We start from the raw sequence: 237390 nt of genomic DNA, 5'->3' as shown, positions 1-237390 counted from the left end.
TGACAAAGGCAGTAAGACATTGGCCATTTTGAAGTGAAGCGGAGGTACTTCTAATCTGGTGGGGGTGTGGAGACACTACTGCTGATAAACCCTAAAAGTCACAAATGTGTGATGACCCAAAAAAACATGATGGCTCTGAAACTGAGCTGGATAGACATGTAACAGCTACTGAAAAACAATTTACAAGTGATTCTGAAAAACTGCCTCAGCAACTAGCAAGTATAGCCTATGGCTGTATATGGCTTTTATGGCTACCACAAAAATCAAGCCTGTCACGCACACGCGTCCCTCTCCTAACCCCCTCCTTGGCTAACACAGCCCTCAGCCAGTGTTATTACTGGGGATGGTAAGATTATGCTAAGTGGCTCTTTCTTTAATTCTGCATTGATTAGAGGCCGAGCAAGGCTTTGCTCACGTATCTCTTTCACATCTGAGAGCTAAAAGCAGCTTAGTTGGATTTACCAGCTTAGCACAGGTCAGAAGAAAAACAGCTTAACTATGAAAACCTGCAGCAATTTTGTTATTAGTCATAGTGATATCACAGTGCCTCTCTGTTCTCTTGTGCACCCGCTTAATTTCCCCTGTCACTGCCGACCCTCGGGCTGGTCACAGCTCATGTTCGCAAAGGGGTGGCTTACCTTCCTTGGGCAGGCTGCCACGATTTTCCTCAAGGACCTGGGAAGAGCAAGGAGATTGCTATGCATGGTCTGTCACCACTTCTCCTGCTTTATAGTCCCCCCCTTCCCCAAGCAGCGCTGCCTGTTATTGCTTTGCAAAATAACTCTCTCAGCGCACAGCCACTTGTTAGTCAAGGCATATATTTTAATCCAGCAGAGACAGCTGAAATACTGCTCCCTGCAAAGCTTCTGAAGATCTCTGAGGCTGTAATACCTTTGAGAAATGAAGGGAAAATCTGCATTACATTAGATGGTTTCTTGTATTAAGGGATGTCTGGGAGTGACCCTCTCCAGTGGCACAAGGGTGTTGTGGGCACCTGTACCAAATTCAGTAGTTTCACTAGTAGCTGCTTGTGGAGCGGTTCCTCCATTAGTTGCATGTAAAAGAAGGAAGACAAGATGAAGCCAGTTATTTTATTTGAGATTTCCATTTTCAGCACATGCCATCATGTCAAGCACGGGTCCTGCCAGAGCATCTGACAATGAGATGAGTCCCAGCTGTCCATGGCACAAGTCACTATGCCTGAGCTACTGCAGGTGCATCAGCTTGACTTGGACATCCGCAAGCTTGAGAGGCTTTCAGGGATATCACCAATGCTCAAGAGGAGAAGCAAAGGAAGAGAAAATGTCTAATCCATACACTTTAGACTGGGCTGAACAGCATCAAGTCCCGGCTTTCAGGCAGCCTCAGCACCAATCCAGTCAGGTAGCTCACTCAAGCTACAGCAGCTCAAGTCCTCCAGCCACGTGTCAGCGTTGCTGGCCATGGAAAATACCATTCCGGACAAAAACAGGCACAGATAATGCCAGGATGAGAGCTATGCAGCATCATCAGTCCAGGGAATCAAACGCACTTGCAGACACTTGAAAAACTCCTTATTCCTTATGCTGGGAGCCATGAAGGTCTGGGTGAGAGCAGGTTAAGCTATCATCAGGATTTAATGGGTAAATTTTGACCACAAGCTGGGCTGTGTCACTTTTCACCATATCCAGTGCCACTTTGGTCTAAGTGTAAATAACCTGAGGTGCCCATGTACCAGGTCCTTTCAGAAATGGGCCAAGTGAAAAGTGCTACCTGGGTCATATGCCTTCCCCTACAACAGTCATACTACAGGTACTAGCACTGCTTCACTATCTACAGGGATTTAAGAAAAACTTTACATATGGTTGGGTAACTGAAGTTAATCATTGCTGACAGGTGCATCAGCCAACCACTGAAAAATTAAAGTTTACTGAAGAAATAATACAGAAACATAACTTTGGTTATGACCTGTGAAGTTCAAGTTGTATTAGTGCTCCCTCTAGAGCTGATCTTTCTTGACAAAATTAATTAATTTTTATGGACCACAGAACTTCCATCCCTGCACTGGTGCATTTGAGTTTCCAAAATTAGGTGTCAAAAATAGAACAACTGGAAATGATACTAGAAGACCAGAAACATTTACACTGTTGGGAAATAAATTTAAAAGACAAGTCTTAGGGAAAAAAACAAGATCCAGTTGATTTTTTTTCAGTCTGCTGCTGCTGGAAGGGCTACGGTTGTTTTAAGTGCTCGGGTATATGGGAAGATTACCTTGTAGTAAGCCAAATTGCAGAGATAAAAACAAGCATTTATGAGACACTTCTTTAAATGATGTTACTGCTAATTTATGGTTATAGGTTTCTTTAGTCTTGTGGTGGTGGTAGTTTAGTGCTGAGGTGGTAGTTCATGCTGAAATCACAGGATAACAACACTCATTTGGTCACATCTGTGCTCCAGGCTAATTCAGTGAGCTCTCAGCTGCCTTCCCCCACCTCTTGGCATCCCGCCTCAAGGCCACCCCTTCATCAGGTTCAGTTCTCATGACGGTGCTGCCAACACCATAAGGGCATGGCCTGGGTCCTGTCCTGGCAAACATCTGCCCAGGGCCAAGCTGTCCAATGGGGGATCCCAGCACTTGCCTCCCCGTTAGTGCCTTCCCCACATGTAGACCTATTGTGGGCCCTATGCTAAAAGCCCGCTCTGGGCTCTACTTTACCTGCCCGTTATCACAAATCCATCGTGAATCGTGCTACAAAATGCCAAAACACAGAGGAGAAAGAAACCCTCTACAGGACTTGGAGACCCAGGACCCTTCAGCACAGGAGCCTCTGACTGCACCTTCTCCCAGCCTGGCACCTAAGTGAGGGTTTGCGGAAACAAAGTGGTTTTTACCTCCTTCAAGCCTCAGGCATATTTTGAGTCCCCGCACTCCAGACAGCAATATCCCAGTGATGTCCCAGAAGGTCAGCAGGGACACTGAGCTCAGAGCTTGTCAACCGAGATGTCTCTTGACCCACACTTCACTGTCAGTGCTGTCTGCCCGGACTTCTGCAGCCTTCATTCAGGTTACTCATTCTCACAGTTCCTCATTCTGATTCAATCCTACCAACTAATGCTTGTTAAAAATAAGAGACCTACAACAGATCTTCAGTCTCTGAAAATATCCTACTTGCCTTGAACAGCTATGCCCATAAGCACTGACACTGAGAACAACTGCAGATTACGTATGAGCCCTGACACAGTGTAAGAGTTAAAAAAGCATGACAGTCATTCAGACTACAGTAGTGTACTGCTTTTGGAGTACTTGAAGTCTATGAACTGTGTATTACTTAATGCCATTTGAGGAAACTTCCATTTTAAGAAAAAAATCACATTTTTCATAATAATAAGGTTTCCAGGCTCAGTCTTTAAAACCTTAACACTGCTGGCAGTAACACAAGGGCACCCTACGAGACTGGTAGGGACAACTTAGGTGGGGTAAAGTATCTCGCAGCTCCTTCCAGAGAACAGCCACACTCCACTAAGGAAACTCCAGCAGCTGTTGGAAGACAATAACTCAGAAGTTTACAGCCTGTTATAACCTCCAGCCTAAGGAGCTTCCTGGGCAGTAAGTCCCATTTGCTATTGTGACGGTATTGGACTTTCTTGTGACTACTCCTGCTCCCTCTCCCTTGGTGTGTTTGCAGACTGCTCTCACTCTGTTCTTCTAGGCTTCCTCAACAGCTTTCCCAAGACACAGCTAGGTTTCCTCCAGAACCGAGTTTCCCGGACAAAGGAAATGCAGCAGATTCAACCCACCGGGAGAGGTATCCAGGATGATACTTTGGCTACATTATATGCTGCTTCCATTTACTGCCACAACATCAGATTCTTCTACTGACGCCTGGTCTACCACTGAGGTCAGAGCAACCAGCCTGCAGCTTCTCAGCACGCCTGACTACAGCTGCTGTATTTGCTGCTCACGGAAGAGACATGCCCACCCCCATTTTAAAGAACTATTTACAATCCTTGTTGCCAGAAGTGTAATTTCATGCAGTAGTTCATGCACAGTTTCTGCACTTTTTCCTCAAGGAAGCTTTTTTCCAATTTAGCTTTCAGCTGAACTGTTTTAGTTTATATTTCTGCCTCCACACTTCCCACAGCCAGGTTCAATATGGTTGCCTGTGCATTGTTATCATTCTAAAGGAAAACCAAAACAAATACTTTATTTTTACTTGGGGCTACATACGGATTATCTTCGCTCTCTTTCCTATGCTCACACCATAGCTGAGAATGTTCAATAAATTCTCCTGTTATCATCAGTTCTTCTAAAATACCTTCTGCTTAAGCGTAAAACTCGCCAAAAACCACTGCTGGAGATGTTTAAGAGCAATCTGTATTTCCTCCACTGTAAGCTACTGCACACAGGGAACCATTTCTTGTTGAGCTGTCTCATTCCTATTGCTGAGCACACAGTAGCCCCCAGGTTTCATACTGCCCTCGGTGTGCTACCGCTGCTCAGCATTCCCCAGTGGTAATCCCTGCTGAAAAAGTGGCCACAGTCCTCCTTTTATAGAAAATCCACAGGTGTAATAGGTAGTCTAGCACACCTTCTTCCTCCCAGAGTTGTGTATTTCAGCTTGGAGAATGGGGATGAGCAGGCAAACACCTGTACCAAAGTAGATCCCCTTCAGATTTGCACATACAAACTGCGGTGACATTCGCAGGGACTATGTCTCTCCCAGTATGGCATTAACAAAGCTGTACCTTTGCCTCGCTCATCATCCACCTGAACAGACGCATGTTCAAGAAAACCTCTACATGTGAGAAAAGCTTAAAACACCACCACACAACAAAAATGAAGGAAACACGTGTAGAACAACAAAAATCACCTCAAAAGCAAACTCATGGAGGTTGCTCACACAGTCCTGGTTCCATCAGTACCAGGTGGGAATTTTAGGGAGAAAAAGGTTCAGAGTTGGTCATGATGGAGGAACCTGCCAAAGATAAGCTTGTTTTAAACCTACATCTGTGCCATGGGGCAGCTTAAATTTGACCGTGGCTGTACTACAACTTGGCTTGAACATAATTAGTAAGGAGGAACAGGAATGGAAAAGGAAGAGGAGAGGAAGAAAAAAAACATAGAAGGCTTGAGCACATGTATTTTGCAGATATGGCTGTGCACAAGTGCCTTCATATCTGCTTCTGACAGGCACGTTACGAGTTCAGTTTCTCTAATTCCTTTGGATCTCTTGCAGGTTTTTACTCAGTCTGTCTTTCAAGAACAGTACAGGTCATTACCCCCAGCTTCCACATACCAACACTGATGTTGTGGTGACTTAGAATGAAAGGAGAAAAAATGCAATCTTCTAGGGGAAAAATATTTGTATTTGCTGATACGCTTTATGTTCTCTGTGCCTGTTGCAATGAAACCCCTCACACCGCTGGCAATAACAAATACCATAGCAACATCGCATCCTTCTCAGTGCTTCGCAGCTGGATACGCAGCCTTACTAACCCCCCCACCTCAGTGAGGCGCAAGGCGAGCACGTAAAGCAGCTCATCAGCCAGGATGTCCCAAGATGTCCCCAAGCCTTGCTGCCCACCGTGGGTGGGCAGGTTGGGGTGCAGCAGCCAACCCCCAAGGTTGGTGGGCCCTGAGTGTCAGCCCACACCAGGCAGGTTCACTGCTGGCACACACTGATGTTCCTTTAGTGATGGGGGAAGCAAATAAAAGACATTGCTATTGCACACGTGTGCTAGGTGGGGTAAACTTGCTGCAACTCAGTCCCAAGGTTCCCACAGCACAGAGACCTGGGTCATGCTGGTCATATTTACTCCGATGCAAAAAAAACATTGGAACCAGAGTGTTTTTGATTGCTACAGAGATACAAAAATGCACCACGAGGCAATTAGAGAACCCCAATTACCAAGCACAAAGTTTAGAACCATGTAAGCAGCACTCGCCTGCCCAGAAGCCAACACGCCACAGGCTGCCCCAGAACTGTTGCGTCTGCTTCTGGAGCCGCAGATCTGCTGGGAAAGCCCCTATGGGGGGTCCCAGCAGCTGCCGCACAGGTGGCATCGTGAAGGCAAGGAAGGCTCCAGGCCCTTTGCCAGCCAATATCACCAGCAAGGGGCTTCTTTACAGCCCCAAGGAGGCAGTTCAGCACCACACACACTCCAACCCCAAGCTCTCCTCTGGCTGCACACCTTCAGGCATCTTGTAGGTGCTGCTTTTTGCACACTAGCTCATAATAAAAGAGAATCAGCAACACCTGCAGTCATTGCTAAGAGAAGTCAGAGGCCACAGCACACACCCCATGGTCTAGAAAGCTTTAGTCCCTGGTCCGAACATGCTCCCAGTTGCAGCGAATGAGGAGTGGGGGCTGGCACAGATGGTCAAGGGGTCTAATCACTGCTGCTGCTCAGCTGAGCCCAGGCTGGACAGGCCAGCATGTGAAACATGAGCCTTTGCAATTTTTCAAACAAACATGGGCAAAAAAATGCTGTAGTTAATAGAGGATTTGGTTTGAAATGCTGTGGGGCTAATGAGGGCAGGGAAGCTGGGACAGGAAACAATGTGCAGGCAATGCTGGTCCCCTTTGTATGAACTTAAGCTTGCAGCACAACCGGGGTGGCTGCTAAGAATGCAGGAAAAACTTCAACAAAGAAAATAATGGGGAGTTCAGAAAATGAGAACAAAGGCCTCTAAAGACCTCAAAAAATGCCTTCACTATGGTAATTTTCCCTTTTATAATAAGTACAGGGAACACTCTATAACATCAGGCAAAAGAAAGATGAATTTTTTTATTGGCCAGTGAAGCCATGCCCGTGACTACAGATCCTGTCACACTGTATACTACAGTGGGTGCAGAAATGGTGTTAAAAATAGCTCCTCATTCAGCTCCTTGGCTGCTCTCAGTACAGCTTAGCCTCAGCTCTGCAGTCTGCAAGCTTATGGTTTATTGCTGTTGGATTGAAGATGAGATTCACAATCCCTTGAAGTGCCTTAATAGAGGTGACAGCTGCGTTCACAAGACCCTCAAATGAGAGGATGAGAACGAACGACAAAAATGGGTGTGAAGCTCACAGGGTCTAGGCTGACGTCCTGAAGACTAAAACTTTGTATATAGGTCCAGAGTGGCTGCTGGCTCGCAGGAACCACTGCTGCGTGTGATCCTGTCACGTATGCTCATCCTGACCTGAAGGGATCTCCCATTCCCATCACCTTTGGTTATCGAGTTCTTTGCTGAGGTAGACAACAAAATAATAAATACTCACTGCTGCCTGTTGCAGTAGTGTCACCGGCAGGGGACACCCACTATGGGCTTCCTGCCTGTGGCTTTTGTCTTCATGCAAGTCCGTGGTGAGGTCACCTTCTTCTGCAGCAGATGAGAGGGCATCAGAAGCCTCTTTGATGTCTAGTATTCTGGTTTCCAGAAGTTCTGTTATAGTTCTCAGATACTCCAGTAGTGAACACAGTCTAAACCACAGCTCCGTGTACGCTCAGGATATCAAATGATCACTTCAGACAGGTCACAGCAGGTGATCTTCCTGCTCAGACAACATCCGACCCAGACTGGAGTCCCCAGTGCAGGACACTGCCCGGGGTGCCAGGATGGTCACTTCACAGAACACCTGAGTTCAGTTCACAGTGACCCTGGAAGCATAAATCTCTGTTGCACTGATATCGAGCAGATGGAAATCTGAGGAAACAATCTGAAATGCTTACGACCAAAAGAGTCATGTCATGCTTCTCTACTGATAACACTCGAGATACAAACAGCAACAAAAGGGTGAGCCAGAAGTTCTAAAGAGCAACTTAAAACCCCCTTCTTGATCCTATAAGCACATACTCAACAGATGAGAAAGCACACCAAGGCAACTGTAATGTATAAAATAGTTTATTACTATAATAAATAAAATTAAACTTTTTTTTTACAAATATTATTTGTGCTTGTTTAAAAATGTTGAATAGGGATATCGTTAATGTAGGTGGCTGCATTTGTAACTGAAACATTCCCAGACAGTGCATATATATATGCACATACATACACACACTATCTATTGGCAGCTGCTTTGCTGACCACAAAAATAGTATCTATTCATTCTCTTTTTCTAGTCATGCTTCATTGAACAAAGTGACAAATGCAAAGAAAAAGAACCAAGAGTATTTGGTGGATTTCTGAAAGGATAAAAACAAGTGAAGTACATTGAAAAGCGCCAAAGCAACTGCATTAACCGCATATCAATAAAGTGTCCGTGCAGTGGTGGCTAAATATTGAAACGCAGACAGGTCTCCAACAGATGTACAAATATCGACTGTATGTAGGTGCAATAATCTAACACATTCATTAGAAAACTTGGTATTTCTTTATGTAGTAGTTCATCCTGATACAAGATTATTGAACTTCTTTCATCTACAGCTAAAATGATTCTTTTTCTATGTTAGTGGTCACAGATTCAGTGGCAAGAAGGAAAAAACCATGAGCCTTTCAGAACAGTTAGTGAAAAACCCAAACTGTTTTGTTAACATTAGGCATTTAGATCGAGTTACAGAGATGTTCTGGGATTACACATCAAATATGTTTACACAACACTCAACAATCAGCTTGAAACAAATTACAGTCGCAGATAAATCCACATTAGCTTTGTCGAACTGTAAAAAAAAAAGTCTTTGAAACAAACACGCGATATGACAGGTTGGCTCCCTGATATACAAAAGTGTTCAGACAATAGTTACATCTCTTTGTTTTATGAGGGGAGAGGGCTATTGGAGTAATCCATTATCCTAATAAGAAGGCAATAAGTGGAGAAAGAAATGTGATTACCAGCAAGTGATTACCATTAGATTTAGAAAGCTAATCAAAGTGCTTCATCTTCAGGCAACACTGTAAATACTACAGAACATTAAGAAGGAAGGAGAACGGAATCACAGTTTGAATTATATCACTTATGAAAGGGTCTTAAGGCTACATGTTGGATATATCTTATTGCAAAAAGCTTTGTATTTATTTAATTGAATCAACGCCTGCCACAACAATGTGGTCAAAATTATGTCAGATTGGAGGATACAGTAACCTACTGTGCCTCACCTCAAATTTCTGGAGCTTCCCCTGCACGGGGCTCTCTCTGAAAGGTTTGTCTCAATGAAACAGACTGCAGCTGAAACACAGACTTTGTTATTGCAAATACACCCACAGGAGACTATGTGGAAATGAAGAATTCAGTAGAAGACGCTTTTCACCACCTAACACCAGGACAAGAAAGCAGAGGTGCAGCGACCACGTGTTATGCTGCCTGTGAGAAGAAGGATAGGCTCAGCACCTTTGAGACAGCCCATGGTACCAGGAAAAAGAAATCCATTTATTCCACTGTCTCTCTTGTAGGAGAAGCCACGAGAAGCACTACCAGGGCAGCTTCGCCACAGAGAAACTGTGAGCAACAAATAGCAGCCTGTGAGCCTTATTCCCTCCGATTACGACACAGCATTTTTCCAATTTCACATGTATTTCTGTTTCCTGACCATCACAACACTTACCAGATCTTCCCTCAGTCACAATATTCACTGGAGTAACAGTATAAAATTGAGGCCAACTAGAGAAATCAAAAGTCATGGCCTTAACAATTCAACGGTTAACAAACAAGATAGTGACTAGGACATTCGGTGGATGTCTACCAGGAAGATTGAAGCTCCCTTCTTGAACTGGAATCATTAAATGAGGGATGTGCTTTTACTTAACAAAAATGCAATCCATAGACTTATCTATACATAGATATTATATATATCTGTGTGTATGTACACGCATCTGCACAAGTGTAATCATACACGTTTATATAGTAAAGACAAATCATGTATTAAATTCTTTCACAGACTGGTTAAGAGTGATTGAAAATATATCACCAGATATTCACAGTAAATATCTTGTTCGGTTCATTAAAGTGAAGTACTGTAGAAGCAGAATATCACCTTCGAAGCTGTTAAACAGGGTGTTCGCTGGGGTTCAGGGCAGCACTGTGAAAGAGATTTAAAGCAAGAATGGTGTTTTTAAAAGTATACATGTAACAACAGACAGAAGTAAATATATCTGAACACGGTAGGGGTGAGGGTCAGGTTTTGCTTTTATAATCCTGTGCTGCGTCTCAGTGGTCTTTCCAACACTTTAAGAATTAACTTATAAAAGTCCATGTTTTCCCAAATCTTAACCCAGGCTCTTTCTCTCAACTACCTGCTTTTAACTGAAATCTAATTCCATCATATAGTAAAAATGGAATACAGAATCTCCTTTAGATTAATGTAGGTTATATAGCAAGTTGTTAAATGGCAGAAGCACTATGCCAGAACACAGTTAAAACAGGTTTGTTGCCTTTTATTTTCTCTCATGGTATGTACAGACATTTGCTTGTTAAGGGACAGAACCTCATGTTCAGAGATCATTCATTTCTAAGGTGGAAAATAATTTAAGTGAAAAGCCTTAACCAACATGTAGAGAGAAACTAAAAAAAAAAGAATGAATAGTTGACAAATAAAATGGAAGAACAAGTAACAATTACGGTGGGCACGCACGCTGTCCAGCCCTAGGCATCTAAGTGTAAGGCTCAATGGAGAAAGACAGATTGGTAACATGGGTGCTTTCAACCACTCTCCAAAGTAGATGTCCTGCATCTGTGGAGCCTGGGCACCACAGCATGAGTCCAAATTAGTCCAAGGTTCAAAGGAGTGACTAGTCCCATAGCAGGCAAGATTTTGCTCATTTTAACCACTCAGTAGCCCAGGGAATCCAGAGACTAAAGCTCATCCTGAGTAGTATGTTTTTTAAAATTCTCTTACAACATATACAGGTTATTGAGGGATGATGCGGTCTCCTACAACTAGTTTTAGTGCCTGCCAGTTCATAAAATCATAATAAAACTGGTCTAATCTCAGTTACAGCTGTGCAAATCTGAATGAAACTGACCACTGTCAGTGCTGACCTGGAGCAGACACCCTGAAGGTGTCGTAAAGAGCAGAGCTCCTTTGAGCTTCATGACTGTAACAAAATCAAATTTGGCCATAATCTTCAAAGACATTACATTTTAAGCGTGATTCAGGAGTATATGACAATCTTTGAAGGCTTTACAAATAGATTATAAATGGCTTTATAAGCCATCACAAAAGCCTTATAAAAGCCTGACGAAAGGACTTGTGCTGCACCCACCGTCACACCGGGTGTGCAGGGGTACGGTGTCGTACTGAACGTCAGGCTACACGAGGAGTAACCCCAACAAATGGGGGCCTGGGTTCTTTTAGTCACTGGTGTGGCCAATAATGGGGCTTCCAGGGCTGACCCTGATGTGACTCCAGACCTAAGCAATCGGCAACACCAGAATAAGCCTTAACATATCCCTGAGGGCACGTAAAAATACAACTGAGAAACATCAGCTCAGTATCAGCAGCAAAGGGTCAGGGAACCTGCAACTGCACATTTTGTTTTATATTTGTACTGCAGTGCTGGAGATATTAGGCACGTACTTTGGAGTATATAAACGTTTCCTCCCTCATCCACTTGGGATAAGCTAATTTCCATGTTTACCCAATTGCAGGTAGATGGGTGACACTTTCACAAAGTGCTACGTTCATCAAGACTTGCAGCCTCTCAAAAATATTATGAAGAAAACCTAGTATGAGGAATTTGCCTGGATTAGGAAACTGGCTCCAAGTCAGTCTCTAAAAACTTGCTGGAACTTTTGGGCATCAATGAAAAATCCTTGTATTTTAGTACACCTCTGTTTTACTTAAGGATAATTTCACTATCCACTGAATTTACTGACTGAGGAGGCTAGGAAGAAAAAGGAAAAGGAAAAAAAGCATTCAGCAGTTTCTAAAAGAAACCATTCTTATATGGATTCCTTATGGCAATTGGGCCATAGCTATTACAGGTAACTGTTGTCACATAAAGTGATTAATGCAGCAAACACACAGAGTGACTTTGGTCAATGAGAGCCTTCCTCAGTACTGCACATCTGCAGTGGGGAACTGTGAAACACACCAGTTACCACTGGAGAAACCTAAACATGGAACCAGAAATAAATTAAAGAAATGGCACCTGCATTTCAGAGCAAGTCACCTCCCTACTGCTTTTTCTTGCAGGAGGGAAAGGGTAACTCTCAGATTTGATCCCGAGAGCCATTTCCTGGGAATATTTCAGTCCTTGGATAAGAGTTCATAATCTGTGGGCACTTCCATATTGAACCAAGTGTCCTGGTTTTGTTAAACAACAAGTTTCTCTTCTAGTGAATTTTCCTGTCAGCTAAAGTCTTCTCACTAACTGCACTTTTCTGAAAGTTAGATACATGTTTTGGTAGACATAGCAATGGAATGCAAGGTCACTAAACTGATAAGGATGGATGCACATCCCGTGAGAGGGGCAACGAAAAGTAGTGAACTGAAACTGACCAACTAAGTATTCCATCCCATTCACGTGATACTTCATATAGAAGTGGGAGATCACGAGGATCTTGTCCCTTTTCATTATGGCCGACATTAGGAGAGGACCTTGCGAGTTGTCCTTGCGAACTGAGGCCTAGTGAGAGACTGAATCCAGTTCCGGTTGGCTGCAGAGTCCAGTCCAGGACTTCGGGTGTCGGCCCTACATCTGCCAGAGCAGTTGCCGGGACTTTCAAGATTGGTTTAGCATATTTTGTATTATTTTCTCTATTTTTATTAGTAGCATTAGTAAAACATTCTAAATTTTCCCAACTCTCTTCTCTTGGTCCTTCTTTCCCTCCCAATCGTCTGTCCTTAGTGGGAAGGGGGGAGAGGGAGGGGCTAGAGGGGGAGAGAGGGGGTTAACAATACATGTGCCATGGTTTTATTGTCATCCTGCAATCAAACCTTGACACCAAGCCAATCCTAAACCATTTGCCTGCGGACCTGAGCGGGTGGCTTGGCACAGCGTGACCTCACCACCGTGCCGGTTCATCGGGGGACCTCGCACTGCCCCAGGGATGTCTGACACAGTTCTGCATTGCAGCGTGCAAGCATCAGGCCATCAGACACTCTTTCCAATAGTTTTTGTTTTGTTTTCCTTATGTCTTCCTTACTTAACATGAACAAAAATCTTCCCCTAAAAGCATGTTTTTTGTAAATGACTTCGTACCATAGAAAAAGAATGAAATTTACCTATTCCCACGCTGTGTTAAGACCTATTGCCATTAAAAATGAAAACCCAATAAAGTGTTGCCTCATGCTTCTGAGCTCTAACCTACCGTTAAATAGTGAACATACCAGATCAGTGGAGAGAATATACTGTGCATATATGTCTATATCCCAAGGTGATAACCCAAGCCACGATACCAGCTATGCTACCCTACCTAATGACTAACGAAGAGCAGTTTTGGTAAAGTGCTTCAATCTTCCTCCAAAAAAGTCATGAAACTATAGGTTTTGGAAACATCTCCTTCTTTAAGAAGCAGATCCTTTTGTTTCCTTACTACAATAGCACTTGTATACAGTAAGCACTGTATTTCTACCTCTACTTCCATTTGTTTACTGGCTAGATCAGATCAGGAACGAGACATCTGGATGCAGAGGAAAATGCCACAATCTAAAATCTTCAAAAGTTCTGTGAAAGCCTTTGGCCACAATGAACATTATCAAAACAGAAACTTCTGCGTAATAATTTAACAAGAAATAAAAGAGCAGATTCATGGCAAAAACAGGACACAAATGCCACAGTATATTTTCATGGGAGGCAAATCTGCAGGACCTGTTATTGATGTGGTGCAGTGGGCTGTGCTCAGGTACGCTGCACACCCAGCCCTCTGTCCTCCAGCAGCTGGAGTTAAAAGCAGAAGTAACAAGATTCTAAGACATCTGAGACGCAAGTGTTTGAACACCAGTATCCTTGACTCGGTGAATGAGAATGTGGAAGATCCCACTTATTAACAGACCTGAAATGCTGTTCCTATTAGTGAGGACGTTGTTAAATGTGATTGCTTTAGCAATATGTCAGTTTGCAATTAAAGGATTCAATTTTTTCAACTTTTTAGCCCTTCCTTGACTACCCAAAAATAAGTTTGGTACTGAGCAGCACATTTCCATTGAAATGACATACATGTCTCCTACTGCTCTTTCTTATTACAGATACATCAAAATATACTGTGACATTTAACATGCTGTATAGGTGACTGAGACAGTGACAACAGCAGCAGCAAACAAAACCCAAAATAAATGCTGAAAACATGAGCACCCTGGCAAGTGCTTATTCATAGGCAAAACCCAAGCTAACATGGTAAGGCATGCTCCAAAAACCTCAGAGGTCACCTGGGGCTCACGGGGACGGCTGCTGCTGTCAAGAATTCTCATTCCAACATTCCAAGGGAGAGAGAGGGAGTGGGGAGAATGGGCACCAACAGAGAAAAGAAAAACTTTAGAAACTGTACCCTTGCTGTCAAAAAGGCTTCAGAGTCAGCTGCCATCTTGACATGAGGTTGCAATTCCTGTTACCGTACCTTTCTAGACAAAGGGAACATGCTTAGAGAACTGGTCCCTCACTCATTTTCAAGAAAGATTAAATTTAAAATGTTAGGGGGCTGTTTGTTTGTTTCTTTGTTTGTTTGTTTTTAAAAAGAAACACCTCAGCTAGCTCCAAACATGTCTTTTTCTGATTCTGGAGACTGTGGCCTTGATATTTCAAACAACTCCTGTGGCGACTGGGAGCTTCTTCTTGAGGTTAATATCCTAAGTATCTCAGCCAGCTGTTTTTCTATATTGGTCATTTTTGTGTTTAAAGCCTTGATGTCCTCTTTCAACTCGTGTTTCACTTCTAGCATGGTGGCCTGAAGAGTCTGTTCTGGGATGGGATAAAAGGAATGCTTGACCTCGGTGAGGACCGGGCTGTGGTCCTGCGGGCTTCTTGTCTCCCCAACGTTATCCAAGCGCAAGTCACTTTTTGTAATGCCACTATCGCAAGAGTCTGTCTTCTTCAGGGTAGCTTCTCCCGAAGCTTTAGTTCTCTCTGGTAAAGTCTCCATGGACTCTGCTTTAGAGACCTTGTTCCAGTCTTCACCTTTCCCACAGGCATCTTTGAATTTGGCCCAGCCTTTTCGTCGGGGGTATTCCCCTGGCACCTTACACCCTGCGTAGTCCGATGTGGGGGCCTGCAGCTTTGCCTGGTCAGAGGCCCCAGAGGTTGAAGCGGGTTGGTACGACACAGGGGTGGCCGGGCTCTCTCGTACGGTCACGACGCTGGCTTTGACCACGGAGCGGGTGGAGGAGTGCTCACCCAAAACGTTGCCCTTCTCCACGTCCAGGTCATCCGGATCTCTGCCCCTCTCTGCCGCCAGCCGCGCTTCCTTCTGCTGCCTGAACCTCTGGAACAGTCGGCGGACAGGGTGGTCCGGGGGCAAGATCAGAGGTGCTTCGTTCTTCCTCTTCATCCTCTCCTCTTCTTCACGTTTGACATCACTGATTTTCCGGAATACAATCTAGAGGGGGAAGGAGATTTCACTCCGTGATTAACTGCACATTTGTTAAGGAAGGCAGGGCCGGGGTGGGGGGAAGTTGTAGAGAAAGAATTATTTGAAAGAATTCATTTAAACTGACAAATGCACAACCTCTGCACATTTATAGCAACATTTTCAAGTGTCTGATCTTGTATGGAACATGGATTATTTCATTATTTAAGAGCATACACCATCTGTCTTATAAAAAAAAAAAAAAAAACAGAAGAAGAAGACTTCTCTAGTTCTGAGAGGTCAGCAAGGCATTGCTGCTGTAAATATAATGATCCCAGGAAGTTACTTCTTCTATTTTGAATTAAAAGTGACTTCTTATATTTCTTTTCCTTACTCTATGGTTTAGCACCAAGTTTCTCATATGATCAAGAACCACTCCCATGCCTTACAGCAGCCTCATCCAAGAGCTCTCTCACTACATGTCAGGCAGAAGATCTGATATTATGTTAGTGCAGCTTGGCCACTAATGGGGTCAGTACAGCAGAGACTACTCTGGACTCTACAACACCAGTTTGCAGAGTGCTTCTTGCCCTCCCCTCCCCTCCAGAAGCAACTCGCAGTTTGCAGAAGAGGAAAAGCTCAAGTCAGTCCCACAGTCAGGGGACAGTGAGGAATGGGCTCTGAGAGACACAGGGAAGCTGTTTGTGGCTTGATTATTACAGAAGCTTGAGAACCAGTAAGTAGTCTGGTTTGAAAATGGGAGGCCCCCTAACCTGAAGTTTTCAACATAGAATATTCCATGTATAGTCTCCAGCTTCTACTGAATTCTAATATCTAATCTCTTTAGCTGCTTTTGGGAAAATCCACTCAAAGTCCTTACACTCCAATGCAGAAATAACTTTCCGATTCAAATCATTATTAGGAAATGTGCAAATAAACCCATCCCTCTGTTGCAGACAGATTTAAATTAAACTAAACATAATAAGCACTGCCTCACTGGTACACACAAAATGCATATTTCTCCTGACTCCAATGCTTCTTGACACTTTTGTCATTGTAAAGCAGGGAAAAAAAATCTTAACGCTGGGTCTTTGGAAGGAAGAAGTTGTCAGACTTGGCAGTGTTTCCTGAATACAAAAGAATAAAATTAGCAGGAAGGATATTTTATTTCCAAGCTACAATTAGGAAACTAAATGTGAAACAAGAATAAGAAAACAGGGTACTTGACAGCATTTTTTTTTCCCCCAGGAAACTCAGTCTGCAGTGAGCTCAGTAGAAAGCAGATAAAGCAACGTAATCCTTAGAAGTGAAAGAATAGCACTTACTCACTGGGAAGGGAGAATCAACACAATGCTCCAGGCTAATGGCCTCCCACACACTGGCAGCTCCCCGCTTTAATTGAAGGAGGAGTGTCAGCCCAGCATGAAGGCAATGCCAGGCTGGGTCTCGGGGGGTCACTGCAGCCGCGGGCTAGGCCTGGCGCCGGTGGCACAAAACCCCAGCAAATCGAGGCAACTAGAAGCCAGGTCAGTTTGCCTCTGCAAACTTCTGTGTCCCCAAGCCCTCCTTCTCCTGCAGTTCACACATTTGGTACTGGTGTGGACACCCAGGTCCCGTATGGCCCTGTGCCAGACGGCCACGCAGTTAACAGGGCTCACGTCACTTTGCAGAGAGAATCATAGAATAGTTTGGGTTGGAAGGGACCTTCAAAAGCCATATGGTCCAACGCCCTGCAATGAGCAGGGACATCTTCAACCAGATCAGGTTGCTCAGAGACCTGTCCAGCCTGGCCTGGAATGTTGCCAGGAATGGGGCATCTACCACCTCTTTGGGCAACCTGGGCCAGTGTTTTACCACCCTCAGTGTAAACCATTTCTTCCTCATGTCTAGTCTGAATCTTGCCTCTTTTAGTTTAAAACCATTACCCCTTGTCCTGTCCTAACAGGCCCTGCTAAGAAGTCTGTCCCCATCCTTATAGACCCTTTTAAGTACTGAAAGGCCGCAATAAGGTCTGTTTAAATGAGCATGTCTTTGTACGTGAGCTGCCTTAGCCTGACCTGTGGATACAGGCTGTGTGTTTTCCTGGAGTGCTGAGAAGGGACGTATGACTGGGTGCTGCAATGGTCACCCTCACAGGGGTCACCAGGGAAAGCATCTGGGTGCTGGAAAGAGTGAGAGGCCAGGCTGTTTCATAGAGCCCTTGTCTAGTCCAACCCCAGCTCCACGCAGCCCGCTCAGCACCTTGTCTGGCAGGCACTGGAGTACCCCTCACTATTTAATGGATGGCTTTTGTAACATCAAGGGGTAAGCTATTTGACAGAAGTTGCCCTTGATTACAGCACCATACAAATGAGAGGGCAATTGAGCAACTCTTAAGCAATAAATTATTAACAGCCTATCCCAGCCCATACTTGTACTAGTCATTGCATCTCATGCAGATGGTAGCATGATCTCTGTGCTGGAGTACAAGAGAAGCAGATTTACCAGCAAACACAAAAAGGTGAGCACTGAGAGACATGCTGACAGTAACGCTCATCTCCCCACAGCCAGCACTGTGTTCTGTTGTGCTGTCCAGAGGAGCTCTGTTGATGCTAAGCCTGACAGCAGCTGGAGGAGCTGCCACCAGCTTTCTCACTGCCTGGCTGTCAGCCTTGGAGCCCTGAATATACCTTCACTCCTTTGGCTTCAGGAGATCAGGCTGCAACAGAAACAGGAACATATGCAGAGACAGCAAGTACATAAATACTGCCTTTGCCACGGATAACTGGTACCACGCTAACGAGACCTCTAATTTTCATTTTCCACACGAGGCCTTACCCCAGCTACAACCAGCTACACCACAGGAGCAATCACCTGCGTGAATGCAGAAGTGCAATCCTCAGGTCTTCTGTTCTGTTCAACATCTTTTATACATATACATTTATGTGACAAGCTGCACTCATGCGGTGCAAATTAAACCTATGCACATTTGCCAGAGGACATAGCCTCTGACTGTTGGGTTGGCTGCTTTTAACTAACTCCTAAGACACTGGATAAATACCTGTCAGAGAGCGACTTGTCTTTGAGAAGCCCAGGCAAAGCTGTCACTGGTCTCCTTTTGGCAAGCGTGCAAAATGCCATATTTTCTCAAGACAGCTCCATATTTATGTATTAAGCAAAAGTGTTATAACTATGCAAAGCTTGACAGTAATTGAAAAGAGTTTACATATATGCATTTTGCAATTCTTTTTGTTGCTGTCTTTTTTAAGAATAAATGCAAGTCCTTATAAATGAAATACAAATAACTGTTTTAAATGGACTGTTTTCTTACAATTGTTGAGGAAAAAGCTATTTAAATGGTTAAACAGCTTCAGCAGCATCCAAGGTATCCAGAAAATGTGTTTGTTATGCTGATGTATGTATACCTGCTCCCACAAGCAGTAAGAGCAAAGAGGGAAAGAAAATAGGTTTTATTTGTCATAAGGAAGATAAGTCTGCACCTACACAGCAATTTTCATGTGGAATTTGATAGGGCTATAAGTATGGATGTTAATCAAAGTTAAAACCCAAAATATTAGAGCAAAGACCCTAAGATGGTTTTTAGATCAGTTCCTTTTTATCCAGCTCTCCAATCATTCATTTTTGTCCAGGAAGGGATAGCGCTTTTTACCCTGAAAATCTCCTAGCCTGTGTGTTATACGCCACACAGACACAGAGGTCCTCTACTTTACAGGCTAGGTAGCTTTCCCTAACATCATTTGTTTCAAAACCTAAGCACACAGAAAAAAAAATCTAGCGAGAGCATTTTAACAGTATGTGGATACAACAACACGGACAAAGAACCTGAACTGAGATGAAATAAAAAGAGATTTAAACACCAGTGCTAAAAGTGCATACTTCACACATCCACTCTCAAGCCTTGTCTCATAATTTTATTTTTACTAAAAAGATGCTGAATCTTGTAGCTCCACAGGAAAACCCCCCAAGCTACCAGAAATGTGAGCACTGTGGGGGTATCCATGTAGATTTGCCAAAAACTTGAAAAATAGCTGTGTTAAGCACAGATTACTGCAATTATATTTAAGCATTTAACTGAGGCATGCAGCTATGATGATTCAATGACAACTTTATTTTTGGACAGTTCACTCAGAGAAGTGGAGAAATGTGCTGCCAAGTTGGGGTGCACTCCTGCACCCCTGTGTCCCACTGCCCTGTGGCAGCACACAGCCTGTGGCCACACTCCTGCCTGTGCACGAGCTGTGCCCAAGGAAGAAAGACGGGGTTACACCCAGCACATTTCCCTTCCTCTCTATTAACGAGTTGTGAAGGTGACACAGTGTCTGGTAAGTTTTGGGGAAAGACTCTGCCTGTTTTTAATCTTCAAAGAGTTCTCAAGCTGTATTTGTAGAATCAATGCCTTTCAGGTCAAGATTTCTCTTTGTTTGTCAAATGCGGAATGCCCAGCAACTGCTACTTGGAATTTCCAGTGCTGAGCACTGAAACCAAAGCACCATTTAAATAATGCAACATGGACATTTTTCATTAATATGACTTCCATGATTTCTTTATGATCAGGCCAGAAGATCAGACTGCAATGTGACTCCCAGTGTAAGGCAGGCCATCGGATGGCTCTGAAGGAGCATTCCCTGAAGAGAATCTTCTTGCAACTGGACTGCACCTTTTAGAAAAACATCCAGTTTGATGGTGATAAAGAATCCATCATCACATCTTGATAAAAGATTCTTGAAATGTTCTCTTCAAGACTGAGTTTGTCTGACATTAGTGACATTTCTGTTCCTTGCTCCCCCAGACACTTAAAAATTCACTTTTAGAAACCGATTCTAGAGACTTACATTTAAAAATCTCTACAGAAGCATTACAGCTAGTCAGTTACTACTACGAAGGGTTTAGACAATAATGTTTTACTGAAATGAAACAGGCAAAGTTCACACCTTTAGAATTTTGACTCAATTTAGCTCTAAGCTTCCTGATTAGAACTCTTTGGAGATGTTTGAAAGATTTTCTACCTTCCACCATCAGATCTAGAATATGTTGTTCATTTACCTAAATACAAGGTTCCTTTTAAAAAGTCAAGTAAATTAACTAATCCTACAATGAGTCTTCCAGCTGTTTCCCTCTGGCAGCTCACTGCTGCTCACTGCTCTTCCCATCTCACTACTTGCACTGAGCTGATGTTTCTCTAGAACTATCTAACCTCGTTCTGCATTGGTTTTCCTGAGCAGTATCACGAGCGAAATTGGCACAGGCATACTCACGTTGTTCCATGAAGACATTTCAGAGAACCTATGCTAAACTGTCCATTAAAAATGAAGACTGCCTTGCAACAATATAAAAAAGGGCTAATGTGCTCAACAACAGCGCCATCTCATCTGACCAGATGCAAATATAGATGCAGTAATTCAAGCGCCTACTTCCTTTACACAAAAATGGGGGGTGGATGCGTGAAGAATATGACATGGCTTTAATGGGGTAGACAGGGATTAATTATACGGCGTCTTATACAATACAAAAACTACAGCATCAAATGACAGCAGGAGGATTCACATATAAACCAAAGACAAGTTCAGGGTTCTTCAACTGAAGGTATTAGACACATAGAAGATATTAATAAAGGATATTGTGAATACAAAAAGTCTGCATGGATTCAATAGACCAGGCAAGTACTTGGTAGAGAAAGCCATTGAGGGCAAGCAAACAGACAAAACTGGTATCCTGCTCAGCAGTTAAAAATAGTTGGAAGCTGCAAACATATTTGTAATAACTGCCACGTAGGAAAGTTTTGTTCTTATTGCCTCCCTAAGCCATCCCTAGGCAATCCTAAATCTGGAACTGCTGCCTCACTCACTACTGAGGAAACACTCCCGAGGCAGGTCATAGAAGAAGTGCCAGAAGGAAAAACATCAGAAGAAAATATAATAAAGGCTCGAAGGTCTGAGCCTTAAATATCTGAGCAGGCTGTTCACCTATTTCAGACAAAGGTTTACTCTCATTGCACCCTTCACTTATGTACAGGGAGATGAAGGGCCAATGAACTGTTAGTGTGTAGTATTAAGTAGATTTGACATCACTTTGGAACTTGCTTGGGTTCAGATGAAACAACTAAAAATGGAGTGCTGCTTTGGTACAAATGGACGACCACTTGGTGCCCATGGGGAATTAAGAAGTCCACTGTCCCTAGCTACCCTTGTAATGAACAGCCCACTGAGGGGTTTCACCATCTCTGAACTGTTGGTAGCCCTCAAAACACACTAGAACAATGCTGCCTGATGAACCTTAGCCAGGCATGTTCTTTAACACTTTGCACCTCCCAGGAAAGCAACCAACAGAAGGGTGAGGCAGAAGTAATGTATTAGCAACTGTCTTCTGGTCTTCTTGTTTTCTGGTTGTAAATGCAACCACTGTGCCAACACTGTGTGAGACAGTCTTAAAGATGGGGATGCTTCTTTTAAAATGTGAATACGTCGAAAACCTTCTCGTGCCAAATGCTAAAAAAGACCTGCCCCCATGTGAAGTGGAAAGGATCTTTTGGTCTTATGCAAAACCATAGAAATTTATTTTCAACTTTGATTTGTAAGAACTGATCCAAGAGCCACAGAAATAGATAGAAATAAGGATTTCATCGTGTTTTGAATCAGACTGTCATCATGGCATTACTATTTTAAGGCTCTTAGCGACAAAACTGCTGCTATTATTAGCTCCCAAGCTTGCCTTCTTTCCACCTCTATAGCATGCACAAATACTGCAAGATTTGACAGGTCTTCCTCGGTGTTAACAGCAAGGAGCATGGCAGCATTTTTCTCTGATGCTTAATAATTCTGTTTCACGGATACAGAAACATTCAGAAAGTCTGGAAGCGCCAGATATCATAAACAATTAAAAGCTTAAAATTACTTCATATGGTGCTCACAGAAAATGGACCTAAGTGTGAGGAAAAGAATAAAAAAAGGCATTTATTAGTACACAGTCCATCTAGCATCTGCCAAGAAATAATGAAAATATCTTCAGGCTGATGTTAGTCCGATGAAAGTTGGATCCAATCTTTCTTTTTTTTTTCTTTAAAGAAGAAAGCAAGAGAAAAAAAAAAAGGCTTGACAATCAAAATGCTTTTGAGATTGACGTTAAAGAAACTAAAGCTGCATGTGATCAACATAGTCTATAATGGTGAAGAAGCCCTATAGGAGCGTATTAGCAGGTGTCAGGGGAAAATGGAGAAAGGAGACTACATGTTTTGCAATTATGTGGCGTGGCTTGTCAGAAAGGAGGGAATTATTGGTCCTAACTTCTCACAAAATATAGGATCAACAGTGCAGAATTGTGAAGCTTCCCACCAAAATCTCCAATGGGTTTCACTTCCATTATCTATTAATATAGATAATTCCTGGGTCAAATGCTAGTCTCAGTTGCACTTGTGGGATGTCAAGGTGTGGACGTTTGAGAAGGTATATAATTACATAGGCCATGCATTTCAAGTTTCAAGGCACAATCCTCAAAGTCCACATACCTGTTAAAAGGCTGGTGCAAATTACCCAGTTTATAGTCCCATGTTGTTTGGCTTTGATCCTTGGTTTCTCCAAATGATTTGTGCATAGGATTTAGGGTCACACAAAAAAAAATCACAGATCTGCAATAATGCTGCAGGCGTAAGTTCTCTCCAGATATACTGGCTACAACCACAAAGTTTGGTTTCTGCTTCTGAAGAGGAACAGTTTTCTCCCCAGTTAATGTCACATCCCTCCAGGGCTCTCCCAAACCTTTCTAGTTTTGAGCAGTAGTCCAAGAACTAAAAGCAAAATAAGATTTGGAAGGTCCTGGCAGGGGTGCTGGTATCAGGAACCCTCAGGTATACCCAGGACACACACAGCTCGAGAGCCAACGTGCGGACGAGCACAGAAGTCCTTGTCCTGTAGGGAATCAACCCTGCCCTTCAGACAGAGCAGAACCTGCTTACTTTCAAGACGTCTGTGCACTACTGGCTCATAAGTGTTTAGAACAAACAGGATTTCATAATCTAATGAGCATCCATGTTATCCAGATGAATAGAAGTAACAAGGTTTTTAGTCTGTACAGAATAACATCAGTGCTAACTGTTACTGTCATGAGCAGCACTGGCTTCAAGAGTACTGAAACTCTTCTATGTGACAGCATATTTTGTAGCCTAATCACAAATTCCAGAAATACTGACTTGAATATCAGTGTTTAATCATGTCACTATTATTTATTTAGTTCTGCACAATTCAAGACTCTGTTCTTTTGTGCCAAACTCCTCACCCTAATTCATGTTTACAGGCTATGCTACTGTTGAGAGAAAACAAAAAAGATTTTACAAAAATGCTAAGGAAAATAAGACAAAATTATATGTCCAGAGCAATTAGTGGAACTAATATACCAAGCTTGCCCGATCTACAACAGGCTCACTAGCAAATTTTGAGGCATGAAGAGATGCCCTTCCCCAAAATAGGCTCTAAAACACAGTCATTAGTAAACTTACACAACCACACTAAACTATAAACCACACCATTGATGCTGGTCAGACATCCACAACTATAGTAGCACATTATAGCTCATTTATCTTCACTAGCATATATGAAGAATAAAAGAATAATATCAAAACCCACAAAAATATATATTACTAAAGATCTACTGGAACTTCATTATTTTTGAGAGGAAAAGGAGCTATTACAAATGAATACTTAACATGTAGGTAAGGGCTTTGAGGAAATGATGCCAGATCTGAGTGTGGAAATGTCTTACCACCTGAGAACTGCTGTGTCCATCAAAATGTGAAATGCTCTGTAGGAACTTCTTGTTTGTGGTAAATGAGGAGAAACAAATGTTTCTGCTTTCTGCCTGCCAAGTGTCAGCATCTTCTAGCAGCAGCACCTATAAAATACTATTTTCATGTTTGTTTGTTTGTTTTTTCCTTTTTAGCACATGGGTTGTTTTTGCATCTCTGTACACACATCAGACACACAAACAGCTCATGCAGACTTATATTTTACTCCACATCAACGTAATACCCTCATTCTTGGGTAGACAACACTGTTTCAAAAATTGCTTTAAGGAGAGCCCAAGGCACAGCAGGAACTTAGCTCTCTGTCACCTAAATTACAACTGTACAAAATGTCATATAATCTGTACAATGTGCCTTCTCAAGATTCAGAGCCTGCTTCCCCAAGCTCCCTGTGCCTTGCTGCCATTTACCAAGTGTTTCCTGAAAGAAATTGGGCAATGTGTGTGAGTCAAGGATTTGGGATTTCCTCCCTCCTGCTAACTCAGAGACAATTTCCCTTGAGATCTGAAATGGATGCAGAGGTTGTAGAGCTCAAGAAAGCAACGATGTGTTGAGATAATAGTTAAATAGTATATTTTGTTGTCAGTGATAACCTTTTAGACACTAGCTTGCGTTAAGATAATTTCCTCTTGGCAAATGTCTTTCTTTCATGCACTTTTTTTTTTTCCTGCTTTCATTTATCTGCTTTCTGTCATTAGGCTTATAGTGACTGACAGGTATTTTACTTTCCAAGAAGGTACCAAATGTATTTTCAAACGTATTCAAATCAATCAGGCACCATCAGTCCCAAGAGCTGAGGAGTCATTCAGCTCCCTTTGAATGCCCACTCACAAACCCATCCACACAAAGACAATGCTCAGTGTCCCTGATGTACAAGGCTTGTGCAGCTCTTGAAATTATAAGCGGAGAATTACATTAAGCTCAGCTAAAGTTCCTTGTATAAATTACCTAAGATGGCATGAACTCTTCCTTACGTGTCTCTCTCTGAGTTAACAGGCTTAAAGTTCGGCTATAATATTGAAGAAAAACAAACTAACCTGCAACTTTGCATAAAAAGAGAATAAATCTTCCACCAGACAGTATGGCCGCTCAGCCATGCACACTCAAATGCCCAGTGCCACTCAGCTGGTCTGTCTTTTCCCTGTCCAAGAGCACTGCTTGGGTAACATTACACAAGAAGGAAGCAAACTGTTATTAACTGCATGAGAATCAGCAATAAAAAGTACATTGCTTGCTATTTCCCAAAGCAGCTGTCAGATCTCTTCAGCCCTAACTAACAGCCACGAGTTTAAAACCTTGAAGGGAAGAAACAGTCGACAGTAGTGAGTCGTCTCAGATCTCATTACAAGGAGCTCCTCTTAGCTAGCAGGTGCTGGGAATAGGTCTCTGCCAGTTTGCTGCAGTCCAGTTCCAGCTGGTGATAAGTGATGGCCCTGTCTTCCTTGTCAAGTGTCAAAACTGATAGCTGTCTCCCATCTGCTAAATGCACACGTGAGCGAATTAAAATAGCCAAGAACTGACAGATCTTTCCAACTAACTCCACTGAGAATCCTCTAGAGCTGTACTTCCTGATTTTTTTACAGGTATTTTTATTCTGTAAAAGCAGACACAGGTTCCGTGGCAAATACAGACTGCAGTACTGACAGAGGCAGACGCTTTCTATCCTATCAGTGTATTTCATTCACACATCTCCAAGGGTTTTCCAGCAATTCCTCAATCCTCCATATATGACCCAAGCCACTACTTTTATTTATTATTTACATAGCAGCAATGCTTAAGGTTGTATTAGTCTTTCTGCTTATACACATACACACACAGAGCAACATGCCATTATTCAATGAGGTACAATGGCCTGTTTCATGGGAAGACATCAGAGGCTCAGCACATATTGCAATGACTGATGTCAGCCACACAAACATTCTTGTGCAGTTTGAAATGTTACTTGTGCATGATGTCCCTTTCTGCTATGACTGGTAAAGGTTCACCTTTGCAAGTTTCAGATAAGAGATCCTGAATACAATTTGTCAAAAGAGTCATGATTTGAAACACACTTGACTTAAACATTTCTGAAACTCCCCTGAAAATAACAGCTGCTGTAGAGGAAAATCAGGATCATTAAGCACAAGTGTATTGTTTCCACACAAGTAGATTGATGAACTAATTTTAAAAATACTTATGATCATGTGTATGTCATGCAAAAATGACAAATTTAAATCTGAATATTGAAAACTGCTGCATGGCGACATCAGGAGCAGTAGGAACTGCGAACTCGGGAATCCCTGGCACCACCAAATGTGAACCTAAAAGCTGCCTTTGCCCCAACCTTCATTTGTATCACACCTCTCCCTCTTGCACATAGATATGGGCAGATAGGTATTCGCAAAGGTTTACTCATACCCTAATGCCATTTCAGTGTTCATAAATTCCGACTACACTTGCAATTACTTTTGCTAAAAGGTTTCGCTTAGAAAAAATGTGCTTGCATCTGACTCTTGGACTACATGGTTGTGATGTCGTCTCCCTTTTCCTGAGTAGTTGTGAGCACTCATAGACAGCAGAAAGCAAATTCCCTTTTCCACTCTGTCAAAAGGATCTGAACACCCCTTTTAAGGAGCATGCTCCAGTCACTACATTATGGGGCAGGGCAGCCCAGCTGGCACAGAAAATCAAACTCTGAGGTGCACAGAGACACAGTGAGGGAAGCTCTCTCTCCCCTTTCCTCCCTCCCCGGAGCTTTGCAAAGTGACAAGGCAACTGTGGGAAGAGATGCCTGCTTGCTGCAAGCAAGACAGAGGCCAGAATGGCTGAGGTTACTCTGGGGAGAGTTGCTCTCAGTCTACCCTTCTGTTTCACTTCAGATATGCAACATAGCAAGCTGTTTTCAAGGCTGCAGAGCCAGTCTCCTACACCAAATCTCCTTCCAAACATGTGAAATGAGTCCAACAGGAAGGGCTGAAGGAAGTCCTTCTGCTTTTAAAAGCAGGGATTGGAACTGAGGTCCCCTGGATCCCCTCAGGCAGGTGACAGATATGGTGCTCTAGCCTGGAGACACAGGCCCTCTCACCAGGAGGTGGGGATCTCCACGTTCTGGCTTCAGCTCTGGCAAATGCCCTTACCTTTGGTCCAAAACAGAAAGTCTTGGCTGGTCAGAGTTCTGGTTAGGCGAATCTCAACAGTTTCACCTTTCATTCTCTTCATTTTCTCAAATCAATGACAAAAATGAACTTCTTGATCCTGAACGGTATCCCATTTTTATCTAATAACCCAGTTTTATCTAATAGCCACATCTTCCTGCTTTGCAACTCTTAACCGTTCATTTCCCCAAACAAAAACATTTCATTTCATCTTACAGGCAGCTTTTCATTTCAGCGTTCTCCTCTTCCCCTGTTTTTCCACTTTACTGAGGCAATGCAAAACGTTTAATTTTCAGTTGAAAGGCAGGTTTGAAGAGTTCAGCTGTAGCTTAAGTGAGGCAGAACACAGACTGTACATCAACGTGGTTACGCGCTTTTAAGTAATCAATAAAATATTGATCGTTTAACTATCATGCCTTGCCATCTCTACCTCTTCCATGTTCTAACGTCACATTGAGCTAAATGTAAATACCTGGGGTGACATCTCCTTGCTTCTTTCAAAGGGGCACTGTAAAACAGTTTTCTCCTTGATTCACTGTTCTGACACGAGGAAAGAGAGAGATGTGACACAGAGCTTGCCCTTGAGCAAGCTGCCTCTCTTCCAATGGTAACACTGGGATGGTAATTCTTAACCTCTAAGGCTGACTGAAACATGGCTTATTTTGACTTTCAGAGTTGTACCAGCATCCAGCAGAGGCCATACCTTGGGTTAGGACTGCAGCAAAGCCTTGTAGTCTCAGTTTAACTCCCCTTTATACTGCATCACAGTCTCTTTATTTCTCCATGTGCATTTATGGCTTTATATTTACATAGTGTAATTTTCTTATTTTTAAAACAAGAGAAAGGCATTTTCAAGGAGGTTATCATACTATGCTTTATGTTACCCATTTTCTAGTCTCATATTTCACAGAAACAGATTCTTATGCCAAGTGTAGAAATATAAAACACCATAATCTCGACCAGAAGTAAAGGCTGTGACCAGCATGCTCTACTCTTACTTTTCTGAAAGCTGGAAGAAATGCAGACATGGAGAGGCTGGGAAGCTACTGGAAGCCCAGTGGGCTTCATGCTGCCATGGACCATCAGCAGGTGTTGTGACATTCTGCTCTGTCACCATCACATTGTGCTGTTGTGCATGGGGAGAGGAAAGAAAGGTTTGCCATGCACCTTATACACCTTGGGGTGCACAACCAGGGCCTTGCACACTTGAGATCAAGTTGGGAACAGTTCCCAGTGCAAAGTGTAACCTAAGAGTGGACACTTCAATAGATGCTGTAAAATTTTTCTGTTATGACAATGATTGTACTCAACTACAGTGTATGAATTTGTTTCACTGTTCAGAATTAGGCAAAGAAAATGAAAAATCACTCTCTTCCCGTTTCAGTGAGAGTTCTCTTTTCTCCTCTTTCTTATGTCTTTGTAAGATGTCTAGTCTGCAAGAATTACTAGTCTCAAAACTCAGTTAAATATGTTTAGGTGAGAAGATGGATGATCTTACACCACAGGCATAAGCTGAGACATGAGAAATATCTATGAAGAAATGGAAACTATTTCCTTAGCAACTGAAGAGTGCAGTGGGCACTTCAGCAGTTAAGCACATAAAGAAATAATACCAGAACTCCTTCAAGAGAGTATGAGTAACTTAATGGAAAATTCTAATTAGACACCAAAAAAAGACAGTATTATCCAAAATAATGTTAGACTTGTATCTAAACTCAAGCAAAGACAACAGCAGATAGGGTCTAGGTTACCACTCCGAGTAAGCAATAGTTAAATCAACCTGTTATTTCTGGGTGTGCATATCTCTGACAATGACACAGCTCAAGAATTTAACAGACAGCTCAGAGAAAATGAAAGTATTTGAACATATAACAACCTTGAAGAACTTCTTCCTGACAGTGCTTTCAGCTAAGAGGTTATGATCCTCAAAAACACAAAGCAGTCATCATTGTACAACCAGCACCAGCGACCAAAAGCTGGATTTTGGCAATAGTGCCAGCCTTCCACAAAAAGGAAAAGTGCTATTTTTCACATAATGACATCCTATCAAATGAACTGCTTTGAGGACCATCTCCCTTACTGCATAATAACACTGTTTCTCATGGTCACTCTCTCGTCAATTAGGATTTTCTACCTAACTTCTCTGCACCCACTTCTTGAAGAGCAGTCATCCTGAAATCACAGCTCAAGAGCTGGTGGACCTGGCCCATCCTCATGTCTTTGTAATCACAGGCTATCCGGGGGCTGGGAAAGACTGACAGATTTTAGAGGACTTAGAGGCTCGTCAAGGATGCATCTGCTCCCACACTCCCGCTGTCCTCTCAAATGCCCCTGAACTCTCCTAATATGCATCTTTATCACCAATCTGCCCACAGTACAGGTTTATATCAGGCTGCAAAATTAAGTCCTTAAAAGGAGTTTATCTGGCTCTGTGCTACTGATGGCACAGGGGCCTTGCTGCAGAGGTTTTGGCTCTGGATTAATAAAAAGAAGCTACAGTGCTTTCAGATTTCAAGCCGGTTTTTCAGAAGGCCACGACAGCAAACATCTTCTCTCAAGATGAAACAACACAACTCCTACAGCTCCTGGCATGGGGACTCCACGCTGCCCCTGCTGCAGCAAGCCTATGGCATGTGCACATACCTGGGCTAGTCAGCATAAAGCAGGTTTGCATTCTGCTAATTTATTAATTTTCTAACATTTTGGGCTACTATTATATACTAAGTAAAGGCTAGACAAACTTGTTTTTTAAAGTTGTAACTCGTGCCCCTCCCTTCCCAACTTTTATCTAATGCTGGACTTTCTAGCAAATGTTTGACTACAAAGGCACAGAAGGAGCAAAGAGATTGTGCACTTGTTATACCAGCATGCTGGCAAATTTGCTTCATATTCAGATGAAAACCATTTGGCTCAGAGGCATTGCTGCTTAGTAACTCGCTGTAATTTCCATTATTCGCATTGTGCTACAGGGGCATCCAGCCCAAAATGCTTGTTTGGCTGAAGTAGATGGAAGCACCAGGAAACTGCCCAGATCCAGCTTTTGTTATTTGGTGACAGAAGGCTCTGGAAAATGCCATCAAGGAGTGCATGGTATTGCTGGCAGAGATTATTTAATCCCCCTGAACTCTGAAACCTTCTCACTTGTAAGTTGAATCTGATGCCAGCTGTCAGAAGAGTCCACCAGCAGGATGCAAGTAGTGGAGCATCTCTTGATGATCTCTTGATCTCAGCGCTGGGTAAATGAGCTGCCCCAATGTGCACCTCACCTGGGCAGCTGTCCCCATGCTCAGAGCAGAGCCCTCAGGACCACCAGCCCTGCAAGCAGAGGGTGGCATGGTGGCACACAGGGCAGGCAAGGCAACCCAGTCTGCTGCATAGGGGAAACGCAGCCCCCTCCAGTGCTCTCACTGACTGAAAAAAGTGAGTGAGAACAGCAAACACACTGCCTGCCTTTGCTTTCTCAAAGCCAGCTCTTGCACCAAAAGAGGTGAAGAATGAAAATGCTCAGAAACTGCCCTCTCCACTCCCCAAAACTCAGCAGCAGAGCAAGCAGCGGACAAAAATCTTTTTCCATCACACAAAGCTGGCTGGACCCATGAGGCTCTTCTCCCATAGACAGGCAGTGGGAAGTGCTGAATATGACCAGTTTCACCCATTTATCTCTAGCACAGTGCCAGATGCTAAGCTTTTTAAGGGAGCTTTCTGAAAATAATAATAAAAAAATCATATATATTTGACATCTCAACTCTCAGAAGGCCCTTGGGAAGATTTGTGAGAAATGTCCTGTGTGCAGGCTGGACATGGGCATGGGGAGGAGTGGGAGTTGTGTCACCAGCACCTGCTGCCTGGCCAGGCGGGATGTGCAGGCCGGTGGGAGGTCTGCAGGCAGATGTGCAGAGCTTGATGGCAGAACATGAGCTCTGCGGCTAACAGGCATTCCTGTGTAGACAGATACAATAACTTCCCCAGCAGCTCCAAGGTATGAAGTAGGTTTCACTTGTGGTGTCAGACTAAATTAAAATACCCTTTGAAGAAGTAGTGCCCAGGATTCTTTCCAATTGCGTTTCCAAATTCACTTTTACCCTTCAAACCATCTTTCTTACCCAGTTAGAAAAAGCCTAGTCCAGCCGCTGTTAGACATTTCTCTAACAGGGAGGTTTGCCAGATCCAACATTTTAAACAGATTTTGTCTTCTGTATTCCTTTTACTTAGCATTTGCCATTTCATACATGACTTCTTAGGAAATAAAGCATCTGGTTTATTAATAAAGAGGATTATTTCTAGAACATTAGGTTGGGTTAAAACAGCTAAAATTCAAGCTGCTGCTCTTCAAAATCATCATCCTTAGAATGCTATAAGTTGAAAAGCTGTTACTTTAGCAAGTGATGCAATTTTTCAGCATTTATCTTAAATATGGCTATATATCATCACCTGTTCTGCAAGCCAGCTGCCCTCAGCACATGCTGTCTGGAAATAAGTTTGCTAAAAATATGAGCTACAACAGCATCATCTGATTTTTCTTTCTTTGTTTTTTGTTTTTTTTTTTTTTTTTAAATACACTTTTATCACCTGCATCCAACCTTCCAACTTTGTTCAGGTGCAGTGGTGGTTAAAAGAAGACCCTTTTAACTTTGTTATTAGCACTTCTCCTTTGGAAGAGCCCCAGGTTTGCTCTTAAGGGGTGTAGAGCTGGTCATGAACAGCTGTAATGTGCAGACCCAGATTGAGCAGAGGCATAGGATGCTGCAATGACTCCCTGTCAGCTAAGTAAAGTTACGTCACGGGGGATATTGTAACTAATCAGCATGCAAACCTCATCTTTGCTTAACTGAAGAGAAAAGGATTCCTGACAGGGAAGGCAGACTTTTTCTGTCTTAATAGATGTTTGGCACATCATGTTGCATATGGAGAAAAGGAGTCCGAGGGGAGACCTTTTCGCTCCCTAACAACTACCCGAAAGGAGGTTGTAGCGTGGGGGCTGTTGAGCTCTTCTCCCAAGTAACAAGTGATAGGACAAGGGGAAATGGCTTCAAGTTGTGCCAGAGAAGGTTTAGTTTGGATATTAGGAAAATTTTCTTCATGGAAAGGGTTGTCGGGCGTTGGAACAGGCTGCCCAGGGAAGTGGTGGAGTCACCATCGCTGGAGGTGTTTAAAAGACATGTTGATGAGGTTCTTAGGGACATGGTTTAGAGGTGAACTTGACAGTGTTAGGTTAACAGTTGGATTCAATGATCCTAAAGGTCTTTTCCAACCAAAATAATTCTAGGGTTCTATGATTTTATGATTATTTTCTTGAATCCATCACACTGGATGCATCTACCACATCAAAGCTTTGAAGAAGCAGACATCAGGCAGACTAGATGACTTAGCTAATTGTGAGAATACTGTTAGCCCATACCTTGGGGGCAGGCAGAAGTTAGGATCGTCTCTGCACCACATGCAGCTACACCGTGTTAGGCGAAGCCTCCACTCTCTGAAAACACTTGGCCCTTGTGCCTGTATTGGTTATTGAAACTGCATCTTGCCAAACTATCCCCTGCACTGGTGCTAAAGCAGTGAGTCACCCTCAATTGCCTGAGAATTTCCAAGGGATTTACATGCTTCAGTACAAAATGCTGTTCTTGTTCTCAGACAGGCTTCTTCACATTCAAAACCCGTTCAAGGACAACGCCACAACAGGCAATTACTCACAGCAAAGCAAATGAAAGGGAAACACACAACTCTTTGCCAAGGCTCTCCAAAATTTTTGTTGCTGTTGCCTTTGTAGTTGTTTCTGGTTTTCACACTGTCAGAGACTGAGTGCTACCCTGTTACTGCTTTGTCCAGAACTTTAGCTGTGCCCACAAGCCCTGATGGGCAGGGCGAGGGAGCAGCAGCACAGCTACTCTCCTGCCAGCTTCATGCAGCAATTCCCTGCCCAATCACACATCACAGATGTGACCCGGCTGCTCTGCAGCCTCTTGCCCAACACCAATGAAATGGGAGTCCGATGGCAAGGCTGCTCTGTTTCTCTCCTGGGTACCTAAGGAGACACAAACTACCCTCCTGAGCTGCATGAAAACATTTTGATGACTGTGGTGACACCTGCCAAGCAGATGCACTCAAAACTCTGAACAGATCACGTTATCCTTTATATACACACAGACCATTAATTCTCCTAGCCGCAGTCTGGCATGATGATGCCATATCTATTTTATAAGCAGAGAACAGAAGAAAATAAATTATTAAAGGCCACCAGAGAAATCTTTTTGCAGAGCAGAGAAACAGACTAGTATTTCCCAAGTCTCAGATTAATACACCACACAAAGGTTCCTCTTCCTCTTGTAGGCTTAGGACTAATGGATCAGAAGCTTTCTCTTCAGCTTAGTAACAGCAGCCACTGCAGAGTTCCTGCAGGACCTAAATGCTGCATAGTGTTGCATAATGTCAATAGGCTGATGTAGGAGTAGAATGATCCAGCTACCCTTTGCTGGATTTGTAGATAGCCACACACAGAGAAGTTAAACTCAGAAGGTTTCTGGCAAACGAAAATGGCTCCAAACACAGCAACAATTGACAGACCAAATACCCAAAGGGAATATTGACTGACCTATGTCCTCACTTCAATTGCAGGACCAAGCAGGGCAACACGTTTGCAGATGTATCACACACTGCACTGAGATGAGTTTTGCATAGAAGGGAGGCAGGACTGAGGTCCTGCAGACTCCCTGTAGCTGACGGGAGCAGCTCGGCTGGTTTTGCTGCTCACTAAGCTGACCTGGGCACCAGGGTCAGGAGGCAGGACTGAGCTTGCTCGCTGCTGGGGGCATCAAGCACCACGAGCAGCAGAAGATGCAACAGGAAAATTCATCATCTCTGATGAGGCCATTGCTCCAATTAGGTCTTTCAAAGTCAGATGTTTATAAAAGGAAACCTAAATGCCTGAACAGGTGAGTGACAGTTCTGCTTTCTTTACCTTGTCAAAGCTGAGACAGGATCTGGACTCAGATGTATGCCTTCCCTCTTCCCACACTTCACTGCCTGACTGAGGCCTAAATTTTGTGTCTATCTATAGCTGACAGCACCCTTGCAGCACTGTTTAAAGCAACAAGCAGACATCACTATGGCCCCTAACACATTGCTGGACATAGCCTTAAAGCCTCGTGATTTTGTTGAAAACATTTCCAGTTTGTATTAGTATCACAAAACCAAACAAGCACAATACAGACAAAGTTCAAAGTCTTTAACAGATAACAAATTCTGCTTCATAACATGCAGGAAGTACATGTCACAAGCAAAAGGCTCAGAAAATCAAATCCTGGCCTGAGCTGAAGAAGCAGACCTCGTCCATACCGTCTCATTTCCTGGCCACTTTCTATCAATTCTGTAAATATCTGGCAATCAAAATGTCTCCTGCACTCCGTCATATATAGGCCATTGACTCAGAATCGACACAAAAATAACAGTCAGAAGGAAACAAACAAAGCCACACAAATAATTCAACTAAAGTAAGGGTCAGATTTTTATAGGTAGTTTGTTATTAACGTGAATCACCATACTTAAACTCCTGCCTGGGACAGTTACAGCACATCTAGTTTAACTTTTTAGGCTTTTTCCCCTACCCAAAAAGATATTTTAAAGATTAGAATAAAAAGCTCCAGCTATAGTCTTTAGGTCACTAAAGCTGTTTTCTTATGCTCCAGGAGCTCCAGAAGCCACTGTCCTCTTCACAGGAGTCTCCAAAACAAAAGCATTCACAAGTTCCTGCTGGTGTAATGATATTGAGGAGGAAGACAGGAGATATGTGTGAAGTCCTTCAGTTCAACTGGAAAACTAGTAAGCACAGCCAAAACATCAATCTTGCTGCACATGTAAGAACTGGTGAAAAGTCCCAGTAAAAAATAAGTACTTCAGGGTTTGATCCAGAGTTTGAAAACAACAGTTAACTTCACTTTTTTTGTTTGTTTGTTTTGGCTACCTATATAGGTTGTGGCATAAGCTTTAATCTCTTAAATAGTGTCTGTCTGCTTCAATACCATCTTTACCTGGGAATCTTAAGCAGATTCTGCTTAATAACACCTTCTGAGGCAAGGAAAATACTATTGCTTTTGCTGCCTGGATGGAGAGCGAAGAGAGCGAATAATCAGCCCAGTCTTTATACTAGATGCCTGCAGTGGAAAGAAAAGCAATACTAATTTTCCCAGCAACAAAGGATGTTCATTGTAGGAATATATATTCTAGGGATTTATATATGCTTACAGAGCAGTTATACAGAGTGCATTTAATTACCAGTGCTGTAAATAAATGATTTTGATTTGTGTAACACAAAAGGAATAAGTGGTCTCTACTTTCAGTTGACTGTGGTCAGTTGCTTTCAGGCAAAAAGGAAGAGATAGCAGTAAGGCAATGATTCTAACTGCTACCACCATAATGGAAATCAGAGGAGTTAGTTTATCTAAGGGCATTAGTTTGACCACACTCTACTAGACTTCCGAAAAAAAAATTGACTTCACGTAAATGCAAATGGATCTCCCTCCCACAATGGTGTATAGGTCCCATGAATTTGCATTACTGTAACGAAGCTCATATTGCCAGGTAAAGTCTCTCAGGTAGAAAACATCGAGTCTGTAATTTGCATATCTTTCCATCACTAGAGGATGATCCTTCTGCTTCTGAGTGCTGAAGGATTTCAGTGATCTAAAAATCAAACCCAGTTTGATCTAAATGCCTAGACAAGTTTAAACAGCTAGGTTCTCAATGGGGCTGAACACCCTCAGCCTCGCTGTACCTCAGTGACTGCACAGAGTGCTCAGCACCGGCACTGCCCTCAGGCATCACCTCGCAGCCCCCTGAAACCCTCCCTGGCACACACACTTAGAATCTGCCCTGGTGCGAGGCTCAGGCAGGGCTGGGCTGTTAAGAAACCCCAAGTTCTGGCGGCCTCTGACAACTCTCCCTTTACACCATGATCATTATTGGTGAAAGCTGTGGCCTTCGCCCCAGGGCTCCTGGGTTACCAGCAGTGCTAAGGTCATCAGGTGTTATTAGTATTTCTCACAGCGTTTTGCATGACCTGGTCTATCAACCACTGGCATGTGCAGCATCCAAATCCTGCACAGCCAAGAAAGTAATTTCCTAGTGGGCTTTTCCTGTTGCTGTGGCTTTATCCTTTCCAAAAATTAATGAATTCCTCTTTGCAATGCCCTGTGACTTTACTACCCACTCACAGAAGAAAGATTACATCACTGCTCCTAGTACAGACTCGTGCTTTACAATCAAGTCAGATTGTTTCTTCAATATCAATGCATGCAGTTCATCCTTTAACTTAAATCAATATGGATCAAAATAGGTTATGACTTCTACATATACAAAAAGGCTTGAGACAGTCTGTAAACAGCTGTAGGGATTTTGCGGAGCCTGAAGGATAACTTTGTTGGAAGCAAGGGAAGTTGCACATTTTCAAATAGTCAGAAAAGAAGAGAAATGTCATCAACTAGTGTCAGTGCAAGTGCACCTCTCAGGAATGCCAGAAACTAAGTAGGATTGTGGAAATGATTGAAGTGCATTGCAATGCAACATTTACACATACACCTCCACTCATACCCCTTTATATATATGTGAGAATTTATGGAGAACCCATCAAACTGTACAAAAACTGATATCTCTCTTCCTGTAAGATAGATGTTTGTCATTTTTTTTCTAGTCAGCTCTTTAAGGAAGAGACAGATACAAGGAAGAAACAGCAGTCGGAAGCAAAGGATTTCCTTGAGAATGAAAAGTCTATTTTCAAGAAATTTAAAAAAAAAGATCCAAAAGAAATAAAACCATATGTACATTGAATTTTTTGTAACAAGAACCAGTGCTGTTAAAATAAAATAATAAAAAAACCCCAATCTCTCCTTTGTATGCTAGGGCAGTAGAAATGTCTCATAAGTCTAGAGAAAATTGAGACAGACAATAGCTATGACTCAAGAAAACGTATTTTATGAAATGTCTGGTTTATCAATTTGATACGTTTACATTGAAGAATGTCAAAAACCCCATGCAATGGAACAGAAATAGAAGAGGCATGAGTCAGCAATAGGACAGGATCCATCTTCCATTTGATTTAAAGGAACTTGAAGAACCTCTGAAGCACAGAAGCATTCAGAACCAAGCAACTTGAGGAACATTATAGTTTTTTCAATCTGTACAACGGGGACTGATCGGACAGAATTAATGAATGTTTTGCAAAAGGCATTCAGTTATACTGAGATGACTGGTGCTACACTGTTCTGATATAGCATTTGTGTATGGAAGTCCGTATATCATACTTATATGCTACAATATATTAACATTGTATGCAAAGATTTCATGTGACCAGAACAAGAAGGTGCTTCCTACACTGAAAAAAAAAAAATATTTGTATTCTATTTAATACAACTGACACCAAGCAAAGAATGGTCTGCAATGTCCACACTGTACAAAGCCACCCTCACTCTGGAAAGAAGGAATTGTCAGCTTTCCAAAAGATACTTGCAGTTACTCTGCACAATGGAGATGAGACGCCTTGGCTGATGGGGATTTCAGTAAAGACAGGCAGCGAGACACCACTGAAATCCAGTGAGGAGGTGCTTGTACTGCTGATGACTGTGTAATAGAAGCATATCTTGGGCAGATAATATTTGAGAAAAAAATCCTGGTTAAAAGTTTGTTTCATCATGTATCCATGTAGAGTAACTATAGGTAACTCATTTCAGACAGTACAAAAAGTCCAGACTTCTGAGACTGGGCACATAAAATCAAAAATGTTACAGGTTTTCTCAGTCTCCAGACTTGTTTCACCACCAATTGTATTCATAAAATCATAGGACAGTTCGAGTTGGAAGGGACCTTCGAAGCTCATCTAGTCCAATCCCCTGCAATGAGCAGGGACATCTTCAACCAGATCAGGTTGCTCAGAGCCCCGTCCAGCCTGGCCTTGAATGTTTCCAGGGATGGGGCATCCACCACCTCTCTGGGCAACCTGGGCCAATGTTTCACCCACCTTTTAATAAAAAATTTCTTCCTTATATCTGTCTGAATCTCCTCTCTTTTAGTTTAAAATCATTACCTTTTTTTTTTTTCCTGTTGCTATAGGCCTTACTAAAAAGTCTGTCCTCATCTTCCTTATAACTCCTATTAATTTTCTCTTATTTTTAGGAAAACATAGTTGGAACGTCTCTGTGAAGTGCCACAATATGATTGTGATGCTCCTAAAAGAAAAATGTGAGGTGGGCATGGAGAAGAAGCCAAACCTCTTAACCTGGAGAGAAATTAAATGTCCAACAAATGGCTGAAGCAGGATACCTAATCCTCAGCATATCATTGTTTCTCCAGTGCACTGGAATTACATTTTCAGAAGTCTCACTTAAAGCTTGGCATCACCACATTTCTCTTACCAGTTTCTCTAAAGAAGATTCGCAATATTTTTGTGATCACAAAAATGAATGTTACAAAACATCATTAAAGCTTTAGTTGAAGTAACTCCACAGCAAACCGAAACTGGGAGGCAAAGAGTTGCAAGCAGCTGTAGGTAGAGCCAAAGCGGAGCTCTTAATAAACCTGAGACCCAGCACTTACAGGTAGTTCCCTACAAGTCACCAGTGCTTCTGTTGAAGGGCTGCACGTTTTTATCGCACAAGCTTTTAAAGGAAAAAAGACTTTTTGACAAATAGAAGATTAAAAATTTCAAGAATCTAACAGCATCTTACAGCAACGTTCAGAAGCTGCCTACGTGCAGTCATTATCCTGCCTTTATTCACTGACCCACATCTCTTCCTTACTGTGCTATGATGTTAAAGCCCATGAGAATACAGTCATTTCACATTCACGTTTTGCTCAACCTGAATCTTTAATGACCCTATTTTACCATCCTAGACAAGTAAAAAAGTCCTACTGAATAGAAGTGCACAAATGAGTAATACTACTGCCTAACAAATTTACCTTTGCTTGCCTCACCTGAGGTATGCTTTAAATCATCAATCTGCTTTCAGCTCTGCAGTGCAAACCCACTGCACATTTAATGCACTAAGGTTAAATGCAAGTGTGTAGCCCAAGCCTGCATTTTTGAGAGATGTAACTCTAGGAAGTGACAAGTAGCCAGGAACCCACCTAACACATTACCATTTCGTCCTGCCTTTAAAATCCTGTCAGAGGTTAAGAGGAAGGCTAGTACATGCACACACTTGCTGCTCAGGGTCTCTGGGTCCCTCTTTCCATTCTAGAAAGGAGCTCTTCTGGGTTGGGCTGCTCGAAAGTGTAGATGTGGGTGTTCAAAGTCTGGATGTTAGTGGATGATGAGCAATCTCTTTATATTGCTCCACGTGTCTCTTACAAATGAAGAATAGGTAAATTTCCAGACCATCTGTTTTTCATATTTATGTTGGAAGATGCAATGAAGAAATTGATTGACCTGATGTGGGACTAAGTAGCAATTATTTGGTACATTCTAAAGCCAGTAGATATAAAAAATAGCATGTACTAACCAGAGAAGAAAGATTTTAATAGATTAGTGCCAATGATAAATAGTAGAACTTGGATCTGCATGAGCTCCCCCTTAGGAGAGTTTCCTGGGAGTTTCTAAAAGTATGTACACTGAGGAGATTTTTTTTGGCTTGAGATTCGGTGTTGGGGTCTGCATTTTTACAAATGAGCATCTGTGCAGATCAGATTTGAAACCAAAACACAGCGCTTGACAGGTATGTGGATTTATCATGCGCTTCTGGGTTCAGAAGGCAAAAGACTACATTAAAACCCCTTTTAGAGATACACACTGGATTTCTTATGCCTTACATAAAATCTTATTCCACTACTGTTCTGGTGACTCATGGGAGTACAATGCCAATTTTCTTCAATTCAACGCTTTTGCATTAGAGCAGGTAAAATATATTGCTCAGGCTTAATAATCTGGGAAATACAGGCCTTATTGCTCATTCTTATGAGATGAGCAGAATGGGTAAAACTTTAAAACTGGATTTATAACACTGCATTTGCTCAATCACAGCTGAAACGGAAAGCTTTCCTTCAAAATCTAAGAGGTGTTTTTTTTGCATGATTTACCTTCAGTTCACACATAAGACACAAGAAATGCCATTGCAAAAAAAAATGGCTAGGAGAGAGCAAAGCCAGGGGACATCACAATTGAAAAAACAAGATTGTGCCTTGTGTGCATGACCCTTCTGCTAAAACACTTCATTCCCTTCTGCACGATGCTACCCTATGAAAAGGTCAGATATACTGTATTACCAACCCATAAATAATGCAGGTTTATAAAGCTCCTTATCTGATGTTGAAAATGCAGAGAGCACACAAGAGTGCTCTTTGATTAAAGTCTTCATAAACCTTACAGATCAGAGTATATTAAACTCTGCTGCCTTTACCACAACCCTGCTGAAGGAAGCATTATTCCCTTTGCCTCCATCACACATCACTGGCAAGTCCCTGGGACTGTCTGCCCAAGTTCCCGGTGATGATACCTCACAGAGAAGTTCAGCTACTCGGGCTTCTGACTGGAAGGCTGAGCACTAAGCCTAGTCTGGGCTCAGAAGCTGGAAAGAAACCATTGATTTGAGTGTGGGCTCTTTTACACCAGACTTTATACAAGCAACAAATAATAACTGATGTTTTCCACAATGAGCTTTAGTCTAAGTGCTCAGGAGAGAAAGATGCACTTTATACCAACTCAGTGCAAACATAGATATTTGTCAGAAATCAGGGTAATACTGACTCCACACTTCCATGCTCTAAACTCACACATTGCTGCACATGCAAACTTAAATGTGTCACCACATTCTGGTGACAGCTCTGATACCACTATCCATACATTGCCATTTTCATGTAACGCACAGATTGCTTTCTCTCTTTCTCTTAGTAGAGAGATTTTAAAGAGTGCTATCAGAACTTTTGGTTTTAAAACTATTCCAAGTATTTTAGCATATAGCTTTTCAGGTTGATGAAGTAGACCTGATAGTAAATACTGAAATCCCAGCCATTTTAGAGTCTCAACTTCTGACAATTATTAACAAGAATTAAATCATCTCGTTTCTTCTTTTCCTTACTTGTGACTTAGTAAGTTAACCCTGCTTCTGTACAAAAAGAAGGAAAGAGACAGCTTTGAAAATGACTGGACTTTATTAGCTAAATCAAAGCTAAATGCTTTTCTTTCTAGATGACATTTTAAAACATTTGCAATAAAGTAAAAATATACCTTTTATCTGGTTGAATAATTTTTTCCTCTGTATATATTTTCTCACTGTTTTTATGCATTAAAAAAACACTTCAAGAAGAAACATCTGTTTGCCCTTAAAGCATACAATCCATCCATTGTCTCCTATGGAAAACAGAAATTATATTGATTTTCCAGCTTTTTTTCCTCATCTGCAATGGAAAATGGAAAATGACTTCAGCATGCTTAGAAGACCTTAGCCTAGATCTGCGTGGTCCAGCTGGCAATAGTGTAGGCCAAATTGATCCTTCAGGATTTTTTATACCTGTGCAACTATCATTAACTCAGAAAAGATTTGGAACAGCTGCAGAGAGGGACTGCTCAGTACTGACAGATTCCTGTCTCTGCCTGTGTCTGTACCTACAGCCCAAACTACAGCCACATCATCCACTTTGGTGGCAGACGTGGTGTTATGATGCCTCTGAGTCCCAGCACTTAAGAACACTTCCCAGTGGGAATGGGGAAGATGGGGAGGAACCATGGTCCATCTCTTAGTATGCCACTATCATTGCTGATTCTTTAAATATCAGCCCAAAGCGCGCTATGTGCTATACGGGCATGTAAAAAGAAAACTCATTGACTTAAAGGGAGGCATGCTATCCTGTGTTATATGGCTACAATGCAGAGACAGCCTTGAACTGTTTTCTTGCATCTTCGAGCACACGTGTGGAAAAGCAAACTACCTGCCTACCTGATGGGCAAAACATGAGGGAGCCAGCCCTCACCTCCCACCCTGATGAACCAGCCACACAGCACAAGGGGAAAACCCCACTAGTGTAGGACAGGCAACCAATGCAACGCTTCTCCTGGAGGCTGCAATTAAAATATTTTCAGGAAAAAAGTGTGGAAGTGATAATTTTTTTGGATGGCAAATAATTTCTATGATGTTGTGAGGAGCAACACAGCTACATGCTGCAATTTACAGAAAGATTATGAACTGTGTCTGAAGCCCATAGTCCCCAAGTTAAATCATTCCTTCTACAGGACTGAATTCTAGCAAGAGACCTACTGCAATCAATCACATTCTCAGAGATTATGAATGGTAGAATACACAACATGAGAGCAGTATATCAAATGGGAAGGGGAAAAGGAAGAAAGAATATAAACAGAAATAGTCATGATTTTCATTTTCTGAGTATTATTCTTCCTTTTCACTTGTTTATCTTGTGCCAAAATTCTTACTTCTGATACAAAACAGGAAAGCAGATCCCAAATGCATTATATAAGGGCCTTAATAATATGGTCTTAAAATTTTAAAATGAGTGCTTACAATGTTATTTTCATTTTATTTTGGTGAGAGAAATAATTAATATTAATGCAGGGAGCACATTATCAATTTATATTCATTTAGCTTGCTGCTAAATTGCTGTAAATTCCCCACTCACTCTTATTACTCATTGCTATTTTCCAGCTCCTGTGGTAGCTGTAGGAGTGAACTCTCGGCTGCTTTCTGTCCGCAGCACGTAGCTGCCTCTCAGTCAGCTTTAGAGCATTAACAGTCATGCTCTGATAAATCTGCTATGGTAGGAACAGGATTAGGTCTTACGTTACTTTGGTAGGATCAGAGCTAAGCCTTGAATCCTCGCATATGTTACACACACGCCCCCCCAGCAAGCAAAAGACTAAGTGATTCAAGAGCCCTGTAGTAGCTCAGCTTTGCACCATTTTTTATAAAGACTATTAGGTAATTCAATCAATAGGAGTCTTGTGTCCTATGAGTCATGGTGTGGGGATGGACATTTGGTTCATACGTGAGTGACGCCAAAGAAGCCCCGCCAAGGTGCCACGGCAGAGCCCGGGGAGGGCACAGCAAGGGATGCTGAGCACAAAGCTTCATGCCAACAGCCCACCCTGGCTGCTGCCACACGCCAGAGACTGGCCAGAGGAAAGGTGGCTGGAATGCCCAGCAAGCAGCTAGAAGGGGCTGAGCACTGAGAACAGTTCTGTGGATGGCGGCAGTGACAATGGCACAGGCTGGCTCATGGACTGTGTGCAGGTGTGAGGCTTTCCAGAAGGCTTTCTCCTCATAGTCCCCTGTGCCAAACGCCTGCACTTGCAGCCCTGGCCAAGCCTCCTTCTGGGAGCACAGGAGGGGAGTATAAAGGGACACAAGCTATACATCCGTCCTGTATCAAAAGCCTTGTGCATATGTACCCTTAACACATGACGTGGGGAACAGGAAAGCTTCCCATGTTCATGATAGTCCACATGGTAATTCGTTTTGCCTTAAAGAGCCAAACATCTCACTTATCCAGCAGCCCAGATGCAAAAACATTTCCCCTTCCACACTCTACAGAAATGGTGCGAAAGCAAACAGTATGTTTTCTGAGACCACGTGGCATGGGACAAAAGTGGCCTTGAGGACTTCCATTGCAGCTTCTTGTCAATATTCTCCAAAGACAACTGTGGCTTCATGTCAGCACAGATAAGTGTAACCCCTGGGACAGGCAGAATTGCAACTGCAACATTAAATAACAAACCGGTCATAGCTACAGATATTTCTTACTCTGGAAAATCAGAGTTACACAGGTATAAATTATTATAGCGATACATCAAACAGAAAAGCTTGCTTTGTGCAAAACACACAGTAATGGAACAATGTAACGGGCACAACCACTGCTTCAATATAAAAGGAAGTCTAGTTTTCTGGCATTTTAAAGCATTTCAAAAGACAAAGGTAAATCCTCTGTCACTTCTAATCAGTTGCAGGCAAGGAATGAGCAATGACATCAATGAATGCAAAATCTAGAGCAGTTAACTGCTTAGCTGAGTGGACAGTCCATTTAAACATTTGGGAATCACGTTCTTTTTTCAAACCTAGCTGATAACAGGCACACAGGCATATGGCAAAATGCTGGGGAGAGACTCCTCTTGGCCTAAATGTATGGCTGTGCTACCCAGTTAAATAATATAATATAATATAATATAATATAATATAATATAATATAATATAATATAATATAATATAATATAATATAATATAATATAATATAATATAATATAATATAATATAATATAATATAATATAATATAATATAATATAATATAATATAATATAATATAATATAATATAATATAATATAATTAGAATAGTTATGTAATATAACGCAACATACATAACATAACATAACATAACATAACATAACATAACATAACATAACATAACATAACATAACCTGTAGTGACTTGTGAAACTGAAGATACCAAGTGAGTTGAACTTGTCTGAAACATTACAGTATTGGGAATCCACTGTTTCTTTATTATAAGGAACAGTATTAGTGACGTACTTTCTAAATAAAAATGGAAGAAATAGATGGAAGTAGTTATTGTAGCCACTATATAATATTTTGCTTAAATCTATCTTGATCTTAAACCCCTCATTTATAAGAAAACAGGGCAGGCTCTTACATGGCACAGCCCAGGCACACAGCTGGCTTGGAGGCACATGCTCTCTCAAAGGCAGGGCCCCATCTCTTTTACTCTGTTAAGGCTAAAAGTGCCATGCAGCTAAACCACATGTGAGCAACAACAGCCTGATGACCTATGTGCATTACACTTCCCATATTAATGGACTATGAAAGAAAAATAATCAGTCAGAAAAGGGTAGTTTTAGAGGAGGGCAAATGAAACTTTTTTAAGCTGCCCTTCCCTTTCCAATAGGTATTTCTGGTTTTGCTTTAAAACTGCCTGAAAGATGTCAGACATGCAAAACCCCTCCCCTGGCACCAGCTCCAAGAGGAGCAGAGCTGCAGCAGCAGGAGCAGAGACCAAAGCTGAGTATTTGCTGCATTAAGTGGGAGCTCTGCAGCCCTCAGAGCTCTCCCTGCTCCTTCCATCTCCATCCGCCCTGTACCACCTGCTTCTCCTATAAGCATACAGGTCCTCATCCTTTATTTCTCTGAGTCCTGCAGCAGCCTTCTTGGAGCAGAATCTACTCCTCTCGTGGAAGGTGTACTGCTCTCTGAATTAGGGAACACTCACCTTACGCACCCTTGTCAGATACTGTTTTCATTGAGAAACTACCAGGCAGTTGGTTACCTCTGTCACAACAGAAACTGCTACTGGTTGGGGTACCATTTAGGAAAATACCAAAGCACGAAAAGGTCAAGCAGAAAACAGGAGTTCAGCCCTGGGCTGAGTATTGCTGTATTTACTGCATCCTTCTTTTGGGACATGTATGTGTGTGCAAGGATAAGTGTATGACATGCATGCACTTTTCTCCAGGAGGCACCTTTTCAGGGAAAATGCTCAGTGAAATTCCAAGTTAGAAAACTGTGGCTTCAGTTACCATCGCTGTCCCAAACAACATTAAAACATCTGTGCAGTTCATCATCTCAGCTACAGGCTGAACATCTCCTCCCGCCTCTTCAGAAAGCCCAAGAACCTCACTCTGTTTCCAATGAAAGCAGACAACGAGAAACAACACACACGTCTGTAGAAAAATAGAGGCAAGCCTGCCTCAGAAATGAGCATGCCACCTGTACCAGTGTGCAGCACCTAACCATTAGGCAACACATTCCCTTCAGTGTGTCCCCTCAAAAACCTGAAACATGTCCCTGCTTTCTAGCAAACCATTCTGCAGACACTGGTGAGATGCTTTCCAGCCTTCCCATAACATATGCAAAGAGCAGCAGCTACTTTTCTCAGTTCAGTGGCAGGGTTTTAGAGTATAAAAAGGCTTTAGACACTGCTTTCATACCACAGAAAGGACTATCAGTATCCTCTTCCATGTCCTGGCTCATCAAATATATGCTACAGAGATGGTCTTAACAATTCAGGATCAATTTATTTTCCTTCAAGAAATGAATGGAAAATTCTGATGAAAACCAGTTTCTGCTTCTCGCAGGAGGCATTTTCAGAGCCATTGCACTAGGATGGCAAAGCTGCTCACAGCAAGCTTCCATCATAAGGACAAAACATCAGAAAAATGGGTGTTAGTGGAAAAAAAACACAGTAGATAACCTTCCACAACAGGCAAGATCCATTTGCATGGGAAACTCTGGCTATCCCTTTGGCCACCTTTAGTGTAGACCTTAAGGAACACAAGTAACCTGGCTGGAGAAATGGGGGCAGCTCTGTCTGAAAGGTCTAGAGGAAACACCCACTGACACATACCTCAGCACAGGGCCACCTGCCACTGAGATTTCATTCAAATAATTTCATAAATAACTGTATATATGTCACTTCTATTGCATTGGTCAAGCTGACGGCTCTTGTTTATAAAATATATATAGAATAGATAACAACAGGATTAGTTCAGTTTCATCTAACTCAGCACCATTAATATTTTTCCATAAAAATGCACTCAGGAGTCTGCATTGCAATCACCCAGGCATAACTTTGTTATCATGAACTAATTATTATAGACAGTTTGCAATGGCTACACATTTCTGTCTCCAGTAAACAGATTAAATCACTGCAAGATGTCTACAGCAATAATCATAATACAAGACTGTTACAGTAAAAACTCCATTTGTTGGGTCTTTTTCCTTAATGCTCTGAATATCACAAGCAACCAATTCAGTGGAGGGGCTGCCTGTAGGACTACCAGTCAACGTGCAGTGTAAAACACAGTGCCATAGGGAAAAATGCTGATAGGAAAAATACAGCCTCACTGTCATAATTTTTTCCCACACAGTGAGATAACAGTATCTCAGTGCTACAAGACACACCAAGGTAAAGACAGTTCACCCTCGCCCCCTATGAAAGGTGGTCAGAAAGAACAAATATTAGCTGACATACAGGGTAGGAGAGGGAATGGACAGCCTGCGGTGATGCAGGACACTGCTGATAAGCAACAGAATTGCCATTGATGTGTCTACCCATTTGCAGCAATGTAAATGAAACCCCATCTCACTGATGGTTATTTTTTAAACCTGGGCCTCATCACCTTACTGTAAATCCTTTCCTGGAATTTACCGGAGTTGACATCAACCATAGAGGCAGAAAGCAGGAACACCATCCACACAAACCTTTTCCAAAGCAATTCTTTGCTTCTGGTGCTTTGGCACCTCTGACTGATTGACAGTAAGTGATGTTGGCTGAGTCAAGGACTGTTTAAAATGCCATTGTCTATAAAAACTCATACCAATTTACTGGTGAATGCTCGAATGAATGGAATTCAACAGTTTCAAAATCCATTTTAGAGTGACACCTTTACTGTCAGTATTTTGTAAACAATGTTGAGGCTGATCTAGGTATCAAAAAGGAGTGTAAGTATTTTGTTACACCATTTATTGCAGGGATCTTATAAATAATTAAATGTATATACACAGAAATTGCAATCAAGAATCTTAGTTGATTTTGTTCAGTCCCTTTGTTCTCTGAAGTAAAATTCAGGCTTGTAGGACCCTCACAGTATTGTCATAGCATTTAATTGGAAACACCTACTTTCCACCATTTGCTTTGATGATTTCCCACAGAAGTTTTGTTTTGCTCCTGGTGGCAAACTAAATTTGGTACAAAGTTCCAGAAATTAATGATACACATCTGCAGAGTGTGAATTATAGATTTTGCCAGTATTCCAAAAGAAAAAAAAAAAAAAGGCAGAAGCAGATTATATACAATGAACTAGTAGTTTTCTACATTGGTCTTGACCTGAGGGTTGAAACCAGACTGGCTGGCTAATCCAAGATACACAAGAGTTTCCTAGAGCCACTTTTATGAAGAGGCCAAAAAAAAAAAATGCAATCAGGTATAATGGAACTTGGTTTTATCACTCAATTGCCTAGAAATTACCAGGTACATTCACACTACTGTTGGAAACCTATTATCATTAACAACCATATTGATTTCCATTTACAAAGATGTCTTTGAAATATATAATTGCCCTGTTTGACTAGACAATTCACTTTTAACAATACAGAAATCTGTGGCATTACAACCCTCGAACTCAACAGCTTGTTCTCTACCTGCGCTATGAGTGAAAGAAGTAGTAAAAAAGCACTTGCTCCTCTTGTATTTTACAATTTATGGTACAATTCACGTGATGGCATTGTTTTTTCCTTTACTGCCTTCCCAGTGTGACTTAAAGCTGACTTGGAAGAATGGTACGTAATATTTCTGCCCTCTCAAGCTGCATGCAAACAAACTACATCTATTAAAACCATTAAGTGTCTCTACGTTATTAAGATGACAATCAACCGATGTTCTGGTTTTGTGATGTACACTTCACTTGAACATGGGCCTGCTGATATTGTTCTGCTAGTCCTCTAAAAGAGAAGGCTGTGATCTCTGAGGTGTGATGCTGAAGGGGAAAGCTTTGTGCAACCTACGAGTCCTGCTCAGGTTTCATCTGAAGGTTGGAACAAATGGCATCATTCTGCCATGTCGGTTTTAAACTACTTGTGAGTGAACGGGTAGCTATCAGGAGAGGATTTGCCCCAGCCTTTGCTAAGTCAACAGATAGCGAACTTCCCTCTAGAAGCAAGTTTTAAATAAATTATGGATCTCCCTGTGACTCTCTGTCCTCTAGAAACAAAACTTCTGATGTATTATATGAATGCAAAAGCACAGACTAGCAACAGTGCCACAATCTTCAAAAAGGATAATTTGCCAGCAAGTCCTAGACTCTAATTTGAGAAGGAAATAACATATTTAAATTACGTTGCAGGTTCAACAGTTCATAACAGATTTCTCTCAATTACTATGAGAAAAAGCTTTTCTCTTAGTTCTTTTATAATGCTTATTTGGCTTTTAACAAGTTTTCCTGCAGGCATGTACTATAAAGGCAAATTTTTCTACTGCAACATCTGAAAAGCTGCGTGCCTGCAGCTACCTTAATTTTATTCTTTATTGAAGTCAGCACCATCAAATTTATCCTTTTATCATCCATAATCTTCAAATAGCTGATACAACTGTACTAAGATCCAAACACATTTATTTCCATTGCATCCAGGATCAAGCCATTTATTTTGCTTGACTGCTGACATTCCTACACAGTAATAGAAAACATTTTTGATTAGCTGAACTAAAGCACCCTTCTAGCAAATGAACTCTTGATGAGGGTATAATTTTCTACCGTTCACTGAATTTGTTGGAGTTCTCAATATTTAAAGTTGCTTAGACTGATACTTCATTTGGGCTGGAATTTTATTCTTTAAACCTGTTTGTACTGCAGTTTATAAATCATTACTTTGATCCTGAACAGAACACCTGGAATGAAGTAATAGAAGTACTTCATTTGTTGCAGATTCAAGGATTTACCTTATCTGTTTCTCTGTCCAATATGGAGCCAGAAAGATCTTACTCTTCAGGGTTTCTGGGATTATATTTTTCACTATTGCAAGTCAAGATCTTGACTTCTCTTCTTGTGTGTAAAATTCTCTACTCATCCTCCTATCCATTAGAGCCATTCGAAACTTATGCTTACTTACTGCCCACACCAACACCTGCACTGATCCTCTCTGGTTATGTGACACAAGCATTCTTCCCTGCTTTTTTCCTCCTACTAGAATTACATCAGACTTACAATGCTGCCAGAGGACAAAGTTGGAACTTTCCTAATGACTACACAGAGAATCAATAAAAAAACCTAAAAATAGATTTCCCAAACAATCCTATAAAGGTACCTTTTCTGTTCTAAAAGTCCATTTCGGCTAAACACACCGTACAAATATCAGGCCTTACCCTCTCATGACAGCTCAACACTGAGATCTGCATTATCACCAATCTGCGCTGCAGCCTTTAGACTTATTCAGGAAGGTTTGTACAGTAGAACAAGGGGAGGCCAGTGGGTTGTGTGGAAACAGAAGGCCAAAGCAACCCTGTGTGATTTTAACATAAGGACAAACTCAGCCAGTGTCTTTATCCTATGCAGAATGTGCATGTAAATGTGGAGTTAGCAGAGGCACTACCCCTGCCTTTATATCCTTCACAAGATTTCAGAAAGCCTTTCCTCCTCTCCCCCATCCTTTCCCTCGATGTCAGTCATGAGCCTTTGTGCACTGGCAATTCCCTGAAACCACCACTCACTTCCAGTGCCCAGTTTGAACAGGAACACATTTTTCCCCTTCCCTCAGAGGAAAAGGAACATTTCAAACACCAAGCAGCACAGATCTTCCAAAATCCCTCTGAGAAACTCATGGCCTCTCCCCAGTTCTGTTCATCTTTCATGGTCTCCCTGGCAAATACCATCAATGAGCCCAAGAAGCAGGGATGGCACACTTGGAGGTTACTTGTGTATGGTCCTCAACTGAGGTGCCTCAACAGTGGCCCACCATAGGGAACAATAGGAGGAGAGATGACATTTGTGATTAAGATGTATTTCAGTTTCCCTCTGACATTTAATTGTCCACAGTTGCCTTTTCTTGGTCATGAATGCTATTCTAAACATCAGCTCTTTGTTGCATTAAATGCATGTCCATTCCCAGCACCAGCAAGCTCCTGCAATGTTCTGCTTCCAAGGCAGAGCACAGGTTCCATAAAATAAATGGAAACAAAGAGCAGATTTGGGGAGACAGGGATGCAGGCAGGAACATGGAGAGGTGTTCCCTATAGTGAGCAGTTCATACAGATACACTTCTGTCCTTTTCTGTCTATAAGATGACACCAATGCTTTGGGGAGCACTAACAAGATCATTGTTTAAAATAGATTAGGAACAACATCACTTCTCTTTGCTGGGCCATGCTTTAAATATGCTAAATAAAAATCAATTCATTTTGCAATCAATGGAGAGTTAAATCACAAAACATCTGTTTATCGTCTCTTTGTCAGGAATACTTCTGCATCGCCAAAACATTTCTGTATACATTCAAAGTCAGCAAACAAACCCTGTCATTTTTAGTGAATGTTGTGCTAAGATCGCTTTTTATCAGGGCAAAATCACCAAAATAAAGACACTGTTGCTGTTGTGGCAACCACAGTACAAATCAGAGATTACTTTCACATTGACTTTTCCAGTCATGGGTAAGTGACAGAGAATCATTTAGCCTTTTAAAAGCCAGCTTTCTTAAAATCTGAGCTGGGTTTGTTGTTTTCTCTGAGGCATGTTTAAATCCCACTGCAATAAATCCACATTCAAAATTAGCTATCAACACAACTCTGTCAAGAGGCTAACTCACTCTCTCGGAGTTAGAAAAACTTCCCATATTGCAATACTGAAACCTTATCAACTAAGCTAATTCTTACTAAGCTGTTATTTTTACTGTTTGAAATCCGTTAATACCATCATTTAAATACAACATACCTTATTTTTGCAGTTTAAAATGCTGCTTTAGAGAATTTGTTATAATCAAATGAGAATCTAGCCCAGTCTATAGAATATACCATCTGACAGCAAAATGGCACAGAGTAAAAACATACTGATTTATCTTTCTGCTCTGTAAGAGAAAGATTTCACCTTTTTAAATTGTCTTAAATTAAAACCAACCAACTAACAATGCCTTACCTTAATCTTCTTGGGATAAGGAATCACACTAGAGGTAGATACAAATCAGTGTTACCTGCTCAACCTATTTTCATTGCCGAGGCCAGACGGTCCACTGGCAAGAGGCAGATTTAGCAGAGGGGAGTGATATCAGTGACTCACAGACACCCCACTATTGTATAATCATACAGAAGATGCAGTAGCTTCAGCTTAAATTGCTTATTTGTGGAAGCAACTAGAACTAGAGCAGAAGAAGACAGTGGGTAGACACTTTTATATAATAATTCAAGAGTGATGATATGTGCAAAAACACAGAAAGGACATTTGCTGCAAAAGTTAATTGACTTGATGTCTCAAGACTGACAAAACCAAGTGATTAGATGTACACAGAATGAAGCCATGCTGGAATAAATGCTAAAAGTGGAGGGCTATAAAGATTCCTCAAGTTAAAGACTCTTCCACAATCTCCTGTGAACATTTGTACGCACACAAACCTCTCTGTGCAATACCAGCAAGGCTTGAGAGGGCAAAGGAAGGGGGTGTGAAGAAGGAAAATGCTAAACCTACTTTTGGGTCCCTTCTAGCTCTACCAGCACCTCTGGCTTGGAAATACTGTGAAACACGGAACGGACTCCGCAGGTTTCAGACAGCAATAAAACTATTCTTGCCAGCAGGACAGCAGAACATATGCCTGGAGAGCAATGACAGCTCCTCTAAGTCAAATCCTGTGTTGTCACAGATAACTGCATCCTCTCTGTCAGCTCACCAAGTTCCATCTCGGACCTAGTTTGACTTTTTTTGCCTCTTTAAAAGCCAGTTTCAACCTCTGATCCTTTTCATAATTAGAAGCTTTATTTTGAATGCCATCTAAATTTATTCATGATCAATGTAGGTATTTTTGGCATAAGCCTTACTCTTTCTTTAGTAAGCAATAGTCCTGAAGTCCCACTCTATTTCCTCTTGGAGTTCACCACTATAATATTTTATATCAAAAGCAATGCTATGCCATTCTCTGCCTTCAAATTAAAGAAAACATATTGGCAGAAAACTCTTTGACCACCAACTCTAAAAGGGTTGGAAGAACACTATGTCTTAAAAGACCAGCACACAAAAAAGAAAGATTACCGTATTGACCTTGAATCAGCCTGTGAAGCATTTGCTGTGGCCTGGAAAATGTTCTCAAAAAGCCAATTTTGGCAGCAGACTCCCAACTGGCAGTGAAGTTGCTCCCTATCTGTTAAGAAGCAGTAGCCTGTTTCCTATTACTTGGAAATTGTTGGGATTTCTCCACAGTTTCTCTAGGTAGCTTTTTGGTTGTTGTTGTGTAGTTTTTGTTTGCTTGGTTTTTTCTATCAATACTTATTATTTATTAAAGAAGGACCATATTCCTAAAAACATATTGTCACAATATGTTTGCATGTTATTCAAGTAAACATAGTAGGTGGAATTATAAAAAAAGTTTAGGGCTTTTTATTAACTAACTAATTTATCAATAAGCCTAGTGGGATTTCTATTTAGTCCCTTAATCTGATACCCACAAAAGATAATTGAACATGCATAAATACATATGCTATATTTCTGTGTGAAGTAAAATGTACTTTAGCTATATGAGTGTATGCTTAAATCTTTACAACAGAATAAGAAAATACATTTCTGTGAAAGCCTCATCATATACAAAATCTTTAATGCTAGTCCTGTGGCTTGTTGCTAGATTCTTTTTCCTTTTGCTTATTTTGCACTGAATAAACTATTTTATAAATAAATGTTACAGCAGACAAACATAAATGTTTTAATATTATTTTAATGCTTTTAAAATTATAACCTAATTTAAATAAAAATAAAATTGTTGATTTTAAAAAAGTTGGTTATATATAAAACACGGGACCAATAAAAGACCTTGAAAAGTAATGCTTAGAAGGGTGTAAAATAAACTTGCTTCATTTTTCCCCCTCTTTTCTTCATAACAGGGAGAGGACCATGTTATCATCAATATCATTGCCTACCATCATCATTAAAAGTCATGAGAATAACTCTGGAATTCAGAAGATTAAAAACCAAAACCACCCTGCTTTTTAGGGTTTGTACCACACACATTTCCAAAGATGTATAATTGCAGCATTCCTAAACATATGAGTTGGGTTCTTGCATAGATGCTTGTCTCTAGGAATTGTGCCATCAGGAGTAAAAGCAGCAAATGGAGTAGTTTTATGAAATTACAGGAGCTGGCAGGCGCTGTGACTCTTGCTATTTTATTGTGAGTCTTAAACTATAAAGTGGGGTTTTTTTAAATGGTCTGGTTCTCAGAGCCAAATGGTGCCTACAAATAGAAAATACTTTCAATATGCAAAAAGAAAGAGCTAGCTGTTGGTTTACAGCAGTAGGCTGGCTAACACTCTGAAGTGTTTAAATCTGTGGTTAAAAAATTCTTACCCATCACATGAAATGAGACTTCTGGCCCATTCTGAACCCTTCCTCTCATACCCTCTGCTCTGCCTCTCCCTCTCTGCTCCACATGCTCTCATGAAAGCAGCTCTGCCTCCACCTTCCAGCTCTGCCTCCACCTTCCAGGTCCAATTAGGCAGAAGAGACATGTGCTGCTCAACACTGGCAAGTGTACTTTTTTCTTCTCTGGCTCTTTCACTGATATCTCTTGTTTTCCTAACATTATAGTAAAGGTAGAAGAACAATCGAATACAAGCCATTCATCGTCTGGAGTCTCTGCACAGAAACAGTGCTGGAAATTAAGAAGTAAAAGAGAATATACGCTTTTTTTTTTAACAGAGGCAAACAGTAAAAGTCCATCAGAAAATGAAAACACCATTGAGAATTAATACAGCTTCAGAATTTGAAAAATTTAAAGCAACCAAAGGGAAAAAATGAAGTAGCCTGGGGAGCACATCTGCAGGTTCATTACAGCTCAGTCAAGCAACTAAGCCAGGCTCAAGCAGGTTTAGAGAAAGGAAGTACACCTTGGATGTGAAGACCGTTCAGAGCAAAATGCAGTTCTGCATTAGGATTAAATTTCACGCAGCATTCACATCTCAGCACAAACTGGAGGCTAAACAGCGGCAGACGACAGAAACAAATGGGGGAAGAAGAGCAGTAAAACAGAGCGAGCTTTATCCCATGTCATTGGTGTGCTGCTGTCAGTCTCTGGCTGCCTTGCCATTTATTTGGCAAATCACAGCTAGGATCAGACTTTTCTATAATTCCAAGTATGTGTTACTTTTCCTGCAAATTAAAAATTTAAAGCTAATATCAAAAAGCAAACCATCTATATTGCAATACCAGAATTTTACTTTTCCCTACTTTGAGACATTCTCAGCACTGAGGCTTTCGAAGTAATATCAAAGAGAATTAGAAATATATAACCAAAATCATGGGCTTCAGTGCAGAAAAATGAAGTCAACTAAATACCTGAAAACTTAACTGAATGCTGAGATACTAAACTGTACAACGAATGGAACAGAACAAAAGCAGGTTGCTACATAGTTCTTAAAATCATGATGAAGTACATTTGGAAAAGAAACAAATTAAAGCCATTTCTACTAACATCAATTACTTCAGTTCCACAGTAATTACTCAGACAAGTTGCTCACCCACGTTCCCCAAGACTAATCAGTATACCTCTAATATACGTAGAGGACACCAAGGAGAATGTCATTTAGAAGACAGACGTGCAAGAAGGGAAAACGGGCTGGGAATGGAAGAGGGGGGAACCAGTGCTGGAGTCACTGTCATTGTGAGTGGAGGAGGGGGAGCTAGGTCAGGTCACAAGCACTAATGTAGGGTTGTCACTACCCCTGGGATATGAAGTCTGGAACATCTGAATAAATAATGCATTGCACTGATACTGGGGTGGGGACACTAAAGCACTCATCAGTCAAAGTCTTACAACCAGCTTCCTTATCGCTTCTGGTTGCACAGCAAGGTGATAACAAGACCATACTCCACACAGTCCCACCTGGCCTGGGACCTGCCCGTTTTCCATCGCAAAAATTATTTTGCTCAGAACATTCTCCAAAAATATCTGAAGCACCTCGTTCACTTCAGCTCAATCCCTTCCTCGTGTTCAGAGGCTCAACAAAGCTCCGGTTTAACAACAGCAAAAGATGGTCTAGGTCACTGTTCATTTTGTACAGCTTTTTTCAGCATTGTTGACAAAACAACTCCGATTCTACTGACTGCAACCAAATGTAATGAATTAATTACAGATTTCATTTCATAAATAACCATTTTGCTCTTGCATTATTAGATGCTTTTAGAAGTAATAAATCAATTAATAAACACAGCAAGTGGCTTTTCTTTTTCAGTGCTGATAAGGCACAAATTCTGTTAATTTTAGATGTTGAAGTCCATCATTACACTAGTAGGCATACTCTGCATAAGAAGCACCCAACCATCACCCTTAATTCCAGTTTAATGTTTGCACTATGACACTGCACTTACATTTGGTATTAAAAAAAAAGACTGAAAATTATCCCTGCTGAAAGAAATGGCAGGGGGGGAAGCAACTTGTTATCAGATTGTTTTTATTTCATTCTTTGTTTTAATAATTCTACTTTCTTTACGTATTCATCTTTTTGTTCTTCACTGGAATGTTCTGATGGGAAATCACGGAACATATAAATTGACCAAGAATTTGTAAGCAAGTTGTTAGAAAAATTGGTAAGAACAGCTATAAATATTTAATTAAATTGCAGTGTATGCGTAACTATGAAACAACTGTGTGCTTTATTCTGCCTGGAAATGTTGATTTGTGAACACTGGAGTAAGTAACATGGTTCTAGAAGGGCATTTATATCCCATAGCAAAATGGACGTTCACATTCTAGCAACATTAAGTATTTTTGTCTCTGGGATCAGAGAAAAGAATACTGTAATGCAAACACCCAAAATTGAACGGAAAATTAGCAGAGCGTGCCTTCACAGAATCACAGAATGTTAGGGATTGGAAGGGACCTCGAAAGATCATCCAGTCCAATCCCCCTGCCGGAGCAGGAACACCCAGATGAGGTTACACAGGAAGGTGTCCAGGCAGGTTTTGAATGTTTCCAGAGTAGGAGACTCCACAGCCCCCCTGGGCAGCCTGTTCCAGTGTCTGTCACCCTCACTGAGAAGAAGTTTCTTCTCAAATTTAAGTGGAACCTTTTGTGTTCCAGTTTGTACCCATTACCCCTTGTTAGAAGTATGCCCAGAAGACTTGAAACAGCCTGTGCTGGGAGAAAAGTTCAACCAAACAGCATCAGGTTATACCAAACTATTTACGTTTAAGCCCCCTTTTCTCTGTATTGGTTTCTATATTTATTTCAGACAAGTATTTTTGTGTCCGCTAAACCTAAGAATATGTTTCTCTATCAAAGACTTATACAAATCACCTCAAAGAAGTTGACACCTACCTGCAGCATGCTTAGTTTCCCAGCACAAAGTAATACGAGCAGAAATCTAACCTGATGGTTTTGTTTCTGAAACTCCCAATAGTGTAACTCAGATGCGACCAAGAGAAACATGGAAAATAAATTTGCACATCATGAACATTTAATAATAATTTGAATTTTGTGTCACATTATAGGCTATATACTTTTCAGAACTGGACAAATTAAATATGTTAGGTATATTCAAAAAGATTATTAAAAAATTAAATGAACTCAATTAATTTGGAGAAGCAGGTTTTGGGTTGTCTGTTCGTTTGGTTGGTTGGTTTTTTTTCATTTAGAAGGCATAATAATGCATATGTTTGGGAAATAAAACACAAAACCAAACAACAACAAACAAAACGTCCACACCTGTGACTTCAAATAATTCTTCTGTAGTTTCAGTAGATGTTCCCTGCTACTAGTTTCCTTTAAAATTTCTGCCCTGCTCCTCATTAGATTTACAGAAGGAGGCTGGGTTGCTGGGCTTTTAGGACAAAAAGGGCGGTAACAAATACATACAGCACTGTCTTGCACTTCGAAGTGCTAACTTTAGTATTAAGAGTTGCTTTTAAGAGTTGCTTTTCCAAACTGGCTAGCGCCTTAATTTTATTGACTAAAAAACAACTGAAACTGGGGAAGACACTTCCCCCCGCTCCAAATGCTTTCTTTTTTTCAGCATTTCTGTTTATTTCTTTGATCTATATTACAAGATTATTATCAAAAGGACATTTTCAGCTAGAAATATTTTTTTTCCTTTGAAAACTTCTGAGCAGATAAGTGAACTTTTTAGTCCTTTGCAGTATTGAATCTATTAAGAAAATGCTAGGTTATAGATACATCTACTCTCACAGCTCAGATGAACTCTGATTCCTGATATCTGCTGAAAAAGCACTCACTTCCCAGAAGAGACCACTGCTTAACATTACACTGTTCAGGGCTGATTAATGAATGGCTACCTTAAAGTAAAATGTCTTTCCCATTTAAAAAAAATGAGTAATACATGAAAGGTTTGTGTTGAAGGAGGTAGAACATCTATACACTTAAGTTTGTCAGTATATGCTCTTCAGTATATGTTGTTCAAAAAAGCATGATGTAGCTCTAAGCAAAATGATGTGGAATTATAAATGAAGGTCACTGCAATGGTGTCTGAGCCACCTTGTGTCTCCATCAAGGAGGAGTGCAGGTCTGCTGTAAGGAGAGCAGGTGATTGACTCTGGTCCTGCCAGTGGGAAGCATAAGGTTTTTCATTGCTGCCATCATGGATGAACTGACAAAAGTGCACGTAGCTCCTATACATGCAGTAAGCAGAGCCAGCTGGCTGCTAAGCATGATCGCCATTGACCATACTTACGCGTCAAAAGCAAAACTTTAAACGCAGGTAAATGTATTCACCATGGATAAGAATATGCTTAACAGCAGCAAGGAAACAAATATTATATCTACATTGACCATCTCATATATTTCATCACCACACAATAGAAACTGATGTCAACATCTTTGGTATAATTTTAAGTATCTTCAAATACAATTCTGAATGGTATAGAGCTGTGATGTTCCCACTTCAGTCTTCATATATTCAAAATGAGTTACCTTGGCTTGTTAAAAATAGAAAAGGGAAAGAACTGTCCAACCATTTATTCCAATTCTAAGCTAAGGAAAAGTTTTTGTTTGGTTGGTTTGGGTATTTTTTTTACAGTATATATTTCAATGATCTGTGCAGAATAGATGGGCATTGTGATTTACATTTCTTTTGTGGAACTGTTTAATGAACTAATTAATTCTGCCAGTAATGACCTAGATAGTGCTTGAAATTCTTCTTCCTACAGGAAAGAATTTGCATAAAATAATAAAACAAGAGAAGTATTTTTCTTGTTGAACCTGCACTGAAATATAGCACACAAGAAAATCTTATAATCTAGCATGTTGCAGAGGAACATCTGTCCATCTAGGAAATAATTCAGACCCCACAAAGTAACAAGCAAAACTGCTTGTTTCCTGTCACTGCTGCTATTTGTGAAAAAGCAAACTGGGAGAAACTCAATAGTTGAAATCTGCTGGCTTTGAAGTACCTACTCATTGCTATTCATACAATTACCAGCCAATATGTGCATTTCTATTTCTCATTTCTCCCTGGATCTCATCTCTGGGCTGAATCACAACCACATGAAAGATGACTTTTCCAAGGCAGCAGCATTTCAAAATTTAGTGTCTGCATCAGACGTTGCTTACTTAGTTTGATCACATTGCTTTTACTGAATGCTCTCCGAATTATTACAACCAAAACCCAAGCCTCTCTGTTGTCCCTACAGCAGGTGGATTCTCTGCAAACCACCTCATGACGAAAGGATTTGGTTAAAAGATACTTTTCAAGAAGTTAGTCAGCCTTCCTCAGCTATAGCAAACAAATCTCATTGCATACATTTGTGTAATGGGCAAAACCAGCCACACAGTTCAACCACATCATGAAAAAGACACTGGTTATGATTGTTTCAAGGCAATAGTGAAAATGCTTTTTAACTGGAAATGTAATTCCAATATTTTAAAAGAGATCAAAATGTTCCAGAAGGGAAGAATGACTACAAGAAATTCTTCTGAAATATAAAGTGAGGTCTCTGCTTTGACATACCTACTTGTGCGTCCCACCCAGACACTTCATCCTTCTATTGAGAATTAGGACAAGAACGACTGAAGGTCAGTCGGGCAGCATAATCCAAAACCAGATTACGTTATCCCTCTGTCTTTCCCAGGCACTACTGTAAATTATTATTAGGCCGACAGTTGAACTAGCTATGTTTTGGGTTTAAAATCAAGAAGCAAATTAATAAAAACATAAATCTGAAAACAGCAGTAGGCTCCAAAATTATTCTCTGGTATCCCACTGACACATAGATTATTTGTTTTTAATTTCCACCCAGTGAGCTGAAAGCAGCACAGCCTTCCAGGAGTTCTTACGCGCACGCCCAGCTTTCATGCCGCTCGCTCCCCTGAGCAGCTTTGCATTTCCATCTCTTGTTTTTCAAAATGCCTCTGCTGTGTGAAAAACAAATAGCCTCCCTCCTCTACAGCGCTATTCACTTAACGTTGCAGTGCTAAATAAATATTAATATAAGACTAGACTCAGGTTCTTTTATTAGTCGTAAGTGGTACCTCACTCTGCAAGTATTTCCATTCTCTTTAACAGAGCAAGGTATTACTCTGCAGAAGTAAAGGAGGCTGAGCCTGGCCCAGGCGAGCAGCACCATCTACTCCTCTTCCTCCATGGCTCAACCCGAGCACCAACACAGACACCTCTCTGGGGAGGAGAGCAGCACTGGAGGCAGCCCTGCAAGAGCCCACGCTCGGTTCCAGAGCACGCTGATGCCAAGCGCATCCACTCCTTCCACCGCACCTCAACACCAGGCAGTTCCCTCTCGTCTCCTTTCCTCTGGGAAAAACCCATGTTAGGAAGGCCAGCGTGCAGGAGGCCGGGCCAGAGCCTCCAAAATACAGCTGGTGTCTCAGCTGAACCCGCTGAAGATTCAGGCGCGGGAACAGCCTGTCAGGAACGTGCACATTCATGTACTTGTACCATTTTTTTTCCTCTTGGGTTATAAGAACAGAAATCTAACTCCCTTGCTTTTTGAAAAAGGGACAAAATATAATTTGCAGTTATCTGGGCTTGTAGCCACTTACCCATCCAACCAATTTACCTTGCTGCATATTGGCAGTATGTAAAACATTCCCCTTGATTCAAAGACTTGTCTAATCTCTCCAGTTTTACTTTGTGGTAACTTAGAATAAAATGCCAAACATTATGCTGCTCTGTGCCATTTCTCCACAGTAAAAAGATTAAAAGCTGCAGCTTCTTTTGTTCTTGTTTTCCTCTGACTGACTTTTTGTCCTTTCTTGACTCATGTTTGCTATTTGTATTTTAATGTATATTAGTTTTAAAGTCTTCAGCTTTTAAAAGAAAATTTTGCAGGTATTTAATCATATACCATAATCCATCCAATTCATATACTGAAATTCTATTGAGCTTCCTTCTATTTTTCTTCCTACATCTTTCATCATTCTAATAACACAATGCCAGCAACAAAAAACAATACTTAAGTTCAGCCCGTATACAAGCTACATACAAAAAAGCATATAATTTTCATCTCTACATCCCCTATTTGGCACGATTTCCAAATTTTCCTCGTCATTTTTGTTACAGACTGCTCTAGTTTGCTGAGTGCTTGTTTTTTCTTTTTTTAATAAGGCAGCTCTGACTTGCCAATTTAGGCTTTTCAATATAACACCTATCATAGAAGAACTGTAAAAGGATAAAATCTGACTGGTCTCCATTCTACTTCTTCCAGGCTTTGTGCTAATCATTCTTTAGATGCCATTTGGGTTGAGCTGTGCTCTGATGTACCTACAGAGCACAACTAGAAAACTTTTCCTCACAATCAGGCTTCTCACACTTTTCTCCACTACAGGGAAAACTGTGCAATAATAGCTTAACAAATCACTCATTATTACTCCATCACTTTTTTAACTGTTCAGTCTCCATTTACCTCCATAGCATTCTAAATGGATAAAGTCTGTCAAGAGTCACAGACTAAAAAATTCTCACTACCCTCATTATGTTTGTTATTACTATCTAAAACATAACTAAGCATCAGAACACTTACTTTTCTGTGGAACAGATGGCATCATTTTCCTACTTCACCTGTCTGTAAACTGCATCAGAGAAAGGTCAGTCAACATTTCCAAAGTGATATCTGTCTTGATCAAGTCCATTTTAGACCTCTGATTAGAGGCAGATACGGCAGGAGCTGAAGAAATGTTCCAGTTTCTCTGATAACCAGGTCCAAAATATCTCAAATCAGACAATCAATGATTTCATCACCCCAAAATCAGAGGTATCTGGCCATGTGTGTGTTCAGGTAATCTCTATGGACACCATTGCCATAGTAGGTAGGAGCCAAATGAGATACTCAACTGCACAAAATTCCAGATTTATCAATAAAACTCATCTATTAGAGTTAATTAATACCACAGAACCACAGAGAAGTTTTGATGATTCTGCATGTTAGCTACAAAAATAGCTTAAAGTTAAAAGAAGGGCCTGATGATGTACTTGTGGTTTCTGAAGTTGGTGGTTTGTATCTAGGAAGACTAAAATTGCCTTGTGTCCATATTTGTCTGACATTTTGCATAGTATCATAGTATTAATATCTATATATATTTAAGCTGGGGGCATTTTGTGATTTACTTTTAATTTTACAATAAGCAATCAGACTGAAATTTTGAGAGTCAAACTGACGATTAGCCTGCGCCCTTAGCTGTTAAATCAGTCAGAAAAGGTACGATTCCAAACCAGAAGCAGCAAAGCCAAAAGCTCTTGTACTGAGATCTAAACAAAAGCTGCAGGGAGAGTAACTTCTTCACAGTGAAACCTGTTTTTCTATAGAGCCTGTGCATCCTGGATTTTGGCTAGAAGCTGGGGCGCTGCCAGCCAGTGCCATCAGTCTGACCTGGCTCCCACTGAGGAACAGGCGCAGGTCCAAGGGCTGTGAGCGCTGCTGGGCAGAGCAAGGACTGCGGGAGAACATCTGATTCTCAAAAAAATAAAGGAAAAAAACCCCTGTTATCTGCCTTGTATGGTACAAAATCCAAAAAATGCTGGTTTATCATGGAAGTAAGGTCCTGAAAACGTCCTCAAAAGATCTACTTTGAATCAAGAAAAATGCTTCATTTTATTCTCAAGGGTTTTTCTTTTTTCTACTTACATTGGTTTGTGTTTCCAAATTAAACCATTATGAAGTGAAACACCTGACTTTGAAAATGTGAAAACAATTTTACATCATCATTTTTTCTCATTATGCTGTATTAGTCAAATTCAGTATGAAGCTGTGAATAACAAGTAGTCTCACGTCTTCCTTGAGGGTGGGGGAGAGGAAGAGAGAGAAGGAGCAGAGTAAGGGAAGCACAAAGCTGTCTACAGAGAGCTATAAAATCATTAGTGTCATGGAAGAGGACAGGGGACATTTACTCATCCTCACTTCTGATAAAAGAATTAAGGGGTATCAAATGATATTAGTATGTTGAAACCAAGAAAGACAGCCCTTGTCATGCAGCTGGCTACTAACCTTCGGATCTCCTTCTCATGGGCCCTATTAATTTTTTTTTTTTAGCTTTAAGGAGATTCAAAAGGTACCAGGACACAGCTGTAGAAGAAAAACACATGAAGGGTTATTAAATACTAACAAACTGTTTGTGCTCCTTTCCCCTAACTGGCTGGGTGCCAGAAGATTATTCCAAAACGTACTGTGACATTTTCATCCTGCACTTGCGCTGTCCCCTAGGCAGTGTCACCAGACACTGTCCAACACCGGACACCTGGTTAGATGGACCTCTGAGAGGAGGAATCTCTTCATGCTTGTGCCTATGGTCTCAAAGAGTTCGAGTAAGAATTTGTTATAAGATACCAACCAAACTACAGCCACAGAACTGTGGATTCCACAGTTACAATCCTGAGCCCCAGTTATTCTTTTTTTTTTCTGTTTTACATAAATGAGAGAAAACCAGAGATCTCCCTTTTATTTTCAACAAGTAATTTCACTGGCTTTGCAAAACTGCATTCACCCCAAAATGAAGGTGGTTTAGAAACCACAGCATTCAAATGTATGCTCAGAAGATGTGCTAGTAAAAATGCAAGCACAAGCACTCTCATTTATCAGGACAAACTGAATGATTGCGTGCACAGTTCTGGAGCACAACTGCACCAAAGCTGTGCATGCTAATGCTTGCAGGCAGAAACAAATACAGAGTCACCCTGGAGCTGCCTCTGCCACCAAGTGTGCATTACAACATTGTTAATCGGGTTTTCATCAGGTCCAAGTTTGTATATCTTCAATTGTTTGAGAGTAAATAATTATTTGCACTTATGTTCTGGTGCAAATTCACTTTGCTTAACTGTTACATATGAAATTTGGTAGACTGATAATATACTCTGGACTTAATAAGGAAGAGTACATCTTTCACAAGAACTTGATAAAAGCTTTTAAAAAAGGTAACTAATATAAAAAACACAGACTTCAGTTTCAGCAACAGTGTAAATTAAACACTCCAGAGGGCATCAGTAAGCAAAGAAGGAGAAAGGAACCCGAAGTCAGTGATTATACTTGATGGACTTTATCTTGACATGTAAAATGGCTCCTATCATGTTGCTCTGTAATCCTGAAATTCGAATATGATGACTCAAACCCTAGACAAGGGCTGGAAGTAGGCACCATATATCCCTACAATCTCTCTGGAGTTTACTCCAAACCTGCTCCTTCTGCACAGGTGCAGAAGCTGGAAAGAGATGTGACTCATTTGTTTTTAACAGTTTGTAGATCTATTAATTCTTACTAAGCAAACCTGAAAAGCTATGTGCAATCTCCCAGACTTTATCAAAGTGCTTCCTTACTTCATTGCTTATAGGTAATGCTCTGCCATCATACAAAGATCCGAGAGGAAAGCAGGAAGATGCTGCAACAGGCACAAAATATATACGAGTGATTGTTATTTGCACTACAAAAAAAGAGACTCAATATAACAATAAAAGATTGCAGGAGCATCCCATTGTGGGTTTTGATATAACAAGTAATACTTAGTATTCAATCAGATATCTTTACAGTAACGCAAAAGAAGAATGCAACACAGAGGCACAGAATCTCTTACTATTCAGGCTGACGCACAAGGTTATAAAGAAAATCACATTTCTATTTTTGGTCTCTGTGACGTTGAGTACATGGGGCGCACGTAAGCCTAACAACTCCCATTTCCTGATTGCAAACATTTAGCAGGCACGCTGACAAAACTCTTCACTGTAGCTCTGCAGAGACAACGCCATGAAGGAGACTCCGTGTGAGAAGGAGAAGCTGCCTACCTCCTCACCCCATAAGCAGAAGGCATGCCCGCTGAGCAGCCCCACCTCACCAGCCGCCTGGGTCTCACAGCTCATTCGTGGGGCCAAGAGGGTTACATGTGACAGGAGGTCCTGCAGCATCCCAGGAAAGAGGGGAGCTGCAATGGGCTGTGGCCAACAAGGGATTCCTGGGCAGTCTGCTGCCTTCTTGAACATGACTTGGGAACTTGCTGTGGGCTCCTGGCTGTCATTATCTCTAAGGATTAATTAAATGGTCCTGGGCAATTTGTCTTAGGTGACTGTGCTTGAGCATGGAGAGGTTGATAAGATGACACCCAGAGGTTCCTTCAATCCTCAACCAGTCTGCGATTCTGTGAACAAGCAGACTGGGAGAAGAGTCACCAAGATACAAGGGATGCTAGTACATTCCTGCCTGCTCTATTTGAGCCTGTTATCATAGACTTTAACATTCCAGAGAAAGATGATGAATGGAAGCTCAGCATGGGAAAACCCAGCCAGCCCCTGCTCTACTCTTAAGAGGCCCTTGGGAAACAGAGTACCACGTCTGGGTATGGCACCAACCAAAGTGGCCTTAGAGGTTCACTGATACTCCTCTGCTAGGTAATAGATTTTCAATCTCACAAAAAGAATTCAAAGAAAAAAAAAGTAATTTAATAGAGTGTCTGCACTGGAGACATCAGAACTCTGTTGTTTGGAGTTCCATTAAGGTGACAGAGCTCTGCCTCAGTGTCTGAGCTGTACCCAAACCTCTATTTCCAGCCAGCCCATACAGAAACCTTTAAAGTACACAGTGCCCCACTACATCTCAACACCAAAGACAAACTGCGACAACAGCAGCAGAAAAAAGTGAAATTAAATTGTAGTCTCCCACTCTCTGAAATTTTACCATCAGATAAATGACATCACAAATTAGGCACCGTGGATGTATATCATTAAGTCAAGGTCAGTTTTCTCTTCACAGGGTTCTCTAGCTAAGCATAGGATTGTGATGAAAATAAGACTCAGAGATTTCTATAATTCAAGATTTCAAATTACAGTTTGTACTGATATGTCACTAAAAGGCACACTATTGCTGTGCAAAAGTGGCTACAAAATGCAGGTTTACTTTGTAGGTTTCTAGTGTAAGAGGTATAACAGCTTACTGGAAGTGCCACTTGACTGACAGGCTCTTTTTAAGGACTTAGCTTACAGAGAAGACACCCCAGAAAGTGCCTAAGGACCTGGACTAGGAATCTGTCCACCTGGGTTTAGATCCTGAGTCTGTGACAGACTTCCTGCACAAACCTGGGCAAGTCATTTAATATCAAGGGATCAAAAATAACAAAGATGTAGAGTGAAATTACTAATAAGGTTGAGAGACTTTAATGGGTGACCAGACTGCGACAGGCTTCCAAAGTCCCACCATGTACTGAAGTCTTTTGTAACTCCAACCCTTCACACAGAGAGAGATTACTAATAATTCCCCATCAGTACAACAGGAATAATGCTTCAACCTGTTTTGCTTCACACCAGTATCTTTGACACGCTGACTGCTCCTTGCAGGCAGCAATAGGCAAGTCTGAGGGTCTCAACTTGCTAAGGACATTTTACTGTTACTGGATTGAAATAATGAACATCATCACCGCCACTGCCCTCAGCCCTCAGCGAGGGCACAGGTAAGCAGGAACTTTTCAGCACCTTGCACTAACACTCACTGCTGCCCAAAACCAACTTTCTAAAATTAAGTCTGGAGTCGGAATAGCATCAGAGAAGTAAATAGCCATCACTGGTGTATTTTGTGTTCTGAGCCAGATCTTTTAAAGTTGAAAATCAAAATAAGCTTATTCTGGTTGGCATAGCAAAGTTGATCAATCTGCTCAGGAGCAGCCTGTACCGTGAGCAACACTTTGACAATCTCAGCTGTCTGATAGGGATTCTATCCCTCCCTCTCCGATGCTGAGCTTATTTACTCATCTCAATTCATTCTTAGTTAGGATATAGATTGATACACAATGCACAATTTTTCATTACTGTAGACCACCAATACGAATCCTCAGTACCATAATCTTCTGTGATAATTGCATATGCAACCCCAACTTTTCACAGAATTCCCGAGGAATGTAAAACCTTGCTAGGTTTCCAATTTTCTCTTCAGCTCCACAACTTCCAGGGGTATGTTAAAACCATTTAAGTTCCAGGGGAAAATTCTTGTAAAATATTCTGTTCATTGGTATGGAATAACTTTGTACTGTAAAGGCAAAGCCTGCTTGGGCAGGACATGAAGGTCTCTTAAGGGTCAGAAATACCAACAGAAAAAGTACCCTCACAAACCTTTCAAACTTCAGTCTAAAGCTGATAGGTATTTCACTGGCCTTTTCTAACAAAAATAATGCCACATGTGCAAAAAAACCCCACCAAGACACAAAAACAAACAAACAAACAAAACAAAAACACACACACACAAAGAACAAACAAGAACAAAACAAAACAAAACACGCCAAACCACAACAACAACAACAAAACCACCACAACAACATGGTGATACATGGGAATATCCAAATCTTTCCCAAGGGAGGACAGAGAGAAGGCATGCTGGTCGTTAGTCATGTTGCCAGATGCTCTAGACAGGGGGAAGAGCCTACACTAAATATGCAATGCAAGAACCTACCCAGAATCAGAGAAAATGAAAAGGACGGAGGAATGGCAGCATGACCCACAGCTCACTGCAAGATTCCACAGAGCTGGCAGACCAGGGAAGTGAAAAAGGCAGGAAGAGATGACAAAGCTTGTTGCTGCTAAAAAGGGGGAGACCTCACTTACCTGCTTCCTACTGCAGCTCTTTTCTCACCTCTGCTTCCCAAACACCTCTTGTCCCTTGCTGATACTCAATGGTACTCATCAGAGTGGGAAGTCCCATGACCCATCCTCTCTCTTTTTGCCAGGTCAGTGAACTGAATGGGCCTGCAGGTGGGGACTGAACAGTGTCAGAGTTGCCGGACATAAAGCGAGTGACAGAAGTATGCATCCAGAAACACGGAAGAGGAGACAGCAGGAATTCCTCCCTGTCGGCCACTGAGGACTACCAGATCAGGCCAAGTCACCTCATGCAATTTTAACTTACTTCAAGCTACTCAAGCTTCTAGAATATAAATTGTCCTCAAGACTCTCAAAGGAAGAATAACCTGAGAAGCCCTCTGTGTAACTTTTTGGATTAATGGCATGTTCCAGAATCACACATAGGAGAATGCATTTTTAGAAGATTGCAGCACTACTTGAGTGCACAAAAATTATCTCTCTGAAAAAGTATACAGAAAATTTTCCTCCAGTTATGAAATTTTATATATTCTTCATGGTTCAATGGAAATGCAAAGCTGTTGGTTTTTATGGAATTACTAACATATTTATCTCTATATATACAGAAAAGCTCCATTTATCTCAATACTCACAAAACCTCCTTAGTTATGAGATCTCACGGAAGGAGTTGCTCGAATGGCTCCTTACCTTTCCCAGAAAAGTGGAATGCCTAACAGGGCAATAAGAACGATAGTAGGTCTCCAGCACCGAAGAAATGATCACAGATAATGAAGAAGAACTGTTCTAGGGGAGAAAGGCAATTCAGCAAAGCCTTCAAAGTGATTTTCTTGCAGTTCTCAATACTATTAAGGGATGATAAAAAAGAAACTTGAATAAAGATAAGACAGATGAAACAAGGAGCGTGAAGATTAAAGAGCTACTATGAATGGAAGAGACAGTTAAAAGCAAAAAGAAAAGTGATTACCTAAATTTCTTAATGCACAAAGTATCGGTAGATCTATTGAAAGAAGATGTGTCAGTTGTTCCAAGAGACACCATCCCTGCTGTGTTCGCTCCAAGGGCCAAACTCATTACCTGCAATTACCATTAAAAGAGGAAAGAGAAAGTACTCAAAGCCTTCCCTTGTTCAGCTCAGCTCGACCAGTAGGTGTCACAGCAGTCAACGTTATCGTTGTACAGCAATGTCAATCCACACAGGTGTCGAGTTGGAAGAAAGCTAAAATTAAAATAAATTAGGTTTTATTAAAAAAAAAAAGGGGGGGGGGGCGCTAAGAAGAAGAAGTCATTAGTCTTTTCTATGACTTTCTATCAGATATTTCAAGTATCCTAAAGAGCCTGGAAAAAAAATGCAAACCAAACAGATTGCCAAACATGTCAGCAAACACCACCCCTCTTAACGTCTGCCCTTAGGGCTTTAGTGAGGCATTAAACACTCCATGCTGGCACAGGTAAAAAGAACAGAGATGCTTACTGCCACTTCCCCAGTTGTATTAGCCAGCCTAACTGGCACACAGTGCTGAGGTTGGCTCCCAGAGATGCCTGGTCTGCAAACTACAGCTAAGCAAGCGTCAGACTGGCACAACACAGACGTAAAGCCAGAGCAGTACGACACACAGAAGGAAGATAATTTCAAAGCAATTTGTAAAACGCTGTACTTCAAAAGAAATGGAGAACAAATACATATGAGAGATCTCCTCAGGTTTAGCTCCCTTCTTTCTGGTGTGCAAACTCCAGCACCAAAACTTTGGGCTGAATGTTTCCTTACGCTTCCCCAGCACTAAGGGAAGCAGATGGGCTCTAATCATGCTCCGAGACAGCAAAGAAAAGCACATGATGGCATCCCCATCACGAGTCTGCCTTTATGCTTGCCAGTCAGCTGTGCACATATAAAGCGAGCAGGACTTTGTTTAGCATTTCCTCTGGAACATATGGTGATTTACTATGCAGTTTCTAGCATATATTGACACTGTTTTGAATTGCAGTTAAATCCTTGTCTACTATACGCACAAACATAAATACATGTGCTTTTGTTTAGGGGCACTCCTACCTGACAGCAGAAGAGTCCTGCCAGTAGCTATACAGCAGTTGCTGAAAGCTCTCCTGTCCCCAGTGCCAAGAGATTTAAGTGGCAGGAAACGGCTTTGTATTTTGGGGGAGACCACAGCAAAATGCCACAAAGCAATAGAGCTTTAAGCAGATCACCTGTGCCCAGAGGACCCCCACTGCTTGGCTGACCACATCAAATGGTTTATGTTTATTACCATCCAATCCTGCCCTATTCCCTTCTGCCTAGTCCCACTGAGTGGTGGATTGCATAATGATCCAAAAATAGATCACTAAAACATGAAAATTATTAGACATACTGAATAATAATCCCTGAAGCTACAACTCTTCTCATAGCAGGCAATCGGCTGGCAGGTTACACAATTTAACAGCCAAAAGGTGAGTCAGAGCAGAAAAGAAGGAAGTCATAAGTACATCCATTAAAAAGCCCCACAGATTTAGGCAGTACTCAGTTCATTACAGACATACAGCAGCTGCAACAACTGGATCTTCAAATGCTGTGCAACTCTGGAACAAGTAACAGTTTTCTCTTTCTCACCAGTAACAGAAGAGATCAGCCAACAATTAATCTTCTAATGCCTGAAAATACACTATTTTTTTTTTACCAGCATTAATATGAAGAACTTAATTTACATTTAGCAGTGTGGGATTTCACTCAAATTTTGTAAAATCAAGAGAAATATCAAATGACGTCCTGTGAAATACCAAGATTGGAATATTCTTTTATTGTATATTTTTCTTAAAACAAAACAAGAAAACCTACTGCATTGCCACTGTGTTGTCTGCTGATCTTTACATAGTCATATTTGTAACAGTCTTGAAATACTTAAAAGAGAGGAAACATAGTTTGTCTTTTAAAAGACAGAAGTAATTCCAGTGAACAACCTTTTAGCCTTTTACTCCTAGGGGACAATAACCATACTGCCCACAAGATGAGCCTCATCAAGGAAGCATAATTATGTGCAATATTAGATGGGGCACTACTTCACCTTGCTTTTAAGAAATTATTACCATTTGTTGTACCCTATACACAGACTCCACCTTCTTTAACACAGACAAACTAAGAAACCCTACCAAAATAAACCACTGTACTGAACATACATTTACTTGCCCAAGGAAAAAAGACAGTAAAGAACTAATTACACATGGCAGATGTTCAGATACTAGTGCTTTTGCTTTATGCCCCACCAGAAGATACTTGAAAAACATGGTGACAAAGGCAGAATGTGAGCCTGTGTAAACCTGAACAGAACTAAATGGGGGAAAAAAAAAAAAAAGTAAATATACTATTACTATTTTAGTGGTACAGGAACTAAAACTACTTAGGTGAAAATGAGTTATTAATAGCACTTTCAGAACCTGAAAAGGTGTCAGGCAAGCAAGAAGTCTGCCTTTAAGCATCTTATCTTAGAGTGTGTTAGGCAAGTCAGGGAGAAAGCACTCATGATTGCTCAAGGCACTTAAGTTAGTGGTTCGCTCACCTGAAGCTCCCACACTTCTGTGAAAGCTGCTAACTACTGGCTTTCAGCTTTGAGAAAATTTACTAAGGATCAAGAACGGCATGAACAAGAGTGCTTCAAAGTACCACATTCAGTCACCAAAATATTGCTCTCAACAATGGTCTTATCAAAACTGTTAGATTTGGGAGTTAAAATTAGACTATTGTTGTCTTCCAAAGCCTCTGCTCCAATCTCAGCTAATGCTGCATGCACAAAGATCCTCACTTAAAGGAGGTAAGAAAAAGCTTCAATGTTCTGCATTAAATAGCTGCCCAGAGACAAGTCATAGCTTTGTACCTTGGGCTCTCGTGATGTAACTCACACCAGGTTCTAGGGGGAGAAGCTCTCTGGTAAGCACAAGTTTCAAGGGAAATCAAAGCAGGAGCTCCTGCCTTGGCGGCAGCAATAAAATCATAATCAAGAAAATAAAAGGAGCCTGATGGAATCCTAACAAGCATGAGTCAATGTATTTCAGGCTTGTCTGCCATCAGGAAAGGCAGAGACACTTTACCAGTGCCCAATAAAAAGAGCAGTTTAATTTCCAAGGTCTAGCAAGCAGCTTGTTCCAAATCTGTTGTTTGCTCCATTGCAGTATAAAACAAAATAAAAATTAAATCATTTGTCTGTTTCTCTAAATCACATAGGATATCTAAAGGCAATTGAAGCTTTTTTAATAGTAAACAAAGAATATTTGGACTGGAAAACGATCTTTACCAATTAATACTATGCTATTAAAGAAAGTCTTTCTGAGATCTTTCATTGTTCACTCTCTTTCTGCAATAAGTGCAAGTTACAATGTCTATACCCTGAAGAAAAAATAAAGTGGGAAGCTTTCTAACACAGTGATGATTAGAATGTCCTAAGATGAGCACATGGGAACAAAAGAGCCACTGATTCAGCAACAGCAAAATACCAACTAATATTAGCTACCTTTACATGACATCCATTACAAAGGAATTTGATTAGCTTGTTACTAATGTATTAAAAGACTTCTTCCCACCCTACTCTTATCTGCTCACTCTTGCCTTACACTCTGACCATACAAAGAATTGATTCAGCATTTACCAAAATAAAGGGACTAGAAACCTCCAGTTGAAGAAGGATCAGAAAGTTCTTCAACAGAACTATTCTCCACCAATGTCAGATCCATTTTAGGAGGCTCCCAGAGATAAGAACTGTTCCTATTTGTTTGTTGTACAGCTCCATGAGCCACAAAATACCCTCCACTGAACTGTGCGGGATTTCAAAGCAACAGTTTATGTTTTGAACAATTTGTGCTAGAAACCTCTAAATAGCTCAGAAGAACAGTAATCCTTTAAAAAAATCTTTTCTTCCAGGCCAATTAACATCAACACTCCTGAAGTAAAATTAACAACACTCAGTGCCACACGGCTCTTTCAGAACATTCCTGAGTACCGAGCATGCAAGATGGCCTCAAGCTGGAACATGAATGTTGTTTTCTTAGCTGCTACCCAGCCTGGTGTCTCCAGTAAACTCTAACTTGTCTTCAGTGCAGCCCTGAGAGGGCACCTACTGCCGTGGATACCACCATGCCTTGCAGCTAAGCCCATTTAGACTTGGATACACACACTGCTTGTCCACACCATGCACACTCCCATAAAACAACTCAGTTATATGGAAGGCATCCTACCTAGCTCTGCCACCTGTCATGACTTCTTAAGGCAAGGTGAGGGGAACGGAGAAAGAAATCAGACTCAGGAGAGATCCAGATCTTTGAGAGGTCATCCTGCTCCATCTGCTTCCCTAGGCCCACCATGGGGGCTGTACCTGAAAAGCCAACTATCATTGACCTCTAGGCGCTTGTCCCAGCAGACATGTTTGCTCACTTGAGGCAGAACACCCTTTCTCCCCTCTTCCCTGGGCTCTTGGCTCCAGCACTATCACCTGAGAAGATGCTCTCACAACTCAGCAATGTGACACAGCTCACAGAGCATAAGACATACCAGCTGTCTGAATGGACATGGCTGGCTCAGGTCACCTTCAAGGCTGAGTGAGCAAGCAGGTGTGGGCTTCACCTGCTGGTGGGCAAAACAGAGTAGAACACACATGCAGAGGGATTCTCAAGGGAAAACAAGACCTGGCAGGCATGCTCAGGCAGGGACAGGCAGCAGGGTGTGCTGAGGCTGGCTCAGCACATCCCAAGCGCACACACGGTTGCTAAGCGAGTCTGGGTAGTTTGACAAACCCACGTTCAGCACTCATCCAGCAACCGCAGAGCAGCAGCCTCCAGCTTGATCACATGTTGTTTCTCTAAGGTGGGAGGGCTACAGGATGCAAGTGCTATTTCTGTTCTGGTCCTTAAGCAGCCTTGTCACTGACATACACACGGGAGGAGCAGGAGCAGCAGGATCCATCATGAAATCATTTGGGTTACCTTGTGGAAATATCAATTAAGATTGCCTTTGATGATCACCATGGCACAGGGCCTGCACCATAATCTGCCCAGTGGGAAAGGTAGGTTCCATATCCATGTCATTCAGCTTTTGAAAAAGCATGTTGGGTACCCCTGGTTCTAGGACACTGTGGTAGTAATAAGACATGACGCTGCCTGCAGCACAGTGGCCTCACATCAGACTTTCTAGAAGGCATGGTGCAGGTAGGGTTAGACTTAGATACTAGGATATCCAGATAGCTGAGAAAGCAACTCAAGTGACGTAACATCACTGGAAGGTACTCAAGTACTCCTGACTTATTCATGTCTTTCTTTTGGCTGCTTTAATAATATTCTTCAGGGATCATGAGAGCACAGATGTTGCTGTATTGCAACTTCTGTTGGCAGGAAGGGGTGGCAGACAGGCTGCCAATGGTGTGATCAGAAGGGTTTCCTTGGCAGCCAGCTGGGGGAAAAGTTGGTAAATAAGACAATTTCAGGTTGTTCTTGGTTGCTTTTATTGTGTCCACCTGGTCTATGAAAACACTGCGAATAAGCTGCCTCTGTCCCCAGTCACCTACTACTGTATGGCCTTGTGGATCACATACCACCAGCTGCTCCATTCATCCAGTTTTTTCCACCCATCTCCATGGAGAGATACCAGACACTCCACTCTTTTTATCTCCTGCCTCTTTCTCTGCTGGATGCTGTTTAACTCGCTTATCTACTGAGGGGCTCTCTTTGTAGATGCAGTGTAGATGCAGGAAGATGCAGGAAGAGGAACAAGCTTGTGTTCCAAGTACTGTTTTTCTAGTCTCTCTTTGCAACCTTGTCCTTGTTTTTGCTCATTTCGTTGCTTCCTTTAGCACACTTTGTATGTACTATTCAATATCTATTATTCATAGGATGACTTGTCTTTCAGACAGAAAGCAGACGCAATGGCCTTTTGCAAGACTGCTGCACAAAATTAGAGTCTGCTCTTCCACTACACGTGGTATAATTCAACAGGTAATGCTACATGCTGCAAACCTTCAAAGTTCTTCTACACTGTGTAGAGCATATGGCTAGAAAATCCTGGTTCTGTCCCTCATCGTCACTGAGAGACACTTTACAATCCAGCAACTCACTTAATCCTCTACATGTGAGTTTCCATTCACATAAGGACAAGAAATTATTGAATATCTTATAAAGAAATAAAACCCCATATGAGATCTGTGGATGAAGTGCCCACTTGTAAACCTTAAAATGTTCAGTAAAGCAATTGCAACTCTAAGAAAACGACAGTATTATGAAAGGTAATCTGGTAGGGGCTTTATAATTCTACAAAGTGTGGCTTTCTGAACAGCACTCTGGTGACAATGATGGGGTTTGGAAAACCTTACTGATTCGAAAATGTGGTAAAACAAGCAATATGCTATATTTAATGACAGATTTTCAGAGAGCATAATAAGAAACACCCCCTTGGTATTTTTGAAGTTAAGCCTTCATATCACTAACAAATACACTAGATATCATTAAAATAACAGATCAATAACAAACTTAGACGAACAGTCATTCATTTCTGAAATGTACTACAAGCCAGAAGCCACAAGTTCTTCAAACTCTTTTCATAGCTACATCTGTGTTACAGGATGGTTTGGGTATGAACAATGAAGGTCATTTATGAACTGTCTTGATTATCAAAAGCAAATTACAGTTTTGAATGTTACTTTCAAAGAAGATCATAATGCTTTCATGTTAAAGGATAGAACTGTTCCAAAATTACACGCCAAATAAAAGCTTTTCATTATTACTTCTTCCACTTACTCCAATGAATTTGTCATTGGACTAAATGCGAATCTCATCTTTTGGAAAGGGTACAGGATAATCACTGAAAGCATATAAGCCACTTAACTACCCAATGCAACTTCTACAAGACTTGCTGCCTGAGCAATTTGAAAAATGCAGTCAAGGGAAATCAGAGGCTAATAATATGTTTCTAGGCTACAACATAGTTCTAATAGCAAAGCCAATATCCATTTGTTAGAGATAATGCTATTTTATTCCTCTGCTATTACTTTGTACCATAACGTGGGCAAGGGTTACAGCATCTTCATATTTCACCTCTAGCCTAAACTATCTGATCAAATATGTAATAGAAGTCAACAGCAATTTTGTTTTCATTAATCGAGATAATAAAGGGCCATAAATAACATCTTTCCTGTGAAACCTTGGAAAACAATTAACAAATTGCCCACTCCCTTACTTGAAGGAAGACTGTAACATGCCTCACTTCTGCAACAGTGCAAAGAATGCTAGAGTTTACATTATTTATTCAACTGTTGTAAAAGAAACACACATTGACCCTGAAGATTGGAGATACGGATTTATTTGTTTTGGTCAACCTGTGTATACTATTAGCTCTTTTTAAAGGGTAATGTCCTGGTATTTTTGTGGGGATTTTGTTAGGTGTTTGTTGTAGCTTTTGTTTTTGGTTTTGTTTTTTTTTTTTAAGAATAAAGGAAAAAAACATTTCCAAAAGGGGAACATAATTCTGCATTTTCACACAAAGCCAATGCTTATGGCAGTTTACAAAGTAAAACATCCAATGTGTTACAAAATTATTTTGGCAGAAATTGTCTTGAGTCATCTGATGTCAGCTGTGTAAATAAATCACAAAATAATTTAGTTGTGTGGTATACTTTTCACAGAGCATACGGGAGAAATGACCAAGCATGAAGCTAATCAGGATGATGGAAGCACATCCTCTGAAATGTTAAGCTGAAGGCATAGTACCTTTAGATGAATGGCAAGACAAGGCCAGGTTGGGCTGGCTGCATGATTCCTGGGGACACATGCTGGAAACCTGGTGTAGATGTGGTTTGACCAAGTCACAAAGACTTGGACCAAGGCACATGTTGAGCATTTTCCTTTCTGTATTTGGAAAAGACACCAAAAGATGGTGATAAAAAGAAGAAACACCTAACTATACGGGAACAAAAGCACGTAGTATTCAAGTCTCAAATATGACTTTAATTCAGTGTCAACTTTTCACATTCATAATGCTGTTCTAATTAAAAATGGATTTAGCAGACTTAGCTCCTGATAAAAATCTGGCAAAAACATTATGCTGTCTCACAGCTGCACAGGCAGACAATGCATTTGGACTTGTGTTTCATTAAGAACACTTCATATCCAGCTGTCCAGCGTGGATAGCACTATTCTCACTCCAAGTCCTATATGGACAGTATTTTGGGATGCTGAGTACACTCAAAGTAGTCTGCTATTGTATGCTCCTGCTTCTGTTGAGGGTGATATTACTGAACTCAGTGTATATATGTAAGTGCCCTTACACAAGATACTGAAGTTCACACCCCATTTTGGAATGTAGTAAGTAGAAAATGAGTGGGAACCAAAAAAAGTGATAGCAAGAGTGACAATACTGACAGTGTTTTCAAGTGGAGCTGAGTTTAAGCCCCCTCTGCAGGTCACTGATTTAGAAAAGTTACCCTAAAAACACTTGGTACATTCATTTGCATAGGGCTTTAATATTCTACATCAGTGTCAAGTATCATATTTCTGTTTGAAAATCTGAATCCAAACAAGTGTTTGACATGGCAATGCACTTCTTTTTCAGGAAGGAATCATACATAGTTTGAGGAAAAACCCAATTACCTGCTGCAAAGCTAATACCAAATAAAGAGGGGCTGATTCGTGATCCTACTCTCAAAGTATTTCAGCAAGTTCTTATACTGAGCCACAGCCCAACACAACGCCCTCCCCACCACTTGACCTTAGCTGTGGCAATAGTCACTAGTGATGGTCATAGCAGGTGACTGGCATGGTGCCATAGCAAGTTTTGTTTGCAATTGGTTCATTCCCATGGTGGTAAAGCTTACTGGATTTCAAATTCAACAACTTTCACAATGCCACACCTAGTAGTTACTCCACTTCATGTTCAGCAGTCAAACACTTCATTGTCACGCTGGAATGGGCAGTGGCCTGTCAAGCAGGTTGACATCAGACACCACATCACCTGTGTGACTCTTGCAACAGGCTTGAGACAAAGGAATGTGGTACACTCCTGGCTTTATCACCCTAGCAAGATACTTGCTCAAAGGCAACTAGAAGACTGATTCTCAAGAACTGATAAAGGAAAAATAACAGGTGTCTAATCATGCAGGATAATTTGACACAAACACTGTAGGCACCTCCCAGGGTCCATAAATCAAGCTGGGAAACTGCTTTGTTTCACACAAAATCTTAACGGTATTCGTCACATCTAAGGTGAGCTACTTGTTTTATGCACATCATGGTGCGTATCAAATAGAGTCCTTGGACAAGCCAGGGAGACTGGCTCAGGTAGACAAAGAGGAAAAGGACCTACTTTGTGTCACTATCCAAGAGCTCACAGTTACAATAAAGATCTCAACATTCAAGCAAGAAAAGAGACAAGCTGTAGGTAGGGTTTGGTCTGGAGCAGGGATCATAAACTCTCTACACAACATGAGTAGTAACCTCCAGAGTTTTATTCCTTTTTTTTTTTTTCCTTCCCTAGACAGCAGCTATTTCAGCTTGCATTGGAGACCTGAAGAAAGGACCGATCTGATCACTTAGATTATGAAGTTTCATTGCTCAAGGATCTAGGTTTGCAGTTGTAACTCAACTTTCACACTGCACAGTTATCTACAGTCTCTCTCCTTCATGGAGAGTCTTGAATAGATTAAGTGTTTGGATTTCCAGTCCTATGAGTTCAGCTTTTAATGACCTTAGAGAAGACCAGAAGATCAAAGCTATTATGCCAGGAAATCACACTCTTTTAATAAGAGTTTGTTCTAGAGTCAGCTGCTTCCCAGACTACAGACAGGAGAGATCATTCTTAGAGTTGAAAAAAACCACAGGAGGATATTAGGTCACTGTTCTGTCTTTCACTTGGTCAGTAAAGCTCCACAGTGTATGAAGCACTAGGGTATATCAGAAAATACACTCACCAGGGCACAGAGGTTACCAAGGCATTGATATAATTAGTGCAGTTATAATACATGATAGATCATGGCGCATACAGGCAAAAAGCCTGTGCAACAGCATTCATATATTAGAAAAAGTGCATAATGTTTTAATTACTTGAGAGATTCAGCAATAGGCCAGTTATTATAAATCTACACACAGAAGGATGACAGGCACCAATAATAAATTTATTTTATTTTTTAAATAAATAAAATATAGACAGATTTTGAAACTCTGGCCACTTAGTCATGGTAAGCAGTAAAAGATGGACTTCAGGCTTTGGAGAAAGGGCAGAAGCTCTTTTGAATGCCTCTGGAACACTCTTGGTCCGAAAGTGGGCTAAGGCACTGCAGTACGCTTAACTGTGAGCAGGGGATTGCGCTCCATGCACACAATGTAACACAGTACATAGGCTGCTGTTCAGCCTCCCTTCAGTATCCGTATTGCACTTCTATTTATCTAAGGCAACACAGCAGTAAGAAAAATATGAGTTTAAACTAAGGATTAATCCCTCCTACTGTAAAAATAGTAGCAAGCATTTCACTGTTTTCACAAAGAAGATCAGACTCCCAGACTCCCTAAGAGCAGTTACACTGTCTTCTGGATGGTAGTCTTCTGTCCCCTGTGGTAGGCCAAGATTTAGAAGTTCCCCAGTTCCTAGGAAAATCATTTTCTATATTAAAAGGGCTTATGGGAGCTATTCTGGGGAATCCTCAGTCACAGTAAGTAACCTTTGTCTATTTAAAATTATTTCTATGCTTTAGTCTATGTGGGTGGAGGAGGGTAAAAATCAAAGTAATGTGTTCTTCTGATAAACAAGCTGATGTGGGCGGTTGTGCATGTTAAAAATAAGGGAAAACCCTTTTTTACATTAACTTTCTATTACTCATCTGAAAATAGCTTTACAGAAGCCAAATATGTTTCCTTTTTTTAAGGATTAAAATAGTCTGAAAACAAATTTTATTTTAATTCACCATCAACCTTTTTAACTGTATTTTTCATCTACCCAGAATAGCTCTACCATACATGGGAAGACTTCATGAACACACTATAGATTTTGAAAAGTCAGATTTTTTTTTTTTTTTTTTACATTTAAGGCTGCATATTTTATGGGTCATTGAGAAAAAAAAAAGAAACAACACAACTTTCAAAAACAATTCAAGCAGGTCTATCTACTCAAAATGTGATTAAAAAAACAAAATATCGATCCCATTTCTGGATTAATGAAGAAAGTGCTTAACCTCCATCTCAGGATGACCAGAACGTGTTCTATTTACCACATCTTTTTTCCAAGGACTGACTATCATTGGAATGTCCGTCTTTGACATAACATTGACATAGCTTTCCATACTTAGAAAACACATTGGATTTTATAAATTCAGTCTGTACAGATTTAATTTCTGATTCAGTGATCAGAATGCAAATTATCTTTAAGTATTTAGTGATCAACATGTGAAAAATTAGAAATCTTTGATAGGACAGAACAGGAAATATTCTCTTATTGAAGATACTTCAAGGCAGTTATGGCTTTAGTATCAGCTTCACAAACGAATCATATTCTTCCATTTTAAGATGAACTGTAATTCCAAATTCACAGAATCACAGAATCACACAGAATCACAGAATCGACTGGGTTGGAAAAGACCTCAGAGATCATCAAGTCCAACCCTTGGTCCAACTCCAGTCTGTTTACTAGATCATGACACTAGGTGCCATGTCCAGTCTCAGTTTAAAAACCTCCAGGGACGGTGAGTCCACCACCTCCCTGGGCAGGCCATTCCAATGCCTGACCACTCTCTCTGTAAAGAATTTCTTTCTAATAGCCAGCCTAAATTTCTCCTGGCAGAGTTTAAGCCCATGCCCCCTTGTCCTATTGCTAACTGCCTGTGAGAAGAGACCAATCCCCACCTGGCTATAACTTCCCTTCAGGTAGTTATAGATAGTGATGAGGTCACCTCTAAGCCTCTTCTTCTCCAGACTAAACAACCCCAGCTCCCTCAGCCTCTCCCCATAGGTCTTGTGTTCAAGTCCCTTCACCAGTCTTGCTGCTCTTCTCTGGACCCGCTCCAGCACTTCAATCTCTTTCCTGAACTGAGGGGCCCAGAACTGAACACAATACTCCAGGGGTGGCCTCACCAATGAAGAGTACAGGGGAAGGATCACTTCCCTTGTCCTGCTGACCACGCTATTTTTGATACAGGACAGGATACCATTTGCTTTCTCGGCCACCTGGGTACACTGTTGGCTCATGTTGAGCTTCCTCTCCATCAATTTATTTTATTGAGGGTTATTGATACCTATTGATCACTAGGTCACTTTTATTTTAATGGGATTTACTAGCGAGTGACCTACCAGAACTTCAATGTGACGTTCCTTTGGGGAAATACATATCTTGTTTTGTATGGTATACTACATTATTTCTTTATAACAATTGTACAGACATTATACTACAGCATCTAAATGGATGAAAAATTGCTGATTATTGATAGTAGGAGAAGGCATCTCAAGTGATTAATGCATCAAATCAGTTTAAAAGGAATTAGTCATTTAAGAGCAGTTTAAAGAAGTGTTTCACTGCTTCCCCACATAATCTAAGTTACAGTTAAAACTTTCATGAAATTGTATCATGTACTGAATACAAAGAACAGGTTTTTTGTCTGTATTCAGTTTACATGCCAAGGATTTGGTAGCAGGGGACTTCAGACGTGGCTTCTGTGAGAAGAGACCAGAAGCTGTCCCCATGTTAGAGCCAGTTTGAGTTGGCTCCAAGACGGACCCGCCACTGGCCAAGGCTGAACGAATCAGTGACATTAGCAGCACCTTTGCAACAACATATTTAAGAAATGGTAAAAAATGTTGTGAAACAGCAGCTGAGAGAGAGAAGTGAGAATATGTGAGAGAAACAGCTCTGCAGACACCAAGCTCAATGAAGAAGGCAGGTGAAGAGGTGCTCCAGATGCCAGAGCAGAGATTTGTCTGCAGCCCATAGTGAAGACCAATATTTGTGACCAAGTTTGTGAAGGACTGTCTCCCATGAGTGGGACGTCATGCTGGAGCAGGGGAAGAGAGTTCAGAGGAAGCCGCAGCAGAGACCAAACATTACAAACTGACTGCACCATGCGCTCCTCCACCTCCTGCACTGCTCAATAGGAAGAGAGAGAAGAGTTGGAGTGAATTTGAGCCTGGGAAGAAGGGAGGGGTGAGGGAAGGTGTTTTTTAGATTTGTTCTTATTTGTCTTTATCCTACTCTGATTAATTGGTAATAAATTAAATTAATTTCTCTAAGTCAAGTTTGTTTTGCTCATGATGGTAATTGGTAAATGATCCCTCTGTTCTTATCTTTACCCACGAGCTTTTTATCATATTTTTCTCCCTTTGTCTCTCCTGTTGTTGAGAAGGGGGAGTGATAAAGCAGCTTGGTGGGCACCTAGCAACCAGCCAAGGTCAATCCACTACATTGTCTTAGAAGTTCTTATTTCATTATGTCTTGCTATTGTACATATACATTCCCACTATGTAAACTATTTGTCTGTAGCCAGATCCCCCTCTATATAAGCACAATACCCTAAGGCTCAAGGCCACATGGATTTAAATAGAACAGAAATAACTTTAGAGTTTAAAAGTTTTGGAAACCAAACTTTTAAGATGATATATCTGAAAGCTCACGGAGATGCTCTGGGCCAAACACTTACAATAACTGTAGAAATATGAACGCTAAATGCTTGCAGTTGGACAAATCCTCTCCAAGTCTGGGTAGTAAGGCTCTACCTGAAGGGGTCCAACAAGCTGCAAGGAAGAAGAAGAAATCCAAGGGCACGTCCCCCTCAAAGCATGTGGTTTCAACTCACTGACAGTCACTTCACTTAAATTATTCATAGCAGACATGCAAACCTAACAACATGCAACGTGCCTCAGAGCACTTTCAGTCCAGGGTGCAAAGATGACTTGCACAAATATTTGTGAGCTATATAAACAGTTATCTGTTAAAGACAGATAAAACTTAAGTTGTCCGAGGCAGAAAGAAGATGTGAAGACACAATATGGAATCTACCAATGAGGAAACAGAATAAAATGTGTTTTACTTAGATTGGCATAGAGAAACAGGGAATATAAGAACATTCAACTACCTGAATAGCTTTTAAAAGGCAGCATGGGAGTTAAGTACTTAAGTACTTATTTACATTTTGAAGATTTTTTGGAAAATGACAACTTTGCCTCCTGGCCAGCTAATACGACATAACTCCCAAGCCAGAGATCCATCCAGACCTCTCAGTCATGTCCAGTGTTCTGGATGTTCCGTGCTTCAAGATGCGTGCCAGTCAAGCATCAAACCCCTCTTCCCACAGGACTGATGAGATTGTTTTGGTGAGTAAAAACACAGAAGAAAGAAACAGGCTGTCAGTTCGACCATTCTGAAATCCATCATCAAATAGCCAATGTTCTAAAATTAAAACCTTTCACGCTTCTTGCTTATTTTAAGAAAGCTTTGTTAAAATCTTCCAGTAATTCAGCCTTCCACACCAGAAGGAATTCTGGGATAAAAGTTTTAAACCTATACATTGAAAAATAATTGGAAAATTTGTCATGTGGAAAGGCAGAATACAAGGCTATGGATTGCATCTCTGAAAACAACCTGCTGCCAAACTCCCCAAGACCTAGAATCCAGGTTTGAAGCATTCCTACCTGGAATGTTTGATCTGAGAGAGGTTCCCTCTCTAGTTAGAGCTTATAGTGTAAAAAGATGAAAGGTGAAGCTAATTATGAAGAGGAAAGAACAATTATATTATTTTAAAATAGCTTTTAGAAAGAGGTGGTGAGAACCCTGTCCACTGACACAGTTGGAGTGGTGTGGAATAAGCACACCTCTACACATACAAAAGTAAGCAATCTTACACTGGCAGGGAGACAGACTACACTGCTCTCAAGGAATATCTCCTGACTAGAAAGTTGGGCTTTAATTCACTACATCACACTTTCCTTGTAAAAATGCAGCGTATTCTTTGCCACTTCCTTCAGTCTTACAAAATCCCAAATAACATATCTACATCCTACTCCATTCCTTCTGTTATTCTGGGACACAAATTTCAACTTCTGGAAAAACAACTTGCGCTTTCTATCATTATACTCCAAAGCATTCAGAATTAGTCATTTAATCTCTGTCCAGGCTAAAATGGCTTACTGGAGAAATCTCAGCTTAATAAATTATGTATAAGAATTCTCTCTTTTATGTAGTCTGTGCGATCATTTGAGCTATAACATCATTTATGGCTGCAGCAGAATGAACTGAGCAAACACACTGAAACAACCCATTCTAAGTTAATATTAGTCACAAAGCTCAAACACATGGAGAGACACAATAGCCAAAACCAGAAAGTTTGCAAGTGCTACCAAAGGCCTTTCACATTGCCAAAGAAGGTTCCAGCAAACTTGTACCTTACCACAAGCAAAGGACAACAGCAAGTAACTATCATGCAAGCTTCTCTCTTCTTATGCTTCTGCTAACCCAGAGCTATGTAGTTCAGGCTGGAAACCCAGAAGTGTTTAAATATTTGTTCGGGAAAAGCAGAGCTCGATCCAGCCTGTGAATCCTCCTGGCCCTCCAAACCTGCAATGCTTCTCTTTCATCTAGCACACTCTCTATAAGGGTGAGTTTGCCCCTTGGCCATCCAACATAACCCCACTGTCTACACTCTGGATCCTCTCTGAGATTCCAAAAATGAGGGGAAACATCAAGTTAACCTGCCATAATGTCACAACGTCGTTACAGAAGGAAGTGCTCTGAGAACTTCTCTGTCCACTTCCTTTCAGCTGCAAAGCCCTGGAGTCTGACACAGGACCACAGGCTGCTGTTCCAGCTTCTTAAAATGTTGGAGAAATAGATGGAGCAGCTGATTCTCCCTGGCTTCCAATTACCATGAAAATGTCAATGACTGGCAGCAGAAAGAGTTAATTAAAGGTCTCCTTTCTCTTCCTCTTCAGGTAAAATAAAGTTTTCTACCGTAAGTCTGAGCTCCAGCCAAAGGTAACTAGACAGCTAATAACTTCAGGAGAGATTTCAGTTGCTTGAGGAAGCTGCTCGGGGAGCCACCTGACAGTGAGCTGACAGTTTCAGAAAAGAGGCTATTTCACCCGTGTTTGCCAAGAAAGTGAGTGAAAGGAGACTGTTTTCACAGCACAGACATGGACATCCACAGCATGCCAGGGACAGCTCTGGAAGTGACCCCCTTGGTCACTAAGCCGTAAGATGTCGTGGGCAGTAACATTTCATAACTGCAGCCCTAGCACACTAGGGAGGGCACCAAGAGAAGACAAACACTCTGCCCTCCAAGCTCAGTTCAAAGCACATTCAAGACTGGTTGGAAGAGGAGCACAGGTAATGGAGGGAAGATGCTTTTTACTTTTCCTAAATCCAGCTCTAGAGTTAGCTGAGATCAAGATCAATTAGATTTGGTACCTTACAATGTGCGTGCGTGTCTGCGGATTTCGGTCACCATTGGTAGTAAGTGGAACCAGACCTTGGCACTGAAGGGTCTGGGACAAGGTGTCCCATCGTCACGAGGGAAGGGATCACTGGAGGACACCCAGCAGCCAAGGAGCATGTGAACATGGTAAAAGAGTAGGCCAATGCTAAAGCTCACTTAAGCTGAGCAAAACTTGGCTAGAAAGCACCTTGCACTATGCAGTGACACTCAGTACCCCATGGACCAAGCAAAGGTATGTGTACCCTGGAGATGGGGACACCTCAGAGGAATAACCAAGTCTAAACATACACCCAAGAGATCCTTCAGGCAAAAAAAAAAATCCCCAAAGCTACTTTTTCACATATTTGGAATATGTATAAATATATTTGGGATGAATACACGGTATTTACACTTCAACTAGTTGAACACTTCTGGAGCCAGCAATGAAACTGTATTTGGAAATGAAAAGTGTAATTCTGGTATTTATGTTGCAAAGAATATGCAATACATCACAAACATAACTCAGAGAAGCTACCAGCTCATCTGAATTCTACAAAATTCCATTTGCAGAAATAGACCAGTTGACGTGTTAGAAGCGACAGGCAGGGAGCTATTTCTATAAAAGATTCACAGATATTTAAACTAGATTAAATTCCAAACTCTCAAAAGTTGCCTTTTAACATGCATTATATCCAGTCTCTAAAGTATGGTACCTCCTATGCATTTCCAAAAGGATACATTATTTACATTATTGAACATTCGCTTTCTGATTGCAATCAGGCTTCTTTGAATAAAATAAATAAAATTACTGTCTGTTAACCTAGAGCCAACAGACTCTCACTTCCATTATCAAGCAACACCACTTTTCTGCTGAATGCAACTCAATTAAAATCCAATTATTTGAATAACTGGATGGAAATTGCCATAATAAACTGTACCTTTTTATTAGGAACACTTTGTGTAGAAAATTGACAGCACAGGAATTACGATGCCGTGGTTAAAAAGTGTTTTGTAACTTCAGCTTGGATAAGCTATGCTGATGAACATAGTGAGAAAGAGTGTCAATTCTGGAGTAGGCATTTGATTCTAAAATTGGGACTTTCGGCTCACAGCAGATCCAAAATGATGCAACTCTGCTAGCATTGCTGTGAGCTTTAAGAGAGTTGGTCCTTCTATGCCTCAAAGTTTGTTATTTCTACTGATGTTAAAAAAAAAAAAAAAGTAGTTACATATTCTTAGACCATCTTACTACATTACCAACAGTGTTATTTTAAAACATGCCAGTCAGTGACACCAATGGTTTAAGTGATCTCAGTAACAAATTCTTCCATTTCTTTTATTTCTTATATTAATCAACATCAGGTAAGTGGCTGGTTTTTAAACTTAGTTGTTAATAGAAGGTCTCACTAAATCATCTTGCAGTTGTATATCTTCTTGTCCTTCAGGAACTCAGTGTCATTTGAAAGAAATGTCCTATGTAGAAATCCTCAAGTATAAATTTGCTTCTTAGTTTTTAATTACATCAGTTTTCTGCCAGAGCTTTTATTTATTTGACCAAAGTGTAGATAGCACATTCTTCTTTGCCCAATACTGAAAAGCTGCATTTTTTTAATATTGATAACATATGCAAATAAAAAAATATCATCACACTTTTAATTTCAGTATGGCACCACTAGGTTAAAAATAAAAAAGATACTGTAGGCTTAAAGTCTAATTTTACAAAACAGACTTCAAAGATTAAAAGGTTTCTATTTTTTCAGGTGTAATTACCTAGGACTTACTTGGCACCTGGGAGTTACCATGGAGAACTGTTTTTAGGAACAAAAAAAATCTATCAAACATATCTCTTTAGCTGATCTCAAGTATCTTTATATCATAGTATTTTAAAGTATAGGTGCTCCAATTTCTTTTCAATGTAATATTATTGTCTTCTACATTGCATCATAAAATCATGTCAACAGAATTATACCCACTACAGTTTTAATAGAATTCTACAGAAGTGGTTCGCTGAAGATTACAGGTTACGATGATGCACTTGTGACAACATAACTTGAACTGGCATGCAGGAAGAAATGAAGAGAGCCAAAAAATCAAATGTAAGAAAATGGAAACATCATAGATAAGCAAAGTAATTCCAAAATGTGATTGATACTAAAACAAACAACTCTTGACAGAATCAGTCATGTTCATATTACTTTTCCATTGTGATTACTGTTGTTGACTTTTGTTCCATATATTAGATTTCATACCTTTTCTTCCACTTTCCTCGTAACTTCAAGCAACACCTCTAACATATTTTAGCTGATTTACAAATGAAAGTTGCAGAAAGTAGTGAACACTGCTTATCACAAGTGTCTGACTGTTCACAAATCTGCTGGAATCTATCCACTTCATAGAAATGTAAAATACTTTCATGTATACACAGTCCGGTTTCCTTTAAAACTAGCACTGGAATAAATACTTCTGGCTTTTTGAATCCACATGCTAGCAGTGCCCCTGGGCAAGTTCTGAAAAACCTTCTTATGAGAGACTATGAAGAATGCCAGAATTTGAGCAATTCAGTTTTTTTCATACAGACAGTCCTTAAAAGTGATCATTTATACAGTATGTGTTAAAATCAAAGCTACTTACCCTTTTTCTCAAGTTGTAGGTCAAAATGAGATTTCTGGAGAAGGAATGTGAAAAGGCTGTATAGAACTCCAGCACTTTCTGCAAGGCATCTCTCTTAATCACATGAAGATCACAGTAAGTCAAAGCCCTTACATTAGCACAGGACTGGGCGAGGGTAGACTCCTTCCAGAACACGTCACCAAAAACGTCTCCTTTGCCTAGAGAAAGAGCAGCAGCACCGCTTTCAATAATGATACTATTTCCACCAAAAATATAAAAGAACATGCATGTCATTTACGTAGTCAAAGCTCTTCTACTTTATGTGGTCAGAAAAAAATGCTGTCTCTGAGCTTGCGGCAGCTAGTGAAACCTCTACTGAGGAACACTGCGGTGAGGACATATGTGCCAGTCCGGGCACTACAACAGAGGGCAAGGATACCAAAAGCTGCCTGAGAAGCAGCCTCCACTCAGGATTTCACTGGTTATAGCCCAGCTCAGGTTGGGAACAAATGGGAAGAGAGTGTTTAGGAGAAAGTTGCAAGCTCCTTTACAGAGTAATGGTCTTTTTTTCCTGTTTTCCAACATATAAGGCTAACAAGATAAGAATATTCAGTCATTACCATGATAACAAAAAATTAAACTGTTCTTGTTTTGAATGGTATTTTCCTCTTAAACCCCTACTGGGTTGTATCACCAAGTGCATATCGCTTTTAAGACAAACAACAAAGAAACGCATTCACAATGTCTATCAAGTTCTGGTAGGGATGAACCACATGGTCCCTTGTCTTATAAGTAATACTTTGCCTGTAGCAATTCTTAAAGCCGAAGCATCAATTTAGATATTAGTTTATTGACTTCAGCTGGGCCCTTTTAGATTTCATTCCCTAAATAAATATTCACATAAGAAAGTCTATATGAAAGTCAAGAGAACTATCATGAGTAAAAACATCAAGAAAACTTCTGAATTAAACCCAGAACTCCCATCTCAGCCCTTGAGCTGTACTTCTGCCATTACCTAATCTCTTCCATTAGATGATAAGCCTTTTCTCTTTAAGGAGAAGCTATCAGCCTGATGGTAAGCCATGTTGTAGTGCAATAAGCTGTGGTTCACACTTCTGTGCTCCCAATCTTCCACAAAAGACCTGTGCAGTCCCCCTAGTTAGTCCCTAAACCCTTTGGAGGAGCATAGACTTTATTTCCAATTTCAATACATATATACACTGAAACCACCTGTTCCACTAGGTTAGGCAAAGGCATCATAGTGATACTCTTTCTTACACCTCTAGTCTCTTTACATAGGACAGTGCTAACATCCATAAATACTACAAAGGCTGCATAACAGCAAGCATGGTGGGTGTCCAATAGCCCAGTGCAGTAAGCAACTTCTCAGTTTAATGATAATGACTTTTCACATTTTCAATTATTTAAACACATGCTTTTTCAGTAGATACATTAAAAACAGCCTAAGAAAAAAGGTGCCATGCACTCAAAATAGATCTACAAGGCTTTTAGACAGACAAACACACAATATATTCAAAATTGAAGTGAAACAATTTTTATGCACCATAAAAACTGATACGCTTCACCGAGTAAAACGGATTGTTTGCATTTGGAATAAATATGCTTTTACTCACAATCTTCCAGGCAATTAGCTAAACAACTGTTTTAATTAACGCTCTGGAATCCATCAAGTATTGAAATGTGCCATCACTGATGAGCAACAGTTAGAGCTGGTAGTCCAAGCATAAGGGAGAGGAATTCTAGTTCCCTTCTAAGCATATTTCTTAATATCTCCAGACAAGTTTCCCTACCTTAAAATGACAATAATTATTTTACTGCCCCACAGTAACATGAAGAACAATTAGTACAAATCAAGTACAAACAGCATGATGCTGCTTTGCCTACATGCAGAATGACACAGCAGAAGTTAGTTACAATTCACTATTTTTAAAATTTAGTTTTGCCTTCCATATAACACAGAAAGACACAACTGTGTCCTTTACCTGTGGCAGCAATCCCTGTTTCCCATTGCTACATGTAACTCCCAAAATGCTCCCCCTCCTGCAGTTTCCTGCCACCCCAGGGAGCTGCATCCCATGGGTGACAAGAGCAGCACGTGAAGGAGCTACGTCTGCTGGGTCCCCACTGAGCCAAACCAAACAGAGAAAAGCAACACATGAACCACAAACTGAGCCAGATCACAGAAGCCTCAATTTTTAAGAAACTAACCAGGCTAAAACAATAAGTCGTTCTGTTTACTATTATTAACAATTTCCTTGAAGTAAATCAAGTTAACAGGCAGTGATCTAGCCAAAAATCAATCCTACATTTCAGTTCAATTTCCAGAGTAAGGCACTCATACAAGCATCACACTGTTTTGTTTCTGTCAAATGTATTTTCTAAAAAATGCATACAAAAAGTATCAATCTAGATTGTCAGATTCTAAAAAAACTTGTGTTTGACATTCATAGAAAAGTGGGGAGAAATGGAGCAATAGGAAGTATTTATATCAAGCAGGAATTAAAATTACACCCAGGAGTACTTGCACTGGATCAGAACAATTGTCCTCGTCTACACAATAACGAACTGCATACCATCTCCCCTTTGTTTTTATGATCTCCATAAAGTAAGATCAAACATTTAGGAAAAAGAAGGGGAAAAAAAAAAAAAAAAAGAAGGGCAGATTAAGTGTGTTTTATCAAAAACATCTGTAACTGGAAAGCCAGAAGAGCAAGGTGAGACTTCTAAGTGTGTCAGAACGTAGTTGCCCAAGTCTAATGGCTACATTAGAGAGCCTGAGTCAAAAGCCTCTTTTTACATATAACTCCAGGGTTTATATATTTCACCTTACCTCTGAAGAAAGATTTAAAAGCTAGAGAAATGCAGATGGCCATTTGTTTGTCAGTACTTTGCATTTTTTATTCCCAGCTTGCTGAATCCCAGACATTTGCCAGCAACACTGTCTGTCAATCACACTTAAAGTGGATGATCTAAGCTTTTACCATCAATCATTTCTATTCCCTGCTGGATTTGTGGGCTGAGGACCTTTTCCACTGCCAGCTGAGTGTGCACTGGAAAGCCAAATAGTTTTCTGCCTTTTATGTTTCGTTGTTTGTTTTAATAATAATAAGTCCCCAAACCCTGAAATACTTAAACACCAAAGAATTATTTTATAAAATCAGCACCTTCTGTTTCCATATTTATTCTTTCCCAGTCTTTTATCCATATGAAATTTGCTATTTATCTTAAAAATGAAAAGAGGATTTCTTTATTAACACTGCAAATTCAACCTGAGTCAGGTAAAAGGTCAAGCCACATTCACTCTGTCTCCCAAAAGCAGCACCAGTAATGAAGACCTGATTATTGCAACCTAGTCAAGTGTTTTGCTGATTCTGTTCTAGAAAAGAACCACACTGGCACATTACAGCTGTATTGCTTTGATGTGCCTACCAGAACAAACTTTAGTTTTTTCACTCCTACAAGCAGGAAGTATTGAAGAGCTCTCAGACAGAAGATATCCCACCCTATTCTGAAAACATATGATTCTATGTGGAATATTTTGACTGATAACCTACTTAGTTCACTTTTGAGTTCTGGGTGTCTGGAGTCATGGTGTGATAGCAGTTGGGTGAGAAGATGAAACCATGGATTCATGTGCTGATGATCTTCCAAGACAGTATGGACTTGGGAGACTGATTTTCGGTACATTGGACAAAATATGTTAGAATCATTCTCAAATCAACAGTAATTGCTGTTAGAGTAGCCAACACCTGAATCTAGCTCAGGTCTATTCTAGATCTGCCTTCATTTGCATGTTTGAAGTACAGAAGAAATGTTATCTGACATAGTCTCAGCAGACCCAAAGATAAGCTAGAGTGACCAAACACTGCTTGATGGTACCTCAGTGGCAAGGCAGCACCAAGCACATCTTGGAAACCAGCTGTTAGCAAATACTGTTATCCGTGATGCTGACGCACCACGTGATGACTTTCCCAGAGCTCCCTGAAGCACCCACACTGGCCAGCACCCTTGAGATTTGTTCTCCACCTCCAAGCAATGGGAGACACAAATGCTGCAAAGGAAAACACAGATTCTCTGTGTGCCAGCCTCTGTTCTAGTGACTGTTCAGTTAAAATGCTGCTGGAATTTAAAAACTTGGCCTGATTCTGATTTTTCTCCCCCCTCCACCCCTTTTTGTTTGTTTGTTTGTTTTGTTGTTGTTTTTCCTCCCTCGTGAGCAGATTTGAACAGAACCAGAGGATCTGAAGTCAGTTCATGTCACAGGGTTCTACCAATTGTATTCAAGCATAATTCCACTAAGTACAGCATATTTACCCCTCGTGTTCAAAACCAGTGATGTGACACTATAGCCAAATCTCCTCTGTGACCACTACGTGTCTATTTGGCTTCAGCTGTAAATCTCTCCCCTTTCTCTCTTCCCTCATCTCCTCCTTATCCGAGTAACGCATGCAATTTAAATTTTCCCATTTCACAGAGAGAAGAGAGATTCAAGGAAAGTAGAGGCATCAGAGCAGAAGTAATTTTTCCTCTTGGTGCATTGTTTTAAGGGAACGAATATCTGCTGGCCAGAAAAAACGGAGCTACCATTTGGCATCAAGGTAGAGTATTTGGTAACCAACCCACAGGTGAATTGCACAACTTCACAGCCACTGAACAGGTCCTCCAACATGGCACAGCCAGTAGATGATGCAGGGAAGTGATTTGCTGCTTCGGATTTTCTTAAGGTTTCTCAATTGCAAACTGAGACATAATAAGAAATGAATGGCCAACTGCACTGAAAAGAAAATATTATTTTTCATTAACCAGAGGTTTTGATCACTCTTTTCCTGTAAAAATGACCCTAGGGAAAAAAAGCCAGAGTATCAGTGCCACCGAAACAAAAAGAAGGGTTACAGTGATAATAAACTGAAGTTGCAGTTTCAATAAATTGCCTGGTGCACAAATAGAAACACAGTGTACCTGTTCATGTTTTAAAACCCCACTTGGCAACATTTTGAAGACAGTTTACTATGCAACTGTATCAGTTTTCTCTCTTGCAGCCCATCACTGTACAGACAAAATAAAAATTGCTTTTTAATTGTCACTGAAAAAAAATGTTATAAATATGTGGTCAGTTTGTACAAACTCAGAAGACAATCTATGTTGTCACTGAATGGACAGTGCTAGTTCTCTGATCAAAAACTGAGAGGCTCAAATTGCAATAGCCTCAGAGTTATTCCCTGATGACTTAGAAACTGGCTTTATGTTATAGATACTGCTTGAAGCTTACATTAAAGCCCTCACTTTTTTCTCCTTTTGTTTCAGACAAAAGCTTTTGAAGAGTCTAAAATAGTAGATTTTGTCTTCTGAAATATATAAATTCACAAAGTTCATAGCTATAGCATGCTGCATTTTATTTAATATTTCTATCAACTCTTTGAGGATAAATTTATCAATGTTTAAGAAACATACTTCTGAAAAAAAGTTTTTATTTGAAACTTGGAGAAAGCAAAGAAAAATAAGTGTTCCATGAAGATTTTTTAAATATATATATATATTTTTTTTTTTTTTAACGTGGCTTTTCAGTGAAAAAATTATTATTATTCCTCTAAAATTCTGAGACAGAAACAAAACCCTACCCAAAACAAAAATTAATTCAGTGGTTCACCTGCCAGAAATCAGGGCCTTCATAGAAATCCAGTTTTGATTTCTTGGTTAAATTCCTACCTCTTCATATCTTGGTTCAGACTACACAGACAAATGTGATGGGCAACCTTCCTAATGCAGCTGGAGATACCAAGGAACATGCTGGAACAGCGAGACTCCTCACTACCACATCTCAGTTTCAGCTGCCAGTGCATCATGGGTCACTGTTGCCAGCAACCTGCCAGACATCACCATCTTCCAAAGAGGACTTCTTCCACATGTGGTGGGGTCATACTACTTAAGAGCACATTATGCAAAGTTGCGTAACTTTGAAACAATAAAACATGAAAACGTAGAAAAAAATAACTAACTTGAAGTTCCAGACTGAGGCTTCTGTTCTCATGGAATTTCCCTCTTCCCCAGCTATTGCAGAAAGTCATTCATCAAGTGTTTTAAAAATCTGTTTCTCTGATACCCTCTACAGTCTCAGACCATATACAGATAGCAGCGATAAGGGCTCTGGACCCACAAGTCCTTCTCTGTTTGCAAATAACAGGTCCAGTGGGCTGCCTTCTGTCGTTGACTCACTGACCAGCTGTGTCAGGAAGTTGTTTTCCACATACTCCAGCAACTCCCTAGACTGTTGTCCTCTCTGCTCTGCTGTGCTGTATTTCCAGCAGACACCTGGTAAATTGAAGTCCCCAACGAGAACACGGGCTAGTGATCGTGAGACATCCAAGCTGCTTAAAGAATATTTCATCTGCCTCTTCATCCTGGTTGGGTGGTCTGTAACAGACTCTCACCATGTTATCTGCCTTGTCAGCCTTCCCCTTGATTCTTACCTATAAACACTCAACCCTATCGCCACCATCATTAAGCTCTAGACAATCAAACCACTCCGTTAACAGATGGGGTACCCCACCTCCTCTCCTTCCTTGTCTATCTCTCCTGAAGAGTTGACAGCCATCCAATGCAGCACTCCAGTTGTGGGAGTCATCCCACCATGCTCTCGTGATGGCAAATATGTCACAGTTTTCCTGCTGCACAACGGCTTCCAGCTCCTCCTGTTTGTTGTCCATGCTGTGTGCATTGGTGAAGATACGCTTCAGCTGGGCTACTGATCCCACCACCTTCAAAGATGATGACTTTGAAAATAATAATACCTCTAATGCCATCCATAATCCTGCAACCACTTCTTCAGCATAAGGGCACAGCAGCTTGACATTTTTAACACAGAAAGATGTACCCAAATGTGAAACTTAGGTGAAAAATGAAGTAGAGAAGTAAGGGACTTTTTCAAAGACTTGTTTTGAATAACAACAGTCCTCAAAACACATAATTAAATTCTGAAAATGGAGTTGTACACAAAGCAATTTAGTTTAGGGAAACCTGAGTTAGCTCAGGTACTGAGGACAGTCTAAATATAGCAGTCTGGGCTCAGCACAGTTAACTATCCAACATCTTCAAGCCTGCTGAGAAGTAATCTTCACACAATTGTGTGGAAGATGCAATGCTTTTCCGCTGAGAAGTTCTAAGACAGACAATACTTCTGTACTGCTATTTTCTCTCCTCTGAAATAAACCATCCCTGCGGTGCAGATGCCCTTGCAGTTTGCACTGTCCTATCTGGATGCAAATCTGTCCCACCAAGATCTGAATCAAGGCCCTTGTGTCTACATCTGAATAAAATGCTTATGGCTAAATGAGTAAGCTAAAACAATTGAAAGAAAACAAACAATTATTCTTATAACGTTCCTTTAAGATTGCAATTAGATCAAATTAAACCAGCAGGAATTTCTCAACACAAAGCAAATGGAGCATTTAATATCCTGCTGAAACAAAACATGGCACACCAAGTTCTCCTGCAATACCACACTAAAACCACGGTCTCCAATCTTGTCAATGTTATAGCTTTGCAAATAACAATGAAAGATCTGTATTTCAGGGACATCCAGTTTTCACTTCCTCAATTCACATGTGATCTTAAAAGTAAATCTATGTGGATCCTTTGCACACTTCTTCCCACTAAAAAAAAAAAAAAAAAAAAAGGAGAAAAAGTGATATATGCCACTTTTTCCCTGATGGTGAAGGCAGCAGCCAGGTCTAGGCTATAAATTCCCATTCTCTGACATTCTCTTACTGCATATGTTCGTACTTATACAATATCTATATTCTGTTATTTCCCTTCAGCTTTGATAGCAATAGGAATAGCAACAGCAAACTGTCCTTGTGGAGGGCAATGATTTTCCTTGCTCATAATAAATTACTGCCTTGATTTCCCTTCCTATCTTATTCACTTTACCTGTCCTTTGTGAAGTCAGGAGTGGAACTTGATGATTCTCGTGGGTCCCGTCCAACTCAGTATGTTCTATGATTCTATGACTAACACTCTTTGCTAAACCAAAAGGTGATTAAGAAGTTTATTATTTTGAAAGCTTTTAGCTCAAATGAGGATAGCAAGAACATAATAAACGCAGAACAGCTGGGATGCAACACCTGGGATTAACTGTTTTACTCTTGGGACAAAATGTTTTGTGTGGGAGTTCTTTCTTTTTAACTAAACCTTCTAGCAACTGTGATTTTTCTCATCCATTGCTCAGCTCTGAAGACCCCAATGGTTTCCAAGGCTTTGTATTTTAATTGCTAAATAAAGGCTTAAATGCTCCCAGTCTCTAACCAAATCTGCAAGAGTAACCTCCAGTCTTACCATCCATACACACAAGGCCCCCTTGCAGGGATCATCGAGACCACTTCAGCAACTCTGAACAATTCACGTCAGTGAAGGTCTGCTGCTCAGTCAGGCCCTTTGGGAGTCATTAACTGCCAAATTTGCAGCAGTCTGAAAATTTAAGGACAAGACACTGCCTTCCTCACTACTATCTAGAAAAAAAATCCTGTCACCCTAATTTCAAGGGTCTGCTACTTCCACTCTCTGGCCTCTTACTGGAATGTTTCCCTAAATTTCGAAGACTACCGCAATTTCAAGCAGAAAGGGTTGGAACCAGCCTGGGTCAAATAATCACTTGCTTCCTTCAGATTTCCTAGAGAAGGGGGATTTTCTGTTCAATCTTGGAGTACAATTATGTCAGTCATATCTAACTTACAATTTATTATTTTCAAGTAAGATAAAAAATGGTTTTCTTGGTCATTCAGATATTTGTACATACACATTAACACAATATAAATATTTTTGTAAGAAGGCCTCATATCCAGTCCTTCCATTTATTTCCAGAAAATACTTACGAAAAGTTACTTTTGCTTCTATGCCATTTTTTCTATAATTTTCATTAAATTTTCTATGCAAACATGCAATTGAAGACATAACGCAAGAACTAGCATTTCCTCTAGCTATGGTGGGCAACGTGAAAAAGGTCTGGACTAAAAGGCTGAACAACCAGGGAAGTACCATGCTAGCCCCAGCAACAGCATATCATCTGCTCAGCTGGGTTTCTAACATCAGCTTCTTGACTACTGTAGTTCTAAACAATCTACATTCCCATTCTGCATTAAGGCAACATGTACGTTCATAGCGTAAAAAAAATAAATACATTTTAAAATGCATTAAAACACAGTTTAAGTCATCCAGCTTCCCTAAATTAAGAAACAACAACCAGCTATGGAGGCTCATTTCACGCTTCTACTATAATTCCTTTTCTCCCACATATTTCAAAGAAAGCTGCAGCCAGACCTTATGGCCCCTGCCTGGAGCACATTCAATTCAAAAGGAATCTTTTAAGAAGATATTCTTTAAATTAAAATGTAGCAAAATCTCTCCTGAGCATGAGTAAATTTAACTGTTCAGAGAACCGCAATAAGAGCAGCTTTTCAGACGGCCAGTGGCTCAGTCTGAAAGGTCTGCTCCAAAGCAGAGAAACTAGAGCTGCCAAATGAAGTGCACGTAAAAGGCTGATTGTTTTTAACAGTGACAAAACAACCCATTTTCTCTAACCACATTTGGATAAATGGGCAAGTTTTAAAGTAAGAGTAGTTCAAAGAGATACGTCAGTCTCAGATGGATAAAGCAGCATCAGCCCAAATGGGAAGGCTTAGAGAAGTTAAAAGCAAAGCCAAGTTGAAAACAGTCTGTTAATGGAAGTCCTGCATGACCTGTGCTTCGCTCAGTTCTTTTCAGGGCAGGAACTGTGTGATTTGTCTCTATCTTCCACAAAGTGCTTCAGCGCTTCACCCTACCCAAGAACAACGGTATAAATGGAAGAACAGTGAACTGCTGAAAATCCAAAGATTGTGTTGCATGAACATCACTAATTTCTTTATTTCTGTAGAAATTCTGGATAGAATTCAGAAATATGTCTTTCATGCCAACAAATCAAACTTCATACAAAATACATCAATTTATTTTAATTTTTACTGTAAACACTGCAAACTTTTTAAAAAATTTATTTATTCATTTTTGCATTTGTCTCTAATTCAAATAAATGGGGAAGGCAATCTTAGGGGACACAAAAAAAAGTACATTTTTTCATTGCTGGCCTGTGTGCAATTTATTCCAATTCAGTACTCTTATTAATCCAAGTCAATCAAAGTTAGTGCTTTGTTATAAGAACATAAGCCTGAACTGAGAGTATACCTTGGGTCTGTCTCTTGAGTATCACACAGAAGGATATTATGCAAGTGTGCACAATACACTCCAAACTCTGGGGCTACACAATACACTTTTATATGCCAGTCTGCAAGGCTAAATTATTTCAGAACTTGAAAATGTTTCATGTGAATTGAATCCTTCAAGGATTAAGTGTAGTTTGCCTTTGGCTTATGTAATGCTGTACAGCAGTCACACAGATAAAGTCAGGGATGCAATTTATTTCTCTATTCTAAGGAAGATACAGGATACATTACAAATTGCAAAGGCTGCTTTATTAAGTGACAGCTAAAGCTCAGCAAATAATTCCTCCTGAATAATTTCTGCACTTTTTTTTTTTTTATTTCAAGAATGCCTGAGAGACGATTACAGTCTCTCAGCCATACCTATTAACTGAAATTACCTTACAGAATTCCTCACATTGTTTGCTGTTATAGGCCTGATGTTCATAGCTATGCCTAGTTGTGATGGGTAAACAAAACTTACGGCACAGGCTGTTCTGGCTGAATGATTAGCAACAATCACATTTCTTGTACAATGTAGACATTTTTTTTCTTTGTAGTGCCTTGTTTTACCTGAGGTACTTTTATCAAGAACTTGACAAGTTTACCTAAACATGAAATTAAAAAATAAAAATAAAAATCACTCCTATTCTACAGATAAGAAAACAGAGTACAAAGAAGTTAGGGTGTAAATCCTGACCCATCTCATACAGCATCCTTTGGTAATGTGGTGGTTACACATTATGCAATGCTGAAGGACAAGTAAGTCCAACTGACTTAGAATAGTGAAAAACTTAGATAACCACAACAAGTGTAACAAATTCTTCAACAGAAGGCTTCACAGCCTGGGGGAGGAAGGTAAATGCAAGTTCAGAAGGAAATGGATTCCTTAGTCCAGAAACTTAAACATAAAAATTGAAACATATTTATCCAAAATGAAATCTCACAGAATAACAAACGGATCCCACTTCATTTTGTTTTTGTCTCTGATTCCAAAATTCACAAAGAAAATGACAGAGCTCATCAACTTTACTGTGAGCCAGAGAACTGACTCCAAATTCCAAGAAAATAAAGGTGTAGGGGGAAGAGGATCAATAGTTACTGTCCCAGGAGAACAGCAATAATAAAATATTTCTATACCATTCATCTGTAGCTATCACTCTGCAGCAGAGATTTGGGGTTCAGGTTTCCTCAACATTGATTTCTCAAGGAGTCTAGGCCGAGTGTTTTCTAAAGTGAGTATTATGATAAAACACAGGAGTTACTGATAAAGATGAGTAGAAAAAATTGTATCTTTAAACAACATTTAAAGAAATCCTATTTAAATGCTTTTTACCTATACTGATTAAATAGAGCAGCAAGATGTTTTGAGGATTTCTTCTTGTGATGGACACAGAAGGAGGCATTATGGGATAAAAGGTGAAAGAAACTGAGAAGCTTTAGTTTGTTATACATTTGTCACATTAATTCCTGAGAGTTCAACATGGCTAAAGGTAGTAAGTTTCTGATGTGCATACTAGAAAAGTAGAAGTGGCTAGTATCATATAGCACTGAGCAGCACAGGTGATTCCAGAACAAAAGGGAATCAGTTATCCCCCTGCTTTTCACCTTTTTAGTTTCTCGTGTGGTATGAATTATTATGAACTTGATTGCCCAGGACACTAAATTTACCCTATGCTATATACACAACCTCATTCAGAAGTAGAGAAAAACTGAACTCAGCATATTTATTAACCCCCCTCATTATCCAGTAAACATTCCTCTTAGGAGAGTTAGGTGTATGTGTTCAGAAAGAGTAAGATTACCAAGCTGTTTTTCTTCTCTTTTTCCAGGCTGCTATGAGTGACAGATACTAGATTAAGACACCATGAGTATTTACCTTATCACAAAAGGGTCTGACAGAGTCAAGTGATAAGTATCACCTCCTCAATGCTCCAGCCACCCCATGATTCATCTATGCCTATTGGATTATCACACTCTTTTCCCCTAGATTTGCCTCAGAATGTTGTTCACACCACTATCAGCTTCTTTTTAATGCCTCCAACCTAAAGCTGTCATTCCAAGTCAACACAAATCAACTCTAAATTTTTATATTACTTTGACTTTAAAAGAGATAAATGTTATTTCAACGTAAGTTCTTAAATAAAGCTGGTTGGAAAATTTTCAGAAAAAGTGGATTATTATCAGGAGAGAAGCAGGGAAGCCGGGCACTTTGAAAATGAGTTTTCTGAAGTCTTCAATGGGATTCCTAATGAAAAGAGATGTGGCAAGACAGGGAGAACCCCAAGAATGATCACAAACCCAATGCTCAAGTACAGCATCCATTGACCAGAAGAAATAGGGTTGATGCAATCTGGAGATGAGATGATTGCCCTTCCTATTTACCTGTGTGGAACAGGAAGGACAAGTCAATGACCCTACGCAATGTTCCTGTATCACATTAAGCAAGTTGTGATTTGTTGTTCGGTTGGGTTTTTTTTTTTTGTTTTGGTTTTTTTCTCTGAATTTTTCCAGACAATAAATATTTAAAACCATACAGCTGACAAGTACATTAAAATGTACCACACCAGGCTGTGGCATACCTAGCTTGGCTGAAGCTTTTTAAAGACTGACTTAAGTGCTTGAGTAGGAGAGACTATAAAAACACACTCTGCATCTGTATTTGTGCACTACACAAATTATCAGTTGTGAAACTCACCCAATATAGCAACAACTTCATCATCCTGGATTACTTCCAAAGACCCCGAAACCACAAAGCAAAGGCTGTCGACGCTCTCTCCGGCGTGGTAGATCAGGTCTCCGGGGGCACAGTGCACTGTCTGAAACTCCATGGCAAGCGCTCGCAGGCACCCGTCGCTCGCCAGCCTGAAGGCTGGGTGCTCCTTGAAAACTTTGCGGTTCAGATGCACGCAGATATCTGCTCTCATGTCCTTAGGGCATATCTGTAAAACCTGAGGAAGAAATCAGCCTTAGACTAATTGGACTAAGGCTAATTAATTAATTAGCCAATCGATTCCTGTGCATGGCTTATACATGCCATGCGATTATCCCTAGTTCACTACTCAGGGTTTAAGAACTACTTTCTTCCATCATATAAAATTCCTCATCTTGATTCGTACATTTATTTTTGGATTATTTATACACATGAGCCACAATACCTGAGAGAAAATAATGATTTCATCTCAGCAACACGCTCTGCTGGAAATTGAATTACCAGGATAAGGCCTCAGGTTTTTAAGACAACAAAATTAAGAGCGCAGCAGTACAGAAACTGGTGGAGAAAAGCTTCCTGAAGGATTGTTTCTAGTGGGTAGGTAACTCTTTTCATAGGCAGATTCCATTAAAAGCCTGCACAAATTACATGTTCCAAGTGAGAGAAATATTGTATAGAGGGGAAGTGTAATTCATATCCCTTTAGCAAAAAAAAAAAAAAAAAAAAAAAATTATTATCTCATAATATTGAGATTAGCAGGTATTCAAATCCACCCCTCAGTGGCAGTAACAGATTTTTTCTTCACACAAGAAGGGACCCTAAGGTATGATACTAAGTTGGGCAACTTTTGATCTCCAAATGCAATGTTCCTCATAGAAATTCATGATATGTGCTCCTAAGGATACACAAACTGACTCCTAGCACAGCAGGTACCAGTCAGAGCCATTCCTGAAGGTTTTTAATATAATACAGACAGCCGAGTGGAATGAATACAGAATTACTACTGCATGTACAGATCAGAAGTTCCTGGCAAAAACACTGGGAATACATAACATGAACAGGGGTTTGGGATGACAAAATCCTTGGAGGATAGTCTGTGATGAAGTATATCTCAGGACGTGTTATTTAAGAAAACCATGGAGTAGTATAAACCTGCCTCATTTTTTCTCAGTAATAACTATTCCATCCAATTAAAGAGCACGCTTTGTGAGCTTCAGAGTTACTCCCACACATTTTCCTAGATGGAAAGAGGTGCCTGCTTCAAAGCGAACACTCCTGGAAAGCACACAGGTAACACAGGAACTGCTACGGCTTTGCCTCCACCTCGCAGTGGGGCTCTGCACAAGATGTGAGCAGAGAACCAAGCTCATAACCCTGTGCACAGCACTGGTTCAAGATATTACGCTTGCTACTCAAAGGTAAATGACTCCACCACCACCATCATCATCTTTGGCCCACCTCAACACAGACCTGCTATCATGGATATTGCTTCCGAAAGACATATATTTCTCTCGTGCTTAAGTGTTGGGCACTCATGGATGACCTCTCTCTGTCTGACAGTGAGTGGCAGCCAAACCTGCCAGTTCTCAGTTTTCCAGGCTCACAAGAACGGATTGGGGCAGCAAGACCAGCATTTAATGTGGAACACAGGCACCAGCCACAGCTGTCATTGTAATTCTCTCATTTACTCTGGCAACAAAAACATTCTATATTTGCAGATGCTTGCCAAACTTTGGCACTGGCATTACACACACAGTTACCTGAATATCATGCACAAAAAGGGTTGCTTTACTACAACAGAAATAGGAGTAAGAAAACGTGAATATACACGAGAATATTTTAAATGAGGCTCTTATCCAAAACCACCTTGGTTTCCCAGTCTAAGAAGTTAACTAATTTTCCATTCTCCATTTAGAGAAGTTATCTCCAGATTTCACAAAAATAAAGAGGGATTCAAGATACTTGAGAGCTACAGACAAACAGCAGAAGACTTTCATTTGTATGGGAGGTAAGAAACATATTTTCATGGATTAATTTTAGAATCTTTCAGCAGCTCTTGGTTATTTTTTTTATACTGGCATTTTCTAGATTTACGTAATTTGATTTTCGCTGATTATTCACTCCTTGGCATGCCTGCAGTTAACACTGAACTGACAAATTTGTGGTCTACAAAATAATGAAAAGATTGATTCTGTGTTAAGTTCATCTTTAAATATCTGCCTCATCTGTAGAACTCTGCATTGCACTACACAGCAGCACAACTACCACTGTTCTGTCACAGGAGCAATACATGTTTTATTCATTGCATGACATCCTAGAAGTTATGCACAGGCATCAAACCAACAGAGCTCACACCTGAGAGTTTATGGATTGGCACAGCCATTAGTCAGTCTTATATCTGCTAGCTTTTGCTATGCAGATGAAAGTTGATTTCTTGGTTTTACAGGCATCACTACTGGCAGTTCAGCTATGAACACACCAGTTACTGAAATCAACACCATATTATGCTCTTCGATGTCCTGATGAGACTTTTTTTTCCTATTATTAAGATCATTCTCAAAGGTTACAGTGAGTTGTGCTTGGTTTGGTTATCCTGCTGTCTCCAAAGACATTTTTAAAGCATTTCTCTCCTTATCAGAGGAAGCCAAGAATGAACTTTGAAGATAAGCTAAAACAAACATGTTTTACATAGCATTTTTTTCTTGTTGCTTTGTTAAGATGATGACGGCAGCTTGCACTGGGGGATAAATGAAAGCACCAGCATTCGTTACACTACGTATCCCCAGATCTTGTCTCTCTACCTTCCCCAAAGGTACCTTCCTCAAATCCATAACCACGCACAAAGACATTTTGGGGGAAAACAGGTAGAGCAGTTTCTAATCAGCACTATCCAGTACTAAAACAGCATTTCTTTCTGAAAACTAGTATGACGGACAGTGCTTCCCAGAATCATGGTCTGGGATCTAAATGGTACATGGGCTGAAGACCATTTAGGAAAGCAAACAGTACCCTGTGTACCCACTGGTCTCCAGATAGCCCAGTGCAAGACCACATCTGTTCTATTCTGCCATAACGATGCTTGAACAGCTAGACAGAAATGAGATTGTTTGCTCTTTAACTGCATCATCTACAGTTTAGAATACTAAATTAAGCTGCCAACCAGAAGGCTGGTGACTGGAGCATTGGTATGATTTCCTGAAAGAACCACTCCACAAATCATATATTCATAAAACAAGCAGAAGAATAATGGTATCTACCTCCATAAAAGCTGGCAACTAATATGAAAGTGGCAAGTAGTTGCTTTTGTACATTTGTTCTGGTAAAGGGCTATTTATTTTTTTTAAGAAACACAATGGGAATTTACTTGTAAATTCAATGACTTAGGGTGATAACCTTTGCCTCACATAAGGCGTACTTCAAACAATACATTATTATTACAGTAATTACTTCCAGCTTTCATTAGTATCTTTAACAAAACACAGAGCATTAAGTTCAAATTCTACAATGAAAAAACAGATTTTACTTTGTATTCAGGCCCATGGAGCTGCAAAAAAAATTGCAAAAAATGTCATTTGAATAAATTCTGTGGTTGTGTTAGAATTCAGAGCTTTTTATTTAGTTATTTTCTTTGTTTATGAAAAAACAACCTCTTTCCTTCATCATTTTTGTACTATTTCATGGCATATCACCAGCAACATATACATACTTTCACCACTAACAAATGCTAGTGTGACAGCAGAGGTGAAATACTGTATTTGAAAGTTTAAAATTAAGGGAAGCTACTACTTGGAACTATTTAGAGAATATTTGTCTTCTTTACCAAGAAAGTACCTCCTGTTTATTTTAATGAACTATTTTTGGGATGTGACTTGTTTCCTTGCAGTTTAATTTACTTACTTTTTCAGTATCTATTCCTCTGGACATTGACCAGGTGGAAACGATGTAATCCATCACACGTTCACTCAGTCCTTTAGGGACCTGGTAGAGCTTTAGAAAGTCCCGGACACTGTTCAGCATTTCATGATATCTGTTTGTATTAGCATACATTTGCTGAAATATAGTTGTCACATTACCAAAAATGGTCGCATACAGAAGGGCTGTAAAAAAGAAGAAAAGAATAGTTATAATAAACAATAAGTTGTGCTGATCAGTCTGTGTTCCAATGCACTTTGAGGCTGGAAATGCCAGGCCCATATAAATTCATGCAATATCGGTGCTTTGTTAGGAAGGCCTGATGAGCACAAGCATTTTATAAGTCACCTTCTCCACTACAAATTGAAGATCACCACCTACTTTTGTGATGGCAAGTCTTGCAACAGAGAGTTTCTGAAACACAACTATTTGTCTTCTGTCCATCAAACAATCCAGTAGTATCCAAACACTTACAAAACCATGATAGAAGACACAAGAATTTAGAGACAAATAGCTTGATAGCAAATACTTTAAAATTTCATCTCTGTTTTATAGCACCTGTGTTGAAATGCCATCAGTGACAGATTTCCAAGCTTTAAGTGCATTATCACAGTAGTAAGCTGAGTCATCATTACCCATCTCAGTGTGACAACAACAATGCATCAAAGCAGAAGATGGAATATGTAATAAACAGCTACCATGGGTCAGTGATTTATAGATGTAAGTTTAATAATACATAAAAAGTCACACTGTGTTTTATATTCTTCAGGCAGAAGAACAGCGATGCCTGAGGCAAGAGCTGGAGCCCTCAAACACAGACCAAATGCTGCACAGCCCTTCTGACTTCATTCAGCATAGTTATGAAGCCAGCTGGTTCATCAAGATGGGTTGAAGAATAAACATGAGACAGAAAATAGGCAATATTTCCAGGTGTAGAGAGAAGCAGATGAAAACACACACGACTCAAGAAGATTCATCTGCCAAAGCCCAAGACGGAACAGCAGGCTGGTGGGAATCTCAATGGTCATGTTTTGATGGACTGCAGAGGCTGGGGCTGAGGCTCTTCCAGCCAACAAGGCCCTGAATGAACAGGAAGGACAGGAAGCCTCGAGAGGAGCTTTCCTGTGTTGGGAATCAGGTCTGTGATAAGTGAGAGGCTGGCTGTAGATGGAGAGGAACAGTCAGACAGCAGATGAGCTGATAACCGCCAGTAAGTGCTCTGGCTTGCTCACTAAGTTCTTCCTCTTTATCATTCCCTGTCCTTCAAAACAGGAACCAAATTGTCAGCATCTCTTCCAATCAAGATACAAAAATTGAGAAGTCATTAATAAAAAATAATATTTTGCCTTATATAAATGCACCTTTTTGCTGTTTACTTCTCCCTTACCCCCTTAAAAAAAAAAAAAAAAAACAACAACAACAACAACAACAAAAAAAAAAAAAAACAAACAAAAAACCCACAAAGAAAACAAAACAAAACAAAAATAAAACAAAAAACAAACAAACAAACAAAAAAACCCACCACAATCAACACTTTCCTCACCCCACTCAATCCTTTGAGAATGCAGCTATTTACTCAGGTCAGTGTTATAGGCAGATATCCTTAAAGCAATTAAGATGCATCAGGCTATTATGACCAACCAAAAAACCTGTTGGTTCATTATCTTGGGATGTATAGCTCTGTGCCAGCAAAGGTAAAATGGAGTCCCCACTCTGTCCATTACTGTCCAGCTATAAGAAACCTAAAGAAAACCAGAAATTTTGTTCTTCATTTTGGCTATTACGAGGAGAGCAGTCCTGGAGCAATTTCCACTGCAATTGCAGATACTATACTCCAGTATGACAATTATCTTGACAAGAAAAATCATTCCTGCCTAGATTAATTTTTTATTTTTTAAAAAATCCCTAAATTTGCAATCCTTAATTTATCATTAGCTAACCACTTTATTACTATTAAAGACACATTAAAGCCAAGGATTCTTGCAGCCTAATATTGGGTAGATACATTAGCATATTAAACATTGACCTCTTCTGCATAGAAATAGGCAGCTGTGTGCCTTGCCTTCTTTTCAAAGTAATAACAAAGTGAAACCACTGCAGTACCCTGCAGTCCCAGAAAGATTTCAGAAACACACAAGGAAGAAAGTTGAGCAATTTATGACGGAGCAATATTGCCAAATCCTTTTTACAAGACTGATTGAACACCAACATTTAGACCAGTGCCTTGCAAGAGCAACAGTGCAGGTCATATGCCAAAATCCAAAGGTCCCTGGAGCCCTTGGCCAGACTTTGTAGTATTGACCTACAGATTCCATAGAAACTATCAGCTTAGCAGTCCTATGTGCAGAGAACGACAGGAATTAAGGAAACGTATTTTAAGGGGTGTAGGAGGGTGGGAGGGAGAAACGTCCTTGTGCGGGATGGATGTGACCCAAGCAAGGCCCCAAGTGCACCACACAGAAAGGTCACAAATTAATCTGACCCCAACAGCTTCTTTGGATACATCAGCTGGATGGTGGCTGTGTGGGGGTTTTTGAGGAACTGTAGGAACCATGCCTACACATCAACCAAGTAGAAAATTTCTTCTGCAGAACCAGCAGTAGCCTAACACTGCGCACAAAGCTGCAGCACCGTCAAGCAAGACAGCAAATACCTTCTCTCCATGAATGTCAGCATCCCTCAGAAAAGATAGAGACCCCACCCAACACAACTATTCTTTTCTGACAATAGATAAAGAAAACCACATTGTCCCCAACAATGTGGCTATCCATTTATAATGCAGTCTGTGCCACCCTGTTTAAACCAGTGTTTAAATAATGTCAAAGATAAAAGCACAGTAATTTCAACAGCCAATTACCCGCACAAGTGAATCATGAAGGTCAGACACAGGTTGGAAAGGTCACCAAATCATCTGCTACTTTTTATGATGTAACAAATAAGAATAGAGAAATAAATACAAGTCAGTGTAGGTCTCAGCTAGCACAGTAAAAGATTTGGGATCTGATTTTAGAATTATAAGAGGAAGAATTTCTATCTGTAAGAATGAGAGGTTTGCAATTACCCCAATTACAGATGTAAGTGCTGCATGTGGTTCCTGGGATGAATCATCAGATTGATGATGATTTGTTCAAAATGCACTCATCCAAAGCCCTTGCATACAAAATGTGTGCATAAGAACTATAGAGCAACAAGTGAGACCAGTGTCAAGACGTGAACAACTTCTTGAATCTTACCCCCAAAACCTGCAGTGCTTTCTAAACTGAACTACCTTCATTTTCATTCTCTGGAAAACTCACCCCAAAAGTCTGTCTGTTTATACATAAGTTCCACTTAACAAAAACAAACAAGCAAGCAACAACAAAAATAAATAAGTAAACAACACCCCCCAACAACAACAAAACATAAGAAATTTTAAAAACTCACAACAAAACAAACAAACCCAACCAAAACACAACAAGAAAAACTTTTACATACTTAAGGCATAGCCTGTGCTAACCTAAATACTGTTCAAAGAGTGAGCACCTTGATTTACAAATAGTAGATGATTTAAATATATAATTGCACATCTGTTTTACTAAAAAAGTGCCTAGTTTACAACAAATTATTGAATTCATACATGGCTGAGAGAAAGCACAGCCTTGAAAACCTGTTGCACTATATCACTTCTCACTGAAAACAAATATAACTATAAATTAACCACAAACATTGCATGCCTCAAAGGCATTTTTCAGATAACACATTGTGAGGTCATACATCAACATTGATGAGATAAAATGAAAAGCAGAAATTAATAACTGTACGGATTATAGCATAATTATATAAGAAAAACACATTGCTTTTGAATGTGCAATTAGAACAATGTAATTGCCTCAAATTAGGGGTCTTGATTAGTGGTAGTTATGCCTACTTACGAGTAAAGAGCATGCAGTTAAAAGAAAAATGCTGAGCTGTTAATGAGTCTGCAAGCAAATACCAAACTGAACAGGTATCTATCAACTAATTGTTTACAGCACTAATTTTGATGTAATTGTTACTTCTAGTCTTGCAACTTGAAACAAAAGCATCTGAAATTAGATTTACTTATCAAGTACCTATACAAACTTCTAGAACAGTACAGAATTTAAATAGGTTGCCCCATTTTCTGTCGAGACACATGCAGAGCTACTAATTTGTTGCTTCATAGGAAGCTTTGTACATTATAAAGTTTCCATTTTGTAATATTTTATCTACCTTTTTAAAATTAATATAACATATAGAGGTATCATTTCATTTAGCTAGTAATGAATAAAATTAAACAACTTAGCTGTAATCTAATAGGTCAAATAATATTATGTATTTCATGAATTGTCGCAATATATTTACATAACATTTTCACATGGTATAAAACAAACTACAATTGCTACTATCTTTTTAGCATGTACATCAGTTCCTGAATTTCATAGCTTGGAGGAAAAAGCCGTGTTTTGAAGTGAAAGTGAATTCACAGAGGAGCTCTCCCACAGGCTGTTCCAGTGACTATTAGATCCTGCTCTTCCCACAGCTCTCTCATTGTCCGAACTGAACTGATACACTGCTCCACCTCTCTCCTCTTTCACACTTCACCAGCTTGGCAATTCACCCCTCCGCTTACATACCTCCCAAGCAAAAGCAAGGTGGTAGCCACAGCAAAGATCAAAAAACCGGCACGCTACTAACAATTGAGCAAGTCTAAAAATCAATTCAATGGCAAAGAGCAAAGCAAAAAGCCTGAATAGACCATGAGGGACAAGAGCATCAAGCTCTGTGGCAGAACGATTGACTTCTAGGATGAAAGACCACAGGTAAATTTTATTAAACTCTTAGTGAAATCCTACTGCAAATCTTCTCATGCTCATCATCACATTTGCTGAAACCACCCTGCTGATGACAGAGGGGTCACAGAAGGGACACGCTGGTCTCCAGCTACAATGGAATTGCCTCCCCTGCAGAAGGATAGGCCACCAGTGAGGACACAGTTGATAACCACTAAACAACAGAGCATCATTGACATAATTTTTTTCTCCTCTTCCCATCAGCAGAAAAACAAGAACTGCAATGGAATGAAAGTCAGAGACATAAACAAAGGAGCAGCTGCTCTAAAAAGCCGCTTAAGCAACCACCAATGACTAGAGTAGTAGAAACATCTGTGCACCTTAAAATAGGCTGTCTGCAGCGTGTCAGGGCAGAAAGGGAAGAGTTAAGAACAGCTATGGAACAAACTCCACAAACAGCTCCCACTGCTTCTCTCCCCACACCCTTTTCTATCTCTACAAAATGAAAGCAGACTGCCACTACAGCAGCACAGACCCAGGTGCAAATACCCTCCTGTTGTCTCAGCGACTTGAAACCACTTGAATTTGCAAGTTTAAGGCTCAATATGGAAGAAGTGAGTTAAGTGTTGGTAAAACACCGAACCTTCCAAACATGCTGAACTCCAACATCCCTAAAGATGCTTCAAAACTGTCGTTTTTTTATTTTGATTTGATCTGGTAGCATCCACACAGCTGACTTTAGCTCCATGTATACACTAGCAGGTTTTACCACGATGAAAATTATTAAAATGGCAAAATCTGATTAAATCTTCTGAAATTCCCAGCAATCACAGGTGCTTTGTCTCACAAGAATTTCACAAGCCTGGGCATTGTGGGCAGCACAAATCTCTAACAGGGTTTGCTTTTGCCTTCAGCAAGTTTGCACTGAGAGAAACAGCATGGGAAAGCACACAGACCAAAACTGATCAGAGGAGCAATCAGAGCCAAAGTGAATAAAAGCCAGTAAAACAAACTTCAGCATCAGCTCTGCAAGAAAGCTCTCCAACACAAACAGCTCTCTCTAAACTCACAGTGAAGGGCCAACACCAGTTTGCACTCTATGGAAGGCTGTATCTTGGATACAAGAGCCTGCTTATGAAAAGAGAGGATGAAGGGCATCCCAGACAATCCATACAAAGGAAGGGTGGCTATTACCATCAGGGCCAGCGCTCTTACCTCTGTACAGCAGCACCTGACTAAATTAACTCAGTCCCACTAATTAACACTGCAAAGTCTGGATTTTGGCAAATTAAGAAGCGTCCAAACAAGTAAAATGGCAAGCATCCTGATTCACAAAACTCATCATTCGTTTCGACAGCTACAGTTTGGTATAATATATTTACACTGAAAGGTGCTAACAGTCATCCACAGAGAGATTTAAGAACAGCCACAGACTCCATGCCAGCCAATATGCTTGCAGAAAAGCAGAATACTAAAGCAACCAGACGCACAATGGGTCAGAACAAGACTGTGAGGACTTGGATGTGTTCTCGGTTGCAAAATTGATGAATAAGAGTCTGGTCATACATTAAATTTGCTGCAAAGGGAAGCTAACAGAAGAAAACACAAGCATGACACTGAAAGGAATTAAGAACATCCTGGATACAGAGAGACTTCAGGATGGTAAGACTTTGAAATTCCTAACCATGAGCTTCTCTCATCTTCAGGAAAGCAGGGCTGCATGTTCTTATTCTATGAACAAACAACATTAGCAGACCAACAAGTTCACCTGACTTTTCTCACTTAAATTCTCAAAAGGCACCAATATTTCTGCAAGACCCTGTGCTTTCATTGGCTACTTAGTCCCAATGGAGTATCATCATTTTACATCCAAAGGTGCATCATAAACCAGATATGAAGACTATGTTCTGCCTCAACTTACCAGTAAATTCTTAAACCTAACAGATAGCCATGACTTACTGCAAACACAGTAATGACCAGCAATTAATTGAAATGAGGGCCTTAGCCCTTGATACCAAGAAGACTTTCAAATAATCATTACAGTTTAATCAATGAGTCCACACAAAGCTCCTTGCAGAATCAGATTTTATTTCAGGCAAAATACAACAATATGGTGTAGCAAGTGCAACAGGCAGCGAGATCTGCAAAAGGAAATGTAAGCATGATTATTCAAAAGTAAGACTAGAGAAAAAGGAAGGTAATTCCACAGAAATGGCACTTTCCAGTTATCTCTCCATGTTTTATTCCCCCCTCACAAGATAGGTTCATCTCTGGCAAAGGTAAGAGAGAATGGCCAGGAAATGTACTGATTTTCACAACTAGTTAAAGCAACTCCAACTCCTGTAAAGAACAAGATATTTATCAAACACCTTCATGAGTGTCATAAAGGGTTTTAAATGTTCAGTAGGATCTTTATGATGCTCTGTGTTTTAAGCAAATCTACCTCATTGAACGTTAAGTCTTGCTCTACACTAAGACAACTTGATTATCAAGAGGAAACTAACAGTACAAATAGATTGCAGCTGCAAAACACACCTGTATTCCAAACATATGAGGCCAGACTCACCACTGGGACACCTTTCTCAACAAGGGATGACTTCAGCTCAATGTACACACTAGCAGGTTTTACCACGATGAGAATTATTAAAATGGCAAAATCTGATTTAATCTTCTGCAGTTTGCAAGAAAGGACAGTATTTAACTGTTTTGCAAAATTTTATGGACCATAAAATTTAAATTGTCTAGAAAATTGGAATGGATTTCTATTTCATTTCCCAGTACTACTGAACAGATCACTACTTAAATGATGACTGAACCATTTAAGGGTATAATTTTTCCTCTATAATTTATACAGGATAATGCATGGACATTTTCAATTACTTGGTTAAAATTAAATCTCCAGATACTGCTTCTAGGTTTTTACTGAGGCTTTTGCTTTGAAATATGGTTTTATCTGCCCTCAACTTATCTGAAATGGTTACCCCCAATTAGAAGCAAACTCAAAAAAAAAAATCTATTACTGAAATACAGGTTAAAAAAAAAAATAGTAAAAGATTAAAGAAAGGATTGAATAAAAAGGAAAAGTTGTTCTCTTTTCATGGGAAACTGCTTACATACTCTGTTTACTCTATTTCTTCTATGATTTGTATGATGTTTGTACTGCTGCCTCAGGCCCATTCGTGTTGGTAATTCCTGAGCCTGATTTTGCAATAACCTCCCAGTGGCCTTTGAGAGTTCAGAACTGGGTCTCAATTTTGCACACCAAAGCCATCATCTAGCACTTACTCGTACTGAATTCCAGGTCGTACTTCCCCCATCATTGATGCAACACAAGAGTTTGACGGCTAAAGGCACTTGCTGACAACAGTCAGTCACTTGCCCAAGCAGCATTCTCCAGTGTGATTCCTTTTGGTCATTGCTCCAGACCTCATTTAATTAAGGTATCTTACATTTGAGTCAGATATTTAGACTAATCCTTTGTTCTCAATGATAAATGGATTTGGGTAGATTCCACCAGAGTGCCCATATGGGAAGTTAGTACCTGGCTGCATTTCTTGCCAAGTATGTTCAGATCTGAATCCACCAGTAAGACTACAAGGAGGAAGGACTTAAGGCCTCCCCTGAGGCTGCAGGGACCTCACTTCTCATTAGGCTTTAAACCCCAACCCAGATATGCACTTAAACATAGGCTTTAAACTCTATTCCACAGATGTGAGCATGTATGCCTGTGATTAAAGTTAAGGACACAGGAGAAATACTGAGATAAAGCAGCTCTCTTTGATGACTAACTTTTATCCACTGACTTGCAGAAGTTTTGCTGTCTATGTAGCAAGTACATCAGACTCTTTTTTTAGGCTTTGTCTTCTCTGAGAACAAAAGAAAAGTTAAAAATTTAATGCCTATAAATTATCCCAATATAAAAGCAGAGTAGGATGAAGGTGCTATAGTTTCATTGTGAAGAGAAACAGAGATGGGTGGTAGAGCACTGGTCTCACCCAGCCAGGTGAGAAAAAAAATTGCACAACTCTGGTCCCACAGACTCCAGAGAGAGTAACTTACCTGGATTAACTGCATCATCCCCGAACAAAAAACTAGTTAAACAAAACCCTCAAAAGAAAAGAAAGTGTGTGACTGAAATGAAGCCTCAGTCTTCTGTAAGCCTACCTGGCTTACACTCACTAGCAACCTTCAAGCTGTGTTTGCTCCAAGCAGTCACACTGCAGAACAACCAGTGATCTGTACAGTGGCTACATGGAGAGGCTGTGTTCATCACCATGGAGCTGTCAAGTCCGTTCAGTTGACAGGCCAGCCAGCTAGAAGTAAGAGCACACCTGTACCTGACAGGATGAGTGGATACCTGAGTTAAGGACCACAATTAATTTTCACGTCAGATCAGCTTAGCTGTGAAATTACACCCCTACAGCTATTGCACTTAACTGGACTGTGCTGTTCCTGCAGCTTGGCTTCCCTGCAGCTCAGCCTCTGAAGCTTCTGATGCAATAACCTCGGTAAGCCATGCTCCCAGCATGGTCGTACTTCAATAACCACAGAAGGACTGCAAGATGCTCTTCTGCTGACACTGAGTGACCTGCCAGTTCCCACTTGCACATACATATCCTTTACTTCTGGGTGCAAAATGTTCAAACAACTTACGTGACTGTATTGCATACAGGGTTTTCAAACACTTGCCAAACAAGCCTAAAGACACGCTGGTCCAAAAGCTCCCCTCTTCTGGTGTCATTAAATAGTTACAAATATTTAACGGTGTTTATAACACAAATAAGAACACTGAAGTTTTTAGTTACATTGAGTAAGCCAATGAGGTCTGAGATAAAGACAACATTCACAGATGAAGAGTAATTTGAGGTGGTTAAAGAATAATTGTCACTGCAATGAGTCGGTCTGAGTCATGCTCCTCCTACACACTAATCACAGATGTGCTTGCAGACCAAAATCAATACATACATACACTATGTACAGGAATGTGAAATGGGAGAAACTCATAGAAAGTCGCTTCTCTGGGGGCGCCTGCTTTACTGACAAGTGACATGACAGGTTAGTGAAGACACATATGGCTTATCAAAAATAACTGAGGCAACTGTTTGGGTTTTTAATGAGGAATCATGGATGACTGCATGTGAGAAGAACATTTTTTCTCTGATGTGGTGAAGAGGGTTATAGCCTAACTTTCAGAAATGGGTAATCATGACTGTTCCTATGGCTTCAAACTTGAAGACCCTTGTCTTCCAGGTTGACTGCTGAACTCCACAGGATTAGAAGCAGCAGTAAAGGCAAGCACGCATACAGCTGCGAGTTCCACACCTAACTTTAAAACAGATACATCATTATATTCAGGGGTAGTTGATAGTATATAAGAGATATTGCCCAATTCATTTTTAAAGTAACACATACTACGTAGAAATCATCTGACCTTTAAAAAATGTCAGGTAGCTGTGTTTTGTGCTTTGCTGAGTTTGTTAGTAAGGCAGCACAAAATGTGCATATATTTGCACATATACCAACTTACACAGTGAGAAGTAATGATGTAGTAATATACCATTGGGACCTTTTTGACAACTATACTGCTTGTGCAGTGCCTGAACCAGTGAGACACACAAGAATGGAATTTGTAGATGCTAATAAGCTGAAGCTGGCCAAAAGAAAGTGCAGAGGACTCTCAAAGGTAATGAAAAACCTCTGTTGATACTTTGCAGCTACAAACCTCATGGGTAGGCACACAAAACTTTTCTCTGCTTAGGGAAGAATGATTTGGGGAAGACTGCAACTAAACTTCTCTGCAACTAACACATACCTGGGATAAACAGGCCTGTGTTTCAAATCTCAGTGGAGGAATAGAGGCCTGAACTCAGCTCTCCCATTTTCCTGTAGAGTTCCTACACCTTTAGGTGACTGTGTGTTTTGAGAGAAAGAAAAAGGAGAAGAGTTTTTACTGTTAGAGCTGTTACTAAATGCTGCAGGGATATGAACCAAACATTTCCATATCCTTGGAGCCTTTTAACCATGAAGCAATCAATTAGAATGGGAGAGGCAGATACCACTGGCCATAAACACAAGCCTCTCTGCTCTCATCTCTCCAAAGAGTAATGCATTTTCTGGCAGGCATGCTCCAGGAAGCTTTACTTGGCCAGCCCCAGCATGTGGAGAACACCTACTATCCTAACACTCCCAAAAGATCCTAGGAAAAAGGTAATTTCTAAGATTGGTTTAAGTGATTTCACACACGTGCATCAAAAACAGCCTTAGAAACCACTGGGACATAAGTTGGCTGTCACAACTTGTAAAAGCAACCAGAATCTCAGTTTAAGTTATCCCTAGCACATCATCAGGAGTCAAACCTCAGCCTTAACTGTTCAAATCCTGTGATACAGAACACATATTATGTGAACAACGGCTCCTCCTGAACTTAAATCCTGATCTTTGGATTCCAAAAAGAAGAAGTCCTGACAGTTCAGATCCCTACTCTACTCCCTGCTGACACAAGATTGGCTCTAGCCTAATCCTGCAGCAGTCCCAAGGCAGTCATTAAGGAAGCATTCCCTGGCACTTCTTGCAGATCAGGGATAACTTTCAGAGCATCAGAGAACTTCCAGAAGAGGAGTTTTTGCAGTTATCACAAGTCTCTCCCTAGTTTAAGGACTAAAGAACTTGCCTTCTGTAATTCTCTGCCACATGCAGGATCACCTAAGTAGCATGTACCCAATCTTAAATTCTTCCTTCCTACTGATGGAGGCAACATCTTACAGCTCATAGAGTAATTGGAGACTAACAGTAGGAGTTGGGCAAACAATTGTGGTAAATATATTCCATGTCATTTACAGGCATTGAAGTTATCAAATTATAAAGAAGTAAAAATGTAGGAACTCATTTTAGCACTTAAAAAATTGTGGTAATAACCTGCATACTCTTCTTTTAAAAGCTATGTGAAGTGAAGAATTGTTTGTAAGCTGCGTGTGCTCCATGAATATTCACGTACTGGTCTTGTGAAAAAGGCAAGGATAGAATGCTTTTCAACAGCATGAATTTTTGATATTATATAGCTACTATTGGCTGACAGATATTAATGATTCTTGACAGAATACTTATCTTTGATCTGTTGCTGTAATCAATCAGCACATGAGCACCAGGCTATTAAAATATTTTTCTGTCAAGCTCACTTGACATGCTTTGAATGATACACAGCCTCAGTCCTGGTTTTGGTTGGGTTTTTGTTAGGTTTTTGTTGTTGTTGATGATTGAGGTTTTGGTGGTGGTGAGGTTTTTCTGTTTGGTTGTTGTATTTTTTTTGGGGGGGTGGTATTTTGGTTTTTTGCAGGTTGGTTGGTTGGTTTGGTTTGGGAGGTTTTTTTGTTTGTTTGTTTGGTGGTTTTGTTTTTTAAATAAGAGAGTCTGCCTGCAAACCACACAGCTAGGTTTTCTGAATAAGTGTCTCTTAAAACTGTCCCTAAATATCACTCCTGATGTTGAGTGTTCAGGATCTGGTCACCATGACTTTGGCTCCCTCCAACAAATGTCCCTCTGATGGATAACTGTCTGTCCTGCCTTACTCCATCTACCCCACACGTACTCACATACTCTTCTTTAAACCATTTCCCCCTGTCAAATTCTTGTCATCTACCTGGCCCAAAATTCCTGTTCCTTTTCAGAAGTTCTGCCCTCCTGTTTTGTCTCACCTCTTCCAATTTTCTATTCAATACTCTGTCTTCCTCCAGCCTTTCAGAAGCATGTCATGAGAGCAGTGATTTAGCAGTCTCTCTGCATCACAGAGCCTGCAAAATTTAAATCAACAGCTTAGCAGACCCATCAAAGAGGATGCCAGACCTTCTTGGCCTCAATAGAGAAGCCTAATGACTAGGAGGGAATCAAAGTTAAATTAGATGGTCAAGAGAACAGGGAGTCTTCACAGGCGGGAGGAGGGGAGGAAGCAGAGGGACGGGGATACAAGCCTAAATAAGTAAAAGCAGGATGGAGGAGCAGAAAAGGAATGTAGGTGAAGTTAGGAACGTGGAACACAAAGCACCAGACAAAAGTTGAACTAGTGGAAAATACAGAGAATCTAAACATCCACTTTTCTGGACAGGCTTGCCAATATCCTGGATACCAATATCCTCAAAGCCAAAAAGATGCACTTCTGTAACCCTGCAGAGGGAGGGAACAGGCACACAGTGGTATGGTACATACAGAGCCTGGTAACAGACACTCTGTACTAGCAAGATGTGTGGAGTTAGGGAGGCCAGGCAGGCAGAGCAGACACAGGGAGCAGTTTGCAAAAGGTCACACGGGACAATGTGTGACAGAGCTGGGAACTCAGCCCAAACCTGCCAACGCAGGTCCTCTCCCCTGTGCACTGGCCCCCACTGGCTCCCGCACTGTTTGTGGTATTTGTCAGCACCAATGAGATAAGGAGCAGGGTTTAGAGGGGTTTTTTTCACCTTTTTGTTTACCCTTTGCCAATCAGCTTATTCCCTTTGCAGGCCATAACACCTATTTTCTGTGTCCAGAACCTTCTGCAGCTCCTAGAGGCTAACAAGCACCGATTCTCTCTGAACATTTGGTAACCAGCTCCCAGGAGAAAACAGAAACACTGTCTCTGGGTGAATCTCCATTTCTCCAGGAAAAAGAAATCGTAACAAAAGCCTGCTTAATAAAGAAACTGAGTGAGGATGCTATTCACTAAGATCAATAAGTGAAATGCAGCAGTAGGAGGCTGAGCTGTGGCTAACAAGCATCCCTAAAAGCTGTGTTTGAAGAGTGTCAGCATTGTGACTGCAATGCAAGAAAATTTAGACTGTGCAAGTCAGATCAAAAACCACAGTGCCTGTAGTAACAAATAGTATGGTGAGACTGTTGTCTTTGCTTGAAGCTAATAAATGTAAAATGAGCAATTTATCTATCTTAAATCAAATACTCTATATTTTTTATTTACTTTTCTGCATTTTTTTTTCAGTGCTGGAAGCTTAGGCAATAAGTCAGAAAGATGAAAAAATGAACACTTTAGAACAAGCCAAGGGGACTGGACAACAAATCCAGAGAGATTATCACAGAGGGCACTAAAGGGAACAAAAACGTTGGGCCTTAACAGTATCCTTCGTACAAAGCCTAAGTAAACAGGTTGTCACAATAAGGATGTGAAAGGAAAGGATAAAGTCCTTTGTGTTACCCTGTATACTGGCTGAAGAGAACTTCAAGAGCACAACCACAAATCTCTTGAGAGCATTTTCACTTGCCCAAATTCTCCTCATCGCTGTGCCATGGGGGACAGCATCCATCCACCTAGAGATCACTGCTCCACAGTTAGAAGGAGAGGAGATACTGTTTCTTCTGAGCATGCTGCCAATATCTTGAACCTCTCTTTTTCCCCAGATGTATAATCAGTTTGGCTAAGAGCTGTTCCTATTTGACATTATTTTTGTACCACTGACAAGGCAGAGATGCAAAATCCCAAACTTCTAAATGCTGCCCCATTCCATGCTTCACATCAGTGTGGTCTGAGAGGGGTACAGGAAAGAGGGAAATTGCTCAGTAAAGCATTTTTTATTGGAATGTGTTTTTGTGTTCTTAATCCAAATACAGGAGGGAGAAAACACATACATGTATCACATACAAGGCAGCGTTTAATGCCCAGTCCTGACTCCCTCTGTTGGTACTTGCAAAGAGTCTCCTCTTCCTCAGCCTTAGAAGATGAGCGATGTCCTTTAGAGTTTCCAACAGCAGTATAATAGTGGGAATGCATTGTCTTAGCAGTTTCATGAACATCTATAAATATTTTGTGAAGTGTTTGAAAAAATACTTTGGAATGTTTGAGTGTTCATTATCAGGGTTTTTTTCCTTCCTGTATTATACTACTCTTGTACTGTCTGCTAGACTCATACTTCCAGTTAGACTAAAGTTAGAACAGAATTAAGTTGCAATGAATATAAAACCCTTACTTGCCTTAATGCATGGTTTCATACTCCACACAAAAAAGACAACTGCTACTAAAAGTATTAACCCTCCCCCACATACACACACTTTGTCACCATTAAAATAAGAGTGAAAGCACAGAGAAAGCTTTAAATACTAGAAGTTGCAAGCTGGAAGTGTGGGAGCTCATTAAAAAAGCACTGCACAAGAATGCTCAAGGCAAATGTCGTTCAAACCTTTCCTACTCTGAAGTTATTTAATCGTCACAGCAATCACAGGGATAAGGCACTGTATAAAGGAATTTGCTTCTGTAGGCTTGCTGCTGTTCAGTCTTCTGGAAAGGCATTCATTGTAAAAGTGCCATCAATTTAAAATGCTTCTCAGTTCTGAAAAGCGATCTTTCTAACCTGAGGCTTGATACTTCAAGCTGCAGGGAATACTCAGCTGAAACAAGCCAAATGACATGGGGCCCCAAAAGACCAGAACCCCAAAATCAGCAGCTAGAAATACTTGTTTTACACACAAAGGCTATATTCCTCTTTTTTTTTTTTTTGGTATCACCAATTCACATAATCCACCATTAAGACAACATAGTTCCTGCATTAGTTCTTTCTGCTCATTCCCTGAGCATTAAAACTAAGCTAGCAGTACAGCGTCAGGAAAGTCTACATTTCCATATCACACACATTTGCGTGGAACTGCCAACTTTCCTTTTTCACTTCATTTAGACTCACTGACACTGCTCTGCACAGACTAAAAACATGCTACAAAATCAGCATGGAAATTTGTATATGCATATAAATTATTACAATTTCTACAAGGCCATGGACAAACCAGTCCTGGGCATGCGCTTAAGTATTCAAATTTAAAAGACCTGAGATATTCTGAAAAAGATGTAGCAGCATCAATGTTGCCACAGGACTCACTCCACCAGAATTAGTCTTTCATTGCTAAAGTAAGCATTTATTCATTGCTTTCGGTCAGCTAACAGTCCAGACAGAAGACCTACATTTCCCCTTGCTTTCAGGAAAGCCACAATCTGGCCAAGGCTTCCCAGATACGTGTTCAATGAATTGCTGCGAGGGGACACAAGCGTGGTTGAATTACAGGTGCTGAGGTGGACCTAGATGCCATCTCTGATCTTCAGCTTCTAGGTACAAACCTTTACTATTGGCTTTATGTGCAACATACTTCATTTCTAAAACTAGTACCACCCCCACATGTCCATACCTCCTTATACCTCTAAGGTCCTGCCAAAGTACCCCTGAGAAGGCTGCTCAGTTCAAGAACAACTAACACAAACCACCATGTCACTAAATAATACAGACCATCACCAGGCTCTTATTCAACAGCTCAACATTTGTACTGTGCTTGAATTGCTGTTTTTTTGGTCTGAAAAGCCAGTACAAAGGCTGGAGCTTTCACAGAGACAAACAACTAGACAACATGATGACTGGGAAAGGAAAGGAGTTTCTTCACTGACCAAGTCCTTCTCTCCCTCATGGTCACCCCAAGAAGAGCATCAGCCAGGCACCCTGTGGCTGACAAACACTGAACTGCTATACTGACCTTGCTGCAATGAGAACTAACAGCCACTGCAATATTTCCACATAGATGATAAACTAATCATAAAATCATTTTGGTTGGAAGAGACCCTCAAGATTATTGAGTCCCACCATTAACATAACACTGGCACTAAACCATGTCCCTAAGAACCTCATCTACGTGGTTTTTAAACACCTCCACGGATGGTGATTCAACCACTTCCCTGGGCAGCCTGTTCCAGTGCCCAACAAGGAGAAGCAATCAGAATTGAAGAGTGAAAGATTTAATCAGTGAGTTTCTGCCATTATCTACTTCCAAGAAGTCAAAGATGCTACTTTTCTATCTTGAAATAAACTTTAAAAGTGCTTTCCATTGAAAATCCACATCCTTACTGATTTACACCAGACCTCTGCAGACTTTATAAACAGCAGAAACACCAAAATTTACTGCTCATTTCAATAGGACTAGCAAAGATGGGAATATCTCATAAAGCCCAAAGCCAGGACCTTCACTTTCCTGTCATGCTATGCTACTGCTGGTTCTGCCAAAGCTGACTATGGATCCATTATGGCTCAGCTCCCAAATCCTGCCCCTTTACAAGTCAACAGCTCTCCAAAACAAGCTGTGATTCAAAACAGCTAATTGTACCGAAAACAAAAATTGCTACAGGAGCAAAGCAAGGCTTAATTTTTCTCTCAGGCTTTGCACACCCAGCACAGCATCCATAATCATAATACAATGTGTACACATGCACCAAAAAGCAAATTGGTGTAAACTAGTACAAAAAGGCTCTCTCCCTACACCCTAAGTGTCATATCTTCAAGAGCTTCCAAAGAGCAGTACAGAAGTTGATCAACAGCATCTGAAGTTTGACAATAGGGTTTTAAAAAGATGAAGTTTAAGATTAAAGGGGAAAAAAAAGTCAGTGCACTGTTGGTGTCAGTAGCATGCAATCACCACTCAACTCTGCCAGCCCAAGCCAGCAGGTTTCATAATGACCCCAACTGACAGTGAACCTGAAGGCAAATTATTAAAGAGCTGTTGTCTAGGACAAGAGTTTAATTAATGTAATCTAACCCATAATTAGGCTAATTGCAGCATGCAGACATTATCAATTAACTCACAAATTGCCAGTCCCACATACCTAAAAATCAGTGCCTGAAATGAAGCACACATAGCACTCTTTGGTATCACAGTGGCCTAGAGAAAAAGACAGCAGAAGCGAATTCACTTCCCAAAAGACGACACAAAGGAAGATGTTTTAAAGAATCTCTGCAAATAAAATAGCACAAAGAGCTCCAACTTTAGACAATAAAAAACACACCAGTTCACACTTCGCTATCAAACAGACATGCTAACAAACACCTGTGCATAGCAACACAGCTTGGCCCATCTTTTCCTGAGTCACACTAAAGTCAGGTATCACCCTGTCACTTCCATGATTCATTCTCTTGTGATTCATCCAGAGAAGACAATACATATAATTTTTATGTCTATTCAGCAGTTCTACTGACATTAAACTATGTATATGGCAAGCATAGTAATTGCATAATCTTGTGTGGCTTTCAAGGCCAGCATTTTCCAATGGGTCATTATTAAAGATCCTTGTGTTGTTGGTATCTCTCAAAAGAATGCCTGTATTTTTTCCAAGAATTCTGCTCTATGAGTATTCTGTTGCTGCCAAATTTCAATTTCCAGCCCTATTGTTCTTATATATCTGTTCTGCAGATCAAAATCTTGCTTTGTTAAATGGACAAACAACACCCTTGCTACCAGAAATGGCTGACCTCGATTGTCTCAACTTGGAAATTGAAAGATTTAGAAAATTAGGAACATGAGTCAAGCAGAAAATAGAAATAAAATGTGTAGATAACTCTAATTATAGATGTTGCTGCCTTTTGTTTCTAATACTTTCATGATGGCAGCAGACAGATAATAGCAGTAAAATCAGAAATGGTAGGAAGGGCTCAGAGCACAAGCAATAATATAAAACACATCATCAGTCTGTGAAAGGCACAAAGCCATCAGTAAAAAAAGCTCTTTGTTTGGGGGTTGAGTTTTTTTCCTTTTCTAATGGGAAAACACTACTCCAATCAAGCTGTTTTGAATTGATGATCATAGTTGTTACGCTCTGTTTACTTGTCTGATTGTAATTTTTAAAGTCCACAGTCTGAATTACAGCATACCCAGTGTATTCACTACACAATGTTTAAACGCAGAAACAGTATCGCGATCACACATGGAAGAGAGAAGCACAGAATGGTCTTGCTGTTGCACAGATATCAGTGCTAAGCTTATCAGCTGATACTGGGAAGGTGCAGCCATCTGTCTCACTAGAGACACTGCATATCTGCAAGTTGCAGCTCCTTCCTGGCAGGACCAGAAAAATTAACACTAACATTGAAAGTGCAGATGTTTCCACAAATAACTAGGGGGGGTTAAGGTGGCAGAATAAGCCTATGCTGCTAGGCTTCTCTCTTAAAGTTTTTCATTCACATTTTAACTTTACAATCCCATCTAGATCTTTACTATTAAACATCCTGCTTAGGTGACATTGACATCTAAGTATGTACATTATTCATCTGAAAATCATATATTAGTACTCTTATACCCACTCCCTGTCTTCTAAGGTCAGGGTTTTCCAGTGGGCCACCAGTAACAGATGCTTCGAATTCTCAAGACCAGTTTGTTGTGGTTTTTATAGGTGCTAAGCATGCATAGCTGCTGTATTTTGTATCAGAGGCTTTTCCATGTAAAGTCAGTTTTGTTTTGTGGAGAAAGTGGAGAAAATCAGAAGTTAAAACACAAATTTTACCCATGAAAATATTGGTCAAAATAACTTGCCAAGAAAAATGATGTGACAGCACACAAAACAGTCTCCAATTCTGTCAACAGCCAATTTTTGTTTGAACATTCAAAACTGACATAATTTGAAAATCTGCCCCAGTAACGTAATGTATGAGGAAGAGTAAGTGCATTTGCAAGCAGAGATTCTGAGTCAACCTCAGAAGAAATCCAACCCTTCAATAACAGATGTTTTGACTTCCTCTACTACAAAAGCTCTCGAAAGACTGGCAGCTCCTGTGGGGCCAGAGCCTTTGAAACTCCCTCCAGGACGCTTGTGGAACAGCACCACTGGAGCCAGTGCAGGAGAAATCTGTGTGAAAGTAAAATCTCATCCTTAGGGTAAACAGGTTTTGTGGATTGCGTGTGGATTATTTCCTTCTGTTGGCACATTTATATGCTGCCCTCTCCCTCCTAGAGGACCTGATAATTGAGAATTGGGGCATGGAAGAACAGCTTGCTTTCCCTGCCCACCCTGGGCACAGGCTCAGCAGACACTCTAGAGGAAACTTGCTGGGTTTCAGCTGTAATTACAGCAAGTGCACTTTTTTTCACTTGAGATGAATCTACAGCCTGTTGAACTGTGAGAAGCAAGCAATCCTGTAGTGCCTAAAATGACCTGCAATTATCGGGCACTTCAAACAGCAGGTCATTTCAGAAAGTAGCCCTGCTTTACAGGAATGCAAGTAGTCCACCAAGCAACCAGTGCCTGATGGCAAGATCCTCCAAGCTGTTAAAACAGAATGACTACTACATAGCTATTGAGGGACAAAACTTCCCTGTTAGCAAGTGGTGGGGAATCTGGCTGTTCAGCCTCAGGCAAGCATTACTGAGTATCAATCGTTTTGTACATCACTGCATAGAAAATGGTACAAAACCAGATACTTTCCCCTTTGAAGTATAAAGCAGTACTGTCTGGCAGTATGAGGTTAGAGATAGCAATTACAGAAGGAAAGCAACGCTAGCAGCACACATACACGTGCAAACACAGCAGTCTCAGATTTAAGTGCATTCTTTTTCTCCACCCATGCTGCCTTCTTCCGGCAAGCAGCTTCTTTCACTGTCCATTTACCCAAGATTAATCAAACTCTTAGCGATCTGGAGTATTACCTTAAACCTGGGCCTACAAACCCCTGCCCAACCCCTCTCAAGCCCTACCGAATCAGGACATTACATCTGCATAGTGTATGGGATACCTGGCAACACGCAATATCAAAAGCTTACATGAAACAGCATTTCTGATTCATCTGCAGCCACCAAATGGTTTCCCAGATTCCTTCCCCGATGCTCTCCATTTCTTATATTATCTCATATTAAATCTCTGCTGAAGAGAAATCACAGCCATCATGTGGCTTACAGAACAGCTGTAGGAAGGAAAATGCATAACTACGAGGACGGTATTTATGTCATCAACACTGACTTATGTGTGTTTGTGCAGACTGTGCAAGGCTAGAAAGTTACTTTTGTTCCTGACCAGTTCTACCACAGATACTCCCCGCTATGCATCACGAGAGGACAAGCTTCATAGCAGACTGCTGTCCCTCCCTACAGAAGGTGAACAGCTTGTGAAGCGTGGCTGCACTCAAGCTCCTTTCCCTTCCCCGCTTATCCAAACGTCTTATCTGCCCCAGTATTGCACCAGCCACTGAACTATTGAACTGCACATTTCACTGTGCTGTGGACCCTTGCAGTCACACCAGTACTCCCCATGCTCAACCATTCAAATGTATTTCTGCTATAGATGCCTGCTGCATCATATTTTCTATTTTAACCCAAGCTGGTAATGGTTGAGAACATTTTCTGTATGTCTGGCTGCCCAGTACTACAACACAATGGTCCTATAAAACACTCATCTTCCCTCTACTCTTCTGTATATATATTCTGTATCTGCATACAAATAAAAGGGAACTCCATCCTGGACTGAACTACACCCTCATGAAGGGAGGTATATTTTATATTGGCATAATCATGATCAGAATTCCATATACTTTGTACAGTACAATAATAAAACCTGATAAAATCAGTACAGTCAGCTGGCCATACTTATCTCATGCCCCAGCATGTCCTCTTCCTCACATAAATAAGTGTCTCAAATTCCTTTTTCAAGTCTTTATCCGCTTCAAAGCATCATGCTCTTTCAGCCACAAAGACCGAAGAACAGAAATATTGTTCCTCTATTTGACTACAGGTCTGTAACTAGTATAAGGAAACAATCATTGTAAAATGCACCCTGTAAGTTTCTGGGTTTTTTGGGAAGCAGTCAAAAAAAAAAAAAAAAGAAAAAGAAGAAACCAAGAAACCTGAATTTCAACTTCAGGTACTATGTCTCAAGGCCTGCTCCTCCTTTTGTTCACCCACCCACACCCCAGCAGGACAGCAAAAGAAGCAAGGGAAACTCAGTAGCTATATGTTTCCATCTCACACCTGTCAGTGCATTTACTAACAGACCAACAGGAGCCAAAAAAACCAGATGGTCAGCTGTACCACCCTGAAAGGACAACCTTCTGACGCCATCACTGGCAAACAGGAGCATCCACTGGGCAGCTTCAAGTCGTACCCCAGGAGATGCTTGGCAGTGTCATATAGATCTCTGCCTCACAGGTACCACTGTTCCAGTACTTCTAAACACAAGGGGAGAAGCTTTGATTGATTTGTCTAGTGTAGTTTTCACAAAGAGTGTACTGTCTTATACCAGCAAGGAAAAAATAAAAATTCTGGCCCACCTGCCACTCCTCTTTTCCTGTTCTGTTCTGGTTTTGTTGTGGTGGTGTGTTTGGTTTTTCTTTGGTATTGTTTTTTTGGTGGTGGTGGTTTTGTTTTGGGTTTTTTGTTGTTCTGTGGTTCCCCAGAAAGCTTCCCTCATAGTCAGACAGCATATTCCAGTACCATTCCCAGCCTGCACTGGGGAATCAGCATGCTTAAGTACTTCTCAGAAACACCTAGACCACTGCAGCAGCATGGGGAAAAAACAGAACGAACTGGAAGACTACGTACAGCCACAGGGAGATGACCTCATTGGGATCATGGAGACATGGTGGGATGGTTCATGCAACTGAAGTCCTTCAATGGACGGATACAGGCTCCTCAGGAAGGGCAGGCTGGCAGACTGAGGAAGGGAATTTGCCCTTTATTTGAAACAGCAGCTGGATGCATGGAGCTCTGCCTGGGGAAGGTTCTGGAGCCGGTTGAGAACTTCTGGGTCATGATTTGTGGGTAGACCAACATGTGTGCCATTGTGGTGGGTATCTCTAATAACACCTATTTGCATTTTAGCAAAACTTCAAGCTCAAGTTAACACTGATACTCTTTTGAGGTCTCTCCCTGTCTCCCTGCACAAAATTTAAACACATAAAAAGGACAAAGAAGGGACAGTAGGTTACAGAATGTAATACCACAGGTTAACACCTCAGTTGGGTACCAGACTCAGCTCCCCTGTGTCACACTATAGGGCACCAGCAACTGGATTTGGATGCCTCATCCAGACAGCTTCTCACACAGCTTCCTGTCACTTACATTTTTTATATACATGAAGGTTCAAAGCAGCATTAGACACTATGTTCTATGCATGAGCAGGTCAGAACAACATAATAAGCCAAGGGTGGCACAGAGCTAGGTCTTCTCCTTTTTGCTGTCGACAGTGTGGTACCTACATGACACACTGGTTTGCTCAAAGTAATTTGCCTGTCTGGGAATTCCTCTATGATTTTCACAGGAGGTTGCTAACTTTAAGGGGAATATGGCTCCCTTCTAGAGAAATGCTAATTTTCCCCTCCTACATTCTGCTGCCATTACCTCACTGTTGACCTGCAGTCAACTTATTTGCAAGGAGCGTGAGAAAACCAGTTCCTGGAAATTTTAGTTTTGGCATACTTAATTCCTAATAAAATTGATTTTATAATTTTCCAGTCATGTGAAGACAGGCTTTTATGAAAAAATAATAAGTAGAATCAAAATACGCAAAACAAAAGACAATTACAAGTGAATCAAGAAGTCAAATCCTAATTGCATCTTTGCAATACAGGAAATCACCTTCCTTTCCTTTCCCTCTACACTCAAGTGCAACAAACTGAATGACAAGCTTAAAGTCAAACAAACGTTTAAGGAATAAGTAGTTCAAGGAATTACAGCTTATAATAACTTCCCTCTCTAAACGAAATGAGCAGAACAAGGCAAGTTTAATATCTTTTCCAGTTTCTTGCTTCTTATGAAATTCTCTCTGTGAAAGAAAAAAAAAAAACCTAAACAAAACAACACAACACCACAGGATGAAGCTGCTAGTGTGGGACGGCAAATCTCAGAGCCATGACAGGTCCAGAAATGAAGGTTTATGCAGGGAAGTGAGAGAAAAGTAGAAGGAACTAACTGGAGGTCCATTAGAAGCAAGAGAACTGGAAACAGGAGAGTGGCCACATCAGATTTAAGGTGCACTTCTGTGAACTGTCCTCAGTGGATATGGTGTTATTTCCAACAACACAAAACCATTGTCAAACCCGTGTGTTTGATGCAAAAGGACACACTCTGTCCAGAGGCACACACACAAAATGCCAGAGTAGACCTGACCATTAGGAAGCAGAATTCCACTCATTTGTCCTCTGAGGATGAAAGGTGTGACAGATTTTGAAAAAGGCAAATTTAAATAGCGTTCATTCAAAATTGGAGCAAGTTTGCTGCTTTTTGTTTAAAAAAAAAAAAATGTACTAAAAATACAAACTACCAATAGATGATGCAACTATAATAAATAAGCTTATGGTTTTTAGAATTCACTTAATGAACTGCCTAGAAGCTCTGAGACTGTTTAAGGTCTTTGTGGACCAGGATGATCTGAAAAACCTGGAATTATTTTCATTTTTTTTGTAGTAAATCTTGATTTTACCAGAAAGCAACTCTCAAAAAAACCTCATTCAAGTACAGTTTCAAAAACCAAAATTAATTCTTTATCTGAAGTCCAATTTTCTCTCCTTTAACTTGGCCTCTGAACACTCAAAAGATGTTCCCAATCTCCAGCTCCTTCTTTTTTTGTAGGGAAAATCCCTTGGGATTTTTCCATTAACACTGAAGAGCTACAGAACCATGACCATGAATCATCCCACTCACCTGCACTTATCAAGCAACCCATTTTTGCTTCTGAGATGTTGGCAGGGGAGGGCAAGCTTTGCCTGTTGTCTGACCAGAAGAATTTACACCAGTTAGGATTTTAGATTCTACTGACTGTCAAAACCCCTTTGGTTAGAAAAATAAATTTTCTATTTTCCTTCCAGGCAAGACGGCCTATTAAGAAGTTACTTGTCTCCTTCCACATTTTTCACACCAGTTGCAGCAAGAGCTGCTGTACTGTGGATAAAAGATACTGACATTTTCACATATAGTCCATATTTTCTCAGGAGATCAGAATTTCTTCCATCAGGCTGCTGATCCTTATGATACGACTTCAGAGAGCAACTCAAATTCAGATTTAGAATATTTCAGAGCTTAGAATATTTCCCTCAGTTCCAGGAAACAAACCACATATGACCCACAGAAGCATCTATATTCTCTAGACCATTGCTTATCATCTTTATAAACTGTCAAATTTTTCTTTAAAATACAAAACCAGACAAATGCATTAAAATTCACTAATCTGGCAAGCACAACTAATACTTACTCATTCTCCAGATGTCACGAGATAGCTCATCTGAGTGGTTAGGGACATCTCACTATTCATAAACTGCTTACATATTACAGCTAGGTAAGCTGTTTCTACCCCAAAATTTTGTAACCTAAGGTAGGTCCGAGTCTCATAGCAATTAGACAGTAAAATATCTATATCCTTTTTGAGGCTGATGCAGAAGTGAAAGGTGCTTAGAAGATGCTTCAGATTTTTTGTCATATTCCAATTAGGTGATGAATGACATGATGTGTCATATGAATGAATGTGCTATTTTGCTATTTTTCCCATGCATATCTAGATGGATTATTCTTAGAAAGGACTTCCAAGTGCAGATCATTCTCATGCAAAACCGTATCTTTGTCCAAGATTTCCATCCTTCACATAGAGTTGCAGTTTAGGGAAAGGCCTCCCAGGACTGCAAAGAGAAAGACAAATCTGTCTACTTTTTATGCACTGTGGGTATTCAGACAATTTCACAGGTGGGAGTCCAGAATAAAATTCCAAAAAGACAATTCATGCTCTTCTAGATTATACTTGTATGCCTTAGTAATTTAAGAATAAAATTATAAACTGAAGCCCAGTGCTGCTGTACTGCATTTCAAAACACAATGTCTCTTGCAGATTCCCGAAAGTTTTTTGTTTTTATTTTTTCCATAGGAAACAAAACACTCATATATTATCCCCTGACTCACCTGTCTGAAATACTCCTCTTATGTTGCTCTGCACTTTCAGTCCATGTTCTGAATGCATCAGGCACTTCCCTCTCAAACACTAACTTGAGTTAATGATGTCCCTCCAGAATTCAAAATAAGCTGGTTGCACATACTGACAAAAGTTTGAAAGAGCCAGCATGTTTCAGTGTTTTAAATAAATTTTTAGGAATAAATGTTAGAAATAGCCTAAAGAAATCAAAATTCTACACTAATAAGCATCTGATATGAAAGAAATTAGGTGAAAGAGATACCCACAGCTGGGATACCTATTTGCTTTCCTTATCCTCCTCATTACTCTTAAATAATTCAAGGTAAAAATTTAGAAACACCGTGCAACAAAGAGGAAAAAAGGCAATTATCTATATAATTACTGTAGTGTGAGCTCTCCCCTACATGCCCCAAAATACAAATCATTAACATTTTAATGCTTTCATCATCTCTCCTGTCAAACAGAACTATTTTTTTCTACATTTGCATTTACAGTCCTTTCAAAAGTTAACCTTGCTCTCCAAGACACTGGACAAGCTCTGCTGGAGACAACAGATTGTAAGAACTTTGAGAATTAAAGATTTTCACAAAAATTTCACTTCAAAAACTATCTTGATTGGATTTGCATGACACTGACAGCGATTTGGAATAGAATTTTCTGGCACTGTTCTCGCAATTAAATTATAGTATGTTCTGAGGTAGGGTTATTCCCTAGATCCATTCGGCTGAAGTACAGCCTGAAATTTTTAAAGTCATTAAGGCAAGATGACAAATCATGGGGCAATTCATCAGGCATACATATGGGATATAGCTCTAGAATTTTTATCTTCTTTTTTTCCTCCACAACCAAAAAGTATATAGGCAATTTACCCTTGCCATTTGTAAATTTTGTTTTGCAGGAAGTTTGACAGCAATAATTTCATCTAGCTTTAATCTGGACATACACACTTTAAAAAACAAGAAAAAGAATATTGCTTACTCATTTCTGCATAGTAAGAAATAACATGTCACACAGAGTTAACGTTTCCCCAAAGCAGAGCAGGAAACAAAGTACTACCATGTTAATATACTCACAAAAAACACTTTATTTCTTCTATAAATATTTCCTTGAAGTGTGTTGTGGTGAGGAGATGACTAACACCATATGAATGGGGCACTCTTCCTATAGCCACAGTCATTAGCTCAGACAGATTTATTACAGCATTAGCACTGGTGCTGTGAACCTGAAAAAACCTTCCAGTTCATCTTAGCCTGGAGATGATGATTTTTGTAGGAGTTTGCTATTTACATATGTGTCACCTAAAGCCTGCCCTTTTGGCTGGCTTTGACACCAGTGTTTTATGTTTTGGTAGAAGCAATGCTTAAAAAAAATCTGCAGGCCTTGGATGTCCTTATCCGAAGAGGAGGTAACTTTTAAGAGCTACAGTTCAGAGTTTGGAGCTTGCTGCGTTGTGAAGTGTGTCAGCACTGACCGCATCCCTCCAGCATGCCCTGTCTGCACGGAATATCAATGATGGAGCCTTGTGCAGGCCAGACGCTTCGGCTCGTCACTGGGTCTGAAAATGCCACCATGACCTGGTGCGGTTCCATGCTTACTGATGAGAAATACCGGTGTGCTTCACTCAAAAATGTATCCCTTAGGACTCAGCTGTCTGAAAGATTGTTTACACAGCCAAAAAGCCTAACAGAATGTTGTCTACCTTTTTTTTTTTTTTTTCTCTTAATCACAATGACTCTGGGGTTTTGGTAGAAGCCTTTTGTTCTGCTTTGGGGTTGGTTTTGGTTGGTTTGTTTGTTTGTTTGTTTTGGGGGGTATTTTTGTTTTAATTTTCTGGGCTTTTTTGTGGGATTTTGGGTTTGTTGATTGTTTCTTTCTTTAAATATTGTTTTACTCATTCTTTACTCTTAATAAGAAAAAATGGGGTATTCTCACTTTTAGAGACAACCAGATGAAATCTTGTCCTAATATCCAAACCCTCCTTCTAACCTTCTGAGAAACTCTATCCACATTTTCTGTTGGCCTTTCTGTTTTGATGAAACTTGGTGTAGCTGAGAAACCTACCCACAACACTTCTGGTGGTTCAGTCTAATGGAGAAAGCATCCAAGCAAAATAACATTCAGAAATCCTAAACAGTTTCTTAACAATTATAGCAGTAACACGCCAGCTCATAAATATCATGACTAGGTTCAAACAAGTAACGAAGCACAGCAGAGAAGGGTGAGGGGATAGATCTGGAAAGATTGTTGCTACCTATTAAAAAGAAAAAAGATAATAAAATAAATCCAGGTCCTTAAATGAGGAATTACTAGCTTGAGTAGTGTTCCTGATGGCTGAGATAGATGAGAATGAAAAGTAATGCTGAACTATCAGCTATATGGAAAGCATGCCAACTGCAACCTCAGTGGCTAGCAAGAAGTCTGTGGCATCTCAGAGGTATTTGTAATCTTGCCAGGGTTAGTGACAAAAAGCAGGTATGCAAGAGACCATTTTTGCAAGACAAGGTTTCTTTTTCCTTTCTCAGCATGTCCTCAAATCAAAACATCACATTTGCAATAACCACGAACACAGAAAATGTTGCTTTGGATTTGAAGTCTCAGAGGTGTTTGTGCTCAGCCCCTGAATGATGTCCACAGCAAATCTAGACAGCACTTGGCATATGGCTGGCCCTTGGCTTCAGGCCCCTAACCTCCAGCAAAACCAATTTCAACATGCCTCTGCCCCCCAATCCCTAAAACAGGTACTAGGGATACACATGCTTCTCTTACACTAGTTATGTGTTTGATAAGTGCCCATACAGCACGGTCACATCCATTTGCTCTATCAGCTGATGAACTGGATTATCAGGGGACAATCATATGTCAGGAACATCATCAAATGATGCTGCAATGCATCTGTATTTTGTTCACTTATTTTGATAAGAACAGTCTGGTTTTCCTCAGTTCCTGGCTATTCTTGTTCACAAGAACCTCTGAACACCTCCTACCCTGCTGGGGACCACCGAAGTTCACTGCTCTACTGTGAAGGAGCAACACTGACCCATGTGTCAAAATACCAGCCACCAAGAATTTCTTATAGTTTAGAGAGATGTTCATGTTACGAGGGCTTACCTAATTATGGGTTAACCTAATTATGCTTTGAAATTTACTTAATATTATCCTCATTCCTGTTTTTATGTCTAATGAGAAAGAAGCTATTCACAGACAAAGCTGAGACTGCTACTCCACACTCCTGGGATCTATGTCCACTTTCATCAGAAATAACAGCTGAAGTGCTGCAGGACTACACAATGCTTGTGTTGTACAAGACCAATGAAGAGGAGTGGGTTTGGTCTCTGGTCTGCATTGATTAATGAACTCAGTGGCTGAAAATTTATTACAGTATGTGAGCATGTGTGCCCTCGAGTCTGACCTTTCAACTCCTACTTTTGTTCTTTTTCCAGAATGCCTCTCACTATCTGGTCTAATTGTAGTGTTTACAGGACATTGTGTTTAGCATTTAAACATATGCCTTCTCCTTGGTGAACTTCATACTTTGGGTGAGTCAAGCCCTGTAGTTCCAGGAATTTCCTACCCAACAAGGAGACTTTAGTGTGAACAGGCACCAAATCTCAGGATCTTTCACTGCAACCGAAAACACTAACAAAAGGCTCCCAAAATGATAGATTTTGCTCAGTTGCTCAAAATCCAGATAGGTAAGGATCCATCAATAAGTATTAAAGTATGTTAAAAGTGAAAAATGCAAAGTATTTTTAGAACTGCTCATCCCTACTTCACCTGCACAGCATGGGGATTGCTGACACAGTGCCCAGATAGGAAAACTGCAAATGAAAGTCCTCGGGCTTCTGCTACTGCTTAGGAAAAATACACAATACACAACCCAACCTGACAGCTTCACTGAGCAAAATATACAAGAACTGTTATTTTGAGGCATATATGTCTCTAGAGGGAAGAAACTAAAAACTGAAAGAGCTTTTTTCTCCTCAAGTATTAAAAATGGAAAATATGTCTTTCCACAGACCCAGGCAGTTGTTTTAAACCTGGTTTTATGTAACATCTGCCTCTCTGAAAGATCAGTCTGTAGACATACTCCCTATTAATTAGCAATTTAGTGGCCATCTGTGAAAAAGGATAAGCAAATATGTTTTGATTCACTCAAAATGAAGCTGAGGAGCTAACTGCTCTTACTTCCAGTATTAACATTCATACTTCTCTCTCTCTATATATATATACACATACAGTCAATAAATAAAGTCATCCAAAACCATGCAGGTCAGTTCACTGACAGATGAGAAGACAGTTTACTTTACAAAACTGTATTTTACCATACGTTCAGAAAAAACAGCTATATAGTAATATGAATTGTGTATCTTATCAGAAGCATCAAGCCTCCAAAGAACAGAAATCCTTAAGAACAGTCACTGGATTCATCTCTATTTTAAAATAATTTGTTATTCCTAAACAGATGTGCATTATTTGAGGTCAAGAATCAAGAGCATTTTTCACCTACCTATGTCACCCTTCGGTGGAGATGGCTGATGTACCATACATCCCCAGGGCTACATGATGAGTATGCTGCGGTCCCACAAAAATCTAATTAGGAATTGCACATACCCATGTCAAAACAACCAACAGTAAAACCTTTTCTCCCTGAACACTGCAGCCACAATGAGGTCAGTAGGACAGTGTGTGCAGTTATTGCATCTGAGAGCACAAGAACACCTCCCTGCAGAAGACAGCCCTAAAGCAGAGACTGGAGCCACTGAGACCAAGCCCGTGCTCGCTTATGCTTTGCCCCAAGTGTAAAACCAACCAACCCAGCCAGCCCCACAGGCTCAATACCCACACACAGCTTATTCAGCTCAATCGCCCCTTCCCAGTGCCTACATTCTGCTAACACGACACACCCAGCCTTCCTTCTACAAGCTCACATATCATACATTTTTTACTAGGCCAACATTTGCACTCAACTCAGCCAAAATTCCCACTAGTCCAGGGTATATTACTGAAGCTATCTCTAAATTTTTAATTAAAAGTTACCTGAATTTATTATTTACCATAATGAAAGATTGAATAAAAAAGAAAATGGAAGCAGTCTTAACCTACTTTTTTAAACAGCTATCTGCCATTACAGCAAAGTACTGTTACTAGTGGTCAATGGGTCTACAAAGAGTTAATCTAATGCAAATGTGTTTCTGTCACAGGATCAGCTTTACAGAGAGAGTAAGCAGTGAGCAGAAGGGGATATATCAGTGGTTGAACAGCAGAGAAAAACAAATTTTGTCATATAGAAGATGCAACATGATTAAAGAGTATTAATTCCATCTCTCTATGCATAAGCATACTAAATGTACTTGGAAGGACACTAGTTATGAATTGCTTACACTTTCAAATACCTCTAGTATTCTGAGCCCTTCTGACATGAACGTCCTGTCTGGATGTCACCATGGTCCTGTGCAGACTGTACCACAAGCTTTTCAGTCAGTTTGACCATGGAGGAGACAGCAATAAATGTCTTTAAAGCACTTATTTACATAGTAACTCCTCTCCTGAAACAGAGAGGCTCAACCGACAACACTCCAAGATCAAAGAAAAAAGTATCGTATTCACAACCTTCCTCCCCAGAAACTATTCAAGATACTCAGCCAGTACACCAAGTAAACCAAAACAAATCTAAAAACTAAGTTTGCTAGAAACAAGGACCAGAAAGCCTTGCAAAACTGTGCCACCTGGCAATGCTTCTCAGGGCAGCACCTGTGTCCAGCCTTCCCCAGAGATACAAGAACTTTACACAATCAAACCCATTCTATTAAAAATAATTCTAGAATATCAAACATGGAGAAAAAAACACATGCTCTCTTTTTCTTCTTTTGAGCACAATAATATATGTGCACTCTCTATGTATGTATACACATATGCTATGTATGTATGCAAGTACGTAATTTATTTATTCTTAAGTTCACTGAGCAGCAAGAGTCTGCTCTCCAGTGAAGCAGTCCTTGAGTGCCCTTACCAAGCCATGGCTGCATAGCTCATAAGTCCAGACCACTGACACCAAATATTAGAGGCAGGGTCCAAACATTGCCCAGAGAGATGGAAGATGCCCCATCCCTAGAGACATTCAAAGCCAGGCTGGACGGGGCTCTGAGCAACCTGATCTAGTTGAAGATGTCCCTGCTCATGGCAGGGGGTTGGACCAGATGAGCTTTGAAGGTCCTTTCCAACCCAAAATATTCTATGATTCTATGAAAGGAGGTGCTATGGCTCTAAGCTGGATCCAGGAATGAGCAAGAACCACACTTGTGATTTCTGTCAGCCACCAGTGAGAGGCAAGTGCTCACTGTGCACTGAAGTGGAACCTGCACCATAACCTTCTGTAGGGCAGCTACACGTACAACCCGTGTAAGGAAGGCAGGGGTCACAGAAATTTTTGTACATGCTGACCACCATCTCCATTTCAAGAAAATTCTGTTTCTTTTACAAATATAGAGAAGATCAAAATTTCAAAGGTGATCTTGCTAATAAAATAGTGACTGTGGGCTTAGCTGGCCACAGTATTGTTTAACAAGCCACTAGTTTTTTGGTACAGTGCTATTGAAAAAGAGCAGAGGATAAAATGCATGTAGAGAAGGAAATGTTTTCATTTTCTTTCCGCTTATCTAAGTCTGTCCCCATCACATTACTGGAAGTTTTACTATTTATTCACAGGAGGTTAATCAGCCCAAGGGGGAAAAAAAAAATTACCCTCCTATTAAAAATTGCCAGCCATTGAAAGTAAACTTTTTCTGAAATCACTTTGAAATATTAATGCTAGCTGTTACACATTTGTCCCCAAATACTCTTTTTTTCTGATGACACTATAGTGGCAGTTTTGGAATCTCAAACCCAATCTTGTTAACATGTTGTCTTACTCAACTAAATAAAAGCAATAACATCCTCAAAGAAAAAATGACAGTGTTGTTTCCATTTCATACAGAAAAGGATGTAAAATTACTTTATTTATTCCACTGGACTATTTAAATATACAGATATGTATTTTTGCCGAGACTGCTTAGCCACTTCAAAACCAAGATAAATTCACATAGTTCTTAAAGACTTCACCTCTGGCAGGGAAGAAGTGAATGGAGTGACATGTTTGAGGTTGGGCTCAGCAAATCCCACCTATCTTCAGTTGGAGTAAAATTTTAGACAGTTAAACAGGCTCTCTCTGCACCCTTCATGGAAAGAAAATGGCATTCCCTGTGCAACTGAAAGACAGCAGTAGCTTTTGAGAATGCTTCAGTAGATAGCCGCTAAAATCAATGCAGTGTTAACAGCAAAGTATAAACAAGAAATCATATACCCTTTCCTTTTATTGGTGGGCAGCAACACGCTAGCAGAACTGATTTGAAATTGCTTATTTCTGATGCTTTGGACATCCACAGCCCCTATCCATCCCATGTGCAAATCTACGCAATCTGACTTCTGCAAAATGAGGACCATAAAGGGAATGTGTAGTCACCAACTACGATATAAGCTCAGCTCATAATAAACACGTTACTTGGCCAGGAACACATATGTATTTTTCTGAGTGATGTGCAAAAGCCTTAGCCAGGAAACTTCTTTCCCTTCCCCCATATCTATCCCCCGTACATTTGCTATGTATCTTTCATGTTCCAAACAGATCAGACAAAATCCTTCTAAAATAGCCCAAGTTCAAGCTCAGGTCAGTGTTTGAAAGCTTAATTCTACAGGCAACATAGTGTTATTTATACATAAAATTTTTTGGTGGAAGAACGTCTGTCAACAATTAAGCTCTAAATAGCTGCATCCTCAACAAATCCATTTTGTTATTCCCATCCTAGGAATGATCACAGCTCAAAACTACAGCATGTTGAAAGTAATCAATACCCTACAAAAACCAAAGGGCTAAACTTAAAGATTGGGTTACTTAGTTGCCATTCCCACAAACATATATTGCAAACAGTCTTAATGGTTTCCAAGCAGTTGTTCACAAGCTAAAGGTGGTCACATAAATAGTTACAGGGTTAGAAATGTAAGGTTCCAGAAGTCCAGATACAAACAAAATCGTTTCCCTCAAATGTGCTTGCATTCATGCGATTTAAAATTGCCAGAAACCCTTTATTTACAACTTGCTGAAATTAAAGGTCATTGTAGAATTCATACCAGATATCTATCAACGTTAATCTTTCATAAATTCAGTTTCCTTCCACCACATTTTCATACGAAGAGTTTGGAGCACATACAACTTCAAAATATGCTCAGGTACATTCTTGATTTTATGAAGGTTATGTTCATTCAGTATTCATAGTCCTAAATAATAACACTGAAAAATAGTAGCTATTCTTGTCTAAGTAGTATCATGAGCATAATCCAATGAACAATAAGTGAAAGGTCAGGATATTTCCTATTAAATAGGTACCTTCAGCAGGAAATAGGTTCGGAAGCCTGTTTTGTACTTCACTGCTACATTGGCTAATGCATTTTCTCATGAGGAAACCATGTAATTGTCTCCAAGTTTTATATAAATTTCCCTTCTGCTACATGGGTGTTTTATTAGGATGATGGGACTCTTAGCAGTGGAAAAAACAAGAAGAACAAGATCGACAGTTTTTATAGCTAAAATGTCTCAATCCCTACACACCCTGCTTAGTACTGCACACATAATGTCAGCACATGATTTCAGTGTTCCTGTAAAACGACATATCAGAATCAAAAGTTCACTTTTCTACCATAACAGGCACTGTGCTGCTAACTGAGTTTCGTTATATATGTGGTTTTAATTTTCTGCTTATTGAGGACTGATTTTTTTTCTCCTCTAGATGTCCAGAAGAATCTCTCTTTCTCCATACAATGATATGCTCTTCCATGTGCAAAGTAGAATTTTTTTCCTTATTTTAGTTCAAATTCCACCCGTATCTAGAGAAACATGACCTACTTGAGCAGTGGCCAACGTATGGTTCTTAAGTCTAAGTAGCTATCAAGGCACTTTGAGTCAGATCCTACATTGAAGTGACATGACATGACCAAAAGCTGGACAGCTTGGCAATACGAATCCCTTGCGACAAGGAAATGTGAGCCAGAAGTGCCCAAGGCCAATATCATCCAGGTTGTTTTAGGGCTGTATGCTCAGCCCATAGCAGAATTTGCAGCCTTGAGAGAGCTACTGTTTTCTCTCCTTCATGAGATGCTCGTAGACCTACTCACTGACACACTTGTCCAATATATACAGTTCTCACACATACAAAGATTTTTGCCATATACTAAACAGAGGCACAAAGGTTGTCTGTGCCCATTCTGGTGCATTAATTTTTAATACTTCAGGCCTTACACATTTTATGGTTTATTTACAAAAGAATATTGAAAAATTATTGACAGAATATCGCTTCCAAAACAACTGAACTTTTGCTAGTCACAGCAATACTCCCATTTGAGATTTAAAAAAACTAGCCGGTAAGAAAGTGTGTAATATTGCCACTAAAATACTTTAAGCTGCATAATAACATTTGACATGATTCTAGATGTTATTACAATATCAGTATTCATAACACACAGCTGTTTGGCATTGTGCGTGTGAGAGACAAAATCTCTAATACTTACAGCCAATCATCATCATAGCAACAGCAAAGATCTTCTCCCCATCGGTAGTTGGAGCAATGTTCCCAAATCCAACACTGGTGAGGCTGGTCATCGTAAAATACAACGAGGAGATGTAGACCGAATCTTTGCTTGGTCCACCTTCCCATTTTCCAAAGCCCGATGTGTTAAAGCGATAAGGTGTTCCTATTGACACCCCCAGCTGATAGAGCCAGCTCTCATGTCGGATGGTGTTTGTATCCTCATCAATAACTTCATAGTCTCCTATGCTGTACCAAATGCAGGCCAACCAGTGTGCTGCAAGACCAAACACACACACCAGCAGAACCAAGACTGCTGCTCCATATTCAATGTAGTGGTCCAGCTTCCGAGCTACGCGACCCAGCCGAAGTAGCCTGACCACTTTAAGTGAACTGAAGAGGCTACTGATGCCCTAGAAGGATAAAGAACAGTGACCATTAGAATTTAATATTAAAACAATAATATTATCCATGGCTTCCAAAGACACAAGTTGATCCACTACGAATAGATGGTTATCTGATAACACCTGTAAAAATAGACTGCGAAACACGAAAAGGTTAGTGACCCTTTCCAGGGATGGATATGTGCACTCTTGTCTTCATCCACTAACATTTTTGAGTTGCTCTCTGGACTCTCAAATTATTTGAATAGGTCTACAAACACATTCGTGAAGGCCTCAAATGACAGGCTATTTATTGCATACCCAGTTTTGCAAGTAGACTGGCCCTGAGCATCCTGATGCTACTTTAGGCTGGCTAAAAATAAACATAGAAGTCACTGATCATTAAACTATACAAAACTAAGGTTAAGAGAAACATAACCAGAGACTTATCAAATTCACTCCAGCACCTGGAGTCATGAATCTCTTATGGCTGTTTCTGACTTAACATTATGATCCTGGGCAACACATGTTCTCTCAGGTCTCAGATGTAACACAGTTTGCAGTATTTAGCTCAGACATACCAGGAAGATAAATAAGGAAGACAAAAAAAGTACTGCAAGTACATGGTGATATGTAATTTTTCAGTGTAACCATGTATTTCCTATGACTTCACTTTCATATAAAAATACACACACTGATAATCAGTCCTCTGACATTCCACACATGGACTACACAAAGCTTAACTATTTCAGATACCTCACTCTCTAAATCCCACATCATATTATTTTTATGACAGCTTCGTTATCAATGTAGTATTTTTGTGCTGATATGAATATGGCTCCCATAAAACAGAATTAAGCCAGCACGTAGGCTTTTGTATTGTTAACTTTTAGCCACACTGGCAATTCCATACACAAGAAGTTAAATAAAAGAAAAATTCAAAGCCATTTGGAGCACTAAAAGAACTGGATAACCTCTCATAAAAATCTTTTCTATTCTCTCTTATCAAGACTGTTTCATACATAGAAGTCTGATTAAAATTTAAGCAGACTGGTCTAATGAGTATTTCTGGAACTGCATAATTGCATACTTCTGGTCACCAGCTTTTACTGGAAGTTTGTTTATTCCTGTATAAATACAACTGCTTCAGTATCTTAGGCTGGTTCAATGTACTAGAAGAGATGTTCTATTAAATAATTACATAAAGCATATTGACTCATGTTCCCCAGGACTGCAGCAATGTATTTCCTCTTTATTTCATGAATTTGTCATGATTACTTTGACTCATTTTCAGAGACAGATGTAATTTGTTACCTGGGAACACACTATCAATTTCTATTATGTATTTGGACAAGATTTAACACAACCGAGGGAGGGGAGTAAAAAGGAAGAAGAAGAAAGAAAAAGAAAAAGAAAAAAAAAGCAGCCTTCCTTTAAATCAGAGATATTTGCAGAAATCTAGAAAAGATGAAGCGATCTATTAGTTTCATTATTATCCATGTCAAACTTCTCAAGGCACTGAGGCAAAATTCCTTCATGAAGTAAAAGTTGATTTCCATTTCCCATTCATTCTATAGCCAGTTTCATATTGTAAACAATGGAGCAAAGCCTTGATGTGGATTCAGAGAACAGGAGACAGAAGGCAAAAGGCCTTCATTGCCGGGGGAGGAAAAGCAGGTGCTGCTGAACACTCAGTATGGAGAGGAAGAGCAAGGAGGAAAACACAAAAAACTATAACATGACAACCATATTTTAGAACTAGATATCCAAGTCCCAGAGCACACATAGCCTCCAGATTCTACATATTCCCATTCTAACATTACGACACAACCTTCTGGACATTTTCCCTGGGACCAATGCCCATTTCTCTTTCCACTTTACAAACTTCAATGAGGAAACAAAAATGTTGTACATTTTGAGAGGCATCCAATAATGGCCTCCTTTTAGCTTCAGTCACAAAGCCAACTTTTTTAATCACGCAGGGCTTACAAGTCTCAGGCAAGGGTAAGAAATTTTTCCGTCCCAATATTCTAAATACTGGTTTTATTTTTGCTCAAAAATAGTGGTGTAAAACTTTTTAAGTTAGAACTCATCCCTGGGATTTAAAGGAAAAAAAAAAAAAAAGAAAAAAATAGTCAAGGATCTGAAATACTTACAGGGGAAAAAAAATTACATAAGGGGAGTTTATGAAATTGGATATGAAAAATGGGAATGCAAAATTAAATATTTGAAATTAGATTTAAAACATTTAAGGATTTCAGAATACTCTTATTCTGATTTCCCTTGTGAAATTCACTAAAAGAAATTCTGTATAAACTTTGAAAATGTGATAGAACTGCATCACTTGGGAGAATGTGATTCTACCAAATTCCAACCAGACGTAGAGAAAACTAGGGTTTTTGTAAAAAAAGAACTTGCTTATTTACAGAAAATATATACTTGATTTGGTTGCACTGAAAGGATGTATTTAATATTCAAATTAGTCACAATATTTCACCAGAATGCATTGCCAATAAAATTCTAAAAGTTCAGAAAAAGCTAAAAAAAAAAATCCCAACACATTTATTTTTATTTCAGCGTTAACAGTATTTTCTATTTGATTTCCTCAGAGGGAAGGATTTGTCTGTTCTAAATGGATCAATATCAGGAGTAAGAAATGCCCAAGGAAATAATTATTCATATGACTGTCTTTAAAATTTCTAAGTGACAGAATTTCAAATGGGTATAAACAATGGAAACTTAATAGACTGTTTCATAGATGATACAGTAGAAAAAAAAATCAGTTAATTCTCCAATAATTTAAAACAGTACTATCTGTCACTAAATTTAGCAAGCAATATTTTAATAATCACAGGAATAGATCTACTGGACTCAAGATTGACATTTTTAGATTACCACTTTCCAAAATAGAACTATACTAGCAATGCTTTTATCAGTGCAGATTATTTTTATGTTTTTATCATATAGATGGCTCCACAATGTCACGCACAAGAGCCTGAACTCAATTTACTCCTCTTGATGTGTGTCCCACACTCTTAGCTCTGCTACTCCTATAAACTTGAGAGGCAGAGGAGGAGACACTCGGCACTCCTTCTGCCCAGAGGAAAGATATGAACCTCAGTTCATAAAGAGCTAGAAATTGCACAGTGTCCCAAACAGGCACCCCCAAATCCTCTCCTCTGAAGGATCGCCATAAGGAACATCTGTGTGGTAGTGAAGGAAAGTACAAGACTAAGTACTACCCCACAAAGTCCTACCTGCACCCGCTTTACTCAGACACAGTTCCACCTGTTAGTACTCTATCCAACAGAAACCTTCCCCTGGGGGTAGGCAGAAGGTGAGATATCTTCTATATGGCCAGGGTAAGCAAACAGTATATTTTTACCATATTTTGTTACAGGGAGTACTTGCATGCAGCACCTAAACAGGCAACACTTAGTCAAATATGGCAGAAAATGCTGAATTTCACACAAACTTATATTTCAAATTGTTTGAAGTAATTGAGTAACACTAAATAAAGATTCTAGTGCTGATACCTGCATAGAGTTTTTGATAAATATTTAATAGGTTGGCAGGTTTACTTTCCTTGCTAGTAGATGGCTGATGCATAAAAATGGAAGAATCTGTAGCGAGCGAGCTCCAAACCAAAGGGTAAGCTCAGAGCACTGAGAGGCAGAAGAAATAAGTCTATATTTGCTGATTGAGCAAACCTGAATGTCAAAAGCCCTTAAGATAATAAAGACAATCTCTTCTCCATCCTCCCCTCCTATGCAATCTTTGCAGAGCGGAACTGCGCCTCAAACACAGCAGAACAACAGACCAGCCTCAGTCCGAGAGGAAAGCAGGGCCCACATTTCACATCCAAAGAGAACACTTTGTAAGTTTGTCCATGCAATACTGCCAGAAGTAAATTTCCATGTATAATTTGTCTTTAATTAAACCTAGGTACTGCACACATTTACACACATTTTCTTTTGTATCTCCTTGTTTTCTGCAAGACTACTGCCAGTGCAGCCCCTGTCTCACACTGGTATCTCAGCCATATAAGTAATCTTATTTTCAAAGACAGGATGCAGGATATCCATGTTTGGGTTCTTGTTTTGCATCAGACAACATAAGATTTGTGCCATAACTTCCATATTCTTAAAGGAGATAGAGAAGAGGCTCTGTGATGAAGTACTTTGTAAAGTGTTTTGAAAACACAAGGGCTGTAAGCAGAGTGATTATTAGTTACTTGTGTCGTTAGGGTCCCCAAGGACAGTAGCAGTGGACACTACAGTGCTAGATGCTGTAAAAATAAAAACCAGTTCCTGCTATTCATTTGCCAGGTAAAATTATATTCAACTCAATTCATTGAATAATAAAATTTAACCTAGAAAAAAATACAATAAAATTTAACTACCATTTTCCCTTCCAAACAAGATGCAGGATGAACAACTTTAGAAGAAAACTAAAATGCAACTTTCATCCCATCTTCTACAGCTATGGTAGCACTAGCACTTTAGTAATAGATTTGATCTGTATGACAGTGTTCACTTTTTAGGCCATTATTTACTTTCTACATGTGCAGTAAGAAAATGCACTTAACCCAAGAATTAAGCCTTTTTCTAGGCTCAAATGAAGTATTTACTTCCTACTTACTATCTATTTTGAAAAAGATAAATGTTCAGTATTGCCACCAATCTGTTCTAAATTTTCCAGCATTTTCCTCTCATATGGAACTGCTACAGTTCAGGTTTCACCTCAATTAAAGCAGCAAACTAAAAGCTAACCATTAAGAGAATGAAAATGAAACAGAACAAAAAAAAGAAAAAAAATTCTTTATCAAAAAAAGGAGGCAATGAACCAAATTGATCAGTAGCGTGAGGCAAAAGTGACAGAAAGTGCTGCCTTCTTTCTCAACATTTGATTCTGAAGCCAGCTGTGCCACAGCCTGGCTCTGCCCATCTGCAGTAACACGCCAGCCCTCTCAGGTCATTATTAGGACTTCTCATTTTTGTTATTTGCCTCTCCTGATTTTCTTAATTGGGTGTGAGAACACAACCTTTCCTACAGATTGCCATCTTTAGCAGCCAACAGATGAGATAACGTTACATGCACAGGTCAAAATCAATATCTAAACCCTCTGGTTACTGCTGTGGTTTTTAGCACTGAAGAAAGCATATCTCTAGACTCACAAAGCTTATTGTAGTCAGACATCTGTGAGCTTGGTTAGAATCGAGGGATAATATAATATTTCATTTTGAGGGATAATATAACAATGCATTTATAAGAGCACTGGGTGGAAGAGATGGAAAGGCTGATTTTTGATTTATAAAACTAGATCTGTGCTTGCCTTACACATATACATTCACACAGAAAACCAGCAAATCCAGGAAACAAACTCTTTTTTTTTTTTTTTTTTTTTTTACTGTGAGAGGAAGGCCAAGGGTAAAGATAACACAAAGGTAACCTAAAGAAATCCCACTTTACACAGCATCAAATAAAAAAATTAGCCATGACAGACAGCAATGTGCTTCCCAATGCTTCTGATTCAGAGAAGCCATCAGTTCCAGAAGCTTTTTACTTATCTTGAAGAGGCAAAACACCCAAATAAGGTTTAGTGATACTGGCATCTAATACCACTCCATCTTTTCAATTCTAATCCAATCCCTAATGTGAAATGGACTATAAAGCAACCATTTAGCTACTCAAATAAATACCCTTTGCTGTCTCATTCGACTTTCTGCCTCAGATCAAAACAAGTATGCTGAATGGGAAAAAAAAAAACACAGAATAACTGATCCCCATCTGTGAAACATACTTCCCTTTATACGCAGTGTAAGTATCACTCTAACAGCAGCTTTTTGAAAGAATTCAGAATCTAACGTATTCAATTAGCTCTCCTTCTTGTACAAAGGCTATCACCATACATTATCACTGAAAATGTAATTCAGCATTTTGATTCTTTTAGCCTTATACAGATTGAATAGCTTATGTAGACTACTATTCTGCCTTTAACAGTATGATAAATCACGTCACACTTTTCAAAGCTGTGAAGAAGTAGCCATGAAACCAAATAATACCCTTACTTATCTGTGACTTAGCAAAAAGACTAATTTGAACACTAGTAGTGCAGAAGACAAGCTAACTGGCATCTTAAAAGCCACAGCAGAACCTGTGGAGTAGGTGTTGGGCAGAGACACAATCTTCTCTGGCATTCTCTTTTGGGAGAGGCCATCCATCAGCAGCCAGCATAATTGTCTCTGACGCACCAAGGTGTATGAACCTGGGAGAGACCACAGAAGCAAGCAGAATTTAAATGAACAAAATACCTTAAGCAGTCTTGTAGCAAAGAAGATAATTTAATCCTAAACGGGTTAAACAGCAGAAGAGCTCTGCAGTGCCTACGTACACCACCAACACAATTTGGAAACCAGGAGAAAAAGACAGCCTGACCCTTAAGAGGGTAGCATAAAAGAGGCACTTCTTTAATAACGTGGAGGTTGGTTTTTTAAGGAGGGACCAAGAGGAGGAACACCCTGAAGCAAATCCTCAAGAGACACTAAACAGTAAGTGCTTCTTTGCCCCCCTGGCTAAATCCTGGCAGTCTGCTTTACCCCAGGAATTTGCTTTATTCCATTTGCATTTCCCCAAATGCTCTTTCCACCCACCTGCCTGTTAAGGAGTAATTCCTGCCTGGCACAGACCTTGGGGCTATGCTGCAGTACAGAGGCACCTATAAAGTCAGACGAACAGCCCTCCTCCTCCATGACCACCTTTCCTTTTTTTTGCACTCTCTTTCTTCCACAGGTCAGAGCCACCAAGCTCCCAAAAACACCTCAGAGCCACACCAACAACACCCCTGGCCTTGCTCCAAGGACCTCTGGCAGGTTAGAGCCCAGAGCACCCACCACCCTTGCACTTTGCCCTGTTTCTTACAAGAAGACATCTAAGCAAGTAAATCTCCACCACCACCATGGCTCCCAACCCAAAGCCCATGCTCCAGCCCTCCCACTGCCCCACCTCTGTACAGTAACCCAATTGCTTCATTCTTCCTCAGGAGCACTGGCAAGGAGTCACCCCAGTCATTAATTCCTTCTCATCTACTTTCATCGTGTCCTAGCACCACAATTTGCCAACATTTCGTCTATGCCTGGATCATACTCTGTGATATTTACCTGCTTTATTATAGGCATTACACAGAAAGTAGGTTATGACTACTTTAATTTTAATTCGCCACAGAAAAATATTCATTCATTACCAGATTTATCAACAGACTCCCATGCGAAATACAGTATTGCTGAACTGGACAAATCCAAATCAGAGAGGTGAACTACACACAGACTTCACATTATGCAGATGCTTACAGACTTTAAAAATTGTGTTTTCCAGTTTGCAAAATTATCTAACCCAAAATCTTTCTTTACAGGCTCCTGTTTATTCCATGAAACTATAAATATGAGAATTTATTCCCTTGCCCTCTATTGCAAGCAAATGGAAAAACAAGTCTAGAGAAGTTGCATGCTTTTCAGCATAGCTACTTCAGTAATTCCTAGATAGCTAATTTATATTAGCATGAGAGATTATTCCACTAATAAGGTTTAAATTAATCTATTGCAAAAGTACTGCCTCAGAGAGCTGCCAACAATCTGACCAGCAACACATTCATTTATTCCTCTCTCAACTCACTGTTTACTTTCCAGCTACACCATGCTCACTTAGGACTAAATAGCTTAATTTACTTTTATTACTTCAGAATTGTGGGTTTTTTTCTGGGACTTTTTTATCATCATAAATTTTGTCCTTTCAAAGCTATGTATCTTCTTTGCCTACATGCTAGCTTCTCTCTTATTCATCCACTTAAGTGAACACTAGATCATTTATACTGAATACATCTTTCTGATGATCTTTTACTATGCATTTATTTCTCTTCTACCTCAACTAACAGAAGTGATATATGGTTCTCAATTTGGCATCAGCCAACAATAGATCATAGTGTTCTGTCCAGATACAGACAGCAATTACTACTACAAGTTCCCTGTTTCAGAGATTTATATGGTGGTGACATGACTGGATTCCACTCCTACTATGAGATTTCACAACAACAGTGTCACGTGTAATAAGCCAATTTTTTTCCGCTATAAATTGTATCTTACGGTATTATGTCTGAAAACCACAGTATGAAATTGCTCAAGCTGACACTGCAAAAATACGCTTCAACTTGTCTTTGGAATTCAAAGTCTTAAATTGCATTGTTCTTGGCAAAAACTGTGGAATTTTCTTTAAGCCTGTTTTTTATTAAATCTACTGATTGATGTCTGAACACAAAACGATAATATTATCCCCCAAAGTAGGTGGTACTTCCTTAAGTGAAGAATAATACTAATTACTGTAAAGTATTACTGTCAAATTTTATTGTGATCATTCAAATTCAAAAGAGACTAATACCACATGTTTTCAGGGCTGTGTAAATTTTAGACCAATATTTTCTTTTCTTACTCAAACCATATTACAGCATAATGTATTGTCTTACCAGTAGCAAGTCTAAGCCTACCATTAAGTTGATTCATCAATCAGTGGAATGTTTTCTTTTCTTGAAGTTCTGTGGCAGGTCAAGAAAGTAATTTGTATTTAACTGTATAATTAGCTTGCCATATAGAAAAGCTAGGAGAAACATTTATAACTTCATTTCTATTTGGGTAACAATGGAAATTTCTCTACAGTTATTCATTCCTTCATTTGTTGAATTCTTTTCGTGTCTGAATAGGAGATACTGTACCGTCTCTTTGGTCAGAGCATTTGAGATCAGAAACTTCATACATTCTGACATGTAATTCTACGGCCTTGAACAAAGAAATTAATGTTTTTTCTTTCTTCTTCCATTTGTAGAATGTGGCTATTCATACTTAAGTGTCTCTTGTATTAATTGTAGTTATTAATAGTTGTATTGATTAATACTTAATGAATTCAAGTATCTTTGTGGACAAAAATATTCTCAGTGCAGAAACTGAAATTTCAATTATATTAAAAAATGTGAACCGAAAATATACTAATGTTCCAAACTGCAAAAGACCCAAAGAATTTTGAAATTCCCTGAAAAATACAGAAGTCTCACGCAATTTTGTTGCAAGACATTTTCTATTATAAAATATAATGGAATAATGAAGTAAATTGCAAAACGAAAAGTTACTTCAATATGGAAAAAAAATCCAAGATCAGATTTTTAAAAAATTAATATCTACCTGTCAAAAATACTGATCAACTCTAGTTTCATGTGTTACAACTGATTTTATATTGGTGAATCACCTTAAAGAAGACAAAAATGGTTTTACTATTCATCTATCAAAAACTAAGTGATGGGACAGTCGCAAAATTACCCAGAGCCAAAAGAGCCTCAACACCCTATATATACAGCCTTTCACTTCTTCGGCTCCAGGTCCTGTGTCCCTTGCAAATCAATTCATCGTCAGCAATTACAGCATTCTTCAAAACAAACTGACTTGTCATGTTAGTTCCTCCATGACATCCTCAGTGTCTTCAGTGACACTTCTTTGAAGAGAGAATGACAACAGGCAGAAAAAAACAGAGAGATTCCACCTTTATTATAGGCACTGCAACAAAGCCAGGGTTCTGTTTCCTCCTTTTTAAAATCATATATGGAAAACACCAAATCAGGAAGATATCAATTCAAATTCTTCATCTCATTTTATCACCACTGTTGATGATTTCATCATTTATCATTTATGTCATTTAATCATCTTCATCTCACTTATCACTACTGGGTATCATTTAATTTCTAGCAATTTTTTTAAGAGTATTCACATTAGGACTGAAAAAAAGTTCCTGCAGCAGCCATGAGCACCTTCTAATTCCAGCCTCCTGCCTCCAAGGGAATTCCCTTTGGCAAAAATCAAAGTGACACACAGATAACAACTCAGTTTGGCTACTTATAACTAGAGCAGTGCATCCTTGCACTTAATCTGACTGTGAAGTAACGTGATGTGTAATCCAGGGTAAGAGACAGGTAAAATTTAAATCAGCAAGTCTGAAAGAAATGGAGTTGACCCACAAGGGAATCCTCTTCACAACAGAGATGATGATATAAAGCAAAGCCTTTCTACTTTCAGTACTCCTTGAATGTGGCTTTTTTTTTTTTCCTTCTTTCTCTCCACAGGAAGTTCACAAAATAGTGAGCAGCATATACTGTCCCAAATCCCCATCCGATGTGCACTATGTGATTCTGCTGGCAAAGCCCCTCAGGTCCTGTAAACTAGTTTATCAGCCCTTAATAGAACAACAGCAATTTACACCAGTGGAAACTCTGCTCCAATGACCCTACAATGACTTATACCAGCTAAATGTCAGAACCCACTAGGGGAGTTAGAGATGAACAGTCTTGAAAGGATAGCATAAAGAAAAATGTTGTTTTTTTTTCTTGGGCATGACAGCTAGAATAACTAAAGCTAATACTGTTATACTGATTAAGGAGACTGTTGAAGAGTCAGAGGAAAACTGAAGTACCAATCAGCCCCTCATTGTTACAAGGCAACACTGAGACAGAGAACCTGGAGAAACTCAAACTCAAACAACAAGAATTTCTCTGCAGAATTGCTACCATGAGTCTGAGAGCGCCTGCGCTCCGCTCAAGGGCTGTCAGAGCCACTGGTACAGACATTTTCCTCAGGAATGTTCTATAGGTCACCTCACCAGCCTACAGTTAGGAAACATTCCTCCAGTAAAATCATCAGCAGGTTGCTACTAGCCACAGAGGGTGAGAAAAGCTTACTTCCTGTAATTTTTGTCTCTTGCTTTTTTCTAATTTTTTTAAAGTTACTTTTATTTTTTCAGTCTAAATGTCAGAAGTTGACAGCTGACCACTCCTTCCATCGCTTTATCAGTGCCACGGCAAAGTAATATATGAAAGCCCTGCACAGTCATCTGCAGCTGGGGTCCTTTTTATGGCAAACAAACATATAAGGACAGGTCTCACAAGGCTTTTTTTCCTTATTCTCATTGGTGTTATTTCAGCTTTATATAAAATGAAACCCTCTCTAGGGAATTAAATATCAGATAACATTACATTTTTTCCACTGCATCTAACAGTTTGCCTACTTCCTACTTGTCCTCGAGTCATCGAGAAAAATACTTTAAATTTCATAAAAACCTGTGTAGTGTTCTTTTACAAAAGTAATGCCATTTTATGTTTTTACCCAGATATTTCACTTGCCTAATTTTCTTTCAATAGCTGGGTTGTCCTTTGTAACAAGAGCATATTTTAAAGGAACTCATAAAAAATAAATTTTACAGGCTAAAAATTAAATACTAAGCACTGATGTGTATGTTACAGGTTTAGTACGTGCCACATAAATAGAGACACATGATCAGTTAGTGGTAGAGGTTTTATAACATATAATTAAAAAGTGGACTGCTGGAATCCTCTTTAAGATTTTACTAACAATTCATTAACTCCCTGAACTATTATGCATGGAACCTTTATTTAGTTTAGGAATATTTTCTTGGGATCCTGATCCAGTAGGAGAATAAGCAGTCAAAACAGGGTAGTATTGTGGTTTGAAGTGTCTGAATGTTAGTTCTTTTGCCAATTTGCAACCTGTTCCCAAAGAAATGAGCAAGATTTAAGGAAGAGTTTCAATTTCCAGATTTCTCCCTATCCTTTCTTCTAATTATGGAATTAGCAAATAAGCATCAAAATATCATCTTAAATTGCTTCACCTTCCTCTAAAACAACTCCTGCCAGACAATGCTGCATGGATCACCAGACACCTACACAGTACTTTCTGGTGGTCTAAGAAGATTTAGTGAGCCACTAACCACCTCTTTGCCACCTGTTATATTGTATTAGAAGCACCTGAGAAAAGTGTTTCATACTTTCCAGTTGGTCATGTGAAGAATTGCCACTGGCAGATGTATCCCATTCAGTCAACAATGAAAGCAGGAGAACCCTGCCCCAAGAAACTATCTTGAAACACCAATTTAAACTATCCAAGGTAAATCAGATGAAGCAGTTTGCCTCAGTGCTGTATAGAGGTTCTGCTGTCTCCTTCTGGCCATCCTCCTGACCTCTGAGGATGTAGAATGAAGGAAAACAAACACAAAGCTCAGCCACAACAAACCTCAGCCTTTCCCATTGCAGTTGAAGATAACAGAATCACAGAATCATTTTGTTTGGAAGAGACCCTCAAGATCATCGAGTCCAAACATAACCACATCCCTAAGAGCCCCATCTCTACGTCTTTCAAACACCTCCAGGGATGGTGCCTCAACCACTTCCCTGGGCAGCCTTTTCCAATGCCCGACAACCCTTTCTGTGAAGAAATGCTTTCTAAGATCCAACCTGAACCTTCCCCGCGCAACTTGAGGCCATCTCCTCTCGTCCTATTGCTTGCTACTTGGGAGAAGAGCCCAACCCCCTCCATGCTACAACCTCCTTTCAGGCAGTTGCAGACAGCGATAAGGTCTCCCCTCAGCCTCCTTTTCTCCAGGCTGAACAGCCCCAGTTCCCTCAGCCGCTCCTCATCACACTTGTGCTCCAGATCCCTCACCAGCTTCATCACCCTCCTTTGCACTCACTCCAGAACCTCAATGTCTTTCTTGTTGTGAGGTGCCCAAAACTGAACCCTTCTGGCTAGGACTCATAAGCAAACCTCTATGTGTGCTGACGGCAGCTACTAGAGATGTAAGTACACTAATTCAATATATTTAAAAGCACACACTTCTGTCTTCTCTCCCCACCTCCCCCCAGCCATTAAGTAATAATTAATAGGTGGAAATGGAACTAGTATACTGACCTCATCGACGTTCTCAAATGCATTGATGACATCATACGGCAAACATGAGAGCAGATCGATCACAAACCAGGTCTTCAGGTAATTCATGCGAATCAGCTTTGGGTCAGAGATCACCTCTCCTGCTGGTCCCACAAAGGTGGTATGGAAATTAAGCACAATGTCTACCAAAAATATGACGTCTACAATGCTGTCGACAACTAGCCATGCCACATTGTTCTGTTTGGTTTTAAAGGAGACATTGTAGGGGACCAAAATAGCAGTGTAGAAGGTTAAAATCAAAATGATCCAGTCCCAGGTAGTCTTGAAAACACAATAATGCAAAATTATATGTGGTGGAGTCTTTGGTGCCTCTTGTTTGTACTGCGGAAGGATTTCAGAGCCCAGCTGCAATACCTGTAGTCACAGAGATTTCACAAGAAAAAGAAAACACGCTTAATTTTTTAACATTATTTTTCGCATTGTAGATTCTTAAGCTCAGTACAACAGTTGATAAAAATACATGTCTGTTAACTCCTTTTATCACCAAGCAAGTCAGGATAAGTATTCTGTTAAACAACTTAGCATCAACCTAAGAATAATTGCTTCTTATAATGTCATTAATTATTTTTTGACACTAAGCCTAATGTGCTGGGTGAGAAGAGACAGCTCCTTCAGCAGCCTAAATAGAAGAGATCGATAACTGATGGGCAAGAAGGCCATTGCAAACAGAAATCAAAGGTAAAACTAGGAACAATCTACAACTTCTGAGTTCCAGTCCAGCACCGGGATCACTGGACCACGTTGTTTTTCAATATTGTCTATTAACTCTTCACTATACTATATCTGAAATAGTCTTGTACTACAATCTATCAAGAATGCATGGGCCTTTATTCCTCTCCTCTGCAGTACCAAAGCCCATGGATAACTATAATCAGCATCAATAAACTAATTTTGGACTTGAACTGTTCACTAAGAGAAGATCAGTGTCTTCACCATCTGATGGTGTACAGTCGAGTCACAACACAGTTAGGTCTGAATTAAAAAAAAATAACAAAACGCTAGAGCAATGGATGATCTGTCAGCATGTGTTTTAAACCACAGACCTCAAGCTGAGAACATGCTCCAAGTGTTTTGTATAACTGCAATCTCAATCAATGCTGCCCATTTTAAGCCCACTATCCCTCCACTTCTGCACACCAGTGCAAAAGAGTATGATCATGTATTTAATTCTTGGGAGCTAAAGTTTGTTTTACATACCTATGAACATGAATGGGTTTGTTTACATCTACAAATATATTAATACATGAGGGTGAAACCAACATGAATGATCTGTCACCAAATAAAAACAAGTTAAATGTTAAAATGAAACTTACCCTGGATGAGCTTTGGGTGGAAACTGGAAGGAAGGTTTACTTGAATGAGATGTGTTTGCTAATGCCAAACTCATAGAATCTGGGAGAACTATTTAGGAGTGCAGTTCCTTTTTCACATTTACTTACACATAGTTCAGAGCAATAGGGAACAGAGAAGGAAATTAAACTGTCACCTTCTCAGAGAAAAGATCAGACAACATAGCTGTAATAGAACGATGTCTTCCTTTCATGCTCCTTATCTCATTTTTTTTTTAACGTCACTTATTTAGACACAGATTTTTATCTGCCTGCTTTTCTGAGTGCTTTTTATTATTCTTCTTTTTGTGAACTGGTGGGCTTTTTTCCAACAGATTAAGCCAAAGGGGACAAAAGAAAATAGTCAGCTACAAGAGTCCTACTTGGACAAAACAGCCTCAGATCAACCTCCCTGCTGCTGTAACCTCACATAATCACTGACTCTTGTGCACAACAGGGGTGAGACGCTGTCAGATCACAGTCCCTTGCACATGTGTAAATGACAATGGAGTTGTAAGCCTGCTGACTTTGAACCCAGTATGTTCTCCAGAAAAGAAGTACCATGACCTGATCAAAGCGACCCGCATGTTAGCACACAGGCATCAACAGCTCCAAAAAAAAAAAATAAAAGGACTTAGTATTTTTGTTTCACTGAGTTTCTAGAATGAGAGCAAAGAGGGAAAAGGAACATTTTCCCCTAAGACTAAACATGGCCACTGGAGAATTAAGTACTTCTGCCACTCCTGACCCTGATTCACAGGGAAGGGAAGGGAAGGGGAGGGGAGGGGAGGGGAGGGGAGGGGAGGGGAGGGGAGGGGAGGGGAGGGTGCCTTGTGATGAGAGGAGCTGGAAGCAGCATATGACGGAAGTAGTCTCTTCTCTGCAGGAGGCATTGGCCAGCCAGTCCAGTCTCCAGAAGTCACTGGTAGTGACTGGAAGAGGCACAGGTTTTGTCCTTAGTACGTGTACTCAGAGCAGCGTTCCCATCAGGGCTTGATTGTAGTCCCAGTGAATAGTTAGGACATCTTTACTCAACAAAAGCTCTAGTCAAAGAGCAATATTGCAAATACCTCCTGCCCTCCCTTTTGAACATCACAGCTGTACCTGACTTCATTGGAAAGCCCTGAGCTGCAAGTGGCTTTTAGGAGGACTTGCATAAGCAGCAGCTCTAACATAAGATCTCAAAGCATGAAATGATGTGCTTCCTTGGGCAAGGAGAATCTTCTGCAATATTCACTCACTGGAACGACTGATCAGCAAACCAAGCACTTTCTATCACATAGTAATATTTTTCAGTCAGTTAACTGGATTTCAGTTCTAACGCTGAGATCTTAGTAGCATGGGGTGACTGTATCACTCAAATGCAGGGTGAAAAAAAAATTGCTTCTTTTGCAGCCACATGTCTGCTAGAGCTTATTTTTTAGCCTCTGATATCATATGAAAAATTAAAACTTTTTGGTCACCATTCTAATCAGCACAGGATCCTCAACCATGAAATAGTGGGGAAAAAAATGGTTAGTTCCTGTCAGATTTATTCTTATACATAGAGGCATAAATTCTAGATTGAGAATTGTATAATACACTCCATTTTAGCCACCACTGGCCTCTTTGTACTCCAAGAACTTGTGAAAATTTTGCATCTTCCAAACTAAAGTTACTGGAAAGTGTACTAATGTATTCCCATGTATCGGAATAGCAGGAACAAAGACAAGAACAATCTCTGGCAAGAAAGAAGCAGCTAAATAATGGTGTCCATTATTTTGCTGTAAATAAATTTAAAAAAAAATACAGTAAAGCCAGTGGAACTGCAGGGATGTAAAACTGAACGGAATGCAGAGAAAAACAGACTTTTAGTTTCAATTTGTTGAGAAAACAAGCAACTTTGCTGCTTCAGTGTTTTAAAATGTCATCACCAAGTACAAAGCACTCTACCCTAGCTGGTTTGAGACTCAAATGGCAACAGCACAGGAAAACAAAAGATTGATGTCTCCTTTTTTTTTTTATTTAGAAAGTAAATGTACTTTAAACTATCTGAATGGCTAGGGACCTAATCAAGTTGTCTTTTGAACTTCCACTAGGACCTTGGAGTCTCTGGTTAAGCTCTACCAAAAGCTATTTAAAGCAACCAGGGGCCATGGATTTAGTTGGTCTCCCATGGAAGGATGTGCACCAGCAGCGTGGGTGTGAATCTCGAAAGGAGGGGCAGGGACAGGGTAGGAGATGGGCATCAAGGAATGACACAGGGACATCAATCACTCCCAAGCTGGGGAAGGCCACCTGCAGCAACTTGCTTTACAGACTGGCAAAGGTCTTGCAGCCTCTGGGACCACCAGTCAAGAGCTTTCAAAGGCACCGAGTTCTTCTTTTCATTGAAGGAAGAGAAAAACCCCTATAAGGAAGGTTATTTATCTCAGAGAACAAACATGGGCTTTTAGCACTATGTACAAGGAGAGAGCTCAGTGCTGTACAGAAATAACAGAAGGAGGCCCACAGAGCACAGTGCTGAAGCTCTAGGTTTTGTCAGGTTGCTGCACTGGAAGTTAGGAGAGCTCTTTTCTTCACTCTTCACACTAAGGGCCACACAGAGTCTATTTCTTCACCATCCTTCTAGACACACACACCATGCCTGGGTCATCTGGAGATTAAGAGCTATAAACCCCACTCTCGCTGCATCATAGAGCAAAGATAGGTAGATACAAAGAGAACTGGGGTGCTCTTGCTGCACTCCAGCCTCTAGGGAGTGTAGTGCCCACCTGAAACACAGTATTTTCAGAAGCAGTCAGGTGTGGTTACCCACCTATATGAACTAACTAGATTCAAACTGCTTGTAAAGGTACTTTTCCTGAAGAGAAGAGGAAAAAACAAAAAAAAATTAAATAAATGCAACCACCAAACAACCAAGACATGAATACAAAATTAATCATGAAGAAAATATGCTGAGCTCCCACTCACATGCACTGAACAAATATTTCATTGATCTCATTTTCTAAATAACCGAAGCAGCCCTCGGTTTAGAAGATTTTTCTCTATTATGCAGCTATACCATAGTAAAAGAGATATTTGTTTCCTAAAGTTATTGATAAAAGTATTATTCCAATTACTTGTGATTCATCAGCCACTACAGTTGTATTATCTCCATTTATTATTTGTGGTAATGATGTATGATATTTTAATAGCCCTCTAAAGCCAGAGAATATTATTTCAAGGGCAGAAATGACAAATATCATCAGTTTCACAAGGCTGTATTCATTTTTTTTAACATAATAAAAAATATTATCCTAGATTTGTTAAAAAATAGTGTATATATCACAAATCAGGACTCATAAAAGTGCATCAGGAAGTGGTTACAATGAATTATTGACTGCATTACTGGAGGAAAAAAAAAAACCTCACAAAAATAATCATTCATTTTCAGCTTAATCTCTCCCTTTTGTGTTTTCAACTGTACATTTGCTTTCTCTCACTCTCCTTTGTTTCTGTATTCACGAGCACCCACAAAAATTGCTCTACAGCCACGGGATAGGTGCTAAGCCTCAAATTGAAGTAGATTTTTATGGCAGATGTAACTCCCTGGTAAACAGAGTTTACAAAAAAAAAAAAAGTTTCATCATTAAGCAGTGCTGCTAAGCACCATTGTAATCTTTCTGCTTTTATTTCTCATAACCATCACATTTTTAAAACTATGACAGAATCTTGTTTACTCAGAACTGCTTGGTAAATATAAAGAATACATCAGCTAACACTGCAGGTGCAGAGAACACCTGTACTATGCAGTGACCAGGAATAACTGTTCTTACAATCAGCTCCTTGGTGATAAAGCCACAGAAATGCTGCTTAATACTCTTATTGCAAAATGTGCTCTCAGAGTTACATAACACACTTGCATTAATTGCATAATTAATTTAGGCAGTTTTCGTATGACTGCTATTAGAGAACTCAGGTTAAACATATCTACACACACTGGCTAAAATCAGAGACCCAGGCTTAACAGACACTGCTTGTACTATCCATGGCCTGTGGGTGAGACAAAGTAATTAGTCACTAATGCCCTTCTTAAGCTAATATTTAATGAAAGATTAAAAAAATTGTAAGCCTTTGTGGCACACTCTTGTTTTGTATTTGTGCAACACCTTGCCCTACTCAGGTTCTAGGACACAACTAGCTCCTCAGATATTCAAAAATCTAAGTGATAAAGAACTACGAGCAACACAAATAATATTCCAATAAATGAAAAGCCTTCTCAAGCAAACAAGATTGATGTGAAATGCCATACTGAGTAGGAAAAGAAAAAGGACAAATTTTAATTTGAACTTAAGATATCAAATAGGCTACTGCAGAGACAAAGGAAAAAAAAAAAGAAAATAATATTTGAAAATACAATAGGGAACAGTCAGAGATCCCATGTTCAATATTACTAAAAGATCTTTACAGAATAAGAAGTCTGGCACCCCATATGTCTTCACAAGAAGAAAAGTGGGCTTCTCTGTATGATTGTCTGCACTCTGCTTTTCTCTAGTGTAGTTCTATTGACTTAAGTGGGATTACAGCATATATACAAGGCACCTAATATCACAGTTGAGGCTAATGTTCTTTTTAAAATAATGACTGCAATATTCAGTCAGCAATTAAAGAAACTCATTTCAGACATGTAAACTATACACTTGCCCTTTATTATTTGTAATGAATCAACTGGCTCTGGCAGTTAGAACACTTAACAAAGGCTTGTTGAGAACATTGGCTTCCAAGAAGTTTCAGTAATGTGTAGTCACTTAGGTACAGAGTGAGGTTCACTGAGCCAAACAGAATAACCTCAGACTCTTTGCCTTACATTCTACTGCCTACATTTTGGCACGAACTATAATTCAAGGGCAGACATCTAAAGAAAAGGAAGAATTATTCGATGCTAAGTCTTGAGCAGGATTAGGAGGGAGACTGTTCCAAATTCCAGGACACAAAAGCAACCTCAGGGTGGACACATAATAATCATATGGTATTCCTATAGCGTAGTGTCCATGTGAACATCTGCCCCTCCCCTGTGCTAGGGCAATCTATGTTATTTCTGTACTTCCAGTTTTCCATTCTTAAATGTATCTGTATTAAATACTGAACAGGTAAGCTCCTGTTTGTGGGAATTTCATCATCACGTGTGACAACAGTACAGGTCTGGGCAGGAGTTGTTTATTTTGCATAGAAACTAAGACATATACAGGGCATAATTAACAGAGTACTAACTATACGGAGACCCCATGGAGCCCAGCAACGGCTTACACCTCCGGCAACACAGGAAGATTAAGAATTATTGACAGAAGTCACAGCTGCAACAATGGCATTCATTGCAATAGGAGATACACGAGTGCCATGTTATATTTGCCATGTTGTCATTAACACCATATCAAGACTTTCCCTAAGCTGTTTTTACATCAGGGAGACACTGCTACTGGCCCAGAAGACAGCTACAAGAAACCTGGAACAGTCTCCCCCTCGTGGCAAAAGCCCTAAAACCATAAGTACTTCAAGGAGCATCCTCTGCCTGGAGTTTTTCTCAAAACTTTGTAGGTCTACTTAAATCACAAAGTTTCATCTTCATAACCTGTCTGCAGTGTTGTTTATGGCATCTTACAGCTGTTCTGTCCATAAAGCCAGTAACTCAAACATATGTTTTAATCAGGTTGTAATGCAGGATTAGGATCAAACTGACAAAGAACTCAACATAAATGAATGTAGAGGTCAACTGTGTCAAGGATACTCCTGAACCTCCTTCTGTACTAGAATCATAGAATGTCCTGAGTTTGAAGGGATGAACAAGGATCATCAAGTCCAACTCCTGTCCCTGCAGAGGACAACCCCACAGTTCACACCATGTGTCTGAGCGCATTGCATAGTCTCTCCTTGAATATTGCCAGGCTTGAGGCCATGACACCTCCCTGGGGAGCCTGTTCCAGTGCTCCACCACCCTCTGGGGGAAGAACCTTTTCCTAATGTCGAAATTAAAGCTCCTCTGGCACATCTGCCTGCCATTCTCTCAAGTTCTGTCACTGATCACCACAGAGAAGAAATTGGCACCAACCCTACTATCTTGAGTTTTTCTCACCTCAGTTTTACACAAGTGAATAGTCCAAGTTCCTACTAACACTGAGATCCCCAGAAGAACAGAAACTAAGCAAGAAAGTATCGCTTTAATAATAACATCACGGTAAGACTTTGCTGAGATGTGGAACGCAAGACTTCATTTAGGTTACATTAAGTCTTCTGGACACCTATTTCCATTCCACTGTCACGGGACCCATTTCACAGCTCCCATGCCTGCCACCAGGCTTCAGATTCCCAGGGCAAGGGGGCAGACAGCATTTGGTTCACGCAGAGACAACATATGTGCAGAGGCTAAAAACATTTATTTAAGGACACTCAGGGAAGGAAAATCTTACCTCAGCAAGTCGCGAATGCTTGTGAACATTCTCTCCTTTCTGCACGCTCGGAGCAAGCTGCTGCAGGACGCCTCGGCTGCTTGTGAGGGCACGGGTCAAGCGAGCAAACTTTCCCCAGCCTTGAGAAAACATGCAAGATTGTACACATTACCAAAAAAAGCTGCAACTGTATCACATAAAGTCTCTCATACATCGCCACCACCCCCCTCACCCTCTCCCAAAAAAAAAAAAATCAATGGCTCTACAAGGGTGCTCTTACATTAACTGCATCTTTTGTAAGGATAAACATCCACTTTACAACAATCTTACATTAAATCTGATGGCCAGACTTGGATCTTACAGCGTGGCAGGAGACACTCCAGCCTAATCAAGATGTAAGACTAGAATCACACACAATGAAAATTACAGTTGCCTGTAACAGCAGCAAATTTGGCCTCAGATGTATCAAGCATAGATCTGGCATAAGCAGAGAAATGCATATAAGATAATAAAAAGCAGTGCAGACAAAGCAAAACAAAATCATTAATGTTATCATTTCTAAACAAAAGGGGGAAATATACAAATAGATTTTCTCAAACTCTGATAAAACATTTAGCAGCTTCTGGCAGAGAAGTCATACACTGAATTTTAATTCAATATATTTTTTTACAGTCATTTCAAATACTCCTCACAACAGAAGACCTTGAATGATAGTCACAAGAGCTAATTCCAACTATTATGTTTATAAGCAGTACTTTGCCATAAGAGAAAGTCATGTAAAGTATACATCTAGATTTTTTTGGTACTCTGAAAGGAAAGTATCAGTGCATTTAATCCCAATCCTGAAAATGCTAGCACTACCTGGGAACTGTTAAGTAGTCTCACCTCCTACTCCAGCTGAGGATGCTCAGCACTTTGCAGTTTCAGTTCTTAATGAGAACGTGGTTCTGGAAAAAGCTCCCTCCATACTATGGTTTTATCACCAAAAGAAACAATACTATCAGCAGTGACTGTTTTTAAAGACCAGTCTGAAGTTTAGCCTGTAAGCGATCCATGACAAGCACAACAATATGAGTTGTTGAAATACTACCCAGTACTTTGAACATATCTTTACTTGACACCTCACTTTGATGAAGCTTGCAGGAACATACTGGGTAATTCGAGAGGTAATCACGAAAAAATTAAACAAATTACATGGATCCAGCGTAGAACAAGATCTTTCAGGGCAGACCTGAAAAGAGAGTTTAGCATTTTCTCCTTTATGAATATGCAAAATGGTGCATTTATTAAAGGGAAGGTCCAAATTCATCAGACCACTCCAAAACCTATAATAAAACTGAATATTTTCTTATGCCTTAAAGTATGTTTTAAAGCAAGTCTGTCACAGGTAATTTAATAGCCAAGTTGAATAGAATTAGCCAACATTTTTGGGCAGTATTCAGCAACAAATAGATTGAATTATTTCCATCCAGGAAGCTAGATCTTTCCTTATAAACCCATGTAAGACGAGCTACTATAGTAAAGGACTATTTCTCAGCAAAATAAATCAACATGACAGAACTTCAAGGGAGGTCAGTTTGTATCTGTTATGAACCTGACCCAAAGCACTTGATTTCTCACAATGCATTTCCATGGAAAGGGGTGTGGTTTGGGGTTTTTTAAACAGATACGTTTATAAATGAGTATTCTTTACTGTACATGAAGAAATAATAGAATCTTAGAATAATTTCAGGATCATCAAGTCCAACCATAACCTAACCTAACTCTAGCACTAAACCACATCCCTAACAACCTCAGCTGAACGTCTATTAAACACCTCCAGGGATGTTAACTCCACCACTTCCCTGGACAGCCTGTTCCAATGCTTCACAACCCTATCCGTGAAGAGTTTTTTCCTAATATCCAATCTAAACCTCCTCTGGTGCAACTTGAGGCCATCTCCTTTGTCCTATCACAATCCAACTACAACTGATAGGCTAAGGCTTGAAGGACTTACCACCTTCTGACTAAAGCCAGTAAAGGTTAAAAGAAAGGATCAAGTTAGAGAAACCATTCATAACAGCTAATCTTCAGCTGATGCAAATCAGACCAGCCTTTGTAAAGCCAACACAGCTACAGCGATTGACACGAACCTAAAACTTTGCTTTGTGGAACTTAAATGCCAGCACTACTATGTGTTCCTCCTGTTTTACAGAGCCACGGGACAAGGCTGTCAGCACGGGTATATCACCAGGGACGTAAACCCAGGCTGCCGAGGCCCGAGGGGGCTTTGTTCCCAGAAGATACGGACGAAGCGCCCCGTTCTCCAGCCTCGATTGCGGCGGGAGCGGGCGGAGCGGCGGCGGCGGCGCTGGCCGTGGTGCTGAAGCCAAGGCCAAGCCACGCCGGCGGCAGCCCGAGGGGGCTGGTTTGCAAACCGCAACCCTGGCGACAAACAAACAAACAAAACAACAGACTTCGAGCTTCACATGGGAACTCGAAATCTGCCTCCCTTACCAGACACATAGTGTTTTTAACGCCAGCTAATAGAGACAGCCTCTTTTACTAACTCAAAATCCTCAGTTCAAGAAGGACAGGGAACTGCTGGAGAGAGTCCAGTGCAGGGCAACAAAGATGATGAAGGGAGTGGAGCATCTCCCTTATGAGGAAAGGCTGAGGGAGCTGTGACTCTTCAGCTTGGAGAAGAGGAGACTGAGGGGTGACCTCATCATTGTTTATAAATATGTAAAGAGTGAGTGTCACAAGGATAGAGCCAGGCTCTTCTTGGTGACTACCAATGACAGGACAAGGGGCAATGGGTATAAACTGGAACACAGGAGGTTCCACTTAAATTTGAGAAGAAACTTCTTCATGGTGAGGGTGACGGAGCACTGGAACAGGCTGCCCAGGGGGGTTGTGGAGTCCCCTTCTCTGAAGACCCACCTGGATGCCTTCCTGTGCAACCTCATCTAGGTGTTCCTGCTCCGGTAGAGGGATTGGACTAGATGATCTTTCAAGGTCCCTTCCAATCCCTAACATTCCGTGATTCTGTGAAAACAGGCAGGGCACTTTCCTGGAAGACCTGAAATTTCATTCAAAACCTGAGGACAAACTCTGAGTGTGTATTTCTTCCTGCCATAGAGTTCTCTAAGAACTGGGCTGTTCAGACATAAACACAGAGAGAGAGGAGGAAAAGGAAGCACTTTGCCTGAGCTTTCTTGCACAAAGGCACTGCCAGACAAGTCTGCGGCATCGTTTGTGTCTAGGAATGCTGAGCACCTTCAGGTACCTTCCCTTCTTCTCAAGAGCCATCTCCTTTTGAAAGGGCCAGCTTAACCCACTCCTCTGCCCTAAATGTTGCAAATTACATTTGTGTGTGCCTAAGTGGTATGCAAAATAACTGAATATTAGATCTCTCACCACATACAGCAAACTCTGATCTGACAAAAACATAACTGCTTGTTACAGACAACAGACTGTGTCAAGAGACAGGGCTATTTTGCTTTATTTTTTTGAACCAGCACTGATCTGGAAATGTCAGGCTGTGAGTATATACCCTAACTCTCTCTATGTATTGGATACAACACATGGGAGCTTAGCGAGCAGTTACACATGCCATTATGGGATGAAATCCCTAAAACCAGGCACCAAATCACTGTGCAGATGTCCCAGGTGTATGAATCTCATCTTTAGAATAGGACACTCTACTCCTTGTATTGCCTTTTTTTTTCTTCTGTGAAAGGAAGATATAAATATGGGAACTTCAAAGTATAATTACAGCGGACATGAAGATTTTGGCATAGGAAAAAAAAATGAAAACGAGAATACCAGTACTAATCCTATGTAACGATAACTTCTCTAATACTCCTTGAAAAGACAGCAGTATCTCTTGAATGTATTGCAACTTTTCCTCCAGAAGTCGGGGGACAAACACAGTCTACAGCAAGTTAGATATTTATCCAGCCAAGACAGGTCAAATAATGGACTTAAGCCACGGGAGAGAACATAAACATTAAATTCTCATGGTCACAGAGCTGATTACAGGAAGAAGATGGAGCTTTCCAAGACAAGAAACCAGGTTTCAGAATGGTGTAAGAATATATTGACATTAGCCCTGCTAGGGCAGGGAAACCAGATGATATGCATTAGGAGTTCTCTTTCAACACAAGCAGTTGGTATATCCTTATATCCATTCTTTTCCTCTAGAAACAGAGAAAATATAAATTAAATTGCAATCTAACAACCCTAGGTGATTCTCATATAAGCACACATACTCTTCAAACAGACAAGAGTTCACATAGCTGAGCTTGGAATTCAGGTACAAAACAGAGCTGGATGCCAGGCCCGCGGCTGTGCTTGCCTGAGCCCCTTGTTCTAACCTATTTTTATAATTGTTTGATCTCCTTTTTCAGTTCTGCAGAAAACTTCATGCCAGGACAAAGCAATAAGATGGCACTGAAACATCTCCAGCTTCAGAAGGATGAAAAGCCTTCAAGATTAACAGCACTGATTTCAGCTGTCCTCCATTCCATGATGTGATATTTAACTTGCCAAGACTTCTTTAAGGCAGAAACCTCCATTTAACAATGCTCTTAAAATGAAGAAATCAATTTACTGTATTTTGAGGTGAGCATGATCTGTTGATACTCAATCCACAGCAACATTTATTATTTATTTGTAGGTAGTTACTTGTTTTCTACCACTCTCCTCAATTTGATTGTGATGACTCATAAGTTCAAACTTTAGGAACTGTGGCAGTCACAGAACCCTCATTATCAAGTTGCTGATACATGACTTATGCAATTCCTAGAGCTAGAACAAGGAATCTTTGCCTGCTAGAGAATAAGCTCATTAAGCCATGGGTCTGTTGTTCACACAGAACTGTGCAAATGCAAGTATCAATAAATCAGGATTCCAGCAGTTCTTGCCTCCACTGAAACCACCTTTGTTTCTTTGCACATCAAAGATCTCTGCTTACATCCATCATGCCTCTCTGCAGTCTCAATGCTCCTTCTCTTTGAAACTTCAGGACTAAAACTGTCTTATTTTTCCATCTGGACTGGGAAAGCATACCAAAGTTTTTCAATATACTCACCACTTCCCTTTCATTTGTTTCCTTTTTTAAGAAAACATTTCATCTAGATGAAAGCAGAGTATAACTTAACCACAATATTTCAAACACTGGCTCTGCTCATATAAATACATCTTTAAAAAGGGAACAAATAATTAGACAGCAACAAAAAAAGAAACTAAGTAAAAAAGGAAACACTTGGAGTTTTCCCTGAATTAAGATGAAGGAAGCAATCAAAATATTATTTTTTTGTGTATCCCTGTTTGTGATGCAAAGGACAGCTCAGTTGCAAAATGAAATAAAACTGCTTCTGCAGAGGAGATGATAACTGGTGATTGCTGCAAAGCACAGGAGGTTACAATAGCTAGGAGGCTAACAGCCATTCTCCTATATGATTCAGTGTTGTTGAATTTAATCCCCTTTTTGTATAAAAACAAAGTACCTAAAGCAAAAATCAGGGTCCAAAGCATAATTTTCAAACTTTTATAAAGCAGCATAGATTCATCTGAATATGTTCACATTGTACTCACACATGCAAAACCTGTTCAGGCAAACTTCTTACTAGCTACTCAGAGCCCAGGCACAGATTCTATTTGTCTGCACAAATTATAGGTTTCATAAAGTGATGCATTCCACTTTACAAACTATTCTCAAACTTCTCATACTTGCTGTGTTAGACCTCAAAGCATAAAAGACATATGTAGACAAAATGCATGAATTCCAAATATAGCATATACTCTAAATTCAGCTAAGAAGCTGACCTATCACTTCACAAGCTAAATTTAGCTATGCTATAGCTTGATTTCGCCTACTTCTGTTCAAGTAAATCTATTTTTTCCTGACTTTTTTTCAAAGGGGCAAGCGTACAAAAAAGAGTGTAAAAAGGCTGTTTAAAAATATTACATCATCAACATCACTGACACACTATTTTAAAGTTGTTTTATTTAGAAAGCACTATTTTTAAAGTTGTTGCATTTAAAAGCAAATTTACTTAACTCTTATGGCAGTCATAAATTAAACATATTCTGAATTACGTGAATCAATTAACAAAGAGACTACAAATAGAAGACTACTTTTTACATTATGTTAGAAATATTTTTTGTTTCATCTCTTCCAATGTCTGATATTATTAGTAAAAAACTATTAAGAATAAAAAATGGTACTAGGACCTTCTATGTCTCTGAATCACCTTCAGATAAAAGATGCCTATTCATTTTTGTGTACAAGTCAAACACCTGTCATTAGAGCTCGACACTTTTCACTCAAGGAGGAACTACATCATTTGCAGCTGAACAATCATGCTTGAAATTGCCAGCAGGTGATAGAAAACTAAGATATACCACAGCTAAGCAGGTGTAGCCTGACAGATCAGTTTCTCTTTAAATTGACTGTGTTCATGTACCACATAAATTTATTCTCTACATAGACACACAGGCATTGATTTTGTAAAACTCAAATACTTTATGCTATGCCACTCTACAACTATGCAAATAACATGTAAGTTATTAAAATATCTGCATTTGCAGGCAGCCTTTTACCTATTAAGTGGTCACATGCACAGGAAACTGATTCCACATATAAACACTTTAATTTTAAAGTAGTTGATAAAAGCTGACTGAAGGTGAAAAAAGGAAAAATAATTGATTTAGCAATCAGTTTTCAGTTTTTTCAATTATTTGATAAATCTCTAAGTTCATAGTTTTAGGTTTTCAGATTGGGAGCTCACTCGCTTTTAGAATGTGGAAACATTCCTATGAAAACTGCTATCCTTCAAAAGCATGTTACAAAATTCCTGTGTAATGTTGTACACCATGCAAGGAATACGCCCTCTTCAAAGCTCAGGTCTGTAAAATAAATTATTCTTACATAAAGTTAATACAAGTTTACATTTTTTAGATCTTCCATGAATCCAAGAGCCCACTACGGACCACTGTCTGACGCTCCATATCTGTCTTTTTCCCCCTAGAGTTTACAATTGCACAGTGAGATCTAATGTTAAAGACATGGTCATGCATGCAAAATTATTTAATTGTTAGACAAATCAGCTCTTCTCTTCCAAGAAATTGCTTATCCAGCCATCAAGTGACTGATACAATAGCACCTCCTGAAATACATGCAACAAAATTCCAAAGCTAGCCTATAGCAAGTATCTTAGACAAGAAAGGCGTAAGGGATAAATTAAGGATTAGAACAGAATGTGCAGGTTCATTTATATCATGTTTGATTTTTGTATACAGCAACAGAGAACTCTTTACCAGTATGAAACTGGTGCAACTTCATTAATTTTGGGAGATTCAGAAGCAATATTTGGAAGACACATTTAGTGCACCAGCTCTTCTGTACATAAAGTCATAGCATTCAGAATAAGTACAGAGCTGTGAAACAGGGGCCTCTAAATAATTCGCCCAGTTCCTCTGCCTACAAATTTTGTTAATCACTTAGTGAGTTTCCATGGGCCAGATGAAGAATTTTGCTTATCATCTTAACTCCTCTGCAAGTTGGTACATTTATAACGCAGGTTTAGTGCTTATATTGCTTCAGATATGGAGCTGCTAAGAATTGCCACAATCGCTCTAAGAACAGTATGATTCCAAGATCCAAAGGAGATCTAAAAACAAACAAAAAACCCAAAACAAAACAAAAAAAAAATTAAAAAGGACTTCCTTGAAAACAAAAGTGCTTCAGTGTTTCGTTCTATTGAAAGTGAAGGACAAACTTTTTTCACAGGACTACGTATCACTATCGCTTTAAGGATCTTATGTAAAAATGAAGAGGAAAGACACAGCTACCAGCTGTGACTGGAAGCCCTGCTTATCAACTCATTAAATGAATCAAGGGCCTTCACTCCCAGCAAATAAACAAGAGACAGCTTTACTGCATCATGCTGATTTATCTTTGCTGTCAGTCCTCATCAGGATACAGCGAAAACCACTAAGTGGCAAAAAAATACTGTAGACCCAACCCTTTCTGACAAGATCATTTTTTCAGTTCCATTAAAGCAGCGAAGAATCAAAAAAATACCATTAAAAAGAGAAAAAGTAAATAAACCACAAAGCCTGGAAGAGGGTATGTTTGTCAAGGTTGTACTTCCTTTTTCATGGTAACAGGTGTTTCCACTTCGAGAAACTACGTTTTTAAAGAATAACATTTTAAGCATAAACGTAAATCAGTTCACCTTCAGAGTAAGTTTCCTGTTTAATTTAATACTACAAATATTATCAATAAATACTACAAAAATGCAAACAACAGGAGAACTTACGTTTTCTTTTTAGCCCAGAGGACACAAGTCTCTGTAATTCTCCAAATGGGTACAAAAGGTCTGTTTCTGACAGGATCTGAACCTGAGAGCAAATTTATGCTGCTGTCACAGCTGAGTTTGCTCCAGGTGTCCACGGTGTAGCTCAGCAAAGGGTTAACAGCAAAACACAACAATGCTACTTCACTCACCAGGGTACCTTAAGCCTGATTAAACTAAGGATAATGGGAACCTTTTCACACATGTTAAAGGAAACTAGTATAGAACTTTAATATATGGAAACCCATAATAATGGTAACATCAAGCCAGGCAGAATGAAATTACTCAGACCTTTGCCAGACTCCAGTAGGGTTAATTCCTCAGGTTTTGTATACAGTGTCTTGCACAATTTGTACAGGGCCCAAGACCCTTTGGTTCCCTCTGACTTCAAAGAGGCTGCTTAGCAACTTCATGACTCCTTGAAGGCTATGCTGGAGTGTGGATTAATAATGAATTTTAAAGGAAGAGCAGCACCTATTTGCTAAGTAAATGCTACTTCCTGAAGCACTTGGGAGTTTCATTGGCAACGACCCTTTCCAGGGCAGGCCAGAGCCAATTCACTCAAGAAATCAGCAACCATTCATTGCGCAAAAGCAGTTCCCCATGGCATAGCTAGAAGCTATTTTAACATCTAATTCTTTGGCTTTGGTATTTAAAGGACTTCAGCTCTTCCAAGACCAGGGCAAACAGACAGGAGCAGCATAAATACATAATTGTGAAAAAGACAAACCTTTACATGAGTCATCCTCAATGGGCTGCTTGAAAGCCGTTATGTCATTGAAAGTGCAAAGAAATAAAACCACTTTATCCTGCTCATTTCGAATCGGAGCTATTTTCACAAAGAACCAGACAGGCGTTCCTGGAAACAAACATATCAAAAAGTTGGTCAATGGTAGGCAGAACAGTAAATGTGCTAGCTTAGATGTTTACACTGCAAAATCAGCCATCTGCAAATGTTACTTTGGTGCTGGGTTGTTTGCAAACACCTATTAGGAAAATTGACAAAGCAGCTGACAAGATCGTTAGTTAAGTTCTCTGTTCTGCCTCTGATTAGTTTTTTAATCTTCAGGAATCACTCACTATTTCTGGGCTTCATCTACACAGTAAATACTTGAACTTATGAAGTGCCTTGTAATCTCCTAAAAGAAGAGTCCCACGTATGTGCAAAGGGTGCACACAACACAGTCTTGCTGGTTCTGTGCAGGACTTGAGAAAAGGCCAACTGTGCCTAGACCACAACCATAATACAGGTCTCAACTCAAAAGCATGACCAGTTTTAGCTGACCTTATATTTCTCTGCAAACAGGGAGCACCGTTCTCTGACAACCACATCAGCCTATGCCCAGCTTCAAGAGACAAGCTCTGGGAGTTCTCGTGTAGCCTGCTAATCATCCTATGAAAGGAAAATCCTTTGCAAGCTGCACTGCCTTGTCCTGAGCCTGCTCAAAACTTCTGTAGTGCGAAGCAAGACCCCACTAAATTCAGGAAAGAACAGGCCAGCATAATCAGGCCATGGTCTCTGGGTAGGAGTAAGTTGTACGGCATAGAACTGTACTTTTCTAATTACTGCAGTAGATGAACTACTAATCAAAACTGTTTGAGAGATTACAGCCTGTACGTTGCAGAAAAATACGATCCCAGATAATGACCCATCAGATGCTGCTGTAAATTTTCCTAGACATCTATCCACACAAATCCTCTTGAGAGAAACTGTCAGTCTGCCCTGGTAGTCTCTGGTAGTTCTGCTGAAAAGGTCCTACTGATAGCAATGAAGTTCCATATAACAAGACAGTGTCTACTGCTCGTTTCACAGGAGTCACCACACCAATGCTAGTGATATTTGAGTCCACACCAATGTTGCTAATATTTGAGTATAAGCTGGATTTGAGGGCTCAGAACAAAGCAGTTGGCTTCTTTATGTCACAACATGGCCTTCTTAAAGGCACAATTTTTTAATCTGCAGTCTTAATATTGTTCATAAAAAGATTATTCCTTCTCCAGTGGTGAGGTACATGGCAATCAGGAGACTCCAGGGTCACTAGGCCTGGGCCTGCAGGGAGCTTGTACATGGCTTTTCAGACTGTTCCTATACCCTCAGTGATGATAAAACAAACTCACCATTGCTTTTTGCAGGCATAAAATGTAAGACCCAAAGAGAGAATTCAGGCTTGCTTGCTGTGAGCAGCATTCCTCTTGCATCTCCCTTGTAAGCTATGTTTGAGAGAAGGGTCTATATACCAGGGGCCAATATGAGATGTAAAAATCAGCAGGATTTTGGCCATCTCAGAAAGCCAGAATAAACAGCACTACATGTAATTTTTGTCACTCACACATGAAAGCCTATTTTAGAGGAGTTCATCTTAGAAGCCTATTTATTTTCTTTATTGACCACAGGATGCTCCTCTAGGCTAGAGATCAGACCCTCTTCCACCTGAATTTCTCAGTATTTTAACATGAGTACTACATGCTGTATTTCATACCATAGTTAGTTATAACTAGGGCCACTTGTGCTTCCTGACTGTCCAAGGGTCACAAGGAAGCCTCAGGTAGTTCACAATTTTCTGCTCAGAAAAGCAAACAAATGCAGGGTTTTTTCCAACTAATTAATACAAGAGATAATGTTGTTACTGGTGCCTCACCTCGCTGTTTCCCAGTCTCTGTGCTTAACGTTTTCTGGCCACAGAAAGCCAGAGCATCTCCAAGACCCATGGATGACTTCCATAAATGCAGAGCTCAGCTCCCAAGGCTCCCACTGTGCCTGCATAGCACAGGCAGTTTCAAACCCTGGCTGAGATTCCATGCCATACGTACAGCCACCTCCTTAAACAGCAGGGTACATGATGCATGGAGGCCTCTGCTCAAAAAGCAGAGAAATCCAGACAGAATCACTGATGGCCATTTCTGGAGCATGCCTGCATAGCAGAAAGTATTCAGGAGCATATATATATATTTATTTTTTTTTTTTTTTTTTTTTAAAGAGTTAGCATTCTTAAACAGCTCCTTTCAATAAACTTTGAGCAAACAATAATGTTAAAGGCAATAAAAGCCTCAAAGTAACTGTGCCAGAAAAATCACCACTAACTTGCTAATGAGCTTAGAAGACACTGCTGCAAAGCAGCCAACAGCAATTTTCAGGCCAGTAACACCCTTTACCCTTTCTCAGGAACTCCTAAAATTGCCTGTCTCCATTTCTTCTTGCCTACTTGTTTTTTCCGTCTTCACATATGAGCTATTCAGAGGATGATCAAATTCGTATCTTGCTTTTATGGAGATTCCTTCATGACTAATTGCTTTTGATTTTACCCACTTCAACACCCTTCACTGACAGTGCAACTTTTTAATCAGACAGGATCTCCATTTGCAGCCTTGTTTTTTGATCTCCATCTACGTACATTTGCTTTTTTGACTATGGATTTTTTTCCCTCCCCTAAAAACACTTAATATTGTTTTGCTCCTTCAAGATACAGCCATTTTGGTATGGGCTGCTCATATTAGCCTTCACAGGATTGAGGTTGAATTACATATTCAGCTTCATCTCTGCCTCTCACAGCTATAAAAACTTATTACCCTGCTTTTGAAGATGCCGTACACATCACAGAAACAGAAATGATGCAATTCACCCTCTTATTCTAGCTATTTGTCAGATGAAAGCTGTCATCATGATTATGGTATGATATGTCATTGCAAGATTTTTCTACCATTTTCTGAATGCAGCAAGAGGAAGGCCTTTTTCTGATAACCTATAGAAGGCTGCTGCAGGGCAAGGAGCCCATGCCAGCAGGGTTCTCACTTTCTGACTCCCTTGACTCCCACTCCTGTGCTGCATTATTGATAGTAAAAACAAACCAAGACACTGTTTTACCTAGAACCAAGTGTAGATCTTAGCAATGTGCCCCTCAGGCAACAAGAGCTAGCCAGATATCCTTGATAGCTAAAAGTAGGTGTTTTTGATGACTGTCACTATTTGGGTACCTTCGTAATTTCCAGTGTGTCAGAGTGCCATGAACAGGGTGTATTCCAGGGCTGAATGCAAAATGAAGGTGGCACAGGTGATCTGTGTAAAATCATCTTCCAGTTTTGGATCTACACAGTAACACAGCAACAGCAGAAAAAAGTAGATGGAAAATTCTGCCAGGCTATGTATCTGCCTCCACAACACTATTCAGTACTTTTCCCTGCAGCATGTTCCCCACCATCTTGTCAGTCTCTTCTGTGAACAGGAGACAAGCAGATGTAAAACTACAATCATGATGTGAGTCCTCACAGTGCTGGGTTACATGGGCTTTCCACAGTGGTCTGCAACCAGGAGCTCATTCATAGCAGAACTGGGATCTGAACTGTGGGAACACACTGAAAGGCTCAGCCAAGCTGCGGCTGTGCTCAGCTTTTTTCCTCCATACTGCTTTAATTTTCAGAAGAATTTTACTTTTTAAACATTAAACTGTTTATTTAACTATTAAACAGGAAAGCTTAAAGTATAAACCACCTATAAATCAGGTCAGAAACTAGAATTTCAACCTCCTACAGGCAGCCCTCATCCTCTTGGTGTCAAAGCGGATGTCCTGCTCAGCTGATCACTACTGGCAAGAGGCACAAACATTAATGAAAAATGTGATTTTCAGATTCAGCCTACAGGTTATTTAGACAGTGGGAGAAAGTGCAGCATGTTTCAGAGTTCTCATAGTAAAACAAGAGTAATTTCCCCATATGCCCCCAGTTTGCATTGATGTACAGCCATACAGGGACTGTTTACCAGTGTTTCCAACAATACATTTACTTTCATTTTTATTTTGTGCTCCATCCTGGCAAACTCACTGGTGAAGTTCAATTACAATGCCAATGCACAAAGAAGTAAACACTCATGAGCCACGTTGGCTTCTCTTAGATTTGGAATCAACGCTGAAAGAATCCAGAGTTTGTCTAATGGCACAGGACCAATCCTGCTAGAAACGGGAGTCACTTCAAAGCTGGTGGAGAAGCAGTGTGAACTGGGAAGAAATTAAAGTCTACAATGAACTTCTGACAGTAGCCCATAGGAGCAGCCTGTCTTGTGGTACTAAAGTTACGTAGCTAATTCCAGAATTAATAGATACAGCTCTTAATGGTCTTCACTAGCCTGAGCACAGGCAAGACAATTTTAAGAGCCATGATTCAGGTGCCAAATCTTCTCCAGATTAACACACAGTAAATGTCTCCACACCTTATCATTTCCCACCTGTAACACAAATATTACTGTCTCTTCTCTTTCCCCTTTTCCAGTTCTGTGTATTTCAACAGTGATACGTTCAGGCCCTTGCCAGGAACACCAGCATTTAACATGCTATTTAACTGTGGTTGAGGTCCTCCAGAAATTCTCATAGCATGGAAGTGAATGAGACACTAAAGGTCTATTCCTTATTCCTCATTAATGGTTGTCTCCCCCTGAGCATATTGATGACCCCCTCCTTCAGTTTTCCATCCTGTCAAACAAAACCAGGCTACAATGAATATCAAATCACTGTCTAAATGCACTCTTTCCACATACCTTGAACCATCTAATCAAAGAGGTCAATTTACCAGCTGTGTTTCAAAAGTACAAAAAGGGTATTGCTTAAATAAAACTGCAATCAGCAATTTTTCTTTCAACAAAGTAAAACAAACTTAGTTTATAAATACAATGAAAAAAACATGTTTTGACAATTCAGCTGATGTCTTCATTGCCCTTACTAAGTGGGACAAGCTTCCTCAGAGCAGCACAACCTCTGCATTACTTGATAACATCTCAGTCAAACAGTCCTCAGACAGGTACTGCCCTGAAGGTAAACAGTCAAGCAGTATGGAAATGGAAAGGACAGGAGAATGTGCTGTGTCTCCACCATTTCTTACATGCAGCCATGCAGACAGCAGCACTTCAGTATTTAAACAGCACAGCTGACCATTGCAGTCACACCTTCAGGAGTTTCACTTATGTCCAGGTACTCAGTATAAGATTGTTTCTCTCTGTCCCACGCAGACCTAATAGTTTGTCCAATATCAAATTAGCAAACCAGTTGATGAGGAGTAATCAGAAAGGGTTATGTAAGCTACTATATGCACACAGATTTTAACTAGAAGCACAGAGGAGACTCTGACATTTGACCATGCAAGACAAAGAACAAAAGTCTTCCTATAAACACTGCCTTCTAGCAGAAAGTGCGCACTGAAGGAGAACAAACCAACTCAGTGTGTAGGAGACTCACCACTCTGCCAATAATAACAGGCCTTACAATGCATTTCCAGCACTTTAAAAGCTGTTACCTTCATGTTTTTCACATCTGGTGCTGTTATAGTCTGGCAGCTAATGCTTCTAAAGGTCAAATCATTACATGCTAAGATAAGAAAAAACCAATTTCAGTCCCCAAAGCTGGAATCGTACACACTAGGGTTATCCTATGACACTGGAACAACACAGTAGGAAAAAGGTTCAGCACACACTGTCGTACTGCATCTGTGTTGATATGGTTTACATGATTCTGAGCTCTCTGAAGAATAAAAAGTGAGTATAAGGAAGGGGACGAAACAGAGAAGGATTGAAATGTTCTTTCCATTTACTCCAGATAAAATACTGAGGAGTCTCATTGCTCTGAACATGTTTCAGGAGATAACAGCAGGTCTTGCTCAGCAACACATTTGAAGCTTATGAGATCAATGGGAATTATGAGTTTTATGAATCAAAAACACTTTGATTTGACCTTCCTGAAGGTAAGCAAACTCACACAGATGGATTTCACAGAAGAGGAGATGCAGGTGTGCATGCTGTTTGACAAATATGGAGCTGAATTTCAATAGATACGTGCCACTTTACTCCAACACCCTCATTCTTTCCTGCTTCTGGTCCTATACGACGACTTGGTTTAGCAATTTATGTATCAGAGGTCTCCATCTGCAGACACTAGAGGCATAACACACTTAAATATAAATGGTTTTAACTAATACCAGTTATGAGAAACCCTAGATGTGGGTAATTGCAGGTCTACCATCCTGAGGTGAATTTTGCTCTCTATAAATTAACATGGGATTGTTGTTTATTTGGTTTTTAACATCTGCAGAAAGCACTGATCCCAAATATAATTGTAAATAAAACCTGCCAAATCTCTATTTGGGGCTTATTTGTCATTCTTTGACATCTAAGAATCTCCTAATACATTGTGAGAGGATGGTGTGTGTCAAAAAAAAGTATTCAACAAACAAAACAAAAACCCTCCACACAAATATTCATGGTATTAAATGTTAAACATTCAAGTACCTAGAAAACCAGGGCACAAACTGAAAGCGAATCCCAGCCTCTGGGACTCTCACCATAATATATGTACTCAGAGAAGAGCTACTGTTTATATGCTTCACTTCGCAGTATGCAAAAGAACGACCTACTGCCAATTTGGATGCTGCCATTCCACTGGCCTCACTGGCATCATGGCTCTCTGCAGCACTGCTGCAGACTGTGAGCAATGAAAACGTCTTCACTCAGACAGTGGACCCTCAAAGGCCCTTTGTAACTCTTTATGCATTTTAGCTTTGAAGAGTCCACCCCACTTCAAATATTCTTCCATTGAAGCAGATCAAGTACTGCACAGAAAAGAGGTTAGATTTCAAATGGGCACCACCTCTTCAGCAGAAGACATAAGTAAATTTATATTCTTACAAAAATTTACGTCAGAATTAATGGAAGCAAGTGCATCTAGAAGCCTGCTTTTGCACTGGTTGTAATCCAGACCTATGTCATAGATGAAAAACTAGGCAAAGTCCAAATTTAATTTACTCAGCCATTTTAATTTATGAGGCTGAGCATAAAGTATAAAAATCTAACAAACAGCTGTCAGAGTCTCAATAGAAGTTCGACATTTCAAACTGCATCAGTTCAAATAAGCTAAGATTTTACTAAGACTAGATACAATCTATTTTCTAATACATTAGTCCGTATACTGCCTTGGTGGAAGTTGGTACCGATTTCAGTAAGATCTAGCAATGTTTTGATTTTCCGATATAAAAATAAACAATACTTCCAGCATCACTGGACACTCACATCTAATCAAACAATGGAACTGAAGCTCTCACATGAAATTATTGTCAACCTGTCTGTTGTCATTTTGCAGTCCAGATTAAGCAAGCTCTCAGTTTGTCTCCTTCCAGGTATGATCACGAATCCCCACTGAATGCAACAGGATGGCATCAGAGCAACAATGACAAAAATCTGGTGGCTGTGCACCTGCTTGCTCCACTTGCTTCCAACTACCCTGAAGGAGCTCTGCATTTCTAGGAAACAATTCTTCCAGAGAACAACGATGATCGTCACGTAAGTAATCAAGGGCCTAGCCCAAGGAAACATCAAATCTTTATCACATCCTAACTTCAAGCTCCAAAAAGAGGGAAGATAGTCACTTTTGGATGGCACACCAGCTCACCACCACGAAGAGTGCCTTGGCTAAAAAGAGGCAATCACTTCTAGTAGAATTATTAAATGTCTCAAAGTATTGTTGACATGTCTAGTGTAATATCAGGCCATAATTTTCACTCAGAGAAACAGAGATGACTGTTGCATATGAAGATACGAGGTGAAGATCAACCTCCACTAGCAACATCATAGTTAACTTCAAACTCCTGCTTTGTTTTCTTTTTTTCACCTGAAAGGATAGATTGTATTGTTAGAACAGCCAGAAGCACATTAAACATACGGGCTGTGGAAAATGTCCCAATTATTCTGCAGCACAAAAAAGAAAGAAAAACTTGCTATTTATCATGACTGTTAGTTTATAGGGAAGGAGAAGACAGGTGAAGAACAACAAAAATCTGTCTCTTGTCTAATTTACTGGCTAATTTGAAGAAGCAGACAACTACCATACTTAGAGGCAGAGGTAAGGTGACCACAAAGGCAAGATCACTTAGCAGTCTGTGTGCTCAGTGATCGGCAAATGAAATAGTATTTTTCTATGATGTGTCTTATTCTCAGAAAATGTCCCAGGATGTCCCCTTTTTGGTATCTTTCAGTTACAACTATCTAGTGTTACTAGTCAGTCTCTGTAACAGTAGTGAATGTACCTCTAAAGCCTCAAATCTAACAAACATAAGAGCACTGCGTTTTGTTAAACTTAAAAGCGAGCTCTGTGCTTTCCCTCTTCCCGTGCCTGTGACCCTCTGTGCACACAGCAGAACCGTCACAGCTCTACTTTTTGGCATGTCGCACAACACAGCTTCTGCACAGCTGGACTTTGTTCTAGGCCGCTTCTCCTCGGGGAAGTGCACAGCAGGGCAGGAAACAATCCTCATTCCACAGTTACCTGGCTTTAACTCTGCATAAAAGACAAGCCCCAGGCTCTACTGCAGGCCATATGCTGCAGCAATGACAGAAGAGTAGCTGCATAGCCTCTTGGTGCCAAAGCACTGTTAACTGAGAGAATTCCAGGCCCTCCTAGATGCCATGACTGCAGCTTATTTACTTGGCTTTGGATGCATAGATGTGAGCTGCATATGGTCCCTACGGCCACTAACTGAGCTAGGAACAGAAATCAGCTTTAAGAAATGGGTAAACATTGGAGGTAGACAACACTAGAAGAAGCACAAAGCCAGGCCATTCAGATATCACATATATCTTTTCAAATTAATGGGACCAGCAAAGCTGTGCTCCAGAAGAGCCCTGAGCAATGGCATCGTGTCAGAGGTCATGATGCTCTGAACAGGCTAAAAAGATAAGAAAAAGACTGGAAGAGAGATGAAGCAAAAATATCTCGAGATCTTTTTCTCTCTCTAAACCACGACAAAACCAATTCCATGTACTTTGGCACCATCACTTCTTAGAAGAACAGATGAATTCTGATGGAAAACAATCAGCTCCACACATCCACAGATCAGCACTAGCATACGTAACTATTATCTTTTAGGTTTTATGAAGTGTCTGTGGTTCCCTCACCAAATGCCAACAGTCAGTATTAGCTGGTCATTTCAACAGAAAGACAAATGGTTCACACACACAGCTAGACCAGATTACCTTCCCTCAGAAAACTGGTCTTTCTAACAAAAAACAAGGCAGCAAAGAGGTTTACTGTTGAAAATTGTAGTAGTTTATGCTATATTTCATGGTTGAAGTCCCTCATTCCTACTAGTGCAGAACTTATCAAATTGATCACCATTGCTGCAATGGGAAGGAGCTGCTACTTTGCAGAAGCACCCTGCTAGCTATCTTCCCCTGTACACAGACACTACCATTTTCATTATTAGAAGGCAAAATTGTTAAGAGCAAAGTAAGTCACAGAATGTAGACTTTCAGCTTAACACTTGGCCAGGCTGAAGACCCCAGTGTATTTACATTTCAGGTGACATTAGGTAGATGAAAGTAACTGTGCCATGACATAGTCCACACTAGATGGGGCAGCAAGCTTGGGCAAGAAGTTAATCTGCTGATGTGCAGTTACAGACAGATGTAAATTCCTAGGAAAAAGTCATATCCCAATTAAGGAATTTTTGTGCAAAACAAAAGTTGATTTCATCTGAAAACTTTGAAAAAGTTCAGCTTCTAAACAAAAGATGAGTTCCTTTTATTCTGAAACTACAACTAAATACTGGCTTTGCTATATCAAATTTTTAAAAAATGAAACAGTATATTCTCTGTAATGGAAACCATTTGCACAAAGCTAGCTTGTGTATTATCATTGCTGATGGAATCTTGAGTGTTGTCTTAAAGCATCACACACAAATGGCTCTAAATGTCAGAACAAATTAAGGAGCTTGGTCTGCCTCCCTGGGTGACTTTAATCCCTAATGTTCTCATTTTTCCCTTGTAGATCAACTGGTAGAACTGGGGCTTATGTAGCCCTAAAGAAAGCACAGTGCTACAGCCTGGCAGACTTGCAGTTTACACTATAATTTAAATCAACTTTACACACCTACATTAACAAACAAACCAATCAACTACTTACTGTTCTTCTTGTACATCAAGATTTCAAAGGAGTTCATCTCATAGTTCTCAAAGGTCTGACGGACCTTGTCAATTGTATCTTTGTCTGTCAGCTCTCCATACATAAAACTGAAAATGAAGCGAGAAATTCAAGTCAGATACTAAAGACACAAAACCATTTGTTTACAGTGTGAAAAGGATCAGTCTAGAAACAGCCCTTCTTTGGTTTTGTTTCACCTGGAAAGCATATTTGACAGATGCAGCTCCAGGAGACAAAAGACAAAACTGGAATAAACAGATTACTTCTCTCCTCAAGCAACAAGCACAACACTACAAGCTATTTAACAGAAAATAAATCTGTTCTCAAATACCTGCAGGTGCTGCTTTTTTGCATAACTTCTGCTCTGTGATATCCTGATAGCTTGCAAAATCCATCATTGCTGTAGACAATGGGCCAATCCACTATCTGGGCATTACCCAAGACGAAATTAGTATCTGTTTGAAAGAACACATCAGTTAGACATTAGACGAGGCTACGGTTGCATTAGAGGAAATATTCATTTCAAGACCCGATCCTGATTGCTTTAATCCCTGTACAGTTTTTCCCAGATACTCTTCCCACTGCAGTCAACAGGATTATTCCTAGTTTTAATTTTAGGTAAATTCTTAGTTTAAAAAATATTAATTACTCATGCAAAGCTTAAGAGGATGGTTTTATACAAGAGAAACACATGATGGTTAAGCAGGTAAAATTTATCACTTGACTAAGGACAGATTCACCAAAGTGGTTCCCTCTCTACCACATGCACTGCGATCCACCATGACACTCAGCTTGAATGTGAAGCCTCTTACACATGGCCAAAACAGCCCATGACTGATGTTTCTTCTCTCTGAGAGTAGATGCAGTGGCCCCCTTCTAAATACAGCCTTCGCTGCTGACCACACAAGCTCAAGTACTTATTGTGTGACGTGTACGGCACAGTGCTCCAAACTAGACACCGTACAACCAGGGTTAGGACTTACACCAGCACAAAGAACACTTTGTTTGCTGTACAAGACAGAAGGAGTTTCAATCAGTAAGGGAAAAAAAAAAAGTAAGCAGCATTCACGCCTCCATTCTCGCTGGATCCATGCATGCCTTTTTTTTTTAATGATTTATATCTTATTCAAATTATTAACATACTCAATGCTGAGCCCAGACCTTGCTTTTCTCTGCTGCTTTGGCTCCTGCGCAGTCAACTAACTACAGCTGTACTAAGACAGAGAGCAGAGTGCTGCTTGGGCATTAGCATGCAGGCAGAGATGGTGGCCCCTTTCTCAGCTGCAAAGATCCCCTGGCTTCTGAAAGAAAGGCTAGGCAGCCACATGAGATGAAGAGGCGTCTATATTTAAGGGAAGTCTTTAAGGGAGTCCACCATGCTGTCCGCTTTTCACGATCTGTTCAAACATGTGTAGCCATCATTAATGCTTCCTGCAACCGAGAGGCACAAACAGGACATTTTACCTACTAATTGCAAAGAGTTTAGTTTATTTTAACTTTCCCTTTCAAAATCTTTCGTCCTGTTGCAAACTTCAAGTGGGTTTAAATAAAACATTCTTGTAGCTATCTAAATCCATTGCCTAAGCCCACGAGCGTGACTAAGTGTATCTTTACACACTCCTTAGAATAAAATACACCAGTAGTATAACTTCAGGACATTTTAACTGCTTTGTTTCTCACAGCCTCTTCTACATACCATGGGTTTTCCTTGGTTGAAGCACTTCGTTCCAAAAACAATACCTGTCTTTCACCCTTTCCTATAAATAAGCCAAACCATTTCTCATCACTAAAGCGAGTGCTTTTGAGTGTCTATGACAAACACTACATTGCACTATGTTAGGATATTTTTAAATTTTCATCAGGAAGTACACAAAAATGACCAAAAAAAATGCAAATACAAATGTTAGGCTAAGTCCTGCCGTGATCTGAATGGTGTTATTTCATGCATACATTCCTTCTCACCATCTCTCCTTCTCAAAAGGTAACTTACCCTTCTCTCCACCTCCTGAAGAGCTCCTTGAAGAGCTTCTGTTAACTTAAGCAGTGACCTTCCTTTCACATTTAAGCCTCAATATTGTCTTTGGATAAATAATCTCTTTTTTTTTAATGAAAAGCTATGTAGGGCACTTTTCTGATTACCATTACTGTGCTAATCCTACTTCTATCTAGCCTTGCAATGCTTCTGTGAGGAGGGACAGTGCCCTTATCCCCTTTTCACAAGCAACAACAAAGCACCAAGTCCACAAGGGGATTTAAGCACCAAAAGGCAAGACTGCTACAGCCTAGCCCCTAGATGCCCAGCTCTCAAAGACTTGGGAGCTGGATGCTCCGTTCGTAGTGTTGATAGAAGATAGAACTGAAAAACATTAGTACAGCAAATAGAAACCTGTGGAAAACACTGAAAAAGGGGATATTTTTAGCATTTTCCCCCTTTCCTATATTACTTAAGATACCTAACATTTTAACATAAGCTTGGTTCTCACAGATAATACTCAAGATTCTTTGCCACATTCACAGGAGCTAAAAAAACCCCACATTTCCATTTACTTATCTTTTGGCCCAAAGAAGTCTGACATTTTTGCATTGTCAGTTTCCAATGGATCCTTAGAGAACATGCACATATTTCCCTCCCCACTGACAGCCTAGCAGTTTGAGTGTTCTCCTACAAGGTGTGAGACTACTCAAGAGAATAGATACCAAGGTCTTCACCACATGAGTTTTTAAGTCAGTGTGACTTGGGTGTTGTATTATATTTTATGCATCCCTATTAGGCAATCCTGTCAGTCTACATTGAGTGAGCCTCCCTAGGTGGTGGAAGTAGAATGCTTCATGAGAGTCCAGTTTGGGTTTAGTTGTGAGTTACAACCAAGCTGAGAAATCTTTATGTACCTACCAAGCTTATAAGCAAAAACTTGGTCATCTATCAATTCAAAGAGCAAGTCAGAAGTTTTGATGCTCTCACTGTTGTATAACTTCTAGCTAGTCCCTATTTCATGGATCTTCACCTTCCTTGATCTAGGCATTACGGAGCTTACAAACACACAGGAAGCAGATACTGAAGTTGGACCCATTCTCTGGAGTCAACACCATACCCCTGACTCATCTTTGGGCTTGCTCCTCCAGCTGCTTACCATGCTTTTTTACTGTTTGCCCTGGGCTGTTCCCTAGATCCAAAAAAATGCCCTGCAGGGACCAGTGCTTGGGAACTTCCCCTGTGGCTGAAAGCCCGCAGAGAAGCTGCTGGTGAGCACAGCAGCCAGGCAGCCGAGAGAGGCTGCAGTGTGGCACCATCCAAACTGCTAGGCCAGAAAAGAGGTTTCCAACCCACCACTCTCTGCCAGCATTCCTTGGGAGGTTACCAAGCTCAGGGTGATCAGTTCCTTTGTTCCTGATTTTGTTGTGAAGGGAGAGAAGATCTGCATTGCTGGTCTCCAAAATTCCCGTACCCAGTTTGCTTTCTTTTTCTTTAACTCACTGTGGCCTCACAGTCCACAAAGTGGGAGCCACAGCATCCACAAAGAAAGGGACTCAGGAAAAAGTAGGAATTTCTTTCCAGTTACTCCTCTTTAAGACAAAACAATGACGTAACAGTGGTTCTATGCCTACATGGAGGACACATCTGCATTTCTTTAGGAGTGCCTCCGACAACAGTTTTTTGCCTGTGTGAACACTGGCAAGACACAGCATACAGTAAGGACTCCCACTTACAACTCCCCTGTATAGTTTATTCTGACAGATATCCCAGAGGTAGAAGGGCTGTTCCCATCGCTATCATTTGCATGCAATTGCATTGACATCCCTGACAATGTGCTGCTTGGAGACAACTCATAATCTGTTAAACAATTGTTCCTAACATAAGAAAATATTAAATAACATCCACTGAGGCAAATATTGCCTCTCCATCTTCAGGGACACAGGGTCCCAGAGGCCAGGAAACAGCTGTGGCTTTGCTGCACAACAAGCATGAGGGATACTCCAATGAACTCTTTGAGTATCGCAGGGAAAAGCCTCTTGGGGACTCACAAGCGGGTTAACAAGGCCAGGAAAATAGTTGGTCAGAGGAACACCATGACGAAATCCACTGCTAAATTCTCTTCAAAGGCGGGGGTAAAATGTACATGTGATAGTTGCAGTACTCAAACTATTTAGCGACTTGAGACACCTCTTTAAAAGGACTCAAAGGATTCCCTTACCAGGAAATCAATTTCTATCACAAAGTCAATTGGGTTAGCGGTATTGCCTGGCCTGAGGAGAAGTTGTAAGCGTCACTGGTTCTTCTTATCAGCTCCAAGAAGAATTGAGCTAGGAACTGGAGAGGGCAGGCTCATATAAAGGACCTGGGATTCTGGCTTGTGCTGTATTTGGCACAGTCTAAGCGAGACCATTGGGAGGCATAGAAATATGTGGAGGTGCAGCACAGAGCACCTTGTGCTGCAGAAACACAAATAAGAACTGTAGCATCTCAAAGGCAGCTCAATTACTCATTTGAGTACGGCTGGCTTCTATGATGAGCATCTGCAGCACTGGCTACCTTGTGAAGTGCCACACTTCACATTTTCTAGCCTGCATTTTCCACAAGTCAGTTCTATTCACTACAGTATATCCATACGTCAGCCTCTACGCACTCAAATGTCAGACCCGTTTTGGATTATCACTTTAAACTAGTCACAGCAGCTTTAAAGCAACAAGAAAAACATTTTAATTCCTTCCAAAGTGTAAGATCGGATTTTCCTCAGTCACTGAAACCAGTATTTTCCTCCACTCACAAAATACACTATCACAGAAGAATCAGAAAATGTCTTTCCAAATAATAGCAATCCTTTCACAACAGCAAGTCTCTAGAACACCCAGCTTCGCCAAAACTACCGTATCTCCTGAATCGTTTTGCTACATATAGTGCTTTATTTAACGGAAGCAGTCCATCAGCTCAAACCTCTAAAACGCATGAGGACAAGAAGCACCTCAGAAGCATGTGTTTATCAGAACCAGCTGACTGAGGTCACCTCCATGCAAAGAGCATGGAGCAACCTACTGAAATGCTCCCTGCCTACCATTCCCAGCCTCTTCTGCAAGGTGGACCTCATCAAACTGAGATCCCCACCTCTTTCCAGAGTCCAGCACGTAAATTCTTCATTCTATGTCCCTTCAGTGATGCACAAGCCAACTTCTGGGACACACTGGTAGAAGTTCAGAGACCAGCAGGCAGACATGTTCCCTCACTGCTGCAGCACAAGGGAATCACACTGAGGTAACCAAGAGGAAACCTCTGCTCAGTAACTTGTAGCACAGACCTTGGTAACAACAGAGGCTGGTGCCCACTGCACTTTCAAATACGCATGCAGGTCTGTCAAAGCCCCCCAGAAGCATCTTCAAGTTGGTGTTATACATTTTCCCATGGTCATCACACAAATACAAAACTCAAAATATTTCCTCCTCATTTATTCCCCGATCAGTGAAAGGAGAATCAGGTTCACTACAGTGGGAAGACCTGCTCCTTGTCAAACTTGCTAATTCTCCCATCAGTCTGCAGCAGATGAGAAACTGGCCTCCTCATTCCAGACCACAGCCTTCATCATGTTGAGCGAGGATATAATTATGCTGGTTATTGAGATAGCAGGTCCTTTTTTTTTTTAATGTCTCCTCAGTCTCCTCTAGTAGATCTTCACTGGAGCAAACCTAGACCTGCAGCATTAGAAACCACAAACCACTATTACAACTAAAAGAACTGCTTAGTAAATACATTTCTTTCTCTACCTGTGATCACTGGGGCAGGCGTGGGGGATACAGCCTCCTTAGCTACTGATCCATCAGCTGGACTTAGAGCAGCACAGGTCCTGTGTCACAGACAGCCTAGGAATGTGCAGTAGGCAAACATCATCTGCAACTGTCATATGATTAAAGATTGTATCGTAAAGCTTAAGTACAAGGGACAGATTAATTTCTAAACAATTCTGGCATTTACAAACTAGTGCATCAGAAGGGGCATCATGTAGATATGGGGAAGAAAAAAAGAGATGGTTTCATTTTTTATGAGGAACGCAATGCATGGAAATACAATGTTGTTTATAAGTAGACTTTAACAATTTGCAAAGGATAAGGGTATATGAATTTTCGCTCGTGTTTAGTCTTAGCTTTGAAAAAAAGTAAAGCAGCAACATCTAGTCACACTGATTAGTTATATTGTTCAAATGTTACTTCGGAAGTCAAAATATGGCCCTAAATCAGTACAAATAAGTCAAACTGAATTTCAAGCATCTATTCAATCCTTTCTTTGCAGAGATGGGTTTGAAGCCTCACAACTCAGGGGGGAAAGACACAGGAACTAACCAAATTTCCATCTTAACGTAAGCGCTATAACTGCATTCAAAGCAAGTACAGAGCTGCTCAAAGGACCAAAAGACTATTCTTATGGTAGAATAAAAGTAAGAAGACAAAATTCTTCTCTTACATCCACATTCTTTTGTAGAAGTCAATGGCATTACACAGATAAACAAATCCCCTCAGTATCTCTTTGTATTCATTACTAGAGTGGGAGTGTGTCAATGTTTAAACATCCCATTGAACAACTTGATCTCTCTTTAAAATAATGATATATGGCCTCAAAAATGTACATCCTTAATAACAAGACCAAACTATTTTAAGCCATAGCCTCACTCTAATAAAAAACAACATATTACAAAAGCCTATAGATAGGTTCATTTGGGTTTACATGTTTTATAAAAGTTCTGTATAACTATTTATTTTACAGAAACAAATACGGATTTAAAAGTTCCTTGGGTGATACAGCATGAACACAATCCACTACATGCAGGCATTTCATACTTTAGTCAAACTTGACTTACACTGTTGTGTGTACTCCAGAGTACAGTGCAAGGACAGGCTGAAAACTGTTCAAAAACGTATTTCACCATACCACAAATAACAAAAGTAAGACTAACTAAAACAACAACTTCAACTGACTCATTTTGAATCATTACAGAAAATGAATGCTAATTTCAGCCAGTAATATAGATAAAAACTACTGGTTCCATGTCAACAGTTGTTATTTTGCATTGTCACAGCAAATACGTCACAGTAGGTGTCTACCATAAGGAAAGTTTAAATTAAAAAGAATACATCCTTCCAACACTAGCAGCTGTAAAATCTTCATAATTATCTGTATGTTTTGAAAAATAAAACAAATTAGTGCAGAATAATGGAACAAGAGTAGCTGAAATGGAAAGTGCACAAAAGCAGTTGTATGTATTTTATGTATAGCATCATTCCTTCCCTGTCCCTGAAGTACTGTCCATACCAAGAAATTAACAACAACAACAATGACAGTTTGACAAATGTGACATTAGCATGAGATAATTTTCAGAAATTAGAAGGATCATCAGTTGTAAGAGTCACACATTGCACCATTCTTAATAAAGGACAAAAATACTCTTTAGCAGTGAGACTTCACCATTTAATTGGCCAGGATTTGTTTTGTTTTGTTTTCCTCCCATCTCAAGAGAAATAAAGGAAAAAGCATGTTTTAGTTGCATCAATTATATGGGTCTTCCATCAGCTTAAAGAAGCCTATTGATTTACTGATTACAGCTACGGCCATCAAAAGCCTTAAAAGCATTTGACAAGACCTAACTCTCTGCTCACTTTTAGCTATACGAGTCACAAAAATGCATTAACACATTCTCCAATGAATGGATTTCATTAAGATTTGTTTTATGTTCTTGTTCAGGATTTAATGCAGAAATGGACTGATATGTTGAATTATCACAGTAGAACTTCTTGAGCTTCCAGAACATTAATTTTAAAACACATTATCTATCATCTCTGTGTTGTACTTTTTTTTCTTATCATCTATAAAAGTCGTTTTAAGGAACCCAAGTCATACATTTCTAAATGCATAAAGACGCACACACAAAGCTAGAAGCTTCTCGTCTAGTAAAAGCCAGACAAAAAAAAATTATACTCAAATCAAGCGATACTGAGAAAAAAAAATCCTTGATAGTGAATAGATATTTCAGTGTACTGACCAACTATATGAAAAACATGGATGAAAACAAAAGCATCTCAACAGTTGTTAACTTCGGAAAGAACAAAGATCAGAAAGAAACAAAACCCTTCGTTTCATTCTCAGTTTGGAAACACATGCTTAACATGGAACCTACAGCCTGTTCCCTTATGGTTTTTGCAGGCCTGCTGCTTTCGTGGCCAAATGTCTTGTTTTAATCAAAACCAAGAGACAGACCTACAGTCATGAACTTCACTCAGCCAAAACTGATTTTACAGGAGATCTTGAATAAACTGGGACTTGTGGGATTAGATACAAAAGGCTACAGACTCCAGATCAGCCACTGGATGCCAGATTGGAGAGGATAACATTCACTTTGCCTTGCACAGGGTCAGCCATAGTAATGGCAAGAGAAACAAAATTTCAGCTAAAGGCACTCTATACATATAGCATCATCTTACTACTGATACAGCAGTTTTTCATGTGCTTTTTGCAAGGTTTGGCTCTGGCAAAGTGCCTTCTCCAGGCCAGACCCCTCTATTCCATTATGTTGGGGTTTTTTATGCTGAAATTAACCCACTGAACTCTGGAAAGTAGACGAGACTTTAAACTGGGAGCGTGGAACAGAAAACCTCCTGCATATCTGCTACCGTCTTCCAAGTCAACTCCTTTGGGAGCTTTAAGAACTGGAATAGCTTAACCCAGACATTGCACCTCATAAGGAACACCTCAATATTGCTCTTCCCCATGCACAATTAACTTTGTCCTTTTCAGTACTTCCACGCCTAAAATGGTCACTAAAATGCATTTCCCTATTCAACAGAACCTCACTAGATCACACTAGAATGTAATTTACCTGCAGCACAAGGCTTCTGAGCTGGTCCTCTGCAAATACTGAATTTCACCCAGTGCTACTTGAAGATTCATTGAAAATTATGGAAATTTATGAACTGTCAGGAAACCAAACATATTGTATCAAAAGGAAACAGAAAACTATACACCACCACAGAAATGTACTTGCTGATTTCAACAAAAGCAGCCCTGTTCTCAATATGAAAATACTTTATTGATGACTGATGTTATTTACTGAAAGCGTTGCAGTAGTATGAGGTATCCCAGCACTGTCCTGGACCTGAGTACCCCGGCACATCACATGCAGAAGAACAACGCAGAGTTTGGCACGTTCATACACATGTTCCCTACCAACACAACAGCTCAGTAATCTGCAAGTGACAGACATGGGGTGTCAAACTCATTTTCACCGGGGCCCACATCAGCTTCTTGGTTGCCTTCAAAGGGCCAAATGTAATTTTAGGACTGTATGAATGTCCCCTGGTGAAAATGAGCTTGACATCCCTGCGATAGACCCACAGCAATTAAGACAGCAAACCCTGCCTTGGGGGAAGCACACCCGTGCTGCTGCTGGACCCAAACCGCTTCAGCTGCAGCCAGGTGTGCATCTCCGTACTGTGCTGCTCACTGCTATGGGCTTTGAAGGGAAGGCAGGCAGGGCCAGGTTGCAGCAGACACAGCACCATCAGGTTAAGGACCCTTTGCAAACATTTCATTTAAATGAAGACTTCATTCAAGTGCAGAAGTATGGAAATAAAACTAGAACACAAAAACATTTTTTTTCAGTTTCAGAGCTGTTTATTATAAAGTTAATTTATCTCATAGGTCTCAGGCAATGGTACAAGGTTAGGAGCCCCAGGTTACAGAATGTTTATTGTACTGGGACTTTACAGTCTCCAATGGAAGTAATGCCATAAATCATGGAAATGTCTGTTATTCTCAGGATTTGTGTCTGAAGGTGCTTTTTCTCTCCCTCTACAGGGAACTCACTGCATTCTCTGTCAAAGGGTGCAGGTTTGCTTTCATACCTGACATCTCCTTGGTGTATTCCCAGGGGATTTAGTGAAAGCAAGACTAAATTCACACAAGCCTTATGCCCTTTAATCTCCCCTTCTTCCAAATTCCTAATTTTGTCAATAAATCAGAAAAGCATCTGTGACTTTCCAAAGCCATGTAAACACAGGACTTGTTTTTGCCATCCTTACACAAACACAATCATCATGTACCTCAGTAAGAATTCTGACCATGGAAGGACTGCAGAATCTAGCTGGCATTTATATAAACTGAGAAGTATTTCTGTCTCCAGTCATTGATAAAGCACTGGAATATCACAAAGTATCAGTATTCTCTATAACATACTGCACCATTTGAATTGGGGGCCTTGGCCATGAACCAGGATTATAACTGCTATTGTTATAGTGCTTGTATACTGTGAGTATATTACATTACTCGAGAAAAACATTAATATCACATTAGCAGTAACCATCAGAGGCTAGTGATTCTTTACATACTACACTGTTTTACAGCATGGGCTCATTTTCTGTCCCATTGGGTGTTCTGGTCTTTAAATATTTCAATGCTTCAAACAAATTTTTGTCAAACAAGGACTACAGGCAACATTTATTTTTCTAGCTCTACTTGGCTAGTATAGAAACATGGCTTTTAGGCATTAAATACAAGACAAGCAGGATTATGGTGTCACTTATTTCAAAGAGGAAAGAACCTTAACTTCGAACTTCATCCAAAGGTCTTCTTGTGAGAAGAAATCACAGACGACCAGATGAGGTTCACAGGTCTAGGTGGATGACACTATATATTCTTTCCTGTGTGTGCTGTCATAAGGCCATTCCATTCCAGGATGGGCTGAGAAATTCTCAGTTCCTTCTTTACTCCAATATGTGGAGAGGAAATATTGTGCAGCTTCTAACCCTAGCATAGCTCTTCTGGTTGACACTTAGTGCATTAAAATCTGTCTCAGTTGATTTGCAACCTAAGCAGCAGCTCTTGTTCCTAATAACACTAAAGGAGATGATTCAGACCAACAGAGTTTGAGGTGAGTCTTACTGCAGATGGTGTGATATAAACATGAACAAAATACTAACTCTAACAAAAAATCTGCATGCCAAAATACACTATTACCTTTAGTCATTGAAAGTGCAGCAGCCTACCAGTCCCACATCTAATATGAAAGGCTCCCCAAAAAATTCCTTGTTAAAGTACTCATTAAAAATGGTATAATTAGTACTGTTCTTCAAGCAATGCTTCCAAAAGAGGCTGCTTGCCAATTACTTTGTTATTACAACAGAGCCTCTTTCACTAACACCCCCTGCCTTTAAATATAACACATAACAAGAATGTGTTTTCCTCAGTTCACCTGCGACTGTGGATGGATGTCACATAAAAGTACCTTTAAGTGAAGCACTTATTCAGTAGCTGTTTCTGTTGACCAAATTCCTCTCCTTTTAAAGGGAATCCTCCCCAAATTAGGAACATTCCTATATCTGTATCAACTCAGTATCTGCTGGCACTACTTAACTTGCTTGCATGTGCCAACAAATACAGTTTGACAACAAGCCCAAGGTTTATTTGGCAAATCCCAAATGGCCTACATAGTTTCATTGTGGGTCACACTACTACCCAATCAAATGAAACCAAGAAGGGGGAGCCAAACCTCAAGCTTTATGGGTCCATTTAAGCACTCATCCTGTGGGCATCCCAAATCATCTCAAAGGCCAAGCAGGCAGGCCAAGACAAGAGAGGCAACAAGGAACTGGCATGTTTCCATACTTCCCTTGTGCTGGCCAGCACAGCCCTGCCTGACGAGAAAGGACACAATCCTTGTCTCCGAAAGAGACGGAGGTTCGGAGAGGCTGATGGTTCCACATTCAAATTGATTCACACAGCCATTGTGTGTGACAGTATCACATTTACAGCAAAGCTGGACTGGGTCTAGCAAAAACTAGAAGGCATATTGCAGAAGAAATGGGCTTCTAAACCCTGAGTCGCTTCTCCTAATAAATCTGAATCGCACATCTCTTTCTACCGGGTTTAATCTAAAAAACTTGTATTGATTACAGCCCTCAGGACTTGCTGAGTATTTGGAAATGGAGTGCTGTCATTTTACCTGTGGTGTCTAGCACCACGCTCTGTTATAATACTTTCTTAATGATGGAGAAAAAAGAGGAAGATACAGAGTATAGCTTCTGCTGCATGATTCCCCCCACCTCCAAACCTCAACTGATTTATTGCATCGTGGTTTTGGCACTGAAAGTCAAAAGACAAAATTGTTTTTTAATGAGAAAAATAATCTACAAACTCAATACAGTTTTGAGAAAAGCCTTAAATAACTGGTGTTGGAAGATTAGAGAAGCAGCCAGAAGTTGATGCAATGTAACATTTCAATTTTTAAAAAGAGGGCAAGATTCACTGTAAGAATAGCAAGTATTTTTCAGGAATGCAGCTTCCAACCCCTTCTATAGGAAAGTTGCAGAAACAACCTATAGAAAGAGCCTCGCAATTTTAGGTGAAAATATGGTCTTGTCAAAGGCTATTTCTCCAATAATACTGCCTAATCGGAAAGAAAATTAAAATAATTCTTTGAATAACTGGGAATTTAGCTGCTTATCAGGAAGGTTGGTTTTGCCTTATCAGAACTGACTACATTTGTAGTTAAATCGTCTTCAAAAGGAGCTTGATCTTGTGATCCTGCCTATTCTCAATCATACTAGAAGTTATTAATGCCTTAAGTAACCCCACTGATGTCAATGGAAGCATTAAAAATGGCAGAACTTAGGCTCATAGCTTTAAAAAAATGCACATGCCTAGGTTTAAATGAATACATAAATGAATACAGGGTCGCAGGCTTACTGAGGGACCAGCTTTTGTTAAGTCCCTAAGTGAAAGAATCCGGATAACAGTAATGCACATTTACATGCAATTGTGAAATTCGAGGCATTTTCCACTCCACAGTTTTCCAAGAGCAAGACCTGGTTACAGTGCACTAAGAAAATAAAAAATTGTCTACCCTCAGCTGTCAAAACGGCAAACTCTCTGCTCACTTGTGACAAATCTTCCCTTTCAACTCAGAGAGGCAGCCCCAGCCGATCCCACAGCACCGGGCTCTCCCTTCCCAGAGACCATCTTGAATGCCCGCACCGCGTTCCCAGCCGAAGCCGTCGTGCCCCCTCATTCCCGGCCGGCAGCCGGACCCCACCGGTGCCCCAATCCCCCGATTCCCCCGCGCCGGGTCCTGCCCCGGCGCTGCCCCCACTGGCCCCTCGGGCGCGGGTCTCGCTCCGCAGCGGGCACAGCCCGGCCGGCAGCTCTCCCCGACCGCCCCGCTCTGCCGGCGCACCTGCAGCCGGAGCCCCGCCGGGAGGCGGCCGCCCCGCTGCCCGGCCCGGGGGCTCTCCGCAGGACTTGGGTTGCGCAGCCGGCCGGCGACACCGGCTTTGACCGCGGCACCTGGATGCGTCGCTTCGGCGGAACCGCCTGGGAGCGGCCGGGGCTCAGCGCGCCTCCGCCCGGGGCTGACCCCGCCGAGGAAGCGGCAGGCTGTTTCGCCCCGGTGGGAGCTCGCCCTCATCCCCGGGGCGCGGGCGACGGCGCCTCCCCGCCGCCCCGGTCCCCCCTTACCGTTAGACCTTCGCACGATGTTCTCCAGAAACGTGTTCTGAGGCGCCACCAGCCCTCGCCTTCCTCCAGCCATAGTCGCTCTGCCGGAGCGCGGGGCGGAAGCTTCGCTCAGGGCCGCGCCGACCCGCGCTCTGCCGCGCCGCTCCCCGCACGCCTCATGCCCCCGCCGGGACCGGCGCGGCTGTGCGGCACCAGCCCTCCTGCCGCCTCCCGCGCACCGCGGCCCCGCGCCCGCCGCCGGACCTCCCGCAGCGCCCCCTGCCGGCCGCCGCCGCCCCGCGCCGCCGCGCGGCAAGCCCGGTGTTGCAGCGCCATCGTCCGGGGGCGGCGCGGCGCTCGCTGAGGGGCGGCCGAGCGAGCCGCCCGCGCGGGGCACGGAGCCCGCCGGTCCCGGGAGCTCAGAGCCGCCACCGGCACCGCTCGTAGCGAAACGCCGGGGTGCTGCTGACCGCAGCCCGCGCCGCCTGACGGACCGGCTCCCCAGCGACCGCGGAGCGGGGGGAGGCGGCGCCCCGGAGGAGGCTCTGCCCGCCAGGGGGCAGGTGGCGCTTCACCGGTGCGCCCCGGGGCTGAGGAATTCGGCGTGCTTTACAACCCCCGGGAAAGCCACGGCGGCAGCTGTCCGGGAGGCACCTCCGTCCGCCGCCGCGAACACACCGGAGGCCTCGCTCGCACCGCCCGACCGGCTGCCGGCGCGCGCCGCACGCTTGCCTGCCGTTATTGCTGCGGAGCATCATGCGGTCAAACTGATTAACAGCTGGGTTAAAGCGGTGAGGTAAACTATTTAAATGTGACCTTTGACAAGTCTTAAACTCTTTGAAATATTTAATTTTCAGCCGTCTGTTGTTCAGGGATTAAACGACTTTGTTCTTCCCCCTTACCAGTCTATCGGGAAATGGCAAATGCTCAGATCTCCTCAACTCAAAAGGCGACTTTTCTTGCTGGCCTTGGCACTGACTTGCTGTAACGCCCCGTGTAGCACAGCACCTTCAGGCTCCACAGCTCAGGGCACGTTCAAGACACGAGTATGCTTCCACATGACCACACATGGGGAAAAGCTATTTCTCACAATAAGAGCAGACAAAGCATGGCAAAGACAATGGTCCGTGTCACCCAGGCTTTTTAACGTTAGCATGGCAGCCAGGCATGTGAGGGAGCTGTGCCACGGAAGCCGCTTTTAAACTGGTCATGAACTGTATAGTGGTCATCCCTGGATGCGCTGCCAAAGTGAGACAGACTAGGAGAGAAAAATCAAGCACCTGAAGTTGCAAAAAAAGATACAAATTCTCCCTGGGATGTTGTTGGATCTTGAAAAATCCCATTGAAGCATTTATTTGCACCTTTACACATGTAAATCTATCCCCAACAACTGTACATACCAAGACCCGGGTTTCTCAGTCCTGTTAGCTTCAGCAACGCAGGCCAAACCTGAAGAGGTCTTAAACTCCATGGCAATTTCCCCAGAAAAGTTGTAACTGTAATCTTTGACATAGAATTTACACAGCTGTGAACAAGCAAGAGTGAGGTGTTGAAAAATTGGGATCCAGAAGACTGTGTTGTTCCCCCTCCAAGTCACTGTGCCAGAGGGCTGGGTAAGTGCACGCTACCCCAGCTTCTGCCAGGCTCTGCACAAATATCTGTGTCTTGGGGATATCTGGCAGCTGGCATACATTACAGAAACTCTGAGGCCTGTAAAGAAAAAAAAAAAAACAAAACCCAAAACTTTACACTGAATCAGCAAGTACGTAGAAGTGGGAGCAAGGGGAAACAGCACAAGAAAGAAAAGCCGTATTTTTTCTGGAACTCCATGAAGTGTGGGCTGGCTGCAGTTAGTGTTGCAATGTGTGGTCCAGTCTCCAGTTACCTGGCTCTGGCTATCTAATTTTTCAAAGCATCATGCTCAGTCCCACAAGTTCCATGGCAAAGGTACCATTTCGGCTATGTTGGGGTTTACATCTACCTTGTAACATCGCAGATGAACACAATGTTACAGCAAATCGATGATTTCTCCTTTATCTTCTACTTCCTTTAGACTTTCTCCCCACTGCAAAATATGATTCCTGCTGATGATATGAGTTTTTCACCACTAATGCAGGAGGACACTGTGTTAATGTTTCACCATGATTATTTTCAATCCTATACGCATTTTCTTGCCATTACTGGTGAATGTTGTAAATGATAGAAAGCTGGAAGCAAAGTCCCACTTAAAGCAACACATGTACACTGACTTCATTATTAGATGGTTACCTCTCTCCAGCTATAACTTTCATGGAAAAGTTGAAAACTGGACTTGCTTAATTCGCTTGTTTGCTAAAACCCATTGGAGAGAACTTAATACCTAACACTTCTACTTAAGGCTAAGATAAAAGGTCACAGTTTGCTATATAGAGGACATGCAGCTGTAGCTCATTATGCTGCTCTTTCAGGCTGTTGTTTTTTCTTGAAAAAGGCCCCAGGTCAGCACTTGTAGTACCCCAGTAAGTGACCGTCCCTTGGCTGCAGAGCCTTAAGCTGCTGTTTCACAGTCACTTTGAGCAGCTGCTGCTGCAAAAAGGACAGATTGGCTTTCAGCTAAGCTGTGTGTATTTGTCACCCCACTCGAATTGAAAACCAGCCTGAAAAGAAACCCAGCACTGGTGGTGAATGAGGAAAGGCAGCTGAAAAACCTCCCTTTTTGGCAGCAGCCGGTATTTATGCCAACCCATTTACTAACATGACTGCAACTTCTAGTGCTGATACACAGAAACACGTTGAAAACTCTGTCATCAATAAAAACATTAATTCCAGACATTTATTTGTGGGAATGTCACTAAACCTCATCGTAGCTATGAAATTAAAATGCTGGAACAGGACAGAGCTCCTTTCTTTTGTCTCATCACAAGGTTAATTCCTGAGAGACACTCCTGTAACTTCCTTCAAAAACTTCCCCTTAGTCAGCCATATAGTGTCTCTAGATTATCTGTTGCAACACCTAACAGATCTCACAAGAAAGCTCTTCCCAAAATGCAGCTAAGTCGTCTGGTCTTTAAAGCTACAAAACCTCATTCTTCTGCAGACACAGAAATCACCCACCTTTCTGCAAGTTTTCAAATGCATTAAAAGTTGCTATAATGTTCCCCTGGCTGCTCTTGCTGCCTTTCAGTCTGAAAAACCTCGTTCTTCCAAAGTTGCACAAGACCTTTGCTGTTAGACTCTGACAGTTCTTTTGGGACTTGTCATTTCACTTTCACAGCATCAAATCAGTGAAGAAACACAGTGGTTTGGGAACTCTCATACACATATTGAAAAGTACTGGTTTTATTCAAGATCTTTTTGATTTCTACCTTATTTTGCACATTACCTTTTGCTCTTTGTAAAAAATAAACAGTCAAATAACAGAGTTATAACAACGCAAAGTTATAATACAATGCCACCAACCCCAAAAACAAAAAGAGCATTTGATCTTTAAATTGAGTTCCATTTTCATACTACCATGTGGCTTTCGCTAAACTGTCAAAATAAAATACATTAATTGATAGGATAACAAATTACAGAAGATAATGCACAGGTTAGTCTGCCATACAGACACTAAATTAAAAAAAGGAAATTCTAAATTGAAACTAAGATGAAAAAACAACTATAATTTTATTATTTTTTTACATTAAAGTCCATAAAGCAGTTATTATTCTATAAATTCTTAACCCCAAAAGTTTGCAGGCTAAGGTCTCCATCTAAGTACACACATATACGAATACCTAGATGGTTGTGACTAACATTATTTGTTATCTTCTAGAAAAAGCAATAAGAAACAAAAATCAGATCTTAAAACTAAAATGAGTCCATAGGTTAAAAAGTGCATGTATGTCTGTCAAAAGGAAAGAATTTGGGAAAACATCTTACTGAAACTGATCACTTTATTTCTGCAACTCATTTTAACCAAAATGCTCCAGACACTGGCAAAGTTCAGCCTGAGGTTCCTAAAGGTCCAATTGTTTCTGCAGTCTAAAATTAAATTCAACTTTTAACTCAAAGAAATATCCAGTTGCACAGTAGACTGTAGACCTAAGAATTGAGGAATGTTAGTATTCCCAAATAGCCATAACATATTTGTCAAAAAAGAAATACGGACACTTTTCCAGATTTTGAATTACTAAATTTTCTCTGTAGTTTTTATGGGTAACAAATATGGAAAAATAATTTTAAAAGTCCTATGTTCTGAACAGAAGAATAAAACCTCAAAATAAAACTGATGAGTACACAGCCAGTCTTTTATTTATACATCTAACATTTGGAGTGTGGGCTAACAGGGGAGAACTGTTCCTTCTTAGAACAGCTCAAAAGGGCACAGAAAAATTTTCTCCATTTGGACAGCACGTCCATCTCCATTTATTTCAACAGGAGGTGGCATGCTGTCCTTCCAAATTCAGGAAACTAACAAAAAAACACCACCACACAACTTAATACCAAAAAGTCCCCACACATGCCAATTAGGACGTCAGCTACTATCACCGCTCCCCTCACTGCAGATGTCTCTACCCAAGCCTGCCTTGCCCATGGTCTCTCCCAGTCTCAGAGCAGAGGCAGTGACCCACTGAAGTGTTATTACCCAGAGGAGGAAAAGAAATTAACCACAGTTTCTTTGGTTCCAGGTCTGGCGGTTTTTTTATTGTGTACTTTGTTTGGCTTTGTTTTTCCTGTGTCTGTGTCAATACAGAACACGGCAAAATGAAGCAATTCAAGTGCAGCTTGCCTGAATTATAATAGAAGGCAGGGGACCCCACTAAGTAATTGTAATAAATATTTTATTTGCATGCCCTGTCCACAATAAGCCTAGGAACTCAGAGTTCTTGGTGACAGTTTTATATTAAGTAGCAAGGAGCACTACAGGCTGTATTACTAAGTTACTGACTACATTTTTATCTCTCAGTTGTGGTCCGTAGTCCCTGACTTAACAATATAAAAAAATCCACTTTTAATCCTACATGTTCATAATACGCTGTACAAAGAATAAAAACAAAAAGTAGCTATTTTAGGCCCAAATTCAGAAAAATAACTCATAGTTAGGAACACACTGCTGCTAGCTAGCAGGTCTTCCACCTCTTTTTTTCTTACTTTGTCCCTAACATATCCCCTCTTAGCCACTATTGTTGATCTAAACCATGTGATTAGCTTTCTGAACAAACTTCAGGTTCTGCTATACAGTAGTTTCTAAGAATGTAGTAATACAAAGAGGAAATCCCAAATAATATGGAGTCAGAGTCCTCAAATTATAATATATAGCCTGAACTCTGTAGTTTAATTTAAAAAGCAGAACAATCTTAAAAACCTCATTGTTTGTTCTCTGGACAGGAGCGTCCTACCTGTGAGGTTGACAGTGGTAAAGACACTGCTGGTGCGTCTTTTACAGTAGCCTCTCCCAAGAAACACATCTCAAAAGGTACCCAGTATAAATCTGTACTCAACAAAGTGAGTAAGTTTCTTGCACATGGCTTGCATTTCAAAGCTTTTGCCTTACATGTCCTCAGAATTCCTTTTTTGGAATTATATGTATTATAAAGTTGATCTCTTACCTCATAACTGTTCTGATGGTATCTGCTGCTTGTAAGATTTCAGTTTTAGAAGGTTCGGCAGCAGACAGAAACCAGCCGTCCCTCCAAAAGAAAGCCCTACAACAGGGAAGAAAGAAAAAAGGAACAAAAATTTCTCACTTCATTTCAAAGTTGTACTGAGCCTAACATTTCACCATGTATTTGCCACTTACTGATCTTCCTGTCAACGGGCTGGATTACTCCTAGTATTTGCTTTTTCTGTTGACAGAACTTTGTTGCATTCTTTGACAGTGGGAGGGATAGGCAGAATTAGCAAAACAACTCTGGAAAGAAAGAAAAACAAAACACACAAAACACTTTGTAAATAGCTTAGTACTGCATTTTTTTCAATTTAAATATAGCTATTACAATTTTTTTCATTCTAACCTCTTACTGTTATCTTCTGCAGTTGCACTGAGAAAAATTACTAATTATTTTAAGTTTGATCATATCTTAACAGCGTTTTTTCCAGGGTGTTTATCGGCACTGGACTTATATAAAAGTTCTAGTGACTAATATCACATGACCCTAAAGTCTGATGGGCTATTGATTTTTGTAAACACTTGGGATACCTGCTGTGTTTTCTTCACACCTTCTCTAATTTTGGTTAATTATTTTTTACAATATATTCAGCTAAGGCACTGCCAAGTACAATGTTCACAAGCAGCTCACATTTCACAGATGTTCAGTTATAAATATAGATGATCTATGAAATTCGAAGTGTTTAAACAAATAGAACAGGATTCCTTTTTGTACTTCCATTGATTATTTTGAAGCAAAGATTGCTACCAGTTAATTGATACAAAAGCTTCTGTGTAAAGTTACACAGTACAGTGAAATATCAGGACACACTTAAAAAAAGATGCACCGTAATATCCAAACCTATCTCCAGCTACCTAACCAAAACACAGTGTATGGCACATGGGAAGGTGAAGTCAGGGAATGAGGAGAGGAGCTGGGACACACACTTGTCAGAAGTAAACATTTATACATGAAACATCAGCAGAAGCATCATCTATCAAAGATGCCTTTAGCAGTTCTGCAGTATCCATAGGCAGTGGATCTCTGGCAGCAGGCTGAGAGTGCAACTCTGAAACTTAGATCATCTCTTTGGTTTTTCAGAACACTAGATGTCCAACACAAAGGGACCTTGTAACAGGGTCCCAGGCTACAACATATTTCAAGTTTTAATTATGTAGACCCTTGAACCAAGGATAAAAGCCACCTTCATTAAAAGGGCTGTAATGTAGATGAAAAACAGTGAATTAGACATGAGCAAGTAAAAGCCTCCTCTCCAGTATAAGAGTATTAAATATATCAGTTGAGAGTGAATTTAAATCAGTATTTTTCTAAAAACTATTGTGGAAACCAATGATATAGCGAGATCCTAGTAGTATCCACCGTTTTCACCCTTAAGTTATAAAAGCGTGAGTTTCCAGTTTTCTTCTTGGTTTAACACTCTGGCAGAAATGCTGTGAGCTGCTAAATCTTCCCATGGAGAATCTTCCTAGTGTAGACTGACCCTTTATGTATGCATCCATACCCTCAAATGCAAGATTGTGGATTTCACTTTTACATTTCTGTAGTTTTATCTGCAGCAGACAGGAGAAGAGAATCATGTTTTCTGAAAGTGTTATATGATAAAACCTGAAGAGCCAGACACATCCATATAGATTTGCTTGTTGTTGGGTTGGCTTTTTGTTTGTTTGGTTGGCTTTTTTTTTAACAAACAGACCTAAGAGAACAATTTGTACTCCTATAAAAATCCAGGGAAATGGTATCATGGTAACAATTTCCATGTAGGATTATAAATCTTACATATTTCAGAAAAATTAATTAACAATTTAATTTTTATTGCTTGCCAACTCCATCCTACAGATATTCTCAAAGTGGAACCTCTTGCTCATCCTTCCCAAACTGCATAACCAAACAGTGGATCATCCAGTCAGCCAATCAACAGTTACAGTAGGAAAAGATCTGATATCCGAATAGTAAGAATGCTTTGGTATCTACACAGTCCAGTCACACTGGCTGCCAAAATCCAGTATAGCTCCATAACACAAGGATTTCTAAGAAACTGTATATACTTTTCTATAGAAACCATGAAATGGAAAACAAAATTACATACTCCTGTAATACCTGAGGAACCTTCTTTTGGTCACGCACACACTTAAATCACAAAAAGCCAAGCAGGATAAGCTATGGAGAATAAAATTTAGCAGGAGGTGCCAGTATGCTGTAGCATGAAATGTTATTACAGCCCAGGGTCCAAGACAGAGAGCAAAACAAGCTGCCGCTGCTGGTTACTACACCAGACTTTATCCTTTTTTTTCCACATGCAAAGATACGTAATCTTCCTCAAATGAGGTTCTTAACACTACTACCTTTTGTTCTTTCAAATCCCTCATGATTACTCCTACAATGACATCATGTCTCAAATGGATGGGCAGTACAGGGTTACAGTAATTTTACCTGGTTTGTTCACATTCACATATTACTGATGTTTCCTTTATTCTCCCTTATTTTTCCTAACATTGGTTACATACACTGATTGGAACCTCAGTAAACAGTAAGCTATTTGGGGCAAGGTTATCTCCTTCACGATTAGGCACACAACATAATAACATACCAGAGCACAATTTTTAAAATTCTGGTATGTGTTAAAGGACATTTCTCTCAAGGAAGTGAGTGTTTGGTATTATTATCTGCAAGGAGAAAATCTTGCACAGTATGTTCCTTTTGTAAAGTTACTTCACAAAAGGAAAACAAGGAGAAAACAAAATAGGAGGGAGCATAAACATTATTAACTCATAGCAAATGGTCACCTTGTCAAGTACAACAGCAACAGACAACTGGACAAGAAAGAATAAAGCATAAGTTTAGCACACATTTCACCAAGTGCATGAAAGCACTTGTGTTGCTTTGCACAAAGCACCAAAAAATCCAGATGCCATGCATTTCTTATAGAAGTCCAACAACTTTAAGCATTGGTTAGGTGAGATCTGCTTTTCACTGAACAGTCCTATGAAAAGCAGTAACCATGCAAAAGACAGGAGAAACAAAGCACAACAACAATTACAATGCCTGGTTTGTCTTTTTTCTTTTTTCTTTTATTTTCTTTTTTCTTTTCTTTTCCTTTCTTTTCTATTCCTTTTCCCCCCTGTGGGAAACAACTGGTCCTAAATCCAAAGTACTCGTAAAGAGATGCTGCCATTTCAGCCATGTACACAAGCTATTCATACACAGACTGAGAATCTTCACTGACAATACTGAATGCTAATGTTCAGATTCAAAGACAAACTGCCAGCTGCTACCAAAATTTACTTTGAAGAAGATATAGAAAAATATAAGTAGTTAAATGATGTCTGTAAACTGAATCTCTGAAACGACCTATTGTCCTGAGTTGTCTATGCAACATGAGGTTAAGCCAGCTAAACTCAGTCTTTTCCCACACTGTGTCATGATAATCAACTGGACACAGAACCCTCTTTACTTTCTGTAAATGGTACCACTTACCAGATATTTAGGTTAACTGTAGAGAAACGAAACAATGAGACTGAAAGGACTGATCAGGAACACCTATCCTTCCTGTCAAGAAAAAGAGGATATTTGGAAAATTTTTCATTTTTCTTTTAAAAAGAAAATAAAAACATAGTGTCAGTGGAACTCACTGCTATAGAAAAATCACTGAAATAAGAATCTACAAGTATGTAAAGGTGGAAAAGATATTTTCATAACACATCTAAAGGAGTGGAAATTATATTTTTTAAAAAGATACCAAGCTTTACACTTCAGAGCTTCAACAAATTATTGGAAGGCCAAGAATAGGCTCCTTGCCAAGACAGAATGGAAATCATTCCATCTCCTCCAAAATTAGTTCCTCTGTAGACTTTGCTGTTCCTGTCAGGATCAAAGTACTGAACAAGATGGATTTTAGTACTAACCCATTACACCAGTTCTTGGATAAGCCCTCCTAAAGTGAAACAAACTAATTCAAAATACTATTTTTAACAGAGTGCCAAGTCCTAACATTCCCATCTTCATTCAACGTATCAACCACCAACACCATACAACACAGTCTAAGTCTCACTTTTTGGCAAAGGTTTGGGAAAAGTATGATTTGACCAGCTGTTGGCAGGTATTTAAATACAGAAAAGTGTTTACAACTGTGGACATCCTCAGACTTCTCAAAGAAATTGCAATATTAGTTCCCAATAACAAATTACCAACTGTCCTTATACAGAGAGCCTATACTCTATCATGCTAAATAAATCGCAAAGCAAATCTATCCAGGTTTGGAGAGCAGATACCTCTGGAAGCCTAGAACTGGAAGACAGCATTACAAAAATAAACAAAGAAAAAAAATCTCAAATCTGGAGGATATTAACAGCAGCAAGTCAGTTAGCAAATGTTTTATTGTTGCATTTCACTGGCCAGTTACAGAACAAATTTTTACTGATTTCTGCCTTAATAAAACATTAATACCAGAATGCAGAAATACTAATAAGTACCAGCTTGAGAGCGATGGCTTGATTTTTCAGAGCTGTAGAAAACCCATGCTTCCACCATCCACTGGTTCCACTAAAACATGGAGCATTTGGAAAATGTGAGAACATTGCATGGAACAGAGGAACAACCATCAGTCTGAAAGAACTAATAAATCTCAGCCTGTCCACTCTAAGACTCCCACTTACCAACCAGCAGGCAGAAGTTGTGTTTAATATAAAAGAAACACAGTACTTGATGGATGACACCTATATGTTTTCCAGCAGAGGAGTGAACAGGCTCTAAGCAGTGTAACTCATCTGAAATTACCTTGATTCCAGGCATGCTTTTCTTAATGTGTTTATGAAGACAAAGAGCACACTTCTTTATTAAACATTAATACCAATGGAAATTACAAATCTTTACATTAGAGCAAAGTTTCCAGGCTGGATATTGTCCAAAGGGTTCATGGTCGTCCCATTTTTTCTGTGTTTCACACAATACACATTATACAGTCATAATTTTTCTCAAGAAGCATTGCAAATTATTCTGAACTGTTTCTAAAAGGATATAAAAGACACAGATTTTAAACTGTATAAAGTGAAATTCCCAAGCCAAGTAACTGTCAAAATGTTCTTTCCAAAAGAGCTGAAAGTGTAAAACTGTCATCATGAAAAGGCCAAGCATGTGACCTGCAGTACTTTCCATGAGCTACAAACATCATAGGTGAGATGGACATAACATACAAGAAAGACATTGAGGTGTTAGAGCGAGTGCAGAGCAGGGTGATGAAGCTGGTGAAGGGCCTGATGAGGAGAGGCTGAGGGAGCTGGGCCTGTTCAGCCTGGAGAAAAGGAGGCTGAGAGGAGACCTTCTTGCTCTCTACAACTATGTGAAAGGAGGTTGTAGCATGGAAGGTGTTTGGCTCTTCTCCCAAGCAGCAAGTTGACAGGACAAGAGGAAACGGCCTCAAGTTGTGCCGGGGGGTTGGGCCAGAGGGGTGGGTTGGTTGTTAAGAGAAGTTTCTTCCCGTAAAAGGTTGTCAGGTATTGGAACAGGCTGCCCAGGGAAGTGGTTGAGTCACCATCCCTGGTGGGGTTTAAAAGATGTGTAGGTGAGGCTCTTAGGGGCACGGTTTAGTGGTGGACTTGGTAGCGTTAGGTTAATGGTTGGACTCAATTATCTTAAGAGTCTTTTCCAATCTAAATGATTCTACAGTAATATAGGCATGTGAAACCATCTAGTGTTTTAAGAAATCATTTTGTTCTGTATCAACAGTCTTTTCTTTCCCATGGCTCTCCACTCAACAGTTAATACTATCACTGTCCCTCACTGCAAGAGAATAATAATGAATTGTAGGAGTCCACAGTCTAAGAGGCTGATTTTAAGCAATGAATTCCAAGAACCTGCTATAACCAAGACAATTGCAAGAGGCCTCAAACCTGCATGGAGCAACCTCAGAAGTGACATGGGTTTGAAGCTCAGTTTATTAATGCATAGTGAAAGCTGTTCCCCTTTGAGCTTCTAATAAATCCTTTTAGCAACTCTGTTAAAAGGAAGAAGCAACTGCTTCACCTTCCTTGTTTGCAACCTCTTCATTCCTTAATTCCCCTTCTCTCTGTTGCAACCCACTTTGCACTCCAGCAATCCCACCCCTCCTGCCCAAACACAACCTTTCCCTCCAAAACTGTGATTCTGGAAAGTTTTAAGAAATGCATAACCTCCAAGAATGAAAAACTGTCGGCTCATAGAAAAAAATAATCTTTAGACTGGCCCAAGACATACCTTGTCAATGCATTGGTTACCTTGCTGCACTCTATGGCTTATGTTTAGAAAGAAAAAGAATAAGGATTCTTTATATGTAGTTTCCGCAACAAATTCAGGACAAATCTCACAAAAAATGGCCTACTTTAGCATACAACAGGTAATCAAGGAGCACCCAGATACTGAATGTGACAGAGGAACTATGGAGGAAGGGGGAAATAAAAGAAATTAATTTTCTTAAAAAGGGGAGGTGAAGGGAAGACTTCTATATAAGAGAAGGCATATTCCAAGGCAAGCCAACTTTAAGATCACATAGGGAAAAACCTCACTATGCACATTTGCTAATATTTAAGTGTTTGACTTAGTGAATCTATACTCTTTTAACATACCTCTGAAATGCAGTTTTAACAGCAGCCATGTGAATAACTGAAACAAAAAGGGGCAAGCTCTTAACACAATTCTCCTCCCAGTCATACTGACAAGGAATCTCCCTTCCTCTCAGGAAGACAAGACTTGTAACAACTTAGTATTCCTGAAAACTGTAACAGTTTATTAAAATTTTCAGTAGCTTTATCAGTTAAATACTGACAGACATATGCAGTCATAATGCTGCACGTATGAACAAACCTCACATCCTTAGAAAATAAAGCTGAAAAGCCTCAAATGCTCTGAGAGAACTAAAATAACAAAGCCCAATTTCCTACAAGTTTTCCTATTGATTTTGCATCTACAAAGTGCAAACCTTGGTTGAAGATTTTCCTGTGGTTCTCATATTTGTGAGTCCTTTCTCTTATGTGAGTGCTTTTGTGTACATTAAAATGTGAGATTGCATTACAGCTTTTTTTTCCTTCAATTGTTGAGGCATTTGCAGGTCGTCAACCCCCTTTGCTTCTACCTTCTTCCTAGTCTCTCTTTCCAGCTCTTGGAGAAAGCAGACGGCAAGCACACAGGAGTCAGAACTTCTTTTCTCCCTGTCGAGGGTTTAGATTGCGGGGTGACAATCAAACCCTAGCAGATGTATTGTTAGCCTCCTCTTCCCCCCACTTCCCCCTTTTGCCCCTCCCTCTCCCCCCTTCCCACTAAGGACAGGTGATTGGGAGGGAAAGAAGGACAGAGAGAAGAGTTGAAAAAATTAAAGATGTTTTACTAATGCTACTAATAAGAATAGAGAAAATAATACAAAATATACAAAACCAATCCTGAAAAGTCTCAGCAACCACAGAGCCCGCACCCGAAGTCCTGGACTGGACCCTGCAGCCAGCCGGAGCTGGATTCAGTCTCTCACTAGGCCTCAGTTCGCAGGGATGACTAGCAAGGTCCTCTCCTAATGTCAGCCATAAGCAGAAGGGAAAAAGGAAAAGGACGAGATCCTCGTGATCTCCCACTTTTATATGAAGTATTCACGTGAATGGAATGTTATACACAGTTGGTCATTTTCTTGGTCACTTGTTTCTCGTTGCCCCTCTCCCGAGATGTGAATCTGTCCTTATCAATAAGTTTGCATTCCATTGCTAGGTTTACCAAAACATGTATCTGGTTCTCCAGGAAAATGCAGCTAATATGAAGGCTTTAGCTGACAGGCAAATTCACTAAAAGAGAAACTAGTTTTTTTAAAAAAACAGGACACTCCCGTTGCTGATGGTCAGCTACCAGAAGCTGTCACAAAAATGGTTCTTTAAAGACCACAATATTCCCAGACCAGCAAGAATCTTGATAATATTTTTTCACCATGTTCTAGGAAACAAAATATAGAAAAGTGCAGGATTTGACCATGTTGGGCTACTTTCGAGACAAGTATCAAACAGCAGCTCCCTACAAACATGGCAAACTACATCATGTCACAATCCTACTATAAAGCACTAGGGACACTTAGCAGTCACAAGGAGGGACACAAGTAGTCATTTTGCCTTAATATCACTGTAAGAAAGCAGCTGTACCGTTCTGGCTAGCACTCTTATATCAATCAACCCATCAACTTAGGGCAGACAGCTGCCAGGACAAAGTTTGGGAAGAATGGCTGAGATGTGACAAAGTATAATGGATTATGTCAGACAGTCCTGTGTGGCATGTGAGACTTGACTACAACAAATAGCAATGTGAACTTAAACAGCTAAGCTTATACTTCGTCCCCACATCAGGAAATCAGACAGCAAGTTACCACTGCATCACTAAAATCACCTTTAAAACATATTTTAAGTATAGCCACGATGACACTAAATATATTTGCACAGAAACAAGTGAGACTACCACATCTCCAGGTAAAGTAACAAGACTGTTCCTGTACTCAGTCTCTATCTTGAACCAGTCTCAGCCTTTTTTTTTCCCTCTTAAAACCTGGACATTTTGATATTAGCTGGATAGTGACACCTGAGCACTTGGTAACACACTAGAACTACATTCATGAAGTAAAAAAAACAAATAATTTCAGGCACTTGGAAAGAAAAAGTAGCACTATTTCGCACACACTTCGCAGCACCTGGAACCACCCGCAACGCTGCCCACTTCTGGTACCGTTTCCTCGTGCCTTTCAAGCCCTCAACCTGACTTGACCCTGGCTTGAAGCGTTCCGAGGAGCCGTGACTGGGAAGGCGGCCCCGCCGTCCGGAAGAAGCCACTCACCACACCAGCCCCCACCCCCCCAACCCGCAGCGGCTTTTACAGCCGGCGCCCGCCCCACCCCGCAAGGTGACCGCCCGCCCGCCTCATGCTGTGCTCCGCCGCCCCAGCCTCACCCGGCCACTGCCCCACAGCCGGGCCCTACACCCCCTCCTCTTCCACACAACCCCTTGGCTGCTGCCGCCGTGCCAGCCCGGCACCTCCCACCCCTCACCGCGGGCCGCAGCGCCACCACCCCTCACACCACCCCTCCGGGATCCCTGCGCCGCCAGGAGAAATAGTCCCCTCTCCCCTCCGTTCCCCGCCCGCCCCGGGGGCCCCACGGGGCGGCGGAGAGGCCCCGATATCGGAGCGCAGTGAATTCTCCCGCCGCGAATCCGCCGGCATCCCCGCCCCCTCGGCTAGATCCGGTCCGGCCGGCGCGGAGGGATTCCCGGGGGCTGCGCGGCGGCGGCGGCTGGGGAGCGCGGGGGGCGGTGTGTGGGGGGAGGAGGGGCCGGCGCCGCGGCGGCCCGAGGGGGGGGCGGGGAGGGGGCAACATGGCCGCTCCGTATTAACTTCCCCCCCTCGGCAGCCCGCGCTGCCGCCGCTCTCCCCCGCTCCCCAACTCCAAGCCCTGACATGCCAGGCATGATGGAGAAGGGAGTGGAGCTCTTAGGGAGCAAGAGCCGAGCAGCCCCCAACGGCACCAAAAGCAGCAGCCCCTCCAACGGGCACTACTCGGAGCCGGAGAGCGGCGGCGGTGACAGTGGCGACGAGCACGGTGCGACCCTGGGGTTGGCCCCGGGCCGCCCCGCCAGCGGGGGGAGGGGAGGGTGGCGGGAGGGGCGGCGAACCGCCTCCCCCTCCCCTGCGCCGGTGTCGTGTCGGGGCGGCGCGGGCGCTGCCGCCGCCGTTACTCCTCCGCCGCCGCGCGCCTGTACTGCGGCGGGCCGGGCCGCGGACGGGGAGGCGGGCGGACTGGGGGGGGCGCGGGAGCGCGCGGCGCGGCCCCGCGCCTGCCGGGCGGCCCCACGGTGCCTAACGATGGGGAGTGTCTCCCGGGAGCCGCCGCCGTCCCCATTGTTCCGCTGAAATAAACTCCCCCTTCCCCCCTCCGGCCCCCTCCCCGGCGGTCGTCGGGGCTTAATCCGCGGCGGCGGCGGGCGGGGTGGCGGGGCAGGGGGGAGGTGGCTTATTCCGCACGGCCGCGGCGAGGCGGCGGGGGCTCCCGGGCGGTGCGTCCGCCAGCCCGCCCGCCACTCGGCGGTAGCCTGGGACGGCGCCTGCCCGCCCCCCCCACCCCCACCCCGGGGATACCCCAACCGTTAATTTCTCTTCCCCCCCCTTTGCGTTGCAGATGTAGGAATGAGGGTCGGAGCGGAATACCAGGCGCGCATTCCTGACTTCGAGCCCGGTAAATCGGTTTTCGGCTGTAACCTGACATGCCGCTCCCCGGGCGGGAGGGATGGGGTCGGTGCTGGGGTGGGCTCGGCTCGGGGCTCTCCCGCCGGCGTCTCTGGGATCGTATTTATTTTGCTTTTTCAGCCTTTGTGTTGGCGATCCGGTGGCGGCGGCGGGAGGCTGACTGGGGCAGCATCTGCTCTGGGTGCACCTGGGGGGGGACATCGCGGGGGGGAATTTTCACTTCACTATCAACCATATTATGTGTATCCGGCGGGAGGCGGTGAGGCAGGAGAAGGTTGGATGCGCATTTTAAATTTTTTCCCTGTCCTTAAACCATAATTGATATAATATCTAACAGGGTGATTTAAAAATATTTGAGGAGGGCTGATGGATGTTCTCGGGTGAGGGTGGGAAGTGATGCTTCCTGCCGGAAGCGGAGCAGACCTGGCTGCGTGCTGGAGGCGCTGGGTGGAAGATGCGCTTGGAAGGAAACTCCTGGCCCTGGTTTTGTATGCTGTAGTAGCCTCGCTAGCCCCGTTTTTGCAGTCTGAGCCACTCTTCTCCACCTTCCTCACCCCCCACGCCCCCCCCCCAGCCCCGCCCCGAGGAATACTGGGTACGCTCGCATAGCCTGGTGCTTGGCTTTACTGAGTTCACCGCTCGAATGCTGTCTTGCGTTACTACACCGAGGAGTAAGACCGTAGGAGTGTTGATCGGTTCTGCTGTAGCGGTCAGATGAAGCCTATCTACTTTCCTGTTCTCCAAACAGGCTCTATTGATGTCAGATGATTTCCTCCCGGAAGAGGATTGGGCCAGAGCTGCTCACATAGGGCCTCCTAAAGCTGGAGAGAGCCCCTCTTGATGGGCTCAAGTCCTCACAGGCCAAAGAAAAGGCCGAGAGAAAGAAAGGGGGAGGGTGGGATTAAATGGATGCGTGATCTTGGCATAAGGGAATGCCTTTCCCCTAGGAAGGAGCACGTAGCCTAGGTCTCTTTGTTAATAAGACTAACCGTTTGCACCCTTTATTTTTACATTGCCTATATAAAAATAAACATAAATAAAACCGGTAATTTCTAACATGCAACCTGGGCTTGTTTTTTCCTACAGGCCACTTAAATCAGAAAAACTAAGTGTTTTTCTTTTGATGAAAAGAACTCTTCACCCCTTGTAGGACAACCGAGGTTCTGTGGCTTCAGTTTTGTAAACTATATATGCAATAATATCACTGCATTTCCAACTGCAGAACTAATTTTATGCTCTCTTACAACCAGACTTTTTAGAGCTCCTAAATGTTCTTGGGGGTTGGAATTCAATTGGTGCTCCTTTCCCTAGTAAATAGGATTAATATATACTGCTTTGCTTTACTTTATCAATTCATTTAATGATGGAAATCTTTCTTTAATAAGTCACATGTAAGATGCATATTGTGTAGTATTGTTCTTAGTGTGCATATTTTGATTATTAGGGCAAGAAGATATAACTTTTTGGAATACGCAAGTCTCAGATTTTTTTTTTAAATGTCCATAAAGTGTAAAAGAACAATATATACTTACTGTGGTAGCAGATTGGTTATCTGAGGAGATCTTGGCAAGATCTTATGCTTTTATCTGTTTTTTGTATTTTTCTTTTTTTTCTTGTGAAACTTGAGGCATCATTTCTTAAAGATGGAAGCTGGACAAAAAGCTGTGCTGTTATCATAGCTACACTTTGTTTATTTTTCCGTATCAAGTGATGTAATGGAGACTCCGTCATACTTCTGGGTTTGCATATATGGATGTACGTGCTATCTCTAATTTACTAAATTTAATGGTTTTTCTTCTTATACTTGTTTTAATGGCTTTTTTTGAGGGTTTTCCATATGCATTAGAATGTGTGTTTATTTATCATACTTTTGAGTGCTGTTGTGTTTTTTTTTTTTTTTAAACCTCCTTAAAATAAATAGGTGAGAGAAGGGAATCAATAATGAATGAAACTAAGAAGTTTAAGATACAAAGTAAGCCCTCTACTCCACACGAAGAATACTAAAGTGAGGAGAATAAATACCAATCCTTTGGCTTCCCTTAGACCAGGGGTGTCAAACTCATTTTTCACTGGGGGCCACATCAGCCTCGCGGTTGCCTTCAAAGGGCCGAATGTAATTTTAGGACTGTATAAATGCAGGAGTGGACTATGTTTAAAAATATTTATAAACAATGCTCTGCAACAATATATTGAGGAAAAATGTTCATGATTGAAGTTTTGATGATAGTAATTTTCTTTTAACCTGAGTTCATGTACAAAATAAGAAATTGCTTAGAGAAAAGAGTGAATCAACTGTTTGTTGGTGTGTCTTGGAAGAAGTGGATTGTGATTGGAAGCAACAATTAGAAGTTAATTTAAACATACTCTTTCCTACCCCTTCCACCACTATTCCCTTTTTACGGGCAAGCCTTCAGATAAAGCTGTAAGGAGAATAGCATTTTTAATTGTTAGGAGATCCTACTTCAGTGAGATAAATTTACTTGCTGCAAAAATGGTTTTAATAAAATAAAAATTCCAGATCTCCTTATCTAATCTACAGACTTAATAAACCACCTCCTCCACTCCAGTTTTTCATTGTCTCCTCGTGGTTTTCCTACAGTATGTTATATTCTTGAGGTGGAGATGCACTATACTGTTGTGTCATCCACACATGAGATTATTGCTGGAGAAGTTTTATTCTACTCTGATTTGGACTTCTCAAAGGCTCTAGTATGAATTTTGTGTTATTAATGCTAAAATACTTATTTCCCATTTACCCTCTTCTCAGGACTGGGGGGTGAGGACTGTCAAGAAAGAATGTTTCATACCTTTTAAGGTCATTTACAGATTCCATTTCTGTGTACATCCTTCTAATTTTTCTCCCTCTAGTCTTCCTATATGAAAACAGTCTTTCTTAACATGAAGCTATTATATGCTATGGTGAAGTATATAAATTTTTCCTGTTATTCCATGCCATCTGTCCTCACATTCCCTGATTTTTAAATTTATTTACTTATTTAAGATTTCAAGTCCTTTATTGTATAAATTGAGTTCTTCCTATTAGTTTCTGTAGTTCTTTTACTACTCTGAAAGCTTAGTCTTGTACAGATGATGGTACTTTGTATGCTGGAAAACAAACACTTTTAAATTGCCATGCTGCTCCACAATGTCCTTATTAAGTCATGTATGCTCCAAATTTTCATTTTATTCTCAATACTCTAAGTCATGCACAGAAGAGCATCTTCCACATGTACCTGACTTCTAATGCTGAGCTGAAATCCAGAAAGTGTCAGCTTGCTGCTGCAGATTTTCTATTCTGAAGGCAATGCAGGGTGCCTATGGGTCATCTCAGCCAGTTCCTTTTTCTAAGTGGTATCGGCAGAGGTTGAAGTACAAAAACCTTTTCCTGAGCAGCTTGAATGTGAGGTTTGGGCAGTGGTTATATATGAGATGTAGCTCATGGTCTTTCTCTTCCCTGCTGGCTTATAACTCTGTTCTTCTAACATGCTTTGGTTAACATGTTGCCTGGTATTTCCAGCCACTGCCCATAATAAGAATGGATCTTTGCAGACAAAGTTCATGTTGCCCTTGAGATATAACACAGCCTTTTTGGGGGGTTCAAGTGCTGCTCACTTGAATACTTGGGACACAAAGGACAAGAAGCAGTTCTTACAAAGGTAGATCATGGTCCTCTCTATGGAGATGGAGGGTTCCCTGTACTGTAGCTGTGGATATCCTGTATTGAGCACAGGATGCCTGCCTTCAAACTATCTGTGTGCATCCCATCATTTGTCATCCTTGCTTTCCTTTTGGCAGTGTGATAATGCCACCTGAATGGAAACAGTTGTCTGATTCCTGCTGAAGAAACAGCACTGCTTTGTAAATGGATGTTCTGGTGGGAGTTGCTTGTCAGTCAAGTGGAGATGGCACCTCAGTAGGTGCAAAGATAGGGCTCTGAAACTAAGTTTTCAATTTAGTGCTTAAATATTCAATATCTGATAATATCCATGCTCTCCACTTGTCTGCAGGTGTCTAGTTTTGCTTGGTTTAGTTTTGTTTATTTGGTTTTTTTAAGGAGAAACTGAGGGTATACTCATGTTAAGTATAGACATTTCTTGCTCACAACTTTAAATTCTGATGCATTATCTGGTGGTCCTGTTTTCTCCTCATTTCTTAGTTGAAGAGTGAAATACGGGTCACTGGTCGTTAAGTTGTGATGAAAAACAAAGTGGACAAGAGAAATGTCATGCCTGTAACACATTTGTGTTACTCTTCATGAAATATTGCATTCCTAATGACAAAAACCATCTTTTTTGTTCTGAAGTAGAATGTTATATTAAGGATTTTTTTCTTGTATATCAAAAGCCTTTCAGATTTGTGTGCTTCTTATGCCTTCAAACCGGTGTTTTGTGAATCCTTGTACATTTTTAACTTGTTACAGAGTTTATGGAGCGTTTAGGTTATCTGTCTCGCACATCTCATTTTGGAAGATGCCTGGGTTCTCTTAGTTGTTCTAATTAACTGGTTTTCAAATTCACAGTCATAATGGATCTAAAGATTACAAAGATGATAACAAATAGAAAACACTGCCAAACTGAAGAGGGAAAAACAAGAAAACATAGAACATAGTTAGAAAGCATTAAGTCATTTTCTAAAGCATTGAATTGTTTTGCTTTGCTTCCTTCAACAAGATGTAGAACCTAAATATGAAGTGTGGAAGCATAAAATTGAGTGAGAAGTTGTTTGTTTCACTGAATAAAAAAAAAAAAAAATCTGTCCTTCAAGAAGTATGCGAGGAAAGTTCTTCTGAGGGTGATTCCTCAAGGAATTAATACTGACACAGGTATAAATGCTGCAATTCTTGAGCGGTGTCTTAGTAAGATAAGCTGTTGTAAACAAATAGATTGTAAGAGGGTTTATGTAGAAGCATACATGTGTAAGATGTTCATGGAAAGTATTAGTTAATGCTTTTCCAGTATTTGGGAATTTCATCTTCTTTTACAGTATATTTTTAAAAATCAAAGACTCTGATTTTAGTGGTTTGTAGAAACTTGTGTCAGTATTGCAAAAATTGCTCTGTCCTCCTGATAGGTTAGGTAACTTGAACTGCTCCCCTTGCTGCATTGAGGTGGAGGTGAAGCACCAACCAACAAAAAAAAAAAAAAAAAACAAACCACACCTGCCAAAACCCAATCAAATTAAAAAAAAAAAAAAGATAAAATTACTTTTAAACATACCTACTTGCTACAGCTATACAGTTGGTTGACTATGAATATCTAAATTACATAGCTATGAAAATCAGAACTAGAGAGAGAAGAGCAGAAGTGCTTCTGGCATAGTTGTTAGGATAGCTTCTTGTTGAAAGATCAGGATGGTGACTGTACTCTACCCACTATCTTGTATTTTTTTTTGTTTCAAGGAAGCCTAACTTAACACAGTAGATCCTGATGCTTCTATGATAGTTAAAAATGTTAGAGCACTAATAGGCAATCATAACTTCTGGAGGACTGTTCCAATGCAAGTACCTCTAAATTTTGCATCCATGTCAAGTTTAGCAATGGGCTTTAATGCTTCAGCTGTGGTAATCAGGATCTGGTCTAATATCCAGTTAGGACTGAACCTCTAAGAGTAGAGCTCAAATTCAGCCATTCCATTTCTTAAGGAAATAATGTAATGTGGAATTAATGACTTTTTGTTGTTGTTTCCCTCCACTTAGTAGCTGAGCTGGACTTCTTAATGTGGGTGACTTTTACTTACTGTCCTGTGAAGAGCTGTTTTCTACCTCATATTTGTAAATACTGAGGCTTTTTTGTTTTCTTACAGGTGCCACAAAATACACTGATAAAGATAATGGAGGGATGCTTGTATGGTCTCCATATCATAATATTCCAGATGCCAAGCGTAAGTCCTTCCTTGCTTAGGAATTTGGATACTTAACTAAATAATTGTTTCTGCTGTGCCTGTTCGCTCTTTATTTTACACACGGTGGAACTGCAAATTAGTAAATTAAACGCGAAGCTTCTTTCATTTTTTTCTCTAGAGAACTCTGGGGAGAGGGAAGATCACCTTCTCTTAACACTGCCTATGTTGTATCATCATCATCAGTGTCTGTGAAACCTTTAATTATTAGCAAAAGAAGAAACCTTCTAAACATGAGGAACTTGCTGCTGTAAATTTCTGGGAGAAGGAGTTGCAGTGTGAATAAACTGAGAAAAGATGTCTTGAGGCCTGATTCAAGGGGAAATTATTATTGCTGTCTTATCAGGAAAAACTGTGCATTTTCTCCCTTCAAAAATGACCTGAAATACCAGAGTCATCTGACTAAATGTGATCAGTTATGTGTTTAATCTAGTTTAAACCTACATCCTGTACTAGAATTTCCCATATGTAATATAGGGGAGGAAACATTGAGGATGCAGTCATGAGAACCAGGTCCTCAGGACAGTTTCTGCCTATTACCAGTAGTTACAGTTTTGTTTCCCTCTTAGTTTGAGGGAACATATATTCTACTACTGGAAAACAAAAACAAAATACAGCTATGATTATTAAACATTCATTCCTTCATTCCATTAAAGTACAATGAACTCTTTGCTGCAAAGCTTCATGGCAAGGATCTCTCTGGTCCATTTGAATAATGAGGATATAATTATTTCTTTTCTCAATCATGCTTTCGTTCCACAACATGTAATTGCCACTTTATTGTTAACTTCAGAAGGTGGATGGGAAGAGTTTGTTTCTTTAAAAATAAAAAAGTACCCATGGAAGATTAAAACTAGCAGGACTTAATTGCAAAATGATGGGAAGTGTTCAACTCCAAGCTGGATCTATTATGGCCAAATACAATTTAAAACATATATTATTGACAAATCTGATCGCCTAATTATTGGATTTTCATATTCTCTATTGAAAACTGACTTCCTGCAATGGTTAAAATTAATGTTGGTTAAAATTAATATTGAGGATATGCATAATCATTGATCTAGGATCTCTTTACATGAATTTTTAACATGTTTGGGAATGCAAACAGTAGAAGTAGTTCAATTTAAAACTAACCCAGGTGTCTGGACACCACCCCAGTGTGTCTGTGCTCTTAGGAGTGGGTTCCAAGAAGACATAGCCTTTCAATAACCAGCTAGCCTGTGATTTAAATAAATGATGAGCCTCTGTGGCTTTGTTGTAGTAAAAATGTGAAAGAAAGTATCTTTCTCACTGAAAATTAGCTTGTGTAAAAATTTTATAAAATTAAATGTTAGATTAAAAACATTGGGCTTATGTATTATTAATAAAGCTATATTTAACATTTTGGGGGATCTGGGCCTATGCAGTGTATTAAAGCACGGGAAGACTGTTTTCCCATGCTAGATGGCTAATTCTGTGTCACCTTGTAGCAGAACTAAAGGTACTAAAGAATAATTCTGACATTACTTTGTTACAGTGGATGAATATATAGCAATAGCAAAGGAAAAACATGGATACAATGTGGAACAGGTAAGTGCTATGAAATGAGAGTGCTCATTTAAAGGACTTTTATATAAAAAGTGTAACATAACTCTTTTTTTCCCTTGGTTACCATTAATTAACGCTGTTTCTCTTCAGGCACGGCAGCAAACACTGCAGTTAAATGGATCTGCATACAGTTGTGGTCTGGATTCTCTGCAAAAGATTGAGCTCTTTGTTTTCATGACATGCTCAGCTTGTAATGTGCACTTTTGAAAGGTTTGGTATGTTTCTTGATACACTGGGCATGTCATGCAATTGTGTGTGTATATTTAGCTAAATAATTTATTAGGAAAGCAGCTTACAAATTTAGTGTTCAATATTAGAATGCAAATATGGTACGATTTTGAACCATTAATTACAATAGGCACTGGAAAGATTTGCATATTTAAAAAAAAAAAAAGAGGCAAACCAACTTTAAATGAGTTTTTTCAGAGGCAGGTAATCAGAATCAAATTCTAGGTTTGAGGGTAACAAACAAATTAACTTTTTTCTTTTAATGAACTTCAGTCACCATCCCGTGAAAAGTACAGGATAAAACTTTGGTGGTCTGCACTTAGTTCTATTACCATTTTCTTCGTAAATTTATGTAAAAGTGAGGTTGCCTATGCAAAAAAAAAAAAAATTTGGTGTAAAAGTGGAAACAAGTTTTATGATCAAGTTTTGGAGGATGGAAGCTCATAGTAGCAAGGACATGCTAGTCAGCTGCCATCTGAAAAAGAGGCTGCCAATGTTATGAAGACCAGAATACCTGCAGTTGCGTGATGCTTGTTTATGGTTGGCTTTTTTTGGGGGAGAAAGGGAACTGAGGAATCTCAAAATAAGTCTACAAACAATCACTAATTTTCAAAACAACTTGTGGTACAAAATACTTTGTAGACTATTCACAGTGTAATAGGAATGATCTTTGCAAGAGGTGCTTGTCACTTGCCATTTGAACAAGAAAAGAGGTTTGCTATGTCCGGGTTATTAGAAGATGCGAAATCAGGGGTTTGGAGAGCTGATGAACAATTGATGATGGTGTCTCCACTGTGTAGCTGAAACTGAGTGGATTACGTTTCCCAATTCCCTTGCCAGACTTGGCATCAAATCTGTCATTGATTCTTTGGCAGAAAGTCTGTTCAGCATCCAATTCTTTAAGAATATCAAGCAATGAAATTATCTAAGAAAGTATATTTAAATTTCCATTCCTTATTAGGTGCACGTGACATGGAAGTGGCTGTGCTGTTATTTGTGGATTGGAGAGTTGTAGAGAAAGACCACTCTCACTTTGAACTTTCAGACTTGCATTTTGGATGATCCTCTGCTGAAAAGTATTCTTATTTTCTTTTTGAGTGGGCTGGTAATAAAGGTCTGAAGACCTACAAGGAACTGCCTAGGTGATACATAAGCATGTGAAGGAAGAAAGCAGGTCAGATTTGAGTCTTGTCAGCCTAGTTCATGCTGCTTCAAAATTACTGCTGCCATGCCAACCTTAAATGGTGTAGCTTTTGTACCTTTATTAAAGTACAGATGTGCCCACTCTTCACATCATCTCCAAAGAGAATTTTGTAACCTATAGTATAGAGCAAATAAAACTGTAAATATATTTTGAAAAGGGGTTCTAGTAGACAAATTTTCTTTCAAATAAATAATTTTTTTTTTTTTTAATTTTAACTTGTCTCAACGCTTTAGAAAGTTGACTAAATCCAAAAAGGGACTATTTCTTTTCAAAGGCTCTTGGCATGTTGTTCTGGCATAAACACAATATTGAGAAGTCTCTTGCGGATCTCCCTAACTTCACTCCTTTCCCTGATGAATGGACAGTTGAAGATAAAGTCCTGTTTGAACAAGCATTTAGCTTCCATGGAAAGAGCTTTCACAGAATCCAGCAAATGGTAATGTAATATTTTAATCAGAAGCATGAAACAGTTCAGATGCACTAAGAAAAAAGGCTCTTGGCCTAAAATTTCATGTTGATTTCTGTATGAAAATTTCAGGAACAACCTTGAATATAAGTTTTAAGTTAATTTCATAGCTTTCTCACTCTGAAACAAAAAAAAAAAAGCCTCTTCTCCCATCTCCCTTTAAAAAAAAAATGTTATACAAAATATATCCCTCCTTTCCATCTCATCCATTCATTTGAAATATTTGGGTAAGGGTGATTGTAAATAGAGCAGAATGATACTCTGGAGCGGAATTTTAATTTTACCAAGTATTAAGATGTTAATGAATTCTTCTAGCTTCCAGACAAGACTATTGCAAGCCTTGTAAAATATTACTATTCTTGGAAAAAAACTCGCTCTAGGACAAGTTTGATGGATCGGCAGGCTCGAAAACTAGCTAATAGAAATAATCAAGGTGACAGGTAAGCTTTATATCCTTCATTAGCTAACCAGAGACTGAAGTATTTCTAGGCAGAGCTGTTGCAGTAATTTCCAACCATTATGTTTCAGCATGAACCATGTTTTTAGGTTTGAGCATCTGTGATGATGTCTCTGCCTTTAGCAAGGGGTTGTTTGTTACCTGTGCTTTAACAACTGCATCACTCCAGTCAATGTGAGTTGTGATAACACACTCGAGTGCTGTAATGGGTAACTGTAAAACAAGGGTTTCAAAATACCCTGAAGTCTGGAATGTGGTTTAGAAATAATGCTTTATTTGAAAAGTCTAAACTGGTATTATTGTGTGGAGAGGCGAGTGTTCTTGTGGGTGTGGGGGTTTCCTGTGGTGTAGTTTGGTTTGTTTGTGTTGGTTTTGTTTTGTTTTGGGGAGTGGGCTGTGAACAAGAATGAAATTAAAACTGAGAAATCAACCACTGTAAGGAGCTGTAGCAATTAGAATGCCCAAGTGCTGTTTTGTAACAAAACTTCATCTGAAATCTTATTTTAGGAGACTTGTAACTGCTATCAGTCAAAGAGAATTAGAGCTCAAAATAGTTTTAAATTGTGTTGGATAGAAGGGAATGATGTTTCCCCTGGTAACTAGGAAATTAAAATTATAATGCACTTAGTATACTTGAGTAATAACTTTCACTTTTTTAAAAAGTTATTTACTATGTTGAATGTGTAAGTAAAATAATCATGTTTGTATTGGAAAGTATGATTAGACATCTGTGGAAGGCTGCCTAGCTGGAGCAAAAGGGTCTATTTAATTATGTTGTTGAAAAGAACTCCTGAAATCTAAAATTCGTATACTTACTCAGTGATCCTACAGTTAAAAAATTACAAAAGAAAATCAGTTTGCTTCTAATACAGCATTTTTGCTGGTGGTTTTTTTTTTTTTTTTTTAATAACTAGAAATGTTTGCGGTGTTATTACATTAATTTGTTCAGAAATTATATTGTGTGGTTGACCAGATTGGACCTGACTAAACTAACTGTTATCCTTTCACCCTTTTGCCTTTGATTTAATTAACCAGATGTCATTTACCTCCCCTCCCAAACTGCTAGATCTTGAGCACTTTGGTGAAAAAGTAGCCCTATGTTTTCCCATCTTATATTGTCCCCTTTTGCTTCGCACAGACTTCAACAAGTGTTTATTCATCCACCTGGTGCAGTAGATTGAAAATTGATCTATTAAAACTAACGTGACAAATGGAAGGTTATTTCTAGCCTTGGTATAGCTGACCATGTAGGTGTTCATGCTGGCACAAGTGGTTGAATTGAAGAAAGGTGACACCAAATGTTTCGGCAGAAGTATCAGCACTGCTTAAAGTAATTTTGAAACTGCAATTAAGGATTGCTTGTTTAACATAATAATTATTAGAATTTAATAAATGAAATATATTTGTAACAGCTCTTCTGAAAACTACAAATAACTTTGAGATGTTGTAAACTTAGAGTAGATCTTTTAGAGTAGATAATTCTGTCTCACCTTGATGCATATTTGTGTTTGGGGTTACAAAATAGATAAAATGACTAGCTTCTTATAATCTGTCCTCAGTGATGATGACGTAGAAGAAGCTCATCCAATGGATGGAAATGATAGTGATTATGATCCCAAAAAAGAAGCCAAAAAGGAGGTAACAGATAGCTTAATGGTGAATGTCAGTTTTTTTCTGTGAATTTGTTACTGTGAAGGATATGACTTGTAGTAAAGAGGTTTAGCTTGCAGCCTGCTGAAATCACAGGGGGTTTATGTGATCAAGATCTTGACAGCTTCTGATGGAAACAAAATTTTATCATATATTTTTGCCATTCTGTGGAAATAAATGTATCTCTCGTTCCCTTCACTCTCCCTGAGAGATCTTCAAGTTTTGTAAGAGATCTATGTTACCACTACCTGGTAGAACAATGTTCCCTCTCCCTGTGTCTTGTTAATATGTTTACAGTTTTACCAGTTGTGAATTATTGGAATCTAAATGCTTTCTTTGCATTTTAAAATTAAATGACATTTTTCCAAGGATAACTTTTTTATTCTTTCAAAGCCACAGTGAGGTTATGGGTTTCGACTAATATGTGGCTTTATTGATACACTTGCTATTCATAAATGTAGTGAAAAACATTTTTATCTCTTCTAATGTTCCCTTACTGTTAGCTTTACAGGTAAGTGCTGTATTTGGGGTATGTTTAGGTTTGGGGTTTTTTGGGGGTTCTTTTGATAAACATTAAGTTCGGTGTGTAAATGTTTGCATGTTTCCCTGATCAACTTAACGCCTTTGTAATTTTCCTAAAATGGGATAGGTCATGCCCATTCTGGAGAATATGAGGGGAGAGGTAGTGCAAAACCTCACAGTCTCATTAAGTGATACCTAGTATTATTGGTGAAACTTTGCATTTCTACCAAAAATGATGTTGAGTGAGAGACTGGTAGTTTTAGATTCTGTTCTCAGCTTTGCAGTGACTTTCAGTGTATCACTATCTAACTGCCTTGGGGCTGGGGAGGGGGAAGAAGAGGGCCATTACAATTACCCCTTCCTGTAAAAGAGTTTGAGGTTTGGTTTGGTTGTTTTGTTTTGTTGTTTTTGGTTGGGTTGTGGGTTTTTTTTGTTTTGTTTTGGTTTTTTTTAACATGTCAGGATATGTGTTTTAGAACTTGAAATGCCACAAGGTCTAATAAAGAACCTTTTTACTTTTCATTTTGCTGTTGTAACAGTTGCTCTTGCAATCTGTTGGTTTGAGTTGCTGCCTAAAGCACTTCTAAATAAGGGCTATTTTGTTCCATTTACTTTCCTCGGCTATTGTTTAAATCACTACACACAGTCCAGAACAAACGTGGTGTGTTCATAGACTTCTAGGAACAGGACAAATAGGTTTGCTGTTTCTGATGAGCTATTTGGATCTACATAAGGCAATTTTTTGATCTAATATTTCTGGTAGGATTTGCGTACTTTCACTTCCTAAGAAAAATAGTAGGCTGCTTGAACACACTGAGCAATGGAAACTTTCTGTTACCAGAGAAAACTAAAACAAGCCAAACACTCTAGCTTGACGAGACAGAAGCCTGAGAGAATATTTTCACTTTAAATCTAAATCAAACAGACAGGAACTGCAATTTCATACTGAAAGAGCAATGCAGAACCAAAAAACAAATTGTATAAATGGGCCAGAAGTAAACTTTAACTTCGGGACTTTCAGATGGCAAAGATAAAAGGCTCTGTATCAACTTTCCAAGGAAGAGCAAATATCTTAAGTGCTTTCAAGATGGCCTTTATGAAGTCTGTGGACTGGATTAAGATGTTACATTAGCTGGGAAGCGGATGCAGAAGAAGGTCAAGCACAGTAGAATAAAATACTGTTTGTTGATCTGTTCTAATGCTACAGAAAGTAAGAATAATGGCTGCTGCAGTTTGTTTTCTCTGCGCTGCAATCAGGTGAACTCTTAACCTGCACGGATGCCATCAGAGAGGAGCAGTAGGGAGCTGCTTGAGTTAGCAAAAAGCCTGAATCCCGCCTCTGTTCTGGTACTAAACATGGCTTTGAATTGGAAAATCCTTTCAGGGAAAGTAATTTTTGCTTATCCTGGTCTGCAGGGAACTTTCCCGGTCGCTCTATAGGAGTCACGTACTTGCAGAATAGCTGTTGTGCAGCAATGCCCATTGAAGACAAAGCTGAAATTTTTAGGTGTCCAAGCATATAAAAACAGTAGTTACAAAGGCTGCATCTTCTCTTCGTTATCCATTTCCACTTGAAATGAGCAAACAACGAAGGCTTAGGTTTGCTAAATTACATGGGTTTTTATAATGATTGTAAAAGTACATCCATCCTCTCTTCTAAATCTTGTATCCCCTCCCAAAGCAAACAGCACTACTGCTTTCCGTGTGGTACTTGCAGCAGGAAGAAGTGTCATCTTCTTTTCTTGCCCATCCTGGTTGACTTTCTCTTGTTCTTCTCCCCTGATCTTCACATGAACTCTTCATATCTGACCAGACATAAATGTGTAAATTCACTGATTACTTGATTTAAACATGTAGTATGTGTTCTTTACCTTCTGTGTGCACAAGGTTCTCTATTTTTGCCCTCTTTCAGTGTTCGAGCTATGATATCTATACCATTATTGTGTTTTCAGCCATGTTAAAAAAAAAAAAATGCAGGCTTCTCCAACAAATGACTGTTGTTGCTCTATCAGCTCATCCACAAGGCTTAGTTTGGATACTACATGCAGAGGAGGATGTTACCTTAGGTTTTCTTTGTCATAAATATGTTATTACAGTGTTGTGTTATACTTTATTCTTTGATAAAGTTGTATACAAGATACTGTTATTCTTTAATGATTTATTTCTTGTTAATTAAAGGGCAATAATGAGCAGCCTGTTCAGACCAGCAAAATAGGTCTGGGTAGAAGAGAGTATCAGAGCTTGCAGCATCGCCACCATTCTCAACGTTCCAAATGCCGTCCACCAAAAGGCATGTACCTGACCCAGGAAGATGTGATAGCTGTTTCCTGTAGTCCCAATGCAGCCAACACAATTCTTAGACAGCTGGATATGGAACTAATCTCGTTAAAGCGACAGGTACCATGGGTTATTGGTCTTGTTTTGTTTTCATCTCAGATTGTTCTGATTATAATGATTTTGAAGATTAACCATGAAGATTCTGAAACTTCTTTAACGTGAGTCTTCCTAATTTTGTTTCACAGTTATCACCAGTAATGCTGGACACTAGCTGACTAGCTATTCTTTGGTTTTTTTTTTTATATTCATCTGCTTTTATGGATAACATGAAGCAAGATGACTTCTTAAAAAAAAAAAAAAAAAAAAAAAAACAAAATGGTGGGGGAATAATCTATGGCATGAAAACAATGTTACTGATTTTGTACAGGAGGAAATGGAAGTAACTTTTTTTTGTTTAACCTTTGAAAGTATTTGTGTGTCAGGTGAGAATAAGACCAATGAAGGAGAGGAAGTTATGTTTTGCTTGAAATCATAGCTGTTTTTCTCGATGTCCTTCCCCACATACCATGAGAGTATGGGGGTGAGGAAATCATGGGCCTAGTTATTTCTCCATTTGAATTGATGAGCTTTCTACTTCTTATTAAATTTAGAAAAGCTTTGTAGTCCTCACTCTTAAGAGGACAATTACCTGTTTTCTTTGCATGAAGAAGTTAACTTTTGGCACCTAAAGTTGAAACACACAACCTTTTCAGCTTCTAAGGGTACAGCAGTATGTATGTGCTTGGTTTCTAGGAGTGATGGGGATACAAAGTCAAGGCTTATCTCCAGGAATTTCTGCCTACTTATAGACCACTAAGAGCTGCCATGCTGCAAAATCATGGAGTGAATGAAGGGTTTCATGGGGTTTTTGCTCCCTTGTATTCTTTTACAGGAGAAATATGCTTCTTTCTGTCACAGCAGGACTCTGGGGCTAAATAGTTTAGGTGGGTTTCACTCTTTAGCTTAAGTGTAGGTGAGTTATAGCCTTGAGGTTGTGTTTCTCTTTTTTCTTGCAGTGATCTCAGAGATGCAGCCTTTGGAATCTCCCACTGAGTTGTCTGCTTTTGTGTCCATACTTAAGAACACTTGTAATAGCTGTGCACCATAGTATGCAAAACTCTTTTCTTACCTATGTTACCTTACATGCATTGCTGTCAGGTTTAAGTGGTTAATAGATATGTATATATAATATGTCATTTGGAAGCTCTCTCCTTCTTATAGACTAAGATATTTTATTTAAATATTTTAAATCATTTCAAGGATCACCATTAGAGGAAAACATGATGATCTGAGGTCAATAAAAAGCTGTCTGTCAGAAGGAACTAACTGGAAACATCTCATAAATCTTTTTATTTTAAAGTCCTTTTTGGAGAAGGAAAAAGTTAATGTATACAGTACATATCGCTTAGATTTCTGAGAACCAAGTTTTGTGTGTAGAATGTTCTGCATACTTCTTCAAGAACATATGCATCATTATCAAAATTTGTTTGTTATGTCCTATTTTCAACATTCCTGTAGACAAACTGTTCTTTAGAAAGACTGGCTTAAATATTTTTCTCTTCGTAGCAAACTGTGCTGTACTTTTTTTTTTAAACAGTTAAAACTAGTGAAGCCTTAAACCATAATATTTCTCTTTCTAACTTAGGAGGTACACTTGTGGCAATCCTAGTGAAGATATATGTGTAAAGTGACCAACTTTCTTTGTGGAGCTGATTAACTTTGTTGTTTTTGACCAAGGTTCAAAATGCTAAGCAAGTAAACAGTGCACTTAAACAGAAAATGGAAGGCGGGATTGAAGAATTCAAACCTCCTGAGGTAAATCAGAATAAATATTAGAACTTGTGGCCTTGCACTTACATTAGTAGGAAGCTACAGAAATGTGTTTTGCTGCAGCATAGTGTTTGTGTTTCAGCAGTAGCTTAAACAGGATCCATTGAATTACAGTCAGGGGTGAGTCTGGCTTCTTTACTAGAAGTCAGTTTTAGACTGTTTTTGATGGCAACTGGCTGAATAAAGAAGCAGAAAAAAATGAAATGTCATGTCTGTTCATGACAATAGGGAGCTGAAATTGACCCCAAATATATGGATTTTTTTTTTTCTGATTAAAGGTAGATAATGTAGATTGCTACCAGTAAATTCCGTGCCCTATGTGAAAGCATGACTATATATACATTTGGGCATCCAATGTGAATGATTGACTGCTACTGAAGTTTTCTTTTTGTGTGTTTTAAAGGCTTGGATATGAAACATAATATGAATGCAAAACACGCCAGACACAAAGTCCTAATAGTCTGGACAAATGTAACTATAAGTTCAAATTCTGTTTGCATAAATATCATTAGCTTGTGCAGAAGTTACGATATAGCTGATATTAAGAACTGCAGTAAAACAGAGGAAGAATGATTGGTGTAGTCCTAAATTCAAATCCTTAAATGCTGCTTCCTCTTCATGAAAGCAATCCTAAACTATTAAACTATGGCTTATAAGCAAGAGATTTTTCCTGTTACAAAATGTAGTACAAGTAAAACACATTCTGATGCTCAGATATTTTGCAGCTGTTGAAACATTTTAATGATCATTGTGCCATTTTTCTGGTTTTAATAGTCTAATCAGAAAATCAATGCCCGTTGGACCACAGAAGAGCAGCTTCTTGCAGTACAAGGTATGTTAATAGTAGTAGTGGCTTGAAATCTGGTGCAAAGGATTTGAAGAAGTACTCAGGCTTGTGTTTGTATTTGCCTCTAATGAAAAACTAAACTTTATCTGGTCTTCCAAGAAAGTCACTGGGGAAACAGCAAAACTAGTGGTAATACTTAGCACATTCATTCAAGCAACATGACACTAGTCTTTCATTTACCCATATTAAACCTCAAATAGAAAAGCTAAGCTGGGTTTAACAATGGTAGTAGTATCAAAAAGTCCCTTTAGTCATGATTTAATAACCTTACATTAATTTCTCTAAAGTGGAAGACTGAAGTAATAGTTGAAGTAATAAACTTTTAAGCAAACACTTGTTAAGACACATCTCAATATCCTTAAATTAGCAAAAAGCAGATGTAAAACTGCTTTAAAGTTACTTTTCTCTGTTCATGGGGGAATAAAAGAGCAGATATCTGCCCAATGAAGGCCTTTTAAGAGTCTGAAGCTGGATATGGATACTTGACTAACAGTCTTGTTGGAGAAAAAAACCCACATTTTTCTAGCAGGCTCTTGATACAGCTGTTTTGCAGGTCCTTCATTTATAGGAAGGAAAACTGACTCTTGCTTTAATATGCACTGCCTAATCAAGGAACATAGAATAGAAATATCTGGAGAGCCTAATGTTGTCTTGAAGTCACTACATATCGTCTTACTTCTATGGATCATCTCTTTTTTTTTTTTTTTTTTTTTTTAAGATAATGTTATCAGCCCAGTTATACACATCTGCCTTATTTCTCTCTATTCTATACCTCCTCTAAAATGAAAGACCGAATTTCAGTATAAAACCTTCAGATGGAGTGTAAAGTTGTTAGGTGTGCCATACCTGTTAGTTATTCGCCAGATGACCGAACCTAAAGTTAGGTGTACTTTGAAGTGTGAATGGAAAAGCTGAAGAGCATGGTGTGTCTGAAGTCATGCCTTTCATCTCAGATGCCTCAGGCTGGGATTTGCGTCCCCAAACTGTTTTCTAGCCTAAGTTCATCCTCTCAGTATTGCTAACAAGTTTACTTTTCAAATTTCATTCCCAAATGCAACTGGACAAGATGCGTATCTTTAAAAGGATAGTCTAGTAAGTAGAATGCTTGCTGGAAAAGTGGGGAAAATCCAGGACTATTGTGCCTGCCTTAACATGAAAGGATTCAAACTGTTTTGCATTTTCATAGTTTAGTTATTGGCACTCTCATTAATCATCAGTTTGGGAAGTGATAAGAATGCATTGAAGTTGTGTTAAGCTGTGGCATCATGTGACCAACAAGGTAAACAATAAAACTGGAGCGTGGGCAAAGGGACTGAGGGTTGGTGATGACTCCCTGGAGACGAGTTCTTGTCTTGGGCTCTCTTCGCCAGGGAATGTTTCATGTTGTAGTCAGCCTCAATACTTAAGGGTGGGGTGGGAAATCAGGTCTGGAAGAATCCTGTTTTCATTGAATTTACTTGTGTTTCAGATATATATTGTTTCCTTCTTATTCCTCTCTTTTGCCACTATATAAAATGGAGATGGGAGAGCACCTTAACACCAGGGTCAAAGTGTGGGTTTTTTTGGGTGGGTTTTTTTCCCCTCACTACTGCCTGATAGTAAAGTCTTCCTGCTCCTGGAATGAGAGTGCTGTAGGTATCAACTTCCCATCCCTCAGGCCAAGTACCTGGATCTCTTGCTTGAAAATAATTGCTTGAGCTAGTAGATTTGTGCATGAAGAAGCCAGGCTGTCTTTTGCGCTGACTCTGTTCTTAGAAGAAAGTAGCCATGGCTGCTGTACTGAAAGCTACCATAATGTGTGTTAGGCTTGAATTTGGAACTTGACTTGAGCATGGGGACATTTAGCTGGTACATTTATAGATTTATTTCATCAAATGTATCGATACATTTTGGCATGCACTTTTAATAATTTTACAGAAAACATAAGCATTAAGCAGGTAGGTGGCACTTCTGTGATTTGTTCACTTGAATTCAGACATGAAAACCTACTGTGGAAATCATAAGACTAACCAGCAGTAATATAACTTCGGTACTGTGTTCCCTGAATGTGAGAAATTCTTGTCATCTGTGAGCTAATCTCAAGAGATTGACGGTAGCTGAAGAGGAGGTAATGAAAAAGCAGTGTGGCTGCCAGCAGTGGGGTTGTGGACTCAGATTTATGAGCTCTGAGCTGATCTTTTGCAGTATAATTTATCAGGTTACTGTTAACCTTTGAATAGTTATTGGATGTAATGGGCCAATTCCATCACTTGAGGTGTTCTTAAGTTACAAACTTTATGTACAGAAATGTATGAGCATTTTCAAACCTAGATCTCAGCCATATGAAAACTGTAATTGCAAAAAATATTTTAAGACTTGTTTAAAACAAGAAAATTTAAATTGAAAAGTAGTGCATGACTTCCGTAGCATTGCAGTGGGAAACAGTTGGGACAGGGAAACTGCAGCTCTCAGAACCTGAAGGTTGCTGTTGATCATTTCTGCCTCATTGTCATGCTGTGTTGTATCACTTTGGACCCAGGTGAATGTTTTCTGTGCCTGTCAGTGTTTGCTGGGCTGCACATCATTAAGCAGTGCATGCTGCAACAAGCTTGGATTTATGAGTTTGAATTGGACACTGAAGATGAAACATTGTAGTAGTGAACATGCACATGTTCAAGTTCACCTTTGCAATTGGGCAAAGCTTTGAAGAGCTTGAAAGATTTCTGTGATCAGGGCTGCTTTCACATGAGCAGGGAGAAAGAAAGACATTCATACATGTGAAGTGAGGCTGTGCAGTCATCTTTTGAACTTCACTTTCAGCAACATTATAAAATTATTGAATAACAGATTAAACACTTGAGAAATAATTTGAGTGGTGTTTAGTGCAGAATTTGTGTAAGGATGTCTAAGTAACATGCACCAGTTTGAAACGGATGATGAGTTGGCATCAACTCTTACAGATATTTCAGCATTCCATGCATAAAACTTTCTACAAAAATGAATTGAGCTTTGTTGTGTAGAAATCATGGTGGTGATGCTGAAACAGTACTAAATAACACTCTGAAAAGAATCCAACATGAGTATTGCTGTGTGTTGCTAAGCTTAAGTTAATTTTATTTTCTTTAGATATTTCTTATTGTTGGGTTTTCAGTGAAGGCAAGATACCCTGTTGTTGAGCTGTTTGCTTAGAAATGGGCTTTAAAACCTTATTTTTGACAACTTCAGTTTGAGCTAGCCATAAGGCTGAGTCGTTTTGCAGATTAAGGGGAAGGAAGAAGTATAGGCAGCAAAGTAACAGAAAAGGCTGAAACAACTGAAAGTCTAAATTAGATTTCAAGCAAAAATGTGCTTTGTTCTGTTGGCCACTTTGTTCACTTGATTAATTGTACAGGATGTTAGAGATGTTGCGGCGGACATTTAATGATCATTATACATCAGTAAGGGTAGTAATGGTAGGGCAATCAAAGGCTGTTAAAACACTGGAGGGATTGCTGTGTGGGCACACAGAGCTTTTGAGTATAGCTGATAGCCTGTACAACTGATAAAGCACAAAGCCAAACCCCTGTCTGTGCTGTGCCCTCCCACATGGCTCTGCTACGTCTCTTTGGTTTGTTTCTAAGGTTCTTGCAGTCAGGATGGTTGGATTCTTTTGTATGCGCTAGAAAAGAGCTTAAATAATATGGCTGGGCTCTTGACAGTTGAAACATCAGCCTCAGCTGCAGAAATTGTTACTATCCTGGAGTTGAACTGTTCTCTTAAATTGCAGCAAGTGTACATTACCACATCAGAAGTGCCTCTTAATGAAGAAAGCAGAAAAGAGCAAAACAAGCTGAAGGTCATACTCTTAACAATTAAGTTGAAAAGGAACATAGCGCTCAGATTTGAAACAACTCTCGCTTTCTTAATCCTTTGCTTCACCTTCTGAAGTGAGGCATGAAATCAGGCATAAATTTCTTTTCCTGTAATGAGACAGATTGCCTGTCCTCTAAGCGCTGTAGTATGTCCCAAATTATTTTAGTTATCAGGAGCTTCACAGAAGTTGTCACATTGTAATTCACTCATGCAGAGCTGAGAGCAAAAAATGAGTCTTCTCGTTACTCAACCTGGAATGAAATTCTGTTTTATTTCTTTTAATCTCCAAACTTTTTGTCACTTCTGATTAAAAATATGCTTTGTGCTGTGTTCTATGGTGTTGGCCAGTTTGAGGATTTTTTTTTTCTTAAGCAGAAGAGAGGAGAAACTAGACACCCTAAATACAACTAAGAGAAAATCAATAAACTTTAGGTTATAATTCCAATTTTAGGTTAAAAACTGATATTTTGTACTCACGGGGTTTTTGTGTTATACACAAATGTCCTTTAAAAAGTTTTTTTGGTGTACTTTAAAAAGTACATGTTGGGCTTTTTGTGTGAAGTATTTTCTTGTCAAGTGCTTGTAAACACAAGTGATCTATTGATGTCAATATGAAAATGAAGGAAAAGAATGATGCAAAGGTCTTCTGTCATGCTGCTTCTTGCTGGAGGATTTGATCCCGGAGGCTTGTGCTAGGCTGTTTTATAGACACCAGTAGATGATATTTGCTTGCATTCCCCAAGGTGGTTGTCCCAAAACCCCAGTTCTTCTGTTCAGCTCATATGGTGAATGAAAGCTTTAAAAAGACTTTGTCAGGTGAATGCTTGCCAGTTGCTCTTCATAGCCTAAGTAGATCATGTCACAAGTGCGGGAATGAGCGGTATATTGTGATTTACGGAACTGTGCCCCCCCATTCTGCCCTGTGCTTGGTCCAGCAGCTACTGCCCTCTCCCCCCCATTCTGCACAGGTTGTGGGCGAAGAAGCATCTGCGTGCAGCTGGCATGGAGGGAACCTACAGAAGCTGCCAGCGTTTGTCACTTGACTTTTCTGTTATACCCTGTTTAGAGCTATGCACATATGCTTGGTTACCCTCCTTCTCCAGTCTTAAACTTGTCTTGGGCTTCTGCCCTTACTGCAAGAACGCTGAAGGATTTACTATGCTTGTCAGAGGCCCGATCTCTGTGGTTTTAGGTTGGGAGGCTTGGTGAGTAAGCCAGGATCTTTAAGAAGAGTGGGTAATGACCTTTTATTAAAGTTCCTGATTTGTATGTTGATGGCTGTGCAATTAAAGATTATTTTGTTTTAATGGAAATTGAGGCCTTCTTGTAATTGAGAAGTCTTCCTAATTAGTGAGCCCTTGGTTTTTAGGTCCCATAGGTTCTCTCTATAAATACATCACACGTAGCTGTGTCTGACTGATTCTTCACAGCTATGTTATTTACTTTGCCTTCCAGGTGTCCGAAAATATGGTAAAGATTTTCAAGCTATTGCAGATGTAATTGGCAACAAGACTGTTGGCCAAGTGAAGAACTTCTTTGTAAACTACAGGCGTCGGTTTAACTTAGAGGAGGTATTGCAGGAATGGGAAGCGGAACAAGGAACCCTGGCTTCTAATGGTGATGCTTCTGCTTTAGGGGAGGACACAAAAAATACTTCTAATGTGCCATCAGGAAAGAGCACTGATGAAGAAGATGAGGTGTGTTTTGTGTACCAGAAATAAGTAAGCATGGGTTGAGGAACAGCATTTTATTTAGTGATATAATGTAAGGTTAACTGGTATGGAGTGGCAAACCACATTCTAAAGAATGATGATGAGCTTGCATAGAACTTCAGCCAATGTCGTTAACCAGCTGGGAGCAGGACTGCACCTTTCATAGTGATCACGTTACTGTTTTATTGTTAAAATACAGTTCTTGTTCTAGAAGAAGACTCTTGCTTCATAAATATTTTTAGTTCTGCTGTCTATAATGTTTTGGTTGGTGGTTTCTTTTCAATAGCTTCTCAGTTTTTTGGTTCTGTTTTGTTTTTTTGTTTTGTTTTGTTCTTTTTAAATGCTGTTTCCTGTGTAGTGGACAGTGGCAGCCCAACTGCATCACGTTCTGGCGGGGATGGCTCTTCACACAGTCTTGTCTTTGTCCTTTGTGCAGGCACAAAGCACTCCGGCCACTCAGTGTTTAGGCCCTTCACCTCCAGCACAGGCCTCTGCTCCAGCACCTACCGCTCCCATGGCAACTTTAAATCAGCCGCCCCCGTTACTTCGTCCAGCGCTTCCCGCTGCTCCTGCTCTCCACCGTCAGCCTCCGCCGCTTCAACAGCAGGCGCGGTTTGTTCAGCCCAGGCCGACTCTCAATCAGCCTCCCCCGCCGCTCATCCGCCCAGCTAATTCCATGCCTCCTCGTCTAAACCCAAGGCCAGTGTTAACCACGGTTAGTGGCCAGCAGCCACCCTCGCTTATTGGAATTCAGACAGAATCTCAGTCCACTCTGCACTGAAGAAATAAAGCAGAATTATGCTAACTCCTACATTTGAAAAATTGCGTCAATGTACTTTTCTTTTTCCAAATAATGAAGGGGAGAAAAGAGCAAACCTTCACAGGTGTCAGACCAGTTATACAGAGGAGCAACCTAATAACTAGAAATGGAACCACGTGAATGACCACCTGTATAAAAATATTTTTGTGTCAAAGACTTGTACAGCAAAACAATGCCTACAGTACAGCCCTCCTCTATATGAATAACTGTTGAAGGAAGCTAACTTCTTAAGTGAATAAATGTTCAACACACCAAGATTTTGTTTAACTGATTTTTACTCTATTTATTTTATTACAGTTCTTTGTAGTCAAGCATCTAACTACAGGAAAGTAGTCTGGCAAATCTAGGAATAGATAATGTTGTAGAAGACTTAAATGTAGCGTTGGGGTTTTTTTTGTGTGTGTGAATTTTTGTTTGTTTGTGTTTTTTTTTTTTTTTTTTACTTTTTAGTGCAAAAAAAAAATAATGGCCTTAGGTTCAGAATTTTTAGCCCTGTTTATATCACAGTAGGAGCATTTCACGCACTTGTAAGATGTAGGTGTTTCTTCTCTTCGTGTTTTTCCCAGAACACTTTTTCTTGTTTTAAACGGTACTATCTTATTAAATACTCCTCTGGAAGAGTATTCTGAAGACTCAATGAGCTATTGTACCCAACTTAGTAAATCTCATGTGTGTTCTACTCATGGAAGTTAAACTGCAGCAGTAAACTGGATTCCTGTTTTCAATTTGTGATGGGCTGGGGTAGAGAGAGAGGCAGCAACTTCCACGACCCAGAGGGATGACAGGAGTGTGGAACCATATAGCAAGAATGATTAATTGAATTTGTTATTTCACTATTTCTTTTAATTTAAATACAGTAGCATTTCATTCCTCTGAGAATGGCTGTCTGCAGTTTGTGTATGTTAGAGCATTGATATCTTACCTAAGAATTCATGAGGGAAGTACAGAGGCTGATGGTGGTAGTAGAATATTGTGGCAGTAGAGTTACCTGCTGCCAGCCCAGTCTTGCTGTTTAAATTATCATCTCTGGTTTCTGGTATTTCTGGCAGAGCTGATTAGCTAGGTTGAGGCTACTGGGTGGGGGGGAGGGGGTTGGTTTGTTGTTGGTTGTTTGGTTTTGTTTTTTGTGGTTTTTTTTTTTTTTGCTAAGTAGAATCTGCACTTGGGTATCACTTAGTGCTTCCAAATTTTAGGAGATTGAAAAATTTTTTTCTTTCCACTGCATTCTTGTCTGAAACCCTGATTTATGCCCAGCAGTGTTCTGGGGGTGGGTGTCTGTAGTTTGCTTGTTTTTGTTTTTGAAGTAGGTGCCTGTACCCTCCAAGTAAACCGGGCTGCAAATTTGAGTAGCACTGTTTGAGACTGTGTGATCTGAATCCAACTATTGAAAAATATTGCATTATTGACTATGTAATAACATTCATGTTGACTGCTACAATATTTAGAATATTATTTTTGCTTATAACTGAAATGACATTTGAAAATCCTTTTAAATCTATTCTATTCTTAACTAGATTTGCTCCTGACTAAAATGAGATTTTATTTGAAAATGGAATGTGCTTTCCTTAGGCTTTTTCACAGATAAATTGGATGGTCTAACAATCAGTTTAGCAGCTGGCTAAGGTCTTTTTTTATGTGCAAAGGGATGTTCTTATGAGCGTCAGATCCTATTTTATTTGTAAATCTAATACTAAAGTTTGATAGTTGTGACCTGAATTGCAGTTAAGGAGTTTACTTTTATGGTTGAGTTCTTCATTGGAAAAAAATATTTTCAGATCAAACTTGAGAGATTTTTCTTTCTGAACAGCTTTCACTGTGCTGAGGTCTCATACAAAAGGTCCTTCTTACAAGATGGTGGGGTTTTCTTGCATCAGGATAAATGCTTAGCCCCATACATGAGCATCAGATGACCTCCCGTCTAAGAAAAGCAGCATTGTAAAAAAAGCACTGAGGAATTCATGGTCACTGAAACTTGTGTTCTGGGAGTCGTGCCTCCTCACCAGTAGCACATGAATCTGGTTGCTCTCCAGACTTTAAAACCAACATGAAACCAATCTGGTACCTTTTGACATTCTAAGTATCTCAGTTTAACTGTTAAAAGTGATGAGACACATCTACAGGAATTTTTTAATTTTTTTTTAGCATTGAATCTCCCAGGTGTGTGTATTGTACTTTTGCTAATTTTTGTCTTGTCTCTTGTCGATAGACTTCAGTATGCAGAATGTTGGGTGTTGCAGTACAGTTGGCCACTGCCAGCTGCTATAAAACTGCTCAGTACATTGTAATTCCGTTTAATCTTGTTGAGATATTCTATAACTGGGCAAAGATGCTGTATTTGAAGGGGGGAGGGAGGGTCAGAGCTAGGTAGTATTTCTTAATTTACGTACACTGTAGCACACAGTAGGGAACCTCTAGCATTTGTAGTACTAAACAAGTATGTACATAGCAAAATGTCTTTATTGTGTGCTTTGCAGAATATGTGCATACAGTTTGCACGTCCTGTTTTGGGGAGTAGGGTTTGTTTTAAGCAGTGTTTGCCTGGAGAGCGATATGCTTGCTGCTTAATCAAAGGATTAAAGTTTCAAAGAAATCTGTGTCTTCTATTTTTATGTACCTTGTAATGGTCTAATATGTTAGGGCCCTTATACTGTGATTCTCTTCTAAATTCATTTATATTTTTTTAAGAATTAGAAATAAAATTATACAATGGTGTTGATTTCAGTGGGGAATTTCTTTTGCCATATCTAGTCTCCTGTTTTGTAATGTAGTAACGAACTCTGACTTCAAGGTTGGCTTAATTTTGTCACTTTAAAAAATGTAAAATGTTTGCACACTAAAGTTTGGCAGAGAACGTGTATCCTACATTGTTCAAAGCTAATGTAACTCTACAGCTTTTTGTACAGTTTAGTTAATAAAGCAAAACGGTACTAAAAAATGACAGACTTTACAAACACAAGGCATCATCTGAATGATGTCTTCTAGGAACGCCACTTGCAAAATACGGATGTACAAGAACTATCAGATTGAATTGTTGCACTTTAAATCAGAATGGGTATGAAAGTAAGCAGGTATTTCTGCATTAATAAAACAATCACTAAACATTGCACATCATAATAAAGCAGTTTAATTTGTCTTACAGTTGACTGTGAGCAAAAGGAATTATAATTACCTTTGTCCTTAGGTTTTTGTTCATCTTTATACACTTGGGATTTTTTTCTTCAATGACACAGTGTTTATTCTTGAAACTTCAGTTCCTAGAAAACAACACAAACAGGTAGCTTACATATGTGGGAGTTTTTGTATGAAGAGAGCAGAATCATGCAGTTTATGGAAGAGTTTCCGATGAAGGTTACTAAAATAGCGTGCCTCTCACTAGAAAAAGAAAGGAATAGACCGAAATTTTAGCTGGTGCTAGGCAGAAACGTGGTTGTCAGACAAAAAGCAAAGCCAGGGCAAAGACCAGCTTACCAAAGTTGTTTGCTTAAAGCTGCATTTCGGAATGCAAAGGAAGCCATAGAGGAGGAGCTATAGTGGCTGTCACAGCTCCAGTGCAAAATGGTGCACTGCACGTTGTGCTGAATACAACTTGGTAGTTTCAATAGATGTGGTGAACCTCCAGCTTTTCCTGAGGTTGAAATAGCTAAACCTCAGTCTGCTTTTCTCTGAGTGAGGTAAAAGCAGGCACCATCACAACAGGCATCTGCTTTGACATCACAGGAAGTTGTATGTGAGACATAAAAGGCAAATATAAACCCTTTTAACACCACTTGTCTGTTACTGATGAATTAAAAATCTATAAAAATCAGTAAAAATCAATAAATCATTAAAAATTTATAGTTGGTACAGAAGAGAGTCAAAATACACAGGCAACAGTATCTGGACAATTTAATAAGCAACTGACCTGTTTTTTTTTTTTTTTTTTTAATAACAGACATCCTTAAAATTGATAGTAAAGTAGAACTTCAGCAAAAATAAATCTTCATTGGTGTTACTGATGTAGAAGTTTTCCCTTGAACTGGCGCAAAGGGAAGCACAGATTCAGGAGTTGTGATTACTGCTGCTGCTTCAGGGCTATGGCTTTAAATGCAAACCAGGTCTCCTGTTATGCCCACTGAATCTTAAGAGTTGTGGGTTTTTTTAAAGTGAGGCCTGAGCCCTGATATTTCATGATCCATTTGGCAAATCCTTGTCACCACGAAAGCTCCATGCCAGGGAATTGCATAGTTCTGCAATAGAAAGAGGATCATGAGTGCAGAAAATGCCCATCTTGGGAATTCAATCCCATCTCCAAATAAACTATTTATATTTATGAATATTTACTTACAGAAATGTAGTGCCTGTTGTTTTGATGGATGGTCCTGTGAATTTCTCAGACAAGTGGTACCCAGACTAATCAGGATGTTCCTAAAAGCTAAGAAAATAAAAACAAACAACTTTTTTCAAGAAAGAGTGTTTTAAAATGTCTCTTGTAACCTCTACACCTTTGCTGGACT

At 40.2% G+C, this 237390-nt stretch overlaps 2 protein-coding genes and 1 long non-coding RNA gene across 10 annotated transcripts; 1 reads left to right on the top strand and 2 right to left on the bottom strand.

Moving 5' to 3' along the window:
• Positions 1-7919: 7919 nt before the first annotated feature.
• KCNH1 (potassium voltage-gated channel subfamily H member 1) lies at positions 7920-193872 on the bottom strand. Of its 2 annotated transcripts, XR_011738212.1 has the most exons (12): positions 193691-193864; positions 180536-180659; positions 180187-180293; positions 169989-170117; positions 160935-161053; positions 153143-153535; positions 139952-140381; positions 104891-105090; positions 100979-101231; positions 88055-88251; positions 14386-15429; positions 7920-9976 (listed from the first exon to the last, which is right to left on the bottom strand). XR_011738212.1 is itself a non-coding variant. In XM_071806014.1 (11 exons), the coding sequence occupies exons 1-11, from the start codon at positions 193761-193763 to the stop codon at positions 14581-14583; spliced, it is 2874 nt and encodes a 957-aa protein (XP_071662115.1). In that variant the 5' UTR covers positions 193764-193872; the 3' UTR covers positions 7920-14580. The 2 variants fall into 2 exon arrangements, 1 of the variants encoding a protein (XP_071662115.1); XM_071806014.1 differs by having other exon boundaries at positions 7920-15429; positions 193691-193872.
• Positions 193873-194934: 1062 nt separating this feature from the next.
• On the bottom strand, positions 194935-206530 carry LOC136100279 (uncharacterized). The gene is made up of 5 exons (XR_010651170.2): positions 203769-206530; positions 202774-202845; positions 199431-199541; positions 199240-199335; positions 194935-195379 (listed from the first exon to the last, which is right to left on the bottom strand). It is a non-coding gene; the product is annotated as an uncharacterized lncRNA (long non-coding RNA).
• Positions 206531-208620: 2090 nt separating this feature from the next.
• RCOR3 (REST corepressor 3) lies at positions 208621-236038 on the top strand. 7 transcript variants are annotated; one of them, XM_065833396.2, is made up of 12 exons: positions 208623-208885; positions 209462-209518; positions 215332-215409; positions 216944-216996; positions 218721-218882; positions 219228-219352; positions 220929-221007; positions 223720-223938; positions 225595-225672; positions 226462-226519; positions 231821-232062; positions 232514-236038. In XM_065833396.2, the coding sequence occupies exons 1-12, from the start codon at positions 208744-208746 to the stop codon at positions 232856-232858; spliced, it is 1638 nt and encodes a 545-aa protein (XP_065689468.1). In that variant the 5' UTR covers positions 208623-208743; the 3' UTR covers positions 232859-236038. The 7 variants fall into 7 exon arrangements, with proteins under 7 accessions (XP_065689470.1, XP_065689472.1, XP_065689468.1 ...); XM_065833395.2 differs by having other exon boundaries at positions 220929-221025; XM_065833398.2 differs by lacking the exon at positions 231821-232062 and having other exon boundaries at positions 208621-208885; positions 220929-221025.
• Positions 236039-237390: the final 1352 nt, after the last annotated feature.

The sequence above is a fragment of the Patagioenas fasciata genome, chromosome 3 (genome assembly GCF_037038585.1).
Source record: "Patagioenas fasciata isolate bPatFas1 chromosome 3, bPatFas1.hap1, whole genome shotgun sequence".
Classification (NCBI taxonomy): Eukaryota; Metazoa; Chordata; class Aves; order Columbiformes; family Columbidae; genus Patagioenas; species Patagioenas fasciata.
The sequence above is the reverse complement of the archived record's forward strand: the minus strand, read 5'-3'. Positions and strand labels throughout refer to the sequence as shown.

What these genes read in the sequence shown, in the direction of transcription:
- KCNH1 (XM_071806014.1), bottom strand. Translation starts at nt 193,763, where the DNA reads ATGGCTGGAGGAAGGCGAGGGCTGGTGGCGCCTCAGAACACGTTTCTG. An exon ending in CTTGATGTACAAGAAGAACA is followed by an intron (nt 170,118 to 180,186) that starts GTAAGTAGTTGA and finishes GTTTGTTTCCAG; the next exon opens with GAACGCCTGTCTGGTTCTTT. An exon ending in CCTACAACTTGAGAAAAAGG is followed by an intron (nt 15,430 to 88,054) that starts GTAAGTAGCTTT and finishes TTCCCCCTCTAG; the next exon opens with ATTGTATTCCGGAAAATCAG.
- RCOR3 (XM_065833395.2), top strand. Translation starts at nt 208,744, where the DNA reads ATGCCAGGCATGATGGAGAAGGGAGTGGAGCTCTTAGGGAGCAAGAGC. An exon ending in TTCACAGAATCCAGCAAATG is followed by an intron (nt 218,883 to 219,227) that starts GTAATGTAATAT and finishes GAATTCTTCTAG; the next exon opens with CTTCCAGACAAGACTATTGC. An exon ending in AGAAATAATCAAGGTGACAG is followed by an intron (nt 219,353 to 220,928) that starts GTAAGCTTTATA and finishes ATCTGTCCTCAG; the next exon opens with TGATGATGACGTAGAAGAAG.